This window comes from Pristis pectinata, chromosome 17 (genome assembly GCF_009764475.1).
Source record: "Pristis pectinata isolate sPriPec2 chromosome 17, sPriPec2.1.pri, whole genome shotgun sequence".
NCBI lineage: Eukaryota > Metazoa > Chordata > Chondrichthyes > Rhinopristiformes > Pristidae > Pristis > Pristis pectinata.
The window spans coordinates 42,286,826-42,569,863 of NC_067421.1; the positions used below are offsets into that span (position 1 = coordinate 42,286,826).

Below are 283,038 nucleotides of genomic sequence, written 5' to 3' on the forward strand. Positions count from 1 at the left end.
GCAGAATACACTCCATCTACAACCACCCTCTGTCTTCTATGGGTGAGCCAATTCTGAATCCAAACAGCTAAGTTTCCCTGGATCCCATGCCTCGTGACTTTCTAAATGAGCCTTCCATGAGGGACCTTATCAAACACCTTACTAAAATCCATGTACACCACATCCACTGCTCTACCTTCATTGATGTGCTTTGTCACATCCTTAAGGAATTCAATCAGGCTCGTGAGGCACGTCCTGCCCCTCACAAAGCCATGCTGACTGTCCCTAGTCAGCCTATGCTTCTCCAAATGTCCATAAATCCTGTCTCTAAGAATCTTCTCCAGTAATTTGCCCACCACTGAAGTAAGACTCACTGGTCTGTAATTCCCAGGGTTATCCCTACTCCCTTTCTTAAACAAAGGAACAACATTTGCCACCCTCCAATCATCTGGCATTACTGCTGTGGCCAGTGACGATGCAAAGATCGTTGCCAAAGGCGCAGCAATCTCTTCCCTTGCTTCCCATGATAACCTTGGATATATCCCGTCTGGCCCCGGTGACTTATCTATCCTAATGTTTTTCAGTCTGCCTGTCGTACGTCATCCTCACAAGTGCCAAAGTCTCTCTCACTGGTGAATACTGAACCAAAGTATTCATTAAGGACCTCCCCTACCTCCTCCAACTCCAGGCACGTTTCTTCTTTCATCCCTGATCGGTCCTACCCTCACTCTAGTCATCCTCCTATTCTTCACATATGTGTAGAACACCTTGGGGTTTTCCTTGATCCTACTCGCCAAGGCCTTCAGGAAAGGACTTTGCCTGGAAATTGAAGAGTGCCCCAGGTGCACACTGTAAGGTGCAACTGAGCTGAAGTTCCAAGTATTCCTTTGCCTGCTTCACAGCTCCCTGCTCTGGGCTCGAGCCACAGAGCTCCTCTGGCATTGGGGGGAGTGGGGGGGGGTGTCATTGTCTTCTGCCCAGACACTGAGGACCCAACCGTGTCCTGGGGAAGGAGGGGGTGTCACTGAACATCAGCAGCTTGTGGGGTGGGAAGTGGGAATGGATCGGAGTCTCAGTCACAGAGCTGGGAGCTTCCAGACAATTTGGGAGGGGCAAGCAGAACAGGGAGGTTATGGTCCAAATGTTTAAAACCTTGGCCAGACCTCAGCTGGACACTGTGTGCGGTTCTGCTCACCACACTACAGGAAGGGTGTGACAGCGCTGGAGAGGGTGCAGAGGGGGCTCACCAGGAGGTTGCCTGGGATGGAGCAGTTCAGTTATGAGGAGAGACTGGAGAGGTTGGGTCTGTTCTCCCTGGAGCGGAGGGGGTTAAGAGGGGACATGATTGAGGTGTATAAAATGATGGATATAGATAGGGTACACTGCAGGAAACTTTCCCCATGAGAGGGAGGGTACAGATTTCGGGTGAGGGGGGAGAGATTTAGAGGGGATCTGAGGGGGACCTTCTTCACCCAGAGAGTGGGGAGTACCTGGAACACACTGCCTGAGGGAGCGGTGGAAGCAGGGTCACTGACAGGGTTTCAGAGGTGTCCAGATGAGCACTTGAATCGCCTGGGTATAGAGGGCTGTGGGCCAAGTGCTGGAAGGTAGGATTAATACAGGTGGATGGTAAATGGTTTATTATTGTCACATGTACTGAGGTACAGTGAAAATCTCATTTTGCATACTGTCACAGAACCACAGAACAATACAGCACAATACAGGCCCTCCGGCCCACCATGTTGTGCCGACCTCCACCGTACAGATCATTTCATTCCGCAGTGCATTGAGGTAGTACAGGGTTAAACAATAACAGAATGCAGAATAAAGTGTTGCTGCTACAGAGAAAGTGCAGTGCAGGCAGACAATAAAGGTGCAAGGTCACGACAAGGTAGAATACCCACTCGCATGGGCATGGTGGGCTGAAGGGCCTTTTCCCATGCTCTATAACTAGACTAGTCTGAGAGTTAAGATACTAGACTAGTGATCCAGAGATTTGCACTAACAATCTTTCTTTCCAATGGGACTCATTTCTCATTGACATTAATATTGGAAAGTATTCTGCTCCACATTGAACGGGTCACTCAGTGGTGAGGGAGGGGCCACATCTGGGTGCTTGCGTTTCCTCCCACATCCCAGAGATGTGTTGGTTGGTGAATTGGTGACTGTAAATTACCCTTCGAGTAGGTTAATGGCAAAAGGAATCAAAGAAGTGTTGACAGGCTTGGTGTTGGCTTATTATTGTCACTTGTACCGAGGTACAGTGAAAAACTTGTCTTGCAAACCGATCGTACAGGTCAATTCTTATGTGAGAGGAAAGGATGAAGGGTTACGGGGAAGTACAGGGAGGGGGAATGGAAGTGATGGGGTTAATCCCTGGGGAGCTGGCATGGACTTGACGAGCTGAATGGCCTCTTTCTGTGTTGTGATATATATATAAGGTAAGAACACTAAAACTAGTAATCTGGTAACTATTGCATTGCTGTTTGTGGGAGCTTGCTGCGCAGAAATTGACGGCTACATTTCCTAGATTATAACCGTGACTGCATTTCAACATGTTCCTTTGGCTGTAAGATGTTTGGTATGTCCTTAGGCTCTGAAAGATGCTACATAAATGCAGGTTTTCATTTCTCAGTAAATCTGACAATAAATCCCTGGGTGAGATTAGTAACGGTTTCACTTGTTGCTTCAGTTCAATAGATTTGGAGCAATTCAATCTGTGAGACTTGTTCACAGATTCCTGGACAATTCTATTCATAAACATTAGGGAAATGCCATGACATTGTCTTCTCTCTCCAGCAGAACCTTCCTCAGCACATGGTCTGGTGTCGCTCACAATCCCATGAGTGGACCCAGTGCTGACGTTAGGAGGGCACTGAGAGCAACTGAGTGAAGAGCTAAAGGATTCCACATTGGTAACATAAAGCTGTGACCCCCCCCCCCCCTCCCTGGGAGAGTGACGCCCTGTCTGAGAGTGACCCCCTCCCTGAGAGAGTGACACCCTGCCGGGGAGAGTGACCCCCTGTCTGAGGGAGCTGAAGTTCCACAATGCCACATATTTCTGTGCAGAGGAACCGAGCTGCAAGCCTTGAGCTAATGACTCTCACCCCTGGGTCTCTATCGACCAGCAGTAACCACAAACAACGTCTGAGTGGATAACTTGCAGCAGTGACTCAGACGAATGGAATCCTCAATGGAGATCAACTTGAGTTAACAAAGCTATTTTAAAACAAACAAAAACACAAAATGGGGGCCTGCAGATAAAGGCTGAAGACAAGGTGCAGGTAATTCTGCAAGGTCAGTGGAGCCGGGCTCAAACAACAAGATAATTCTGGTGATCATGTGAAAGCTGTGCATGGTCGAGTCACTGGTGAACTTTGATCCTCTTTAGACAACAACAAGGGGAAAGAAAGATTATTTCTGTTTTGTAGTTAAACGTGTGTGCCAGCTATACCCAGCATTCCAAGGCCCGAGACAAGTCTGACACAACTTTGGTCACCTTTGAATCCTTTGCTCTTCAAGTAAATCCCTGAAACTTGTTGTTTTAACCAACTTTACTGAGCAAATGTTGTTTTTAATGTTTTTCGTAACCTGTATACAGTTGTCTTTATCTAAGCTGCTCCTAAAGTTTCTGATTCCCTCCCTAAGTACATCGCCGCACATTCAAAAATGTTAAAGAACTTAAACATAACAAGGTGCCACTCAACGTGATGTCACCAATTGCGGCAATGGCACCTTGACTTGGAAATATCTCGCCGTTCCTTCATTGTCCATGGGTTGAAACCCTGGGACACCCTCCCCAACAGCACCATGGGGGCACCTTCACCAGAAGGACTGCAGTGGTTCAAGGAGGCGGCTCACCCCCAGGGGCAGTTAGGGATGGGCAGTAAATGCTGGGCTTCAAATGATGCCCTCATGCTGAAAATGAGAAATTAGAGTAAAGAAATCTTCTGAGTGCATATCCTGAGAGAACATTTATCACCAACAGCCTGTCCTGGTCCAGCCACGTAGACCCCACAGCCAAGAAAGCTCACTAACACCTCTACTTCCTCAGGAGGCTAAAGAAATTTGGCATGTCCGCTTTGACCCTCACCAACTTTTATCGATGCACCATAGAAAGCATCCTGTTCGGATGCATCACAGCTTGGTACGGCAACTGCTCTGCCCGGGACCACAAGAAACTGCAGAGAGTTGTGGACACAGCTTAGCACATCACAACAACCATCCTCCCCTCCATGGACTATGTCTACACTCCTCACTGCCTCAGTAAAGCAGCCAACATAATCAAAGACCCCACCCACCCCGGACATTCTCTCTTCTCCCCCCTCCTATCGGGCAGAAGATACAAAAGCCTGAAAGCACGTCCCACCAGGCTCAAGGACAGCTTCTGTCCCGCTGTTATAAGACTATTGAACAGTTCCCTAGTGGACTCTTGACCTCACAATCTATCTCCTTATGACCTTGCACCTTATTGTCTGCCTGCAAAGCACTTTCTCTGTAGCTGTGACACTTTACTCTGCATTCTGTTTTGTTTTACCTTGTACTACCTCAATGCACTGTGTAACGAATTGATCTGTATGAATGGTATGCAAGACAAGTTTTTCACTGTACCTCAGTACATATGACAATAATTCAATTCAATTCAATATGCCCCATGAATGGAAGGCTACTGAATGAAATAAAACAGCTGCTCTAAGAGGAGCAGGTTTGAGAGGACAGGCAGATCTTCCTCCCGACAGCATTGTTTAGGCTGGGGTTTCCCTGGGTGTCCCTGCCCTTCCCCTCCAGCTGTGGCCACCTCTGGGTGGGGGCAGGATAGATCCTCCCTGTCCAATGGGGCACCTTGAGCTTCCACAGTCTCCCCCCCTGTTCTTGGGCTGGAACCTGCCCCGACCCTTCATCAGGTCCAACCCAACAGTACACAGCGAGCCAGGAGGAAGCAGGTCCCGCGGGAACGGGGACGGAGAATATCCTTTAATCATTTAGTATGGTTACTTTCAATGTTATGTGTTAATTTTTTCCCAGCGTGTGCCTGTGCTTTTTAGCCTTTTAAAGTTAAAGAAATAAGATCAATGTTTTTAATTTTTTAAAGAATATTTTGATGTGCTTACATGTTCCTTGTTTGAGTGAGGGTTTGTGGATGCCAAAGGCGTTCACCCAATGGTCCAGATCACACGGACAGCTGAGACAGCCTGTGAGCCTGGGGTGGGGCTCACCAGCACTGTGTGACAGCACTGGGACACTCTCCACACTGTGCTGGGACAAGTAGATGTCATGGGACCGAGCTCATGTTGGAACCAACAGCAGTGGGGCAGGCGGGCAGTGATCTCACAACGACAGAAGATACTGAACGTCAAATGGACTGGGGTGTGTGTAAAAGAGGCTGCATGACATCATTGGACAGTCACCTCACCCAGCTGAAGCCCCCACATCCCTCTGAGTCTACAGAAGGTTGGTTTCAGAACAATAACACCCAATCCTACAGGCTCAGCACAGAGAAGGTTTTATTATTGAGACACAAGAGGCTCTGGATGATGGAATCTGGAACTAAAACCAACCTGCTGGAGGAACTCAGTGGGTCAGGCAGCATCTGAGGTTTGAACTATTCACTGACAGAGAGCCAGTGTTGCGGAGGACAGAGCATTCACTGGCCATTTTCTCCAGCCATACACAGAGTGGCTGACTGATCCATTTCACAGTGCCGTTCAGCGGATGGTGTACAGGACAGGAACCACGCACAGGTCAGACCAGGTATGCACGGCAGATTTGCATAACAAAGAGGGTTTGATTGCAAGAGGCAGCATGTCTCGTTGCTTCAGCGAGATCTCACCTGGAGCATTGCGGACAGGTTTGGTCTCCTTTCCTGAGGAAGGCCGTACTTACCGCCGAGGAGGTGCAGTGAAGGCTCCTGGGATGGCACATCTGTCCTCCGATGAGAAATTGAGTAAGCTCAGCCTCTGTTCCTGAGAGTCACGGAGTCACACAGCACGGAGACAGGCCCTTCGGCCCAACTGCTCCATGCTGACCAAGATCCCCATCTAAGCTGGTCCCATTTGCCTGCGTTTGGCCCATTTCCCTCTAAACTTTTCCTATCCATGTACCTGTCCAAGTGCCTTTTAAATGGTATTAATGTACCTGCCTCACCCACTGCCTCTGGCATCTCCTTCCATATAAGGACCACCCTCTGGGTGAAGAAGTTGCCCCTCAGGTCCCTTTTAAATCTTTCCCTTCTCCGCTTAAATCTATGCCCTTTGGTTCTTGATTTCCCGACCCTGGGAAGAAGACTGAGTGCATTCACCCTATCCATGCCCCTCATGATTTTGTACACCTCTATAAGATCATCTCTCAGTCTCCCACGCTCAGTGAATAAAGTCCCAACCTGCTCAACCTCTCTGCATAACTCAGTCCCGGCAACATCCTTGTAAATCTCCTCTGCACTCCTTCCAGCTTAACGGTATCTTTCGTCTTGCAGGGCGACCAAAACAGAACACAATATTCAAAATGTGGCCTCACCAACATCCTGTACAACTGCAACATAACATCTCAACTTCTATACTCAGAGCCCTGACTGATGAAGGCCAGTGTGCCAAAAGCCTTCTTCACCACCCTGTCCAGCTGCAACACCACTTTCAGGGAACCATGTACTTGTACTCCTAGGTCCCTCTGTTCTGCAACACTCCCCAGGGCCCTGCCGTTCACTGTGAGAGTCCAACCCTGATTTATCTTCCCAAAATGTAACACCTCACACTTATCCGAATTGAACTCCATTTGCCATTCCTCGGCCTAGTTACCCAGCTGATCAAGACCCCCCCCCCTTGTAATTTTTGATAACCTTCATCATTGTCCACTTTTCCACCTATTTCAGTGTCATCTGCAAACTTACGTGCCTCGTACATTCTCATCCAAGTCATTGATATAGATGACAAACAACAATGGGCCTAGAACTGACCCCTGGGGAACACCACTGGTCACGGGCCTCCAGTCCAAGAAACAACCTTCCACCATCACCCTTTATTTCCTACCATCAGGCCAATTCTCTATCCAATTAGCCAGCTCTCCCTGGATCCCATGCGGTCTAAGTTTAGAAGAATTTGAGAGGTGACCTCATTGAAACGTACAATATCTCAGAGGGTTCGACAGGCTGGATACGGAAGGATGTTCCACTGGAGGAGTCTGGAACAAGTGGTCAAAGGACTTGAAATGAGGAGCAATGTCTTCACTCAAACAGCACGGAACCACTGGAATTCCCTAGCCGGGAAGGAGGAGGCTCAGTTACTGACTACATCCAAAACATATCTCCATTTTTCTGAATATTCAGGGAATTGAGGGATATGGGGAGAGTGCAGGAAAATGGAGTCTGAGGTAGATCAGCCGTGATATTGTAGAATGGAGGAGCAGGATAAAGGGGCTGAATGGCCTCGTTCTGCTCCTATCTCTTAACGACCTTGTGTTGTCACCTTATGAACCGGTCAGGGTTTCACAACATGCTGAGGCGGCCAAGATCAGAGACTAGTTTTTAATTTCAAATGGAATGAATTGTCTTTCTAAAATTCCCTGTCAGACGTGACATTAAGCTGAGGACTTGTCTGTCTCTTCAGGTGCTCCCTCACTCTCAGAGCAGAGAGTTTTCCCCTGTGTCTGGCAATCATCGCTCCAATAACAAGGCAGTAAAATGCTGCCTGACCCACTGGGCTCCTCCAGCACTTGGTGTTGTTGTTGCAGTGAAATGGGTCATCTGACGATTATCACAACAATCAAATTGTCAGCTGTGTTTCCTACATCACAACAGTGATTCCAGTTCCAGATGATGCTGCCACCTCATGTCTCTGGTTCGATCCTGACCTCCGGCGCTGTCTGTGTGGAGTTTGCATGTTCTTCCTATGATCACATGGGTTTCCCCAGGGTGCTCCGGTTTCCTCCCACATCCCAAAGACACCTGGTGGGTTGATTGCCCACTGTAAGTTGCCCCGAGTGTATGAGTGAGTGGTAGAGTCTTTGGGGGAGAGGAGGTGACGTAATGTGGAGACAGTAAGGCAGCATTAGAATAGGATGAGTGTAAATGCGTTCTTGAGGGTCAGCATGGACTCAAAGGGCCTAATGGCCTGTTTCCGTGCTGTATCTCTCCACGACTCAATGGCTCCATGGGTAACTCTGTCTGTAAGGACGCTGTGTTGTTATGAAAGCCAAGAGGGGCCGTGATGCCATGACGCTTCCAGTGCCCATCGATCCAGAGACCTGAACTGGAATCGGTAGCTGGGGAAACTAAATTCATGTCGTTCAGTAAAACTGGAATTAAATCCAGCCTCTGTAACGGTAAGTCTAAGATGATCAGATTGTTGTAAAAACCCATCGGTTCACTAATGTCCTTCAGAGGAGGAGAGCTGTGGCCTCACCCCCTCTGGTCTCCCTGCGACTCCAGACCCATCAACCTGGTTGACTCCTCACTGCTCTGTCAGTTTGGGGCAAGCAGGGATAGACGACAAGTGACACTCACTCAATAAAGGGCTTCCTTCCTTAACATAGATTGGGGCTATTTCACTATTCAATCTGAGTGCATTTGATCCTCAGGCTGTGTAGGGCTGACGGGCTATTGTGGTGGAGTGGGGTGTGTTGTGGGGGGAGGTTCCGTCAGCCCTGAATCCAAGGGTGTGGATCAAAATATGCTTTCTATCAGTGCTCCACTGAGAACAAGGTGATTAGCAGGTTTGCTTAAATCAAAGCAGGAACCAGCTGCCTTAACAGCTGGTTCACAAATTCCGTTCCCGTAAATTCTCACCACTAAAATTGGCAAAGATACAAGAGAAAGGACTTGCATTTCTGTAGCACCTTTCTCATTCCTTTCAGGACATATAGGAAGGATGTGGAGGCTTTGGGGCGGGCGCAGATTCACCAGGACGTTGGCTGGTTTAGAGGATATTAGCTGGGAGTAGATGTGGATTGGTTTCTCTGGAGCGTCGGAGGCTGAGGGGCAACCTTATAGAAGTTCATAAAATTATGAGAGGCACAGACAGGGTAGACAGTCAGAGGCTTTTTCCCAGGGTGGAAATGTCAAATACTCGAGGGCATAGGTTTAAAGTGAGGGGGGGAAAGTTTAAGAGATTTACGAGGCAGGTTTTTTACACTGAGAGTGGTAGGTGCCTGGAATGTGCTGCCGGGGAGGTGGTGAAGGCAGATACAATAGCAGTGTTTAAGAGGCATTTAGACAGGCGCATGAACAGGCAGGGAATGGAGGGATACAGACCATGTGCAGGGATTAATTAGATTGCTATCACGGTCAGCATAGACATTCTGGGCCGAAGGGCCTGTTCCTGTGCTGTTCTATGTTTGATTGTCCCAAAGTTCTTCTCAGCCAATGAAGCACACTTTATGGCCGCGTTAGACTGGGAAATGGGCAGCAAGGTAGTTCTCAGCATTGACAGCAATGTTATAACGGGCAGGAACCTGATTTGGTGATGTTGTTTGGGACAGGAGTCTCAATAAGGACACGGATGAAGTCATGGCGGGAGGAGATTAGTTGGAACACCATGGCCAGCATGGATCTGGGCTGAATGGCCTGATTTGGACCTGCATTAACAGCTGGATGGTTGAGGAAGAATCAAAAGCACAGTCAGAGCCTCAGAGTGGACAGAGCCTTTCACTGTCCCAAACCGGAATAATTCTGGCAAAGTCCTGGAACAGAGAGCCCAAAATCTGAAGGAATTGCACTCCAGCCCTCAACGAGGTAAAGCAGATGAGACTTGGCACTAAACAGCTGTCCCTGTGGCTATTGACTGTGCTTTCCAAACCTGGTGAGTGGGGAAGAGAGGCACTTGTGACGGGAAAGAGAGAAGGTTGGGGGGGGGGAGAGAGAGAGCGAGAGAGAGAGAGAGAGAGATCAGGCAGCATCTGTGGAGAGAGAAACACAGTTGATGTTTCAGGCCAAAGACAGAGTCACAGAGCAATACAGCACAGATAAAGGCCCTTCGGCCCAACCAGTCCACACCGACCACAGTGCCCACCCAGCTAGTCCCAATTTCCTGCGTTCGGCCCATATCCCTCCAAGCCCCGCCCCTCCATGTACCTATCCAAGTGCTTCTTAAGTGATCCTGTTCTACCTGCCTCACCCACTTCCTCTGGCAAGACCCTTCATCAGAACTGGAAAGTGAGAAAAACTGTTAGTTTTAAGTTGGTGGGAGAGGGATGGATGGGGCAAAGACAATATCTGTGATAGGATGGGGGCAGGGAGCTGTGGGGGGTGGCTGTCAATGGGGCAGTTAGAGTGCGATAAGGAAATGTGTGGTTTTACAAATAGCAAATGTAATGGAGAGGGGAAAACACTGAGCCAAAATCACTGGCGGGTAACTTACAGCAGAAATGACCCGTTCTGATATAGACACAGAAAGCAGAAGTTGTGGAATTTGTAACAGGTGACAGGAATGAGAGCCCTTGCACCTACGTGATGTAGTCAGGAGAGGGCACTTCGGCTCCTTCCAACTCCACAATCCATTTAAATTCTTTGGGAACATCTGTCGGATTCAATCTTCCCTTCAGGCTCTTGTAGATCGGGATTATGAGCTTCATCCAGAGTGTTAATGTCTGGGGCCTCAGATAAATGCAGAAGTTAAAGCAAGGTCTAAACAACTCAACGTAAACCTGAGCAGTGCAAAGACTCCCAGCCAGATGAGTTATTTGTGTTGCATCTCTTTATGGTTTAAAGAGCAGATCCAACAATATTAAGATCCCAAAGAATCTGAGGGAGATTGCAGCAAATTTCAGCCATACTAACCTCCCCTCCTCTGTGTCCAGCTGCAGACTCCACAACCCTCCAAGGTCTCTGATATCTTCCTTTATCCCTGATTGCTACCACTGTGCCACAGGTGTCCGTGCCTTCAGTTGCCTGGGTCCCAAGCACTGAAGTTCCCTCTCTAAACTTCTCCTCCTCTCCCAGCTCCCTTAACTTATCTGCTCTAAAAAACATTCACCTCATCTTCCTTCCTAAAACCTTGTCATGTGTTGGGCTGTTAATCTTTGTTAGACTACACTCCCACAAAGCACCTTGGGATGTGTTGGTACCTTGATGTTACTAAGTAAGCATGAGTTGTTGTAACACAGATTGTACTGGCATTGGTGATGTGAGCACATTGTTTATGAGTTCGGTTGAGAGATCTCTGTAACAAGAGCTCAGAGAAGGAAACTTCCAATCACACACACTATGCTATTTTAAGCAAACCAATCCTCTGTTTCCAAAGCCCTGTTTACAGCAAGTCTGTGTCAGGACATTAACTCGTTGTTCTGGCAGATTTAAACTCTTTAGACATGCTTTGTTTAAACTACCACTAGCTACATTTCCTACAGTTACCACGCCTCTGAACAAGCTGTGCCATCACTGTTGTGAAACTGCTTCCTTCCAACTGCCAGGTTCAATCCCTACGGAGGGGAAATCAGAAAATGCTGGGAACACTCAGAAGGTCAGGCAGCATGGGTGGAGAGAGACACAGAGTCAATGTTTCAGGTCTGAGACTGGGAAAAGTTGGAGGTGGAGCGAGGTTTAAGATACAAAGGAAGAGGGGAGAGGAGCCCACACAAGTAGATGGGGTGGAGGCGAGGAGACAGGCGATAACTAAAATATGCACAACACTTGGTAAGTGGGGACAGAGACAAGTGGCTCTGGAGGAGCAGATCATCGTGTGAAACTGGTGAACCTGGAGTGTCAGTCGGAAGATGTCCCTTCATAATCAACAGGCCCTCCGCTTGGTGCCACTACCTTTAGCCTGTGAAAAGAACAACCTTCACCGTCCCTTATTGATTCTCCATAACACTTTACAGTCACTTAAATTGGATTGATTCACTCCCCTTGTTTGGCCACTAATCCCACCGCATCGATTTCACCCCCAGATAAGATTTCTTTTTTAGTCACATGTACATCGAAACACACAGTAAAATACATCTTTTGCATAGAGTGTTCTGGGGGCAGCCCGCAAGCGTCGCTACACTTCTGGCGACAACACAGCATGCCCACAACTTCCTAACCCGTTCGTCTTTGGAATGTGGGAGGAAACCGGAGCACCCGGAGGAAACCCACGCAGACACAGGGAGAATGTACAAACTCCTTACAGACAGCGGCCAGAATTGAACCCAGGTCACTGGCGCTGTTAAAGCGTTACGCTAACCGTTGCACTGCCGTGCCTGCCCTCACTACCATGATTGCATTAGGGATCATTTCTTTGTGAAATTAGAGTGGGCACTGCCGAGGTTTTCTTGGCGTCTGGGAGTGACTCACAGCCCTGCAACACCATTCCAACCTTCCTGGTATAAACTGCAGCTCACAATTCCAACTGTGACCAACTGTACATAAACAATGAGAAGCGGGTGATGGTTGGGGGGGTGTGGGGTGGGGGGGGGTGTGGGAGGGACTGGGAGATCAGGAGGAGAGAGAAAAGGGACAGAGGAGGAGCAGGTTACCCGAAATTGGAGAACTCAATGTTCCTGCCGTCAGGTGTAAACTACCCAGGGTGTTGAGGTGTGTTTCCTGTAGACCTCACCTCCCCCACCCACTCCATCACCCACACACCCCTCCCACTGGGTCCCCTCCCCCCACTGTTCCCACCTGCCCCTCCCCACCTCCCTTATTTGGTTCCAGGCTCCACCTTCCCCTCCCATCAGATCCCACCATCTGCAGCCCTCTGTCCCCTCCACCTCTCACCTCCCGGCCTCTGTCTCCCCTCCCCCAACCGCCCGTCACCCCTCCTCACCCGGATCCACCCATCACCTGCCAGCCCCTGCCCCACCCCTTCCCCTCACCTCTTTATACCGACTATCTTTCAGTCCAGATGAAGGGTCTCAACCTGAGACGTCGACTGTCCATCTTCCTCCACAGACGCTGCCCGACCCGCTGAGCTTCTCCAGCAGTTTCTGTGTTGCTCCACAATCCAGCATCTGCCATCTCCTGTGCCTCTTCCTCCCACCTCCTGCACACAGGACCTCCCTCCCTCCCTCGGTGTCATCCCAAAATCAATTTTCCCTCTCCGTCCGCTGTAAATAACACAGTGCCACAAGGTCGATTTGAACAAATACCTTCATTAGCAGTGCCCCACTAGGAGAATTCTCTTCAGCACTCACTAAGAGTCACTTCCCGAGTTCTCCCCGAACAAAGGGCAGACAGACATTTATACAGGAATTGTCATGCATGTCACATGCAGATGGCGCCGTGAGTTTCGGTCAAGCTATAGAGATCCCGAGGCAGCTATCACACCTTTTGTCTTAGTATAATTGAGTTATAATCAAGGCTTTCAAAGGCAGGTATCACCCTTCATTGTTCAGACCAAGTCTTCACCTCGATGTTAATTACACTCAGTATCACCACCGTCTGACATATCGGAATGGTTCGTTACCCGAAACAAAGGCAGTTAACATACTTAACATTCCAACCTAACTAGTGGGTCAGCAGCTTGCTAGTCCTTGCTAAAGAAATATAAATGCATATATATATATTTTGCTTGCCAGTTATAGGTATGGTTGCAATTCTTAACCCTTCACTTCCTCATCGGGACCCCAGACCACGTCAGGATGTGCTTCACATTGAACACCCGATGCTGCTTCAAATGTCCTTTTGGATATTTTCCCGGTTCCTGAAAGGATGACCACGTGCACCAAAAACAGTGAAACCCAATTCCTAGACTGCCACTGAACATAAGGAACAGAAGGAGGCCACTCGGCCCCTCACCATTCAGTATGACGACAGCTGATCACGTGCTCAAGCACGTCTCTCTCCTCCAATCCTGTGCTCCACTTAAATGCAAATTTATGATTTTAAGCCCAAGTTAAATTCAAACCCCTCACTGTTCCCCATTGACTCACAGGGAAAATTGCTCTGTCAAAGAGCTACCACAGGATCCATGGGCCAAATGGCCTCTTTCTCCACCGTACACTTCAATTGAGCTTCTTCCTTCCTTTAAGGATAAGCAACCTCTTGTGATGCAAAACCAATCTCAGGGAGCTGTTTATTTGTCTATCTATTTATAGTCACACGTACATCAAAACACACAGTGAAATGTGTCTTTCTGCGTTATCTGCCCCGGGCTGTGTGCTTCCTCAGAACAGACTCCTGTCAACTTTGTAAGTCAATATTAACAGCAACACAGAATCAACTGCTCTCTCTGCAACCTGCACACCCTCGAGGCCACAAGGATATTAAATATTTAACTGGAAAATGGAGAGCATTTGATTTCTCCCATCGCCAACACAAATCCCTGAAAGACATGATTTCTCCAGCACAGCCCTGTGTGTGTCTGCCTTTTACAGACCTCCACACAGGGGGTTCTTACAAAATCCACACAGCCCACAAAAACAGAACTGGATTTATTCATTCAACACAAACCTGTGAACACGGAGACACAAGACGGCGGATGCCGGAATCTGGAGCAACACACGATCTGCTGGAGGAACTCAGCAGGTCGAGCGGCATCTGTGGGGGGGAAGGAATTGTTGACGTTTTGGGTCGAGACTCTGCCTCAGGACTTGATGTAGGATGCAGAGTCCTGGTGCAGGGTTTTGACCCGAAATGTTGACAATTCCTCCCCCCCCCCCCCCCCAACAGATGATGCTCGACCTGCTGAGTTCCCCCAGCAGATTGTGTGTTGCCTCAGTGATCCTGAATACTCGCTACTCCCAGTGCCACAGCAGGTAGTGCTGCTGCCTCACAGCTCCAGTAACCCTGGTTCAACCCTGACCTCCAGCACTGTCTGTGTGGAGCTTGTACGTTCTCCCCATGACTGTGTGGGTTTCCCCCTGGTGCTCCGGTTTCCTCCCACATCCCAAAGATGTGCAGGTTGGAAGATTAATTCGCTGTAAACTGCCTCTTAGTGTAGGTGAGTGGCAGAATCTGGGGGGAGTTGCCGGGAACATGGGAGAATAAAATGGGATCGGTGTAACTGAAGGGTCCAGGGAGAAGCTGTGCGCCGAAAGGCCTGTTTCTGTGCAGTGTGACTCTGCGAATATATTCAGACTCGGTAAAGCAGCCAACATAATCAAAGGCCCCACCCACCTTGGACATTCTCTCTTCTCCCCCCACCCCCCCCCCCCATTGCGCAGAAGATACAACAGCCTGAAAGCACGTACCATCAGGCTCAAGGACTGCTTCTTTCCCACTGTTATAACACTATTGAATGGTTCCCTAGTATGATAAGATTGACCCTTGACCTCACAATCCACCTCGTTATGGCCTTGCACCTTATTGTCTGCCTGCACCGCACTTTCTCTGTAGCTGTGACACTTTACTCTGCATTCTGTTATTGTTTTACCCTGTACCACCTCAATGCACTGTTGTAATGAATTGATCTGTATGGACGATATGTATTGTGTTGATCTGTAGGCACAGTAGTGTAGCAGTTAGCGTAACGCTATTACAGCACCAGCGACCCAGGTTCAATTCCGGCTGCTGTCTATAAGGAGTTTGTACGTTCTCCCCGTGTCTGTGTGGGTTTCCTCCGGGTGCTCCGGTTTCCTCCCACATTCCAAAGACGTATGGGTTAGAAAGTTGTGGGCGTGCTATGTTGGCACCGGAAACGTGGTGACACTTGCGGGCTGCCCCCAGAACACTCTATGCAAAAGATGCATTGCACTGTGTGTTTCGATGTGCATGTGACTAATAAAGAAATCTTATCTTATATGCAAAACAAGTTTTTCACTGTACCTTGGTACGTGTGACAATAATAAACCAATTCACCAATTTAGTACTAGAGAATTTGAACAGCGGAGTAAGATATCTTCCCACAACTATACAGGGCTGTGTGGTGCTCACACCTGAGCAAAAGGGCAGTTCTGGTCTTCTTGCCCAGGTAAGGAAGTACATGCCACAGTGGGTGTGTGGGGACAATTCACTGGGAATGTACTGCTGTACAAGGAGAGAGTAGGATATAAAAACAACAGGATGAGGCCATTTGGCCCCTCATGCCTGTTCTACCATTGATTTAAGTCATGGCTGATCTTTTACCTCAGAGCCAGGTTCCTGCCTACCTCCAACTAAGCCTACGTGCTCTGGAGTTTAGAGACGTAACCTCATTGATAGTCTTACTGGGTTCAACAGGGCTCTGAAATCTAGAACCAGGGGTTGCAGTCTCAGAATAAAGTGTCAGCCATTCAGGTCAAAATGAGAAAAGATTCCTTCTGCCAGAGGGTGGTGAATCATAGAGTCAGACAGCATGGAAACAGGCCCTTCGGCCCAACTCATCCATGCCGACCAAGGTGCCTACCTGAGCTGGTCCCATTTGCCAGCGTTTGGCCAACATCCCTCTAAACATTTCCTATGCGTGTACCTGTCCAAGTGTTTCTTTTAAACATTACAATTATACCTGCTTGTAAAGGTTGTGTGCGCTGGCCACCCCTCCCCATCACACTCCATATCACTGAGCCATGAGCACTCCCAGTGCATCGGGGGTGGGGGAAGAGCTGCAAGAGGGAAGCACTGCCATTTGGACAAGGCATCACCCCAAGGTCTCAGCACCTCTCCCTTAGTGAGTGTAAAACCCAAGGCATCGTTTCCAAAGAGACCAGGGATTCATTCCTCAAAGAGCATCACCCAAATTATCAGCCCACACTGCTCTTGTGGGATCTTCCTGTGCACAGGTTGGCTGCAGTTGCAAAAATAGGTACATTGCATTGGCTGTGCAGAATTTTGGAAGGTCACTGAGTAAAGGCCCAAAGACTTCAAACGCTCCTCACATGTTCAGTATGGGCTCTCGCGATTTTGCTTTGATCAACAGTTGTTTTAATTCTCCTTGGGATGAAGGAACAGAAGGAGCCCCTCAGCTGGACTTTGGCTGACCAATGACTCAAGCTCAAACGCCTGCCTCAGCTCTCTGCAATCGTTACAAGAATCTTGGGACCTTAGTCTTACAACTTCCAATTGGAGAGGTCCTAGAATTCTACTCCCATTTACAGGACTAAATTTTGACACTGGACCATCTGGATTTTCCCAAGTTAGGAAATAGTTCGACAGCAGTGTAAACACCTTGAGTAAATTACCGCTCAACATTTCAGAGTCAAGGGAAGACATGAAATTCAAACAAACTCCAGTGATGATTCTTTGGTGAGATGTTGTAGGTTCCTAGACCTCATTTGGAATACTGTGTGCAGCTTTGGACCCCTTATCTTCAAAAGGATGTGCTGATGTTGGAGAGGGTTCAGAGAAGATTTATGAAGATAATTCCCCGAATGAAAGGGCTTACATACAAGGAGCGTTTGTCGGCTCTTGGACTGTATTCATTGGAGTACAGAAGAATGAGAGGGGACCTCATAGAAACATTTTGAATGTTGAAAGGACTGGACAGAGTAGATGTGGCTAAGTTGTTTCCCTTGGTGGGTGAGTCCAGGACAAGAGGGCACAGTCTTAGAATTAGAGGGTACCCATTTAAAACAGAGATGAGGAGAAATTTCTTTAGCCAGAGGGTTGTGGATTTATGGAATTCGTTGCCACCTACAGCTGTGGAGGCCCGATCATTGGGGGTGTTTAAGGAGGAGATTGATAGGTATCTAATTAGTCAGGGTATCAAGGGATATGGGGGATAGGCTGGAAATTGGGGCTCGATGGGAGAATAGGTTAGCTCATGGTGAAGTGGCAGAGCAGACTTGATGGGCCGAATGGCCTACTTCTGCTCCTTTGTCTTGTGATCTTGTGACATGTGGGCATCCTGGGGTGTAGACAGAGTGTGGGATCAGCAGGCAGCTCCTCCTCTTGGATGGCACTGACACCAATGGTGTTACCTTGACAACTTTGGTCAGGCCCCTATCACAGACATTTCCTCTGTTCTCTCCACCCTTCCTCATCCCCTCAACTTGTTTCCCCATTTTTAACCTGAAATGCTGATCCTGTTTCTCTCTCGACAGAAGCTGCCTGACCTGCTGAGTATCCTCACCATTCTCTATTTATGGGACAGACAATAGGATCGAGTCTGAAGCTATTGTCTTACATTCACCTCAAAGGCTGCCCAGGCCTGGCAGTGGCCACCAGGTGTTACCAAACCCCAGCAGCCAATCCGAACACAGGGAAGCCAACACATGATCTCCAACTCTCTCCCATCAGGTGTGGACAGGTGAACAGCAAAGAGTTTATGTCAGATTTATTCAATTGTTTCTTTTCAGTTTCGTACAATTCAAAATAAAAATGAAGTTACATCACACACAGAAATAAAAACAGAACAAAAAAAAATACATTTCCAGCATTTTAACAAAACACACATTGAACAGTTCAACCTGAATATATAAGAACGAGCTGAACCCCAGCTCCTGGGAAACGAGTCAAAAAAAACAACAAAAGCTACGTATCTACCTTGCGACAGTGGAGGAATGACCATGATCAGGTTGCCTCAGGAGCAGGTGACACTTTGAGTAGTCACTCCGTTCTGCTTCCATCTCTGACTTCAAGGCAATAAATACTTACTGACAACATTTATCTTACACACCAAGGGGTTACTTTAAACCTCTTGCAACAAGCTTGGTGGCACTGATATCATTGTTATATATATATATTCTTGTATACACACAGTGGGTAATTTTCAAGTATTTAAGGGAAAGAGTGTAAGGAAATCATTGGCTGACAATTCGTAAATCACGAGTAGTCTTAAAGTCCGACCATGCCACTACATTCAAGTGACCATTCGCTACTGCAAATGCAGTCCCGGTCACACTCTGCACTCTTGCATTCACACTCGCGTTCATTCGTAATCTTGCTGCATTCACCTACGAGAGAAGGTACATACACACACACACACGCACACATCACAAAACCCAGGAGCAAGGGAAGAAGTCCAAGAGAAGAGTCTAGAGACGTGATTGTCTGTTGCGGTGTGGAACTCATTGGGAAGCTGTAACTGAGGAACAAGTGGGACGCACACACACTTACCCCAAACTGCCATGTACTTTCTCCAGACCCAAATTAGCCAATAGTGCAACGTAAGAACAGACGAGGTTGGAGGGGGTAAGGGTTCGAACCCGGGGCGGGGTGGGAATCTGTAGCTTTGGGTCCGTCCTGTGATAATGTGGGATGAGCGGTGGTGTGGTTCAAGTTTATAACCAAGCTTAATGTAAAGTGCACCTTCATTTCCCAGGTCAGTGTGTGCAGGTGTGGTGTGTGTGTGCGCGCGATACTGTGAGTGACTGTGTGAGTGTGCATATGTGATTAACACCATTGAAAAAAGTGAGAAAAGTGCTTCAAGGCAGCATTCGATGAAAAACAAAACCAAAACCCAGGAAGCTTTGTCGCTATGCAAATGCCTCACTGACTTCCTTCAGTGGCAAGTCTGCAACTCTCTTCATCAATGGATCAACTGATTGTTGGTTATTTAAAACAGGCAGTGGCATCCTTTCAGCCCAGTGTAACATCGGAGAGGATTCCTTGTTGGCACCCTCTGCTCTTCTGTTACCACGAGACGAAAAGTTCTCAGCAATGGACATGTGCTGCAGAATGGTGAAGTCTACAACTGGGTTGGACCTGCAGGAAAAGCAGCTCCCACTTACTGTTCACAAGGAGCCCCTTGGTTTGCAAGGCAATAGTTAAGAAACAAAACACCCTGTCCATTTCAGAGGGGGAGATCGCCAACTGGGATTGTTCCGAAGCAGTGTCCAGGAATTCCAGGCAACGCAAGATGTAAGAAGTGGGAAGGACTTCCATCTTGAAAGCTTCACGCGCACAGTCCTGGATGTAATGCAGACAACCTGCGCTCGATGCATTGCTTACCTAGAAACCAGGCCCAATACATCTTATGTTAAATGCACAGAACAGTGATAACAGAGCACTTTGAACAACATGTTTGGGTAGCAGGGTCAATATGGTTTTATGAAGGGAAACTGGAGCGAACAAAGTTAATACTTGTTGAGGGTGGATATGGGGGAGACAGTAGAGGTAGAAGGGAACAAGAGTAATATATCCAAGTTTGCAGTGACACAAAGAAAGGCAGTAAGTTTGAGGAGGGCAGAAGGTGTCTGCACAGGGAGATAGAGCGGTCACAGGGTTTTGGATGGGGTAAGTGAGCAGGCAAATGAAGCATACATTTGGGGTTGGAAAGAGAAACTATTAGAAACTGAGACTATTAAAGGCGGTGCTTGGGACATCTGGTCATCCTCTTATTAAAATCATCAGAAGTCACCATGTAAGTGCTGAGATAATTTCAAAAAATCAAATTGCAAAGTTGGTCATAGAGCTAATAGGCCCTTTGGCCCAACTCGTCCATGCTGACCAAGATGCCAGAGCTAGTCCCATTGCCCACATTTGGCCCATATCCCTCTGAACCTTTCCTATCCAGGTACCTGCCCAAATGTCTTTTAAATGTGGCAATTATACCTACCTCAACCACTTCCGTTGGCATATACCCACCACCCTCTGCCCCCCAGGTCCCCTATAATCTTTCCCCTTTCACCCTATATCTAAGCCCTCTAGTTTTGGACTTCCCTACCCTGGGGAAAAGACTTTGGCTATTCACTTTATCCATTCCCCTCAAGATTTTATAAACCTCTACAATGTCACCCCTCACTCCAGGGAAAAAGCCACCAGCTTATCCAGGCCCTTTTTATAACTCAAGCCCTCTAGTCCTAGTAACATCCTCGTAAACCTTTTTTTACTCAGTCTCCAGTTTAATGACAGGGCCTCCAGAACTGTACTCAGTACTCCAAATGTGGCCCGACCAATATCCTGTACATTGCAAATGGATGGCGGGCAAGGGGGAAGAAGCCATGCTCCCACTGCTTGCGGTTTGGTGGGACCATACTTGGTATCCTTATTTAAAGGGGAATATAACTGAGAGAAGGTTGGATAAGTTGATTCCTGGGATGAAGGAATTGTTTCATGAGGAAAGATTGAACGGATGAGGAAAGATTGAAATTCTAATTCTATAATCAGACGTTAGAATGTCCAATAATGAAGCTGGTCATCTAATGACTACAATCAAAGCACCTCTATCAGAGCAGGTTTCCATGGCAAACTAATGAATCCTACCAGCTCAGTCAAGTCAATGTAAAGCCATGGGTTGAGTTCAGCTTTCATGATTTTTTTCAGGAGGCCTGAAGAGGATGTGCCCCTGGTGGGAGTGAGGTTGCACTTGGGAGTATTCTGTTCAGTTTTGGTCACGCTGCCATAGGAAAGATGCCATTACGCTGGAAAGAGTGCAGAGGAGATTTACGAGGATGTTGCCAGGACTCGAAGGACTGAGTTATGGAGAGAGGTTGAGCAGTTTGGGACATTTTTTCATTGGAGTGTAGGTGAATGATGGGTGATCTTATAGAGGTGTATAAAACCATGAGGGGCATAGATAGGGTGAATGCACACAGTCTTTTCCCCAGGGTTGGGGAATAAGGTGAGAGGGGAGAGATTTAATAGGAACTTCAGGGGCAACTTTTTCACCCAGAGGTGGTGTGTATATAGGACGAGCTGCCAGAGGAAGTGGTTGAGGCAGGTACATCAACATTCAAAAGGTACTTGGACAGGTCCATGGATAGGAAAGGTTTCGAGGGAAATGGGTCAAATGCGGGCAAATGGGACCAGCTTGGATAGGAATCTCGGTTGGGATAGACCAGTTGGGCCGAAGGGCCCATTTCCATGCTGCCCGACTCTCTGAGTAAAGCACTTACACTTGTTGATGTTGCCCACGTCCTCGTGGTCAGTGATGATCTGCGAGAGACCCTCCATCAACAGTAGCGCCTTCTGGTATCGCTGAATGCAGTCCTGCCCCTGTTGGAACATCTCATCCAGCGCCGTCGACTGCACCTGAAATGAGACAATAGCACGGCGGCCGTTCATCTGATGCACACTGAGGCCTTAAACCTTCAACAGGGCTCCATGGGGACTACATTTGTACTGTCTGGTTTAGAAGATTTCCAACATATTACAGCACAGGAACAGGCCCTTCACCACCATGTCTGTGCCCAACACAATACCATATTACACCAGTCCCTTCTGCCTGCACATGGTCCATATCCCTCCAATCCCTGCACATCCACATGCCTATCTAAAAGCCTTTTGAACACCTCTATCGTATCTGCCTCCACCCCCACCCCTGGCAGCCTGTTCCAGGCACCCACTGCTCTCTTGCCCCGCACATCTCCTTTAAACCTTCCCCCTCTCACTTCAAATGCACGTCCTCTAGTGTTTGACATTTCAACCCTAAGAAAATGATTCTGACTACTTCATTGATACCTCTCATAATTTTATAAGCTTCCATCAGTTCTCCCCTCAGCCTCCGCCGCTCCAGAGGAAAAGGGGAGGTTTGAATGCAGTCTTCAAGGTGTTAGTGGACGTGATCGGGGATTATTTCCACTGGTCGGGCAGTCTACAACTTGGGCGCAGAGTCTGAGTCTAGATCTAGGGTTTCAAGACTGAAATCAGGAAATCCACAGTGAGTGACGAAAAATTTGGAACTTTCTGCTGGATTAAGGTAAATTGTGAGCCTATAGTTTTTTTGTTACCCAGAGCTACTAAAGAACATGGGCTGGTGTGTGGAGTTGGATCACAGGTCACCATGATCACATTGAAAGATGGAACAGATTTGAGAGGCTGAATGGCCTCCCACTGTCCCTAGGTTCCAATATGCGTGCACAGGCTCCCAGGTCCTTCACCACCCCTCTTCACCAAACAAGTTTCTGCTCCCACTCTCCCAAAAGGCTGTGGTGACTTTGGAATATCCCGAAGTATTTTGCAGCCAATCTCCTTTGGAAGTGGTTACTGTTGTAATGAATGAAATGTGGAAGCCACTTAACTTATCAAAGCCCTGCACACATGTAGAACATACAACAGTCCAGCACAGGAATGGGTCCCTCAGCCTACCACGTCTGTGCCGACCATGATGCCAATCTAAACTATCCCCAACTGCCTGCACGTGGTCCACCACCACCCCTGAAAGTGCATTCCAGGCACCCACCACTCTGTGTGAGAGAGATGGCTCACAGATTTCCTTTAAACTTTACCCCTCACCTTAAACTCATGCACTTCTAGTTTCTGACATTTCCACCCCAGAAGAAAGACCTTGTCTGTCTACCCTATCTATGCCTCTCATAAACTTCTACCAGGTCTCCCCTCAGCCTCTGCCGCTCCAGAGAAAACAATCCAAGTTTGTCCAACTGCTCCTTATAGCTCAGACACTCTAATCCAGGCAGCATCCTGGTGAACCTCCTCTGCACCCTTTCTAAAGCCTCCATATCCTGCCGATAAGTGTGCACTATTTATTGTGACTCCTAACAGGTGAGCCACAATGGTACAGTAGCTACTGTTGCTGCCTCACTGCTCCAGGGATCTGGGTTCAATCCCGACCTCGGGTGTTGTCTGTGTGGAGTTTGCATGTTCTCCCTATGACTGCGTGAAAGTATCAAAGGGATGTGGGAGAATAAGTCAAAGAGGTGCAAGGAAATAAGGAGGCAGGAAGTTGCAGTTGTGGTAGGAGTAGCCCTGAACACAAACAGGCAGCACCTATACCGGATGTACAGCCCCTGTTCTATTCAACCCAACTCAAGTTTAAGCTGAGGTCCCAGTATGGCTCCCCAGGGAACACCTTTCATACCACTTCTTGCCAATGAGATGGTTTCTTTTTCCTTCTGTCGTGTCTCCAATCTCCCACCAATTACTGACCCACATCACAAGGATTCCTCCAACTCTCTGTACATTCACTTCTGCAAAAATTAAAATCTCTTGAAAAATCTTATTGGCTGCCTTCTGGCAGTCCCTAGACAACAATTAAGACACTTCGATAACCATCATACTAATATCTTCAAATTAGTAAACCAGATCAGTCACACGCAAACTGCCCTTCACAAATCCAGCTCGACACCTCTTGATCAGGTGCTTAGTTCCTCTGTTCTGTTAATAGATTCCAGTAAATTACCTACTGCTGTTTAGTTTCTCCATCTCTCTCCCTTCTCAAATAATGAACTGAAATTAGCAATGTTACAGTCCGAGGTCACTCTCCCCGACATGAAAGAGCTGTGAAAAATCAGGGCACATTTGTAATCGCCCCTTTATTCTAGGTGTCCTGCGGTGAGATCTCAAGCCCCATTATTTTATCCATCCTATTTTACATGGGTTACCATTAACTTATGATACTTTAACTGCTTCTGCCACTGTGGAGATGGATGGATGTAGAACAATAGAGCACAGGAACAGGCCCTTCAGCCCACAATGTCTGTGCCGAACATGATGCCAAATTAAAGTAAATCTCTTCTGCCTGCACATGATCCGAATCTCTCCAGTCCCTGCACATTCATGTGTTTATCAAGTTGCCTCTTGAACGCCACTATCGTATCTGCTTCCACCCCCACCCCTGGCAGCACATTCCAGGCACCCACCACTCTCTGTGTAAAAAACTGCCCCGCACATCTCCTTTAAACTTTCCCCCTCTCACCTTAGAGCTACGCTCTCTCGCATTCAACATTTCGACCTAGGGAAAACAAAAAGAGGGCAGTGGATCTTTGGAACACCCCCCTCCCCCCCAGAGAGTGTCAGATGCTCAGCCCGCGAGTATGTTCAAGCTCGAGATCAGCAGACTTTTGGGCACCTGGGGAACTGAGAGATCGGGGTCAGTAGGAAAATGGATCCGACACCATTTTATTGAATGACAGAACAAGTTCAAATGGCCTTCCCCAGCTCCAACTTCTGTTAGAGTTTAACACAAATGTCACATCCTTACTGGTGACTACAACATCGCTCATCACTAATGGGCTTCACATTGACACCAGGTTCTTTAACTCATCTATAAAATGTTTGGGTACATTCAATATCCCCGGGAAGTTCCTCCTGGCAATTCCCTTTTACCACCTTATTACTTCCTCATTGCTTTTTCTTGAAGTTCCTACAGTCAGTTGTAGTTCCTGTTTGCCACACGTCCTTCCAAAATCTTGTCAGACATCTGCTAATAAGCCACTGGGGAATACGGGTGATCCATTATCTGTAGGAGTGAACTGCAAGAGTTGGGATGGAACCTGGCCTCTGGTGTCACTTCTCGCTGCCTCGGTAAAGCAGCCAGCATCATCAAAGACACCCCAGACATTCTCTCTTCTCCCTCCTCCCATCGGGCAGAAGATACAAAAGCCTGAAAGCACGTACCACCAGGCTCAAGGACAGCTTCTATCCTGCTGTTATAAGACTATTGAACAGTTCCCTAGTACAATAAGATGGACTCTTGACCTCACAATCTACCTCATTATGACCCTTGCACCTTATTGTCTGCCTGCACTGCACTTTCTCTGTAGCTGTAACATTTTATTCTGCATTCTGTTATTGTTTTACCCTGAACGACCTCAATGCACTGTGTAATGAATTGATCTGTATGATCGGTATGCAAGACAAGTTTTTCACTGTACCTCAGTACATTTGACAATAATAAACCAAGAATTAACAATCATCAGCCACCTGCCGTCAGTAACATAGGGAAGCATCCCAAGCCATATCACAGGAATTGGAATTGGTTTATTACTGTCACTTGTACCGAGGTACGGTGAAAAACTTGTCTTGCATACCGATCGCACAGGTCAATTCATTACACAGTGCATGGAAGTAGTACAAGGGAAAACAATAACAGAATGCAGAATAAAGTGTTACAGTTACAGAGAAAGTGCAGTGCAGGCAGACAATAAGGTGCAAGGTCATAATGAGGTAGATTGTGAGGTCAAGAGTCCATCCTATTGCAGTTTCTTGTGGTCACGGGCAGTTGCCATACCAAGCCGTGATGCATCCAGATAGGACGTTTTCTATGAAGCATCGTTATCAAGTGAATTTGTCACAGGTTTAGCAGACCACCAAAGCTTTGGGCAGAGAGGCAGGTATGAAGGGGCTTCGCAAAGGAGGAGGGAGAGGCAGAGAAGTTTAGGGAGGGAATTTCAGAACTCAGGAGCCAGGCAGCTGAAGGCAGGGCCACTAGTGGCGGAGGATGCAGAGAGGTCCCCGAGGTGGAGCTGGCATGCTCGGTGGGGTACGGTTGTTGAGCAGAGCCCACACTGGGTTGGGGCCAAGGCGAACAGATCAGCAGGCTGTGGGGAAGGGAGAAAGCTGGGACTGAGTACGTGAACTCTACCTGACACCCAGCAGACTCCCCACTAACCCCCCCCCCCCCCCACCCCCGAGCCCCCTCCCAGTTTCTTCAGCTTTCTTGCCGTGCCCCGCACCCCCCACTCGGTCAGTGACCTCTGGGTGTCTGTGAGGAACCTCATGAGGCAGAAATGACCCGTTACCATTTGCACAGTGTGGCTGTAGATGAGCTTCTCCGCGGCAATGCTGTTAATTCTGTCCATGAGCCGCTGCTTGTCAACGAAGAACCTCTGGAGTCTGACCGTCAGGGAGCGGCACAGCGACACACACGACTTGTAGTGTTCATTCAGCTTCTTTACCACTGGGGGAACACAGCCTATTATTAGACCTTCTGCTCAGACTGAAATGAGAGATCTTTTACCCACTAATCCCCTATCCCACTACATTGCCACAATGAAAACACTCACATTTATTTTACCAGCACACAATGTTGTAAGACACCTTACTGCCAATCACATACAATTCATTTTTCAGTCTCAACGAACATCCAACGTCCCCTCATGGTCAGTGAAGGACATTGGCCAAAATAAAAATTACCCCAGTGCCTGTTCAACGTAAGTTCATGTATTTTCAACATTTAACTGAAGAAAATATGGTTTAATGTTTCAGCTGCACATCAGCACCTCTGAAGGGTCACCCTGGAATTGTGCTCACATCCCTAGAACAGAACTTGAGGTTTCTGACTTAGAGGCAAGAGTGCTAGCAACTGAGTGAGAGGCGACTCTTCGTAAGTAATGGGAGCAACACACGAGATGCTGGAGGAACTCAGCGGGTCAGGCAGCATCTGTGGAGGGGAATGGACAGTCGATATTTCCTGAAGGGTCTCAACCTGAAACGTCAACTGTCCATTTCCCTCCACAGATGCTGCCCGACCCGCTGAGTTCCTCCAGCACTTTCTAAGTTGCTCTAGGTTCCAGTATCTGCCGTCTCTTGTGTCTTCATAAGTAGTGGGACTGTCCGCGTCCTGAAACATGATGGATTAATGCAATCTCTTTCCATCTTTAACTAGATTGACTCCTGGGGTGGTGGAACTATTGTATGAGGAGATTGGGTCAACTGGGCCTGTGGTCAACTGGAGTTTAGAAGAATGAGAGAAGACCTCACAGAAGTGCACCAAATTCTGGCAGGGCTCGACAGACTGGATGCAGGGAAGATGTTTCCCCGGCTCAGGAGTCTGGAACCAGGGTAAGACATTGAGGACTGAGATGAGAAGTTTCTTCACTTCGAGAGTGCTGAAGCTGTGGAATTCTCTGCCCCAGCAGGTGGAGGCCAAAACACTGAATATATTTAAGATGGATCTCTAGACACAAGAGAGAACAAGGGACGTAGGGAGATCGTGGGTATATGGGATTGAAACAGAAAATCAGCCATGATCAGAATTGGAAGGGTTAACGTAGGAGGAGTGTTTGATCGCTCTGAGTCTGTCCTCAATGGAGTTCAGAATGATGAATTGGGATCTCATTGAAACCCACTGATACTGAAAGGCCTGGATAGAGTAGACGTGGAGAGGATGTTTCCATCAGTGGGAGAGTCCAGGATCTGAGGGCACAGCCTCAGAATAAAGGGAGGTCCCTTTAGAACTTTGATACAGAGGAATTCCTTCAGCCAGAGGGTGGTGAATCTGTGGAATTTGGTGCCACAGACGGCTGTGGAGGCCAAGTATTTAAGGTTCTTGATTGGTAAAGGGGTTAAGGGTTACAGGGAGATGTTGGGAGGATGGGTTTGAAAAAAATCAGCCATGATTGAATGGCGCAGCAGACTCAATGGGCCGAATGGACTAATTCTGCTCCTATATCTGATGGAATGGTGGAGCAGGGGTTGAGGGGTCGAACCAACTCCTTTTTTTTCTACATTTTTAGCTTATAGGCGTCACAGGGAACTGTTCCGAGGCTGATGGCAAAGGTTGGGAGGTGGTGATTTGGAATGCCAATTGATGCAGAGAATCAACTCTGAGGCTTTGATAAAGTGGACATGAAGGAACCGTCTGTGGTGGGGGAGGGTCAATCACCAGGGCACACATATTAATGATCAAAATTAATAAGGTAATCAGCTGCAAGGGAGATGGGGAGTTATTGAATTAACGCAGCCTGTCGCTGTGATCTGTGATGTGGTTTCAGCAGGGAGCTGGGAACAAAATGGCAGCAACCCTGGGGAACAAGTCAGACTCAGGGACACCTCTCGCTCAGCTTGAAATTCAAAATCCTGCAGATTCTGGAAACCTGAAATTAAAAAAACCCAGAAAATGCTGGATACACTCAGCAAGTCAGGCAGTGTCTGCGGAGAGAGAAACAGTGAATGTTTCAGGCCTCCGCACTCTCTGCAGTTTAGAACTAACTTTTCCAGTTCTGCTGAAGGGTCTTCATCCTGAAGTGTTAGTTCCATTTCTGCCTGAGTATTCCAAGCTGTTTTATTCCACAGCTTCCTAACCTGTCTGGAGTTTTGCTTTGTAATACATACACTATCAACTCAAAGTACTCCTGCAATGGAAAAATACAAGGTGTTGGAATCTGGGCTAAGTTAAATCAAGTTGCCCTGAAATCCCATTTCACCCAGAGACTACCTGTGGGTGGACCCCCTTGTCTGTGTAGGTGGGATTACTTGGATTGGTAGCAGCTGATTCTCTAAAGATAAAAACAGTGGGGAAAAAGCCTCCACATGAGCCCAGGGACCCGAAATGCAAGACTCAAGTTTTTGAACCTGCCCCACATACAACACCAGTATCCCAGAACAGGCAGATTCTAGCCAGCACTTGCTTGTTGAAGTTTAGACAGTGTAACTACAGTGTGATGTTTACATGGGAAATCCCCATTAGGAAGAGGCAGGAGTGGGATCATATTATTCCTCAATAAACATAGCACATCACTCCCCTGCTTTGGAAAGTTGTCGTGATGGGGAAGGGGACTTTCTTCAGTCTGGTGGATTGAACACCTGACGCTCAGAACACTCTGTCGATCCAGTTCCATTCCATTCCATTCCGCGACTCTCTGGGGAAAGGCTATGGAAGGTCCCACAGCTCCGTGACACACACAGGCTTTTTGATGAAACCAGAGGCTCCTTAACTGGCCAGGAAACAGCAGCCAGTTTTGTGGGCGGTTTTCTAAGGGTGTTGTGATTGGCTGAGTCTGTTCCCAAATGAACATGTCTGCTAACCGACAGCAGTTACTGAGCGACAGACTTTGGTGCGTTTTTCAAAAGCCTACCACAAAGGGACAGAGATCAAACTCTCCTGCATGTTGGATTGTCTTCACAAGAGCGAATGAGAGATAAACGGGCAACTGAGGTAGAGCTGAGGGATGGGTCAACATGGAGACTCTTTCAAAGAGTTAGTACAGGTGTGATGGGCCAAATCAGCTCCTTCTGAGCCCAATCATTCTGTGACTCAATGACTCCTGACCAGACAGATCACATAATGCCTTTGTCCCTGTCTTGCACCTGTCTCAAAGGTGGACTGAGAAGACCTTGACTTTGTTTTATCATTTGAAGCTCCATACAAACCATTCACGATCACGTGTGTGTCACGGGACACCGAAATTAGTTCACATCCACACTAGAGCTAACCCTGTTTAACACTCGACGATGGGCACAGTCTGCCCGCCTTGATCTGGCTCTTGCTCAGATGTAAAGCCGTTGACAGGAGCTCTGCCACCTTCATATTGAGGACCAGCTGCTCTGCGTAACTGCAAAATAAAAACGCAGGAAACGAGAGTCAGGGAAGGAAGGTGCGAGCGTGTCAGTGTCCCTCTGACCCTGCAAGTGTGGAGTGTGTGACAACGTGGGTCACTCCCATAAGATATAGGAGCAGAATTAGGCCATTCAGCCCATCAAATCTGCTCTGCCATTCAATGGTAGCTGATTTATTTTTCAACCCCATTCTCCTGCCTTCTCCCCATAACCCCCTCACCAATCAAGAGCCCATCAATCTCTGCCTTAAATACACCCAATGACTTGGCCTCCACAGCCGTCTGTGGCAATTCCATGGATTCACCACCCTCTGGCTGAAGAAACAGGGAGGGGTGTAGGGGCTGGGAGGGGATGACAGAGACAGGAGGGGTGTAGGTGCTGGAGGGGATTACAGAGACAGGGACGTATTGGTATTGGTTTATTATTGTCACTTGTACCGAGGTACAGTGAAAAACTTGTCTTACAAACCGATTGTACAGGTCAATTCATTACACAGTGCAGTTACATTGAGTTAGTACAAAGTGCATTGAAGTAGTACAGGTAAAAACAGTAACAGTACAGAGTAAAGTGTCACAGCTGCAGAGAAAGTGCAGTGCAATAAGGTGCAAGGTCACAACAAGGTAGATCGTGAGGTCAGAGTCCATCTCATTGTATAAGGGAACCGTTCAGTAGTCTTATCACAGTGGGGTAGAAGCTGTCCTTAAGTCTGGTGGTACGTGCCCTCAGGCACCTGTATCTTCTACTCGATGGAAGAGGAGAGAAGAGAGAATGTCCTGGGTGGGTGGGGTCTTTGATTATGCTGGCTGCTTCACCAAGGCAGCGAGAAGTAAAGACAGAGTCCAAGGAGGGGAGGCTGGTGTCTGTGATGCGCTGGGCTGTGTCCACAACTCTCTGCAGCTTCTTGCGGTCCTGGGCAGAGCAGTTGCCGCACCAAGCCATGATACATCCAGATAGGATGCTTTCTATGGTGCATCTGTAAAAGTTGGTGAGAGTCAAAGGGGACAAACCAAATTTCTTTAGCCTCCTGAGGAAGTAGAGGCACTGGTGAGCTTTCCTGGCCGTGGCATCTACGTGATTTGATCAGGACAGGCTGTTGGTGATGTTCACACCCAGGAACTTGAAGCTCTCAACCCTCTCGACCTCAGCACCATTGATGTAGACAGGTGCATGTACACCACCCCCTTTCCTGAAGTCAATGACCAGCTCTTTTGTTTTGTTGACATTGAGGGAAAGGTTGTTGTCATGACACCATTCCACTAAGCTCTCTATCTCCTTCCTGTACTCCGACTCATTGCTGTTTGAGATACGGCCTACAACAGTGGTATCATCTGCAAACTTGTAGATGGAGTTAGAGCAGAATCTGGCCACACGGTCATGAGTGTATAGGGAGTAGAGTAGAGGACACAGCCTTGTGGGGCACCAGTGTTGAGAATAATTGTGCCGGAGGTATTGCTGCCTATCCTCACTGATTGCGGTCTGTTTGTTAGAAAGTCAAGGATCCAGTTACAGAGGGAGGTGTTGAGTCCTAGGTCTCAGGGTTTGGTGACAAGCTTGCTTGGAATTATTGTATTGAAGGCAGAGCTGTTGTCAATAAACAATAGTCTAACATAAGTGTCCTTACTGTCCAGATGCTCCAGAGCTGAGTGTAGGGCCAGGGAGATATCTGTTTCGCCGATAGGCGAATTGCAATGGGTCCAGGTTGTCTGGTAGGCTAGATTGATGTGTTCCATGACCAACCTCTCAAAGCACTTCATGATGGTGGATGTCAGAGCCACTGGTCGGTAGTCATTGAGGTATGTTACCTTACTTTTCTTTGGTACCGGGATGACAGTGGTCTTCTTAAAACAGGAGGGAACCTGAGATTGAAGCAGGGAGAGGTTGAATATGTCTGCAAATACTTCTGCCAGCTGATCAGCACAAGACCTGATCACGCGGCCAGGGACACCATCTGGGCCAGGTGCTTTCCCCGTGTTCACTCTCCGGAAGACTGATCTTACGTCCTCCACTGTGATCACAAGTTCAGCTGCATTGGAGGCTGTCAGGGTGGATGGTGACAATTCACTTCCCTTCTGTTCAAAATGTGCATAGAATGCGTTAAGTTCATCAGGAAGGGATGCGCTGTTGTTAGCTATGCAGCCCGACTTCGTCTTGTAGCCTGTTATGGCATGTAAGCCCTGCCATAACTGGCGGCTGGTCAGGGACTCTATTTTGAGTTGGTATTGCCTCTTAGCATCCCTGATAGCTTTCTGAAGGTCATACCTCGATTTCTTGTGCAGATCAGGATCACCAGATTTGTGTGCAGCAGTCCTCTCCTTCAGTAGGGAGTGGATCTCCCGGTTCATCCATGGAACACCAGTATTGTCCTCTTTGGTACACAGTCCTCCACACACTTGCTGATAAAGTCTGTGATGGTGGTGGCATACTCATCTAGGCTGGCAGCTGAGTCTGTGAACATGGACCAGTCCACTGTCTCAAAGCAGTCACGCAGGAGCTCATCTGTTTCCTCAGACCAGCACTGCACGACTCTCCGTACCGGATCCTCCCGTTTCAGCTTCTGTTTGTATGCAGGGAGGAGGAGCACAGCCTGGTGGTCTGATTTCCCAAAGTGAGGACGAGGGGTGGCTCGAAAGGCATCTTTGATGGTTGTATAGCAGTGGTCAAGGGTGTTGGCGCCCCTGGTGGAGCAGGAGATGTGCTGATAGTATTTTTGTAACACACTCTTGGGGTTGGCCTGATTGAAGTCCCCTGCGATGATGAAGAGGGCCTCAGGGTATCCTGTCTCAAGGTTGTTGACCACGGAGTATAGCTCATTGAGTGCAGGCTTCATGTCCGCCCGTGGTGGTATGTAGACTGCCATTAGGATAGCTGAAGCGAACTCCCTTGGCAGGTAGAATGGTTGACACTTCACCATTGGATATTCCAGGCTGGGTGAGCAGGAGCTCGCCAGGATCGTCACGTCTGAGCACCACAAGTTATTAAGAATTAGACCCCTCCGCCTTTAACTTTGCCTGAGGACTCTGTACGGTCCATTCGATGAATTGAGAAGCCGTCAGGTTGAATAGCAGAGTCAGGTGAGGCAGGTGTGAGCCACGTTTCAGTGAGGCACAGCACACAGCAGTCCCTCAGTTCTCTTTGGTAGGTCAGTCTTGCCCTTAGTTCATCAGCTTTGTTCTCAATGGACTGGACATTAGCGAGGAGTATGCTGGGGAGGGGAGTCTTGTATCCACGTTGCTTCAGCCTCACCTGCAGCCCAGCCCTCTTGCCACGTTTCCGAGATACGCATCGGTGACTCTTCGGTCCTGAAGTGGAGCCACCAGGTAAGTTATTGTTTAGGGTCAGACCTGTAAGACCTGGAGTGGATTCCCCTGGACTGGATGGTAAGTATCTTCTCCTTGCTAGACTTTGAAGACCTGGAGCAGATTCACCTGGACTAATAGGTAAGTGATTGCCAGTGAACAGACTTGGAAGACCTGAAGTGGATCCCCCTGGACTGGGAGGTAAGCTTGAAAGACCTGGAGTGGATTCTGCTGTCTTGTGAGTTAAGTTGTTGCTTCCACACAGGTTAAGTGTCTTTGAGCTGCCTCAGCAGGTAAGTGGGGTCGTCGAGGTGGGCTTTGGCGTCGGGACTCGGCCTCGGGTGCTCCGTCAGGTCGGGCTTCTGATCCAGAGGGGCCCTGGTGTCGCGCCCAGCTGGTTGGGCCTCGAGCTAGGCCTCGGGCCTGGGCCTTGCGTCGGATCGGGTCTCAGTCCTCGGCCTCACTTCGGGTCGGGCCTGGGCCTTCCGTTGGGTCGGGCCCCTGACCTCGTCCTCGCGTCGGTGTAGGGGTGTAGGGGCTGGAGGAGGGGGGTAGTTACAGAGACCAGGAGGGGTGTAGGGGCTTACAGGGTAGAGAAGGTGCGGCCACAAGGGGGTCTAAAACATGGGTGGGAATCATAACTGCGAGGCGTGGGTGGAAAGAAGTGTAGTCATGGAACCAGAACTGGTGAATAATGATTGGAAGTGCCCCCTTCTTCTTCCCCTCCCCCTCCCTCCCCACAAACCTCACCTCCACTCCTTGCTCAGCAGGCTGATCTGATCGACCACCACACTCTCCTGAAGCTGGCTGGTGGAGGTGCCCAAGCCAGACATGGTCTCCAGCGAGCTCCCCCTGGCCGAGGCGATCTCCATCACACAGTGAACGAAGGCCAGCGTGAAGCGAAGGTTCTTCAGGATCTCCGTGTGCTCCTGCTGTGAACGAGAAGGGACATTGACTGCTCCAGCAGCAAGAGCAGTCTCCACGCAGGGAAAACATCGCCATTGCATCTCACATGGCTCGTCACAACCGTGGGACGGCCCAAAGCATTTCACCGCCAAGGGAGTATTTTTGCAAGTGTAGCCACTGTTGCAATGTAGGAAACATGGCAGCCAATTTATGCACAGCAAGATCCTACAAAGAACGATGGCCAGATAACCTCTGTGCAATTCCCAAGGGAAAACCACCTGCCTGAAATCTCTGGGGCAAATTTTCCTAATTTTCTTCCAAATAGTATCCGTGGGGTTTTACAGAGTGGGGTCTTACAGAGTCTCGCCTTACAGAGAGGCATCTTACAGAGAGAGCATCTTACAGAGTGTGGTCTTAACACCCCGAGCAAGAGCATGTAGCGGACACCGACAAGGCAGCACCCCTCAGGGTCGCGTCGGTGTTCCAGTGCCTGGGGTGGGACTTGAATCTGAAACTGCCTCAGAAGCAAGCGCGTGCCCCAGTGAGCACACAGTCAACAATCACACCCTGTGCAACCCTCAAGGCCTGGGCGCCTGCCTGCTTCATCCCTACAACATTTCACACTGGGTAGGACCACCCTCTCCACTGATGACCCTCCTACTCTTCTACTGCTGGGGCATCACACCGGCTCCCGAAACAGCAAGTGGGCTGGGAGATCTTGTAGAAAGCCTAGATCTGTAGTGGGTAGCTCCCATCTCCCCTCTCACCCTCCTTAGCTCACCCCAGATAGGAAGTTTACAACCAGGAGGGCAAGAGAATTCAGCAATTAGACAGTAACAGGCAAACGAGAGATTCTTATTTGTTCACAGGAGTCCCTGACAACACTGGTGCCTATTGTCCATACCTAACTGCCCCAGCACTGAGCAGGGAGTAGGAGTCCATGTCCAGCAGTGCTGCCCCACTCCTGCTCTGTCTGCTTAAAGCTCTGCCTTTGGAAGAGTTGAGCAGGAACAATCTGCCATCCTCGCTATAAAAAATATCATTTCTCCTTGGGATGCAGTAGGGTTTGAACACCCAAGAACACAATGAAGAGGAGGCCACCCGGCCTCTCAAACCTGCCCCGCCATTCAATATGATCACGGCTGATTTGTGCTGGCCTCAGCTCCTCTTCCGTGCCAGCTCCCCATAACGCTCAAACTTTCAAATGGTTGCCTGCATCTAAAATACTTCCAGCCTCCACAATCCCCGACTCTGCTGGGGTAGAGAACTCCAAAGATTCATCACACTCTACGGAACGTACTCTCTCTCAACTTGCACTAGTGTGGATATGTTTCTTCTGCTGTGCAGGTTATGTATAATTTAGGTTTTGCACTGTGCTGCTGCTGCTAAAAGCCAATTTCCATGGCATTTATACCCTGGGTATGGATGCCTGTGACAATAAACCTGAAATTATTTCTACACAGCTCTGTTTACACGACTGCACCCTTATCTTGTGACCTGCTTTAAAGCCCATCCCTAAACGTTAACCACATCAGCACAGGTACAGGGTCATCTACAAACCAGATTAAAACAAAATAGCATTGGTGCTAACATTTGAGGAAAGAAATGAAAATCACCCATGTTTGCTCAAATTTATGCAAAAATATTATCGGCTGTTGCTCTAAGCACACTTGAGAAATATTTTTAAAAACGCACGCACCTCCATGAGAGTTTCTTCAGGTAGTTCTGGGGCTTCAAAGGTCACGGCAGCCTCCATATTGGTTGCGACAGTCTCGGGGAAGGTGTATCGGAGAGCTGAGGGCCCCTCGTACAGCCCGTGTAAGGTTTCAGTGCCAGGACCCAGCGGGGAACCACTGGGGGAGCCCAGCCACTGCAGGAGCCCACCGAGCTCACCGAACTGGAGGAGCCGACTGCAGGAGGAGACAAGAGACACAGGGCTTTACAGCAGCTGAGCGCAGACCAGTATCAGAGCCAGTCACCACGTACCAGTAAACAAAGGCTTTAGTCTCTCTGCTGGAAGAACAAGGAAGAATTTTTCCTGCCTTCTACATCAACATCACAGTGGACATACCCTGGGTGACATAACTCCGATTCCAACTGTCCCGTGATTAAATCAGGCCAACTTTCCTTCTACTTGCCCAACTTTAAATGCTTAACTTATTTATAACCACATTGCATGGACCAAAATATTTTCCTTGTGTAAAAGGGCTTTTTTTAAGCTTAAAGGACACGAGATTTTCTGTCCTTGAACTTGCTCGCCCATTTCAGAGTGCAGTTAAGGGGAGGTCTCACTCCCATGGGTTTGAAGTCACAAACATGGACCAGACAGGCCAACGGATCTCCTTCCCTGAAGGACAGTCATGAACCCAACAGGTTTTTACAACCACTGATTCTGGCTTCTACTCTAGATTTATTTAAGTCACTGAATTTGAACTTCACAGCAGCTGTGGTGGGATTTGAACATGCACCTCTGGATCTTGAACCAAGCCTTTAGATTACTGGTCCAGTAATTTAGCAGCTACAATACTGTCTCCTATATGTGCACCCCGGTGACTGCTGGCCCTGCCTTTCTGCATGTGGGCTTGCTTTCAGAATGGGCGTGGGTGCCCACAGTGCACCTTGCCCACACTTGGTACACCCTGCAGCCTCTGTGTGCTGGCGGAGGAAGGAAGTGCCATTAAATTTGGGTTTATGTTTGGCTGATGTACAGCTCCAAGTGAAGTCACCAGCTAGTTCTGTTAGAGCAGTAACTCAGAGAGAAGGCAAAGCACCCAGACTACCACACTGCCTTCTGTTGACATCGTGCGTTAAACATTAACCTGCCAATTGATTGGGTGGTCAGCTGTACCAAGAGATAAAACAGAAGTTGCTGACACCTCTTCTTCTCAAAGGGATTCCTGGTGGAAGCTCAAAATAGCTTCTCAGTGGGGACACGATAACATATTTGACTCTCTCAAGCAAAGCACAAATACAGACAATACAGTTAGTGTAAACACATCCTTAGGGAAGCCTGCCAGATCAACACCAGTTTTTAAAGGTTTAAGAGGAAAGTTTGCATAAATATGGTGAGTATTCCTTTGATTTCCTGAGGGTGATCGCAAGTACAGGGGCTCCCCCAGTTACAAATGACCTGACTTATAGAAATCCAACTTTATACAAATTCTCTCGTACATTTTTACAGCATTTTTCAACCTACTACAACTAATAATAAAATGTTTCATGGTATACATTAACGACTGGATATGGTATATGTTCCATTGGTTTAATTATGGGGAGTGTTAGGGTGATTTTCAATGAAATGAAAGAGTTCTAGCAAGTGTATGTAGAGCGATACGATGGGGGTTATGATAGAAAAATGGATGGTCCTGACTTGGAGAAAGTGGCTTACAGATAATTTGCAGCATCTGAACACTTGCGTAACCTGGGGAGTTGCCTGGATTGGGAAATACTTGGCAGGGGAAGCATTTGCAGGGAATGATACGGAAGTGGGACTAAGTGTAGACCTCCTCCAAGGATGAGGCCGTGGCTGCCTTCTCGGTGAGGTCCTGTGGTCTGACCCCCACAGAAGCCTGCCATATGTTGTGAAACCTTCATCAACGCCCTCGGGAAAAGCAATATTATCTGCCCACAATTCAGGTCCCTTCAAGCCCAGCAGGGATTGGTGTAGATGGTCTCCACGTTGCTGCCCACACCCCCCAGGTATGTGAAAAATATAACTGATATCTTTGGTCAATGACATGGTTTTTATTTACACACAGGATTCAACATGGTGAGCACAGCAGTTGTTGCCCACCCGTTATTGCCTGATGGGACATTTCAGAGGGCAACTATAGGTCAAACACGTTGGAGGACAGGAGTCACAAAGGCCAGACTGGGAACGGATGGCAGCTTTCCTTCCCTGAGGAGTGAACTGGAGGAGTTTTTACTCCATGGGGTAGTTTCATCAGCACCAGTAATGCTACAACGTTATTATTGGATTTTAAGGACACGTTTGAAGCAGAAACAACCATACCTGAAAACATCCGTGTCCGGCCAGAGTGGGGGGAGGTGCCGCTGGGAGGGGACCCCACCATGAACACTGCTGGGGCCGGACTGCAGGAGAGTGCGGTCGGAGGTTGTCCCCCGCTGGCTGCGCTGGGAGCTGGAGAGGGAAAGAACAGGGTTCGCGTACGTCAGAGGCAAGTCTGATACCTTGCCCAACACCACCCCTCTAAGCAACCAGCGCAACTCCCAGAGACAAACACAGAGACCGAGGGAGGCGTAAACACTCAAAGCAGCAGGAGGAGGCCATTCAGCCCCTCGAGATCAATCCACCAACCACTTAGATCCAACGACAGCCACTTGCATTCTTGTAGCACCTTTAGCACTTCACAGAAGCATTATCAAAGCAAATTTACCATCAGACCACCTATGAGGATGGGTGGCAAATGAAAACACTCAGTCAGATGCAAATTTTAAGGAACATTTTAGAGAAGGAAGAGGGAGAACGTGAGGTGGGGAGGTTTAGACAGGGAACTCCTGAGCTCAGGGCTTGGGTGGCTGAAGGCAATGGGAACTGGAGACAAGGAGAGGTCACGGTTTGCCTGGTTTCATCCCTCCTCACCACCCCGCAATGTCCGAATCCAGCAAAACCTGCTGAGAGCCCACAAAGTTTCACCTGCCCTCCGCTTCCTGTGGAGTTCTGAGAAGGGAGCTCCAGATGTCTGGATTCAGCTTGCTGGAAGAGGCAGTGGATTTGGCGAAACCTATTTTACACCCCACCCCTACCCCCAAGCCCTCAGCACTGATGACCCACTTGCTGGGAACAGCTGGTGACTCTTGCTTCCCTCTAGTGCACCACAACCCTGCAGAGAAGCCAGGCAGCTGAGAATCCCAGCACTTCGAGGGTCAACCATGAACATACAGATTAGAAGCAGGGGTTGGCCACTTTGCCCTGACACTGCTGTGATCATCTGATTGTAAGCTCAGTTCTAGATTTCCTTCTCTCCCCCCCCCCACCCCCCTGCTAACCTTTCTCCCACTTGCTATTCAGTATCTCTCTACGTCGTCTTCAGAAATACTGAAAGTCCCTGTTCCCACCGCTCTTTGAGGAAGAGAGCTCCAAAGACTCACAACCTTCAGAGAAAAAATTTCACCTCATCTCTATCTTACGTGGATGGTCCTTTATTGTTAAACAGTGAAACCTTGTTCTAGATTCTTCCACAAGAGAATTGTGTGTGTTTGTGTGGAACAGAAACCAAATTACTAAGGGAGCTGGCGAGGGGCATAGACAGGGTGAATGCACAGTCTTTTTTCCAGGGATGGGTAGTCAAGAACTAGAGGGCATTGGTTTAAGGTGAGAGGGGAGAGATTTAATAGGAACCCATGGGACAACTTTTATTTTACATACATACATACAGAGGGTGGTGGGTATATGGAACGAGCTGCCAGAGGAAGTGGTTGAGGCAGCCACAATAACAACTTTTAAAAGATACTTGGACAGGTCCATGGACGGGAAAGGTTTAGAGGGATATGGGCCAAATGCTGGCAAATGGGACTCACTCGGATGGGCATCTTGGTCAGCATGGACGAGTTGGGCTGAAGGGCCTGTTTCCGTGCTGTATGACTCTATGACTCTCGGTGCTGACAGTGGGAGGGGCCCAGTCACTGCTGCTCAGAACACCTACTCACTGCAATGAGCATTTCTGAACTCAGTCAGCAATCAAGCCACAGCTCCCTTTACGCAGTAGGACCAAGATAAATAAATCTCCCCCGACACTTCACAAAAGCGCAGCGATTCACACCGAGCCACACAAGGGTGACCAAAGCTTGCAAAAGAGGTAGGCTTTAGAAGAAGGAGGGAGGGTTAGAGAGGGGATTGCAGAGCTCAGGACCCTGAAGGTTCGGGGGAGCACTCTGCCCCAATCAGAGGCTGCACCAAGTTAAAGAGGACACCAGCAGTCAGCCTGCAGTGAGCTGCTGCCTTGGGCCACGTTACCTGTCACGTCCATCGCCCTCTCTGTGTTCAGGCTGTCATTGCTCACGGTCTCCGTGATCTGCCCTCCAAATGCTGCCTTCAGGAGCAGATCCGACAGCTTACCAGCGCTGAGCGACCTGCAGGTTGTACAGAAGGTTCGTCAGCGCGTAGATTACAAGAAACTATTCACAGACCAACAAATAAACCCTTCCTGATCTTGTTAAGAGGTGCAAGTTCTGGACACAACGGGAAGGCTGAGAATCATCCTCGATTATCCTTCATTTAGCTCTCAGCACAAGCTCAGCCCCGGGCGGAACCATCTGTGCAGGCAGTGTCTCCGGATAAACTGTGACTGCTGACCACCCCCCCCCCCCCCCCCCCCCCCCCCCCCCCCCCCCCCCCCCCCCCCCCCCCCCCCCCCCCCCCCCCCCCCGCCACCTATCTGCTGCGAAACCCAATCGAACACCACGCCTCAGTACAGTAGACCATTCAGCCCACTGAGCCTGTGCTGGCTGTTACAAAGAGTAATCCGTTAGTCCCACTCTGCTGTTCTTTCCTCATTAGTCCTGTAATAAGTCGAGCCCAATCACTGTCAGTGCCTATGATTGTGTCTGTATTCGAAGTCCGAGCAAGCAGCACATCCTAACCATTGTTGCGTAAAAGCGTACTTCTGGGAAAAGACTGAGGTCACCTTAAAGCCAGTTACTCTGCTATCAGCCTTTTACCCACTGGAAACTTCATTAATCCAATCTAAAACATTAACTTGAAACATCACAAGTGACTTCTGCTTAACTTTCTCAACTCAGGTAGGCACACAACCTCTCCCCGTCACTGGAATCCTTCAGGGCTGGAGCCCTGTCTCCACACCATTCCCCCTTCCTCTGCTGGAATCCAGTTACTCCCTTCCCATCAGGAGTTCCGTTCTCCACTGCTTTCCTGGGGCCATCCCTTTAGTAGTGTGTCGAGTCTACATCGAGCTTGCCCTGCCTCTGTGACAGTGCTCTCCAATCAGTCGCGCCCCCTGCTCTCTCCCCACAATCCTGAACCATTTGCCCCTCCCAGGTTTTAACACAGTTTGTGTTTGAAAGTTTCTGTTGCCTGCTTCAATCGCCTCTCAGGCAGCACCTTCCAGATCATCGCAGCTCACTGTGGAAACACATTCTCCGCCCTCTGCACACTGCTACACCTGCCGTGGAAGGAGTTTCTGCCTGTCTCCTCCAGCCAAAGACCTATCATAGAGTCATACAGCCTGGAAACAGGCTGTTCAGCCCATCATGTCCAGGCCAACCAGTGGGCACCCTTCTGTATTAATCCCATCTTCCAACACTTGGCCTCTATACCCGGGCGATTCAAGTGCTTGTCTGGACACTTCTGAAACGCTGTCAGTGACCCTGCTTCCACCGCTCCCTCAGGCAGTGTGTTCCAGGTTCTCCCCACTCTCTGGGTGAAGAAGGTCCCCCTCAGATACCCTCTAAATCTCTTCCCCCTCACCCTAATCTGTGTCCTCTAGTTTTATTCACTCCGATATGGGGAAAAGTTTCCTGCAGTCTACCTTATCTATACCCCTCATAGTTTTATATACCTCAGTCATGTCCCCTCTTAACCCCCTCCACTCTAGGGAGAACACCCTGGTGAATCCTCTCTGCACCCTCTCCAGTACCGTCACACATAGAAAAGTAGTGTAGTGACCAGACCTGCATTCACTCCAGCTGAGGTTTGACTAATGTTTTATTAAGTAACCTCCTTACTCTTGCACTCAGTGCCCTGACTAATGAAGGCCTTCTTAACCACGTTATCTACCTGTGGTGCTACCTTTAAGGAACTTTGGACTTGTACACCAAGGTCCCTCTGTTCTTCATTACTCCCTTGGACCTTACCATTCATGATGTCCTAGCCTCATTAGTGCTCCCAAAATGCATCACTTCCCATTTATCTGGATTAAACTGCATCTGCCATCTCTTGGCCCATTTCACCAGCACATCGATATCACCCTGTAGCCCAAGACCACCCTCCACACTGTCCACAACCCCACCGATCTTCATGTCATCTGTGAACTTACTGACCATGCTCCCCACATCCACATCCAAATCATTTGTGTATATCACAAACAGGGGTCCCAGGATGGACCCCCGTGGAACACCACCGGTCACAAACATCCAATCACAAAAATAACCCTCCACCATCCCCCTCTGACTCCTACTGACAAGCCAATTTTGGATCCAATTTATCAACTTGCCCTGGTAAATTGGATTCAATTAACCAGGGCCTTACTGAAGTCCATGTAAACCACATCTACTACACTGCACTCATCAATACACTTTGTTACCTCTTCAAAAAATTCAATCAAATTGTCCAGACAGGATCTGCCCTTGACAAGGTGATGCTGGCTATCTCCGATTAGTCCTTGCCTGTCCAAGAAATCGAAAATTTTTTCCCTTAAATTTTTTTCCAATAACCTCCCTACCACTGATGTAGGCTCACAGGTCTGCAATTGGCAGGCTTTTCCCTGCTTCCCTTCTTCAAAATGGGGACCATATTTGCTGTCCTCCAGTCATCTGGTACCTCACTTGTGCCCAGTGAAGATTTAAAAACCTCAACCAGAGCCCCAGCAATCTCCTCCCTTGCTTCCCACAGCAATCTGGGATAAATCCCATACACTCCTGGGGATTTATCCAACTTTAAGCCCGCTAAGGCATCGAGTACCTCCTCTTCATCTATGGAGACCTGCACTCGACTTTCGCCTTTCCCTTCACTGAATTCTCCGACTACAAAGTCCGTTTCCTTTGTGAGTACCGATGGAAAGTATTCATTTCAGAAAACTACACCTTCTGGCTCCATCTACAGATTGCTCCTATTGTCCCTAATGGGCCTCACTCTATCCCTGGTTATTCCTTTGTACTTAATCTATTTATAGAACAGTTTCAGATTGACCTTAATCCTGACAACCGACTCTCTTTGCCTTCCTCATTTCCTTTTCACTGGACAAGACTTGTTAATGAATCCCTCTAATTTTGTGTCCACCTCAACATTGTGCAACAGTGCTGATGAATGGATCAAAGTTTGTAAAAGAAAAGCCTCTGAAAGGTTTGCAAAAACATATCAGCACCACTAACATAACTACAGACCTACTTCACTGAAGGAGCGAGAGGCTATTCAGCTGATCAGCAACAGCTATCCATAAAGGTACAGCTACCCTCCAATCACAACATCCAGAGGTTTACCCCAACTCCCTGCCTAGCCCTAGGTCTCACCATCCACAAGGTTGACTGACGAGGCCAGTGCTCCTTTCTCTGGATGATGGGCTCTGAGCCTCACCTGATGGGCAGCTTTACGATCATGAAAGGTCCCAAGAGAAGATGTTTATGTTTGCAGGAAGAAGTCAGGACTAGAAACCTGAATTATATGGATTAATAAATCCAATGGGGTAACCCAGCAACTGGTGCTGCCTCACAGCTCCGGTGACACAGGTTTGATCCTGATCTCCAGTGCTGCCTGTGTGGAGTTTGCACATTCTCCCCGCCCACCCCAACCACAGGAGGGGTTGGGAGTAGGGCAGCAGGGAGGGGTTTAAGGGGAAACTGGATAAATACAGGAAGCAGGGAGGAAACGGTGACAGGGGTGGCAGATGCAGGGGGAGTAAAGGAGGCTGATGTGCGATAGAACTACAGTGTGGCCCTTTCAACACATGCTGTGTAAGTATGTGGGGCGGCACAGTGACACAGCTGACAGAGCCACTGCCTCACAGCTCCAGTGACTCAGGTTCAATCCCAACCTCCGGTGCTCCCTGTGTGGAGTCTGCACGTTTTCCCTGTGACTGCATGGGTTTCCCCTCGCTGCTTCAGCTTCCTCTCACATCCCAACGACATGCGGGTTGGGAGGTTAACTGGCTGTTGTAAGTTGTCCCTAATTTGTGTGGGTGAGTGGCAGAATCTGGGGAAGTTGATGGGAACGTGAGGAGAATAAAATGGGATTGGCATTGGATCGGTGTAAGTGGTTGGTTGATGGTGGGTGAAGACCGGGTGAGCCTGTTACTGTGCTATATGACTCTATTAATCACTCTCCCTGTGTAAAGGAAGGTGTGTGTTCACAGCTCGCATCCACACCCCCTGGACCTGCTGTCTGAGGGGGTCAATGGCCTGCTGGCGTTAATTGCCAAACCTGCCGAAGGGTCCCTTCACTTCATCGGCGGACATCTGCGTGTGTCCAAGCTGCTGGTGGTGGAAGTGGCCTAGATCAGGCGCCGTCCTGTTGCGATTGGAGGCCAGGGTCATGCCCTGGTGAGTGAGCAGTGTGACGAGATTCTGGGAGCTAGGAAGCTCTGGGAACTCAAAAGGCGCCGACACCTGGGGAATCAACATTAGAAGCCGGTTAATTTTTCTTTAAACTCAGTTCCTCAGAAGGAGCCTGCAGCTTTCCCCTTCTACTGACACTACAAACATCCACAACTTCACAAAGAAGTTATTTACATTAAAGGTTGAATTAATCTGTGCCAACAAAATTCTGAGCAAATTCTGGGTGACTTCAAGATCAAGGCGAGCTATGGACTTCACTGATTGGTTCTCAATATCATGTGATCAGCATTGCCCCATCCAATCCCAACATGGGATGAGGCTGCCCGTGTGGTGCTCACGGGTGACTGCATGGGGAGATTCTTGCCCAGTCTCGACGGCCCTGTTTCTGTCCTCTCCACTGTAGGGTTCAGTTCCCCCTCAGGATAACCCCCGTTTCTCTATTCAGCTTCAGCTCAGCACAGGTAGCCAGGGCTCACCCAAGCGATCGTCTGACCAGCCCCACTCCCATGGAAGATGTCTTAAAGTCCCCCACATCCCTCCCCGCCTGTAACCCCCTCCAACCCCCACACCTCTGTAACCCTCAGCATCCCTATCTCTGTAACCCACTCCCAACTCTCACACCCTTCTGAGATCCCTGCACTCTCCCAATTCTGATCTTTTGCGTAGTCCCCAATCCCCACTGTTGTGACAGTAGCAGCCATACTTTCAGTTGCCTGGGCTCCAGAATTCCCTCCATAACCCACTTGCCCTTTGTTAGACTTTAAGATGCTCCTTAAAACCTACTTCCTTGAATAAGCTTTTGCTCATCTGCCTTAATGTCTCTGGAGCTAACTCCACGTCACATTCCGTCTGCTAACATTGCAGTGAAGCAACTTTATAAAAACATTGTATACATCGAGGAAGGCTGTGACTGGTTGTAAAGAATAATCCAATCAGATAATGAACAGCCTGTTTGCTTTCTGATTGGCTGTGTGAAGCCACTACAGACACATTGGCCAACCAATGGTGTGAGCCTAGGGGCAGGGCAGGTGGAGGAAGGGTGATGTGATTTACGTGCCCCACCAGAATAGTGACTGATCTTTCACTGAGGTGGTACTTTAGAGTCTGTACTTCTGCACCACATCTCTTGTGAACTCTCCAGATCCACTTATTTCTGCTGATCTCCCTTGTGCCCTCGTCCACCAGCCTTGTGTCTCTTCAACCACTCCCCATCCACACCAGCCCTTGCTCCTGAGCCAGAAGGTTGGGGTTCGGGACGCACAGTAGAGACTTGAGCACAAAAATGTAGGCTGACAGTATGACTGGAGCGGTTAGCTTTGGTTTTAAACAACACCACTTCTCATGGGTGGATGTCAAATATACAGGAAACAAGCAGGAGGCTCCCCCCTTACCCGTCCAACAGTTACCTCTCCACCAACATTGCTAAAATGGTGCTCTTGTCATTACCACATCACTATCTGTGGGAGCTCGCTATGCACAAATTGACCTCTGCATGACCTACATTGCAACAGTGCTTACTCTTCAAAGCTACCATTGGCTGCAGAGTGCTTTGGGACATCCGAAGGTTCCAAAAGCCACTACACAGATACAAGTCTTCCCTATCCCAACTTTCTGGGATTGTCCTGGAGTCTCTGGGAGTTAAATATTAATCTCCCAGGTTCAACAAAAGCAGCCTGCTGGAAAAATTCATTGAGGCATTAAAACAAACTGCATGGTAATCTTGTTTTCACTGAGCCCTGTTATTTATTCTGACTAAGAGTGCCAGAGATGGGGAGTAAGGCCCTTTGACTGACAGTCAGTGCCCACCAGTGCTCAGGTGCCAGCCCTCTGGAGGTTAATGCCCACTCCAGCGACCTGAGCACAAAGGTCCAACCTGAAGAGATGCCCTGGGGACAATCCCTTCACTGACATCACTGAAGGAGATCATCAGGGGCACAGGTTTAAGGTGAGAGGGGGAAAAGATTAAAAGGGATGTGCGGGGCAAGTTTTCTTTTTACACAGAGAGTGGTGGGTGCCTGGAACGGGCTGCGAGGGATGGTGGTGGAGGCAGATACGATAGTGGCGTTCAAGATGCTGTTAGATAAATACATGGGAATGGAGAGACATGGACCACGTGCAGGCAGAAGGGATTGGTTTAATTTGGCATCATGGTCGGCACAGACGTTGTGGGCCGAAGGGCCTGTTCTATGGTCACTTGCTGGAGCTAGTGGTGCGTGTATCAGCTGCTATGCTTCCTCTGTTGTAAAGGTGAGTGTTGGGATGCCCTCATTCAGTCAGGTGAAGAGAACAAGCAACACACAGAACGCTGGAGGAACTCAGCGGGTCAGGCAGCATCTGTGGAGGGAAACGGACAGTCGACGTTTTGGGTTGAGACCCTTCACCTGGGCTGGATGACAGCGGCGAGGTAGCCAGTGTAAAGAGGTGGAGGGAAGGGGTGGAGCAAGAGCTGGCAGGCGATAGGTAAAGAAAACAAGACCATTTAGTGGCCACTCACACTCCTTACTGGGACTTGTCAGCCCAGGCCAATGTGCACAGGCCTGTCCCATCAGACCACCTTCCTTGCCATTCCCCACCCTTGGTGACTGAGCTGGGCTCTTACCGAGAGTCGGGTTGGGTTGGGTCAGGGAGCAGAGCACTCCAGAGACACTGGCACTGTAACAATTACATCCCAAACCAGAGCTCTTAGTTAAGTATATTAGGGCATCACCTAATCCACATTCAGCTGATTTGACCTAATTGCACTCACTGATTTATAAGCTCCTTGGTTCTAACCAAATCACAGCTTGGTAGTGTCCTATTGGCTGAGGGGATCATGTGGGGTGGAGTTCTCTCCTGACTGACTGCTGTCACATCCGCGTGTCACCACAAGACGCTGGCCTGTCCTGTAGGTTGGGTGAGGGGAACCTGTACAAACACCTGACAGAGAACCAAACCGATGATGGTAGGGATAAGTGAATGCTTTTGGTGTGACAGTGCATACTCAGGGAGAAACTCTCAGCCATGGGACTCTCCTCAGGGGAAAGAGCCTGCACTTACAGCCACGGTCAAGTAGGATTTACTTCAGCATCTTGGGGCAGTTTGCTTGAGATCTTTAAAGCGAACCCCAAAGCGATGATGCAGGATCAAAGTACTTCATGTAGATAGTTTGTGGGGTACCAGGAGGGTAGAACCAATGCCACTAAGGCAGACCATCTGGTGGATCTTGCTGTGGCAAAAATTGGCTGCCACGTTCTCTTTGATTTCACTGGCTTTGAAGCACTGCCTATCTACACAAACTTATGAGTCATCGAGCAATACAGCAATGGATACAGGCCCTTCGGCCCAACCAGTCCACGCCGACCACGGTGCCCACCCAGCTAGTCCCAATTTCCTGTGTTCGGCCCATATCCCTCTAAGCCCCGCCCCTCCATGTACCTATCCAAGTGCTTCTTAAATGATACTGTTGTACCTGCCTCACCCACTTCCTCTGGCAGCTCGTTCCATACACTCACCACCCTCTGCGTGAAAAAGTTGCCCCTCAGCTCCCTTTTAAAATCCTTCCCCTCTCACCCTAAACCTATGCCCCTAGTTTTGGACTCCCCTACCCTGGGGAAAAGACTGTTACTGTCCACCTTATCTGTGCCTCTCATAATTATAAATATTTCTACAAGGTCATCCCTCATTCTCCTACGTTCCAAGGAATAAAGACCCAGTCTGGCCAACCTCTCCCTATAACTCAGGCCCTCGAGTCCTGGCAACATCCTCGTAATCTTCTCTGCACTCTGTCCAGTTTAACCATGTCTTTCCTGTAGCAGGGTGACCAAACTGTACACGGTTTTGGTCCCCTGTTAATCAGCAAAATAACCTTTCCCCAAATACAACGCCAGCAACGTTACCTTTGTTGGGGATCCAACAATGGTGGGGAGTGGGCTCCTCTGAATCAACTCGGAGAGTTTAGGTGATAGTCTCATCTGTCTGCAGGACTGTTGTACATGGACCTGCTGAGGCTGACTCTGCTGAGGCTGGGCCATATAAGCCACCAGAGGGTCTGAGTATCGCTTCTTTATCTTCTGCTGACATTCCGAGAGATTGGGAGCAGCTGTGCAGTCTGGTGCCCAGTCCGTGCTGGTGAGGTTCTGGTAACAGGATACCTGGTGTCAAAAATGGAAATCTATTACAGTATCACCACAGCAGGATCTTACTCCCAGCTCTGGGGCTAACTCGGAATAGCAGAGAACCCCACCCACCCCGGACGTTCTCTCTTCTCCCCCCCTCCCATTGGGCAGAAGATGCAAAATCCTGAAAGCACGTACCACCAGGCTCAAGAACAGCTTCTACCCCCGCTGTTATAAGACTATTGAACAGTCCCCTAGTACGATAAGATGGACTCTTGAGCTCACAATCTACCTCGTTGTGACCTTGCACCTTATTGTCTGCCTGCACTGCACTTTCTCTGTAACTGTAACACTTTATTCAGCATTCTGTTATTGTTTTCCCTTGTACAACCTCAATGCACTGATGTGATGAAATGATCTGTATGGATGGCATGCAGAACAAAGTTTGGTACATGTGACAACAATAAACCAATTACCAATTTTCTTTTGATCTTTTGACACCTAGAGTTTAACCTGTGTCCTTATGTTTCAACCTTTCCCCACGTCACTGAAAATTTGAAGCCCACAAAATCCTTATGCTTCTCCTTTCCAAGAGTGGGCAACCTTAGCCTGCACGTTCCACAGCTCTGCGTGACTACTGGCCATTCCCACATCACACCTCCACCGGTTCTATCTCTGTGACATTCTTGCCCACCGATTCCTACTATCACTTGACCCTCTCCCTGCTGTAACCTCTGTACCAGGAGCCCATGCCCAAGTATCTTTTACTGTCTATGTTCCTGTCCAAATGTCCAATTGTACCTGTTAAACATTGTAATTGTACCTGCCTCACCCACTTCCTCTGGCAGCTCGTTCCATATACTCACTGCCCTCTGCCCTCTGAAAGTTGCCCCTCAGCTCCCTTTTAAATCCTTCCCCTCTCACCTTACCCCTATGCCCTCTAGTTTTGGACTCCCTTTGCCTGGGAAAAAGACCGTGACCATCCTCCTTATCTAAGCCCCTCATTTTATAAACCTCTGTGAGGTCGCCCCTCAGCCTCCTTCTCTCCTCCAGTGAAGTCAGTCCCAGCCTGTCCAGTCTCTCCTTACAACTCAATCCCTCCAGTCCCAGTAACATCCTTGTGAGTCTTTCCTGTACCTTTCCTGCTCAATGACACCCTCCCTGCACGTGACCAGAACTGCAGACAGTGATGTAATAATACATTTTATTAACAGTTGGTGTGTGGGGAATGCAAGACCTGGAATGAAACAATATGCTTGAATACACAGCCCTTCTCCACTCAGGGCAACGACACACGCACCTTCTGAGCTGTCTGTCTGCACATCAAGTGTCCACGGGAACAACCCCTTGCATCAGCCTACCTTGTGGTGGTGGTGAGTACGGCTTCAAACTTCCAGAAGATGACTGTCGATGGTGCGTGCAGCCCTGGTCTCCATGCTGAGGAGGGGACGCTGATGTTTTATTGATCCCCAGCGGATTTGTGCTGCAGGACCTTCCAAACGCCTCCGACCTGAACAGGAAGCAGACGTGGCTCGTCAAAGAAGGCAAGGTCAGTGGACACACTCCCAACCTGACGACCACCCCAAACCGCCCCACGGCCGATGGACCTTTCAGCCACCGGTGTAACACGGCAGCTAATGCAGACACAGCCAGTGCCCACATTCAACACAGTGATGAACCAGCAACAGTTTGTTTAGCTGGCGTTAATGGAAAAAAGCTTGTTCTTTTTGGTGATAAGGACCGATGGTGGCTCAGAGGTTCAAGGTGTAGAATCAGATTGGATGAAGATACCCAACAGTGTGGGGTAAGAAGTGACTGGTGAGAGTGGTATATGGGCCCCTACTAGCAGCTATAGTGTAGTCCAGGGTAAAATCATAATAGGGGCTTGTAAGAAAGGCTCTACAATAATTCATCATGAAGACTGAACAAATCAAATTGGCAATTGTAGTCTCGAGGATGAGTTCATAAAGCATATTCAGGTTGGTTTCTTAGTTGGGGAACCAATCAGGGAGCAGGCTCTTTTGTTATCAGGTAATGAGGACAGATTAATTAATTAGGTCTTGATAAAGGATCCCCTAGGAAAGAGTGATCACATCTTGCAGGATTTCAAATTCAGTTTGAGGGTGAGAAGCCAGTGAGGAAGCAAGTCTCTGTGGGAGGGCTGGACCATCTGTCACTGCAACGGAGGAGTTAAGGATGGTGTCAAATTAAAACAAAAGTCATGGAATGTTGCACAGATAAGTGGTGGGGCAGAGGACTGGGAAACCTTTAGAAACCAACAACAAATAACTAAAAAGGCAATCAATAGGGAGACGATAATAATATAACAGCAGGCAGTGAGGGTTTCTACAGGTGCAGATAAAAGGAAGAGAGAGGCTAAAGTAAACTAAGGTCCCTTTGGCGGTAAGACTCAGGGAAAAATGTTGGGAAATAGAGAAATGACTGAGATTTTAAATCATTATTTTGGATAAGTCTCCACAGCAGAGTTGGAGAGTCACACAGCACGGAAACAGGCCCTTCGGCCCAACTGGTCCATGCCCACCAAGGTGCCCATCCAAGCTAGTCCCATTTGCCAGCGTTTGGCCCATAACCTTCTAAACCTTTCCTATTCATGTACCTGTCCAAGTGTCTTTTAAAAGTTGTTATTGTAGCTGCCTCAACCACTTCCTCTGGCAGCTCGTTCCACATGGATACCACCCTTTGTGTAAAAAAAGTTGCCCCTCAAGTTCCTATTAAATCTTTCCCCTCTCCCCTCTAGTTCTTGATTCCCCAACCCTGGGAAAAAGACTGAGTGCATTCAGAGGACACAAAACATGCAATAATCCCAGATAATCACCGTGTGATGAGGAAGAGGAAACATAAAACAGTCTCTATCGCTAGAATAGAAACTACAGGTCCAACCCCATGGAGCTAAAGACCAACAAGTCCCCAGTAGCTGACCATCTGCATCCTCTGGACAAAGAGGGTGGCTGCAGAGGAAGTGGAGGCTGTGGTTGTAATCCTCCCAAACTCCCAGAATCCTGGAGAGATCCCAGAGGATCGGAAAAATGTAACAGCACTGCTCATGAAAGGAGACAGACTGCAGGAACCTATAGCCCCACTTAACCTGACATCTGTCATTGGGAAAATGCTGGAATCCATCCTTAATCAAGTAATAGCAGGACATTGAGAAAATTAAGCAGAGCCAGTATGACGTGTTTGACGAATTTGCTGGTGTTCTTCGAGGACGTACTGTAACACACAGCGTGGATAAAGAGGAATGATCAGGGGTAGTGGATGTGCATTTCTGGAAGCCACACAAAGTGTGCTGCACAAGGTAAGAGTGCATGGGGTTGGAGCATGATAGAGGTGTGATTAACTAACAGATAACAGAGAATCGGGATCAACAGACTATTTTTGGATTGGTAATCAGTAACTAGTGCAGTGTTACAGAGACCAGTGTTACAATCTAAACGATTTACAATCTACATTTAGTGACTTGGATGAAGGTGCTGAGAGTACTGCAGCAAATTTGTTGATGATATGATAGGTGGGTTAGCAAGTTGTGAAGAGGACATGAAGAGGGATATGGACGGATGAAGTTAGTGTGCAAGGTGTCGACAGTTGGGAGTATAATGTGGGAAAAATGCAAGGAAGAACCAAAAAGAAATCCATTAACTAAGTGGAGTCAGATTACAAACACATAAAGGGATCAGGTGTCCCAGTGCAAGAAACACAAGGGATTAGCATGTAGGAAACACAAGTATGAGGGATGCTGGTCTTTACTGCGAGGGATGTGGAGCATAAAAGTGGGGAAGTTTTGATGTAACATTACTGGGTGATGTGAACAGTTTTATTCTCTGTATTTAAGTAAGGATCTGCTTGCATTGGAGCCAATGTAGAGAAGGTTCACTGGGTGGATCCAAGGTTGGGAGGAAGCATTAACACATGAAGGGAGATTGAGTGGGTCGGGCTGACACTCACTGGAGTTCGTTGATACATAAGGTTCTGAGAGATGGACAGGATGGATGCTGAGAGGAGTGGGGGTAACTGAGGGACAAAGTTTAAGAAAAATGGGTCACCCATTTCAGATGGAGTAAAGGACAGATACCAGCCTTTGGAAATCTCCCCGAGGTGAAATCATTGAATATATTGAAGGTGGAGAGTAACAGATACTTAAATGAGCAGGTCAAGGGGTAAAGGGAGAGAGCAATGTGAGAGAGAGAGAGAGAGAGAGAGAGAGAGACACACACAGATAGAGAGACAGAAAGAGAGAGAGAGAGAGAGAGAGAGAGAGAGAGATAGAGAGCGAGAGAGTGAGAAAGAGAGAGTGAGAAAGAGAGAGAGAGATAGAGATAGAGAGAGAGAAAGAGAGAGAGAGGGAGAGAGTGAGAAAGAGAGAGAGAAAGAGATAGTGAGAAAGAGAGAGAGAGACAGAGATAGAGAGAGAGAAAGAGAGAGAGAGAGAGAGAGAGAGAGAGAGAGAGACTACCATCTCACCTCTCATCGCCTTCACTTTAATGCTACCAGGCCTAAGTCCTGGAACTCACTCCCCAAGAGCACTGTAGGGTCACCTTCACCACAGGGACTGCAGTGGTTCAGTATGGCAGTTAACGACCACCTTCTCAAAGGCAATAAGGAGTGGGCAATGAACATTGGCCTTGCCAGCAACATCCACGGTTGGAAAAATGAACAAAATCCAACCATAGGTAAGCCTGCAAGCCACCACCTCAGTAGGTCGAGTAGTCCTGGCAGAGACAATGCTCAAGTAGACTGGTTACACTACTGTAATGCCCTCTGTGCAGTCTTTGGAGATCTTTAAACACCAAGGGCTGACTCTGCCAACCTGCTCCTTGTCTCTCTGACCTTGGGTAAAGTGGATGTTGCCCCAATGAGGAGTGTAGTGGCTAAACTTCAGTCATGTTGCTGTCTTGTGTGGAATAAGGAGCTTGTAAGGAAACCCGGAATGATTTAAGGAATGCTGTTGATTGGGTGCAGGGTATGGCTGTACCTAACAGCAGCTCAGCCAGTTCACTGGGAATACCAACCTTGGCAGGAGGCTGTGCCTTGGAGACTGGAGGTTCTGCTCTATTCGCTGGTAGTTGAGAACCTGGGTGGGTACAGGGATGGGAACCGTGGCTCCGTAGGTGCCAATCGACTCCTGGTTTGACCGACTGAAAGACACAGATACAGCCATATCACTCCGACAGTAGGTAATATGAGAGACATATAGTTGTAGAACACACACATTTACAGGAGTTCTGGTAACTCAAGGGCATGGAACTCTCGCTCAGCAGTAACCAAGTCAAGAGTCAGGAGCTCTTGAGTTCAAGTCTTGCAGCAGACCCAAAAGAGTTTCTGATGAAGGAACAGTTTCTCCTCCACAGATGCTGTCTGACCTGTTGAGTATCTCTTGCATTTTCTGTTTTTATTTCAGATTTCCAGCATCTGCAGATGTTTCAATTTTTGAAAAAAGCCCTGGCTTGGAATTCCACTAGAATCCAGGGAGTAATGGACCTGCTGATCTATGTGCTCCATTGCTTGCTCATTGCAGAGGTTTTGCTAGTCCACCCTCTAGAGTCAGTCACCACCCACGAAAGGAGTGTTCTCGTTATGGGCTGCCAGTTACCAGTGCTCTGGTGAAGAGAGGAAAGATACAACGACGACAACACCCTGCCTGGGGCAAGTGTAGAGACCAGCAGCTGAACCTCTGCAAAAAGGAAGTAAAAGTGGAGATTCACAAACAGACTCAGCCCGGGCCAATCGCGACTAACCGCAGCGTGGACCAATCACAAACAGATAGGAATCCAGGGAGAACCACCCTGCTCTTTTTTGAAACGGTGCCATAGATCTTTTATACCCACCTGAGAGAGGAGATGGGCCATTGGTTTAACATTTCATGGACAAGATGGTTCCTCTGGCAGTGCAGCGTCCCTTCCCTACTGCACTGTGGCACTAGTCCAGATTTTTGTACTCAAGGCTCTGGAGTGGGATTTGAACCCATAACCTTCTGACTCAGAAAGGTGCCCATTCAGTATGGACATCAGTGGCAGGACTAGCTCCATTAAAGTGTTAATATTAATTGTAAAGAGTACCAGAAGTTAAGCCAGCCTCTGTGACATTTAAGATGTTTCTCAGGGATTTTGATGCCAAATTCCAACTCATTAAATGTCAGATCTTGAGGCGACTGTTGGAGAAAATGTCAATAGGAGTCACAATAACAAACACTCCGTCAATGGTCCGTTTGGTCCAAGATTGCGCTGGGCTTACCCTGAGGGGCTCGGGGAGCTGCTGCAGGACGCGGAGGGAGAAAGCGGGCTCCCGTGACTTCCCAGGCCGACAGAGGTCAGAAGAGAGCTGCTGGAAGGAGAAAGGGAGCAGAATACAGATTAACCCAAGCAGACACCAAACACTGCACGACAGAGAGACAATGGCAACCCAGCATCACTAATGAGCAGAACAACTCCTGTGTTAATGTAATCAGTGCTAAAACTGAACACAAAATGAGGGCCACTGTCTCGGGAAGAGGCCTTGGCCACCTGGGCCTGGGGCGAGGTAGAATTTCTCCCCTCAGAGGGCTGAAAATCTTTGCAAGTCTCCCGATTGGAGAACTGTGAATGCTCAGTCACTGAGGCTGATTTTGCAGAGATTTAGAAATGGAACGAATTTGGGGATTGGGACAGGGAAGGCATCAGATCAGCCAGAGAGCAAGGCAAATTGGCTTTCACTGCAAGCAGGTTGGAACTTAGAAATGGGGAAGCATTGTTAGAGTTGTACAGGGCACCTGGAGTTCTGCGTGCAGTTTTGGTCCCCTTATTTAGGAAGGGATTTACTGGCATTGGAGGCAGTCCAAAGGAAATTCATGGCCAATTCCCGGGATGAGAGCGTTGTCCAGTCATGAGAGGCTCAATCATGAGAAATATTAGATCTATATTCTTTGGAGTTTAGAAGAATGGGAGGTGGACCCTTGACCTCACAATCTACCTTGTTGTGGCCCTTGCGCCTTATTGTCTGCCTGCACTGCACTTTCTCTGTAACTGTAACACGATAATCTGCATTCTGTTTTGCCTTTCCCTTGTACTGCCTCCCTTAAAGCAGCCATAGGTTGTTACTGGGCAGGAATCCAGAGGCTAATGATCCCACTGTGATTGAGGGTGTGAAAAAGGATAAAAGTCACCATGAAGCTCAGGGGTAGGACGTCCACTGCCTTCACCTCTCTTGGGCCTCTCTGTGACTACAGCCCTGGCACCAAGATGGTAGACTCTTAACTGAGTTTTGAAGTAGTCTACCAAGACCTTCAGTGGTAATTCTTTCATTTAGTTTTACATTCACGTAATGTGGATATTGCTGGGGAAAGTTACTGTCCATCCCAATTCAAGGCCGGACTGTGTCTTGTTGGGCTACTTCAGGAGACCATTGAGAGTCAACTGCATTGGTGGGTCTGGAGTCACACAGGGGTCAGAGTGAGTAAGGATGTCAGATTTCCTCCCCGAAGGACATTGATGAAGCCGATGATCCTACAGTTTCCTGCTCCCTGATACCAGCCTTCACCTTTTCAGGGCACCCAGGGATGGGTAATACATGGCAGCAAGACTAAAGTGATGGAAGGAAAGTCTGGTCCAGTTAAGGTGGCCCTCACCTTGGACGAGTTCTACTGGGGCAAAGCATGAAACACTGAGAGCTACAGAATTAAACCCAGGCATTAGCATTGCTGGGCTCCGTCCAGTGTGTTGTAACAGCGTGTGGCAGACTTACCTGCTGTAATTAAGGCTGTCAATCACCGTCCTTCCTGTCAGACTGTCACTCAGCAGCTCACCTGAGGAGAACAGAGCAAGTTTATTCTCTCCTTACTACACTCAGCTCCTGCGCATAAATGATGAATAAAATCAACACCATAGACATTTGGACCACAGGAGAATCAAGGGTTATGGGGATCAGACAGTAAAATGGAGATGCCAATGATCCCAACATTACTGAATGGGCTGTGTGACTACCTTCGCTCCCGTTACCTTAACATGATTGTTCGAATGAACTCAGAGCTAGTTAGAGCCCAGTAGCAAAATTGGTATCTTCCACAATTAATCTTCATTGACACATGTTGCTCAGTGGGACCGTACAGGACATGCCACATTGATACACCCTGTGTGAGTCAGACAGGGGACATACCACTGTTAATATTTCTTCAACAAAGTAGGTTCCTTCTCCACACACAAACTGACCACGTTGTACATGGCCTCATCTCTCCATTACTTACTGAGCACCCATTTGCAATTAAACCAACATGAAAATGGAGAAAGATCTCAGGGGCTCTATGAGCACACTGCTTATTGAACTACAAAGAGAGGCTGTGGCTTTGCTGCACTTTGACACAAGGTACACCTGTACATGCAAATCAGTACATAACAGTGCCCATTGTACTCTGTGAGTTTTGCAAGGATCAAAATTTCCTGCTTAAGGTAAATAAGGAAGAAAGTCTGTAACTCTCTGCAACAACGGAGACACGAAGGACTCTGCACCATTGAACGAGATGAGGCAGATCTCCTATTTAACGCAGATTTCCAAGTCCCTATCAAATCTTGCTCCCAGATGCCCATCATTGCTCTGACACATTTTGTTCCTAACTTAAAATGTAAAATGACCTGGGTTCAATTCCGGCTGCTGTCTGTAAGGAGTTTGTAATTTTTCCCCGTGTCTGAGTGGGTTTCCTCCGGGTGCTCCGGTTTCCTCCCACATTCCAAAGACGTACGGGTTAGGAAGTTGTGGGCGTGCTACGTTGGCGCCGGAAGCGTGGTGACACTTGCGGGCTGCCCCCAGAATATTCCATGCAAAAAAGATGCATTTCACTGTGTGTTTCGATGCACATGTGACTAACAAAGATACCTTATCTTAAATGTTCTGACAGTTTCACCAGTCCTAAACTCACCCCGACAGTGGTCATGGATTGGGGCAGCAGTGACCCAGGTTCAATCCTGACCTCGGGCGCTGTCTGTGTGGAGTTCGCACGTTCTCCCTGTGACTGCGTGGGTTTCGCCCAGGTGCTCCGGCTTCCCCCCATGCCAAAGATGTGTGGGTTGGTGGGTTAATTGGCCACTGTAAATTGTCTCTAGTGTGTGGGTGAGGGGTAGAATCTGGGGGGAGTTGGTGGGAATGTGGGGAGAATAAAATGGGATGAGTGTAGGATGGGTGCTTGAGGATCTGCACTGACTCAGTGAACCTGTGTCTGTGCTGTATGACTATAAACTCTACATCGGACACCATACAATCCAGCACCCTGTGGAATCCAGGAACATGTCCCCCACTTTAAGAAAGAGAGCACAATCACAGCCTGGCCTGGATCAGCCTCATCTGCTCTCCCAACATTTGGGGAAACGGTGCTGAGCTGTACATGAATTACAACAACAATGCTGAGTCTACTCGGCATCCTTGGGAGGGTTATCGGATAACATTTGACGCTCAGACACCCGTGAGACCATGGGACTGAGCACCAAAAGCTGGGTCACAGAGGAAGGTTGTAAGGAGCTTCTTAAAGGAGAGAAGGAGGAGGGAAATCCGGAGCCCAGGGCCCAGGGAGCTGACGGCACGGCCGTCAGTGTTGAAGCCATTAATTCCGGGGATGACCAAGAGCTGGGATCGGAGGAGCACCGTGTTTACATCTGTCGGCATGGTAACACCGAGCAGCCCGCCCCTGGGGAAGAGGACTTACTGGAGCAGTGCGTCGGACTGTTGTAGGGCACCAGGACAAAGTCGTCGATGTCGCAAGAGGAGTTCTTGCTGCTGCTCCCTGCTGAGTCCTTGGAGGCTTGGAGGAAGCCTGGCGCCTCCTGGGGGGGTGAGGCCAGGCTCTTCTCCCGCAGCTGGTGCACGTCCGCCAGAGACTGTTCACAGAGAAAGGGAACTCAGATTACGGAGCCGTACTGGTGTCGCAGCACAGAGGGAAGGTATGAACTGCCTCAGGAACCTTGGGAAATCCCCTCGTTAACAAAGAGAACAGAGAAAAGTGTGAAAGAAAGCAAGGAGACAAAAGGGATACAAAGATCACATCTGGTGTGGAGTGAGGACACAGGGGTTATGGCACTGGAGATGGTCAATGCAGCATGGAAACAGGCCCTTTGGCCCGACTGGTCCATGCCGACCAAGATTCCCATCCATTTGCCCGCATTTGGCCCATATCCCCCTAAACCTTTCCTATCCATGTACCTGTCCAAGTACCTGTTAAATATTGTTAAATACTGCCTTAACCACTTCCTCTGGCAGCTCATTCCATATAGTGACCACCCTCTGGGTGAAAAAGTTGCCCCCCAAGTTCCTATTAAATCTCTCCCCTCTCACAAAACTGTGCCCTCTAGTTCTTGATTCCCCAACCCTAGGAAAAAGACTGTGTGCATTCACCTATAGTCCTATGAAAAAAGTCCCAACCTGCTCAACCTCTCTCCATAACTCAGTCCCTCAAGTCCCGGCAACATCCTCGTAAATCTCCCCTGCACTCTTTCCAGCTTAGTGGCATCTTTCCTATAGCAGGGTGACCACAACTGAATACAATACTCCAAATGCAGCCTCACCAACATCTTATACAACTCTTAACATAGTGTCCTAACTTCTATACTCAATGCCCTGTCTTGTGAAGGCCAGTGTGCCAAAAGCCTTCTTCACCACCCTGTCTACCTGCAGTTACAATAATTTGAGGTAGTACAAGGGAAAACAATAACAGAATGCTGAATAAAGTGTTACAGTTACAGAGAAAGTGCAGTGCAGACAATAAGGTGCAAAGCCATGACGAGGTAGATTGTGAGGTTGAGAGTCCATCTTATCATACAAGGGGACCATTCAGTAGTCTTATAACAGCGGGATAGAAGCCATCCTTGAGCCTGGTGGTACGTGCTTTCAGGCTTTTGTACCTTCTGTCCGATGGGAGGGGGGAAGAAGACAGAATGTCTAAAGAGTTTTAAAGGGGATCTGAGAGGTAAGTTTCTTACACAGAGGGTGGTGGGTGTAAGGAACGAGCTGCCAGAGGAAGTGGTGGAGTCAGATACAATCACTAAGTTTAAGAGACAGTTGGACAGACACTTAAATAGGCAAGGTGTAGGAGGGCACAAGAGGTTCTACAGAAGCTGGAATCTGGAGCAACCAAAGATGCTGGAGGAACGGCAGCACAGTAGCGTAGTGGTTAGCGCGACGCTATTACAGCGCCAGCGATCGGGGTTCGATTCCTGCCGCTGTCTGTAAGGAGTTTGTACGTTCTCCCGTGTCTGCGTGGGTTTCCTCCCGGTGCTCCGGTTTCCTCCCACATTTCAGACATACGGGTAGGTTAATTTGGGTTTAAAATGGGCAGCGTGGACTCGTTGGGCCAGAAGGGCCTGTTACCATGCTGTAGATAAAATTTTTTAAAAATTTAAATTTAAAAAACTCAGCAGGTCAGGCAGCATCTATGGAGGGAACCATTGGTTCCCCCCACACTCCCCCAGAGAACGAAAGAACCGACTTGGACAGGAAGATCCCACAAAAAACCCACCGGCCTCCCGGTTGCAAGCCGTCATTAATGTAACACCCCCCACCCCCCCAAACAATTCAGGCAGACACTCTGTTCGCTTCGGACCCCACTCACCGCCCAGTGTTTTGCCCATTCAGGGGCAGGTGAGGTGCCCACCCCTGCCCGCACCACCTCTCCCCCTCCCCCGCCCCCCACCTCCCCCGGGAGGTTTCCGGCTGAGCTTGGAGCCCATGTGTACTCACCGGAGGGGAAGCGAGGTGGGAAGTGGAAGAGCTGCTGCAGGAGCTGTTGGAACCCGAGCTGGGGTAGGCCGGCATTGGAACCGGGGCAGCTGTCAACGCAGGAGCAAGCACAGGGTTAGCAGGGTCACACAGCCAGTCACTCACCCCCTCCCTGCACCCTGACGCACTCTCCCGTCCGTGGTAGTCGGTCCTTCCTGATACCACTACTCCGTGGCACCTTGCTCTCTACTAATTCCTACAACAATTACAGTAAAATTCCCACAATCTGGAACGCTTAGCATACCTGTGGACTCGGGCTGGTAGATTTTACGGACTATCAGATGTTATAATCACACCAACACTGTTGTTAGGCAGCAGAGTAAATCTGCCAGTGAAGCAGGTGTGTTGGAAGGGAGTGCAGGAACCGGGGCCCCAGTAGTGGAATTGAGCCTGGGGTCTGGGTGAATGCAGAGGGAGTGCTGTAAACATTACTGACCCCAACACAGAACCACTGGGATTTCCAGATGGTTGGAGAGCAGGTTATTGAACCTTCACCGAGCCACGACAAGACTACCTCATCCTAAGGTTGTGAAAAGTGCTGAGGAAATGTTTTATTTTCATGTTCTCTTTCTCTCTCGTTCTTTATCCTTATCTTTCTCTCCTTCCTCCCACCACTGCCCAGTCTCTCTTTCACCCCAGAGGTACTCCCTCCCTCTCCCTGAGCCCTACGGTGGACTGGGAAACATCCCATGTGAACAGTCACTGCCCAAGGACAGTCCTCAGCTAGGACAGGCTGAGCTGGCCGCTGGGAGAGTGGAGTACACCGGTGCTGTACAGTACAGCCAGGGACCCGCGCTGACACAGCAGCCCACCCGCCTTTGACCCACTTACATTTCTTCATGGATGAGCTGACGTCCAGGAAAGGGTGGTGAAAAAAATCATCTACAAATGAAATGAAACAAGACAGGGTTATTGGTTAAGAGGTGAGGTGTCCTCACGTTGCACACCAACCCTTCCCTCTACAAGTTACTGGGCCGTGGAGCTGCTGACTCCCTGCGTGTGGAGTGAGGTGGGAGGGGAAGGAGCCCTGCAAGAGCAGAGGGATGCAGCACAGGGACTGGGGCATCACTGGAGTCATACAGAGATACAGCACTGAAGCAGGCCCTTAAGCCCATCGTATCCATGCTGACAATCACCCACCTTCTGCACGAATGCTACATAAATCCCAGTTTTTTATTCTCCCCACATTCCCATCAACTCCCCCCAGATTCTACCCCTCACCCACACACTGGGGGTAATTTACAGTGGCCAATTAACGCACACCTTTGGAAGCACCCCGGGGGAACCCACACGGTCACAGGGAGAGCGTGCAAACTCCACACAGACAGCACCCGAAGTCGGGATTGAACCTGGATCACTGGAGCCGCGAGACACCAGCTCTATTCACTGTGCCACTGCCGCCACGCCTGCTTTAAGTAATGCAAAATTCTCATTGTGGTAGGACAGCTGGGCGCTGGGCTCTGATGATGGTAGTGTCAACCTTAGGGTTTGACCCTTCGGAGAGGAAACTGTTGTGAAAAATTGTGAGCAGGTTTGAGCTCCATATCTAAGCAAGGATGTGCTGGCGTTGGAGAGGGTCCAGAGGAGGTTTATGAGAATGGCCTAGGGGATGAAAGGGTTAACGTATGAGGAGCGTTTGACGACTCTGGGCCTGTACTCGCTGGAGTTTAGAAGGATGGGGGGGGGGGGGGGGGGGGGGGGGATCTCATTGAAACCTCCCGAATATTGAAAGACCTGGATAGAGTGGATGTGGAGAGGATGTTTCCAGTAGTGGGAGAGTCTAGGACCAGAGGGCACAACCTCAGAATAGAAGGATCTCCCTTTAGAACAGAGATGAGGAGGAATTTCTTTAGCCAGAGGGTGGTGAATCTGTGGAATTCATTGCCACAGACGGCTGTGGAGGCCAAGTCATTGTGTGTATTTAAAATGGAGGTTCTGGATTACTAAGGGCGTCAAAGGTTACGGGGAGAAGGCAGGAGAATGGGGTTGTGGAAAAATAAATCAGCCTTGATCGAATGGCAGAGCAGACTCGATGGGCCGAATGGCCTAATTCTTCTCCTATTTCTTATGGAATCGGGACTGGGGACACCAGCGTAGTGACAGGACCAGGCCATTCAGGCCATCACCGTCAACTAGATCAGGGATGACCCATATTTCAACGGCTTCACTCTGCCTGCCCTCCCTTCCTCTCCACACCTCTCCAAAGGTCCACTGATCCCAATCTGGGAAGCTCCAGTTGAACCTAGCACTAAATTGTAGGGGGAGAAGGACTTTCCCCTCTGGAAGTTTTGTACTTCTCAACCGATGGAAGGGACCACTCACCTTGGAGGCAGTCAGTGACTGGATGGATTCTAGTTATGAGGGCACTGTCCCATGAGGAGACACTGCAAGGAATGGGGCTCTGCTCCCAAAACTTAGATGAATCAGAGGTGACCTCATTGAGCCAAACAGGATTTAGAGCAGGATCGACAGGGGATATGTCGAGGGGCTTTTCCCTCAGGCTGGAGAGTCCAAAACCAGGGCCTCAGTCTCAGGATAAAGTCATGGCCATTTTGGGAAGAGATGAGGGAATTTTTTTCTCCCTGAGGGCGGTGAGTCTTTGGAATTCTCTTCCTCAAAGGGCGGTGGAAGCAGAGTCTTGGAATTTTTTTTAATGCAGAAGGCGACAGATTCTCAATAGGTCTGGGAGTGAAAGGTTACTCTGGTTAGCAAGGATAAGAAATTGAGGTTGCAATCAGATCCAATTAAACGCAGAGCAGGCTTGGGGATCTGAGCTTCTCCTGCTCTGGATGCGTATGCTGGTGCACACTAGAGGGAACGTTTCTCTCCGCAGAGGGCTGGGAGTCTTTAGAATTCCTTCCCCCGAGGCCGTGGATGTTCGGTTGATGAGAATGCTTGGGGCTGAATCTTCCATTATCACACGCTGAGGGAACTAAGGGATCTGGGGAGGGAACAGCAGAGTGGGTCCTGAGGCACAGGATCAGCCAGGGTCTTACTGAATGGAGGAAGGGTTGGAGGGGCTCCCCCGCTACTGATTCTTGTCCCGGCACCTTCTGTCCCATTGAATCGAAGGGCAGTACTTACTGAAGTCCATCCTCTCCTTGTAGTTGCGCAGTAGGAGTCCCAGGAGCAGGTGACGCAGGTGGCTGGAGGTCTCCCTCGGAATGCTGTTGGCAGGAGGAACACGGACAGCGTGAGCTTCCGAACCACTGGCACTCCACACCGTGGCCGATGCCCTCCCCAGAACCACGAGACCCCCATGGTCTCACACCCCAGAATCTCCTTTAGGATATAACCAGTGGCATCCTGCATTTCCATTCGATGGAATTTACAGAGAGAAGTTGGACAATTCACATTTCCTTATGTCAAAGGAGGCCATCCAGCCCATTGAATCCATGCTGGCTCACAGAGCAATCCCATTTCCCTGTAACCTCTCTCAGTTGACCATCAACTAACCCCCACTTCTCCCACCACCCACCTACACTAGGGGGTCACTTACAGTAACCCATTAGCCAACCCGCACGGCGTTGGGATGTGGGAGGAAACCAGAGCAGCCGGGGGAACCCACGCGGTCACAGGCAGAACGTGCAAACTCCACACAGACAGCGACTGAGGTCAGGGGTGAACCTGGGTCACTGGTGTAAGGCAGCAGCACTACCCGCTGTACCACAGTATTGCCCTAATCGGCATGTAACTAGAATGACCAAACATGAATGAATATTAATTAACTCTGATTTTTGTCTTGCTTCCATCTTCATTTACAATGGGAAATGTTAATTAACCTGTAAAGTTCAATTTCTTCTATGTTATGAATATTAATTCACATTAATTGATATTCACTGCTAATTTAAATTTACAAAACAAGGTAATGTATTTACAGTGCCAATGAACACCATTCGGCCCCTCTGCTCTCTGCTGGTGTTCCACACCAAGCCCTGGCCACCTCACCACTCCACTCCATTCCCCAGCACCATCTCCCTCAGGTGTTTATCCAACTTCCACTTCCAAGGCCTTTGCCTCCTGGATCTTGCCTCTGCTCAGGTGACCACACATTGGGCAGAGACAAACGTACACAACCAGCCTCCTGGAAACACCTAGGCAGTGCCGATTGGCTTACTTTGGAACTAAGGTCTTGTTTTTCTCGTAGAAAAGGCGGAGATTCTGTGGACTGTTGGCCTGAAACAGAAAGAATTGGATACTTTCAATCAATCCATCGTCACCCAACCTGATCACAGCCCCTCAACCACAATGGATTGTGGTAAAATCCCATCTGGTTCACTCATATCCTTCAACGAGTCATAGACAGTGAAGCCATGGCTCCAATGTTCTTCAGGACAGGAAATCTGCCTTCTTCATCCAGTCTGGCTTATATGTGAGGCAACACACAATCTGCTGGAGGAACTCAGTGAGTCGAGCAGCATCTTTGGGAGGAAAGGAATTGTTGACATTTCGGGTCGAAACACTGCATCAGGTATTTCTCACAGTCAATGATCAAACAAGTAGATTGACACCAAACCACACAATGAAATCCATGGGGAAGATGACTGAGCCTTTAGCCACAGAGGAGAGGAGTTGTAAAGAGAGAGGCACCGAGTTTTAGGATTTCAGAACTCAGTGCCCAGGCCAGTGCTGGGATGATTAAATTCAGGGGTGATTGAGAGGTTGGAAACGGAGGAGCGCAGCGATCCTGGAGGGTTGAAGATTTTGTCAAGTCATTGACATAGAGGGGATAAAACAAACAAGGCAGCTTTGAGAAGCACTGGTCCACGGGACAGCTCGGGTTCAGGCACACAAAGAAATGTTTAGTTGTGGCCAAGAAAGCTCACCAGTGCCTCTACTTCCTCAGGAAGTTAAAGAAATTTGGCATGTCCCCTTTGACACTCACCAATTTTTATCAATGCACCACAGAAAGCATCCTACCCGGATGCAGCATGGCTTGGTATGGCAACTGCTCTGCCCGGGACCGCAAGAAACTGCAGAGAGTTGTGGACACAGCCCAGCACATCACGGAAACCAGCCTCCCCTCCATGGACTCTGTCTACACTTCTTGCTGCCTCGGTAAAGCAGCCGACATAATCAAAGTCCCCACCCACCCCGGACATTGTCCCTTCTCCCCTCTCCCATCGGGCAGAAGATACTAAAGCCTGAAAGCACGTACCCCCAGGCTCAAGGACAGCTTCTATCCCGCTGTTATAAGACTATTGAACAGTTCTCTAGTACAATAAGATGGACCCTTGACTTCATAATTTGCTTTGTTATGACCTTGCACCTTATTGTCTGCCTGCACAGCACTTTCTCTGTAACTGTATTCTGCACTCTGTTATTGTTTTACCCTGTACTACCTCAGTGCACTATGTAATGAATTGGTCTGTATGGACGGGATGCAAGACAAGTTTTTCACTGTACCTCGGTACAAGTGACAATAATAAACCAATTCCAATGCCAATTAAGAAAAGCTGGATCATGCTGGGGTAACCGTTAGAAGCTCCCTCCATCCATTCTTGGCCAGTCAAGAATGGTCCCAGGGCAGCTGGATACTGTACACACATCCCACCCCATTTTTAAATTGAGGTCCAGATTCACGAGATTTGGGCAAATACTTCACAGGAAGGAATGTGCAGGGCTGCGGGGGAAGAGATTGTTTATTGTGAGGAGAATGGAATACAAAGGTAGGTGGGTACGCTTCGGCTGTGTGGGGCAGTGCTGAGTCACTTCTGAAGTACTGTCAATATTGGTCTCCTTAAAGAAGGAAGATTTTGAATACATTGAAAGAAGTTCAGGGATGTTTACTACACTGATACCTGGACTGGGAAAGTTAGAGCCATAGGGTTATGCAGCACAGAAACAGGCCCTTCGGCCCAACTCCTCCATGCTGACTATCTTATGAGGAAAGACTGGACCAGCCTAGTGTTTTCTGGCATTTCGAACATTTAGAGGGCTGACTTGCCTTAAACACAAGATCTTTAGGGGTCTTCAGGGTGAATGTTTCCTCTTGTGGGGGAACCTAGAACTAGGAGTCAATGATTAAAAGTAAGTGGTTGCACGTTTAAGGTGGAGCCGAAGTAAAAAATGTCTGTCAGATGGTCGTGAGTGTCTGGAACTCTCCGTGGAAGCAGTCTTGGAATATTTAAAGGCAGAATGAGATAGATACTCGGTAAGCTAAGGGGTGAAGGTTACTGGGGGTAGATGGGAACGTGGAGTTCAGGTAACAATCATAGAACGTACAGCATGGAAACAGGCCATTCGACCCAACTTGTCCACACCAACCAGGAGGCACCCTTCCATATTAATCCCATCGCCCAACACTTGGTCCATAGCCTTCTATACATGGATGATTCCAGTGTTCAACGAGACACTTCTTAAATGCTGTCAGTGACTCTGCTTCCATCGTTCTCTCAGGTAGTGTATGCCAGGTACTCACCACTCTCTGGGTGAACAAGGTCCCCCTCAGATCCCCTCTAGATCTCTTCCCCTCTGGAGGTGCAAGGCAAGATAGGTTTTGTGAAGGGAAGATCCTGCCTGACCAACCTATTGGAGTTTTTTGAAGAAATCTCAGGTAGGGTGGATAAGGGAGAGGCGGTAGATGTTGTGTATTTAGACTTTCAAAAGGCCTTCGACAAGGTGCCGCACGAGAAGCTGATTTTAATAAGATGAGAGTTCATGGGATTACAGGTAGGATAACAGGATAGGTGGAGCATTGGCTGGTTGGCAGGAAGCAAAGGGTGGGAATAAAAGGATCCTATTCTGGTTGGCTGCCGGTTACTAGTGGTGTTCCGCAGGGGTCGGTGTTGGGGCCGCTTCTTTTTACCCTGTACATTAACGATTTAGATGATGGAGTAAACGGTTTTGTGGCTAAGTTTGCGGATGACACCAAGATCGGTGGAGGAGTAGGGAGTATTGAAGAAACAGGAAGGTTGCAGAGAGACTTAGATAGCTTAGGAGAATGAGCAAAGAAATGGCAGATGAGATTCAATGTTGAGAAATGTGCAGTTGTACACTTTGGAAACAAAAATAAACGGGCAGATTATTATCTAGAAGGAGAGAAAATTCAAAGTACAGAAGTGCAAAGGGACTTGGGGGTCCTCATGCAGGATACCCTAAAGGTTAACCACCAGGTCGGATCGGCAGTAAAGAAAGCGAATGCTATGTTGGCATTCATTTCGAGAGGTATAAAGTATAAAAGTAAGGAGGCTCTATGGGGCACTGGTAAGGCCTCATTTGGAATACTGTGCGTAGTTTTGAGCCCCTTATCTTAGGAAGAATGTACTGATGTTGGAGAGGGTTCAGAAGACATTTACGAGGATGATTCCCGGAATGAAAGGGCTTACATATGATGAGCGTTTGTTGGCTCTTGGACTGGACTCACTGGCGTACAGAAGAATGAGAGGGGACCTCATAGAAACATTTAGAATGTTGAAAGGACTGGACAGAGTAGATGTGGTCAAGCTGTGTGGGTGAGTCCAGGACTAGAGGGCACAATCTTAGAACTAGAGGGTACCGGTTTAAAACAGAAATGAGGAGAAATTTCTTTAGCCAGAGGGTAGTGAAATTATGGAATTTGTTGCCACGTACAGCTGTGGAGGCCTGATCATTGGGGGAGTTTAAGGAGGAGATTGATAGGTATCTAATTCGTCAAGGTATCAAGGCCGGAAATTGGGGCTAGATAGGAATAGTATTAGTTTAGCTCATGGAGCAGACTCAATGGGCCGAATGGCCTACTTCTGCTCCTTGGTCTTGTGATCTTGTGTGATCTTGTGATCTTCCCCCCTCACCCTAAATCTATGACCTCCAGTGTTACCTACCTCTGCTATGGGGAAAGGTTTCCTCCAGCTACCCTATCTATACCCCTCATAATTTTATATACCCAAATCATATCCCTTCTTCACCTCCTCTACACCAGGGAGAACAGACACAGCCTCTCCTCACAACCGAACTGCTCCATCAGGTCTGCCATGATCTATTAAATGGTGATGTAGGCTCAAGGGGTCGTGAGCTGCTCCAGCTCCTGATGCCCATGTTGATATGGAAGAGCAGTGAAGTGGGACCAATGGGATACCTCTTCATAACGGGTCAATTGTCTCCACTGTGCTGTAAGACTCAATGATTAACACAGATACCTAGTACATCGACAATAACAGTGACCATGGACACACTGGAGGGACCTGGAATTCACTGCAGCGGTGTCTGGTGACGGGACAGAAGGCAGAACCAACTGGCTTCACGTCCCATGGTCAACACTGCCCATGGACCCCAGGCAGGCTGCAGATCAGTGCTGCAATAACTCTGAAATATTGCAATAAATGCATCATCATTCCTGCTACAAGGTTTAATGCAGCAAAGGTAGATGATGCATCTTTTGCAATATGAACAACTTTTTAAAAAAAGATTAATTTCATACCAAGTTGACTGCAGAATAATCTGCTTTAGGCAGGGAATCACTCAGATGTGGAACACCTTGTTAAAGAGGGAACTTGTTCAGGGACATACAGCTACACATACTCCCCATCTCATCTCAATCCAATCTATATGTCTCTCAATCTGCCATCTCTTTATCAGCTGCATATTCACTGCATTGAGCACAATCAGTAAAGCTCAAGGAAAGAAAGGTTCACTGAAACCCCACCGTGATTATATCGGTTTCCTAAAGCAACCAAGATAATCTTAAACTAAAATAATGAAGACCAACTTGTCCCTGGAGAACTGGCAGAATGCCAGGGGAGATTTTAAAGCCAGAATATCCAACAGTTCCTGTTGCAGAATCCCAGCCTGGATTTTTGCACTGGAGTCTTGGGCAAGGGATGTGAACCCTGGGGCCTTTTGGACATTTCCTAAGCATGAGGTCTCCTCCAATTGGGCCACTGCCTTGGGTTGTCAGCCCAGAGGTCTTGAAGGGCTCTTGTTTCAACAGGTCCCCTCTGTGAAATAATTTTCACCCTGCAGTGTATGAGTTTGTTGAGTGGATAAAATGCATGTTATTTGCAGGAAGATTTACTGATGGGACAACATTCTGGTTTGTAATCCTCAAGTTTCCAGGAGACCAGGCAGCTTGCTCATTCAATCCAAAGTTATAGAGAAGTACTTCAGTTCCGTCAGAGCAAGAGGAACTTTCTCACACAAGTCCTTGCTATTCATGAGGAATAGGGCAGGAACTTCCCGCAAATAACCAACAACACAGATGCCACTAACGCCACTGGCAATATCCCCAAGGCTGCAATGGCATGGATAGAACAACCTCTATGCAAGTTTCATAGTCATAGAGCAATACGGCACGGATACAGGCCCTTTGGCCCAACCAGTCCACACTGACCACGGTGTCCACCCAGCTAGTCCCAATTTCCTGCATTCGGCCCATATCCCTCCAAGCCCCGCCCCTCCATGTACCTATCCAAGTGCTTCTTAAATGATACTGTTGTACCTGCCTCGCCCACTTCCTCTGGCAGCTCGTTCCATACACTCACCACCCTCTGCGTGAAAAAGTTGCCCCTCATCCCTTTTAAATTTTTCCCCTCTCACCCTAAACCTGTGCCTCCTAGTTTTGGACTCCCCTACCCTGGGGAAAAGACTGTTACCGTCCACCTTATCTATGCCTTTCATAATTTTAAACACTTCTGTAAGGTCGCCCCTCATTCTCCTTCGTTCCAAGGAATAAAGACCCAGCCTGTCCAACCTCTCCCTGTAACTCAGGCCTTCGAGTACTGGCAATGTCCTCGTAAATCCTTTCTGCACTCTTTCCAATAACAGGGTGACCAAAACTGTACCCAGTGCTCCAAGTGCGGCCTCACCAACAACTTATACAACTGCAACATAATGTCCCAACTCCTGCACTCAGTGCCCTGACTGATGAAGATCAGCGTGCCAACTGCCTTTTTCACCACCCTGTCTACCTGTGATGCCGCTTTCAATGAACTATGCACCTGTACTCCTGGGTCCCTCTGTTGCATTACACTCCCTGGTCCCTACCATTCATAGTACAAGTCCTACACTGGTTTGACTTTCCAAAATGCTTCAGCCTGTAAGTCTTAAACAGACTGTAACTTACAGGCTCTCCAGATCCTAACTCTGCTGCAAACACACTCACATTCCTCACACTCCGTGTTCCCGACCCTAACCCTGACCCTGTTCCAGACTGCACACAGATTATTGATATTTCACTACTTCCCAATAGGTCAATCCGTTGCATGGTGAACAGGATACACTAGATCCTACAGCAGTGCTCTGAGGTAGCACGCTGTATTCACCAACACCCCCAGTGATACATGGCTGACCTTCTGAAACCACAGACAGTAAGTCAGCGGATAACAAGGACTGAATGTAGTTGCAAATTGGAGAAGTTGCTTAACCTTCCTCCCTCTGGTTATACAATTATTGTTAATCGGGTGGTTAGGGTTTTTATAATCTCACCACCTCTCTCTCTTCTTCCCACAAGACTGACTTACCCACTGCAATCTCTGTAGCCAGTCAGAACACAGAACAGTATAGCACAGGAACAGGCCCTTCAGCCCATAATGTTGTGCTGAAATAATTGAACTAGCAATTAAAATCCTACTAAACTAGTACCTTCTGCCTGCACACTGTCCAATCCCTCCATTTTCTGCACATTCTCGTGCCTATCTAAGAGCCTCTGAAACACCACTATCATATCTGGCTCCACCCCCACCCCAGGCGCTGCATTCCAGGCACCCACCACTCTCTGTGTAACAATGTTGGCACGCACATCTCTTTTGAACTTACCCCCTCTCACCTTAAATGCACGCCCTCTGGTATTAGACAGGTTGACCCTGGGAAAAAGATATCGGCTGTCTACTCTATCTGTGCTTCTCATATAACTTCATAAACCTCTATCAGGTCTCCCCTCAGCCTCCACCGTTCCAGAGCAAACAAGCCAAGTTTGTCCAACCTCTTCTGATAAGAAAACAAAGTTTATCCAACCTCTCCTCATTGCTCTTCATTCAGCACCAGGCAATCAGAGGCTTGTCTCTGTGATGAATGGGTTATGTACAGCACAACTCGCCCATCCAGTGGTGACCCTGTCTTCAGCTGCCAAAGACCCCAGTTTTCTCTCCAAACCTCCCCACTGCTGTACTTCCCTCCTTGTCATCTCATCACACCTCCCATCGGGCAGGAGGTACAGAAGCCTGAAGTCCCACACCACCAGGTTCAGGAACAGCGACTTCCCTTCAACCATTCAGTTCTTGAACCAACCGGCACAACCCTAATCACTGCCTCAGTACAGCAACACTATGACCACTTTGATCACTTTGCACTACAACAGACTTTTTTTTTGTTCTAATTGTGTTCTTTCTTGTAAAAATTGTGTATAATTTATGTTTAATTTGTTTTCTTGTGAACACTGCTTATCTGATGCTTTGTGCCTGTGATGCTGCTGCAAGTAAGTTTTTCATTGCACCTGTGCACACATGGACTTGTGCATGTGACAATAAACTCAACTTTGACTTTGAATGCTTTTTAAACCTGCCTCTGTGACTAGACTGTGGAGATCTATCTCACTGCCTCGCTAAACCTCGGTGCCAAATTTTGTTTAATAATGGAAACACTCAGCAAGTCAGGCAGCATCTCTGGGAAGGGAAATGGTTCCGACAAAAGGTCTTCCACCTGAAACGTTCACCCTGCTCCTCTCTTCACAGACGCTGCCTGACCTGCTGAGTGTTTCCAGCATTTGCTGTCTTTTTTTCAGATTTCCAGCATCTGCGGGTTTTTGATTTCACTTTTGTTCGATAATGGTTCCATGGGGAATTTCAATAGAGTGAGACGGCCTGGAAACAGGCCCTTTGGCCCAACTCATCCATGCCTAAGTTTTGTCCATATTCCTCTAAATCTTTCCTATCCATGTACATCTCAGCCACTTCCTCTGGCAGCTCGTACTTTAGAGGCAATTTATAAAACCAGGTTGTTACTCCTTCCTTGTCTCACAATGGAAGGGTGAGGTCTTTGTCATCTGAAGGACTCATCTGGGCAGGAATCCAGTGCAGCTGATTCACCGAGCAGCTATCCAGTCGTTTATTGGTGAACGGCTGCACTGGTGATGGCTGCCTTTCGATTTTAGCACAAAGTGGTGGCATTCGAAAAAAAAGCATGTCTCAACTTCCTTGGTTTCAACATGCTGCTAGTGCTGGGTTGGCAACAGGCTCTTAATCAGCAGATAACCTACCACTACAGGAAGGTCAGCTTGTTCCTGCCAAGTATCGCCATCCCAACACACTGCTGGCCACAGTTTTGTGGGACTTTCCACAATATCCTTTGCTCTGGCACTGGGAGCCATGCCTTGTGTGTTGGGACCCAAGCTCTGGAATTCCTCCCTGCCTCTCTCTCTCTCTCTCTCCCTGCCTCTCTCTCTCTCTCTCTCTCCCTGCCTCTCTCTCTCTCTCTCTCTGCCTCTCTCTCTCTGCCTCTCTCTCTCTCTCTCCCTGCCCCTCTCTCTCTCTCTCTGCCTCTCTCTCTGCCTCTCTCTCTGCCTCTCTCTCCCTGCCTCTCTCTCTCTCTCCCTGCCTCTCTCTCTGCCTCTCTCTCCCTGCCTCTCTCTCTCTCTGCCTCTCTCTCTCTGCCTCTCTCTCTCTCCCTGCCTCTCTCTCTGCCTCTCTCTCCCTGCCTCTCTCTCTCTCTCTCTGCCTCTCTCTCTCTGCCTCTCTCTCTCTCCCTGCCTCTCTCTCTCTCTCTCTGCCTCTCTCTCTCTCTCTCTGCCTCTCTCTCTCTCTCTCTCTCTCTCTCTCCCTCCCTCTCCCTTCCTCTTCCCCATATCTGCCCCATGCAGCTTCATATCAGATTTTGATTCTTGCCACCCCCTTAAAGTTACTTTGGATGCCTTATTATGGTAAAGGCACCACATAAATGCAATTGATTATTGTTAACTGCTTCATCAGATTAACTACCTGACAAATCCATTGATCTTTCTAGGCACAGTGGTTCGGGTTAAAATTCCAGGTGAAGTCCAGGGAGGGAATTTTGGAGCACGGGGACCTGGCAGCTGAAGGAACGGTTGCCAGTGTTGGAGCGATGGACTTGGAAACATAGGCTGAGCTGTGGCCATGTCTGGAACCAGCGTGGATGGGATGAGGGACAATGAGGCCTGGTGCAAGTTAGGAAATGGGAGGAGAAGACTTGGATGAAGACAGACTTGCACTTCTATAGTTGCCGTTCATGACTTCAGGACTGCCTGAAGACAATTACTGTCAATGAAGGACTTTGGATGTGTAGTCATGGAGGTAACACAGGAAGAACAAAAGCCAAATTGTGCACAGCAAGCTCCCACAACAGTAGTGTGAAGGTGGCTAGGTTATGATTATTTTTATTGATGTTGACCAAGGAAAAAGTATTGTCCCTAAGAGTTCCCATGCTCTCAAAGTATTGATAAAGGACCTTCTCCATTCACTTCAGAGGGGAGAAGGGGTCTGAGTTTAATATCTCAACCTAGAGACAGTGCCTGAGACAATGTGGCACACTCAATACTGCACTGCTGTCTCGGTCTATACTTTCATCAAGTCCCTGTGCTGTGACCTCAGACACTGAGGCAAGAGGCAGTGCCTTGTTGAGCCACGGCTGGGCCACTTTATTTGACAGTGTTTCAACATTCATTGCTGATACTTTAGCTTCCCTGTTTGACCAACAGCTCCTTATCACATCAAATGCCTCCCTCTTTAGCCTTTCACATTTCCTCATGCACGAGGAGGCCATTCAGTCCACTGATTCTATGCTGGCACACAGAGCAATTCCATTTCTCACTCATTTTCCCTGAAACAACTTCTTCCCACATTCCCCTCAACTTCCCTCAGATTCTACCCCTCACCCACACACTAGGGGCAACTTACAGCGGCCAATTAACCCACCGACCCGCACATCTTTGGGATGTGGGAGGAAACCCACACGGTCATAGGGAGAACGTGCAAACTCCACTCAGACGGCGCCCGACGTCAGGATTGAACCTGGGTCACTGGAGCTGTGAGACTGCGCCACTGGGCCGTCCTGTCTGTTTAGAGAAAGAGGACCAAGTTTTCATGACTCTCCTCACTGCCGAACCCCCTCTGCAGCCTCAATCCAACTCCACGTACACATGGAGCACATGGCAATCCAGTTACAGAGGTCAAGAGGGGCAAGGCCACGATGGGTTTAAAGACAAAGACTAGGGCTTTAAGCTGGAAAGTGCTCGGGAAACCACAACAACTTACCTTTAATCAGCTCTTTTTTAACACAATCTCCAAACCAGGGCTGTTAAGGTGTACATTATGTAACAAAATTCAATTGCATATGACAACAAACTCGACTTTGACTGTTTCTGGTCTCAGCTGACTCTCCACGCTAAGTTTAGTTACAGCCGTGATGATGAGGAGGTTGGCCTGGAAGAGGGGCCCAACATTGGTTCACTCACCCTGCCAGAGGCACAGTACCATGCACACTGACCCATGCACACTGACCCCTCCCCACTGACAACCACACAGGAAACATGTTGTGTCGGTCTGTGATCTCTGCACAGGGCAACACCATTCACACTACCCATTACATCATTCTCTGATAGACATCATCAAAGTTCATCTACATTGTCCCTGTTTCAAACTAACACTTCAAATCAATTGCGATAAAACAAACACACACAGGATGTCCCAAAGTGCCTCACAACCAATGAGGCACTCTTTCAAACATAGATAACACGGCAGTCAACTAGTGCCTCCAGGGAGAGCAGTGCAATAAAAAGCAGATGATTTGTCCAAGTGATAGTGGACACACCTTGGCCACTGGGCCAACACCCTGGTGCTCAGCACTGGAAGCTTCCCTAATGCCCGGGACTGCACCGTTGGCTCACAGGGCTGGGGAAGATGGGGAGGGAACTCTGCTGGGTCTCTGGGATCAGACCCCACCAGCTGACCGGTCCTGGTCCACCTGTTGTTAGTGTCGTTTCTGCAATGCACCAAAATCACAGCAAGGGCCTGAGCTCAGACCCAAGCCAGTGGAGTGAGTTTCACTCAGGTGGGACCCCCAGATTTCTGGGTTCAAGCCCCACGGCACACAAGAAAATAGGAGCAGGAATAGGCCACTCGGCCTCTCAAACCTACCCTGCCATTCAATATGATCATGGCCGATCTGTGCTAGCCTCAGTTCCTCTTCTGTGTCAGTTCCCCATAATCCTCAATTCCTCGATCTTTCAAATATTTACAGTATCTATTTCCACCTTAAGTATCTAATGACCCAGCTTCCAGTACTCCAGGGGAAGAGAATTCCAGAGATTCACCATCCTCTGAGAGAAGAAGATTCTACAGACCTCAGTGTTACATGACCAGCATCTGTAACTCTCCCACTCATGAAAACATCCTCCTTAGCATCTTGTATGTTTGAATAGGGTCACCCCTCATTCTTCTAAACTCCAAACAGACCCAAACTGTTCAGCCTCTCTTGATAGGACATCCCTGTCATCCCAGGAATTAGCCTGGGGAATCTTCCTTGGACTGTCTTTAGGTAAGTGGACCAACACTAGACAGTGTTCCAGGTGAGGCCTCACCAACACCCTGTACATCGGTATGAAGACCTCCATGTTCTTAAACTCCAACACCTTCGCAATAAAGGCTAAAATGCCATTTGCCTTCTTATCTCCTTGTTGGACCTACCTGCTAACTTTTGTGATGCATGCACTTCAAAGCAATTCAGATCCCTCTGAACTTCACCCATTTGCAGTCTCTCTCCGATTAGATAATAATCCACCTTTCGATCTCCCCACTAAAGTCCTCGCACCTCCACACATTTAACCTCCATTTGCCAGGTTTCTCGCCCAGTCACTCAAACCATCGCTATCCCATTGCAGAATCACAATGTCTCATCACAAAGTGCCCTTCCACCTATTTTCATATCACTGGCAAACTTTACATTTTGTTCCCTAATGTAAATAGTAAATAACCTGAAGGACAAGAACCATTCGCTGGGTTATTCCACCAGCCTGAAAAATGGCAGGAATTCAGTGCAGAGACTGGACTGATATTCTGGTCCAAGGTGCAGGTCTGAGGGAGTGCAGCACTACCTCAGCAGGTCTCCACCTTATCACAGACATTCTCTCTTTGCCCCTCCCCATCTTTGCAACTAAATGCACCGTTAACTCACTTTTCCAGGTCTGATGAAAAGTAATCAACCTGACACTGTTTCTCCCTCCACAGACACTGTCTGACCTGCTAACTATTCAAAGCATTCCCGAATTTTAATTCAGGGAAAAGCTGCCTTTGTGGAGTCTTTGGCATTGATTTTGATGAACAGTGTTTCTGTTGTGGCTGCCATTTTCTGGAGCCATGTTAACGGAGTTTGCAGAGTGGATAAGGTGCAGTCAGTCCAACGATCAGCAGGACCTGTCACTGTGCAGGCGTGTGTAGACCTGCGCAGTCTGTCACTGAGGAGATGACATAACCTAACATAACCTATTAGGTTCCAGTGCTTTAGCGAGGGTATTACTATGAGGTCTTTTGATTGTCCCTCTGACAAAACAGAGTGTTTGTTATCCCAGGTCTGTGCAACTCCCTCCTTGCCCATTATGCCTTGCATTCCTTCCCATCCAGGCACCTAAGAGGATCTGCTTGCCTCCCTTGGAGATGTGTGCCAGAGCTTATCCAAGTGACAGAAACCCTCATTTGTAGTCACCACGGTGCATTGGTTCAGTGAGCTGTAGGGCTCTGAGGTGTTCACTGATCAGCTCATTCTTCACGGTGAAGCCCCAGCCCATGAAGATGCATTCCTCTTTTTGAGGCTGGAAGGCTTGGTCCTCAATTACATACTATTTATTTCAGGGATCTGGAAGAGGGGGCAGAGAGTAATAGAACACAGTGCAGGAACAGGCCCTGCATCCCATGATGTTCTGAAGAGCTAATTAAGCCAATTACACCTAATTACACTCCCTTCTGCCTGCACACAATCCATATCCCTCCACTCCCCGCATGCTCATGTATTTAAGAGCCTCTTGAACACATCTACCACATCTGCCTCCACCCCCCACCCCTGGCAGCACATTCCAGGCACCCACCACTCTCTGTGTTTAAAAAAATCTTGTCTTACATGTCTCCTTTGAACTTTCCCCCCTCTCACCTTAAATGCACGCCTTCTGGTATTAGACATTTCTATCCTGGGAAAAAGATACCAGCTGTCTACTCTATCTATGCCTCTTGTAATTTTATAAACTTCTATCAGGTCTCCCTTCAGCCTCTGCTGCTCCAGAGAAAACAACCCAGGTTTGTCCAACCTCTCCTTATAGCTCATGCCCTCTAATCCAGGCAGCATCCTGGTGAACCTCTTCTGCACCCTCTCCAAAGGCTCTACATCCTTCCTGTAATGGGGCAACCAGAATTGAATGCAACACTTCACATGCTGCCTAACTAGACTAATGAAGGCATTGAGTTCAAGAATCAGGAAGTTATCCAAGTTATAAAGTAAGGTATCAAAGTTTACCAATGATACTAAAACAGGTGGGAGGACATGTTGCTATAAGGATATTTGGACTCTGCAACAGGATATAGATAGGTTGGGTGAAAACTTGGCAAATAGAGATTAATGTGGGAATGTGAGAGGTCATGCACTTTGCAACGGCCAATTATTATCTAAATGGAGAGAGAATGGGGTGCCAAGAGAACTATTTCTTCTTGTTCATGAATCACAAAAAGCTAGCAGGCAAGTGGCTAGGAAGGCAAATAGTATATTGGCCTTTATTGCAATGGGGTTGGAGTTCAGAAATAGGGAAGTGTTGTAACAATTATACAAGGTACTGGTGAGGCCAGACCTGGAGAACTGGGCACAGTTTTGGTCCCCTGACTTAAGGAAGGATGTACTAATGTTGGAGTCCAGAAGAGATTCACTGGGACAATTCTGGGTAAGAAAAGGTTGTTCTCTCAGTGTGGCTAAAAATTTAGACCTGTTTTCTTTGGCCTTTAGAAGAATGAGGGGCGATCTTATTGAAACATATAAATGTTAGAGTAGATGTTGAGATGTTTCCACTAATGGGAGAATCTCAATCAAGGGGAAATAATTACAAAACAAAAAGATGTTCATTTAAAACTCAAGGGCGTAGGAATTCCCTCAGAGGATGGCAAATTTCTAGAATTCTCTACCCCAGAGGGTTGAGGATGGTAACTGGTTGGGGGGGAGGGGATTTAAAGAGGAGGTACACACATCTTTTGAAAGATCAGGGAACTGACAGCTCTTGGGAACTGGAATAGGAGAGGAGTTGAGGCCTGGGGTGGATCAGCCATGGTGATGTTGAATGGCAGGGCAGGCTTGAGGGGCCGAGTGGCCCTCTCCTGCTCCTATGATGTTTGCTCTTTCAGAAGGCACACTCACTGCTTATTCTCTGAACTGGCCATCTCCTGCCTATCATGTCCTGCTCAGTGTGAAACGTTATCTCAAGGAACTGGTTGCTGTGATCCCTGCATTACAACAGAGTCCGTACAAAGTTTGTTTGTCCTTGGATGTACAGCACTTTGGGACATACTGATGCTGCAAACAGCAATAGAGAAATGCAAATTCTCGAACAACACAACTACTATTGATGATATCATCTTTATGAAGAAGGAGCTTCCAATTCTGTCGGCGTTTCAGGTCGAAACACTGCATCAGTCCTGATGGAGGGTTTTGACCCAAAACGTCGACAATTCCTTTCCTCCCACAGATGCTGCTCGACCCGCTGAGTTCCTCCAGTAGATTGTTTGATGCTCTAGATTCCGGCGTCTGCGGTCTCTTGTGTCTCGGGCTTCCAATTTTACTTCCATAAACTCAGGGCTCCCTCTTGTAAAAACAGCAATGATTTGGGCTTTGCCAAGTGTTACTCGGGACAGTTTATCTACAAGGTTTCCTGGAGGTGTCATCACATGACCACTTGCTTCCAAATACCCCACGCCAGGACCCCAGTTGATGAGACCATCAAGCAATCTGCTACATTGCTGGCTAACTGGCAAGTAAACATTGCCTAACTGGATGATCAGTGACTAGCAGTCAAACAGCTTATGTTCACATGTCCAATATCAATAGAAATAACTAAACAAACACAGAACCTGACTTTTTAATGCTTTATGTGATTTTGGCTGGGATTCTGCTTGCGATAGTGTCTGGAATTGTAACCATCTTTGATTCACTGAGGCTCTTGAGCGATCCCACACCAGGCAGTCGAAGGTGAGTGCCTGAGGTCAATGCTGCTTACCTGGAAGGGTGCTTTGCCTGTCAGGCACTGGTACACTATAGTCCCGATGCTCCACAGGTCTGCCTTGGCATCGTAGTTCTGGGACATGATAACTTCTGGTGCCTGGTGACAGAGAGAGAGAGAGATTGGAATCGAGGCTTCACTGTCCAACCAGGAACCGGATTCCCAGTGTCGCACCTTCTCACATACTCCAGGACACTGACACTCAATCCAACTGCTTACACTCATAGAGTCATCCAGCATGGGAACAGACCCTTTGGCCCACCAAGTCCGTGCTGACCACCAAGCTCCCAGTTACACTCCCCACATTCCCAGAATGTACCCTCAGCTGCACACTAGGAAACCGGAGCACCCTGGGGAAACCCACGCAGTCACAGGGAGAGCGTGCAAACTCCACACAGACAGAGGTCAGGACCAAACCTGGGTCCCTGGAGCTGTGAGGCAGGAGCTGACTAGCCGCATCACTGTGCTACCTATGGATGGTTCTTAGTGTGGAAGAGCAAAGGTAAGATATTATTTGTCCAGTGGTAAAAGGTGCACAGGAGTAAGAGGCCATCCAGCTCCTTGAACCTAACCCGTATGCACCTGTGCTTAAATTTTGTCTACCCACCTCAGCTCCATGTTCCTTCAGAGTTTTCCCCAACAAACACCTGTCACTCTTTAGCCTGGTGAGTTCCAAATTGTCCCTTTGTATCCACAATCTAATGGTCTTAGAGAGGGTGAAGCAGAGACTCATCAGAATGGTTCAGGTCTTAAAGGGTTAAATGACAAGCCTATGTTGTGCACTCTCCTGAGATTAGATGTTGAGGGGCGATCAGTTTAACGTGTTTAAAGTGGCTACAGAGAGAGGGAGACACTATTTCCTCTGGTGAGAGACTCCACAATGAGAGGACACCAAGGTTAAAATCAGAGTTCACTTCGGTAACCTGCTCCCTTTCTCGCTCCTCCTGATCTACCCAACCCTCCCACACCCACCCCAGCGCCCATCACCCCGCTTCTTTCCCCTCCCCCAACCACTGCATCTGCCCGTCACCCACAAGCTCCTCCCACTGGGTCCCCTACCCCCCCCCCACTGTCCAATCTGCCCATCCCCACCTTTTGTTGTTCCAGGTTCCACCTTCCCTTCCTACCCAGTCCCATCACTGGCAGCCTCCACCTCACCTCTCAACCTCCCAATCTCTCGCTGCTATCTCCAGTCTTCCCTCCTCCACCCGCCAGCTCTTGCCCCAACACCACCCCCCCCATCTCTTCAGACTGCCTATCTCCCCTCCATCTTTCAGTCGAGATGAAGGGGCTCACTGTCCATTTCCCTCCACAGATGCTGCCTGACCCGCTGAGCATTTCTTCACACCTCCAGGTAACGGGAGGCTGGAAATGCTCTCTCACCTAGCACCTCCCCTTCTGATCGCCTTACTGTTTGTGGGAGCTTGCTGTGCACAAATGTTCTGCCTTATTTCCTGTTCTAAAGCTATGCAACAGCTTCAAAATTAAAAGTAAAAATATATAATTGATAATTACAGTTTCCTGGAACATCCTGAGGCTATTAAAATGAAGACTTTCAACTGAAAGCCTGTGGGAAGGGCTGCAGTAACTGACTCAGTGGCTTCTTCTTCCCTGAGCCTAGGGGTCCAATCGCTTTTTGAAAAATAAACAAACCCAGTTTCTGCTTCACTAATGATTCATGATAACCTATCACTGTGTCTGACAGAAGTTACATCAGCCAGCAGACTAACGCATAAATCACAGGCTTGGACAGATTAGGATTCACTTTGCATTGTGCTGCTATTGCTGGTTTAATAACAAGAGTTGCATCAGAAATCCTGACCTTTAATTTAGTTCAATGCCTCACCAACACAGCAGTTCACTCTTCCTGCTTGGCCGGGACACCAGGAGGGACTCACACCCACTCCTTGTTGAAAACTTAGTCATAGAGTCACACAGCACGGAAGCAGGCCCTTTGGCCCAAGCGGTCCATGCTGACCAAGATTAGATATCTTTATTTATTAGTCACATGTGCATCGAAACACACAGTGAAATGCATCTTTTGCGTGGAGTGTTCTGGGGGCAGCCCACAAGTGTCGCCACGCTTCCGGCACCAACATAGCATGCCCACAACTTCCTAACCCATATGTCTTTGGAATGTGGGAGGAAACCGGAGCACCCGGAGGAAACCCACGCAGACACGGGGAGAACGTACAAACTCCTTACAGACAGCAGCCAGAATTGAAGTCGGGTCGCTGGCGCTGTAATAGCGTTACGCTAACCGCCTAAGATAGTCCCACTTGCCTGCGTTTGACCCATATCCCTCTAAACTTTTCCTATCCACTTACCTGTCCAAGTGCCTTTTAAACGTTGTTAATGTACATAGAATATAGAACGTTACAGCACAGTACAGGCCCTTCAGCCCACAATGTTGTGCCCACATTTTATCCCGCTCTAAGATCTATCTAACCCTTCCCTCCCACATAGCCCTCCATTTCTCTATCATTCATGTGGCTATCTAAGAGTGTCTTAAATGTCCCTAATGTATCTGCCCCCACAACCTCTGCAGGCAGTGCGTTCCACGCACCCACCACTCTCTGTGTAAAAAACTTACCCCTGACATCCCCCTTATATCTTCCTCCAATCACCTTAAAATTATGTCCCCTCGTGTTAGCCATTTTCGCCCTGGGAAAAAGTCTCTGATTGTCCACTCGATCTATGCCTCATCATCTTGTACACCTCTATCAAGTCACCCGTCATCCTCCTCTCCAAAGAGAAAAGCCCTAGCTCACTCAACCTATCCTCATAAGAGATGCTCTCCAATCCAGGCAGCATCCTGGTAAATCTCCTCTACACCCTCTCCAAAGCTTCCATATTCTTCCTATAATGAGGTGACTATAACTGAACACAATACTCCAAGTGTGGTCTAACCAGAGTTCTATAAAGCTGCAACATTACCTCACGGCTCTTGAACTCAATACCCCGACTAATGAAGGCCAACACACCATACGTATTCTTAACAACCGTATCAACCTGCGCGGCAACCTTGAGGGATCTATGGATATGGACCCCAAGATCCCTCCGTTCCTCCACGCTGCTAAGAATCCTGCCATTAACCTTGTATTCTGCCTTCAAGTTCAATCTTCCGAAGTGCATCACACTGTGTGCATTCAGCCATTCATGTGTGTCCTGGCCTATCTATGCCCCTCATGATTTTATACACCTCTATAAGACCACCCCTCATTCTCCTACGCTCCATTGAATAAAGTCCTAGCCCTCCCAACCTCTCTCTATACTTCAGTCCCTCGAGTCCTGGCAACATCCTTTTAAAAATACCATTGAAGTATCACTTTATCATCTGCCCATGAATGGTGTCTCAGATTAAAGTCTCGCCCAAATAAATCGGGACAACAGGATAGCTTTCACAAATGGCCAGCATAGATGGCAATGGGCCAAAAGGCAGTGTTTCCTCTAAGATGCATCTGTTCTGCTGCAGTGACTTCCCCTGGAGCGTGAGGTGAACCTTGTGGATGTTCCCTGTGAAGTGGGGGTCACTGAGGACACTCCTAGCTCACTGCCCCAAAGACGATGTGTTTGTGTTTAAGGATCAAACTCCTCGAAAAGCCATGGCAACCTTCTGAAGAACAACTGGTCAGATCAGTGTGATAATTAGAGGTTGCTCCAACACCCACACCCATGTTCCCTGAGCAACAGTTACTTCCTGAACTGCAACCAGGCCAGACACTGCTATTTATACCCAGGGTGTGGGTTAAATCACCGACTATATGCAACATTCCATGCCAAAGAAGGTATTGGAAAGCCTTCCTGAAGATTGGGTGGGCAGGAGGAAGGGATTGGGCGGCCACCTCGGAGGGCAATTAACAACAAAAACATAGGAAGAGGAATAACTTGCTCCATCATTCAGTAAGATCATGGCTAATCTGACCTTTGGCTTCCCAAAGCCCCTGACAAGAATCTGTCCATCCCAGCCCTGAGCTGAGTCAGTGGGGGAGAGAATTCCAGAGAAGAAACTAAGCATTGATGATTTTCACACGGGCTAGGGTTGTGGGGGAGCAGGAGGCAACTGGAACCCCCCCCCTCAAGAAAAAGCTGCTGAGGTTGGAGGAGTCGAGAAAATTTGACTACCTGCACTGCACTTTCTTTGGAACTGTAACACTATAGTTTGCACTTTTTTTCTATTTGTACTACATCGCTGTATTTATGATGTGTCTGGACGGCGCAAACAAAAGCTTTTCATTGTATCTCGGTTCATGTGACAATAATAAACCAAGTATCAATTTGAAAACCATTAGGGGAAAAGGATAAAGAGTTACATAGCCGAAGGGATTAGCAGAGAAAATTAAAAATTGGTAATTGGTTTGTTATTGTCATATGTACTGAGGTACAGTGAAAAACTTTGTTTTACATGCCACCCATACAGATCACTTCATTACAACAGTGCATCAAGGTAGTACAAGGGAAAACAATAACAGAATGCAGAATAAAGTGTTACAGCTACAGAGAAAGTGCAGTGCAGGCAGACAATAAGGTGCAAGGCCACAACGAGGTAGATTGCAAGGTCAAGAGTCCATCCTGTCGTACCAGGAGAATTGGAATTAGTTTATTACTGTCACATGTACCAAGTTACAGTGAAAAACTCACTTTGCATACGTTCATACAGATCAATTCATTACTCATGGGCGTAGAGGTAGTACAAGGTAAAACAAGGATGGTCTTATATCAGCGGGACAGAAGCTGTCCTTGAGCCTGGTGGTATGTACTTTCAGGCTTTTCAGAGTAAGACAGACATTAGCTTTAATTGAAGTGAGTGTCCTCTTCCTGTGTCTGGCCCCTGTCTACAGGCAAACCCCTCCATCCCTCCCTGTTGGTTTAGTGGCATCTCGAGGTTACCTGGACCTCCTACACGTGCACTGACCCTAAGACATGCTGAGGTGGACCAGCAGACCAACTGACCAACGAGAACTGCCATGGAGACCCTGCAAAGCCGTGGGGGCTGCATCTGTTTGTGAAACTCCACAGTTCCAGCTTTGTCCCAACTGCTCAGCAAAGGGTTAACAAGTATATTCTGTGCTTGTTGATGTATTGCTGGAGGACAGGCAGAAGAGTGAGCAACGTGACTGTGATTCTATGCAAATCCTACGACAGATTAAAAACATTTGTAAGGAAAGGCTTGTGGGAAAAAGGCTCCCTTTTAACCAAGGCTAATGAACACTGACAATGTTTTCTCCAACAACAGCACTTCCCAAAAGCAATATTCATTTTGTCCAACAAAAGCTCCTTCAACATCTCAGGGCATTTGAAAGGAATGCAATCAAACAGAATTCAACTCCAAGCCACTGAGATATCAGGGGATGAAAAGCTTGGGCCAAATTGGAGTTTTTAAGCAGGATCTTAGAGGAGGCGAGGTGTAGGGGCTTAGGTAGGGAATTCTGGGATTGGGGCCCTGGCAGCTGGACACAGGACCACCAATGGCAGGGTGATAGATGTCGCGAACGATTGAGAGGCTGGAACTGGAGGGGTGCCGAGATCTCGGAGGGCTGGAGGTGGTCACAGAGATAGGGAGGGCTGAGGGGTTTGTGAGCACGGATGGAAGGCAGAGTGGCAGTCTCAGCAGCAGGGAAAGCTGTGGTCCCGGGAACCAAATGACATTTTTGTGATGAGATTGGTTCAGCGTTCTTACAGAATAAGAGATAAGGATCGAGAAGAGTAAATGCAATGAACAAGTTTGATGGGTGACTTATCCTGCTGCAATATTCATGGCCCACTTCAGCCTAACCACACAGCAACTCATTGTTCTCACTTCATTTACATCATACATTTGCAACCAATTATTAAAGATAAAATTACACTTCACTGGGAACCAAAAAGATGCTTTCCTCCTGGTGAATTATTTAAGGATGAGGCTTCTCAGCATTAGCCCATTTGCAACCAGATGCTCAGAGCTCTTGCCGACAGATTTATAACTAGGACTCTGCTTTATGTGCTGCTCACCTCTTATACAGGGCCCTAATTGACACTGCATCCTCAGGTTCAACACAGCGAACCTTGGTTGGATTACACAGGGACACTGCGCATGGCTTGGGGTACTATTTATAAAAAGAATGTAGCAAAGTGAAAAAAGATTTACAAGAATGATTCCAGAATGAAGAGTTTATTCTCAGTAAGAAAGGCTGAACAGGTTGCGATTTTCCTGCCTTGATTTTAGATTTTAGCAAGGTTTAGTTTGGGCAGCTGTTGAGGAGACATTTTCACTTGCAGGTGAGACCAGAACTGGTGACGTTAATCTCAAAAAGTCACCAATGAATATACAGATGACCCGAGTTACAGAAGGGGGTTGTGTTCCGAGGAAACTGTCCATATTGTGATTTTCAATAACGTGAAGTCATGTTACCTGCACATACTTCAGGAAATGTGAGTTGAAAAAAATTGTATTTATTTGTTTATTTTCACATTAATTCTGTAAGAGTGAATTTTGTTCCACATCTCACATTTCTGGGTCAGTGATTTGTTAATTCTGTAAGGGTGAATTTCCGTTACCCAAACAGCCATAACATGGGGGTCGTCTGTAATAAGGAATTCAGGAGAAGCATCTCCAGTTGGGTAGCTGTGAGAATGTGGGACTCACTCCCACTCAGAGTGGCCAAGGAGTTGATTGTGGACTTCAGGAAGGGGAAGTCGGGAGAACACACACCAGTTCTCATTGAGAGGTCAGCAGTGGAAAGGGTGAGCAGCTTCAAGTTCCTGGGCATCAACATCTCAGAGGATCTATCCTGGGCCCAACACATTGATGCAATCACGAAGAAGTTTGAGGAGATTTGGTATGTCACCAAAGACTCTTGAAAATTTCCATGGATGTGCGGTGGAGAGCATTCTGACTGGTTGCATCACCGCCTGGTATGGAGGCTCCAATGCACAGGTTTGCAAAAGGCTGCAGAGAGTTGTAGACTTAGCCAGCTCCATCATGGGCACAAACCTCCCCGCCATCGAGGACATCTTCAAGAAGGTAGCATCCATCACTTAAGGACCCTCACCATCCAGGACATGTCCTCTTCTCGTTACTACCATCAGGGAGGAGGTACGGGAGCCTGAAGGCCCACACTCAACAATTCAGGAACAGCTTCTTCCCCTCCGCCATCAGATTTCTGAACCGTCCACGAACACTACTTAATTAATCCTTTTTTTTGCACTGTTTATTTATTTTAAATAACTCCTTTAATGTATTAAAGTCTCTCAAGTTGCTCCACCTGAGTGTAATTAGGCAAAAATTGACACTGTGACCCATAAGGAAATCTGAGGAGAGGCTTGGTGGGAGTGTTATGATGTTGGTGTGTCCTGAAGGAGAGAGAGGGGCAGTGAGGGTGTTTATTCCAGAGCTCAGAGCTAAAGCACACAGGTCAATGGGTGCTCGTTCATGGAAGGGAAGGAAGAACATAAGATTGGAGGCTTTAGGGCTGGAGGAGGTAATAGAAACAGGGACCATGGATGAGGATTTCAAATCTTAAACATTGTGGGATTGGAGAGCAGTGAAGGTCAATGACTGAGGAAGGATATTTGGTGAGGTGGCAGTGATGGAGTGACTGGAAGTCCAATAGATGGGATCAACGCCATGGTTCTCTTTCCTTCAAAGCACTGATCTAACTCAACAGTAGGACAGGCCTGAGGGGCTGAATCACCCCCTCTTATGAAGCAGATTTCTGACCTCTCACTGGAATGGAGCCCAAACCAATGTGATGTAGTTCTGGTGGACACACCCACCACTGATGGGTAGTTAGCCCGCGGGGGTCCACACTGTCCGTGTTTCTTTTAACTCATTCCCTGGATAGGATGTTTGCTGGCAACACTGGCATTTATTACCCATTACTAGTTGCCCTCGAGAAGGTGATGAAAAGCTACCATCTTCCTACAATGAAGTGATTTGCAAGAGTCACCACACTGCCACTAGTAAGTCATACAGAGGCCAAACCCGTCAGGAAGGACAGGTTCCCAGAAGGAGTGCTGCACTGTTGGAGGTGTTCTGTTTTGAGTTAAGTGTTAATTTTGCCCCGAAGAAAACCCCTGTTCAATTTCAAAGAGCAGGGAGTTCTCACCAGTTCTCTTGGGGAAATATTTATCCTTCCAATCACATCAGTAAACAGATAATTATCACTTGATAGAGAAACAAAGGACTGCAGATGCTGGAATCTCGATGAAAACCACGATGATGCTGGAGGAACTCAGCAGGCCAGGCAGCATCCGTGGAGAAAAGCAGGCGGTCAACGTTTCGGGTCAGGACCCTTCCTCAGGAATGAAGATAGGGAAAGGGGAAATTGCGATCCAGTCTCTGAGGAGCTTCCCCTGTTCACCATCCCCAGAATTCTAACTAAAACACTGATGGCAAACAATTGTACTGTGGAACAGTGTGACCACATTAATGCAATTGTTAATTCCCAAACTGTTCTGAGCCATGGTTCAGGCAGTGGTTTATGTTGTGAACCTTGCCCCAGATATCTCGAGCTCATTACTCTCTTCATCAGTATTCCACCATATATAATCTGCTGGTCCACAGAGTATTAACTGCAGAGTTGTAGGTCATTTGGCTCAACTGCTCCGTGGTAGTGTTTCTGTTCAACTTCTTGCATCCATGTCCATCTCAAATTATCAATGCCCTCTTTGTTCTTTCCTCATCTGTTTACCCAGCTTTCCTTCACATTCAGAATCAGAATCAGGTTTATCATCACTGACATATGACGTGAAATTTGTTTTGCGGCAGACTACAGTGCAAAGACATAAAATTAGTCTAAATTACAAAATAAATAATTAGTGCAAAAAAAGATAGGAAATTATCACTTGATGTTCTGTGCAGATTGGCTGCTACATTTCCCTGCATCACACTGCAAACTTCATTTCATTGTCGGTAAAGTACTTTGTGACATCCCCAAATACTGAATTGTGGTTTAGAAACGCAAAGGTTCCTTTCCAAAGGACCACTAGTAAACCAGACGGATTTCACAACAATTAACGACTTCACAGTCACATTTTAAGTAGTTTAACTTGTCCTTATGAAAGATAATTGGCTCCTTTAATCCCATGTTTTAAGCACTCAGGTTGTTGAGGTCGGGTTTCAGCTCAACCTGGTAAGCCTGGTACCAGACCCTTCAGAAGACCACACCCAGTCTAAACAATTCAGTGTCACGGAGAAGTGCACTCACCATGTACATGGGCGATCCGCACAAGGTCGCTGCCAGCATGTTGCTCTGTAGGTATCGGGCAAAGCCAAAGTCAGCTGTGTTCAAACAAAAGGAGGAAGGCAGTCAGAGTTATTGCCAAAATCAGACTGGGCCAGCCCCAAGTCAGCCATTCAAACTCAAACAGAATCCGTAACTGAGCACGGCAGCATTGTATCCAAAGTTCATGTCACCAACAAAAACCTTCCCTTCAACTGAAATAAAGGAACAGGAACAGGAGGAGGCCATTTGGTCCATCGTACCTGCTCAAGCAAACTCAGTGGGTGATGTATCTTTGAAGTTCTCTACCCTGGAAGTCTGCTCAGTCACTGAGTTCGTTCAAAGCAGAGATCGATAGATTTCTGCATATTATAGAGTCATTCAGCACAGAAACAGGCCCTTCCGCCCAAATGGTCCATGCTGACCAAGATTCCCATCTAAGCTAGTCCCATTTGCCCACATTTGGCCCATATCCCTCTAAACATTTCCTATTCATGGACCGGTCCAAGTACCTGTTAAATGTTGTTATTGTACCTGCCTCACCCACTTCCTCTGGTAGCTCATTCCATATACTCACCACCCTCTGGGTGAAAAAGCTGCCTCTCAGGTTCCTAATAAAGCTCACCTTAAACCTATGCCCTCTAGTTTTTGACTCCCCAACCCTGGGAAAAGGACTGTGTGTCTTTGCCCCTATCGATGCCCCTCATGATTTTATACACCTCTATAAGATCACTTCTCAGTCTCCTACTCTCCATGGAACAAATTCCCAGCCTGTCCAACCTCTCCCTGTAGCCCAGTCCCTCGAGTCCTGGCAACATCCTTGTAAATCTCCTCTGCACTTTTTCCAGCTCAATGGCATCCTTCCTAAAACAGGGTGACCAAAACTGAAGGGAGGTTTATGGGGATTCGGGCAGAAAAATGGTGTTGAGGAAGAAGGTTATCAATGATCTTCTTGAATGGTGGAGCAAACTCAAAGGGATGAATGGGTCCTGCTCCTATCTCTTATGTCATGGCAAAGAAGGAGGCCACTCGTCCCATCGAGCCATGCTGGACACCGGTGGAGCAGCCCTGTCAATCACTGACCAGAGCCCAATGGGATACGACTATCTGGATCAGGGTTGGGTTGTGTTCAGATCGCATGGCTTGATTTGCGAGTTGATCGGGGTCAGGATGAGGTCTCAGTGTTACTGCTTGTGTCCTCTGTTCCTGATCAACAGCGGCCAACGTTCCTGCGACAGAGCTGGTCTTCCTACTTTCCCACAAATGCCTCTGGGTTGGGTTTGGGGAAAATGGTTTTAGGAATGGTTCAGGTTGTCCAAGGTTGGGTTGGGTTTGGGTCAGGTTTAAATCCCATTCCCAAGCTGACCTCTGACCTCTGACCTCATGGGTCCATCCAACTCCCATTTGTAAACTCTGATTGGCTGCGTTTCCACCATTCCTATTGGCAGAGAACTGCAGGTCCTGACTTTCCTCTGAATGAGAACATTTTTCCCTTGAGATTCGTTGGAACAGTACAGGGAGCCAAGGGCAGAGAGAGATCAGAGAGGGAATGGAGCAGAAAATTAATGCTATTACAGACTAAATGGTACAGTTCTGCAGGAAACAGAGGGACTGGTGTATCTGTGCATAGATCATCGAGATTGACGGGACGTGTTGAGAGTGCAGTTAGTAAAGCAAATGGAATCCTGAGATTCCTTAACAGAGGCACAGAACAGAGAAAGAGGGAGGTTGTGTTGAACTGGCAAAAAACTGCTTACACCACAGATGGAGTAGTGAATCCAGTTCTGGTCACCGCATCTACCAAGGATGTGAGGGTCCCGGAGAGGGTGCGGAAGCGATTCCCTGGAACGGTTTTGGGGATGAGGGGTTTCAGCTCCTGGGTTAGACTGGAGATGCTGGGGATGTTGTCCTTGGAGCAGAGAAGGCTGAGAGGTGATTAGATGGAGGTGTATGATGGGTTGAGAAAGAGTAATTAAAGGGAAGCTGTTCCCATTGGTGGAAGGTTCAAGAACCGAGGGACGCAGATTTACAGCAAGGGAACAGTCTACAATGGAAATACTCTTTCACACAGAGAGTGAGGTGCTTCAGCTAAATCAGCACCTTGCCTGTTCTGATGGCTGTGAAAGATCCCAGTCGTGTCCAGTTGTGACTTGGCTGACACTCCCCACAGAATAGTCGGGCACCCGGCTATGTGAATGCTAAATCTAGTCCAGATTCCTGCAGCTGCAGTTCTTTTGTCTTCTGCTGAAATGTATTGTCTGTAGTTGTGACACTCTACTCTGCATTCTGTATTGTTTTACCCTGCACTACTCAATGCACTGTGTGATGCAATGATCCGTATGAACAGTATGCAAGACAAATTTTTCACTGCACCTCAGTACATGTGACAATAATAAACCAATTCCAATTCAAAAGGGCTGCTGTGTTTGTATTGGTGGAGGGGTGTACACGAGGGAAGGCAGACAGAGGCTAGCCTTGCTCCCCCAATAATCACCTGTCTGGTTATTGACGTTTCGATACATGGGTCCTTGGACACATGTTGTGCTCCTCCAGCTGATTCTAATTCCTCTGTATGCCTCTGTCCACTTGACGGCAGTGAATGGAAGTGATAATAATTGGATTTGGGATTTGCAGTATTTATTGTCCACAGTCTGCTCAATGTGGAGTGACGAACAATCTGCTCCACATCTGCAGTCTCTTGTGTCTCCTGCTCAATGTCTTGGAGCATTACGCTGCAGGGAGCTCAGCAGCCAAAATGTTCACAGCAAACCAGGAGAATGGGACCACACTTCTTTCAAACAGCAGCTGTGACCATGAACATTCACCCCAGGGAGCAGATACCCGCCTGAGTTAACCTCATAGATAGCATCACTCTTTGGGCTGAACTGAGGTGTCAGCCGGGGTTTCTGTTCTCAGAGATTGGAATCTTCTCCCCTTCCGTCAAGCAGAGGATACAAAAGCTTCAAAACACACACCAGCAGGCTCAAGGACAGCTTCTATCCCACTGTTACAAGACTACCGAGCGTTAACGATGGACTCTTAACCTCACAATCTACCTCGTCACGGCCCTTGCACCTTATTGCCTGCCTGCACTGCACTTTCTCTGTAACTGTAACACTTTATTCTGCATTCTGTTATTGTTTTCCCTTGTACTACCTCAATGCACTGATGTGATGAAATGATCTGTATGAATGGCATGCAAAACAAAGTTTTTCACTGTACCTCGGTACATGTGATATTAATAAACTAATTCCAGTACCTTCTGACCCACTAATATGCCTCGTTCTAGATGCCAGAATTAATCAAAGCAAAGAAGAAGTCCACTCAGGCTATCTCTTTGACCAACCCCACCGTTTCCTCACAGATAAATCCGAGCCCAGAGAGAGGGTGGAACTGGATCCTACCTATCTTGATGCGGATGTTGCTGGGGTTGGACTTGCGTCCTCCGCTGTGGGACAGCAGGATGTTCTGAGGCTTCAGGTCACGGTGGATGACCCCCTTACTGTGCAGCATCTTCATGGCCCCCACGATCTGCTGCAGGAAGAGGCGGATTGTGTCTTCGCTGAGAGTCCCTTTCGCTGCAACACAGAGCAGACATCAGGCCACCTGTCTGGCACCAGGCCCAGATCGGAAAAATCCCAAAGGAAAACGGCTCCTTCATTAGGCTGCTATAAATATAAACTGAGTGAGGTTCGGCAAACCAGGAAAGTGACATTCGGGGCACTGGGGAGATGCGTCTTGGCATCCTGTCAAACAATGGAGGTGGGATTAGGTGCGCTGTTATTTTGGGATTCAGGGCACTGAGAAAACGGGGTTTAGTGTGCTGAGAGACTGAGTTTCAGTACGTTACTTAGAACATAGAACAGCACAGCACAGGAACAGGCCCTTCAGCCCACGAGGTTGTGCCGAACTAACTAAATTGGTAATCAAATGCCCAACTAAACTAATCCCTTCTGTCTACACAACGTCCACATCCCTCCATTCCCTGCACATCCATGTACCAATGTAACCTGGTCCCTCCACAGATGCTGCCTGACCGCTGAGATCTCCCAGCGTCTTGTGCGTTGCTCCAGATTCCAGCATCTGCAGCATGTGGTGCCTTCAGATCAGGGAAGTTCACTGTGAATTTGGGGTCAGAGCACTGGGGGAAATGGGGTCAAATACTCTGCAAAGCAGGGTTCAGCACTGGGGAAATGCAGTTCAGTCACACACTCAGGGACTGTGCTGTGCTTGCTTTCTAGATTTTGACAGAGTGGTTGGAATACCCATGTTTTTATAACCATGAAGCTAGACACAGTGCTGGAGAAGTCTCCCTCCTGCACTGTGACCACTGGGCTGTGGAGTGCTCTCATTCCCCTACACAATGGAACACACAAAGCAGTTGTCCAATTCTTTACATGAGTGTTGTCACAAGACACTCATCCATTTGCTCAATGGTAAGCAAACAATTACAGCGATTTTAGATTCTGCAGACTCTGTCCACAGTAAAATCTTTACCAAGTGGTCAGTTCTATCTGCACTCAAAGCAAGTACGTTGGTTATCAGCAATGAGTCACAGCCTGTTCAAATTACAATGTTTTCTAAGCACCTGAACACAATTAGAACAGTAGGTGACGAGGTTAAATGGGTACCAGCTGAAAGATATTAAAGATTAATAAATATAATAATGACCTATACACCCACCACAAATCACGAGAAGGGAAATTTCAACCTGACACTACTCATTACAGACAATGCACGGGTTTCAGGACACCCGATAGGCCAACATAAGCACAATGGTTTCTCCTGATGATATTACAAGGAGAAGCAACAGTAAACACTTAGGGCTAGTAACCTCCAGTCAATGCCAACAATGGGTAAACCAAATACCCAGGCAAATTCCAGGCTCTGGTGTAGCTCTGGTGAACACTGAAAAAACAGAATTTGCTTCTACTGCACCACATGGCTGGTCAAGGGCAAGGGATGCAGACGGTACCTGGCTTATGAGAGAAGGGCTTGTATTTTTCCAGTGCCCTTGGTTTACCCAGTGTGTCGCAACCACTGGAGTGCTTCTGAAGTGCAGTCAGTGCTGCAATTATTGAGCTGCAACAAGCAAGCTGTGCACAGCAAGATCAGAGCCAAAGTCAAAAATAAAGTCAAAGTCAAAAGGGGAGTTTATTGCCACATGCACAAGTCCATGTGTGCACAGGTGCAATGAAAAACTTACTTGCAGCAGCATCACAGGCACGTAGCATCAGATAAGCAGTAATGTGACCACAATTAGGCAATCTGTTTTCTGAAGTTGGTTGAGGGATAAATATTGGCCAGGAATCCGGGTAAATCCCCCAGCGTTAGAGATGGGGTTGTGGAATTTTTACCATCAGAGTGGTGGAATTCAGGTCTAACACTTCATCCAACATCACTGCTCTTTCATTGTCACTGGGTCTAAGACTCGGGTGTAAGCCTCCCCAGTAACACCCTGGGGGCACCTTCACCAGAAGGACTGCAGTGGTTAGAAGGCAGCTCCCACCTTCTCAAGGGCAATGAAGGGGATCCCCATCCTGAGAATAAATAACTTGTCCCTTAGAATGAGCATGACAAGAATGGGGAAGAATTGAATGTCACCCCTTGGAGACCCATCGAGGAGATCAATGCCAGAGTGCCCAGATTCGGCTGTGCCCCGCAAGTCGTGGGCACTGGTGTGAGTAATGGAGAGACTGGTTCTGCCTCTGGTACCGTTGTCAACATCTGGTCTTAAGGTCCACCCGACAAATGGCTTCTTATTCCCCTAGGATCAACCCCGGGAGGGATCAGGCTGGAGATGGGATGAGTGGGAACCTTGGAAAGAAACCTTATAGCTGAAATCCATGTGGTCTAGGCCTTGACAGCCTGGCCCCCTAACCTCAGGCAACCCAATCGTGCTTTCACTTTCATTGGGCTAGTCTTGCTGGAGGTGTGTGGGCTGTAGAGTGATACCGTCCCTCCTGCTGTGACCACCAACACCAGGCTCGGTGTACATGGGCTGCAAGGGAATGGAAACACATTGAGGTCCCAATCATCCTCACCTAAGAAGCAAATACTCATTCTGTTGGGCCGTATTATCTAAATGGCACACTTGCCTCAGAGTTGGAGGGCCATGGGTGCAAGTGCCACTCTAGTCCCACCTGGTACCGTAGTGAGGCAGTGGTGCACTGAGAGAGACTTTTGGTTAAGCCATTTATTGGAGCTTGCCTCCCCTCCATGGACTCTGTCTACACTTCTCACTGCCTTGGTAAAGCAGCCAGCATAATCAAAGACCCCACCCACCCCGGACATTCTCTCTTCTCCCCCCTCCCATCGGGCAGAAGATACAAAAGCCCGAAAGCACGTACCACCAGGCTCAAGGACAGCTTCTATCCCGCTGTAATAAGACTATTGAACGGTTCTCTAGTACGATGAGATAGACTCTTGACTTCACAATCTACCTCGTCATGGCTTGCACCTTATTGTCTGCCTGCACTGCACTTTCTCTGTAACTGTAACACTACACTTTGCATTCTGATATTGTTTTCCCTTGTATTACCTCGATGTACTGTTGTAATGAAATGATCTGTATGGATGGCATGCAAAACAAAGTTTTTCACTGTACCTCAGTACTTGTGACAATAATAAAACAATTTACCAATTTAATTTAATTTATGGTGCAAAAATTGCTGTTTGAATTACTTCAGGAGCATTTCATTGGCTGTAAAGCATTTTGGGTGTGGTAAAGTGGTGAAAGGTCTTCTCTCACTCTCCATTAGATACATCAGGCAGAAACAATTGTAAACCCCACCGTCTCTACACTGGGTGAATACCATCAGCACGGATGGGATATTGTCTAAACGGGACCAATCAAAAGCTTCTTGAATTTATCACTGTACAAATCCATTTATTGAAGACTTACACTGAAGATAATCGGCAAGATCACCCCCATTGCAGTACTGAAAAAAAACACACCATGGGTCAGTGAGTAAAGGCACACATCCAAGATGTCAGATACAATCCAAAACTGATCATTAGCTGGGGTGTAATGAGAACACATCCCAGAGAGCAAACCTTAAACCTGAGAGAATCCTGGAAAACTGCTCGCTGTAACTGTAAAATACACCAAAATTCCAAGCTTAGCGGCTTCGCTCTGATATCGGTGTTGGATCTGATGTTTGTGTTGGATCTGATGTCGGTGTTGGATCTGATGTTGGTGTTGGATCTGATGTTGGTGTTGGATCTGACCTCTGGTGTGGACCTAGGGTTAGTGTTCGGGTGACATTTTTGTCCGGTCACAGGTTGTGACTTGTGAGTTGGCATTGTCACTGACAATGCCAGCATTAATTGTCCATCCCTAATTGCCCAAGTTGAGGAGGCAGTTAAAGTCGTAGGGGGCGGGGTCTGGAGTCACATTTGGCCAGACTGGGGTAGACGGCAGATGTTTCCCATCAAAGGACGCTAGCAAACAGGTGGGATTTTACAACAAGCCAGCAGTTACATGGTGGCTGTTACTAAGACGAGCTTTTATTTTGTTGTAAAGTCCAGACATTTAAAAAATTTCAGGTAAAATTCCTTACACAGTGAATGACAGGGCCCTGGGGAATGTTGTAGAACAGAGTGAGCAAGTACATAGTTCCCTGAAAGTGGTGTCACAGGGAGACAACCTGGTAAGGAAGATGTTTGGTACTCTTGCCTTCATCAGGTGGGGCATTGAATAACAGAGTTTGGATGTCATGTTACAGCTGTACAAGACATTGGTGAGATTGTTCTTGGAGCATTGTGTACAGTTCTCGTTGCCACACTACAGGAACAACGTGATTAAGCTAGAGAGAGTGCAGAAAAGTTTCACAAGGATTTTGCCCAGATTTGAGGGCTTGAGTTATAAGGAGACACAGGATAGGCTGGGACTGTTTTCCCTGAAGCGAGGGAGGCTGAGGGGTGACCTCACAGAGGTTTATAAAATCACGAGAGGCATTTCCCAGGGTAGGGGAGTGTAAAAGTAGAGGTCATAGGTTTAAGGTGAGGGGGAAGATTTAAAGGGGACCTAAGGGGCAAGTTTTTCCACACACAGGGTGGTGGGTGTATGGAATGAGCTGTCAGAGCAAGTGGTAAAGGCAGGTACAATGACATCATTTAAAGGACACTTGGACAGGTGCATGGAAAGGAAAAGTTTGGAGGGATGTGGCCCAAATGCAGCAAATGGGGGTAGCTCAGGTAGGCACCTTGGTTGTCATGGAGGAGTTGGGCCAAAGGGCCTGTTTCCATGCTGTATAACTCTATTTAACTCTATGACATGTGGTTCAACTCACCTCCATCACCAGATAGACAGAATTTGCCATCTCCTGTGAAATACAAAGAGAAGAAATGAGGACATTGCGATGGATTAAATTCTTGTGTAAGACACCCATTTCTGGGCCACAGACATGGGTTAACATTTCTGGTCACACTTTGAGCAGTTTGCATTGTAAACCGTGATGTCAATATTTCCCATTCAGTCTTGTTTCAGTGCAGTCCAAGGTTCTGGTCACCAGCTGGGCTCTGATGTCCCTCTAGTCCTTCCCTCTCAACATGGGCGGAAAATACAACACTCATTTGTTTGTGAACAACGTAATTCAAGTAAAACTTACAACAAATTTTCAAACTAGCAAATCTAATGCTTCTGTGCTTGTAAACGTTACCCTTTGTGAGTGGTTGCTGTAAGGTGGTAAGAGCAGCTGTGTGCATGTGCTCTAATTCATCTTTTATTCAATCTCAGGACATGAGGATCAGCAGCACGGTGAGTGCTCTCCGCACATGCACAAACCCTCCTCAACTAGCTCCCGTATCATTTCATTGTCATTTCATAAGTGGAGCCGGAGGAACTCAGCAGGTCGAGCAGCATCTGTGGGGGGAGAGGAGTTATTGACGTTTCAGATTGGAACCCCGCATCGCGATAGTTGCTCCAGATTCCAGCATCTGCAGTCTCTTGTGTCTCCGTTTCAAAAGTGGACCCGAGTCAAACTCATTGTTGTAGGACTGGAGTCACATATAGGCCAGACCAGGTAAGGACAGCAGGCATCCTTTCTTCACTGGTGAACCAGAGGATCTTTATAATGTCTATAATGGTCATCATCACCATGAATCGCTTCTTAACTCCAGATTTTAACTCCCATTGTTAAGGGCAATACATCAGGGGCACATCCCTCCCCACCATCAGTAGTATCCACAGGAGGCGCTGCCTCAAGAAGGCAACATCCACCATCAAAGATCCCCACCATCCGGGCCGTGCCATCTTCTCACAGCTCCCATCGGGTAGGAGGTACAGAAGCCTGAAGTCCCACACCACCAGGTTCAGGAACAGCTACTTCCCTTCAACCATTCGGTTCTTGAACCAACCGGCACAACTCTAATCACTGCAGTTTAGCAACACTATGACCACTTTGATCACTTCACACTCAAATGGACTTTTTTTTGCTCTAATTGTGTTCTTTCTTGTTAAAATTGTGTTTAATTTATGCTAATTGATGTTTTTCTTCTGAATGTTGTGTATCTGATGCTCTGTGCCTGTGATGCTGCTGCAAGTAAGTTTTTCATTGCATCTGTGCACACATGGACTTGTGCATCTGACAATAAACTCGACTTTGACTTTAATCAAACTCATGTTTTTGATAAACAATAAAGGCCTCTCGATTTTCTTGGTCATTAATGAAACAGCTACATCTGGATGCTTCCCTGATGGTTGATGAGTGTGAAATATCTTCACTGCATTGGGTGTGAGGTCAAGTGAACCCTTGTGGCTTTTACAGTACCACTATCGTTACATCTGCGGCTGATCAGTAGGCAGTGGCATGCTGGAAACACCAGGGACTGATCTGGTGACAGATCTGGAGATACCATGCTGGACTCTGGAGCAACACACAAAATGCTGGTGGAGCTCAGCGGGTCGGGCAGCATCTGTGGAGGGAAATGGACAGTCGACGTTTCGGGTTGAGACCCTTCATCTGGATGGCCTGCAGTAGTATGCATATTTTTTGTTCTAATTGTGTTCTTTCTTGTAAAAATTGGGTATAATTTATGTTTAATTTATGATTTTCTTGTGAATGCTGCTTATCTGATGCTCTGTGCCTGTGATGCTACTGCAAGTAAGATTTTCATTGCACCTGTGCACACATGGACTTGTGCATCGGACAATGAACTCAACTTTAACTTTGACATTTTCACTGATAAAGAAACAGAATATGCTGCAGAAATCCAGCAGGTCAGGCAGCGTCTGTAGAGAGAGAAACAGTTTCAGGTCTGAAATGTTAACTCTGTTCTCTCTCTCCACAGAGGCTGCCTGACTCGGGTATCTGCAGCATATTCTGGTTTTATTTCAGATATGCAGCATCTGTTTCTTGGTTTTGGTTAACGTTCAACCCGCTGGGAACACATCCCTCTGTCTCGATGTTTCCCAAAACATATCATCCACAAAGGAGTTTAAGATCCAACACTGAGCTGACAGACAGAGGACAAATTAATCTCCTGACTTTAAGTAGCTTATAATAGATTTTGATATGCAGACACATCTGAATATGTACACAGCTGAGGAACCAAAATGTACAATGGAATCTCATGTCGCACTCTCTGGGTAAGCCCCACTATTCATATTTTTCATATATTCAGATCGGCTTTTGACACAAGAGGCCATTTGGCCCATTGAGTCAATGCCAGCTCTCAGAACAATCCCATCAATCTCATCCCCCCACTTATTTCCCTGTAATCTGTTCTCTCTCACGTGCTCATTAACACAAACAAACAGAGAAATGCTGGAAGAACTCAGCCAGTCAAGCAGTGTCTATAGAAAGAGGAACCAGTTAGTGTTTCAGATCAAAGACACTTCACCAGAACAGAAAGAGAGACTCTATAAAGAGTCATAAAGTTGTGCAGCATAGAAACAGGCCCTTCGGCCCACTATGTCCCTGCCGACCATCATGCCGATCTACACCAATCCCACTGGCCTGCATTAATTCCATACCCCTCTAGGTCCTGCTCATTCAAGTACCTGTCCAGATGCCTCTTAACGCCTTCTCTGGCAGCTCATTCCAGATACCAACTACCCTGTGTATGTAATATTTACCCCTCAGATCCCCTTACTAGGGTTTTCTCTGCCCCTGACATGAAATGTTAACTGATTTCTCTTTCCACATATGCTGCTTGACTGGCTGAGTTCTTCTATTTTCCAACATCTTCAGTTTTATTTGTTTCCCATTAAAAATCCTGATTTTCCCAGCAGCCTCCTACCACTTGGGATATTTTACAAGAACCAATTAGTCTAACAATCAGCACATCGATAAAGGTGAACTCTTGATCTCTCAATCTACCTTGCTGTGGCCCTTGCATTTTATTTGTCTGTCTGCACTGCACTTCCTCTGTAACTATATTCTGATTTTTTTTCTTCTTTTTAATGTATGAGGAGCGTTTGATGTCTCTGGGCCTGTCCTCAGTGGAGTTCAGAAGGATGAGGGGAAGATCTCATTGAAACCTACCGGACAATGAAAGGCCTGGATAGAGCGGACGTGGAGAGGATGTTTCCATCAGTGGAAGAGTCCAGGATCTGAGGGCACAACCTCAGAATAAAAGTACATCCTTTTAGGACTGAGGTGAGGAAGAATTTCTTCAACCAGAGGGTGGTGAATCTGCGAAATTCGTTGCCACAGAGGACTGTGGAGGCCAATTCATTGGGTGTATTTAAGGCAGAGATTGATGGGTTCTTGATCGGTAAGTGTGGTTAAGGGTTGCAGGGAGAAGGAGGGAGAATGGGGTTGAAAAAAATCAGCCATGACTTGATGGGTCAAATGGCCTAATTCTGCTCCTGTATCTGATGGTCTAACGTATGGAATGATCTGTCCAGATGGCACGCAAACAAAACCTTTTCACTGTATCTCAGTACATGCACCAATAATAACACAATTACCAAATCCCAAAGATTTGGGAGGAAACTGAAGCACCAGGTTATTGGCCAGTGAACATTCAGGGGAAGGGGAGGATTGGAGGGATGGTTTTTCCATTATAAACAACCTGCGTTGCTATAGCAGCTTTAACATTGTAAAAATTTCCCAAGGTGCTTCACAGGAGTGTTATCAAATAAACAGGCAATGAGCTACGTTAGACTATCAGGCAGGTGACCTGATAGAGGTCATAAAGTCATAGAGCACTACAGCACAGAAACAGGACCTTCGGCCCATCTACTCCATGCCGGCCTGGTTATCTGCCTAGTCCCATCTACCTGCACCCGGACAATATCCTTCCAAGCCCCTCCCATCCAAACTTCTCTTAAATGTTACAATTGAACCCACATCCACCACTTCCACTGGCAGCTCGTTCCACACTCGCACCACCCTCTGAGTGAAGTTGTTCCCCCTCGGATTCCCCTTAAATATTTCACCTTTCACCCTAACCTATGACCTCTAGTTCTAGTCTCACCCAACTGAAAAAGCCTGCATACATTCACCCTATCTATACCCCTCATAATTTTGTATACCTCTATAAGATCTCCCCTCATTCTCCTGCGCTCCAGGGAATAAAGTCCTCACCAATTCATCCTTTCCCTATAACTCAAGTCCTGGGAACACCCGTGTAAATTTTCTCTGGACTCTTTCAAGCTAATTGATATCTTTCCTGTAGGTAGGTGACCAGAACTGCACACAATACTCTAAGTATGGCGTCACCAAAATCTTGTACAACTTCAATATAACATCCCAAGTCCTGTACTCTGTGCCCTGATTATAATATTGTAATATATAGGTATATAAAATAGGTATATAAAAATAGGTATATAAAATTATGAGGGGGATAGATGGGGTAAGAACCTTATTCCTTTGATGGAACGTAGGTACAAGGTGAGAAGTAGGGTGGTTGCAGGGGATCTGAGGGGGAGTTCTTTCATACAGAGAATGTTTGGACTCTGGAAGGTGCTGCCTGAGGAGGTGGTGGAGGCAGAGACACTTAAGTTGCCACGGCATAGAAGGCTAGAGGGACAGGTTTAAGGTGAGAGGGAAAGAGTTAAAGTGGATCTGCGGGGCAACTTCTTCACACAGAGGGCGTGGGGATATGGAACGAGCTGCCAGAGGAAGTGGTAGAGGTGGGTACAATTGCAACGTTTAAAAGACACTTGGACAGGTACACGGATAGAACACAGAACACCATAGCTCAGTACAGGCCCTTCGGCCCACACTGTTGTGCTGACATTTTATCCTGCTCTGAGATCTACCTAACCCTTCCCTCCCACATAGCCCTCCATTTCTCTATCATTCATGTGTCTATCTAAGAGTCTCTTAAATGTCCCTAATGTATCTGCCCCCACAACCTCTGCCGGCAGTGCATTCCACACACCCACCACGCTCTGTGTAAAGAAAACCTTACCCCTGACTTGATATTGCGAGTCAGGGACAGATTCGTTCTTTGGGAGATCATGCCAATTGGGTCGTATATTGAAACAGCTGACAGACTTTCAAACAGTTGAAATAGGGCGGAGGTCAGACGTTGGGGTGAAACAGGGGAGTAGCAGGTTTCAAAAGGTTTCAAGGGGTATAGGCCAAACCCCGGCAAATGGGACTAGCTTAGCCTGGTCGGCATGGACAGGTTGGGCCGAAGGGCCTGGTTCTGTGCTGTATGACTCTACAACTATTCAATTCTGTTTGCTGTAAGGGTTTCACACACAGCCTGAGCTCCAAACTGTCCCGGGAGCTGAGCTCTGATCCCAGTGCAGACTCCTGGAATCTCACACTGCCAAGCGAACACGGGAGAGGAAGGGGTTAAAAGCTGGGGGAGGAGAGGTTCTCTCTGCCGCCAGCCAGCAACGGTTGACAAGCTGCACACAGCAGCCAATCGCAGCTTGGCTCCTTGCCTGCCCGCTGCATTGTTTGCAGCGGCTGAGCCACTTCCTCTGCTCAGGGAATCACGGCTTGTGAGGGACTCAGACACCACAGATTGGGGAGAGCAGCCCAAATGTCCACACACAGTCCTGAGTCGGTGCCCGGCCCCTCCCGGTAGCAGACAGCTGGGGCCCAGCTGGCAGCACCCGGACTCACAGGGCCGCAGGTTCACGTCCCGCCTGGGGATGTGAAGGTGGGACCTGATCTCTGGCACAGGGGTGCAGGGCTGAGGGAGTGCCACACTGCCTTCCCAGGAGACTTTACAGTGGAGCTCTGACTGGATGCACAAAGTGCCACAGCATTACTGCCAAAAATAACAGGGGCTGCTCGCCCTAGTTGTCCAGACCTATCATTTAATCCTCAATCTAACAAAGGATGTGGAAGCTTTGGAGAGGGTGCAAAAGAGGTTCACCAGGACACTGCCTGGATTAGAGGGCATGTGCTATGAGGAGAGGTTGGACAAACTTGGGTTGTTTTCTCTGGAGCATCGGAGGCTGAGAGGAGATCCGATAGAAGTTTATAGTATTATGAGGGGAACAGACAGAGTAGACAGCCGGTATCTTTTCCCCAGGGTGGAAATAACTAATACTAAAGGACATGCATTTAAGGTGAGAGGAAGAAAGTTCAAAGGAGATGTGCGGGGGCAAGTTTTTTACACAGAGAGCGGTGGGTGCCTGGAATGTGCTGCCAGGGGTGGTGGTGGAGGTAGACATGATAGAGGCATTTAAGAGGCCCTTAGATAGGCGCATGGATATGCAGGGAATGGGGGGGGGATACGGACCATGTGCAGGCAGAAGGGATTAGGTGTCATTGACTTAATCAGTTTGGCACAACATTGTGGGCTGAAGGCCTGTTCCTGTGCTGTACTGTTCTATGTTCTTTCGCATGGATCAGCCTGTGGGATCTTGCTGTGCACTGAAGATCCGGATGAGTTTATTACCATATACAGCAGGACGGAATGAAATTCCTCGCTTCCCCTCAGCAGAAGAAAGGGCCCCATTGGTTGGAGATCTCTTTGAGACATGGTCAGACCGTGAACCTGACTCATTCTGCGAGGTCAGGAGACCTCATGACAACTGGCACATTCACAGAAGAACTATTTCAGGACTGGAGCTGTGTAACGCAAACAGTGGTTGTTTGAGTGTGTCTGTCTGTCAGTAGCTGTGTCATAGGACACTGAAGCAAACAAGGCAAGCAGAAATATCCTTAGCCACCCCTTCTTTCTACTGCACTACTTCAGATTACATGACAATCTTTGCACCATTCTGCTGTTTTGCACTCGTTGCTGTCTCTATTTTTGTATCTATTATCACCATGTGCACTGTTTACTCTGTGAGCTTCACACAAGCAAGAAATTGCACGCTGGTGCATATGACAATAAACCTAATGTAATCCCCTCTCTGCCAACACCCAGACGTTAACAGCTAATAACAACCATTTCTTCGATGCTTTAAGCTCCTTCAGCATCCCTTGGCATCTGAGCTTTGTCAGACAAAGTCTAACATGGAGCCACTTAAGAAAGATATTCGTGACCCAAATGCTTAATTATAAGAAGCAGGTTTGTCAAGGATGAGGAGAAAGTGATTTGTGTTACTATAGCACCTTTTACAACTGCATGATGTCCCAAAACACTTTCCGGCCAATGAGCTTATTTTCAAGTGTAGTCACCGTTGTAAAGTAGGAAACGCAATGGCTGGGTTTCCACAAAGCAAGATCCCACATATAGCAATCTGGTAACAAACAGATAATCTACTTTTTTTTACAATATTCATTTTCCAGATTTGTAATGTATTGCCCATCCCTCACTGCCCCTGAGAAGGTGAGAGTGAGTCACCTTCTTGAACCGCTGCAGTCCTTCTGGTGAAGGTGCTCCCACAGTACTGTTGGGGAGGGAGTTGCAGGATTCAGACCCACTGACCATGAAGGAACGGCGAGATACTTCCGAGTGAGGATGGTTCACGGCTCTGTTTGACTGAAGGATAAATATTGGTCCCAGGACACACAGAAGAACTCCCTTGTCCTTCACCAAAGTAGAGCTGTGAGATGCTTTACTTCCACTCAAGAGGCAGTCAGGACCTGCGTTTAACAGCCAATCCAACTGTGCAGCACTACCCCTGTACTACACTCGAATGTCAGCATGGACGCTTGTGTCCAGTGGGAAATGGAGGCACAACCTTCAGCAAGAGGCAAAAGTGCATGCCTGAAGTGGAGAGACAAGCAAGATGCAGAGGGTTTTACTGAGGGCATTCCACAGCTCGGGGCTGACGCAGATAAAGACAAGGCTGCCAGTGGTGGAGTGATGGGAACTGGGGAATGATCAGTTGGGGGATACAAGATTTCAGAGGACTGGAGAGAGGTGTGAGAAGCTGCCCCAAAGAGATCGGAAAACCAACAGAATTTTAACAAACAAGGCTTTGCTTAATTTGAAGGCAGTGGTCAGTCAGTGGGCACAGTGGGCAGTCAATGGGCACAGGCCCAAGGCAATGGTCAGTCAATGGACATAGGGCCAAGGCAGTGGTCAGTCAGTGGGCACAGGGCCACAGCAGTGGTCAGTCGGTGGGCACAGAGCCATGGCAGTGGGCAGTGAGTGGGCACAGTGGTCAGTCAGTGGGCACAGGGCCACGGCAGTGGTCAGTCAGTGGGCACAGAGCCATGGCAGTGGTCAGTCAGTGGGCACAGTGGTCAGTCACTGGGCACAGGACCATGGCAGTGGTCAGTGAGTGGGCACAGTGGTCAGTCAGTGGGCACAAAGCCACAGCAGTGGTCAGTGAGTGGGCACAGAGCCAAGGCAGTGACAGGTTTACTGCATGTTTAGTGTTGCTGAGTAGTAGGAGGACAACACGAACCAGGCTCACATTGCTTACCCTGCCCCAGGGAAGTTCACAGATGGGTCAGAGAACACCTAACAATGGAGAAGTCTGACAGACTGACTGAAACCTGGGAACGTACCTTATCCGTGAGTGGCAGCCACCACCCCACCCTCCTCCCCACCAACCTACCGTGATCCGAGCACACCAACGCCCCAACCTCCATTCTCTCACACCATTTTCAAACAGCTCAACTCAGAGAGGAGCAACTGTGAGAGGGTAGGGAGTGGGAACGAGAGCCGGTGGCAAAGCGGTTCAGTGAGTACAGCTGCTGCTTCACAGTTCCAACAATCCCAACCTCCGGCGCTGTCTGTGTGGAGTTTGCACGTTCTCCCTGTGACTGTGTGGGTTTCTTCCGGGTGCTGCGGTTTCCTCCCACATCCCAAAGACATGTACATTGGAGGTTCACTGGCTGCTGTAAGTTGTCTCTCGTGTGTAGGTGAGGGGTGTAACTTGGAGGGAGTTTATAGGAATGTGGGGCGTGTCGGAAAATCAGTGGGGAACTAGATTACTCTGTGAGCTGGCACAAAGAACGGGCCAGAATGGTCTCCTTCAATATCATAAGGAAATATGGAAAGAACACAAGTCAAGACTAAGCAAATAAAACATCAAACATCTCTAATCTTTCAATGGTACTTAACGGAGGAGTGGTCAGGAAAAACAACTGATTACAGCTTAAAATCTAATCGAAAACAGTTCCTGTGGATATGGAGGCAATAATTTGCAATGTCTTTGATAAATCATTCAGATCTGAAGAACTGTAAGCCTTCCCTAGGGGATATACACCACAGACAGTTGCCAACATCATCACGTCTTAGACCTGCTGAAATGAGAACAAACTAAAACAGAAATTCACTGCACACACATGCCAACTACATTCCATTTACAATATGGTTCTATTAAGTTAAAGGTCCCAGTTCTAAACTCAGAGTGTTCCTTGAAGCTTATTCTTCTCTTTCAGTAGGTGAATCACAAGTTTTAGGAAATGGCCAATAGCTCAACGCCTCTTCGAGCACCAATTTTGAACAAGGGCCATTTTCTGCACTGTGTTATAAAGGTTCATAAACCACAACAACAGTCTATTTTTGTCAACTGTATTTAAGCTGGGAAAAACATCCCGAGACATTTCACAGGAGTGATTACCAAACAAAATCTGCTATCAAGCCACACAAGGACAGGTGACCAAGAGCTTGTTCACAGATGAAGAGAGGGAGGCAGCGAGGCCTACAGAAGGAATTCCAGCACAGGCAGGAGCTGAGGCAGCTTAAAGCAGGGCTGTCAATAGTGGAGGGATTAAACCTGGGAACGTATGAGAGGCCAGAACTGGAGAAGCACAGAGATCTGAGAGAGCTGGACTACTGGAAGAGATTGCAGGGAGAAAGAGGGATGAGGCCAGGGAGAAACAGGAAAACAAGGATAGGAATTTTAAGCGTTAGTGTTGCTGGACTGGGAACCAGAGTAGATCAATGAGAATTTGTGCAAGGACTGCATAATTGGTATATATTGATTCACCTTTCTTTCAAATAGGTTTTAAGGTGAACTGTGGCACTGCTCCTGATAACTCAGTACACACAGGAACGTAAGAAGCTGCAGAGAGTAGTGGACTCAGCTGAATACATCACGGGCACATCCCTCCTCACCATCGGTGGTATCTACAGGAGGCACTGTCTCAGGAAGGCAGCATATATCATCAAAGATCCCCACCATCTGGGCCATGCCATCTTCTCGCAGCTACCATCGGGCAGGAGGTACAGAAGCCTGAAGTCCCACACCACCAGGTTCAGGAACAGCTACTTCCCTTCAACCATTCGATCCTTGAACCAACCGGCACAACCCTAATCACTACAGTTTAGCAACACTTTGACAACTTTGCACTACAATGGATTTTTTTTGTGTTCTAATTGTGTCCTTTCTTGTACAAACTGTGTATAATGTATGTTAAACTTGTGTTTTTCTTCTGAATGCTGCTAATCTGATGCTCTGTGCCTGTGATGCTGCTGCAAGTAAGTTTTTCATTGCACCTGTGCACACATGGACTTGTGCATCGGACAATAAACTCGACTTTGATTTTGACTTTTGTCATTGGGAAAGAAACTCTGAAATCACATCAGATAGTGATTCAAAGGCTTTGATTCCTCATTGCAGTTTGCCTGTGCAGGCACTGAGTGACACAGCCTGCCGGGGAGATTTTCCTCACCGAGTTGTCAGCGAAATACTCGGTTCCCACTCCAGTGACAGGTGGAGAACCAGCATTTGGAAGGTCTCTGAAAATGCATGGCCAACCAAGGGAGCTAACCATGCCACCCGTATGGTCAGCCCTGGGAGGGGCTCTGACGAGACCCGTCCGAATGCAATTTGTCAACCCCACCCAATAGGTGTGAAGACTGTATTGAAATGAGTTTGTCCACTCTGTTGTCCCATGAGGAAAGGTTAAGCAAGTCGGGTCGATACACTTGGAGTGTAGAAGAATGAGGGGTCATCTCACTGAGATATACAACATCCTCAGGGGACTTGACAAGGTGGACAGGGTTTTGTTAAAGAACAATATGGGACATTTTACTTTGGTTACAAATATTCTAATATTGAATGTGAGGCATATGAGGAGAACAATGGGTGAGAACCGCACTAATTTCTGGACATCTCCAAACTTGTTACTACCCAATACAGATTCAGATCAGTTTATTGTCATATACAGCAGGGTGCAATAAAACTCCTTGCCCACATAAAGATATCATCAAATAATGAAATGATAATCAGTCCTTAATGACCTCTGCCCTCCTCGTATAACAACACAAGAAATGGGGGGAGCAGTTGGCCATAACATGGCTGACACTCATTTGTATCAACCACAGTTCCCCACCCAATCCCCCATAACCCTTGACTTCCAAACGGTCCAAAACTCAATGTCTCAACCTTGAAAATGATCAGTGACTGCACCTCCACAACACTCCTTGATAGAAGGTTCCAAAGACTCAAAGCCCAGGTGAGGAAACTTCTTCCCATCATGTGGCTGAACGTTATTCTGGAATCATGCCCCTTAGCTTTAGACTTCCTACAGGACTGTACTGCTACTGCAAAACAACAAACTTCATGCCATATAAGTCAGTGATAATAAACATGATTCTGATTCTGACTCATTCTCTCAGTTTTCACCCTTCCAAGCTTCCTGAAGACCTTATGTGTCTTAATGAGATTACCTCTTATCCTCTTAAACTCCAGACAGCCAAGGGCCAGTTGCTTAATCTTTGTAATTTTGTTGCTTCAGAGACCCGGGTTCAATCCTGACCTCGGGTGCTGTCTGTGTGGAGTCTGCACGTTCTCCCCATATCTGCATGGGTTTCCACCGGGTGCTCCGGTTTCCTCCCACATCCTAAAGACGTATGGGTTGGTAGGTTAATTGGCAGTTGTCACTTGCCCCGAGTGTGTGGGTGAGGGGTAGAACCTGGGGCAACTTGATGAAAATGTGGAGAGAATATTGGTATTGGTTTATTATTGTCACTTGTACTGTGGTACAGTGAAAAACTTGCATACTGATCGTACAGGTCAATTCATTACACAGTGCAGTTACATTGAGTTAGTACTGAGTGCATTGATGTAGTACAGGTAAAAACAATAACAGTACAGAGTAAAGTGTCACAGCTACAGAGAAAGTGCAGTGCAATAAAGTGCAAGGTCACAACAAGGTAGATCGTGAGGTCAGAGTCCATCTCATCGTATAAGGGAACCATTCAATAGCCTTATCACAGTGGGGTAGAACAATGGGATTAATGCAAGGCTAATGTAAATGGGTGGTCAATGGACTCGATGGGCTGATGAGCCTGTTTCTTGCTGTACCTCTCTATGACTCCATGATTCTTTATGTATAAGACAATTGCCACACCCCATGAATCAATTTGGTAAATTTTACTGTTCCAGCTCTAAGTGAAAAGGGATCCTTCCTTTGATGAGGAGGCTCAAACTGGACCTATTGCTTTGCCACCACACCGCACTTGGCCCGGGTTTATCTGATATTGGTCTTGTGAAGTGCCTGGGGTGCCTTCCAGTTAAGGGCACTGTGCAGATGCAAGTGTTACCGTACTGCTATCCTAGAGCTCCCAACACTCGGCTTCTATCTAATCTCCCTAAACCCCTGTAACTTCCAATGCCCAGATCAAATCACCCCTTTAAACTGCTCCAATACACCCCGCCAAGTGTGAGCATTCTCACATTCTCCATATAAGCCTGGTTTAAATCTATTAATGGAGCAGGCACCAAATACTAGGTGGGGTTTTCAATTAAGTAACAATCCTTTCATCCCCTCAATTAATCTGCAGTGTGTACTAAACACGGCACAGAGGCAGCGATAGTCAAACACAGGAACTCAGGCAGACTAACAACTTGTGGCTGCCGTTAGCTACAGCATTAAAGTTGCTCCATTAAAACTATCATGAAATCGACCGTTCTTGCAGGTATTGATTTGTATAAGAAACAGATAGAGCAATAAACTCCCCAGGCTCGTATGTGTTTACATTGATCACCGTTTGCTGAATTCCACCTGACTTCATGATGCTGGAATCTGGAGCAAAAAACAAACTGCCAGAGGAACTCAGTGGGTCGAGCAGCATCTGTGGAGGCAAAGGGATGGTCGACAATTTGGGTCAAGACCCTGTGCAGGGTCTTTACCCGAAATGCTGACTAACTTCATCATGGGTGGGCCGGTGTAGTGCTTGTGTTTCTGGACCAGTTACCCAGACTGATCCCAGACACATTACATGAGTTCAAATTCCAGCACTGTTGCTTAGGAATTTAATATCAATAAATAAATAGATCTGGAAATAAAAATCAGTACCAGCAATGGTGACCTTGAAACTATAAAATAATGGATTGTTTCTCTCTCTAACTTCCCTCATTCATTTGTTAACTGGATGCCACAGGTAACACTGTGAAGATCAAAAAACTGCAGATGTTGGGGTGGGAAGGTTGTCCTGTCAAGAGAGGCAAGACGGTTTAGTTCATAGAGTTTAGAAGAATGAGGGGTGACCCTATTCGAACATATACGACCCTAAGGGAGATTGAATGGGTAGTTGTTGAGGTGATTTCACCACTGGGAGTGTCACGAACAAGGGGACACAGCTACAAAGTAAGGGTCAGTCATGTAAAACTGAGATGCATCGAAATGTCTTCTCTCAGCGGGTAGTGAGTCTCTGGAATTCTCTGTCCCCCCCCCAAGGTGGTCAAAGATCCTGATGAAGAGTCTTTGACTAGAAACATTAACTTTCCACAGAGAGCATGTGTCACCTTATGTGATGAGATGGACTCTTGACCTCACAATCTACCTTGTATGACCTTGCACCTTATTGTCTACCTGCAATGCATTTCCCTGTAGCTGTGACACTTTACTCTGCATGCTGTTATTGTTTTTACCTTGTACTACCTCAATGCGGTACTACCTGGATGAGGAAGTGGAGGGGTGGGTTAGTAAATTTGCGGATGACATGAAGGTTGGGGGTGTTGTGGATAGTTTGGAGGGCTGCCAGAGGTTACAGAGGGATATAGATAGGATGCAGAGTTGGGCTGAGAAGTGGCAGATGCAGTTCAACCCAGATAAGAGTGAAGTGGTTCATTTTGGTAGGTCAAATATGTTGGTGGAATATAGTCTTAATGGTAGGACTCTTGGCAGGGTGGAGGATCAGAGGGATCTTGGGGTCCGAGTCCATAGGACACTCAAAGTGGTGGCGCAGGTTGACTCTGTGGTTAAGAAGGCATATGGTGTATTGTCCTTCATCAATCGGGGAACTGAATTTAGGAGCCGGGAGGTATTGTTGCAGCTATATAGGTCCCTGGTCAGACCCCACTTGGAGTACTGTGCTCAGTTCTGGTCGCCTCACTACAGGAAAGATGTGGAAGCCATAGAAAGGGTGCAGAGGAGATTTACAAGTATGCTGCCTGGAATGCGGAGCATGCCTTATGAAAGCAGGTTGAGGGAACTTGGACTTTTCTCCTTGGAGAGACGGAGGATGAGGGGGGACCTGATAGAGGTGTATAAGATGATGAGAGGTATTGATAGGGTAGGTAGTCAGAGGCTTCTCCCCAGGGCTGAATTGGTGACCACAAGAGGACATAGGTTTAAGGTGCTGGCGAGTAGATATAGAGGAGATGTCAGGGGTAAGTTTCTTACTCAGAGTGGTGAGTGTGTGGAATGGGCTGCTGGAAATGGTGGTGGAGGCTGATACGATAGGGTCTTTCAAGAGACTGTTAGATAGGTATGTGGAGCTGAGTGAAATAGAGGGCTACGGGTAAGCCTAGTAATTTCTAGGGTAGGGACATGTTCGGCACAGCTTTGTGGGCCAAAAGGCCTGAATTGTGCTGTAATTGTTCTATGTTCTAATGCACTGTGTAATGAATTGACCTGTATGATTGGTGTGCAAGACAAGTTTTTCACCGTACTTTGGTACAAGTGACAATAATAAACCAATTCCAATACCTCAACAACTTGATCTCCACACCATTACAGTCATATCTTTGATTCTACGGTTTATTAAATTTTATAGTATCTACAGGTGGAGCAGCTTCAAGAAGGCAACATCCATCATCAAAGATCCCCACTATCTGGGCCGTGCCATCTTCTCACAGCTCCCATTGGGCAGGAGGTACAGAAACCTGAAGTCCCACACCACCAGGTTCAGGAACAGCAACCATTTGGTTCTTGAACCAACCAGTACAGCCCTAATCACTACAGCTTAGCAACACTATCACCACTTTGCACTAAAATGGACTTTGTACTTTTTTTGTTCTAATTGTGCTCTTTCTTGTAAAAATTTTGTTTAATTTGTGGTTTTCTTGTGAATGCTGCTTATCTGATGCTTTGTGCCTGTGGGGCTGCTACAAGTGAGTTTTTCGTTGCACCTGTGCACACATGGAGTTGTGCAGATGACAATAAACTCGACTTTGAACTTTAATCTTCAGTCTACCCATCTCCCTCCCTGCAACTTAAAACACCCGTTTTCTGACTTCCTCAGTTGTTATGAAGGGTCTTTGACCAGAAATGTAATTTTAACTGTGTTTCTCCCTCCATAGATGCTGCCTGGCCCACTGAATGTTTCCAGCATTTTCTGATTTTGAACATAGAACAGTACAGCACAGGAACAGGACCTTCGGCCCACAATGTTGTGCCGAACTAAGTAATTTCTGAAAATTTCTAGAAATTATTTTGTTTTAGATTTCCAGCATCTGCCACATTTTGCTTTGCAGACAAGGTTGTCCCTAATGTCTTCTAGAGTCATAGAGTCAAACAGCAGGGAATTGGCCCTTCGGATATCTCTCCCACACTGACCATCGACACCCATCCACACTAGTCCCATTTACCAGCACTTGGTTTGTAAACCTCCATCCCTTGGCAATTCAAGTGCTCACTCAGATACATTTTAAATGTTGTAAGGATTTGTTGTAAAAGTTTATTTACACAGAGAGTGGTGGGTGCCTGGAACGGGCTGCCAGGGGTGGGGGTGGAAGAGGAGGCAATAGTGGCATTTAGGAGGCATTTAGACAGGCACATGAACATGCAGGGAATGGAGAGACAGGGATTGTGTGCAGGCAGATAGGATTAGTTTAATTTGGCATCAAGGTTGGCACAGACATGGTGGGCCGAAGGGCCTGTTCCCCTGCTGTGATGTTCTATGTACTGCTTTCCTTACCCTCACCAGTTGAATTGCTACAATTCAAAAGCACTTGCTGCAGTGACTGAGGATGTTTGGAATTAGGGAAATGAGGAACAAACATGCAACTTTTTCTTTTCTTCCTGTTAGCATATTCTCCTGCTGTATCCCTTGTGTGTTTATGCAGCTTTCCCTTAAGAATACCAATGCTATTTGCCTCAAGCTATGGGAGTGGGTTCCGCACTCTCACTGGAGAAACTCACATGAACAGATGCTTTGAAGAATACTGGAGACACAGGAGACTGCAGATGCTGAAATTATGGGGCAACACACAATCTGCTGTAAGAACTCGGCAGGTCAAGCAGCATCTGTGGAAGTTGACAGTCGACGTTTTGGGTCGAAACCCTTAACCAAAACGTCAACAATTCCTCCGCGCCCCCCACCCCCCCACCACAGATGCTGCTCGACCCGCTGAGTTCCTCCAGCAGATTGTTTGTTGCTTTGGAGAACACTTTTGTCTCAGAGCGCCACGGCAATGCTGACATTCTGTCGTTTTAATTCTCTGTCCCACCCCCACTCTGACCTCTCTGTCTTCAACACCCAACATTGGCCTCACAATGCTGAACATCAGCTGACGGAACAGTTCACCTTCCATCTGGACACAGCACAGCCCTCAACACTTAATACTGAAGTGAACAATTTTAGGTAACCACTTCTCGCGCTACTGATGTGACTGGTATATAAAATCATGAGGGACAGAGATAGGATGAATGTATTAGGATAGACTTAGGTATACTGTACAAAATCATGATAAAGTGGATGAGGTGAGAGGGGAGAGATTTAATAGGAACCTGAGGGGTAACTTTTTCACCTGGATGGTGGTCCATATATGGAATGAGCTGCCAGAGGAAGTGGTTGAAGCAGGTACATTAAAAACATTTAAAAGGTACTTGGACGGGGACATGGATGGGAAATGTTAGAGGGATATGGGCCAAACGTGGGCAAATGGGATTAGTTTAGATGGACATCTTGGTCGGCATGGACCAGTTGGGCCGAAGGGCCTGTTTCCCTGCTGTGTGAGTTATGACTGTACCCCTGATTCAATGCATTCATTTTTTTTCCCGTCTCCAACTGCCAGTTTTTAAAGTAACTTGTTACCTTGCCAACTTTGGACTGGATCCTGCCATAGGTTTTCTCCAACCCTGCCCTAGAGGGCGTGTACTTAAGGTGAGAAGGGGTATGTTCAAAGGAGATGTGCAGGGCAAGTTATTTTACACAGAGAGTGGTGAGTGCCTGGAAAGGGGTGCCAGGGGTGGTGGTGGAGGCAGATACGACAGAGGGGTTTGAGTCTCTTGGATAGGAACATGAATGTGCAGAGAATGGACATTGTGCAGGCAGTTTAGTTAGGCTTTTAATTACTGGTCTAATTAGTTTGGCACAACATCGTGGGCTGAAGGGCCTGTTCCCGTGCTGTACTGTTCTATGTTTCCCCCTCTGCCATTTAAAGCAAGTGGTGAGGTGTTGGTGAGATTGCTTTTGGAGTATTGTGTACAGTTTGGTCACCCTGTTATAGGAAAGATGTTACTAAATTAGAAAGAGTGCAGAAAAGATTTACCAGGATGTTGCCTGGACTTGCGGGCCTGAGTTACAAGGAGAGGTTGCATAGACCAGGACTATAGAAGGTCATGAGGGGCATAGACAGGGTGAAAGCACACAGTCTTTTTCCCAGGGAGGGGGAGCTAAAAACAAGGGGGCATAGGTTTCAGATCAGACGCAAGAGATTTAAAAGGGACATCAGGGGCAGCTTCTTTACACAAAGGGTGGTGTGTATTTGCAATGAGCTGCCAGAAATAGTGGTTGAGGCGGGCACATTAGCGACATTTAAAAGCCATCTAGATAAGTCCATGGATGGGAGAGATTTAGAGGGCCATGGGCCAAACGTGGGCAGAGGGACCAAATTGGTAAATTGGTTTATTACTGTCACGTGTACCGAGGCACAGAGAGAAACTTTGTTCTGCCTGCCATCCACACAGATCATTTCATCACATCAGTGCATTGAGGAAGTACGAGGGAAAACAATAACAGAATGTAGACTCAAGTGTTAGAGTAACAGAGAAAGTGCAGTGCAGGCAGACAATAAGGTGCAAGGGCCACGACGAGGTAGATTGTGAGGTCAAGAGGTCCATCGTATCGTACTAGGGGACCGTTCCAGAATTCTAAGTCGCCGGGCAACACACAGCTGGCATGGAGGAGTTGGGCTGAGCCCTGTTTGCATGCTGTATGACTCCATGATGTGTGTCCCCTCGCCTTCCCAGTCTGATGAAGGGTCTCTGGCTCAAAGCGCCGACTGTGTTACCCCCCCACCATTGCTGCTGAGTGTTCCAGCCTTCCCTGAGTCTGTTCATAATACTCCCCCCTGACTTGGGACAGTTTCAAAAAGAAATATGATGAAAGTAGCCTTATCCTTGTTCAGCTGGTCACCAGCAACCTATGCAGGCTGGGTTATTTTTGGTGCTGCACTGTGCATTGCCCAGAGCTCCTGCAATGGGTAACATTAGTCATGTTTGCTGTAATGTCACATAAGGAGAGCCCGCTCTGCCCAATCAGCCCCAGCGCTGCGTGCAACAGCCTATCTTACGTACGGGCAGCGGCTGCCGCGCACTGGTGCCTGGGAGCTGTAGTCCGTGGGGGAGCCGCTTCTGCCGGAGCCGGAAGGAGTCGGACTACAGTTCCCAGCGGCCACAGCGGGCGAAGCTGCAGGCGCGGCGCAGGCGCACTACAGCTCCTCCGGAGCAAGGGCGAGTGTCAACAAAACCCATCAGCTGTCCGGCCGGCGCGCATGCGCGGTACTCAGCTGCGGCCAAACTGCAGGAGGCAGTGGGACAGATGCCCAGACCCAGGGGCAGAAGCCCAGACCCAGGGGCAGAAGCCCAGCTCCCCAGACCCAGGGGCAGAAGCCCAGCTCCCTAGACCCAGGGGCAGAAGCCCAGACCCAGGGGCAGAAGCCCAGCTCCCCAGACCCAGGGGCAGAAGCCCAGCTCCCTAGACCCAGGGGCAGAAGCCCAGAGCCAGGGGCAGAAGCCCAGACCCAGGGGCAGATGCCCAGACCCGGGGCAGATGCCCAGCTCCCCAGACCCAGGGACAGAAGCCCAGCTCCCCAGACCCAGGGACAGATGCCCAGACCCAGGGGCAGATGCCCAGCTCCCCAGACCCAGGGACAGATGCCCAGACCCAGGGGCAGATGCCCAGCTCCCCAGACCCAGGGACAGAAGCCCAGACCCAGGGGCAGAAGCCCAGCTCCCCAGACCCAGGGGCAGATGCCCAGCTCCCCAGACCCAGGGGCAGAAGCCCAGACCCAGGGGCAGAAGCCCAGCTCCCCAGACCCAGGGGCAGAAGCCCAGAGCCAGGGGCAGAAGCCCAGACCCAGGGGCAGATGCCCAGCTCCCTAGACCCAGGGGCAGAAGCCCAGACCCAGGGGCAGATGCCCAGACCCGGGGCAGATGCCCAGACCCAGGGGCAGATGCCCAGACCCGGGGCAGATGCCCAGACCCAGGGGCAGAAGCCCAGCTCCCTAGACCCAGGGGCAGAAGCCCAGAGCCAGGGGCAGAAGCCCAGACCCGGGGCAGATGCCCAGACCCAGGGGCAGAAGCCCAGACCCAGGGACAGATGCCCAGACCCAGGGGCAGAAGCCCAGCTCCCCAGACCCAGGGGCAGATGCCCAGACCCAGGGACAGATGCCCAGACCCAGGGGCAGAAGCCCAGCTCCCCAGACCCAGGGGCAGAAGCCCAGCTCCCTAGACCCAGGGGCAGAAGCCCAGACCCGGGGCAGATGCCCAGAGCCAGGGGCAGAAGCCCAGACCCAGGGGCAGATGCCCAGACCCGGGGCAGATGCCCAGACCCAGGGGCAGAAGCCCAGACCCAGGGACAGATGCCCAGACCCAGGGGCAGAAGCCCAGACCCAGGGACAGATGTCCAGACCCAGGGGCAGAAGCCCAGCTCCCCAGACCCAGGGGCAGATGCCCAGACCCAGGGACAGATGCCCAGACCCAGGGGCAGAAGCCCAGACCCGGGGCAGATGCCCAGCTCCCCAAACCCAGGGGCAGATGCCCAGACCCAGGGGCAGAAGCCCAGCTCCCCAGACCCAGGGGCAGAAGCCCAGACCCAGGTGCAGATGCCCAGCTCCCCAGACCAAGGGGCAGAAGCCCAGACCCAGGGGCAGAAGCCCAGCTCCCCAGACCCAGGGGCAGAAGCCCAGACCCGGGGCAGATGCCCAGCTCCCCAGACCCAGGGGCAGAAGCCCAGACCCAGGGGCAGAAGCCCAGCTCCCCAGACCCAGGGGCAGAAACCCAGACCCAGGGGCAGATGCCCAGCTCCCCAGACCCAGGGGCAGAAGCCCAGACCCAGGGGCAGATGCCCAGCTCCCCAGACCCAGGGGCAGAAGCCCAGACCCAGGGGCAGATGCCCAGACCCAGGGGCAGAAGCCCAGCTCCCCAGACCCAGGGGCAGAAGCCCAGACCCAGGAGCAGATGCCCAGCTCCCCAGACCCAGGGGCAGAAGCCCAGACCCAGGGGCAGATGCCCAGCTCCCCAGACCCAGGGGCAGATGCCCAGACCCAGGGGCAGAAGCCCAGCTCCCCAGACCCAGGGGCAGAAGCCCAGACCCAGGAGCAGATGCCCAGCTCCCCAGACCCAGGGGCAGAAGCCCAGACCCAGGGACAGAAGCCCAGCTCCCCAGACCCAGGGACAGAAGCCCAGACCCAGGGACAGAAGCCCAGCTCCCCAGACCCAGGGGCAGAAGCCCAGCTCCCCAGACCCAGGGGCAGCTCATTTCCAATAAGACTAGGGACAATCCTCATAAAACTAAGCCCATGAGGTAGAGTAGGACAACTCCAGGGCCAGAGGTAAATGTTCCCACTGATCAGATTGGAAGGGCCAATCCTTCCCACTGTAAAACATACACTCTCAGTCATTCCACTTGTAAACCATCACACCTCTGCACTTATTTCTCAATATAGGTTTAACATGGATTAATATACGGGTATATTAACCGTTTATCCTGTAGAATAAATTCAAAATTAATCTGTAGATGTAGGACACTTCTTTAATGAGCAAAATAGCTTAAAATAACTAAAAGAACATGCATAATATTGATGGAAAACCCCATTATAAATATAAAACCAGAAAATGCTGGTTCTTATGAAATATTTCACCAATTTGAAACCTTAGCTCTGTTTCTCTCTCTGCAGATGCTGTCTGAGTTGCTTAATACTTCTGAGCATTTTCTGTTTTTATATCAGATTTCCAGGGTCCAACTTTTGAACCAGTATAACATTGTTACCTGAAAGTCATAGAGTGCCACGATATTGTCATGCTTCAGTTCCTGAAAAATAGGAAACATTAACTCGTCGTGGTAAAACCGCAGGGTTTAAAAAACCTCAACATCTACCAATTCCAGATCTTTGCACCTCCGAGCCAGTCAAAGCTGGTTAAATGAGAAATGTCAAGTGAAGTAATGCTCTTACCTTTAATATTTTAATTTCCTTTCCCAGAAGTGTTTGAGATTTTATTAAGTTTTTCTTGTTAATGCATTTAATGGCAACTTCACAATCATGTTTCTGAAACAAAAACAGCAATTATTGCACTAACTGTATTTTTATATATTTCTTTAAACCTGATCTTATCCATTCAGGAATAATTACTTTTGGGATTTACTGGAGATTATTGGATGATTAAACTTCCATCACTGCATGAAAACTTATACTTCTGGTTTATTAAGAACTCCGACCAGAATCGGTCTGAAGATGGAACATTCTAAGAACCTGTATGAACCTGTTTAAGAACCATTTTAGACTCTGCGAGTCTGAAGGAAAATTAATGATCCGTCCGTTGGGAGCTTTTAAATAAATGAGGGGGACGAAGGAGGCTTGTCCTAACTTGTCTCCCTGCGGCAGGGAGGTTGTACAAAACTCACTGGCTAACTCTTGCCCCCCTCCATCAACAGCCCAGCACTCACACTGAACATAAACAAGGCTGGCAGACACGCCAGCGGCCCTGCCGCAGAGGCAGCGTCTGTGTGCAATCCCCCCCAGTGAAACGGGCCAGGGCAACATTTACCTCGATGCACCGACCCTTGAATACCACGGCGAACGCCCCGTGCCCGATCAGATCTTTCTTGCTGAACTCAAATCTCCCCACGCTCTCCATCCTCTCCTCCGGCGGAATTATGTTATGATTTTTCCTGTCACTCGATCACGGTTGGCCGGGAGTTGGCCAGGGGGTGGTCAGGCAGCTGGCGGGGCAAGAATACTTCTCTCTTGCCATCTCCACGGGCTTCTTCGCTGTCTCCGCCGATGCCCCGACGCTCATTTTCCCCCCATGCACACACTCACACATGCACACACTCTGGGGGGGAGCGGAGCGGCCTCGGCTGGCGCTGATCAGGCGCTTCCTCCCATGGTCGAGCAGCCGTCTATCTGCCCAGAGAGGCCTGGGTCGCTATTGTATCCGCACACCCTCTCCGCACTGGATACAGTTTGGATACAACGGCAAGGAAGCGCCACTTGTCAGCGCAACTGTTGCAGGCTGTTGCTACACAAAGGCTGCAGTTCCACAGAGTCGGAGCCGGTGGCGGTGAGACAAAGGACGCTGCCTGTTTCTGTAGAGCCCGGCTCTCCCTCTCCCTCCCTCCCTCCCTCCCGCTCTCTCTCCACCTCCCTCCCTCCCTCCCTCCCTCCCTCTCTGTTGCAATCGCGCAAGCGCGTGTTTTTTTCCTGCTCCTTTTTGTGCCGAGAAGCGGAAACTCCAGACGGCGAGGGAGGGGGAGAGGGGTAGGGGAGGAGAGGGGGGGGAGAGGGGTAGGGGAGGAGAGGGGGAGAGAGGGGAGGAGAGGGGGAGAGAGGGGTAGGGGAGGAGAGGGGGGAGAGGGGTAGGGGAGGAGCGGGGGGGAGAGGGGTAGGGGAGGAGAGGGGGGAGAGGGGGTAAGGGAGGAGAGGGGGGAGAGGGGTAGGGGAGGAGAGGGGGGAGAGGGGTAGGGGAGGAGAGGGGGGAGAGAGGGGTAGGGGAGGAGCGGGGGGGAGAGGGGTAGGGGAGGAGAGGGGGGGAGAGGGGTAGGGGAGGAGAGGGGGGAGAGGGGAGGAGAGGGGGAGAGAGGGGTAGGGGAGGAGAGGGGGGAGAGGGGTAGGGGAGGAGAGGGGGGGAGAGGGGTAGGGGAGGAGAGGGGGGAGAGGGGAGGAGAGGGGGAGAGAGGGGTAGGGGAGGAGAGGGGGGAGAGGGGTAGGGGAGGAAGGGGAGAGAGGGGTAAGGGAGGAGAGGGGGGGAGAGGGGTAGGGGAGGAGCGGGGGGAGAGGGGTAGGGGAGGAGAGGGGGGGAGAGGGGTAGGGAGGAGGGGGGGAGAGAGGGGTAGGGGAGGAGAGGGGGGAGAGGGGTAGGGGAGGAAGGGGAGAGAGGGGTAAGGGAGGAGAGGGGGGGAGAGGGGTAGGGGAGGAGCGGGGGGGAGAGGGGTAGGGGAGGAGAGGGGGGGAGAGGGGTAGGGGAGGAGAGGGGGGAGAGGGGTAAGGGAGGAGAGGGGGAGAGGGGTAAGGGAGGAGAGGGGGGAGAGAGGGGTAGGGGAGGAGCGGGGGGGGAGAGGGGTAGGGGAGGAGAGGGGGGAGAGGGGTAGGGGAGGAGAGGGGGGAGAGGGGTAGGGGAGGAGAGGGGGGAGAGGGGAGGAGAGGGGGAGAGAGGGGTAGGGGAGGAGAGGAGGGAGAGGGGTAAGGGAGGAGAGGGGGGGAGAGGGGTAAGGGAGGAGAGGGGGGGAGAGGGGAGGAGAGGGGGGGAGAGGGGTAAGGGAGGAGAGGGGGGGAGAGGGGAGGAGAGGGGGGAGAGGGGTAAGGGAGGAGAGAGGGGGAGAGGGGTAGGGGAGGAGAGGGGGGGAGAGGGGTAGGGGAGGAGAGGGGGGGAGAGGGGTAGGGGAGGAGAGGGGTAGGGGAGGAGAGGGGAGGAGAGAGGGGGAGAGGGGTAGGGGAGGAGAGGGGGAGAGGGGTAGGGGAGGAGAGGGGGGGAGAGGGGTAGGGGAGGAGAGGGGGGAGAGGGGTAAGGGAGGAGAGGGGGGAGAGGGGTAGGGGAGGAGAGGGGGGGAGAGGGGTAGGGGAGGAGAGGGGGGGGAGAGGGGAGGAGAGGGGGGAGAGGGGTAAGGGAGGAGAGAGGGGGAGAGGGGTAGGGGAGGAGAGGGGGGAGAGGGGTAGGGGAGGAGAGGGGGGGAGAGGGGTAGGGGAGGAGAGGGGGGAGAGGGGTAAGGGAGGAGAGGGGGGGAGAGGGGTAGGGGAGGAGAGGGGGGGAGAGGGGTAGGGGAGGAGAGGGGGGGAGAGGGGTAGGGGAGGAGGGGGAGAGAGGGGTAGGGGAGGAGAGGGGGGGAGAGGGGTAGGGGAGGAGAGGGGGGGAGAGGGGTAGGGGAGGAGAGGGGGGAGAGGGGTAGGGGAGGAGAGAGGGGGAGAGGGGTAGGGGAGGAGAGGGGGGAGAGGGGTAGGGGAGGAGAGGGGGGGAGAGGGGTAGGGGAGGAGGGGGAGAGAGGGGTAGGGGAGGAGGGGGGGGAGAGGGGTAGGGGAGGAGAGAGGGGTAGGGGAGGAGAGGGGGGAGAGGGGAGGAGAGGGGTAGGGGAGGAGAGGAGGGAGAGGGGTAAGGGAGGAGAGGGGGGAGAGGGGTAGGGGAGGAGAGGGGGGGAGAGGGGTAGGGGAGGAGAGGGGGGAGAGGGGTAGGGGGGGAGAGGGGTAGGGGAGGAGAGGGGGGAGAGGGGTAAGGGAGGAGAGAGGGGGAGAGGGGTAGGGGAGGAGAGGGGGGAGAGGGGTAGGGGAGGAGAGGGGGGAGAGGGGTAAGGGAGGAGAGGGGGGGAGAGGGGTAGGGGAGGAGAGGGGTAGGGGAGGAGAGGGGGGAGAGGGGTAAGGGAGGAGAGAGGGGGAGAGGGGTAGGGGAGGAGAGGGGGGAGAGGGGTAGGGGAGGAGAGGGGGGAGAGGGGTAGGGGAGGAGGGGGAGAGAGGGGTAGGGGAGGAGAGGGGGGGAGAGGGGTAGGGGAGGAGAGGGGGGGAGAGGGTAGGGGAGGAGAGAGGGGGAGAGGGGCAGGGGAGGAGAGGGGGGAGAGGGGTAGGGGAGGAGAGGGGGGAGAGGGGTAGGGGAGGAGCGGGGGGGAGAGGGGTAGGGGAGGAGAGGGGGGAGAGGGGTAAGGGAGGAGAGGGGGGGAGAGGGGTAGGGGAGGAGAGGGGGGGAGAGGGGTAGGGGAGGAGAGGGGGGAGAGGGGTAAGGGAGGAGAGGGGGGGAGAGGGGTAGGGGAGGAGAGGGGGGAGAGGGGTAAGGGAGGAGAGAGGGGGAGAGGGGTAGGGGAGGAGAGGGGGGAGAGGGGTAGGGGAGGAGAGGGGGGAGAGGGGTAAGGGAGGAGAGGGGTAGGGGAGGAGAGGGGTAGGGGAGGAGAGGGGGGAGAGGGGTAAGGGAGGAGAGAGGGGGAGAGGGGTAGGGGAGGAGAGGGGGGGAGAGGGGTAGGGGAGGAGAGGGGGGAGAGGGGTAGGGGAGGAGGGGGAGAGAGGGGTAGGGGAGGAGTGGGGGGGAGAGGGTAGGGAGGAGAGGGGGGGAGAGGGGTAGGGGAGGAGAGAGGGGGAGATGGGTAGGGGAGGAGAGGGGGGGAGAGGGGTAGGGGAGGAGAGGGGGGGAGAGGGGTAGGGGAGGAGAGGGGGGGAGAGGGGTAGGGGAGGAGGGGGAGAGAGGGGTAGGGGAGGAGAGGGGGGGAGAGGGGTAGGGGAGGAGAGGGGGGGAGAGGGGTAGGGGAGGAGAGGGGGGAGAGGGGTAGGGGATGAGAGAGGGAGGAGTGGGGTAGGGGAGGAGAGGGGGGGAGAGGGGTAGGGGAGGAGAGGGGGGAGAGGGGTAGGGGAGGAGGGGGAGAGAGGGGTAGGGAGGAGGGGGGAGGGGGAGGAGCGGGGGGGAGAGGGGTAGGGGAGGAGCGGGGGGAGAGGGGTAGGGGAGGAGAGAGGGGAGAGGGGTAGGGGAGGAGAGAGGGGGAGAGGGGTAGGGGAGGAGAGAGGGGGAGAGGGGTAGGGGAGGAGAGAGGGGGAGAGGGGGGAGAGAGGGGTAGGGGAGGAGAGGGAGGGGGAGAGGGGTAGGGGAGGAGAGGGGTAGGGGAGGAGAGGGGGGGAGAGGGGGAGAGAGGGGTAGGGGAGGAGAGGGAGGGGGAGAGGGGTAGGGGAGGAGAGGGGGGGAGAGGGGAGGAGAGGGGTAGGGGAGGAGAGAGGGGTAGGGGAGGAAGGGGAGAGAGGGGTAGGGGAGGAGGGGGGAGAGAGGGGTAGGGGAGGAGAGGGAGGGGGAGAGGGGTAGGGGAGGAGGGGGGGGAGAGGGGTAGGGGAGGAGGGGGGAGAGAGGGGTAGGGGAGGAGAGGGGGGAGAGGGGTAGGGGAGGAGGGGGGGAGAGAGGGGTAGGGGAGGAGAGGGGGGAGAGAGGGGTAGGGGAGGAGAGGGGGAGAGAGGGGTAGGGGAGGAGGGGGGAGAGAGGGGTAGGGGAGGGGGAGAGGGGTAGGGGAGGAGAGGGGGGAGAGAGGGGTAGGGGAGGAGGGGGGGAGAGGGGTAGGGGAGGAGAGGGGGGAGAGAGGGGTAGGGGAGGAGAGGGGGGAGAGGGGTAGGGGAGGAGAGGGGGGAGAGAGGGGTAGGGGAGGAGAGGGGTAGGGGAGGAGAGGGGGAGAGAGGGGTAGGGAAGGAGAGGGGGAGAGGGGTAGGGGAGGAGGGGGAGAGAGGGGTAGGGAGGAGAGGGGGAGAGAGGGGTAGGGGAGGAGGGGGAGAGAGAGGGGTAGGGGAGGAGAGGGGGAGAGAGGGGTAGGGAAGGAGAGGGGGAGAGGGGTAGGGGAGGAGAGGGGGAGAGAGGGGTAGGGGAGGAGGGGGAGAGAGAGGGGTAGGGGAGGAGGGGGGGAGAGGGGGAGAGAGGGGTAGGGGAGGAGAGGGGGGAGAGGGGGAGAGAGGGGTAGGGGAGGAGAGAGGGGTAGGGGAGGAGAGGGGGGGAGAGGGGTAGGGGAGGAGAGAGGGGGAGGGGAGGAGAGGGGGGAGAGGGGAGGAGGGGTAGGGGAGGAGAGAGGGGTAGGGGAGGAGAGGGGGGGAGAGGGGGGAGAGGGGAGAGAGGGGTAGGGGAGGAGAGGGGGGAGAGGGGGAGAGAGGGGTAGGGGAGGAGAGAGGGGTAGGGGAGGAGAGGGGGGAGAGGGGTAGGGGAGGAGAGGGGGGAGAGGGGAGAGAGGGGTAGGGGAGGAGAGAGGGGTAGGGGAGGAGAGGGGAGGAGAGGGGGGAGAGGGGAGAGAGGGGTAGGGGAGGAGAGGGGGGAGAGGGGGAGAGAGGGGTAGGGGAGGAGAGAGGGGTAGGGGAGGAGAGGGGGGGAGAGGGGTAGGGGAGGAGAGAGGGGTAGGGGAGGAGAGGGGGGAGAGGGGAGGAGGGGTAGGGGAGGAGAGGGGGGGAGAGGGGGAGAGAGGGGTAGGGGAGGAGGGGGGGAGAGAGGGGTAGGGGAGGAGAGGGAGGGGGAGAGGGGTAGGGGAGGAGAGGGGGGAGAGAGGGGTAGGGGAGGAGAGGGGGGAGAGAGGGGTAGGGGAGGAGAGGGAGGGGGAGAGGGGTAGGGGAGGAGGGGGGGAGAGAGGGGTAGGGGAGGAGAGGGAGGGGGAGAGGGGTAGGGGAGGAGAGGGGGGAGAGAGGGGTAGGGGAGGAGAGGGGGGAGAGGGGTAGGGGAGGAGAGGGGGGAGAGAGGGAGAGGGGAGGAGAGGGGAGGAGAGGGGTAGGGGAGGAGAGGGGGAGAGAGGGGTAGGGAAGGAGAGGGGGAGAGGGGTAGGGGAGGAGAGGGGGAGAGAGGGGTAGGGGAGGAGGGGGAGAGAGAGGGGTAGGGGAGGAGAGGGAGGGGGAGAGGGGTAGGGGAGGAGGGGGGAGAGAGGGGTAGGGGAGGAGAGGGAGGGGGAGAGGGGTAGGGGAGGAGAGAGGGGTAGGGGAGGAGAGGGGGGAGAGGGGAGGAGGGGTAGGGGAGGAGAGGGGGGGGAGAGGGGAGGAGAGGGGGAGAGAGGGGTAGGGGAGGAGGGGGGGAGAGAGGGGTAGGGGAGGAGAGGGAGGGGGAGAGGGGTAGGGGAGGAGGGGGGAGAGAGGGGTAGGGGAGGAGAGGGAGGGGGAGAGGGGTAGGGGAGGAGAGGGGGAGAGAGGGGTAGGGGAGGAGGGGGGAGAGAGGGGTAGGGGAGGAGAGGGGGGAGAGAAAGGGGTAGGGGAGGAGAGACGGGTAGGGGAGGAGGGGGGAGGAGAGAGGGGTAGGGGAGGAGGGGGAGAGAGGGGTAGGGGAGGAGGGGGGGAGAGAGGGGTAGGGGAGGAGAGGGGGAGAGAGGGGTAGGGGAGGGGGGGAGAGGGGTAGGGGAGGAGAGGGGGGGGAGAGGGGTAGGGGAGGAGAGGGGGGAGAGAGGGGTAGGGGAGGAGAGGGGGGAGAGAGGGGTAGGGGAGGAGAGGGGGAGAGAGGGGTAGGGGAGGGGGGGAGAGGGGTAGGGGAGGAGAGGGGGGGGAGAGGGGTAGGGGAGGAGAGGGGGGAGAGAGGGGTAGGGGAGGAGAGGGGGGAGAGAGGGGTAGGGGAGGAGAGGGGAGGAGAGGGGGAGAGAGGGGTAGGGGAGGAGGGGGGGAGAGAGGGGTAGGGGAGGAGAGGGGGAGAGAGGGGTAGGGGAGGAGGGGGAGAGAGAGGGGTAGGGGAGGAGAGGGGGAGAGAGGGGTAGGGGAGGAGAGGGGGGAGAGAGGGGTAGGGGAGGAGAGGGGGAGAGAGGGGTAGGGGAGGAGAGGGGGGAGAGAGGGGTAGGGGAGGAGAGAGGGGTAGGGGAGGAGGGGGGGAGAGAGGGGTAGGGGAGGAGAGGGAGGGGAGAGGGGTAGGGGAGGAGAGGGGGGAGAGGGGTAGGGGAGGAGAGGGGGAAGAGAGGGTTGGGGGAGAGGGGGGAGAGAGAAAAGGGGTGAGAGATGGAGGGGAGATGGGGAGAGAGAGAGGGGGGGAGAAAGAGATGGGAGAGAGGGGGAAGGGGAGGAGGGGGGAGAGAGACGGAGGGGGTGAGGGGAGGTGGAGGGGGAGAGAGGAGGAGGGGGGAGGTGGAGAAGGGGGAGAGAGGAGGAGGGGGGAGGTGGAGGAGGGGAGAGGAGGGGAGGGGAGAGAGGAGGAGGGGGGAGGTGGAGGAGAGGGGAGGGGAGAGAGGAGGAGGGGGAGGGGAGGGGGAGAGAGGAGGAGAGTCTTTGCACAGCAAGCTCCCACAAACAGCTTGTTTTGAGGCAGCCCCAGGGGTTGTGGATGGCCTGCAGGTCTGTGGGTTCTGAGGCCGATGTGGGGACCCACACTGCCCGCAGGAGGTGGCTGGTTTGAGGGGTGGTTGCTCCTTCCACCTCTCAGTCCTGTGCTCCTCAATACTCTGAGCACCCAGATGTTACACCTTTCGTGGAGAGTTTGAGAACATTGAACATTGAGGCTGCCTCCACCACCATCTCCAGCAGCCCGTTCCAGGCACCCACTGCTCTCTGTGTAAAAAAACTTGCCCCGCACATCTCCTTTAAACTTTCCCCCTCTCACCTTAAATGCATGTCCTCTCATATTTGACATTTCTACCCTAGGAAAATGATTCTGACTGTACCCTGTCTGTGCCTCTCATAATTTTATAAAGGTCTCCCCTCAGCCTCCGCTGCTCCAGAGAAAACAACCCAAGTTTGTCCAACCTCTCCTTATAGCTCAGACCCTCTAATCCAGGCAGCATCCTGGTGAACCTCTTCTGCACCCTCTCCAAAGCCTCCATATCCTTCTTGTAATGGGGTGACCAGAACTGCATGCAACAAGGAATTTCATTAATCTTTTCCTCTTTCCACCTGGAGATCTCCTGCCTTGGCAGAGCTGGGAATAGAGTGTCGATTCAGTGTAAGGATGTTGTGGCCCGTCCACTGCAGACTCAACACCAGGGGCTGGCCAGGGAGAGGGCCCTGATGTTGGTCCACATGTCCTGCTGGACGGTTTGGAGGGTAACGTTAATGGTCTCTCTCCAGGGTTCCCCAACATGATTACAGACTGGTAATTTTTCAATGTGAAGCTTATCTGAGGGACAAGTCTTTGTCCAGAATGCCAAGGATAATTTCCCTGACCTCCTCTGCCTGGGAGAACAGACAAGGCCCCAATCCACACCAGCTTAGGTTTTTGTGGTCAGATCTCTGGAGTGGCACTTGAACCCACAACTGTCAGATTCAAGCTGAGAGAGAGATCCATCGCCAAAACGTTCCTACAGTCCTGCATGGCTGGTGCATGGGAACACCACCACCCTCCAAGTAGGGCACCATCCTGATCTGGAGGTGTCACTGGGTCTCCCCTACAGCACCATGGGAGCACCTTCTCCAGAAGGACTGCAGCAGTTCGAGAAGGCAGGTCACCACCATCTTCTCCAGGGCCTTTAGGGATGGGCAATAAATTATTCCCTTACCAGTGACAGCCAGATCCCAAAAGTGAATTTAAAAAAAACATCTTTTTGAAGTATTTATCCAGTTCTCTTCTGGAATACACTGGAGAGGAGATTTGGGATAGGATACCCAGTACAGAAACAGACACAGACCTTGCTTTAATATCCCATGTGAAGGATGAGACATCTGATGGTATTGAAGTCCCTCAGGACTGCAGTGAGGTGTCAGCCAAGCTTTCTATGCCCAGGCCCCACAATGGATCTTGAATCTGCTGGCAAACTAAGGGAGTGATCAGCTGAAATACCATGCTCCAGCTGAGATACAACCCCACAAAAATAAACTTTATTCATAATAAATATATATACAAAAATAATAAACCCAGTGCAAAATTCTTTATATTCTTAGTGTCAGTTGGACAGGCATGGTAGTGCAGCGGTTAGCGTAACGCTTTACAGCACCAGCGACCCGGGTTCAATTCCGGCCGCTGTCTGTAAGGAGTTTGTACATTCTCCCCGTGTCTGCGTGGGTTTCCTCCGGGTGCTCCGGTTTCCTCCCACATTCCAAAGGCGTACAGGTTGGGAAGTTATGGGCATGCTATGTTGGCGCCGGAAGCGTGGCGACACTTGCGGGCTGCCCCCAGAACATTACACAAAAGGATGTATTTCACTGTGTGTTTCAATGTACATGTGACTGATAAAGAAATCTTATCTCATCAATACATTCAGTAGTATTAACACATTTTTATTTACATAGCACCATTGCCCCTCATGTGGCCCCCTGGGGTGATACACCCTTTTGTTGTTTGAGGGGCTTCCCCACCGGAGTCAGCCCCTTCATGTTCAGTAGAAGAAGGAGCTTGGTCTGTGGGCCTTCCCCAAGAAGCCTTTGTGTTGACTGCACCAAGCTTCCGTGTACTCCCGCAGCCTGGAATGTGCCAGTCAGCAGCATTCCCTCGTGGACACCTTGTTGTATGGGAATACCCAACAAGTTTTGGGGTTTACCTGCCCCTCTTCTGGGGTTATGTCCATGCCTGTGTGTCCATGGAGAAGGAGCACACGGTATCCACGGGTACAGTGGGGGATTTCTGGGACCGGTGGGCGCCACAGCAGCTCAAGTGCATTCTGGGTAGAGATGACTGTGTTGTAATTTGAGGCCCGTGAGGAATATGGGGTAGTGAGGAAGGAACTTAAGAAAGGGCTGAGGAGAGCTAGAAGGGGACATGAAAAGGCGTTGGCTAGTAGGGTTAAGAAAAATCCCAAGGCCTTTTTCAAGTACGTGAAGGGTAGGAGGATGGCTAGGGTAAAGGTAGGTCCGATTAAAGACAAAGGTGGGAGAATTTGCCTGAAGGCGGCAGAAGTGGGAGAAGTTCTCAATGAGTACTTCTCTTCGGTATTCACCAGGGAGAGGGGTCTTGATGACGTGGAAGGGAGTGCTGGTAGGGGTAATGTTCTCGAGGTTGTAGATATCAAGAGAGAGGATGTGTTGAAGTTGTTAAATAATATCAAGACAGATAAATCTCCGGGGCCTGACGGGATTTTCCCCAGGCTGCTTCAAGAGGCGAGGGAGGAGATTGTTGAACCGCTGGTAAGGATCTTTGAGTCCTCGTTGTCCACGGGGATGGTGCCAGAGGATTGGAGGGTTGCGAATGTTGTCCCCTTGTTCAAAAAAGGTAATAGGGATAGTCCAGGGAATTATAGACCGGTGAGTCTCATGTCTGTGGTGGGTAAGCTGTTAGAAAGGATTCTAAGGGATAGGATCTATGAACATCTAGAGAATCATGGACTGATTAGGGACAGCCAGCATGGCTTTGTGAAGGGAAGATCTTGCCGCACAAGCCTGATAGAGTTCTTTGAGGAGGTGACGAGGAAGATTGATGAGGGTAGTGCGGTGGATGTGATCTATATGGATCTTAGTAAGGCGTTTGATAAGGTTCCTCATGGTAGGCTTCTTCAGAAGGTCAGAGGCCAAGGGATCCAGGGAAACTTGGCTGTGTGGATTAGGAATTGGCTTGCATGTAGAAAGCAGAGGGTTGTGGTGGAAGGAGTGCCCTCGGATTGGAGGGCAGTGACTAGTGGTGTCCTGCAGGGATCGGTTCTGGGACCCCTATTTTTTGTGATATTTATAGATGACTTAGATGAGGGGGTGGAAGGCTGGCTTAGTAAGGTTGAGGACGACACTAAGATCGGCGGTGTTGTGGATAGTGTGGAGGGCTGTCAGAGCTTACGGAGGGATATTGATAGGATGCAGAGCTGGGCTGACAAGTGGCAGATGGAGTTCAATCCGGAGAAGTGTGAGGTGGTACACTTTGGAAGGACAAACTCCAGGGCAGAGTACTGGGTAAATGGCAAGGTACTTGGCAGTGTGGAGGAGCAGAAGGATCTGGGGGTTCATATTCACAGTTCATTGAAAGTTGCCTCACAGGTGGAAAGAGCAGTTAAGAAGGCCAATGGGATGTTGGCTTTCATAAATCGCGGGATTGAGTTTAAGAGCCGTGAGGTGATGATGCAGCTTTACAAAACTCTAGTTAGGCCACATTTAGAGTACTGTGTTCAGTTCTGGTCGCCTCATTATAGGAAGGATGTGGAGGCGTTGGAGAGGGTGCAGAGGAGATTTACCAGGATGCTGCCTGGATTAGAGCGTATTGAATATGAGGAGAGGTTTAAGGTGCTAGGGCTTTATTCACTGGAAAGGAGGAGGATGAGAGGAGACATGATAGAGGTATATAAAATATTGAGAGGAATAGATAGAGTAGACAGTCAGCACCTCCTTCCCAGGGCACCAATGCTCAAGACGAGAAGGCATGGCTTTAAGGTTACGGGTGGGAGGTTCAGGGGAGATGTCAGGGGGAGGTTTTTCACCCAGAGAGTGGTGGTGCATGGAATGCACTGCCTGGGGTGGTGGTGGAGGTAGATACATTGGACAGGTTCAAGAACTTGTTGGATAGGCATATGGAGGAATGTGAGATAGAGGGATATGCAGGAGGAAAGGGTTAGATAGTGTGAAGGTGGTTTGATGGACGGCACAACATGGTGGGCCGAAGGGCCTGTCTTGTGCTGTATGGTTCTATGGTTCTATGGTTCTATTGACAGTAAATAGTGTGAATCGTGGAATACTGCGATATTGTAATGATGTGATGCTGTAATCACTGAATAAACCTCCTCTGGAAAAGAAAATAAAACAAGTTCTGGGCAGACCAAAGAGCATCCTTCACTGAGTTGATGATCTCCAGCAGCACTTGATGTCTGTCTTGGTGTGTGTCCCCAGGAACAGCCCGTAGGTCAGAGAGTCCTGCAGCCTGGAGGGTATCAGTGAGCTGCTGCCTCAGCTGGTGAGGTGAAGATGCTCCCACGTGTGGTGAAGGTGCTCCCACAGTGCTGTAGGGGAGTTCATGGTGCCTGACTCACAGTAAGGAAGGACTGACAAATTTACGTCTACATCAGGACTGTGTGAGAGAGAAATTTGCCCCAGGTTGCTTCACGTCTTCCTTCCTGTCAGTAGAGATCAGAGAACCTGCTCCTCCAGCTACGTTCAGGTTTCGGAAGCACTCTGTCTGGTATTCAGATCACTTTGCAAAAGTGTTTTCAGTTTTCAGAATGTGGGTGTAAGGTGGGGGCGGGGGAGCTGTCTTCTCGAACGGCTGCAGTCCTTCTGGCGAAGGTGCTCCCACAGTGCTGTTGTGGAGGGAGTCCCAGGGTTTAGATCCAACAACAATGAAGGAATGGCAAATCGGGAGGGTGTGAAACTTGGAGGGGAACCTGCAGGTGGTGGTGTGTGAGGTGCTGTAGGGGTATCCTGGGTGAGTAACTGCAGTGTATTCAATAAATGGTACACACTGCAGCCGCTGTGCACCGGTAGTGGAGGGAGTGTTTGGGATGGTGGATGGGGTGCCAACCAAATGTGCTGCTTTGTCCTGGATGGAGCTGAGCTTCTTGAGAGTTGTTGGAGCTGCCTTGTGCCTTGTCAATGGTGGAAAGACCTTGTGGTTCAGGAGGTGAGTCACTCACTGCAGGATCCCCAGCCCCTGACCTGCCCTTGTTGCCACGGTATTTATATGGCCGGTCCTGTTGAGTTTGTGGTCAATGCTGACCCCCAGGATGTTTAAGGAGTGGGGACCATATGGTAATGCCTTTGAACGTCAAAGGTTGTTGGATACCTCAGTAATATCCAGAAGCCATACGCACATCTGACATCCCTAAACTCTTCAATTCCTTGATTATCCCCGATTTCCCATGCTGGCTGGGTGTGGCCGTGACTTCGCCTGCCTGGGTTGTAAGCTTTGGAACCCGTCCACCTCTCGTTCTGCTCTTCCCAAAAGGCTTTTGCTCACCTGTTCTAATACAAGAGTGCAGTCCAGCACAGGAAACACTGCAGCCAGATGGTATGCAGCAAGCTCTCAGAACAGCAGTGTGATAGTGCCCAGACTACCTGTTGGAGGAATATGAATTGGCCTGAGGTCACAGAGTCATACAAATAGAAATAGGCCATTCAACCCACCATGTCCATGCTGACCAGTGGACACCCATTCGTATTAATCCCATCCTCCAGCTCTTGTTCCACAGACCTCTATACCTGGCTGATTCAAGGGCTCGCCTGGACACTCCTTAAGTACTGTGAGTGACCCGGCATCCAGCTCGCAGGCAGTATGTTCCAGGTACTCCCCACTCTCCAGGTGAAGGAGGACCCCCTCAGATCCCCTCTTTCCCTTTACCCTAAATCTGTATCCTCTAGTTTTATCTACTTCTGGTATAGGGAAAAGTTTCCTGCAGCATTCCCTATCTATACCCCTCATCATTTTATGTAGCTCAGTCATGTCCCCTCTTAACCCCCTCCACTCCTGGTGACTAGTCATTGCTTGTCTACCAAGACGATGTACTGGGGCTTTCCTTTAAAAGACAGACCCACGTGCCCTCAGCTGATGACCCACTTCGTGCTTCCTGGAATGGGACTTGAACCCTCAATCTCAGGGCTGGAGATTGAACCATATGATCTAGTGAAGCACATGAGCACACTACCAAGGAATACCAACCCCCAAATCATTCAGTCTCAGACATGCCATGGACATTTTTTTAAATGCTCTCTTGTGGAGTGAAGCTCTGAATCAGGACCACATATATGGACATTCCTATCTAGAGCGGTGTAGAAACCTAACACCACCCAACATGTGTCCTGTCAGGCTGGGATGAGGTGTAAAACATCCCATGATACCGCTGCAAAGAGATAGGAGATCTCCTTGGGGCATTGAGACATAAATTCCTCACTCACCGTCACTGAAACCAGATGATCCTGTTTGTGAGAACTTGCTATGCACAAAATGGGGTTTCCTAAACTATACCTTCCAAAATTCCGAGCTGTCTCTCGGGAGACAGATTATCCACTGACAACTTCTACAAACCCACTGACTCCCACAGTTTTGACTACACCTCTTCCCACCCTGTTGCTTGCAAGGACACCATTCCCTTTTCTCACTTCCTTTGCTGTCTCCAGCTTCCAAAATCCTACTTTGGTTCGGCCCCTTCTGAATGGAACTTCAGCCTTCTTTTTCTTTTGTGCATCAATGACCACTTGAATTTGTGTAGGATACAGGTAAACATCTCAAGGCACTTCACAAGAACGTTTTCAGACATTGATCCACTTCAGGGGATGTTAGGGTAGGTGGGCTTGAAAGGGATTGAAGTCCCTCTGACCCCCCCCTTACCATTGCTTCTTTCTCTGCTCCCCACCATCTCATTCTGCCTCCTGTTCCATCCAGATCCACCATCCACCCTCCAGTGAATTTCCTTCCAGTCAATCAGTCCAACTGACCAAGAACCTCTTGGAAACTTCAACAGATTTCCCCCTGTTCTTTACAGAGCAGCCTTGTCGACAGTGAATCAAAAATTTGACCAAAATCGAAAACTCCATTTACTGCTCCATTGTACTTACTATCTGTGACCCTTGGTCATTCCTTGTTCACTGTTCTCCCTTTCATTTCCTTTGACTATAGATCAACCTGTTTAATCTTGTGGTCTCCACCATCAGCACTATTGGGGATTTCTTCAAACATTATCTCCTGCTTCGTACATTCAGCATTTGCTGTTTGTGTTTCAAATCTCTGACATTTGCAGTTTTTTATTCTTCTTTCCCATGTATTGCAGTTCTATACTGGGGCAGAGGACTCAGCAATCCACCCCCACCCCTGTCGGCTCATCCCTACTGCAGGCAAGGCCCCCGTGGTGGAAAGAAATGTGGGTTATAGAGTCAGAGAGTCATACAGCACAGCAACAGGCCCTTCGGCCCAACCAGTCCATGCTGACCGAGATTCCCATTTAAGCTAGTCCCACATGCCTGTGTTTGACCCATATCCCTATAACCTTTCCCATCCATGTGAGGAGGTGTAGGATTAATAAACTATAACTGTATTGATATCTTAAGACGGATGAGAATTATGGCTGCTCGAAATACTGATTTAAAAAGTGTCCTTCAGGCCAGAACAGCCACACCACTGCTTACCTGGGCTGGGTGCTGTGTGGTAATTGCTGTGTCTGGAACTTAATTGGATTGCCATTATGCTTGACTATGGAGATGATGGTCAATCTTAACGGGAAATGGGAAGGCTGTCTCAAACAATGAAGGTGATACCTGCCTTTGTCTCACCCGATTGCAAAATGATTAGCTGAACCTGTGGTGTGAGGCTGCTCTTTGTCCATCTGCAGTAGCCCTTTGTCCGTTTCCTGCTCAACCAAGAACTCCGGCACCTGACTCATTAAAGTGTGTGTGACAATACCTGTATAAATCTCTGTCTACCCCTTTGTACTGAGAGAACTCGGGAAGCGACTCTTAGTGAGTGCTGAAGAGAATTCTCCTAGCGGTGCACTGCTAAGGTATTTGTTCGAATAGACCTCGTGGCACTGTGTTATTTACAGCGGACGGGTAGGGAAATTGATTTTGGGACGACACATGTACTTGTCCAAGTGTTAATGTACCTGCCTCAACCACTTCCTCTGGCAGCTCGTTCCATATTCCGACCATCCTCTGGGTGAAAAAGTTGCCCCTCAGGTTCCTGTTAAATCTCTCCCCTCTCAAACCTATGCTCACTAGTTCTTGATTCCCTTTCCCTGGGAAAAAGTTGTGTGATTCACCCTATCTATTCCCCTCATGATTTTATACACCTCTATAAGGTTGTGGGAATAGAGAGAGCTGTGGGCTGGACACCTGTCCCCGCCTCTAACCCAACAACCTCTCTCACTCCCTCCTGTGTGGCAGCTGGCATGCTTTCCTTATGATTGCATAGGGAGAACGTATTGATATTGGTTTATTATTGTCACTTGTACTGAGGTACATTGAAAAACTTGTCTTACATATCGATCGTGCAGGTCAATTCATTACACAGTGCATTGAGGTAGTACAGGGTGCATTGAGGTAGTACAGGGTGCATTGAGATAGTACACAGTGCATTGAGGTAGTACACAATGCATTGAGATAGTACACAGTGCATTGAGGTAGTACACAATGCATTGAGGTAGTACAGGGTGCATTGAGATAGTACAGGGTGCATTGAGATAGTACACAGTGCATTGAGGTAGTGCAGGGTAAAAACAATAACAGAACGCAGAATAAAGTGTCACAGCTACAGAGGAAGTGCAGTGCAGGTAGACAATAAGGTGCAAGGTCACAACAAGGTAGATTGTGAGGTCAAGAGTCCACCTCATTGTATAAGGGAACTGTTCAATAGTCTTATTACTGTGGGACAGAAGCTGTCCTTGAGCCTGGTGGTACGTGCCCTCATGTATCTTCTACCTGATGGGAGAGGGGAGAAGAGAGAATGACCCGGGTGGGTGGGGTCTTTGATTATGTTGGCTGCTTCACCAAGGCAGCGAGTGTTATAGACAGAGTCTATGGAGGGGAGGCTGGTTTCTGTGATGTGCTGAGCTGTGTCCACAACACTCTGCAGTTTCTTGCGGTCCCGGGCAGAGCAGTTGCAAACAAGGCAAAGTCATTTCTCAGTGTTGCTTTGAGTGGTGTATTGCCAAATTAACATTGTGCCAGTCAGGTCAGGAAGCCACATGTTGGCTGTTGTTGTTTAGATTGGGAGAAGGTGTGGGTAGAGGAACATATAAAGTGCCAACACCGATTTGTTCCTAGAAAACAGCTTGCTCTTTCAACTCACTGCATTACTGCAACACATAAGCCCGATAAACACCTGATGTTTAAGAGTTATAGAGTCATAGGGTCGCACAGCACGGAAACAGGTCCTTTGGCCCAACTCGTCCAACTCTCCCAACTAGTCCCACCTGCCCGCGTTTGGCCCATAGCCCTCTAAACCTCTCCTATCCATGGACTTATCTAGATGGCTTTTAAATGTCGCTAATGTGCCCGCCTCAACCGCTATTTCTGGCAGCTCATTCCAAATATGACCACCCTTTGTGTGAAGAAGCTGCCCCTGATGTCCCTTTTAAATCTCTTGCCTCTGATCTGAAACCTATGCCCTCTTGTTTTTAGCTCCCCCTCCCTGGGAAAAAGATTGTGTGCTTTCACCCTGTCTATGCCCCTCATGATCTTATACACCTCTATCAGGTCACCCCTCAATCTCCTACGTTCCAAGGAATAAAGTCCTAGTCTACACAACCTCTCCTTCCAACTCAGGCCCCCAAGTCCGGGCAACATCCTGGTAAATCTTTTCTGTGCTCTTTCTAGTTTAAGAACATCTTTCCTGTAACAGGGTGACCAGGACCATACACAAGTTTAGGTCCCTATACCAATGAATTATGACTGCCAAATATAAACATTTGTTTTCGAACCAGAAAATGCTGGAGACAGTCACCAGGTCAGGCAGCATCTGTGGAAGGGGAAACAGAGTGAATGTTTCATTTGAACTGTCCTGATAAAGGGGCTTCAACTTGAAATGTTAACTCTATTTCTCCCCTGACCTGCTGAGGTTTTAAGTCACTTTCAGATTCCCACAGTATTTTCTGCTTGTTCAAAGTCAAAGTCAAGTTTATTGTCAGATGCACAAGTCCATGTGTGCACAGGTGCAATGAAAAACTTACTTGCAGCAGCATCACAGGCACAGAGCATCAGATAAGCAGCATTCACAAGAAAATCATAAATTAGGATAAATTATACACAATTGTTACAAGAAAGAACACAATTAGAACAAAAAACAAGTCCATTTTAGTGCAAAGTGATCAAAGTGGTCCCAGTGTTGCCATACTGTAGTAATTAGAGTTGTGCTGGTTGGTTCAAGAACCGAATGGTTGAAGGGAAGTAGCTGTTCCTGAACCTGGTGGTGTGGGGACTTCAGGCTTCTGTACCTCCTGCCTGATGGGAGCTGTGAGAAGATGGCACGGCCTGGATGGTGGGGATATTTGATGATGGACATTGCCTTCTTGAGGCAGCGCCTCCTGTAGATACTCCCGATGGTGGGGAGGGATGTGCCCATGATGTATTGGGCAGAGTCCACTACTCTCTACAGCTTCTTACATTCCTGTATATTTGAATTGCTGAAGCAGACAGTGATGCAACCAGTCAGGATACTTTCAGTTGTGTGGGAGATGCCAGTTAATGAAGGGTGTATTTTGATGCAATGTTTTAAGGCACGGGAAAGAGAGGAACAGTGGGAACTTTCATTTAACTAACAAACCACTTCCAAAACTGGTCTTCAAATCATCTTGAAACGATGGTGCATCTGACTTTTGTCGGAGGTGTACCACTGACCTATTGCTGAGCCCTGCAAATTATTCCCCTTCTGGTGTTTATCCATTTCCCTTTTACCAGCTTTGCTGATTCTGGTTCCACTGACCCTTAGGCAGCATGTCCCAGGTCACAGTAACCTACTGCAGATAAACATGCGCATCGTGGGCAAACAGCACAGAACCAGGCCCTTCGGCCCACCAGGTTTATTCTGACTATTAACCACCCACTGACCCTAATCCTACACCTGTCCCATTTCATTCTCCCCATGTTCCCATCAATTCCCCCCAGATTCTCCTTTGTTCTTCTCCTAGATCTCCCTCCTCTGCTTCCCCAGTCACCCATTAACCCTCTCAGCCTAGAGGGGCACAGCCTAGCCTTCTGTGGCTCACTACATGAACTGTTGTTGGATCCCTGATACCACTTCACAAGTTGCGAATGTTGGGAGAGTTTGCTCGGGTTCCATGTAAAGATGTGACCCAGAAGCCCATCTGGCATCTTGAGAGCTGATGGTAGTTGGTGACCATGCACAAGAACAAAGAAAACACTGGGAAAACACAGGAGGAGGCCACTCGGCCCTTCAAGCCTGCCCTGTCATTCCATACTGTTGTGGCTGATCTGCCCCAGGCCTCAACACCTCTTCTGTGCCTGCTCCCTGAAGCCCTCAATACCACAATATTTCAAAAAATTGTCCCCTCCTGTTTAAACACTGCCAGTGATTCATCTACTTCTACTCAAAATACTTTTAATGATCCAGTCTCCACAACCCTTTGAGGTAGAGAGTTCCAAAGGCTCTTCCATTTTAAATGATCACCCCCTTATCTTGTAACTATATCCCCTTGTTTGAGACTGTCCCATCAGTGAAAACGTCTCAACGTCTAGCTTGTCGTGTCCCCTTAGAATCGTGGAGACACAGAGACTACAGATACTGGAATCTGGAGCCACATACAAGATGCTGGAGGAACTCAGCGGGTCAGGCAGCATCTGTGGAGCGAAACAGAGAGTCGATGTTTTGGGCCGAGACCCTTCAACTGGACTGAAAGGTGGAGGGGAGAGAGCAGGTATAGAGGGTGAGGGGAAGGGGTGGGGCAGGGGCTGGCAGCTGATGGGTGGATCCAGGTGAGGAGGGGTGACGGGCAGATGGGGGAGGGCAGAGTGGGAACAGCGACAGAGACCGGGAGGAGAGAGGTGGAGGGGACAGAGGGCTGCAGATGGTGGGATCTGATAGAAGGTGGAGCCTGGAACCAAATTAGGGAGGTGGGGAGGGGCAGGTGGGAACAGTGGGGGAGGGGACCCAGTGGGAGGGGTGTGTGGGTGATGGGCAGATGTAGGTGGGGGATGGGGGGTGAGTGGGTGTAGGGGGAACTGGGTAGATCAGGAGGAGAGAGAAAAGGGACAGAGGGGGAGCAGTTTCCCAGAAGTTGGAGAATTCAGTCATCATGCCATTGGGTTGTAGACTACCCAGGTGGAAGCGAGGTGTCGTTCCTTGGGTTTAACCACACCGTGTCTGTCCTCGGCCTCCTCCACTGCCAGGGTGTGGCTAAACACAGACTAGAGGGCGGTGGGTCTGTGGAACAAGCTGTCAGAGGAAGTGGTAGAGGTGGGTACAACTGCAATGTTCAGAAGACATTTGGACAGGTACATGGATATGAAGGTTTAGAGGGATATGGACCAAACACAGGCAAATGGGACTAGCTCAGGTAGACATCTTTGTCAGCATGGACGAGTTGAGCCGAAGGGCCTTTTTCCGAGCTGTTTATGATGCACAAACTACCTACTCACCTGCCCTGCTGAGCACCTCAGAACCCACAGAGTGAGGGAAGCAAGCAATGGGAGATTGGACGGCAGCAGCTGGTCAGTGGTATGGCTGCAGGTGTGGGAGGAACAGCTCAACATGTAGCCAGGCCTCGAGTCCAGTCACAGGATGGAGGTGGGATCGCACTCAGCGACATGGTCTGCCTGAGGCCATCAGCCTGTCCTCACTGATTCACCAGCCTTGACCTTTCTTTTCCAGACAAAGTAGGTGTTGGGGACCTGCTCCCATTTGTCAGCGGGACTGCTGAACTCCAGGAGACTCTTCCCCACCCTACAGCAGTGCCAGAGTCTCGGTCTTCCCCACAAAACCGATTATTCCTCAGGCTTGTAGCCACGGTCCCTGGCGGAGAACTGTGGGATGGATCTCACTGCTGGTCATCATTGGGGCTTGTGACCTTAAGGATTCACAGACAAAACGCTGGAGGAACTCAGAGGGTCAGGCAGCATCTGTGGAGGGAAATGGACAGTTGACGTTCAGGTCGAGACCCTTCATTAGGACTGAAATGGCCCTGATAAAGGGTCTTGACCCGAAACGTCAACTGTCCAGTTCCCTCCACAGATGCTGCCGGACCCGCTGAGTTCCTCCAGCATTTTGTGTGTTGCTCCAGATTCCAGTATCTGCAGAATCTCTTGTGTCTCCAACCTTAAGGATTCACTGTATTTCCTAAAGAGCAACAAAGGAGATGGGAATATTGCACTGGAAGTGAATGGATTCAGTCAGTGAAATTTAACCGTCATTTAATATCAAAAGATGATGGAACAAAATGCTGGAAACACTCAGCAGATCAGGCAGCATCTGTGGAGAGAGAAACTGAGTCTTCAACGTGAAAAGTTAACTCTGTTTCTCCCTCCACAAAGAGAAACAGGAGACTGCAGATGCTGAAATCTGGAGCAAAAAACAAACTGCTGGTGGAGCTCAGCGGGTCAAGCAGCGTCTGTGGAGGGAACTGGACAGTCGATGTCTTGGTTGGGACCCTTCATCCGGAGCTTGACTCATTCTCTCTCCACAGATGCTGCCTGGCCTGCTGAGAGTTTCCAGCACTTACTATTTTCACTTAGCAGTTAATCTGTGGGATCTGGGCACTGGTCATTACCCATCCCCCAGCTGCCCCGGAGAAGGTGGGGGTGAGCTGCCTTCTTGGATTGCGACAGTCTCTCTGGTGAAGGCGCTCCCACGGTGCTGTTGGGGAGGGAGTTCCAGGATTTAGACCCAGTGACGATGAAAGACTGGCGATAGATTTCCACATCAGGATGGTGTACAACTCGGAGGGAATGGTGCAGGTGGGGTGCTCCCCTTCGCCTGCTGCCCTCGTCCTACTAGATGGGAGAGGTGGCGGATTTGGGAGGTGCTGTCGGAGTATCCTGGGTGATAACAGAGCATTGTTGGGGGAGAAGGTGGGTGCAGAAGTTGCGGTAACTGAGAGCAAACTGAAAGTGATGACAGGTGCACATTTGGTCATCAAAGGTGAAAGTACTCCGATGATTAACCACAGCCGGCACTGAGCAGCAGCTGGGCACCGCACGCCCACTGATACTCCCGAAGGGTTGGAGCTCAGTGCCACAGGGTGCAGTCTCCGCAGAAGCAGCACAATAGCAGGGGGAGGAGCGTGGACGTTGCAGAGGTGGAGACCCTGGCAACAGCACAACAAGTTAAAACTGAAGGAGAGACAGAGAGAAGTAGGGGGGAAGGATTCAGTAACTGACAACAGGATCTGGACCTTTCCTTGGGACTTGCACAGCTGATTGTCAACAAAGGAAAGTTAATTGTTTTGAGAAGAATACAAGCCAACATGTGGTGTGGTCAAGGCTGAACCACTCCCCCAACCACCCCACCCCACCCAAACTGTGCCACCTCAAGACAGGCTGTCTCTCTCTGACCTCCAACCCAATGAATCACTTCCTACATTCCCATGTTAAACTGCCGGCCCATTTTACCATGGAAGATTTGACAGTGAAGGGTGAAAGAGCACAGAAAATGAAGTGTGACAGGAGGGGTCCCAGCGTAATCGGGGTGGTTGGTTCAGGACTTCCGCTGTAGAGCTAGGACAACAGTGACGGCAGAAAGAGAAGTTCAAATTGCTCTATTAGAAAATAAAATAAAATTCCACACACAAGCATCATTTGTGAGAGGTGGTCAGTTAATTATCATTTTATTTCTGGCAACTGTGAAGCCTGTAGTTAATCATCTCTATTAACTCTCACAGGGCTGAAGAGAGCTTGAGTGGGAAGATTTAGCGAACTGTTAATCAGAAACTATAGATGTTAGTTCAACTTTATAAAATGTTGGTTTGGTCACAGCTGGAGTAAATTGGTAAATTGGTTTATTATTGTCAAATGTACTGAGGTACAGTAAAAAACTTTGTTTTGCATGCGGTCCATACAGATCATTTCATCAAATCAGTGCATTGAGGTAGTACGAGGGAAAACAATAACAGAATGCAGAATAAAGTGTTACAGTTACAGAGAAAGTGCAGTGCAGGCAGACAATAAGGTGCAAGGCCAAAATGAGGTAGATTGTGAGGTCAAGGGTCCATCTTATCGTACTAGGGAACTGTTCAGTAGTTTTATAACAGCGGGGTAGAAGCTGTCCTTGAGCCTGGTGGTTCGTGCTTTCAGGCTTTTGTATCTTCTGCCTGTTGGGAGGGGGGAGAAGAGAGAATGTCTGGAGTATTGTGTGTAGTTCGGATTGCCTCACTACAGGGAGGGTGTGACAGTGCTGGAGAGGGTGCAGAAGAGATCCACCAGGATGTTGCCTGGGATGGAAGGCTTCAGTTATGAGGCTGGGTCTGTTTCCTTGTACTGGAGGAGGCTGAGGGGTGACCCGATAGAGGTGTACAGAATTACAAGGGGCATAGATAGGGTAGATAGTGAAAAACTTCTCATGGCAGCAGTGTCTGGGATCAGAGCAATAGGTTTAAGGTGAAGTATAAGAGGGGATCTGAGGAAGGATCTTCTCCCCGGGGGGGGGGGGGGGGGGGCAGTGGTTGGAACCTCAACAGCACTGATTGAGGGGATGGTGGAGGTAGAGACTCTCACAGTATTTACAAAGCTTCTGGACAAGCACTTGAATTGCCAAGGCACGGCACGCTACCGACCAAGTGCTGGGAAATGGGATTAGTGGAGGTAAGTTCTTGACGGTGAGCATGTACATGATGGGCTGAAGGGCCTGTTTCTGTGCTGTATGACTCTGTCTAAGTTGGTTTTCGGTCCTGGGGCTAAATGGAGCCGAATCCTCACCATCACCCCTGACCCTACATTCCTCTGCCTGGCCCTACATTCCTCTGCCCCCAGTGTTGGACTTCATACTTCACCTGGGACCTCATCAATGGTTTTTCCACAAGTCTGGTCTGCCTTCATTACTTTGCCCCATACGGCCCTCTCTGTAAAGCCCAAGGTCCTGTGTCCCCAACCTTGTCTACCATCCCACATCCCGAATCCCTCGTGTATCTTCATCCCTGGTCCTTTGAACTGCTCTCCCACTCACCCCACTCTAAAATCGTGCCGGTGGGTACTCTCTCATTCTTCGCACCTGGTGAATCACTTCCCACATTTCTGTGTTAAACTTTATCCAGCCCCTCACTTGCCTGTATCACCATGTTCCTCTGACCACTGTGACTGACTTTCCACTGCCCCCGCCATAGGTGCAACCCCTGCCCCTACACCACCTCCATCACCTCCATCCAGGAGCCCAAACAGTCCCTTCAGGTGAGACAGAGATTCACCTGCACCTCCCTTAATATCATCTGCTGCATTCGGTGCTCCAAATGTGGCCTCCTCTACATTGGGGAGACCAAACGCAGACTAGGTGACCGTTTCGCAGAACACCTGCGCTCCGTCCGTAACCGTGATCTGCATCTCCCCGTTGCCAGTCACTTCAACTCCCCCTCCCACACTATCACTGATATGTCAGTCCTCGGCCTCCTCCACTGCCAGGAGAATTCCAAGCGCAAACTGGAGGAACAGCACCTCATTTTCCGTCTGGGAACCTCGCAGCCCAACGGCATGAACGTTGAATTCTCCCACTTCAGGTAATCCCCACCCCACCCCTACCCCACAACACCCTCCTCCCCCCCCCACCATGCTTCTCCTCTTCTCCCTTTACCTAGCCCCTTTCTCTCCTTACCTTTGACCCATCCCCCGGTGGATCTGCTCTCCCCTCCTCCCCCGCACCTGCCCATCACTGTCTCTTACCTGCATCTACCTATCACCACCCTGTGTCCACCCCACCTCCCCTCTTTTGTCCACCTATCACTGCTCTGCTTTTCCCTCCTATATATCGGGCTTCCCCTTTTCCTATCTTCAGTCCTGAAGAAGGATCCTGACCAGAAACGTTGACCGCCTGCTTTTCTCCACGGATGCTGCCTGGCCTGCTGAGTTCCTCCAGCATCACCATGGTTTTCATCTAGATTCCAGCATCTGCAGTCCTTTGTTTCTCACTGTGACTACCTGCCTCACCTCTTTACCTGTATAGGGAACCTTTCTAAACATCTCTACACTGGAAATGTTTGTTCCAATATTGAGAGTTATTGAGAGATGCGGCATGGAATCAGGCCCTTCCGCCCATGGAGTCTGCACCGACCCCGTTACCCTATCCGACTTTAATCCCAGTTTTTTATTCTCCCCACATTCCCATCAACTCCCCCAGATTCTACCCCTCACCCACACACTAGGGTCAATTTACAGCAGCCAATTAACCAACACATTAATCTGCACATTGTTGGGACATAGGAGGAAACCGGAGCACCCAGGGCAAACCCGCGCAGTCACAGGGAGAATGTGCAAACTCCACACAGCCGGCACTGGAGGTCAGGACTGAGCCCAGGTCTCTGGCACTGCGAGGTTACAGATCTACCAAACTGCACTACTGCATAACTTGGTGGCCACCACTCTGATGTTCCCCATGAACTTCATTTAGCACCTATCCAGTGAGCTCATTGGCACACCGTGGATCCATGCCCAGAGTTTTATGCACCAAGTCTTGGCCAGAACACCATAATGCTGATCCTCCTTGGAACACAATCTCACACCTGTTTAGCATTCTGCCAGCTTTACTTCTCAATGGTCTGCCTACTGAGGAAGGGTACTTGAGACAGTGGGTGTGCAGAATGTAAACTGGCCTGAAAGTTAATAAGCAGCTTCACCATTGGGAAGGCAAACATTATGTCTGAATAGAGTAAAGATGTTATATAGAGTACTGATGAGAATGCATGAGGAATATTGTAGCCAGGTGTAGTCTGCCTACTGAGGAAGGGTACTTGTGATAGAGGGAGGGCAGCAAAGGTTCAGCAGATTGCATTTTTCCATATTTCATTACAATATAGAATGAGACCATTCAGCCCATCAAGTCTATGCCAGCTCACAGACCAATTCCACTCCCCCACTGACTTTCACTGTAACCTATTCTTCCCACATTCCCATCAATTCCTCCCAGATTCTAACACCACCTGCCCCAGGGGTAATTCACAGTCCCAATTAACCTACCAACCCGCAACATTTGGGATGTGGGAAGAAACCGGAGCACCTGGGGGAATCCCATGAGTTCACAAGGACTCCACCCAGTCAGTAGTGGAGGTCAGGATTGAACCTGGGAGCCTGAAACTGTGCTGTGCCACTGTGCCGGTAAAATTGATTCCTGGGAAAGTGAGTTGTTCCATGAGGAGAGATGAAGCAATTCGGCCCTGTACTGTCTCGAGTTGAGAAGAAACATACACTGTTCTTACCAGACTCAACATGATAGATGCAGAAGGACTGTAGATTGTAGAAAGACTGTAGAAGAAGCTAAGATTACAGTGGGATCTTGATCAATTGGGCCAATGGGCCAAGGAATGGCAGATGGAGTTTAATTCAGATAAATGCAAGGTGTTGCATTTTGGTAAGACAAACCAGGGCAGGACGAACACAGTGAACGATAGGGCTCTGGAGAGTGTTGTAGAACAGAGAGACCGTGGGGTCCAGGTATGCGGTTCCTTGAAAGTGGCAACATGGGTAGGCAGGATGGTGAAGAAGGCGTTTGGCACGCTGGCCTTCATCGGTCAGGGCACTGAGTACAGCAGTTGGGATGCCATGTTACAGCTGTACAAGATATTGGTGAGGCCACATCAGGAGTATTACATACAGTTCTGCTCACCCTGCTGTGGGAAGGATGTCAGTAAACTGGAGAGGGTGCAGAAAAGATGGCGGGAATGTTCCTGGGACTGGAGGGTTTGAGTTACAAGGAGAGGCTGGGACTTTATTCCCTGGAGAGTAGGAGGTAAGGGGTGACCTTATGGAGGTTTATAAAACCATCAGGGGCATAGAAAACGTGAATGGTCACAGTCTGTTTCCTTGGGTCCAAAATCAGAGGGCATAGGTTTAAGGTGAGAGGGGAAAGATTTAAAAGGGATCTGAGGGGCAACTTTTCCACACAGAGGGTGGTTGGTGTGTGGAACGAGCTGCCAGAGGAAGTGGCTGAACACGGTACAGTTATGACATTTAATACTCATTTGGCCAGGTACAGGGAAGGTACGTGGACAAGGTGTCTGAATGACTTCAGATATTTGCTGCTCACTTGTACATCAAGTATGTGTGTGTGTGTGTGTGTGTGTGTGTGTGTGTACGTGTGTGTGTGTGCGTGTGTGTGTGCACGCGCGCGTGTGTGTGCGTGTGTGTACACGTGTGTGTGCGTGCATGCGTGCGTTGTGTGCATGCATGCGTGTGTGTGTGTGCGTGTGTGCGCACGCGTGTGTGTGTGTGTATGAGTGTGGGTGTGAGGGAGCATGTGTGAGAATGTGTGAGAGAGTGTGTCAGTGAGAGTGTGTGTATGTATGTGTGAGTGAGAATGTATGTGTGAGAGTGTGTGTGAGAGAGACAGTGTGGGTGTATGTGTGCACTGAAAGCTAACTTCAGCTCACGTCCATGTCAGGCAGTGTACAGATCTCATAATGAGGGACACTGAGTGCATAACACCTACATTCCCCACCTTTATGAGTTTACACACTGTTCACACCTTTCACCACAGATGCCCCAAGTGCCTTACCTCCACTGACTAATGTGGTCTCTGCTGTAAATGTGGAGAAACAGACACAGTCTATTTAAAGACAGCAAAACCCCCTGAACAGCAGCAGAATGAACGTTCTGTAAACCATTTCTTGTGACCGTGGCCAGTTTGCTCAAGATTCTGCAGAGATCTCCCTTTGAGGGCAGGCTGTATATGTGAACAGGTCAGTGCTCCCTCAGTCCAGCACTGGGACAGTCAGCTTGGATTCCTTGCTCAAGCCTTCCCCTCCCTAACCTCCCTAACCTCCCTACCCTCCCACCCATCCCCACATCTGACTCAGAGGCAGAAGCCAACTTGAGCAGAGACAATGCCAGCATTTAAGAATTCAGACACAAGAGGCTGCAGATGCTGGAAATCTGGAGCACAAAGTGCTGGGGGAACTCAACGGGTCAGGCAGCATCTATGGAGATAAATGAACAGTCGTCGTTTTGGGTCGAGACCCTTCATCAGAGATAAGTACGAGAGGACACGGCTTTAGGGTGAAAGGGGAAAGGTTTAGGGGGAACATTAGGGGGAACCTCTTCACTCAGAGTGGTGGGAGTGTGGAACGGGCTGCCATCTGATGTGGTAAATGTGGGCTCACTCTTAAGATTTAAGAATAAATTGGATAGATACATGGATGGGAGAGGTCTGGAGGGTTAGGGACTGGGTGCAGGTAAATGGGACTAGTGGAATAACATTTTGGCATAGACTAGAAGGGCTGAATGGTCTGTTTTCTGTGCTGTAGTGTTCTATGGTTCTATCAGGACTCAGGCTTTCTTTAAATCCAAAGGAGGTGTGTATCACTGGGAAATCCATCTTTACTCGTCCTTCCTGAATGCACCTTGCTAGTGGGATTCAGAGAGGACTTCAGAGTCAACCACATCAGAGGGTCTGTAGTCACATCAGAGGCCAGACCAAGCAGATTTCTACCCATTGGAGGGCATTAATGAACCAGGTGGGGTTCTTACAACAATCAGTGGCTGCTGTCACAGAGAGATCTTGATTCCACATTTATTTAATTGAGTATGTAAATTTAAATTCCCCAGCTAACATGATAGAATTCCAACAGTTGTCTCCAGATCGTGGTCCAAGTGTTTCATTCCAAGGGACATACTGACGATAGCTGGGAGCACACTGGAAGTGCCGCAAGCTCTGAGTGGACAGCAAGATCCCACAAGCAGCAAGTGAAGATGACCAGATAATCCGATTTGTTGATACTAAGAGTGGATTGTGGCCAGGACAATGGTGAGACCTCTCTGATCAGCAACTTCAGGACCTTTCTCCTCCTGCCCTGGAGGTGATGGAGGGGGCCTCAGTTTATTTTGTCTGGAAGAAGGTGTTTGGACAGTGTGGTTCACTGTCACACAGCAGGGTAAAAATCCCGCATTAGAGAGTGAACGATGGGGAAATCATTGAACCAGAAGAAGCAGAAGCAGTTGTAGGCCATTCGGCCCTAAGTGACTGCCTTGTGATTCAATAAGATCAGGCCTGATCTTCCACCCTCAGTTCCACTTTCCTGCACTAACCACATAACCCTTGATTCCACTAACATTTAAAAATCAATCGATGTCTCAGCGCCTGAGGCACCACAACCTTGGGCAGAATTCCCAAATATTCACCACTCTCTGGGTGCAGAAATTTCTCCTCATCTCTGTCCTGATTTGCCGATCTTTTATTTTGAGACTGTGACCATTGGTTCTGAACACTCCGGCCAATGGAAAAGTCAGCTCTACATTGAGTCATAGGGACACAGAGTTACACAGCATGGAAACCAGGCCCTTCGGCCTAACTCGTCTATGCCGACCATGTTGCCTATCTTAGATAATTCCATTTGTCCGCGTCTGGCCCATGTCCCTCTAAACTTTTCCTAGTGTTGACTGTCCCAGTGCTGGACTGAGGGAGCACTGACCTGTTCACATATACAGCCTGCCCTCAAAGGGAGATCTCTGCAGAATCTTGAGCAAACTGGCCACGGTCACAAGAAATGGTTTACAGAACGTTCATTCTGCTGCTGTTCAGGGGGTTTTGCTGTCTTTAAATAGACTGTGTCTGTTTCTCCACATTTACAGCAGAGACCACATTAGTCAGTGGAGGTAAGGCACTTGGGGCATCTGTGGTGAAAGGTGTGAACAGTGTGTAAACTCATAAAGGTGGGGAATGTAGGTGTTATGCACTCAGTGTCCCTCATTATGAGATCTGTACACTGCCTGACATGGACGTGAGCTGAAGTTAGCTTTCAGTGCACACGTACACCCACACTGTCTCTCTCACACATTCACACTCTCTCACGTGCACACACCTCTCTCTCAGACACACACACACACACTCTCATGCACACAGTCTCTTATGCACACACACTCTCTCGCGCACACACTCTCTCACGCACACGCATACACAGACTTTCTCACGCGTACTTTCTCACACACACACACTCTCTCAGGTGCACACTTTCTCTCACACACACTCTCTCACGCGCATTCTCACTCACACGCACTCTCTAACACACACATTCTCACACACACGCAGACACACTTAATGTAAAAGTGAGATAATGTACAATATCTGTAGTCATTTAAACACCTCGTCCTCACTTCACACAAAGAACTGTGCCAGGTCCGACAGTAACGACATCAGTGGTTACTTTTACAGACTGTGTTTGCTTTCTACCAGTCCTGCCCTGTTTTATTTGTTCTGCTGAAGTTACACAGCGGGGCATCTGTTCCCTGCAAGGTCTGTTTATGTTGCTCAGACGCAACGCAGCAGGGGTCAGTCTGGTAAGCCTCCTAAAACTGTAGGGCATCCCCAAAGCATTGTCTGCCGGTACCACACTCCCACCATGTAAGGGCCCAGTGTTACCTTGGGGTAACATGCTTGCCTCTGTCCTGAGGGCTAGTTCCACTGTAAACATGCAACTCAGGCTGAGTCTCCAGTAGTACTGAGGGAGTGCTGCACTTTCAGAGTGCTGCCTCTTGAATGGGCCACAAACCAAGGCCGTGTCCGGTGAATGTACAAAATACATTCCATCGGGGTGTTTGAAGGGCGATTTCTCTGGAAATGTGTCCCACAGCCAATACAGAAAGAGTCCTTCATTTGTTTCACTGCAGGGGGTGTAACCACAGAAGAAATGTCAGATGGTCCATTGGCTTCTGAACCTCCTCCAAAGCGAAAGATTTATCTATCACGAGCAAGGACAGAAATTAGATCCACATTCTTTGGAGTTCAGAAGAACGGTGGGTGGCCTTACTGAAACATATAAGATGCTTTGGAGAATGACAGGGCAAATGTTGAGACGTTTCCACTTGTGGGACAGTCTCGAATGAGGGGACATCATTTAGAACTGAGCTGTCTGGCAACTTCTTCTCACAGAAGGGGGTGAACCTCTGGAATTCTCAGCCCCCGAGGGTGGTGGGGGCCGGATCACTGGAGGTGTTTTGAAGAGGAGTGGACAAATTTTTGAGAGGTCGGGGAACTGAGAGCTATGGGGAACTGGCACAGAAGAGGAGGTGAGGCCCAGGGTAGATCAGCTGTGACTGTATTGAACGGTGGGGCAGGTTTGAGGGGCCGAGTGGCCTACTCCTGCTTCTGTTTTCTTGTGCTTTTTTGTTTTAAAGCCTGAAAAAATATTACAGCGCCAGTGTCCAGGGTTCAATTCCGGCCGCTGTCTGTAAGGAGTTTGTACATTCTCCCCGTGTCTGTGTGGGTTTCCTCCGGGTGCTCCGGTTTCCTCCCACATTCCAAAGACGTACGGGTTAGGAAGTTGTGGGCATGCTGTCTTGGTGCCGGAAGCGTGGCGACACTTGTGGGCTGCCCCCAGAACACTCCACACAAAAGATGCATTTCACTGTGTGTTTCGATGTGCATGTGACTAATAAAGAAATCTTATCTTATCTTATCGCATCACCTTTCCTGACTTCAGGACATCACGAAAGATGTGCAGCCAATGAAATATTCCCTGAAGCACGGTTATTACTGTCTTATGCAAACACAGCAAGCAATGTTCACACAGTAAGATCCCACAAGGAACAATGGGATAATGACAAATTAAAATGGAAAGTGCTGCAAATAGTCAGTTGGTCAGGCAGCATCTGTGGTGGTGGAGGATCTTCAACCCGAAACATTCCCTATTTCTCGCTCCACAGATGCTGCTGTTTGTCCACAATTTCCTGGTTTTATTTCAGATGTCCTACATCTGCAGGGTGATAAGAGCAACTGTTTCAATGATGTTCAGAGGCAGAGACAGGGTAGACAGAGTCTTTCTCCCGGGGTAGAAGTGTCAAGAACTAGAGGGCATAAGTTTAAGGTGAGAGGGGGAAAGTTTAAAGGAGATTTACGAGGAGCTTTTTTTTATACATCGAGCGTGGTGGGTGCCTGGAATGGGCTGCCAGGGGAGGTGGTGGAGGCAGATACAATAGTGGCGTTTTAGATAGACACAAGCAGGGAGTGGAGGGATACAGATCGTGTGCAGGCAGTTGAGATTAGTTAGATTGGCATCATGGTTGGCATAGACATGGGGGGCCGAAGGGCCTGTTCCTGTGCTGGACTGTTGCATGTTTTATGTTCTATGTTTATTGAAGGATAACCATTGGCCAGGATACAGCAGTGGATCCCTTGGTTTTCCTTGTGGTGCCTTGGAATATTTGACATCATCTGAAAGATCACACAGGGCCTTGTTTAATATTTTGTCAGAAATGTGGCCTGAAGTTGTATCCAGTCAAGGTCAGAATTTATTGCCTATTCCTAAATGCCCTTGAACTGCTTCTGTCCCTCTGGTGGAAATGCTCCCACGGTGCTATTGGGGAGGGAGATCCAGGATTCCGACCCAGAGACAATGAAGGAACGGTGGGATATTTCCAAGTCAGGACGGTGTGTGACTTGGAGGGGAATCTGCAGGTGGTGGTGTTCCTATGCTGCCCTTGTTCCTCTGGGTGGGAGAGGAGGTGGGTTTGGGAGGGGCTGTCGGAGTAGCCTGGGTGAGCAACTGCAGTGTGTTTTGTAGACGGTGCACGCTGCAGCCACCGTGCGCCACTGGTGGAGGGAGGGAGTGCTTAGGGCGCTGATCAAGCAGGTTGCTTTGTCCTGGATGGAATTAAGCTTCTTGAGAGTTGTTGATGCTGCAGTTAATCAGACAAGTGGAACTTAAGCACTGGCCAAGACACCAGTGATCAATCCCTTGGTTTTCCTTGCAGTGCCAGCATCTTTTACATTATCTGACAGGACACACTCCTGACATGTGCCTTGGAGATGAAGGGAAGGCTTTGGGGTGTCAGGAGATGAGTCACTCACTGCAGAATGACCAACCTCTGACCCATTTATCACTGCAGCTTCTATTGATATTCACATGACGAATGCCAGCCAAACCTGGATTGGCAGCAAAAGACTTAGCTGGGAGTGTACCGGATTGAGGTCTGATTGCAGTAACGTACACTCTGCACCTGAGGTCAGATGAAAATTACAGCTGAGCTCCTGAGAGGAAAACAGGCAGACACGCTAGCATTCCCATTTGTGGAACAAAGCTAACCTGATGAATACTTATTAAACCTGTAGGGGAGAGGTTGGTCCAAAACACCAGGTATAAAAATAGAATGAATTTACCTCTCAGTATAGGTCAATGTTGTTTTTGATTCCAGAACCCTAAGCAATTTGTTCTGCTCAGCTACAAGACCAACATCCTTGTACAAGACCAACATCTCTGTAAGCCAGAGCTCAGGCCAAGCTCTGCTGCCCGCACCTCCTGTTCACCCCCACCCTCACAGACCCTCACTGCTAGCTGAAATGTCCTACATTTACCACTGCACCAACCTTCACCACGTGCACTGTTGAGAACACATTGCATCTCTTGAGTGAATAATTCTAACACTCCAAACCCTTGTAATAGAGGTTAAACAATGGTTCAATCCGTTTTAATTCTCATCTTGTTTCCAAGTCCCTCTCTCTGTAATGTCCTCCAAGCCTTGGATGGCCATGTGATCTCTCTGCACTCCTGGTGCCTCTCCTCCTCGATTCCCATCACTCCACTACCAGTAGCCGTGCCTTCGGCAGCCTGGGTCCTGAGCTCCAGTAATTCCTTCAGCCCCCTCTGCCTCTTCTTCTTCCGGGAGGTTCTCTTTAACGAAGTTTTTGCTCACCTGTCCTGACATGTCTCTGTGCCACATTGTGACTGATATGGTTCCTGTGAAGCTCTTTGGAGAGTTTTACTGAACTGAAATGCAAGTGGTTCTGGTCTCACGCCACTGGAGCCTTTCATTCAATAAATGACAATCATATCAAGCTGTTGTGGAGACCTGATATATTGGCTTTAAAACAGTCCCCCACCACCCCTCCCCCCCACGCCCCCCCAGGTATATGGACAAAGCAATGATGCTCAGGAATAGACTGACTGTTTGGCCATGGGGGTGGATTTGAGAGTTAAAAGACTTGGCTGAAACATAGAGTTGGTGTAGCTTTTGCGAGGACTGATATCAGTTGCTCAGCCCCACACAGAGTGCCCCAGTGCTGGTGACAAGGAACACGTCTTGCATTTATGGTGGAACTCTCTGAGTTGGTTCACAGCAGCGGAGATTAAAGTTTAATATTGAGCGACTTATTCAGCGAGTGTGTGAACTGGGCTTGTCAGTGGCAGGGCAACCCATCCTTTGCTATGGGATACCAGTGATCAGTGGGTGTACCCTGCCCACTGTAGTCGTCAGTCACTCACTGGACAGGGTGCTTGAGCCACATTATGTTGGCCCAGCTAATTCAAGTTCCACATCAGCCTCCTGTGACCCCTCTCCATCTCTCCCCATCACACCTCCTCCTGTTCCCCTTCCCCTCGAGGGTTTATCCAGCTTTCCCACCCCCTACCAGTGGGAGAGAGTCCAACATTTGCCCCACTCCCAGCGGCAAGAGTTGCTCCCAGAGTCCCAGCTGGATGGACTTACATCTCCTGTTCTGGTCTCCCACCACAGCTGTAGGCATCTGCTCTGCTACATTGAACCAGGTAAACCTTGGGCCTCATCTCCGAGATCCTGCAGGGACTGGCACCTCCGCCCACAAACACCTGGAGAAGAATCATGAGGACTGTTCCCTTCCCATTAACTTATTGGGCGTCATACCATTGAAGAAGGGGAGGACAGGAGGTCGGAAATGGTGGAAGATCCATGGAATACAACCTCTATCCCGCTGTTATAAGACTCATGAACGGACCTCTCACACGGTAAAGATCTCCCAATCTACCTCATCGTGGCCCTTGCACTTCCTTTGTCGGCCTGCACTGCACTTTCTCTCTGACTGTTACACTATGTTCTGCATTCTGCATGTATGGAATGATCTGTCTGGATGGCAGACAAAAGTTTTTCACTGTACCTTGGTACATGTGACAATAATGAACCAATTACCAGTAACCTGATGCAATCAGTCCAACCACAACCCTTTGTGGTTCCCAGCAGGCAGAGTGGGGCTCAGGGGTGTCAGTGCATCAATTCCCGTTATCCCCCAGTGTGTAGTATTTAATGTTGGATACCTGACAGTCCTTACACAGGGCTCTAGAGACTTGGGCACAGAATCCGGGATGGCACTCCATGCAGTCACAAGGGAGTGCCGCACGGTCAGAGCTGCTATCCTTTAAAAGAGCCCTTGAACCGAGCCCCCCTCTGCCACCTTAAGGGTAGGTAAAGTGCCCCACAGTATGCGGTGTTGCCCCTACTGTCCTGGCCAACAGTTATCCCACCTAAACTGGTTATTGTCTGTGGGCTGCCCTGTTTCCTACATTACAGCTGTGGCTACACTCAAGCAGAATGACTCTTCACTGGCTGAGCATCCACTTTTTACAGTGCAGCCATTCTACCAGTGCCAAGGCAGCTGACCTACACGCTGATATCCTTGGGCAGGCATGGCTGTGTAGCGGTTAGTGTAACGCTATCACAGCGCCAGCGACCCGGGTTCAATTCCGGCCACTGTCTGTAAGGAGTTTGTACGTTCTCCCCGTGTCTGCGTGGGTTTCCTCCGGGCTCTCCGGTTTCCTCCCACATTCCAAAGACGTACGGGTTAGGAAGTTGTGGGCGTGCTATGTTGGCGCCGGAAGCGTGGCGACACTTGCGGGCTGCCCCCAGAACACTCTACGCAAAAGATGCATTTCACTGTGTGTTTCGATGTACATGTGACTAATAAAGAAATCTGATCTTAATTTCAAATCACCCCCAAAGACGTTTATCACACACAGAGCAACCTTCCTTTCTACCAGACAACTCTTGTCAGGACATTATCGGCAAGGGCTCTCTCTCTGATTGCCCCTGAGAAGATGGTGGTGAGCTACCTTTAGTTCTGGTGCCCGCAGCCCTTACCTCACAGACATGCAGAAGGTAACAGGAGCAGGAACAGGCCATTCTGCCCCTCATGTCTGTTCGACATTCAGTAAGAACACGGCCGATCGTCTCCCTCAGCGCTACTTTTCTTCAGTGTCCCCATAATCTTTCGATTCCTGTCGTATCTGGAGAGGGATCCAACTGGATTGATTTTATAAACTCTCCTGTGACATCGGGGAGAAGGAAATCTCAGATGGTAATCAGGGAGTTTGCACGATTTCCCTGTGACCGCGTGGATTTCCCCCGGGTGCTCCGGTTTCCTCCCACATCCCAACGGATTGGTAGGTTAATTGGCCATTGTACATTGCCCCTAGTGTGTAGGTGAGGGGTAGAATCTAGGGGGAGAATTAAATGGGTTTAAAGTAGGTGGTTGGTGGTCAGCAGATACTTGATGGGCCAAAGGGCCTGTTTCTGTGCTGTGTGACTCCGCGGATCTAATAGCCCTGGCTGAGTATGGCCACTGTCCAAGGCCACAGAATCCAGCCCCACTATTCCCTGGTCCCTCACCCCTACCTCCCCTCCCAACTCTTTCTGGCCACTCTTTGCTCTTGAGATAATATTAAAAAACTATTTTGGAACAATATCGTCCCTAACTGCCCTGAGAAGGTGGGGGTGAGCCACCTCCTTGAACCCCTGCTGTCCTTGTGGAGAAGGTGCTCCCACCATGGTGTAGGGGAGGGAGCTCCAGGATTTAGACCCAGTCAGATTGTGGGCTCGAGAGGTGCTGTCCAAGTAGCCTGGGCAAGTAGATTTTGTGGATGGCTTACATTGCAGCCACTGTGCACACAACTATTCACTCACCTCGCCCCGAGAATCTCCAACCACGGACGGTGTGGGACGGAAGCCTTGGTCGCAGCGGTGAGGGGATTGAGCTGGGGTGCTTCTCCCTGAAGCAGAGGAAGTTACGGGGAGATTTACTGCAGGCATTCACGCTCAGGAAATCCTGGACGGGATGGGTAAGGAGGAATGGTTCTGTCATTGGAAGGGTAGAGATTCAGAGGCCACAGATTGTCCAAACACAAGGAGTTTGAGGAAATCCGTGTTCACACAGCAAGAGGCTGTGACTGGAATTCACTGTCTAAAATCGTGACTTTCCAAAAAAACATGCTCCAGTCTACATTGGGGGATCGTGGTGGAGAGAGTCAGCAGCTTTAAATTCCTGGGCGTTAATATCTCGAATGACCTGTCCTGGGCCCAGCATGTAGATGCAATCACAAAGAAGGTGTGCCAGTGTCTTAACTTTCTTAGAAGGATAAGGAGGTTCAGCTTGTCACTAAACATTCTGACAAACTTCTGCAGATGTACTGTTATAAGTATCCTGACCGGTTGCATCACGGTCTGGGACGGCAATTTGAATGCGCAGGAACGTAAGAAGCTGCAGAGAGTAGTGGACTCTGTCCGATACATCACGTGCACATCCCTGCCCACCGTTGGTAGTATCAATAGGAAGTGCTGCCTCAAGAAGGCAACATCCATAACATCCATCATCCGGGCCGTGCCGTCTTCTCGCAGCTACCATCGGGCAGGAGGTACAGAAGCCTGAAGTCCCACACCACCGGGTTCAGGAACAGCTACTTCCCTTCAGCCATTCAGTTCTTGAAACAACCAGCACAACCCTAATCACCACAGTTTAGCAACACTGTGATCACTTCAATCACTTTGCACTAAAATGGACTTTGTTTGTTCTAATTGTGTTCTTTCTTGTAAAAATTGTGTATAATTTATGTTTTTCTTGTGAATGCTGCTTATCTGATGCTCTGTGCCTGTGATGCTGCTGCAAGTAAGTTTGTCATTGCACCTGTGCACACATGGACTTGTGCATCTGACAATAAACTCGACTTTGACTTTGGGTTCTCAGGAAAAATGACTGCAGGGGAAGGGTTAGGGGATACACTGAGTGGATTGATGATACAAACTAGCCCAGGGTCAACAGTGAAGCAGGCCCTTCTGTGATAAAACAATTCCATCAAGTCAGGGTGGTTACCTCCAGCAACAGACCATTCATCATTGGCTTTGAGGAGATTTGAACTTGTGACCTTTGGGGTGGGCTCCTGCTATGTAAAACCACTTGACCCCTGCATCCTGCCCAAGATCCTTTAGTTGAGAGCAGAGCTGGACCAACCCAGGACAGCCTTGTCCAGTACAGCACACCACTCAACAGTATTGGCAACTGTTCCATAGACAGAGCTCCACTGGACCCAACCCCTGCCAAGATGTTCTTGTTGGCCTGCATTCAATCTGGGAATCACATGATTCAGAGTTCTGACCCAAGACATTGACCGCCTGCTTTTCTCCACGGATGCTGCCTGGCCTGCTGATTCCTCCAGCATCATCGTGGTTTTCATCTAGATTCCAGCATCTGCAGTCCTTGGTTTCTCTGGGCATCGCATGAGCAGGGCAAGGCTGGGGATTGGCCAGGAGCCCTGCATTACAGTAGACAGGCACTCAGTGTTGATTGACTGCAGTATAAACTAGGATCTTCAAATTCAACAGTTTAAAGGCAGCCGCCTCTTCTTAGAGGGGACCTGACCTCTCAGATGGACACTTTAACTCTTCGCAGCCCAGCTCAGGACTCACTGTTTTGATGAAAGGTTGTGTTCCCCAGAATTTAGGTTAAGCATTGAATGGCCACCATCTTTTCCTTTGACCCTGACAACACAAGCTCAAGGAATGGGAGCTCCTCTGTGCCTGCTGTGTTGTAGCTTCAAGTGTCTCCAGTAGCTGGGGGTCCCTCTCAAGGACAAAGGCACCAGCCAAGGTTCCTGAGGAGAAGGAACTGAACCCCAGACACCAACGCTAGCTCACAGCCACTCAGGTGCTTATGTCCAATCAGCCACTCACAGCCAGTCAGTTCACTGCAAATCAGGAGCGAACAGCCAATCGGGAGCTTGAGCCAATTCAGTAGCTGGAGGTCAATCAGGACCTCACAGCCAGTCAGGAGCTAACAGTGTTCTAGTCAGATTGGGAGGGGAGGGAATGAGACACAAGGTCGTCTGGAAACACAGATGGCGGGGGTTGGGGGGGAGGTGGGGGAGGGGAGGAGGGGGGAATCACCGTGCCCACTCCTGGTCCTGTTACTTCCAAGAACATGAGACACAGTAGGTCATTCAGCCCCTCATTCTCGTTCCGCCATTCAGAAAGATCATGGCTGATCCTTTACCTCAGCACCATTTTCCAAACTCCACGTCCCTTTCCACTCCCCATGGACAGTGGTCTCAGAGACCTGATGGGACGACTCTTTACTCTTAGCCAAACTGCACACCCACCCTCCTTGTCGCCTCCCACTCAGACTGCCCACTCCTTCCCATCTAAAAAACTTTAATAAGAACGTCTCTAAAGAAAATGGATGAACCCATCAACGTTCCTCAGTGCTGTGATTCTTCTCCTGGGATGGTACTTCATTAGCTGCAGGTTCCAGTCTTGAGTTTAATTGGATCACCTGATAATTGGTGAGGAGTTGGAGGATGGGAAGTGTGACTCCCCACAAACTGGAGCTCTTTTCGACAGCATCTGTAGGAAGCACTGCCTCGAGAAGGCAGTATCGGCAGGCACGGTAGTGTAGCGGTTGGCGTAATGCTATTACAGCGCCAGCGACCTGGGCTCAATTCTGGCCGCTGTCTGTAAGGAGTTTGTACATTCTCCCAGTGTCCACGTGGGTTTCCTCCGGGTGCTCCAGTTTCCTCCCACGTTCCAAAGACCTACGGGTTAGGAAGTTGTGGGCATGCTATGTTGGCACCAGAAGCGTGGCGACACTTGCGGGCTGCCCCCCAGAACACTCTACGCAAAAGATGCATTTCACTGTGTGCTTCGATGTACATGCGACTAATAAAGAAATCTTATCTTGTCTATCATCAAGGATCCCCACCATCCGTGTGAAGCCCTCGCTGCTACCATGGGGCAGGAGGTACAGAAGCCTGAAGTCCCACACCACCAGGTTCAGGAACAGCTACTTTCCTACAACCATCAGCTTCTTGAACTGACCTGCACAACCCTAACCCCACCTCAGCAACGGGACACTACAGACCACCTCCTGCACTGCCATGGACTTGTCTCCGATTGTTTTTTTTTTGCATTGATGTCTTATTCAGCACAGTGTCTTTCTTCACTGTCTTGTATAATTTATGTTCAGTGAGCTGTCTGTACCTACCTGCCTGTGATGCTGCTGCAAGCAAGTTTTTCATTCTGCCTGTACTTCGCTGTACTTGTGCACACGGTGATAAACTTGACGACTTAAATTGCTGGCTTAATATTAACGAGAGCCAGCCCTCCGTGTGAGGATGATCCTAGGGGTGAGGGGCCAGAATGTGAGCTGTGCCTGTGGAGCGATTTGTCTCCAGGCAAAGGAAAATTGGCCAGAGGTGCAGCACTGCTAAATCTGCACAGTTTCTGAAGCTGTGTCCCTTGAGAAACTAACACAGCCAACCACACTTGAGACAGCTCCTCAATTAAAGTCTTCCTTTTAAAACCAATTAAACTTTCCTCTAGTTTCACAGGGCAAGTGCAATGGTTATTGTGAACAGACAAATTAATAATTCACAGCAACATTGCACCAGAAATCATTCAGCCCATTGTCCCTGTTCTGGTCCTTTGAATGAACTATCTAATTAATCCTAGTCTCCCACTCACTCACAACTAGGTGAAAGCCACGTGCTCCGATAGATGGAAACATTCTGTGTGTCTGATTCTTCGGACCAGTATTGATTTATTTTAAGGAGCAAATCTCCGCTGTGCCTCAGGGAATTACTCCTACTCCCACAGGGAATTGAGGTACGAGCAGGAAACTGGTGCTGTGGTTAAAAGTCAGCAGTTATCTCACAGCTCGGCACAGCAGGCATGAAGGCCCAAATGGCCTACTCCTACTTCTGTTCGTGTCCTTAAAGTTGTGCTGAGCCACACAAATGCCGCTGAATGTTGTGGAAGCAGTGCACAAACGTACGCACCGCACAGCTCTGTGTGAGAGTCTACGCATAGAGGACCCAGAGACACTTTAGCATGTTTGGGAATTGCTCTGTAAAGTAACCACTCAGTGTTCTGATAAAATTCCACGGCATAACACACATGTATTTTGTCTTTAAAACAGAATTTCTGGACTTGGGTGGTGCAGGTAATGAAGACACACAAAAACAGAACACTGGGATCCTCTAAGACTTTAATTTTGCCTCTCAGACACCATTTCAAGCACTTCCCTTACAATGAATCACTCAAGTGTGGTCGTGACCTTTTAATGCATTTTACACACAGCAAGATCCCTCAGGCAGCAGCAATCAGTCTGCTGTCTGGTGGGCTGATGAATGACCAATTCCCAGCTCCACATGTGACCAAAGCTCGCAGCTGAAGTGGGCACGTTCTGCAGTGCTGACACTCCCCACCGCTGCACCGACAGAACTGCTGGGTCTTTCAGGTCACAGTCTCTGCAGATCAAGAACCTCTGTCATGGTTTAAGGGTGTGGTGAAAGATGCCTTAAAAAAAACAAATAGCCCGCCAAATATGGAGAGGCAGGGGCACGAAAATTAAACTCCATATCCTCCCCCTTAATGTCCATCTAATCCCAATCCCAACTTTTCTTCAGGATTCATTCACAGGTTCGCCAGCATTTATTGCCCATCCCTAAGATGGCAGTTAAGCATCAACCAGGTTGGTGGGTCTGGAGTCACATATAGGCCAGAGTGGGAGAGGACGGTGAGTCTCCTCCTATGAAGGACACTGGTGAACAGATGGGTTTTTACAACAATCTGCCAGCTTCAAGGTCTTCATGCTGAGCTTTAAAACCAATTAAATTCCTCAGCTACAAACAAATGCTGCAGGAACTCAGCAGGTCAGGCAGCATCTGTGGAGGGGTGGACTCATCTGGACTCATCAGTCCAGTCGCTGCCTGGCCTGCTGAGTTCCTCCAGCAGATTGTTTGTTGCTCCAGATTCCAGCATCTGCAGTCTCTTGTGTGTCCCTGAATTCCCCAGATGCATTGGTGGGATTTGAACTCACGTGTTCAGGTCAATGGTGCAGCACTTGGCTCACTAGTCCAGTAAGTTAACCAGTAAACTACCATTCCTCTGCCCTCACTCCCACACCTCAGAACCACCAGGCAACAGCTAGTCACTTACACTGGGTTGGAAGAATTGATTGAAGAATTTCAGTGCGAGGTCTTCAGGTAGTTACTGTGGGAAAGCAGGGGAGACTGATCTGATAGTGCTCATCCATCAGCAAGAATTGAGGTGTCTTTCCGTCATGGATATCAGGACTATCAGAAATACTGCATGGATTTTGGGGAAACAGAGCTGCTAATTCGATCTGCACACTGCAATCCATCAGTGTGAGTCACTGAAGATAAACTCCAAGGATGGCACAGGACAACAAAAGCAGAGTCAACTGACATCACCCCAGGACAGTGGCTGGATCCATGCTCGCCGGGTAAGGAGTGACGCCCTCAAAGTCAGATAGTCCACCCACGCCTACAGTTAAAAATTCACAAGTGAATTTTATGGAGTAGTTTAGAATGTACACACACTTCTACAGAAATAATCCCTCAGGAGATTCAGGAGGACTTGGAGAAGGGCCAACTTACTGAAGCCTTACTTAGGCAAAATCCTTTTGGTGCAGAAGGGGTCAAAGCAAAGGTAGGCATCCATCTTATAATCATTGCACTGCAAAAGATCTCTAAATTTTATACCAACAACTCCGTCACAAATCAACTTCAAGGCTCAAGAATGGGAGCGGGGATCCTGGGGAGATCGAAACTGACTACTGGTACTTTTCGAAAATGAAAGTGGTTTGAACCAAGATTCTGAAGCTAATAGGCTGCTGGGGTAAACGTGACTTCTCCAATGAGGTCCTAACCCAAGTCTGGTCTAGATAGTCCAAGGTAATGCGGTCAACATGCTTGTTAAGTTCAGGAACAAGAGACTGCAGATGCTGGAATTTGGAGCAACAAACTAGAGACGCTTTAGGAACTCAGCGGGCCGAGCAGCATCTGTGGAGGGAAACGGACAGTCGACATTTCGGGTCGAGACCCTTCATCTGGACTGATAGAGGGGAGAGTGGGAACAGCGACAGAGGCCGGGAGGAGAGAGGTGGAGGGGACAGAGGGCTGCAGATGGTGGGATCTGATAGAAGGTGGAGCCTGGAACCAAATAAGGGGGGTGGGGAGGGGCAGGTGGGAACAGCGGGGGGGAGGGGACCCAGAGGGAGGGGTGTGTGGGTGATGGGCAGATAGAGTGGGTGGAGGGGGGAAAGAAACAGGGTGATGGGGGCTGGGGATGGTGTGGGAGGAACTGGATGGATCAGGAGGAGAGGGGAAAGGCACAGAGGGGGAGCAGTTACCTGAAATTGGAGCATTCAGCGTACTGCAGTCATATCCACAATCTGGACACGTGACGTGGATAAATGAGTTTGAAGTCCAACATGTCAGTTGGAGGAGTAAAGTAATTTAAAACAAAATCTGGGATTAAGAAGCGACGTGAGACTTTGAGGTTGGAGGAAATCTGCTGTGCTGACCTACTCTGGCCTGGAGGTCACTGCAGACCTAACACTCTGGTTGACTGGCCCTTGAAAGGGCTCAGTTCAAGGCCCATGAGGGTTGGAACCAAATACGCTGACCTTGTCAGGGATGTTCAAATTCAGTGCAGGCTGAAGAAAGAGCTGCTGCCCACATAAAACTGGAGGGTGCTTCACCCAGACTGCCGTGGTCCAAGGGAATCAAACAACAGCAGCTAAATCTGAAATCAAATCCTGAAAAAACTCCCTCTTCCTCCTCTAAATTCCCCCTCTAATCCATTAACCAGATACTCTGTAACATCGGGTTCACCTGGGTAACTCTGACCGCGCCCTATCACAGATATTCCCTTTGTCCTGTCCATCTCTCCCCCTCCTCTCTGTAACTTGTTCTCACATAGTAACAGTTCTAATGAAAGGTCTCGGACCTGAAACATCAACTCTGTTTCTCTCTCCGTGGACACTGCCCGACCTGACATTTCCAACAGTCTCTGTTTACAGTAAGTTCAGGGTAGCTCAACATTCAGGGTATCCAGGATGAGCAAAAAATGCTGGACTCAGGCTGAAAATTAATTTAAAGCGGCCTGTTGGGGAATTATATTCAGTGTCTCACATTCCTTGTTATATATTTTTGACCCAGATCAGCAATAAACAGCAGGGGCCAGGAATAAATAAATAAGTCAATTATATTATTCTGATCGATTATAAAATTTTCGGATGGAAGTCTGTCTGGGTCAGTGAGCACGATGGGAGATGAGCACACAGCACTCATGGACAGTTGCCACATTCCCCATGATGTGGTCTCCCAGTGCCAACTTATCTCCAAGCTCACTCTGGACACCTACAGTCTGCTGTCAGCATCGTCACTGCCTGAACACAGCCCTCTACCTCATGGAGCCAATGGGCAAGTAAAGCTTTGGCTAGCAAGTGAAAAAAAGTGATTTTATATATATAAATAATCTCGGGATGTGTTTAATTCTGGGGACAAGTGGCTGGGAACAGAGGCTCTCAATTCCCACCAAGGAGTGGTCCTTGGATTCTGCTCCTGTTTTGCCTTAAAAAAAATAAAGTGTCTGAATTTTCACTGATGATAAAGCGCACTTCCACAGAATAGTTTTGTTAGGAACGTGGCTTCCCTCCTGATCCGTGCCACGGTTAGCCAGTGCTGGTGGCATTCTTCATTCTGATGCTCCGTAGAACTTTGAGACTCTCCCATGCCAGGCAGTAAAGGTTAATTCTCTCCATAACTGCTGCGCGTGAAGCTATTGGCAGAACACTGAGGGTGGCCCGTTAATCCAACCCAAGGCAGACTGAGGCTGCAAGGACCACGGCAAACATTACCTTCTGTCTCAGTGCGGCTGCGAGTCCAGACGTCTCAGCCGCAGATGCACAAGAGCAGTTTCTTTTCTCACTGGCTAACCCGGTCTCGTCCTGGTGATCAGGGGCAGTTCGAGGTCGGGACTGAGCCCGATCTGAAATCGAAGAGTCTGCCTGCATCTCGCTGCATGCCAGCCAGTCCTTGGCAACTGACTGCGGATAACCAGGGTCCGTTTCCATGTTACTGTGGGTCACTTTCCAGTAATCCTTCCCCTTGAAGAAATAGGTCGCTCCTGTGGGACATGTCAAAGGTGAAAAGCATAAACGACCTTCAATACATTTCATTCCTTCACGTTGAACACCTTGTGCCCAAACTACAAATTTCTACAGATGTACGGTGGAGAGCATTCTGACTGGTTGCATCACCGCCTGGTATGGAGGCTCCAATGCACAGGGTTGCAAGAGGCTGCAGAGGGTTGTAGACTCAGCCAGCTCCATCACGGGCACAACCCTCCCCACCATCAAGGACATCTTCAAGAGGTGATGCCTCAAGAAGGCGGCATCCATCACTATTATCCATCAGAACTTGGGAGTATAAATTGGGATGACATTTTTGAAGGGAGATGTACTATGGAGATGTGGTCGATGTTCAGGGATCTCTTGCAGGATGTTAGGGATAGATTTGTCACGGTGAGGCAGAGAAAGAATGGCACAGTGACGGAACCGTGGGTGACAAGAGAGGTGGAACATCTAGTTAGGAGGAAGAAGGCAGCATACATAAGGTGTAGGCAGCAAGGATCAGATAGGGCTCTTGAGGAATATAGAGTAACAGGGAAGGAACTTAAGAAGGGGCTGAGGAGAGCAAGAAGGGGACATGAAAAGGCCTTGGTGAGTAGGGTTAAGGAAAACCCCAAGGCATTTTTCACTTATGTGAAGAGCAGAAGGATGACGAGAGTAAAGGTAGGACCGATTAGGGATAAAGGTGGGAAGATGTGCCTAGAAGCTGTGGAAGTGGGTGAGGTCCTCAATGAATACTTCTCTTCGGTATTCACCAAGGAAAGGGGCCTTGATGACGCTGAGGACAGTGTTGGTAAGGTTAATGTTCTAGAGCATGTGGATATCAAGACAGAAGATGTGTTGGAGCTGTTAGAAAATATTAGGACAGAGAAGTCCCCAGGGCCTGATGGAACATTCCCCAGGCTGCTCCACAAGGTTGCTGAACCGTTGCCAAGGATCTTTGAGTCCTCGTTGTCCACGGGAATGGTGCTGGAGGAATGGAGGGTGGCAAATATTGTCCCTTTATTCAAAAAAGTTAGTAGGGATAGTCCAGGGAATTATAGACCAGTGAGCCTTACACCTGTGGTGAGCAAGCTGTTGGAAAAGATTCTTAGAGATAGGATCTATGGGCATTTAGAGAATCATGGTCTGATCAGGGACAGCCAGCATGGCTTTGTGAAGGGCAGATCATGTTTCACAAGCCTGATAGTGTTCCTTGAGGAGGTGACCAGGCAGATTGATGAGGGTAGTGCAGTGGATGTGGTCTACATGGATTTTAGTAAGGCATTTGACAAGGTTCCACATGGTAGGCTTCTTCAGAAGGTCAGAGGGCATGGGATCTAGGGGAGCTTGGCCGTGTGGATTCAGAATCGGCTTGCCTGTAGAAAGCAGAGGGTTGTGGTGGAGGGAGTGCATTCAGATTGGAGGGCTGTGACTAGTGGTGTCCCACAGGGATTGGTTCTGGGACCTCTGCTTTTCGTGATTTTTATTAATAACTTGGATGAGGGGGTAGAAGGGTGGGTTGGCAAGTTTGCAGATGACACAAAGGTTGGTGGTGTTGTGATAGTGTAGAGGATTGTCGAAGATTGCAGAGGGACATTGATAGGATGCAGAGCTGGGCTGAGAAGTGGCAGATGGAGTTCAATCCGGAGAAGTGTGAGGTGGTACACTTTGGAAGGACAAACTCCAAGGCAGAGTACAAAGTTAATGGCAGGATTCTGGGTAGTGTGGAGAAGCAGAGGGATCTGGGGGTTCATATCCACAGATCACTGAAAGTTGCCTCACAGGTGGATAGGGTAGTTAAGAAAGCTTATGGGATGTTAGTTTTCATAAATCATGGGATTGAGTTTAAGAGCCGCAAGGTAATGATGCAGCTCTACAAAACTCTGGTTAGACCACACTTAGAGTACTGTGTCCAGTTCTGGTCACCTCATTATAGGAAGGATGTGGCGGTGTTGGAAAGTGTGCAGAGGAGATTTACCAGGATGCTGCCTTGTTTAGAAAGTGTGCATTATGAGGAGAGACTAAGGGAGCTCGGGCTTTACTCTTTGGCGAGAAGGAGGATGAGAGGAGACATGATAGAGGTGTACAAAATATTAAGGGGAATAGATAGAGTAGACAGCCAGCGTTTCTTTTCCAGGGCACCAATGCTCAATACAAGAAGGCATGGCTTTAAAGTAATGGGTGGGAAGCTCAAGGGAGATATCAGAGGAAGGTTTTTCACCCACAGAGTGGTTGGTGCATGGAATGCGCTGCCTGGGGTGGTGGTGGAGGCAGGTACATTGGTCAAATCAAGAGATTGTTAGATAAGCATATGGAGGAATTTAAAATAGAGGGATATGTGGGAGGAAGGGGTTAGATAGTCTTAGGTGCAGTTTAAAGGTTGGCACAACATAGTGGGCCGAAGGGCCTGTATTGTGCTGTACTGTTCGATGATTCTATGATTGTGGCCTCTCACAATCCGGGACATGCCCTCTTCTCATTACTACCATCGGGGAGGAGGTACAGGAGCCTGAAGACCCACACTCAACATTTCAGGAACAGCTTCTACCCCTCCACCATCAGATTTCTGAACGGTCCATGAACCCTACCCTGTTAATCCTTTTTTACACTATTAATTTATCTTGTAATATATAGTAATTTTATGTCTTTGCACTGTACTGCTGCCACAAAACAACAAATGTTACGGCATCTGATGTGATAATAAATCTGATTCTTATGTGAAAATGTCCTGACCCCTCACCCCTCTAACGTCAAGACGAAGACATGATAATGAGTGAGGGCTTGGCTCCCTCGGGCTCCAACACCCCACCTGGTCTAACAATGACACAAACATACCATCAGACCATTTCATTGCATCGTCAACTCTGTTGGGCAAACCCTTCCACAGGCCAGTGTCCTTTGGGTAGGCAGGGTCCATTTTCCTCTGGCGGTCATCGTATCTCCAATACTGATTGTCCTTAAAGAAATAGGTCTTATCATTGTGAGGAGAGACAAAGGCAGCATCAACGCTCTTCACAGAAAGGCCGAAGTCAGTGATAAAACGAGGGTAACTCTCTTCCACATTGTTGTCTTTGAACACCCAGTATCGATCTCCTGTAAATGGATCGGAGAGAAAAGTTTACAAATTAGAACGCCAACGTGCAAATTGTGCTGTGCCCTTTTGCTAATTTAACGGTTTTTTTATAAATAGTGCACTTTCACACAAGCCTAGTATGAAGCAGCACCATAGGCGGCCATTAGGCCCATTGTGCCTTTGATAGCACATGGTTTAAGACTGATCATCAACCAATTTCAGAAAAGGGATTTAAAGCTATCTTCCCACATCCCAGAGACATGAGGGTTGGTAAGTTATCCCCAGGGTGTGGGTGGGGGGTGGAATCTGGGGGGAGTTGATGGGAACGTGGGGAGAGTAAAATGGGATTGGGGTAAGTGGATGGTTGATGGTCCGCACGGATTCAGTGGGCTGAAGGACCTGTTTCTGTGCTGTATCACTCTGTGTGACTTCATTGAAACTTATAAAGTACTAACAAGGCTTGATAGTTAGAAAAAGGAGTCTAAACCCAGAGGTCACGGTCTCGGTTACAGTAGGTCAGCTTTGAAGGACTGGGGTGAGGAGAAACTTCATCACTCGGAGGTGGTGAACCTGTGGAGTTCTGTAGCCTGGAGAGTCGTATAACGCTGGGACAGGGTGCGGAGGCTCAGTCACCCCCAGCGTTCCAAACAGTAACTGATGGATTTCTGAACATTTAGGGAACTGAGGGATATGGGGTTCATGCAGGAACGTTATGTTTGAGGTCGGGATCTTTTTGAATGGTGGAGCAGGTTTGATGGGCTGAATGGCCTATTCTTGCTTGTGTTCCTCTGACCATCTACGTTGGCAGCTCAAAGCACCGAGACAGCATCAACACCGTCTCTGCAAAATCATCCAGCTGATCACCAACCAATTTCAGGAAGGGGATTTAAAGCATCAAGGTACAGGTCTTAATCCTCAACCTAATTCCAAAGGGGTCTAATACCTGCTTTAGGTTTTGCCCAGAATTCCTGCAGAGACCACCTTTAGCTACAAGGCAAGGCCAGTAAGGTAGGCACACATCATGCACATGTCACTCACAGGCAGAAGCTGCTGGACCCTGCCCCCTGGTGTTAGTGTGACAGGGTTCCCCAATTGGTATGGGTTTATTATTGTCACTTGTACCGAGGTACAGTGAAAAACTTGTCTTGCAAACCGATCGTACAGGTCAATTCATTACACAGTGCAGATACATTGAGGTAGTACAGGGTAAAAACAATAACAGAATACAGAGTAAAGTGTCACAGCCACAGGGAAGTGCAGTGCAGGTAGACAATAAGGTGTAAAGGTCAAACAAGGTAGGTTGTGAGGTCAAGAGTCCATCTCATCATATAAGGGAACTGTTCAATAATCTTATCACAGTGGGGTAGAAGCTGTCCTTGAGCCTCGTGGTACGTGCCCTCAGGCTCCTGTATCTTCTGCCCGATGGGAGAGGAGAGAAGAGAGAATGACCCAGGTGGGTGGGGTCTTTGATTATGCATGGTATCATCTGCAAACTTGTAGATGGAGTTAGAGCAGAATCTGGCCACACAGTCGTGAGTGTATAGAGAGTACATATCTGAGTATGCTTGCTCCCCAACATCTGTCAATCAGAAGGGACTGCTGACGAGTGTTGCAAAGAGGCCAAGGATGATGCAGGGCTTTGAGAGGGTAGCCAAAGGACTGTTCCCATGTCTCGAGATGTCCATGCTCGAGACGTTCATGTCTCCCCAGCTCCTCCTCCTCCTCTGAGCGGTCACAGCCAGGGATTCCAGTGACTTGGTGAGGATGTAGGTTCTCCAGGAGGGTTTGTACATCGTTTCCTCGGCCCACATTGCCATGGGGGAGTCGAGTACCTGTTGCAGTCTGGCGTCAGGCTTGTAGACGAGGAGCCCCACCCCGCGGAGCTGCATGAGGGTGATCAGAACCTCGGAGGTGGGGAGGTTGTCCTGCGAGGGACCGCTTCAGCCTGGATGATTTTGCAGAGACGGTGTTGATGCTGTCTCGGTGCTTTGAGCTGCCAACGTAGATGGTCAGAGGAACTTAAGGACTAGGAGCAGGAATAGGCCATTCAGCCCATCAAACCTGCTCCACCATTCAAAAAGATCCTGACCTCAAACATAATGTTCCTGCATGAACCCCATATCCCTCAGTTCCCTAAATGTTCAGAAATCCATCAGTTGCTGTTTGGAACGCTGGGGGTGACTGAGCCTCCGCGCCCTGTCCCAGTGTTATACGACTCTCCAGGCTACAGAACTCCACAGGTTCACCACCTCCGAGTGATGAAGTTTCTCCTCACCCCAGTCCTTCAAAGCTGACCTACTGTAACCGAGACCGTGACCTCTGGGTTTAGACTCCTTTTTCCAACTATCAAGCCTTTTAGTATTTTAAAAGTTTCAATGAAGTCACACAGAGTGATACAGCACAGAAACAGGTCCTTCAGCCCACTGAATCCGTGCGGACCATCAACCATCCACTTACTCAAATCTCATTTTATTCTCCCCACGTTCCCATCAACTCCCCCCAGATTCCACCCCCCACCCACACCCTGGGGATAATTTACCAACCCTCACATCTCTGGGATGTGGGAAGAAACCAGAGCATCCGGGGGAAACCACACAGTCACAGGGGGAACGTGCAAACTCCACACAGACAGCACCCAAGGTCAGCTGAACCCTGGTCACTGGAGCTGTGAGGCAGCGGCTTCACTAGTTGTCACTGCTCATTCTTCTAGAGAATAAACGTGCCTAACCAACCTCTCCTGCTAGGACAGACCTGCCATCCCTGCAACTGGTCTGGTGAATTCTTACTGTACTCCCTCTACAGTAAGTACATCCTTTTTTAGGTAAGGAGACCAAATTTGTCCACAATATTTCAGGTATGGCCTCGTGAAGTAAGACACCTTTACCTTGTACTCAGATCCTCAAGGCCAGCATACCATTTGTGTACTGAATTGCCTACTGCATCTGTCTGTTGGTTTTCATGTAGTCGTACAGTTCTCCATTCACTCAGCTTCTCTCTTAATGCCCCTTTGCATCCTCAAGACCACTCATATTCCCATTTAATTTTTTGTCTTCAGACTTGGGATGTTACCCTTGGTCCCCTCAGCCAACCACTGTTGTAGACAGTGAATAGGTGGGGCCCAACCACTGATCCCTGTTGTACCATAATTGTCACAGCCTGCCAACTCGAGAAAAATGTATTTATTCCTACTCTACAAGGCATGGTGAGTAAGTTTGCAGATGACACTAAAGTGACGGTACAGTGGACAATGAAGAAGGTTATCAAAAATTACAGGGGGATCTTGATCAGCTGAGTAAGTGGGCCGAGGAATGGCAAATAGAGTTTAATTCGGATTAAGTGTGAGGTGTTGCATTTTGGAAAGTCAAATCCAGGTAGGACTTTCACAGTGAACGGCAGGGCTCTGGGGATTGTTGCAGAACAGAGGGACCTAGGAGTACAAGTACATGGTTCACTGAAAGTGGAGTCACAGGTAGACAGGGTGGTGAAGGAGGCTTTTGGCACATTGGCTTTCATAAGCCAGGGAATTGAGTATAAAAGTTGGGAGGTCATGGTGCGGTTGTACAGGACGCTGGTGAGGCCGCACTTGGAGTATTGTGTTCAGTTTTGGTCACAGTGCTATAGGAAAGTATTATTAAACTGGAAAGAGTACAGAAAAGATTTACGAGGATGCTGCCAGGACTTGAAGGGCTGAGTTAGAGGGAGAGGTTGGACAGGCTGGGACTTTATTCCTTGGAGTGTAGGAGACTGAGGGGTGACCTTATAGAGGTGTATAAAATCATGAGGAGCATTGATAGGGTGAATGCACACAGTCTTTTTCCCCAGGGTTGGGGAATCAAGAACTAGAGGGCATAGGTTTAAGGTGAGAGGGGAGAGATTTAATAGGAACTGAGGGGCAACTTTTTTTTTTACACAAAGGACAGTATCTATGTGGAACGAGCTGCCAGAGGAAGTGGTTGAGGCAGCTACAATAACAACTTTTAAAAGACAGTTGGACGGGTACTTGGATTGGAAAGGTTTGGAAGTTATGGGTAAAACACTGGCAAATGGGACTAGCTTGGATGGGGCACCTTGGTCAGCATGGACCAGTTGGGCTGAAGGGCCTGTTTCCCTGTTGTATCACTCTATGAAGACACATTTATTCCTACTTTGGTTCCGATCCGTTACCCAGCTCTCAACCTACACCAAAACATTACTCCAATTCTATTTTCTTGAACCTTGTTCACCAGCCTCCTGTGTAACAACTTCTCGAAGGTGTTCTGAAAATCCAATTCACCACATCCACTGGTTCATCTATTCCACACAATACATCCTCAAGGAACTCACACGATCTCCCTTTCATCAGTCCACACCGACTCTGCTCAGTTATACCGCTCGCTTCTTCGTGTCCTGGTATCACGTTCTTCATTGTAGGTTCCAGCATCATCCACGTGTCTGAAAGCTACAAGAGGACAGGGATCACTGCTGCCCCAGAGACTGTGAACTTGGTGCTGAGTATTATGTATTGGTCTTCAAACGCTTCTTCCTTCAGGCAGCTCACGACGCTGCTGGTGCATGAAGATGATGCCCTCAATGTCTGTCTTAGTGTGAGATGATTCCCAAGGTAAGGAAAATGGTCTGAGTTTTCCTGTACCTGACTGAATCTTCATTGCTGGAAGGTGTGTTGTCCACCAGGGGTGTTTGGTGGAGGATCTTTGTTTGCAGGTCTTCAGTGTAAAGTGCTTCAGTGGACGGGGAGCTGATGACTTGGAAGCTGACCTTCGGAGGTGCACGTCCACCAGTGTTGTCTGCGGACTGCAGCTCAAGCACAGAGGTGGGGCTGACCTTGGTGTTGGAGTGGAGAGACCACAGATGGAACAGTTTCCTGCTCGTCCTACACTCTACTCCGGGGACTGCCTGGCACGGGGTTGGGAGAAAACCGCTGACACACAGCTGAAGCCAAACACTACAGCCTGTACTGTGACTGCACACGCTTGACTCAAGTCACTTAGAGGCACTGCCTTGGCTGCGGTGCATCAGAGATAATGGTGAATGAGTACCCCTGCTTCAGGGAGGAGCTGAAACAGGCGTCAAAACTGTGACACTCACTGTGAAGTGGGCATTAATACAAGGGGTTAATGGCTTCCTATCTGGATGCATCACGGCTTGGTACGGCAACTGCTCTGCCCGGGACTGCAAGAAACTGCAGAGAGTTGTGGACACAGCCCAGCACATCACAGAAACCAGCCTCCCTTCCATGGACTCTGTCTACACTTCTCACTGCCTTGGTAAAGCAGCCATGATCAAAGACCCCTCCCAACTCAGACATTCTCTCTTCTCCCCTCTCCCATCAGGCAGAAGATACAAAAGCCTGAAAACACGTACCACCAGGCTCAAGGACAGCTTCTATCCCGCTGTTATAAGACTATTGAATGGTCCCCTAGTGCGATAAGATGGACTCTTGAACTCACAATCTACCTCGTTATGACCTTGCATCTTATTGTCTGCCTGCACTGCACTTTCTCTGTAACTGTAACACTTTACTCTGCATTCTGTTATTGTTTTACCCTGTACTACCTCAATGCACTGTGTAATGAATTGATCTTAATGAACAGTATGCAAGACAAGCTTTTCACTGCACCTCGGTACATGTGACAACAATAAACCAATTCCAGTTCCCACCTCTGGCCAACATCCAACGTGTTTAAGGGCGGACACTATGAGGTGTATCGAGTCAGCTCTTCACCGATGGAGCCCAGCTCTTACCTTTGAAAAATACGATTTTGTGGTCAGAGGTCCTCTCGTACACCGAGTCCACACTGTCCATGTTGGCTGGCAACCCTCGCCAGAAGCGTTGGATCTCCGCTGGTTGAAAGGACACCAGGTGCCTGTTACGGGTCAGCCGCCAGAAGTACTTCCCTACGGAGGCAAACGCAGCACGTTACCGAGGGAACGGAGGGCAGGCACAGAAACTCTCCTCAACGTTCACTGAGTGCTCAGATCACTCCATGGGTTCACCACCCACCCGCTTCCCAGAGGAACTGCTCCTACTAGTGGAAGGGTCAGAACCAGGCGACATGGGGTCGGGTGAGCCAACAGTGCGGTAAGGACAAACCTTATTCTGCAGTGAGTGGTTGGGGTTTAGAGGTCACAGCTGGGGCAGGAAGAAAGAGGGTTCAGAAAGCAGCTGCTTAAGTGTCCAAGAGGAAAAGACTGGTGGGGCTGATGACTCAAAGGTTGGTGGTGTTGTGGACAGCGAGGGAGGTGGGATATAGATCAGACGGAAAGTTGGGCAGAGCGTTGACAGGTGGAATTTAATTCTGAGAAGTGTGAGGTGATGTATTTTGGAAAGTCAAATCGAGGTAGGACATGTACAGTAAATGGTGGGGCACTAAGGAACGTTGACGAATAGAGATGACCCCGGGATTCAAGTCCATAGCTCCATGAAAGAGGCAACACAGGTAGATAGGGTGGTAAAGGCGGCGTATGGCATGCTTGTCTTCATAGGTCAGGGCACCGAGTATAAAAGTTAGGACCTTATATTGCAACGTTTCAAAACACTGGTCAGGCCACACTTGGAGCACTGCGTGCAGTTCTGGTGGTCACACTACAAGAAGGATGTGACTGCACTGGAGAAGGTGCAGAGGAGGTTCACCAGGGTGTTGCCTGGATTGGAGGACTTTAGTTATGGGGAGCGAATGGATAGGCTGGGCTTGTTTTCTCTGGAGTGAAGGAGGCAGAGGGGTCACAATACAGGTGTATAAAATTATAAGAACACAGATAGGGTAGATAGAATATGGTGGGGGTATCAAGAACAAGAGGGCAGAGGTTTAAGGTGAGAAGAAGGAGATTTAAAGGGGATCTGAGGTTTAAGTTTCTTTCACAGAGAGAGGTTGATATCTGGAACTCGCTGCCAGGGGAGGTGGCGGAGTCAGATACAGTCATTGTGTTTAAGTGGCAGTTAAACAGGCACTTAAATAGGCGAAGGGTCCTAATGCAGGCAGATGGGATTGGCCAGCATGGACGTGGTGGGCTGAAGGGCCTGTTTCTGTGCTGTATGATTTGGTGACTATGAGGAGAGGGCGGGAGAGTGGGACTGGCTGGACTGTCTCATGTAGAGGCAGGATGCACTCAATGGGCCAAATGGCCTCCTGTGTGGTGACCTCTCCCTAATTCTCAATGCTCGGAGTCAGAAAAATCACAAAACTGGCCCAAAGCTTACTGAACAGAAGCTAGACGACCTCGCTTATCCACAGTGGTGATACAGGAATGCATCCCTCTGACTTCAGCTCCATGAACCTTTGCATCTCCACTCCAACATTTCAGTTTTTTGGCTTTGTAAAGTTTAGTTTTCAACAGGTTTGGTAAAATTTCACCACTACTTTTCATGCTGATCAAAGAGATTGTCAGAGTAAGGTGTGAATCATTACTAAGTGTGACAAACGTTGATTTTATAGAAAGTCATAATGTTTCCTTTATGATATAGCTTCACACTGAAGCACTGCTCACAGCCCCGGAAGTGGTGACCCGGGGCTGTTACACACTGACGGACTATGTTGTTTGTCTGGGCTCCTGAGTGTTAGCACATCAGACACCTGAGCACCCAGCAGGAAACCTGCAGACTTTGTGGAACTCACTTTAAGTTGATGATCCCAGGTAACGGTCCAATCCCTAAACTTTCAGAAGTATTTCTAATGCATTGTTTCACCTTCAGGCTTCTACCAAGGCAGGGTCTCAACCCAAAACGTCGACCATCCCTCTGCCTCCACAGGTGCTGCCTGACCCACTGAGTTCCTCCAGCAATTTGTTTCATGTTCCAGATTTTCGGCACAAATCTGTGGGCTGAAGGGCCTGTTCCTGTGCTGTACTGTTCTGTGTTCTGCGGTCTCCAAGTTTGTGATCTTCACTTACAATTGCACATTGTTTTAGTGAAATGGAATTGTATAACGCACATAAACTTGGCAGTATACAATCCAAATCTTGGCCTGTTTCCTGCAGTTACAATCTGTTCCTCCAGGGGGTGGTGCTGCACCACATGAGCACAAGAGCGGCTTCAGCACTGCATTCCCTGGAGCTGCAAACATCATGCAATTCCCCAGAACAAACCCCCCACCCCGCAACAGAGCTTCCAATCCCAGCCATTCATGACAACTTTCAGAAGGAGTTCTAACGCAACATTTCTCCTCCAGGCTTCTATCTCGTCAATTGTGTTGACGGGACATGAATTGTAATCTGCTTGTGAGCAGTGAATAAGGGGTTGTCTGTGGCTGTTGTATTAAAGCTTGGAAACAACGGTCACAGACACCAAGATGAACGCACGCACACGCAGACAAACACACACACACACATGCAGACACACGCACGCAGACAAACACACACACACGCAGACATGCACACACGCACGCAGACACACACACGCACGCAGACACACGCACACACATGCAGACACACGCACGCAGACAAACATACACACAGACAAACACACACACACGCAGACATGCACACGCATGCAGACACACGCACGCAGACAAACACATGCACGCAGACACACGCACACGCACAAACACACACACACACTCAGTTCCTTCTTGTGCCGTTTACAAGGTTGTCTGAGGACCACCTGCCTTGTACAGCACTGCATTGGTTGCAGCCTCACACTGGCCACATCCCACTGCTCTCCACCTCTCTCATCCTCATCCCCTCCTGTTCCTCTCCTCTCCCTCACCCAGCTTCTCCTTAAACCCACCCCTGCTGCCCACTTCAACCCCATCCTGTGGGAGTGAGTCCCAAGTTCTCCCTGCTCTCTGGGTGAACATATTTTTCCTGAACTCCCACTGGGTTCAATGCACCCGAACCCGTGGTCACCGTTGAGGAGTAAGATCAGTCTTCCGGAGAGTGAACCCAAGGAAAGCATCTGGCCCAGATGGTGTCCCTGGCTGTGTCCCCAGATCCTGCGCAGATCAGCTGGCGGGGGTATTTGCAGACTTATTTAACCTCTCCTTGCTTCAACGCTGCATCCTCAGCCCGCTACCCTACTCCCTATACACTCATGACTGTGTGGCCCGATTCTACTCTAACTCCATCTACAAGTTTGCAGATGATACCGCCGTTGTAGGCCGTATCTCAAATGGCGATGAGTCGGAGTACAGGAAGGAGATAGAGAGCTTAGTGGAATGGTGTCATGACAACAACCTTTCCCTCAATGTCAGCAAAACAAAAGAGCTGGTCATTGACTTCAGGAAAGGGGGCGGTGTATATGCACCTGTCTACATCAATGGTGCTGAGGTCGAGAGGGTTGAGAGCTTCAAGTTCCTAGGAGTGAACATCATCAACAGCCTGTCCTGGTCAAATCACATAGATGCCTCAGCCAAGAAAACTCACCCGTGCCTCTACTTCCTCAGGAGGCTACAGAAATTTGGTTTGTTCCCTCTGACACTCACCAACTTTTATCAATGCACCACAGAAAGCATCCTATCTGGATGCATCACGGCTTGGTACAGCAACTGCTCTGCCCAGGACCGCAACAAACAAGAGAGTTGTGGACACAGCCCAGCACATCACGGAAACCAGCCTCCCCTCCATGGACTCCGTCTACACTCCTCGCTGCCTCGGTAAAGCAGCCAACAGAATCAAAGACCCCACCCACCCCGGACATTCTCTCTTCTCCCCCTTCCCATTGGTCAGAATGCACAGAAGATACAAAAGCCTGAAAGCTCAAGGACAGCTTCTATCCCGCTGTTATAAGACTATTGAACAGTTCCCTAATACGATAAGATGGACTCTTGGCCTCACAATCTACCTTGTTATGGTCTTGCACCTTATTGTCTGCCTGCACTGCACTTTATTCTGCATCCTGTATTGTTTTACCTTGTACTACCTCAATGCACTGTTGTAATGAAATGATCTGTATGGATGACATGTAAAACAAAGCTTTTCACTGTACCCCAGTACAAGTGACTATAATAAACCAATTCTAATTCCAGGGTCCTTCGATGACCCTTAGCTTCGGACATCCCTGCTGAGCAGTCACATCGATGTGAGCTGTGACTCCAGGAATGTTCTCTCAGTGAACTGCAGACAGCTTTCAGCCCGAGACCCGGGCTCCTGTCCAGTGAGACACCTCAGTGGGGTGCTACCCCCTTACTCTCTGGTTACCAATCCATCCTGTCCCTTTCGTTCTGAATGGGACTGAGTTCCGTTCATTCATGTCCCACTTATTTGGCCCTTCGTTTTCCTGCTCCCCTCCTCAAGGTTTGTTATTGGGAGTGTGAGAAATGTGTGAAATAGTGAGACACGGAGAGTGTGTTGTGGGTCAGCCCCTGGTCAGGACAGTTGGCCAGGACGGTGTTGGGATTGGAGTGTAAAGTCCACCTGTACCCCGACGCAGTGCAGGGGATCCCTCCGTCACACAACCCGACCGACACATCAGCTCTCCTACTGCACATGCTTGGGCTATAGACACCGCACACCAACACACAAACATGCGACAACCACCCATACACAAACATGTGACACACACCCACACAGAAACACGCGACACCCAAACAACATACACACCCACACACGCAAACACACAAGACACACAAATGCATTACACACATCCATGCATGACACACCCACACTAGTATATGCACACTAGATACACAACACACATGCTATACACATGTGACAAACACACACACTGCATACATAAATGCTGCATGCACAAGACATACACAAGACACACTGCACACGAGGCATATCACATTACATAACAAAACATACACAAACTAAACACTCACCACACACACAAATTCTCCACAAACACACAAAGTGACATGAACCAGGCAGCAGCTCATTGCCTTCTCTCAACCTTGAAAAGAATAAATGATGATCAAGGCTGAGCCTCTGCATTGTAAGAACAGCACTGAACCTTGTTCATTGTGCTTCTAACCACTCGACCGTGTCTGGGATCAGGCAGCAGGAAAGCATCGGAGGGAGGATGTGGCTCCCGTCCTGCTCTTCTCCAGCTGCTCCCAGAATGAATCCTCTGCTGCCCCAGAGATGGCAGACTTCCTGTGTGCTGTCAGGACCAGCAACGTGACATGTTCCCAATGCCGAAGGCGGATGTGGCGTGGGGTATAGTTCTCTGTGGGTGTGCTGACCGTGTGTGGACTTACGCACAGTTCTGTGGGGGCGTGGAGCACAGGTTTCCCCACAGCTCCCTCTGCCAATGGAGGGCATTGCACCCTGGCACCTCCAGCCCTGTGGTAGCACCATGCCCTGTGGTCAGGCAGGGACTGAGCAGTGATGGACACAGTGCCCCAGGCAGGGACTGGGCAGGAAGGAACTGGCTCAATTCAGAGACAACAGCGGAGTACCAGTACCCTGTGATTGAGGTAAGGTGGGGACATTGCACAGAACACCACTGTCGGAGGGAGGACTCACGCACTGGATCACTGCCCTTACCTTTGAAGAAGAATGCTTCTCCTCTGATCTCAGCCACGGCGTCAAAGTTGGTGTTGCATCTGTCGGGAAGATCTGCTCTTGGCCTAAAAGAGGAAGGATTCTCCTGTCACACAGGTTCCCAAGCCTGTTACAGGTCACTATCCGACCGAGCCTGAAACAACCCCACCCGAGCCTGTAACAGGTCACAGCCCCACCCGAGCCTGTAACAGGTCACAATCTGTAATAGGATCCCCCTCATTAACTGCTCCCATGACCCAGCCAGTTACCAGGCACCCTCTGCTGCCACCAATACCCTGGAGATTCATCCCCAAGGATAATCCAGGAGGAAGATCAGAAGAACCCACACCCTACTGCAGGAAGGATGTGGAGGCTTTGGAGATGGTGCAGAAGAGCTGGTACCACGGATGCTGCCTGGCCTGCTGAGTTCCTCCAGCATCATCGTGTTTTTTAGCTGGTTCAGTAAGCTTGCAGATGACACTAAAATAGGTGGTATACTGGACAATGAAGAAGGTTATCAAAAATTACAGAGGGATCTTTCTCAGCTGGGTAAGTGGGCCGAGGAATGGCAAATGGAGTTTAATTCAGATAAGTGTGAGGTGTTGCATTTTGGAAAGTCAAATCCAGGTAGGACTTTCACAGTGAACGACAAGGCCCCGGGAAGAGTTGCAAACAGAGGGACCTTGGAGTACAAGTACATGGTTCACTGAAGGTGGAGTCACAGGTAGACAGGGTGGTGAAGAAGGCTTTTGGCACACTGGCCTTCATCAGTCATTGAGTATAAAAGCTGGGAGTTGATAGTGCATTTGTACAGGATGCTGGTGAGGCCGCACTTGGAGTATTGTGTTCAGTTTTGGTCGCCCTGCTATTGGAGAGATGTTACTAAACTGGAAAGAGTGCAGAAAAGATTTTTACAAGTATGTTCCCAGGACTTGAGGGGCTGAGTTACAGGGAGAGGTTGGACAGTCTGGGACTTTATTCCTTGGAGTGTAGGAGACTGAGGAGTGATCTTATAGAGGTGTATAAGATCATGAGGGGCATCGATAGGGTGAATGCACTCTCTTTTCCCCCAGGGTTGGGGAATCAAGAACTAGAAGTCATAGGTTTAAGTTGAGAGGGGAAAAACTTAATAGGAACTTGAGGGGCAACTTTGTTTTTACGCAAAGGGTGATATCTATGTGGGACGAGCTGCCAGAGGAAGTGGGTGAGGCAGGTACAATAACAACTTTTAAAAGACACTTGGACAGGTACATGGATAGGAAAGGCTTAGAAGTAATGGGTCAAACACTGGCAAATGGGACCATCTTGGATGGAGCACCTTCGTTGGCATGGACCAGTTGGGCTGAAGGGCCTGTTTCTGTGCAGTCTGACTCTACGAACTACGGAGGTTTACCAGGGCGCTGCTTGGATTAGAGGGCATGAGCAATAAGGAGAGGTTGGATAAACTTGGGTTGTTCTCTCTGGAGCAGCAGAGGCTGAGGGGAGAGCTGATAGAAGTTTATAATATTTTGAGAGGCAGAGATAGGGTAGATGGTCAGAATCTTTCTCCCAGGGTGGAAATGTCAAGTACTAGAGGACATGCATTTAAGGTGGGAGGGGGAAAGTTTAAAGGAGATGTGTGGGGCAAGTTTTTTTTACACAGAGAGTGGTGGGTGCCTGGAACGGGCTGCCAGGGGTGGTGGTGGAAGCAGGTACAATAGTGGTGTTAAAGAGACTGTTAGACATGTGAATGTGCAGGGACTGGAGGGATGTGGATCATGTGCAGGCAGAGAGATTTAGTTCAATTCAGCATCGTGTTCGGCACAGACATTGTGGGCTGAAGGGCCTGTTCCTGTGCTGCTTTATGTTCTATGAACCTTGGAGACTTCTGTTAGCTGTAAGATTGTAGGAGCTGGAAGGAAAGTCTCAGATCATCCCACGTGGAACTGGTCCTGGGCCTAAAATCAAGGTTGCTGCCCCCTTATTCTTGCCAAAACAGGCAACCTACACAGGGTCCCTGGAGTAAAAATTCGCAGCCCACCCCCACTCGCCCAGCGTGGGGGGCTCTGCTACTGAATCAGGTTAATAAAGGAGTCTATTTGATTCAAAATAGCCCAAAGCAAGGAGAGGACAGGCAAGTGTGGGGGAGGGGGTCATGTGACAGAACGTCCAGCTGGATTTACACCCCCACTGAAGAGAAAGGGACAAAGGGACAAGGGTGGACAGGAGACATCCATTAAACCTTCTGTTAACTCAGCAAGTGTGAAGTGAGGGTGTTTCACTCACCAGGGCCGAGCCGAACTACACACAAACTCACCATCCTTGCTTTCAAAAGCTTTCCCTTCAACAGCAAATCCCCCACAGCCACGGCCCTCACCATGAGACCGCGGAAGTTCTTCAGCTGCAGAAAGGCCTACATTTCTATAGTGCCTTTTACATTCCTTTCAAGAAGTCCTAAAGCACTCACAGCCAATGAAGTGTGGCCAGTGCTGTGATTTAGGAATTGTGGCAAGCAAATGTCTGCACAGCAAGCTCCCACAACAGTGATGTCAAAGTCAAAGTTGAGTCTATTGTCAGATGCACAAGTCCATGTGTGCACGGATGCAATGAAAAACTTACTTGCAGCAGCATCACAGACACATAGCATCAGATAAGCAGCATTCACAAGAAAATCATAAATTAAATATAAATTACACACAGCTTTTACAAGAAAAAAAACAAGTAGAACAAAAAAAGGTCCATTTTAGTTGTGGTCACAGTGTTGCTAAGCTGTAGTGGTGATTCTGAAGACGTGTGGGTTAGGAAGTTGTGGGCGTGCTATGTTGGCGCCGGAAGTGTGGCGACACTTGCAGGCTGCCCCCAGAACACTCTGCGCAAAAGATGCATTTCACTGTGTTTCAATGTACATGCAACTTATAATGACCAGGTAATCTGTTAGTTTGTGAAGCTGAGAGAGAGATGTATCCCAGGACGTGAAGGATAACTCGCTGCTGGTCTTCACGTTAGTGAGAGAGGGACGGGGCTTTGGTTTAGGATCTGTTCTTAGACACCGCCACCTGCAGGTTCCCTTCAAGGTGCACACCATCCTGGCTTGCAAATACACAGGTCCTCCCCAGGCAAAGGCAGGGTCTGTTCCTGTGAACTGTCCGTAACCTGAACAATTTGTAAGCGGGAAATATGGCCACAAACTGAGTTTGCACACAGCAGAAGATCCCTGCACACCTGCAGCAGCTGACAAATTCCTTGTTTGCATGTCCGGGCTGTACATAGGCCGGGGAGGAACTGTATCACGGTTTGCTTCATCGTCACTGGGGGTAAACCATGGAACTCCCTCCCCTACAGCACCATGGGAGCACCTTCACCAGGGACTGCAGAAGTTCAAGGAGGTAGCTCACCACCACCTGCTCAAGGGCAGTTAAGAATGGACCATAATGGGACCAATGGAGATGGGTCGTTGATGGTCTTATGACTTTATGACTCTAGAATAAGTGCTGGTCTTGCCAATGACATTCAGACTGTTTAGAATTAATTTTGGAGGGGGTGCAGAGAGGTTCACCAGGATGCTGCCTGGATTAGAGGGCATGTGCTATCAGGAGAGGTTGGACAAACTTGGGTTGTTTTCTCTGGAGTGTCGGAGGCTGAGGGGAGACCTGATAGAGGTTTATAAAATTATGACAGGCATGGATAGAGTAGACGGCCGGTATCTTTCACCCAGGGTTGAAATGCCTAATACCAGAGGGCATGCATTTAAGGTGAGGGGGGTAAGTTTAAAGGAGATGTGCGGGGCAAGTTTTTTTACACAGAGAGTGGTGGGTGCCTGAAATGCGCTGCCAGGGGTGGGGGTGGAGGCAGATACGAAAGAGGTGTTTAAGACGCTCTTAGATAGGCGCATGGATATGGAGGGAGTGGACCGTATGCAGGCAGAAGGGATTAGTTTAATTAGTTCAGCTCAACATTGTGGGTCAAGGTGTCTGTTCTAGTGCTGTACTGTTCCATGTTCTAAAGATCACACAGGGCTCATCTTTTGGCACAAGTGCAGCAGAGTGGCTGAGACACAGCTCCCTCTGCAATCAGTTCTACCTGAGTGCTCGTGGCAGCAGCTTGGTCCGTCTCACTGAGTGGATGACCAGGGAGACCCTGAGCAAGAACCACTCTGCGGTCAGGCACACCAACCATTGTTGGAGAAAGATTATACCGAACTGCCCATCAAGGAGGGAGTGAGGGACTGAGTACAGGATGCTGTTCCATTCCAGAGAGCACAAGCACTCATTAAAAATAATGAGCGCCGAGCCCTCAGAATGTAAAGTGGATAGATATTAGTTTAACTCTTCTCTCGCTGTTAGTGGGGACAGCCACACAATGATGGGAGATAAGCATTGCCTCAGCTACACTAACCACAGTACTCACTGAGCGGTGGGGCGCCTCCCTGGAGAGGGTGCTGGCAGCGCCGGGTGGTCTGATGAATTCTCCCTCTGGGGCTGGCTGGTGGGGAACAGCAGCTCTCTGACACCTGGGTGTGGAGAGAGGAAGAGGCCTGGTCAAAACGTGCATGTGCATGTACACACACACACACACATGCACGCACGCACACACACACGCGGATGAACACTCATACATGCACGCTACCACACAGATACATATGTACCCATGTGCACACACTCTCTCACTCACACACACTCTCACACACTCTCACACACACGCAAGTGTGCACGTACTCTCTCTCTCTCTCTCTCTCACACACACACACCACAGTGTGTTCTGGCTGTAATCAAGCATACATTCAAACACAGGCAAGGACTTTGAATCCTAATCTACACTGAGTAAGTTGTAAAACACTTCATTTGAAAGCGTGGTCAGGTAAACTCTCTGCAAAAAGATTTTAATTTCATCCCCTTGGTATCACTGGCTAATGTGAGTCATTTCAACCAGCTGAATCTCCCAGGAGGCCAAAAGTGTAATCACTCAGTCCCATACAAACGTGGGTGGTTTTTATTTATATCCAAGCAATCTTCTTCATTGTGCTTAAGTATTAAATCAGTGAGTGGCACATCTAATTAGCAATGGCCTTTGCAGTTCAGTCACCATCGCATTTATAGTGCTGCACTCAGGGAATTTACTGGAGCTGTATTGTCCTGTGTCTGTTGAACACACACCAGAGAATCTTGGAGAGGGGTGACAGGTAACTGAGGGGGGCTCAAAATAATCTAACCCACTCTTTTTCCTGTTTTTGTTTGGAAAATCGATTCACCTGTGGAGGCCCCTGTGAAGCCGGTCTCTGATGTGAATGAATTTGTCAGAAGATTGTGCATTCGATTCTCACTCCAGGGACCTGAGCCTTTAATCTTCACCGATCCCCCAACGCTAGCTCTGAGGAGGCCCTGCAGTGTCAGAGGGAGCATTAAACTGAGGTCCCATCTGATCCCTTGGGTGGATGCAGAAGGTCCCAAGGGCACCAGTCAAAGATGAAGGAGGGAGGGAGGGAGCCCTCCGCAGTGTCCTGGACTAATACCCGTGGCTCAGTCTACACCAATAAAGCACGAATTCTCACATCCCATGTGTTGTTAGTGGGATCCTGCTGTGTAAAACCTAGTGCCCAGCAGAAAAGCAGTGAATACATTTTTTGGTACATATTGAAAGCACTTTCAACAGCCTGAAGCATTGGGGTACCCAACGGGTCTGTACCACTGCTTTTGAAGGCTTCTAACCTCGATGATCCTGATGGGCTTAACAGCCACCCAAGTGTACGGTCGCTCAGCAAGATCCCACAGGCACCTGGAGGAGGTGACCAGTTATTCTATTTCTGAGTAAGGAATGCTGGCCAAAGGCCCCACCCTTCACACTGGGACTGCACACTGCTCTCCCAGACAGTAGCCGTGTGATCACCTGCACCCATCTGGTCCTCTAGTCCAACACTGCGTCCAAGGGGTGCTGTGGCACCCACTCTGCTCTGGACTGGTTTCTACCTGGCACAAGTTGCTGTCCAAGTGTCCAAAGGCAGGGGAGCCATGTTGAACCTTTGTAAAACACTGGTGGAACCACAGCTGAGCAACTGCATCCAATTCTGGTCATAGCACGGGAACAGGCCCTTTGGCCCAACTCATCCATGTTAACCAAGATGCCCATCCAAGGTAACGAGTGGGGGGAGCAGGACGGACGGGGCTGCTCGTCTAGGAGCTGGTACAGACTGGATGAGATGAGTGGCCTCCTTTGTGTCAGAACAACTTGTTGATTCGAGGAGTTTGAGGTGTAGGAATGGTGTTGGGGAGGAGCACGAAAGGAGTTGGGTTTAGCAGGGATGATGGGAGTGGGAATCGCAGACTATCCTGGGACACCACAGGTACTCCGGTGGCAATCTAAGTCTCTAGCCTAGCATAGGAAGGACCACAGAAGGCCGGTTAAGCCCTCTGTTATCTTTATTTTAATGGAAGTCGAGAAAGTTGAGAGCTTCAAGTTCCCAGGAATGAACATCACCAATAACCTGTCCTGGTCCAACCACATAGTCACCATGGCCAAGGAAACTCATCAGCACTTCTACTTTCTCAGGAGGCTAATGAAATTTGGCATGTCCCCTGTGACACTCACCAATTTTTACAGATGCACCACAGAAGGCATCCTATCCGGATGCATCACGGCTTGGTACGGCAACTGCTCTGCCTGACACAGCCCAGTACATCATGGAAACCAGCGTCCCCTCCATGGACTCTGTCTACGCTTCTCACGGCCTCGGTAAAGCAGCCAACATAATCAAAGACCCCACCAACCCTAGACATTCTCTCTTCTCCCCCCTCCCATCGGGCAGAAGATACAAAAGCCTGAAATCACGTACCACCAGGCTCAAGGACAGCTTCCATCCTGCTGTTATAAGACTATTGAATGGTCCCCTAGTACGATAAGATGGACTCTTGACCTCACAATCTACCTCATTATGGCCTTGCACCTTATTGCACTGCACTTTTTCTATAACTGTTACACTTTATTCTGCATTCTGTTGTTGTTTACCCCCGTACTACCTCAATGCACTGTGTAATGAATTGATCTGTATGATGGGTACACAAGACAAGTTTTTCGCTGCACCTTGGTACATGTGACAATAATAAACCAATTCCAATTCCTTCTGGTCCAAAAAGGGGGATGCCTCTTCTACCCCCTGGTTGTCCTCCACCCCACATAGTGACCCTTCGCTAACACCTGACAGGTCTGTGGATAGGAAATGTCTGGAAGGATCTGGGTCATAGAGCCATCGAGTTGTACAGCACGAAAGAAGGCCCTTCAGCCCATGCTTGTCCATGCCGACCAGGAAGTATATTCAAGCTAATCCCATTCCCCAGCACTTGGCCCATGTCCCTCTAAACTCCTGTCATCCACATACCTGTCCACATACTTCCTAAATGTATCTACTGTACCCGCCTCACCCACTCCCTCTGGCAGCTGGTTCCATACATCTGCCACCCCCTGTGTAAAGAAGTTGCCCCTCAGGTTCTCCCTTCACCTTTCACCTCTAACCTTAAAACTGTGCCCTCTAGATTTCGATTCCCCAACCCTGGAAAAAAAGACCACTCACACTATCTATGCCCCACATGATATTATGTACCTCTGTGAGACCACCCCTCAGTCTCCTACGGTCCAAGGAGTAAAGGCCAAGCCTGTCCAACCTCTCCCTATAATTCAGGGCCTCAAGTCCTGGCAATATCTTTGTAAATCTTTTATGACTCCTTTTTGCACTCTTTTTTCCAAACATGGGTAAATGAGACTAGCTCAGATGGGCATTTTAGTTGGCATGGATGAGTTGGGCCGAAGGGCCTCTTCCCATGCTATATGACTCTATGACCTGCTCCCCAACCCTCAACCCCTTCGTCACTCTGCCGGAGTCTGTGCATCTCACCGTCCACTTCCTTAACGTGGTCCCACTCGTTAAACCCTCCCCAGCCACTCGTGTCGGCAGGGCTGGATTTGACCTTTGCCCCTCCAAATAAGGAGCGGGAGTCCGTCATCACCCCTCCCCAACCTCCTCCGCCATCCACGGCTGAATTTCCACCTCTGCACCACCTCCTCACATGATCCCCACACTCCTCCAGTCCCTTACAGAAATCCTTTCGTAAACCCACACCAACTCTCCCCAGTCCTACCATCCTGCTCTTCAGTAATATATCATCCTTCCTTACTAATTCCAGCATTTTCCCTGTTACTGACCCAGGACCCCCAGTCCCTGACCTCAACCCCCGGCTACAACACCCCCCTCCCCAGTCTCTAACGAGGCATCCCTCACTTTGAACATTTATCACCAGGAAAGATCGTCAGGGCCAACTCTCAGACAGAACAACCACATCACGCTTCCTCTTCCTCCAAAACTAAACAATAAAAGAAGGCTCTTAAATCTAAGTTTTTAATATCCAGGGCGGTCACAATAACATATTTCCTGTTCAACTGATGTGACGGTTGCTGCTGCTGCTGACCCAGAGAGCAGCTGGAAGTCAAACATATTCCTCCAGACGGATTGATTTTTATTAAATTCTCACAGTGATTGATTGGCCCAGAAAACTCATAAATCCTTTAGCTAAAGTACTTGGCCAGTCCCCAAGCTGAGTACAAGAAGATTGGAGATGTCATGAAGTGGTGATGGACCGTAAGGTAGAGGAGCAGAATTAGGCCATTCAGCCCATCGAGTCTGCTCCGCCACTCAATCGTGGCTGATTTTGTTTTCTCAACCCCATTCTCCTGCCTTCTCCCCATAACTCCCTTACCAATCAAGAGTCTATCAATCTATGCCTTAATTATACCCAATGAGTGCAATTGGGTGTAATTGGCCTCCACAGCCCTCCGTGACAACAAATTCCACAGACTCATCACGCTCTGGCTGAAGAAATTCCTCCTTATCTCAGTTCTAAAGGGACATCCTTCTATTCTGAGGCTGTGCCCTCTGGTCCTGGACTCTCCCACTACTGGAAACACCCTCTCCACGTCCACTCTATCCAGGCCTTTCAACGTTCAGTAGGTTTCAGTGAGATCCCCCTCCTCCTTCTGAACTCCGTCGAGTACAGGCCCAGAGCCATCAAAAGCTCCCCATGTTAACCCTTTCATACCTGGGACAGTGGCAGATACAGAAGGCTGCTGTCTAGAATCACCGTTCTGTCCTGTGGGAGTCTGCCAGGAGTCTGTGTGGCAGCAGTGTGACTGAAGCTATGAAGTCGGGACGATTAAAGCGAGGGCCCAGCCCCTTGCCTCGTCCCATCTTGGTGGCCACTAATTCTCTGGAAGCATCCCTGCAGTAAAACTGAGATCCCAAGACAAACATGGAGGGCTCTGGATTAGAACTTCAACCTCGGTGGGCAGTCAGTATCAGCAGCTGCCACTCAACCCATTTCAGTGGAGCTAAACTTCCAAAAATGAACTACGATGTCCTGATACAAGAGGCAGGTACAGCAAGGTAACTGGAACGTTGATTGCTATTGCAAAAGGTAAGAAGTATCAAAGTAGGAAGGTTACTCCAAAACTGTGCAGGGTTTTAGTGTGACCACACTGTGTAGAGTTTTGTCCTCCTTACATAAGGGGCGATGTGCTTGCCTTGGGAACTGTGCAGAGAAGGACAACCAGGTTAATTCCTTAAATGAGAGGTTGCTTTTTTCAAGCAGATATGGCTGGCACTCTTGTGTTCAGATCTTGTTGAGATCTAAAATCTTCTGAGAGGTTTAACAGGGTGTTTGTGGTGAGGATGCTCGCCCTGGTGTGAGGTGTGGAAGGCTGTAGGATATAGGATTGCCCATATAAAGTGGAGACGGGAGGAATTTCTTCTCTCAAAGAGTTGTGAATCTTTGAAATTCTCATCCTCAGTGTATATTCACGACAGGGACAGAGTTTGTGGGGGGTTGAGGGTTATCAGCGGGGGAGAGAAGTGGCAGTGCAGAATCAGCCACCTTCTCGTTGATTGGCGGAACAGGGTTAAGGGTCCCTGGTCCTATTGCCCAGCACCAATCTCATTACATGTTTAGCCCTTTGGTGAATTTTGAGCTCCATTGTCACCTGCTCCTCCCAAGCACACTCAGTCACTGAATTCAGAATAACCCTGTCCTGAAAAAGAATCTGACCTCTCGGGAGAACAAGTGAACGAAAGGCGCAGAAGGATAAATTGCAAACCGTATATCTGCCAGATCTTCAGCTGGTCATTGTAAGGCAGGCGATACTGGAGAGGGTCACCCACAGGGCCCTGGTAATATGGCCGCATTATGGACTGGTTGGACGAGGAGTGAGGAAGACCAATGGCATGCCCGATCTCATGGACGGCCACCGCAAACAGGTCCATCTCCCGGGGATCTGCAAGAAAGAAGGACACCTTCTGAAATGGGCTGACAAATCAGCGGCCATCTCATCCTCCTTCCCAAGCCGCTCCGTGGTAGATCCTCTCCTCCCCAGGTCCAACATCTCGCACAACGCTGCTTCCCTTCACTCCACCACCGGTGGCCAAGCCTTTGGCTACCTTGGTACTGAGCTCTGCAACCCCTCTCTCTCTGCACACCCACAACATCCTATCTCCCTCCCTAAAAACTATTGCTGACCAACTGCAGGTCACCCGTCCTAACCTCATGTAGCTCAGTGTCAAATTTTGTTCGATGACATTCCCGTGAAGCATCCATTATAACAGTTGTTGTTGCTGCAGATAGGGAGATAGTGTCACACCACACAGGAGCAGGCCTTCGGCCCACTGAGTTCAGGCTGGCACAATGGCGCAGATAGCAATGCCGCCGCCTCACAGCTCCAGGGACCCGGGTTCAACCCTGACCTTGGGTACTCTATGTGTGGAGTCTGCACCTTCTCCCTGTGACCGCTTGGGTTTCCCCTGGGTGCTCCGGTCTCCTCCCATATCCCAATGATGTGGATTGGTAGGTTGATTAGCTACTGTAAATTACCCCCAGTGTGCGGGCGAGTGGTAGAATCTTGGGGGAGTTGATGGGAATGTGGATTAATGTAGGATCAATGTAAATGGGTGTTCGATGGTCAGCATGGCCTCAGTGGGACAAAGGTCCTATTTCCCTGCTGTATCTCTCTATGTTGACCATCAAGCACCAGCTTCTGCTTCTCCCAATGGGTGTCATATGGCTTGCAGAAAGACTCATTGGATGGGTGGGCTCTCTGGATCCAACAGCAACATGGATATAGTCATGTCACTATTTTCCTCCAGACTGCTGGACCACAAGGGAAACCTTTACGCTCAGAACATTCTCACCTTCTCCACCGTGTCTGGACCAGGCCTCCTATCCTGACCTACACACAGCTGGAGTTAGTGGTATCCACCCTCAATGAGGTCATCAAACATGATCTCTGAATTCTACAACCCCTCAGTTCCCCTTTAAATTTTTCCCCCTCTCACCTTAAACCAGTGGCCTCTAATCCTAGACTCCCCTGCCCCAGGAAAAAGATTGGGACTATTTATCCTATCCATTCCCCTCATCATTTTATAAACCTCCATAAGGTCACCTCTCAGCCTCCTCCGTTCCAGTGAGAATAAACCCAGCCTGTCCGATCTCTCCGTATTACTACAGACTCCCATTCCAGGCAACGTCCCGGTGAACCTCTTCTGCACTCTCACCACATCCTTCCTGCAGTGTGGAGACCAGAACTGTACACAATGCTCCAGGTGTGGCCTGAGCAATGCTTTGTCCACCTGCAACATGATGTCCCAACTCTTATACTCGATGCTTCAGCCCATGAAGGCAAGCGTGCCAAGTGTTTACTTCACTACCCACATCTTCAGTGAGCTTATGAACTTGCTTCCCAACATCTCTCTTTAGCTCAATGCTCCTGAGGTCCTTGCCATTTAATCTATATGTCCTACCAGAAAGTGACCTCCAAAGAGCATCACCTCACACTTGTCTGGGTTAATTTCCATCTGTCGCCGCTCTACCTAACTTTCTATCTGATCTACATCGTGCTGTGTCCTTTGACAACCTTTCTCACTGTCCACAAACTCCACCAATTGTCGGGTCATTTGCAAACTTACTAATCAGACCACCTACATTCTCATCCAAGTAATTTCCATATATTACGAACAACAAAGGTCCCAGCACCGATCCCTGTGGTACACCACTGGTCACAGACCTCCAGTCAGAGAACACCCCTCCACCACTATCCTCTGCCTCCTATTAGTTATTGACGTTACTTTGGAGCTGAAGTACAGGCAGAAACCAGATGAAGTTAGAATTTCTCAATGAAACACTCACTCAACAACACGGCAACAGGACCCTGTGAGCACCTATTTTAGTTTCATGAGTTTAACTATCCGCCACTGTCACAGAAAGGTTTTATGTGCTTTTAATGTCTTTATCGTCTTGCCAGCAGTGCCTTCTAACAAGGGAGGTATGGTGTCTGTGCAGAATTCCTCTGAAGTTCAGGTGCACTGCACTCTCAGAGCGAACGCATCAATCTATTTCTGATGTCAATATATTCCAGGAAATTAGAACCACTTCATCTTCAAAAGGTTAAATATGAAGAACTACTGGAATAATGGATCCTAAATCAGTTTGTCTTTCTCACACTGCAAAGTGGTGAAGAGAATTTCTATGCAGAGTGAGTGGCTGTAACCTGGGACATGTTGGCAGGAAGGGCGGTGGGTACAGATTCAACAGGAGCCTTCAAAGGTGAGCAAATAAACTCTTGAAAACACAATGGGAGCCCTGGGGGGAGACTGGAGGAGTGGGACAGTGAGGACAGCTCCTTCAAATAACCCAATTCCATCCCGAAAGGTGCTGTATGTCAATGGGGAGAGAGGATCTGCAACAAACTCCCATGATCCAGTCACAGCAGAATAGACTTAGTCCTTGGGAGTAAGTATCGGGGCTCGGTAACACACAGATACCATTAAGGCCCTCTCCTTTATTCCTGGAATAGACATAAATGTTCAACAATGTTCCAAAAGCATTAACAGGCATTAATAAACACTTTAAAACCAAAATAACATCAACCAACAAACTACTTCCATTAAAACTTAGGAGCTTTTGAAATCACCAGGTGCAGCTCTGAGTAAACAAAGTCTGTGCTCTATTGAAACATCACACAGTGGGGAGCCACTTGACATAAGTGGCCTGGAAGCTGATTACTGTGTTTATGCAGACACTGATTGGTTCCTCAACCTGCACATGTATAAGAGCTATAGTAGTTTGAAAAAAATTGAACTGGGGCCTGGGGCCGATGTCGCAAGGATCTGTGGAAAGCCAATCAGTGGATAACGAGGACTGAGTGTGCAGAGTGAGAGAAGACCCTTCAATGTTTCATGTGCCAGAATCCAAAATATGAGGTGGAATATTTGTGTTGTGCCAATAGAATCAGATTCATAGAATTCCATTGTGCAGGAGGAAGACATTCAGTCCATCAGGCTGGTGCTAGCCCTTTGAAGGAGCTCCCCAGTTAATCTCACTACCTTGCAGACATGAACATTTCTGAGCTTTAGTCAGTTGCCTTCTAAAGATCACTATTGAACCTGCTTTCACCGCTCTCCTCTCAGTGTGTTCCAGACTGGGCAAAATACTCAAACAGAAGGCATTGGGAGTTAACATGTCAGGTCAGTGACCCTGGAAGAGTGGGAAGGAAGGAATGTTTCAAGTTGTGGAGAGGGGAAGGGGGAGAGGAACAGAGGTGGTGAAGAAGAGGTACGGCACGCTTGTCTTTGTCAGCTGAGGCATCGAGTTCAGGAAGTTACATTGCAACTTTATAAAACTCTGGTTAGGCTGCAACTGGAGGACTGCACTCAGTTCTGGTCGCCCCATTACAGGAAGGATGTGGAGGCTTTGGAGAGGGTGCAGAAGAGGTTCACCAGGACGCTGCCTGGATTAGAGGGCATGTGCTATCAGGAGAGGATGCACAAACTTGGGTTGTTTTCTATGGAGCGGCAGAGGCTGAGGGGAGACCTGATAGAGGTTTATAAAATTATGAGAGGCGTAGACAGAGTAGACAGCCGGTATCTTTCACCCAGAGTCGAAATGTCTAACACAAGGCGTGTATTTAAAGTGAGGGGGGTAAGTTCAAAGGAGGTGTGTGGGGCAAGTTTTTGTTTTACACAGAGTGTGGTGGGTGCCTGGAATGCGCTGCCAGGGGTGGTGGTGGAGGCAGATATGATAGAGGCGTTTAAGAGACTCTTAGATAGGCACATGGATATGCAGGGAGTTGAGGGATATGGACCATGCGCAGGCAGAATGGATTAGATTAGATGTCATTCATTTAGTTAGTTCAGCACAACATTGTGGGCCGAAGGGCCTGTTCCAGTGCTGTTCTATGTTCTAAGTGTCTGTGACAGGGTGGAGACCATCAACCTGAAACACTGACCTGTTTTCTCTCTGCACAGAAGCTGTCCGACCAGCTGAACATCTCCAGCAGTTCCTGCTTGTATTCAGTTACTGTGTGAAATATCCTCTCAGCTTCCCTCCACTTCTTAAACTCCATCCCCTCTTGTTACCTGACATTTCACCAAACTTGTTATGGTCTAAATCCCCTTTATCCCACCTGTTCCACTTGGAGAACAAACTCAGCCTCTGGCCCTTGGGCCTTAATGGTATCTGTGCGTTGTTATCCGTGGGTGCCACAGCGCGGCACTCCCTCAGTACCATCCCTTTTTTTTATGTATAACCGTTTATTAGCTAAAAGCACTACAAAAGGACAACCAGTGCCAACACACTACAAATAATACAGAAAGAGAAGAAAATAAACTAAGCATCTACAGAACAACAGCAAAATGGTGCGAACTAAACACACACGAGACGCACCACACAACACAGCAGAGAAGAATCACATTTGTACCGTCCACGACACATGCGATCCCGAGGGGCCCACTGAGCGCGGAACTCATCCAGGGTGCCCGCGGAGACCGTGTGCTCCCTCAGTACTGCCCCTCCCACAGTGTGCCCCTCCCACAGTACTACCCCTCCCACAGTACTACCCCTCCCACAGTGTGACCCTCCCTCAGTACCGCCCTTTTTTTTGTAATAATAAACGTTTATTCACTAAAAGCACTACAAAAGACAACCAGTGTCAATACACTACATCTAATACAGAAAAAAAGAAACTACGCAACGACATACTACGGTAGAGAATGCAAACTAATACTAACGAAACACACACGCGACGCCACACCCGTTAACGCGACACTTCAAATAAGAATCGCGTTCGTACCGTCCACCACACACGCAATCCCCTGAGGGGCCCACCGAGCGCAGAACTCCGCCAGGGTGCCCGCGGAAACCGCGTGCTCCCTCTCTAAATGCACCCGCGCGCGCACGTAAGTGCGGAAGACGGGCAGGCAGGCCGACCTGCGGAACCCTCGGCCGCCCGCCACCACGTCCCGTGGATGGCCAGCTTGGCCAGGCCCAGCAGGAGACCCACCAGGAGATCCGCCACGCGCCCCTCCCCGTGCCGCACCGGGTGCCCGTAAACCAACAGCGCCGGGCTGAAGTGCAACCAGAACTTCAGCAGCAGCCCCCGCAGATACTCAAAGAGGGGCTGCAACCTCTCGCACTCTGTGTACGCGTGGTACACCGTCTCCTCCCGGCCGCAGAAGTGACAGGCGGCCGGGGTGTTGGTGAACTGGCTCAAAAATCGGTTGCACGGCACGGCCCGGTGCAATACAGTACTACCCCTCCCACAGTGTGACCCTCCCTCAGTACCGGCCCTCCCTCAGTACCGCCCCCCACCCCCCCCAGTGTCACCCTCCCTCAGTACTGCCCCTCCCACACAGCTACCTTCTCCCTCAGTGTGACCCTCCCTCAGTACCATCCCCCCCACAGTGTGACCCTCCTTCAGTACCATCCCCCCACAGTGTGACCCTCCCTCAGTACCACCCATCCCTCAGTGCGATGGTCCATCAAACTCACTCAGCACAGGCACTATCAGCATTGGACTGGACCATTTCCAGTGACTCGCTGCACCTTCTGTGCTTTCCCTGGAGACAGTGAACCACAGACCGTCAGGGTCCCAGGTCCGGCTCCCCACCCACCCCGGCGCTGCTGGCTCACCCTACCTGAAGACCTAAATGACCAAGTCTCGTCATCATCGAAGTGCACGTCCCCCGCCACAGGGTTATCGCCTGGAAAGAAAGCGTGAGCGACTGCCCCTCCTGGCCCGTCGAAAGGGTAATGGTCATTGTGCTGGGCTTTTGAGAAATCGATCAGAATATCTGCGTTGTCCCCGGCCACCTCGTGGAAATTGAGCGGCGCCATGTCACTCCACACCTTCAGAGCGTAATACATGAGAGCGCGTATGGTATCGTGACCCAAGTGGGAACTCCTGGGGAATGTTCGCACCCTGCAGTTGGTGAACACATTCTGTGAGCCACAAGGTAATTAGGCAACAAATCTGTTGCTCACGTTAACAGAAGCCACATTCCACTTGGGTCTCTCAGAGCGTAGATGAAAAATGAAAGTCGTTTTAGAAACTGATGTTTGCATTACGATTTAAATCTCAATAACTGGCTGTTGCTGTGCACTGACTGAGAGTGGTCCTGCACTCACAGACCATTACTCAAGGCACTCGGTGACTAGTGGCTGTGAGCCGTGAGGTGAATGAACAAAACAAACATTCAATCGTCACAGGGGCTGTTAGTGGATTGATACTGGGATTTCCCTTGTCCTGCTATATGTAGCTACACAGTGAGCTTCACAAAGGGCTTTGGAGAGAGTTCAGAGTAGAGTTCCCAGTATGGACCCCAAGGGGGTTCAATTACTGTGGCAATACTGGAGAACCTGGGGCAGTAATCCTTAGAACAGAGGTTAAAGGATGATTTAATATGAGCGTTTGAAATGATGAAGAGTTCTGATCAAGCAAATCGGGAGAAGCCATGCCCAGGGGCAGTGGGATCAGTGATCAGACCACATGGAGTGAAGGACATCCTCAAAAGGCCAGAGGGAGAGAGGAAAAGCTTGCTTAATGCAGTGAGTTGTGATCTGGGATGTGTTATGGGAGTGCAGAAGCAAGAAAATCACAGAAAGGCAAATGGAAGGAGACCATTCAGCCCATCAAGTCCATTCCACTTCTACATGAGAGCAACTAGTTCATCCCACTCCTAAAACTGTGAGATCCTGGATTAAAGTTTCTGGAAGTTTTAACAGCCGCCTCCTCAAAGGCTCCACTGGTTGGGTCGGGTTATAACAGGCACCCACCATAGACTCTGCTAGTTGGATCGAGTTGTAACTGAGACCCATTGTAGACTCCTGCAATCTCCCACCTTGTTGGGTTCCCTGCACATCCCCAACTTTCAATATCTCTTCCTTTAAGAAGCTTCCTAAAATCCAGCTTCTTGTCCGAGGTTTGGCCACCTCTCCCGATGTCTCTACAATGCCCAGTCAAATTTTGCTTGATAATACTCCCGCAGAGTGACTTGGCATATTTTAGGCACTGCATAAGTGAACGCTGTTGGTCCTATAGCAAAGCTAGATAAGAACAGTAAGATAGTCTGAGATGAAGTGAGATGGGAGGTGGCTCAGTTACCCAATGCATTGAATAAGACCATAAGATATAGGGACAGAATCAGGCCAGAGGAGGAGGAAAGTTTTGCCTCTGAACGGCCTGTGTCCATGTTGTAAAATTCTACGTAATTCTAATATGAAATAACTTGCATTCCAACAGTGATTCTGACTATCTCAGCATCTCAAGGAGAACACTGCAGCAAGGGAGGTACCTTTGTAATGTGCACAACAATGCCATAATGACCAATGAATCCACTCTTTTGTATATTGGCAGATAAATTTCAGGCCAGTATACTGGGGAAACTCCCTTGCTCCTGCTAGAGAAAAGGTCTATAGGATCTTTAACACCTACCTTAGTTTGATGGGATGTAATGGGCCAATATTTCCAGGAAACACCAGCAGTCCTACATTTCTTTGTGCACTACCAAGCTGGGGATTCCCAATACCTTACACCAGTTAATCCAACCTCTGGGCCAAGTCAGGTTAGACCTAATCAGAAAATGCAGCTCCATTCATTTGAACAGAGAAGATTTGCTGCATTGGGAGAAAGTATTAGTCAAATTACAATTTTATTTTAACTAATTGAGTCAGGAACATTCAAAGTTTTAGCCTGGTTTGACAGCAGGCTAAACTGGAGGTTGATATTAGCCAACTGTTGCAGTCTTTTGTTTGTGTGCAGGTTTGTTCCATTCCTCCTCTCATGGAATTACATTGTGTGAAATCCTGCAGGCTTTCTCCACTGAGGATTCAACCAGTTGGTTCACAATAGGAATCCACAAAAAGCATGTTGGTACTACCACATAGAATAGCACAGTACGGGCCCTTCAGCCCACAATGTTGTACCAACCTATATAAACCTGCTCCATCATCAATCTAACCCTTCCCTCCTGCACAGCCCATAACCCTCCATTTTTCTTGCCTCCATGTGCCTATCTAAGAGTCTCTTAAATACCCCTATTGTATCAGCCTCTACCACCACCCCCAGCAGTGCATTCCAGGCACCCACCACCCTCTGTGTAAAAAACCTACCTCTGACATCTCCCCAAAACTTTCCTCCACTCACCTTAAATTGAATCCTCTGGTATTGGCCATTGCCGCCCTGGGGAAAAGATGATGGCTGCCCACTCTGTCTATGCCCCTCATAATCTTATACACCTCTGTCAAGTCGCCTCTCATCCTGTGTCACTCCAAAGAGAAAAGCCCTAGCTCGCTCAACCTTTCCTCATAAGACATGTTCCCTAATCCAGGCAGCATCCTGGTAAATCTCCTCTGCACCCTCTCTAAAGCTTCCACATCCTTCCTGTAATGAGGCGACCAGAACTGGACAAAGTACTCCACGTGTGGTCTAACCACACACAGACCAACAGCAGTGTGGCTGCCTGCCACTCGATGCAAGTCCTGATCCAACATCACATCTGAAATGCGGCAGCCTGCACCAGTACCCCATTAGATTTCATGCTCAGGTCTCCAGAGCAGAGTGCAAACTCATGAACCTCTGAGGGAAGAGAGAGCTGTAGGTCACGGTACATGGTTGATAGAAATATTTGGCAGATGGGGCACAATATGGGATGGTTCTTCACTTTGACAGGAAAACATTGAAAAGCAGAATTTTATTTAACTGGAGTCAGATGACAGAATGCTGCTTTACAGAGGGAGATGGATGTCTTTGTTCATGAAACACAGGAAGTCAGCATGCAGGTACAGCAGGTAATTAGAAAGACAGAAGTAATATTTGCCTTCACTGCAAGGGCAATGGAGAAGACAGGTGGCAAAGTTGTGTTGCAAGTGTACAGCACTTTGGCAAGATTGCACCTGGTGGACCAACCACAGTTCTGGTCTCCTTGTTTAGGGAGAGATGTATTTGCATTGGAGGCAGTTCAGAGTATCACTGTTAATTCCTGGGACAAAGGGGTTGTCTTGTGGTGAACGGTTCAGACGGCTGGAAATGTACCATCGGAGTTCAGCAGAACCAGAGGTGATCTTATTGAAACATGCAAGATTGACTGGTGTTAACTGGGTGGGTGTTGGGAGGATGTTCCCCCTCTTGGTTTCTCGGAGGTTGTGAATCTTTGGGATTTTCCACACCCCAGCCAGCCATGGGGGGAGGGGGCTGGGGTGTGGGTGAGGAGATGGAGGGGGCAATGAACACATGCAAGGTGGAGCTAGACAGATATTTACATACATCAGAGAGTCAAGAGTTGTGGGAAACAGGTGGGAAAGTGGAGCTGAGGCCAACGTCAAATTGGCCATGAACTTACTGAATGCTGGAGCAGGGTTGGGGTGGGGGGAGGCTGGTGGCAGGGTGTGGTGGAGGACTGATGTCAGGGGGGCTTCTTGTTTGGCCAACTCCTGCTCCCTTTATTCTGTTGTTACGACTGACACCAAGTAACTCCAGTGGGCACAGACCCGTTTATATTCTGCCTCTCGACTACCTCTTGATTTGTTGGGAAGGAAGACCTAGTTAGTTGATACCAGCAATGGAGGGAAATCCAAGCAGGTAACAAGACAACCAGCATTAGTATTAATAAAGAGTGAAGTCATTCACAGTACTACACATATTACTTTTCTTTGACCAAACCTTGTTCCTAAAGTAGTAAAACTGATAAATTTTGCAGCTGATCAGCGGTTTTCACCTTGTCAGGGTTATACCCATCAATATCATCACCACAAGGGTCGACGGAAAGGTTAACAATTACCTCCAGGAGAGATTTCTTTTGTTCCACTTGGTCCCGAGGTGAACAGCTCTCTTTCTGCTGCCCAGTTCCATGTCAGTGACGTCGGGTAGGGAGCAGCGAGGGGTTTTCATTAGTGACAGCGTGGCCTCATCTACAATTCAAATAAGTCAGGTTGCTTCCTTACAAAGGATGGAACAAATAGACAGGGTGAAGTCACACTGTGTGGGGCAAGGTCCTGCACAAGAGGTTACATTCACTTCCCAACCCCCACTACCCCTTGCCGTAATGATCTCAGTCACAAGGGGGAAGGGGTGTTTGAACCAAACAAGCTCTGTCCAAGCTTCTCAGAAGAGTGGGTATGTCAGGAGAAACAAGGAAAGGGGAGATGGAAAGGCCAGGTAAAACGAGGAAAGATACACTGGTGTCCAAAATACTGTAAAACACAATTTGTTTATATTCCTTTTGTTTCAAATGATTAAATATAGATATGAAAAGCACAGTAAGAAAATCCTGCAATAAAATCTTTGGTGAGATTTGCAATAGAGTACTGTAAACTTGAGAAATATTGAGGATCAGTTTGCAAAAAAAGGACTGGAATTCATTTGAAATTCTGTAAATACAAACCCACATTGCAGTCTTACTTTTAAAATGTCACACTGTCTGTTTCTGTTCAGTAGTAAAGCAAAGGTTCCTAAATCCCTCAGAGATATCCACTGCATCACACCGTCTAGGCAGGAGAGCCCAATGACTCAGCCAGCTGCCCAGCTAGCCCGTGCTTCTACCCAGCCCGAGTCTCCTGCAATTCCATGCGCCTTATCTCAAGCTTTCAAATTTCTTTCCATTTCCTTTTCGCTCGTATACTCATCTGATTTCCTTTAAACGCATTAAAGTATTTGCCTCAACGACCTCCTGTGATGGTGAGTTCCACATTCCTACTGACACCTGAGTTGGGACCTTTGACCCACCACACCCACGCCAACTGTTTTGCCCACCTACACTCCATCCCATTTGCCCACACAAGAGCGACTGCAGATGCAGGAAATCTAGTGCAACACACAAAATGCTGGAGGAGCTCAACAGGTCAGGCAGCATCTATGGAGGGAAATGAACAGACTGTCCTACTTCCTCCACATATGCTGCCTGACCTGCTGAGTTCCTCTAGCACTTTGTGTGCTGCTCCCATTTGCCCACATTAGGATCATATCCGCCTATGCCTCAGCCACTGATGTGTCTGCCTAAATGCCTCTGAAGTGGAGTGATTGTATCTGACTCCACCACCTCCTCTGGCATCACGTCCCAGGTCTCACCCCCTTCTGTGTAAAAAAAAACTCCCCTCACATCCCCCTTGAGATTCCTTCCTCTCACCTTAAACCTCTGCCCTCTTGTTTTTGACACCCCTACCATGGGAAACAGACTCCGACTATTTACCCTATCTGTGCCTCTCCTGTCTTCTGTCAGGTCACCCCTCAGCCTCCATATCTCTCCCCATAACTAAAGTCCTCCAATCCAGGCAACCTCCAGGTGAACCTCCTCTGCAGTCTCTCCAGTGTGACCACATCCTTCCTACAGTGTGGTGACCAGAACTATGCACAGTGCTGCAAGTGCCGGTGTTTTGTAGAATTGCAACACAACGTCCCGACCCTTATATTTTGTGGCCCGACCTATGAAGGCGAGCATGCCATACACCTTCTTCACCACCCCATCCACCTGTGTTGCCACTTTCAAAGAACAATGGATTCTTTCATCCCTCTATTCGTCAACAGTCCTTCGTGCCCCACCATTTACTGTACATGTCCTACCCCTATCTGACTTCCCAAAATGCCAGCACTCAGACCAACTTTCCACCTGATCTACATTCTGCTGTATCCTTAGACACCTTCCTCGCTATCCACAACACCACCAGTTTTTGTGTCATCTGCAGACTTACTGATCCTACTTCCTACGTTCTCAACCAAATCGTTGATATACATCACAAACAGCGAGGGCCCAGCACCGATCCCTGTGGTACACCACTGCTCACAGACTTCCAACGTATCCTTCCACCACTGCACTCTGCCTCCTAACACCAAACTAGTTCTGGATCCAATTACCCAGTTTGGCTTGCAGCCCATGTATCTTAAAGTCCACCCTGCAGCCCGTGTGTCTCAAAGTTCACCCTGAAACCCATGCGTCTTAAAGTTCACCCTGGAGCCCGTGCGTCTTAAAGTTCACCCTGGAACCCGTGCGTCTTAAAGTTCACCCTGGAGCCCGTGCGTCTTAAAGTTCACCCTGGAACCCGTGCGTCTTAAAGTTCACCCTGGAGCCCGTGCGTCTTAAAGTTCACCCTGGAGCCCGTGCGTCTTAAAGTTCACCCTGGAGCCCGTGCGTCTTAAAGTTCTGAGGAAAGGAATTTCACTTTATTTCCCTATTGGATTCACTATTGATTCTCTTGTATCTAGGGGCCCTTTTTGTTGATTTCCCTACAATTTACATGTTTTCATTTATTTGTTCACTCAGTGTGGATGTTGCTGGCATTTATCGTCTATTCCTACTTGTCCCTGAACTGAGGGAGGAGTTAAGAATCAACCACATTGTCACCTGTAGACTAGACCAAGGAAGAAGGGCAGATTTCCCTCCCCCTGTAGGTTATTAGTGAATCAGATGAATTTTTAACCACAATCCAGTATTTTTATGGTCACCTTTAATAGAACCAGCTTAGTAAATGGAGATATTCTCTGTGGTTTGGACAACACAGGTACATCCAGAATTGAGAGAACTCTACCTTGTTTCCTCTCTTTTAAATCCTCCCCATTAGCCCGAATCAGTTGGTGATGAATAAGGCAGTTTGTCCATTGTAGGCACATCCAAAGGATGCTTCACATCCCCCAGTTCCGCTGGATGTGTCCCTGGATTTGCCTCCAATACCTTCCCATGTCCTGAGCCATCCTTGTCGCTCCCAATTCCTCTCTTGCCGATGTAATCTCTGGTCCTTAATGCTGCCATCGGGATATGGTTTGGACATTGTGGGCCGCAGGGTGATAATTACTGTGCTGGAATGTTCTATGTTCTATTTCTATTTTCCAGCATGATGAGAAGTTTTACACAACAGTGGGAGCACAAGAGAAGCCACATAGTCTGGCCAATCCACATTGATGTCTGTGGCCCGTTCGGAATCTCAGGAGCAGGGTGGAGGCCACTCATCTCCTGACTCTGCTTCACCATTCAATAGATCAGGGCTGATCTGTTCTTCGCCTTGGCTCCATTTTCCTGCTAGTTCCCCATAACCCGCGAGTCCTCTGCAGACCAAATACCTGTCTCCACTTCGATATGTTCACTGACTCCACCTCCACAAGGCAGAGAATTCCGAAGATTCGCCACCTTTGAAGAAGAAAATTTCTCCTCATCTCTGTCTTATATGGAAGACCCCTTGAAGCAGAGAACGACAGATTCATGGATATTAAGAGAATGGAGGGACGGTGGGGGGGGGGGGGGGGGGGGTCAGGGCTGGATTGTCACACTGAGGTAGAAGATCAGCCATGATCTAATTGAATAGAGAGTAGGCAAGAGGGGCCGAATGGCCTACCTCTGCTTCTACTTCTCATACTCTCAGGCGCACATATGGGCACTGTACCACATGGTCTAAGCGGCTTACTCCACTCCCAGCACTGTCCAATCCAACCTGGAATACTGACGCCGTTTCTGTCCCAACCGAGAAGCATGGAATCCCCACAGCCCCTCGGGATTCCCTGCCCTTCGTTAGAACCCCTCGGGATATCTGGTATTAATTGTCTCCCACGTTTCCGAAGCATTCTCAAATGATTAATGCTCCTGGACAGGATATCTCTGCAGCAAAGATCACATTCCAAGGAAGGAGAACAAATGTTAACCTGGTGTGTGTTGTGCAGGGCTGAAATCGGTGTTTTACCTTATTACCAGTACTTCCTTGCCTGTTGAACAATGATTGGTAAATTGGTTTATTATTGTCACATGTACTGAGGTACAGTGAAAAACTTTGTTTTGCATGCCATCCATACAGATCATTTCATTACACAGTGCATTGAGGTAGTACAAGGGAAAACAATAACAGAATGAAGAATTGATGTTTGACTAGTGAATGTTCACAAGTGAAAAGCTCTGTCTGTCTCTCATGTAAGGTTGTTTCATAGAGTCATAGAGCAATACAGCACGGATACAGGCCCTTTGGCCCAACCAGTCCATGCTGACCACGGTGCCCACCCAGCTAGTCCCAATTTCCTGCGTTCGGCCCATATCCCTCCAAGCCCCGCCCCTCCATGTACCTATCCAGGTGCTTCTTAAATGATACTATTGTACCTGCCTCACCCACTTCCTCTGGCAGCTCGTTCCATACACTCACCACCCTCTGTGTGAAAAAGTTGCCCCTCAGGTCCCTTTTAAATCTTTCCCCTCTCACCCTAAACCTATGCCCCCATTTTCCTCATAAAATTAGTCCCTGCAAATGAAAAATTATCTGTACAGTCACATCCATGGGTGGACTGCAGTTTCTAGTGGGCCTAAATATTAACTCTGTCTCCTCAGATGCTGCCAGACTTGCTGAGTCTTTGCAACACTTTGTCACTTTGCTTCCAATTTCCAGCATCAATGTGCTTTTGATTCTTCTTCTGAATATTGTGGAATTGTTACTGGTTGAAAAAGTGCCTTTGAAATGTAATCAAATGAGACTGTGGAGAGAGTGCAGAAGAGGTTCACCAGGATGCTGCTTGGATTAGAGCGTATGGACTACAAGGACAGGTTGGACAAACTTGGGTTGGTTTCTCTGAAGCAGCGGAGGCTGAGGGGAGACCTGATGGAGGATTTTAAAATTAAGAGAGGCATAGATAGGGTAGGCAGTCAGAACCTTTTCCTCAGGGTAGAAATGTCAAACACCAGAGGACGTGCTTTTAAGGTTAGAGGGGGGGAAGTTGTAAGGCGACGTGAGGGGCATGTTTTTTATGCAGAGAGTGGTGGGTGCCCGGAATGGGTTACCGGGGGTAGTAGTGGAAGCAGGCAGTTTGGTGGTGTTTAAGAGGCTTTTAGATAGACACATGAATATGAAGGGAATGGAGGGATGTGGATGATACACAGGAGGAGGACATTTAGTATAAATTGGCATCAAGATCGGCACAACATTGTGGGCCAAATGGCCTGTTCAGTGCTGGACTGTTGTGTGTTAATTCTGCTTCAGATTCATGGCACCTACCTATCACTCCGTTGATCTCAAGCCCAGCAAACTTCTGCATGGCTTTAATGGCTTTGGTCAACGCTTCTTGGATTTGAAGTTGTCCGGTGACAGGATCTGCTGGTGGCAGGTATCCAAACTTGGTCAACCATTCCTGCAGAGGAAGAGAGGTCAGCAGTGTAACACAGCAGGATCCCAACTACAGGTACTCTCGAGTCTGAAGTAGCAATCCAACCGTATCTTTATCAGCCTAAATCCTAGTCTCCTGCCTTGCCACTGACAACCACATCACAAAAATGAATAAATAACAAAAATCATTCAAGCTGTCAGAATCACCTGACATTCATTGGCAGTATGGAAAAAAACTGCTCATGAAATCCAAACATTTTTTTAACCAACCATGGACAGCCTCATGCTACGGCTGAAAGCTCAGGAAATAAGCATATTCCACAATCCAGATTGATATGCTGGTTTCCAACCACATTGGGGATTGCAAGGTGGTCAAACACGTCTTCGATTGGTAAATCTCTTGAGTCATGGAGTCATACAGCACAAAAACAGGCCCTTCAGCCCAACTCATCCATGCCAACTAAGATTAGTTGAGAATCTAAGATTAATAGTGAAAGATGTGGAGTCATCTGATCCCAATACACCCGTGAATGTGTATGAACTTTAGTCTTCATTATAGGAAGGATGTGGAAGCTTTAGAGAGGGTGCAGAGGAGATTTACCAGGATGCTGCCTGGATTGGAGACCATGTCTTATGAGGATAGGTTGAGTGAGTTAGGGCTTTTCTCTTTGGAGAGGAGGATGAGAGGTGACTTGATAGAGGTGTACAAGATGATAAGAGGCATAGATCGAGTGGACAGTCAGAGACTTTTTCCCAGAGCGACAATGGCTAACACGAAGGGACATAATTTTAAGGTGATTGGAGGAAGGTATAACAGAGATGTCAGGGGTAAGTTTTTTTTACACAGAGAGTGGTGGGTGTGTGGAACGCACTGCCGGCAGAGGTTGTGGGGGCAGATACATTAGGGACATTTAAAAGACTCTTAGACAGACACATGAATGATAGAGAAATGGGGAGCTATGTGGGAGGGAAGGGTTAGATAGATCTTAGAGCAGGATAAAATGTCGGCACAACATTGTGGGCCGAAGGGCCTGTACTGTGCTGTAATGTTCTATGTTCTATGTTGCCAAACGGGAAACAGAAAAAGCAGAGTGCACCAGAACAACACACAAGGTGCTGGAGGAACTCAGCGGGTCAGGCAGCATCTGTGGAGGGAAACGGACAGTCAATGTTTTGGGTCGAGACCCTTCATCTGGACTGAAAGATAGAGGGGAGAGAGCCGGTATAAAGAGGTGTGGGGAAGGGGCGGACCAAGAGCTGGCAGGTGATAGATTTTACCTTTAAAAGACAAATTTTACATTAACCATGTTACGTCAGGGAGCTGTGAGGAGCCCACCAACATTAATACCAGGGCTCGGGATAGTGACTGCCTCTCCCTGCCTCACGGCCTTCACCTATTCCTTTGAATCTGTCTCTCCAGAAGCTCCACATCTTTCTGTGACGCAGAGGCAGGGCTCCTGGCATGGGTTCACCCTCCCTAATGGTGAGAGCTTACTCCATGAGGTTCAAACTCCATCTGGGCGAGATAACTATCCCTCATGGAGGGGAACTGGCATTCAACCTGAGCCACGGCTACACATCCCTGCTGTTAAACAGATGCCCCCACACACGGAACAGGTCAGCGCTGAGGGACAGATCCCGCAATCAATGGAGATGAAGGAACCAGGAGAAAGGTTTGCTCTTTGAAATATTATTATTCTGCCCAAAGTAATTTAATCATTACCTCTTCTAAATCATCTGCAACTGGCATCTTCCAGCCTGATATGAAAGCACTTTATTTCTAAGTTCAATTATTAAATTATTGATCTCCATAAGATTAGAACCACAGTCAAAGAGGGGGCCAGTGAAAGACAGACAGGCGGGCAACAGGCGAGGGTAGAGACAGACGAATGAGGGAATCAGAATCAGGTTTATTATCACTGACATATGTCGTGAAATGTGTTGTTTTGCGGCAGCAGTACAGTGCAAGACATAAAAATTGCTATAAGTTACCAAAAACTAAATAAATAAAATGGTGCAAAAGAGGAATAATGAAGCAGTGTTCATGGACCGTTCAGAAATCTGATGGCGGAGGGGAAGAAGCTGTTCCTGAAGCATTGAGTGTGGGTCTTCAGGCTCCTGTACCTCCTCCCTGATGGTAGTAACGTGAAGAGGGCATGTAGTGCCCATCACAGCCTCAGGTCATCCTAAAACACCCTACAGCCAACGAGGGCCTTTTGTAGTCACTGCCCTAATATAGCAGACATGCCAATGTTTGCACAGCAAGATCCCACTAATGGAGCAGATGGTTCGAGCCGTTGGCTGAGTCAGTGGGGAGAGCTCCTCTGGTCCATTAGTATCATAACAGTCCCATAGTATCACTCACATCCAGAATGACTAGTTCTGGTTTACAGCCTCTCACTAATACACAACAACATCAATGTTATTTTTGTCCAACTGTATAAACTGCTGATGGAAAGGCAATTCTAGTTTTATTCTGGCCCTTTCCCTGCCTGCCTCACTCCCAATCCTGGGAATCTCTGGGTCTGATCAAACCTCCAGGACCCATTGAATGGACTCGGCCCACAATCCACATAACCGCACCTCACTGTTCTCTCCGTGACCAATCCTACAAACTCCAAGGAAGGGAAACTGCAGCAAACGCCAGAGATCTTTACCGAGCCAATTGTCGGAAGTTTGGAAATGAGGCATCATTCTGTGTATCCTTTGAAAACTACCACAGCTTTCCTATTAAGCGATTACCAGACCAAAGAAAATTCCACAAACACCACAGCCTTCAGTAAAAGGATTTTGTGCATCTCAGCGATCGTTTTCATCACTGTGTTAATAAACTTTGAGTTTGTACAGTCTGGATCACTACCTGCATAAGAGGAGAATTTACATTCTCTGAACTCTGATGGACAAGACTCTGATAGATGGTTCACATTCCAGGCATCAAAACCCCATTCCAAATGACAGGGGGAATTCATTAAGAATAGAGAAAGGACTCAGGGTTACTGGAGTTCTTATTCAAAGAAAGAACGTTTACAATTGAAAATAAATTGGCTCTGGATAGTCTTGCCTTTGTCCTGGTCAGAAGGTGCTGGGTTTCAACCCCATCCAGATGTAGGCTGGTGAGTGGAGGTCTAAATATTGGGACATTAAGCCCCTGGACACTACATCTGAGAGGAGGGACCTCGAGTTCAAGGGCAGGGTTTCCAGCCCATGAGTCCTGTTCTGCATCCCAGTCCAGAGTCACATCCAGTGGCTCGTGAACCTCCTGGAACAGTGAGAAGGCACTGGGAACTCCTCCTCCAGCTCCCCCCAAAACAAAACAGTTTTCCATAGTTGCAATCGTAAAGCAAAGACTGCAGATGCTGAGAATCCAAAATAAAAACAGAAAATGCAAGGAACACTCAGCAGACCAGGCAGCCTCTGTGAGGAGAGAAACAGAGTTAATGTTTTGACGTTGATGATCTTTCATCAGAACCTTAATGAACGGTCACCAACTCTCCCTGACCTGCTATTTCCAGCATTTTCTGGCATTTCTATAGCGCCTTTTACAACCTTGGAATGTTGCACAATGTTTTGCAGATGACGAGCTATTTCTCAAGGAGTGGCCACTATTGTAAGAAACACTGAAGCCAATTTGCGCACAGCAAGCTCCCACTAACGGTGCGGTAAAGGTAAGATAATCCAATTTCAGGTGTTGGCTGAGGGATATTGCCCAGAACTCGCAAGAACATAAGAAGATAGGAGCAGGAGGAGGCCACTTGGCCCCTCAAGCCTGCCTTACCATTCAATGTGATCGTGGCTGATCTGCTCCAGGCCTCACTTCCTCTTCTGTACCAATTCCCCACAGCCCTTAGTCCCCTAATCTTTCAAACATTTATCTTTCTTCACTCTAAATATATCGAATAATCAGGCCTCCACAGCCCTGTGGGGCAGAGAATTGCAGAGATTCACCATCATCTGTAAGAAGACATTACTACATATTTCGGTTTTAAACAACTGGCCCCTTATCTTGAAAGTCTGTCCCCTCGTTTGAGACTCTCCCACTGGTGGAAACATCTCCATGTCTATCCTGTCATACCCCCTCAGGATCTTACATGTTCCAATAAGATCACCCATTCTAGCCTGTCCTGGTCCAACCACGTAGATGCCATAGCCAAGAAAGCTCATCAGCGCCTCTACTTCCTCAAGAGGCTAATGAAATTCGGCATGTCCCCTTTGACCCTCAGAAATTTTTATAGACTCACCAAAGGGAGTATCCTATCCAGATGAATCACGGCTCGGTATGCCAACTGCTGTCTGAGACCACAAGAAACTGCAGAGGGTTGTGGACACAGCTCAGCACATCATAGAAACCAGCCTCCCCTCCATGGACTCTGTCTACACTTCTCACTGCCTCAATAAAGCAGCCAACATAATCAAAGACCCCACCCACCCCGGACATTCTCTCTTCTCCCCCCTCCCATCGGGCAGAAGATACAAAAGCCTGAAAGCACGTACCACCAGGCTCAAGGACAGCTTCTATCCCACTGTTATAAGACTATTAATCGATTCCCTAGTACAATAAGATGGACCTCATAATCTACCTTGTTATGGCCTTGCACTGTATTGTCTGCTTGCACTTTCTCTGTAACTGTAACACTTTATTCAGCATTCTGTTATTGTTTTCCCTTGTACTACCTCAATGCACTGATGTAATGAAATGATCTGTATGGATGGCATGCAAAACAAAGTTTTTCACTGTGCCTCAGTACATGTGACAATAATAAACCAATTACCAGATAATGCTGTGGGATCATTTGTCACCATCCATGGCCTTGATTAAACATCTTATCCAAAAGACAGCCTCAGTATACCACAGGGAAGGCCATTTTAGATTAACACTCGGCCCGTGAAGGGACTTGACCTGCCCTGAGGCAGAACAGGGCAGAGATAATGTTCATTAGTTGTACCATTGTAACCCAATTCTATTCACCTCCTCCCTTCTCCCAAGTAATTGTAAATATGATTTAGTTCAGGCCGATAAAGCTCTGGTCAGGAATTGATGTTCCCTGATTCAGAGTCACATCATTCAGGATACAGATAACACCTCAGCGGAGATTTTCATGCCGTCCCTAACAGCAGATGTAGAAGGAGACATGGTTTTTGGATCAGAAGTAACACTGTTGATCTAAGGGAACTGCTGTAACAGATGAGAGATGAATAGTTTGATTAAAAACCCAGAGCTGTTCAACATCACAGTGAGACACTTCCTAAGATCAATGTACACTTGTTGAAAGGAGCTGGGAAAGTGAAACAAGATATGAATTAAGGAAATAAAACTCCCAGATGAATGAGGTTATATAAACACAGACATAAGTGAATTCACCTCTGGTTGTTGTAGCCTGTAATTTTTTATTAAGAAAATCAACAACATGTGTTTACACTGTGGGTGATGTTAGTGCTGACAACAAATTGGTTCTGGTGGCTGAGCTCACAGCATTGGATCCACACACAGACCAGGCCATTCTGGCCACAGGTCTGCTGCTGTTTATGTCCAGTTGCCTCACCCCAGTACTCTATATCTCTTATTTAGTGGCAGCGAATAGTTAGTGGCTCAGCGGCACAGCAGGTAGAGCTGCTGCTTCAGAGCTCCAGGGACCCGGCTTCAATCCCAAACCCTGGAGCCGACTCGTGGAGTTTGCACGTCCTCCCTGTAACCATGTGGGTTTCCCCCGGGGGGGGGGGGGTCCTGTTTCCTCCCACATCCCAAAGAGGTGCAGGTCAGTGGGTTAATTGGCAGCTGTAAATTGTCTCTTGTGTGTGGGTGAGAGGTAGAATCTGAGGGGAGTTGACATAATGTGGGGAGAATAAAATAAAATGGGATTAATGTAGAATTAGCGTTGATGGTCGGCACAGACTCGATGGGCTGAAGGGCCTCTTTCTGTGCTTTATCTCTCTCTGACTCTTTTTATCCCATTTCCTCCATATTCTTATCTGGTTTTCCTTTTGAAATCCTTTAAACCATCACACCTGGAGGCTAGTGGATTCCACCCCCTGGGTAAAGGAAATTCACCCGATTTCCTACAATATCATCAATTGCTGTATTTACAACCCCTCTCTTTGGTCTCTCCTTGAAGTGGAAACATTCTCTCCCCATCTACTCTGTCCAAACTCGATCAGATCTTTGTCTAGTCTCTCACAAGCAAAATACTGCAGTGCTGGAAACACTCAGCTGGTCAGGCAGCGTCTGTGGGAGAAGAAATAGAGTTAATATTTCAGGTTGGTGATCTTTTACTTTCCTGTGGTCCATTTTATTTTGGCAAGATTCCTAAAAGCTCTCCAGAAATTCAGTGACAAGTGCATAAATGACAGCTTTGATCATCAAATTAAGCGGATATGAAAAGCCAATTACAAGGCTTTCTTGTTCCGCTCCGTCACAGTCAGTCGGCTGTCTGTGCCAAGTCTGAGGTGTGTTCGAGAAGCGGCTCACAGCTTCCGGCAGATGATGGGAAAATGAGGGCAAGGTGGTTACTGAAGGAGGAATCTGTTCACCCCACTGAGGACCTTCCACCATCCAATCAGATCACAGCTCCACTTACCCAACCTGATTCCACAGAGGATACCCTTCCCAACAGAATCCCATTCGTCTCACTCGCGCACGATCTAACTGAACCAAGGTGTCTGTGTGAGCGTGTTCCACTCACTTTGTGTGGTGAAGGGGCTTCTGACATCACGCCAGAAATCAGACCTGCTCCAGTTTGGAGGCGCTACCCAATTAGTGGCCAACAGACTGAACAGTCTCTCTCCCTCTCTCTCTCCCCCTTCCCCCCCATCTCCTGCCAACCTTTTACTAAGCGTGACCCAGTTTAAACAGTGGAAACTTCTTGTGACCCCAAAATGATAAAGTTAACACAAAACGAAAATGCATTACAGCGCCTGCCTGTGACCTTTATTCTGCGAATAAATGGATTAATTTAAAACTTTCATTGAATAGACAAATCCCATTATAACTGGTAATAAATCTGTTACCCTGCCAAGCAGAAAAAACCTTACCGCTATTACATGGCCAACTGCTTTGGTCACCCCATTTTTTTTAAATCTTTCTGACCCTAAATTGTGTTGGGAGCAGAGGGTTAGGAACAGTTGCTGGGCCCCAGCTACGCCTCACCTGGACCATTTGTTAAATCTTCCAAACTTGAGGGAATATATACAGCCTTTGGTCAGGGGACCTGTCCCCAGAAGTTAGGGTCACAGAGTCAAACAACACGGAAGAAGGTGCTTCCACCCAACTCATCTGTGCTGACCAAGATGCCCGTCTAAGCTAGTCCCATTTGCCCGAGTTTGGCCCATATCCCTCGAAACCTTTAAGATAAGATCTTTATTAGTCACATGCACATTGAAGCACACAGTGAAATGCACCTTTTATGTAGAGTGTTCTGGGGACAGCCCGCAAGTGTCGCCACACTTCTGGCGCCAACATAGCACGCCCACAACTTCCTAACCTGTACGTCTTTGGAATGTGGGAGGAAACCGGAGCACCCGGAGGAAACCCTCGCAGACAGGGGGAGAACGTACAAACTCCTTATGGACAGTGGCCGGAATTGAACCCGGGTCTCTGGCGCTATAAAGCATTGCACTAACTGCTATACTACCGTGCCTGCCTAAACATGTACCTGTCCAAGTGTCTTTTAAGTGTTGTTAATGTACCTGCCTCAACGAGTTCTTCTGGCAGATCGTTTCATCTATGTACCACCCATGTAAAGAAGTTGCCCCTCAGGTCCCTTTTAAATCACTCCCCTCTCACCTTAAACCTAAGCCCTCTAGTTTTCAATTCTCTTTCCCTGGGAAAAAGAATAAGTGAGTGCATTGGGTGAGTGCATTCACCCAAGTTAACTTGTATCTAGTTAACCCCATGTAGCCCAGCACTCCCAAGCTGAATGGAGACTAGTACAACATTCCCCATAAGTTTTTTTCCCAGGATGGCCTTGGGTAAAGGCAGCCCAAAGTTGTCAGCCAGTACTATTCATAGCCCGTGATACAGGAATGGCTGAGAGATCAACACACAAAGGTGTCGGACCTGACAATGGCCTGCTGCGGTGTTGACACTGTCCCCGGCTACAACTATAATATCCATGGCACTATCTTAAGTTACAACAAGGATGTTCTCTCCAATGCCTCGAGGCCAATATTATCCCACAATCAACAATCTGGACATTATCTTAGTCCTTCTTGCTGCATTCTGTTCTGTGCAAATTGTGACCACACTTTGAGAAATACTTTAATGGCTACAAAAACTTTCTCTGGACATCCCACTTTGGTGAAAGGAGCAGGCCTCATCTTTAACTAAATTTGAATGTTTCAGAGACATTTTCCTTCATAATTACAGACCACAGGGCTAGGAGTAAGGTTTGAGGAAGATGGGACCCGATTCACAGCGCTGTACAAAGATTGAAATGATTATTGCCTTTCAGCATTGCCAAGACTTAAAAAGCATCACATCTAATTCCTGAGTAGGACTGATAGTTTGTCAAACTGTTCATTTATTTTCATGAATATTTATGATTACACACAAGATTGCCCAATAAACAACAATCAGATGTCTCTATGCAAAGGATAAAATGAATTAAGCTTCCTGCATACCATTCATACATTTAATACTCCCTTATAATAGACTCACTGAACAGAAACTGCAGGGAAAACTGAGAGATAAGCACATGTTTGATGTCTGTGGTGGAAGAACCCATTGAAATATCCTGCATGTTTACAAGGAAAGCATGTGCTGAGGGAGGGCAGTGTTTTATTACAGCTTCAGGACTGTCCAATGTGGCTTCAGAGCGATAATCCTTCCTCCAGTGAAGCCACAAGTTAAACACAATAACTGACTGCACAAAGCAGCTTTCGACAAGCGGCAGATGAACAAACAATTCCATTCTTGTCTTATTGTTGGCTGGTTGAAGAGTGTCTGGATGACCAGGGTGCCATGGCAACCCATTCTCATTTGTCCAGTCACCGAGGAGATTGCCCCACAGTCTCACCCGTGCCCTCTGAAGCTGAAGGATCTTCCCCTCCAGCCCCTCCAGTTTCTCATTCGCCTCCTACCCCAGGCCAATGTCACCAGCAATAGGAGTTATACAGCACAGAAACAGGCCCTTCAGCCCACCACATCCATGCTGACCTTTTTGCCCATCGACACTAATCCCATTTGACTGCATTAGGACCCTATCCTTCTATGCTCTGCCTATTTAATGCCTGTCTAACTGCTTCTTAAATGTAGTGATTGTATCTGCTTCTGCCACCTCCTCTGGCAGCGAGTTCCAGATATCACCTGCTCTCTGTGTAAAAAATTTACCCCTCAAATCCCCTTTAAAGTCCCTTCCTCTCACCTTAAACCTATGTCCTCTTGTTTCTGATACCCCCACTGTGGGAAAACCAACTAACTACTCTATCCATGCCTCTTATAATTTTATACACCTCTATCAGGTCACATCTCGGCCTCTTTTGCTCCAAGGAAAACAAGGACAATCTCTCCCCATAACTAAAGTCCTCCAATCCAGGCAACACCCTGGTGAATCTCCTCTGCACTCCCTCCAGTGCGACCACTCCCTTCCTACAGTGTGGCGATGTTCTGTCAGTTTCACTCGTGTACCGCTGACACCCTGCTCTCCCTGACCACCACCTCTCATCACCTTCTCTCTCTCTCAACCGACAGACCGTCCGACGTCCAGGAGTGAAGTTTGCCCTGCTAAGCCAAACTCTTCAGAAGATCCATTCTTCAGTCAGCAGCCCCATCCTTCTGCCTGCTGTGTGACTGAGGTGGAACCCAACTGTTGCTGGTCTTTGTGTGGTACATGGTCCTGGATGAACCAGGGCCACACCTCCAGGAAGACCATGCTCCTGCCCACCTTACTTGCTGTTGTGACCCCCACCCGCCCCAGTCCAGATGAAGGGTCTCGACCTGAAACATCGACTGTCCATCATCCCCCACAGATGCTGCCTGACCCACTGAGTTCCTCCAGCACTTTCTAAGTTGCTCTAGGTTCCAGTATCTGCCGTCTCTCGTCTTCCCCTCTCACCAGCCCCCCCTTCCCCCCTCTAAACCAACCGCTCCAACACACCCCTGGTGACCTCCCTTGCTCTACAGTGAATCCTGTCAGAAGCCGTTGCCTCCCCCTCTCTCTAACTGGCTGCACAGCTCTCCCCATTTCTCCGCAGGAACAAGCTCACATAACAGGGAGACAACAGCTTCCGTCACGTCCAACGGGAAGCGATAAGAGAGACCGTAGGACCCTGGCGGTCTACCAACACATGGAGCAGCAGCTTCAGTCCCCAGCAATGACTGCACTCACCCCAGCCACCAGGGTGCAGCTCTGAGCCCCAGCTCTCGGCACCGCGCACGGCTCCCTGCTCGCCCCAACACCCCCCTCACAGGCAGCCTCTCCACACCCGGCCACAGGGCAGTTCATTGCTGGATTTGTGCCAGGCTCCCAGTACACAGTGCTGTCTATAACGTATATCTCTATGTTATGCTATAGTGACCACAGTTAGTATAGGAGAAACAACGGACTGCAGATGCTGGAATCTAGATGAAAACCACGATGATGCTGGAGGAGCTCATCAGGCCAGGCAGCATCCGTGGAGAAAAGCAGGCGGTCAACGTTTCGGGTCAGGATCCTTCTTCAGGACTGAAGATAGGAAAAGGGGAAGCCCGATATATAGGAGGGGAAAGCAGAGCAGTGATAGATGGACAAAGAGGGGAGGTGGGGTGGGCACAGGGAGGTGATAGGTAGATGCAGGTAAGAGATAGTGATGGGCAGGTGCGGGGGAGGAGGGGAGAGCAGATCCACCGAGGGATGGGTCAAAGGTAAGGAGAGAGGAAAAAAAAGAGGCTAGGAAAGGGAAGAAGAAAAGAAGTATGGTGGGGGGGGGGGGTGGTGGAGACTGTGGGAAAATGGGATGGGGATTACTCTAAGTGGGAGAATTCAATGTTCGTGCCGTTAGGCTGCAAGGTTCCAAGACAGAAGATGAGGTACTGTTCCTGCAGTTTGCACTTGGAATTCTCCTGGCAGTGGAAGAGGCCGAGGACTGTATAGCTTCCATTAGCACCTGGATTCTATTATGTACATGGATAGGAAAGTTTTAGAGGGATACAGGCAAATGGGACTAGCTTAGGTGGGTACCATGGAGGAGATGGGCTGAAGGGCCTGTTCTCTCCTGTGCTGTCTCACTCTGACGCTGGGGAACAGAACCTGACACTAAGTGAGGTACCAGTGTATAGCTCAGCCAGAATGCAGTGCAAAATCCACAAACTAATGCAGGTCAAAGGGATCCAAAATACAAACATACCTGAAGAAAATGCTCTTGGCTGTCAGTCGGAAGACATTGATGGAGATTAGGAGTCTCATTTTCTTATACTTTAATCTCTTTTATTGAAGCTTAGTGTATAAAATCACCCAACAACATCAGCCAATGAGTTTTCTGTTGATAAACTCACTGAGGCTTCACATTGTCAGAGGCTTATTTTTCAAAACCAAATCACCACTCCCATTAGAAGTTCTAAGAGTAGATTTTTCCCGATCAATTTCTTTAAGTTCAACAATTTAGGCATTGTTAGAAGATGGAGATAACATGAGAACTTGATTAAACTTGGTACATATAGGAGAGGCCAAAGACTGTCCAGCCCAGCAACTGGAGGGGCAAGTGTAATCAGGCAAGTCCCAGACCATCCCACACAGGAGAGGGATTGTGCCCAAGATGAACTGCCGTCTATTAGATCCTTGGTTTCCAACCTAGGACTCTGGATTTAATTCAATGTTTCAGATTATAGTGCAGTGTAAGAAAAAGGGGGTCTTGATAAAACAAATCTCTCTGAAGTTGTGTCCGTCAAATAAAACGTTTGGGAGCTGTACTATAGTCCACGTTCCTTGGTAATCTCACACAGCACTCAAGCACTGATCTGCAAAAGCTCCACCAGACCCCTAACTGCCGAGTATTTGGGGGACGGGGAGGAGATCTGGATTTCCAGCACACTTTGATTGAGGAAGTGTTTCCTGACCCCAAGACATGCGGATGTAAATATTATGCCCCATTTATTCTGGACACCTTACCCCAGCAGGGTAAGACTGTCTCCATCTATATTTAATCCTTTCAGCATTTTAACTATCTCGGTCAGGTCACACCTGCACATCAGGGAAACAAGCCACATTTATCCCATCTGTGCTCAGAATTCAGCCCTCCAGGTCTCCGTAGTACCCCAGCACCTGCTCCAGGGTCAAAGCATCTGTTCCCTGGGGAGCAGTCCATAACTGAGCTCTGGATGGGCTCCGAGCAAGGCTCCAGTGAGAGAGAAAGAGCAAACTGGCCAACATTTGTATTAAAGCTACAATAAGCAGTTTAAAATATCATCAAAGTTATGTACGGAAACTTGCTGAAGGAGGCCAGTTGGCCCATCGTTCCTGGCTGGCCAAAGATGGAGCAACCTTCAGTAAAGGTTCATCGTTTACCACCATCTCCCAGAAAAACAGGCAGTGGAGTTTAAGAGAACAGGTCTGCATACCTCCACTTGGCCCATCCCAAGCCACGCTCCAGCCAATGAAGCGGAACATGGGAAGTGGTACAGTTTCTACACAGCAAGATCCAATTCCACAGCTCCCTGAAAGCGGCAATACATGTACACAGGGTGGTAAAGGTGGCGTACAGCATACTTGCCTTCATCAGTCGGGGCATTGAGTAGACGAGTCAGGCAGTCACGCTGCAGCTGTATAAAACTTTGGTGAGGCCACATTTGGAGTACTGTGTGCAGTTCTGGTTGCCCCATTACAGGAAGGATGTGGAGGCTTTGGAGAGGGTGCAGAAGAGGTTCACCAGGATGCTGCCTGGATTAGAGGGCATTAACTATAAGGAGAGGTTCGACAAACTTGGGTTGTTCTTTCTGGAGCATCGGAGGCTGAGGGGAGACCTGATGGAGTTTTATAATATTATCAGAGGCAGAGACAGGGTGGACAGTCGAGTCTTTTTCCCAGGGTAGAAATGTCAAATACTAGAGGGCACAGCTTTAAGGTGAGAAGGGAAAAGTTTAAGGGAGATGCGTGGGACAATTTTTTTAAACACAGGGAGTGGTGGATGTCTGGAATGCACTGCCAGGGTGGACATGAGGGAGGAGTTTAAGAGGCATTTAGACAGACATATGAACATGCAGGGAATGGGGGGATGTGGATTGTGTGCAGGCAGAGGGGATTAGTTTCATTTGGCATCATGGTTGGCCCAGATATGGTGGGCTGAAGGGCCTGTTCCTGTGCTGGACTGTTCTATGTTCTAAGATCCCACGATTAGTGATGAGTGAATCAGATTCAACGATAGCTATTGGCCCCAGGACATATTGTTCCACAAAACTATGCCATTTGGTGCAACTGAGTTGGTTTAATGTCTCATGCTCTGCACTGTTCTGGGGACTGCCCTTTGTACTCAAGTCTCCGGAATCAGAAGCTACAACCTCCTGAGGGAAGACTGCTGACAAAGCCCAGCACAAGCTCCCCTGACGGTGTAGCCAGGCCTGGGAGTGGTGTTGGGTTAGGCACAGTGATGGTTAATGGCTCATGAAGTGGGGCAGGAGAGAATCCAGGAATCAACTCTTGCAATCCAACCAATTACCAGAGTTGTTAATTAAGTTAAGTGGGTAATTAGGTTTAAGAATATTAGAGCTGTCAGCAGGATGAGGTCAGATGAGAGTGACTAGCTGAAGGTAAATGTTCAGAGTAATCACCAGGGAACTATCAGGTAGACAGCAGTTCAAATCACAAAAAGCTGAGTCAATATTCAGTGCCAAACGGTCCTTCCGATCCCTTGTGTACTACAAACTTCAGATGATAATTCTCCTCAATATTCTGACGGTGAAAACTGGACATCACTGAAAGAGCCACTGAAACGGTTTTAAAAATATCCCACATTTCAGTGATGGTTTTTTTTTACTGAACTCTGCCTAAAGCAGCGGGCCCGGTGAGGGTCCCTGCCCTCGGCCTACAGCAGTGGGCCCGGTGAGGGTCCCTGCCCTCGGCCTACGGCAGCGGGCCCGGTGAGGGTCCCTGCCCTCGGCCTACGGCAGCGGGCCCGGTGAGGGTCCCTGCCCTCGGCCTACGGCGGTGGTGTATCTTCCACAGTTAGCTCACCTCAGCTTAAGGAGTGCTTGTTAATGGACCAGGCCGATGCCAGCCTGTTGGATACTCGGGTACCTTGTGACTCATACTGCTGGGGTTGATGGATGAGCTTAAGTCATGATGTGGTCACCTGTGATGTACGTAGCACCAACGGTCTGCATTATACAGCCTGGCTAACCTTCCAGAAACTGGTAGGGATGACATTGCAGGAAGAACAAAGGTGTTTTCTAAAGGGAGCTATAAGAGGAGGTTAGAACCCAAAGCAGCTTGGTGCATTTTGCGGGAACTGTGAGCAGGAGGAAGCCTGGAGTTTGCTTCAGCTGAATGTCCACTCATGGACATCAGCTCCATCTACACACTGCGGGTCAGGCAGTATCTGTGGAGAGAGAAACTGCTAACGTTTCAGGTCCAACGTCCTTCATCAGACTGGACCCCTCATGTTAACTCCCCAGATATGCTGCCTGACCAGCTGAGTATTTCCAGCATTTTGTATTTTTATTTCAGATTTCCATCTTCTGCAGGGTTCCGATTTTCAGCAGCTCCATTTCCCCTTCCGTGGTTCCTGGACCAGGTGTTGCCTACACCTGGTGCAGAAGATGAAGAACCTTAAGGTGGTGTTTCACTCCTAGCCGCTGTTACACAGGTTGTCCACTAAACCCAGCCTCGGCCCTCATCGCTCTCCAGAGCAGGGTTCAGTTCACTCCCACAATTCCTGGGACAGCCAACCTCCAGAGGGTGGGGTTCAAGTTCAGGTGGTCCAAGTGCCAAGGATATTCTTCCCAACATCAAAGAAAATGATGCAGCTAATGCAACAGTGGAACAATGGGGATCACCGTTCCCCATCATCGCATTGTGAAACCAGCTGTGGTTCCTGGAGGTCCCTGCACCAGTCCTGATGAAGGGTCTCGACCTGAAATGTCGACTGTCCAGTTCCCTCCACAGATGCTGCCTGACCCGCTGAGTTCCTCCAGCACTTTATGTGTTGCTCCAGATTTCAGCAGCTGCAGTCTCCTGTATCTCCAGCTACTGGAATGCCCATCCACTCTGGGAAACTGGGAAATCTGCACATTGTTGTCACTGATTATACCTTGCAGTCCCTTCCTGCATCATCCGCAGACATCACTGAATCCTGGGAATGTCCTGGGACAGTAAAACTCCAATAATCCGGCACATTCAGGACTTGGTGGTGCCCGAGAGAGGGATTCTCCAGACTACCGGATGTCCAGATGAAGGGTCTCGACCTGAAACATTGTGACTGTTCATTTCCCTCCATAGATGCTGCCTGACCTGCTGAGTTCCTCCAGCATCACGTGTTGCTACTGGACGTTATTCCTGTTTTAATACAAACCTCCACACACGAGCAGGTATACACATACTGACATCAGCACACTGGTGTACACATAAACAAACTAACACACACACACACACACACACACACACACACCACTACCAGAATCAGAGGATCTGTTCAAAGTGATCTGAAAAATACTGTCCCTAATCAGTTCGATGTGATTACAGATTAAAACGGACACTGGAAGATTAATAAGCAAAGCCCTTTAATCCCTCATGCTGGGAGATTATGGTCTTGTGATGGGGTAGCATCATTTTAAAGAAAAATTATCTGTGGTATTGACACTTGACATTGAGTGGGAGTACAGAGTAAAGTGTAGTGGTCAGTGTAACGTTATTCCAGCACCAGCGACCCGGGTTCAATTCCGGCCGCTGTCTGTAAGGAGTTTGTACGTTCTCCCCGTGTCTGCGTGGGTTTCCTCCGGGTGCTCCGGTTTCCTCCCACATTCCAAACACGTACAGGTTAGGAAGTTGTGGGCATGCTATGTTGGCGCCGGAAGCGTGGCGACACTTGCGGGCTGCCCCCAGAACACTTGATGCAAAAGATGCATTTCACTGTGTGTTTCGATGTACATGTGACTAATAAAGGTATCTTATCTTACACAGCAATTCATTTTCAGCAAGTCCCAACAAACAGCAAGGTGATAATTGAGCCTAAAAGGTTGGCCCCAGAGCGATGCTGCCTGTTGCAAATGGCAATAGATATTATGTCAAATATTGATTTTACATTTGAGATTGATAATATCTGTTAACCAGAGACGTACGGGGATGTGGGAGAAAGTGGGTGTACGGAGTTGTCACAGGCCAGTCTTGAACTCTGGAATAGGCTCAAGCGGACACACTCACTCTCCTCTTCCAGTGATGTTTGAAAAGTGCCATCAAATATTTACCTCCTCCCCACGAATCCAGGGAGCTTAACATCCCACCTAAAAGACAGGACCTCAGACAGTGCAGCACTCCCCCAGTACATCAGGATAAAATAGGAGGAGTAGGCCATTCAGCCCCTCATTCCTGCTCCACCATTCAGTAAGATCATGGCTGATCTTCTATCTCAGCCCCACTTTCCTGCACTCACCCCCATAACTCACATTCCTTATTACCCAAAGATCTATCGATCTCTGTCCTGAACATCCTCAGTGACTGAGCCTGCACAGACCTCAGGGGAGAGAATTCCAAAGATTCACCACCCTCTGGGTGAAGAAGTTTCTCATCTCAGTCCTGAGAGCCAACCCCTTATTCCGAGACTGGTCCTTGCCTCCTCAGCCAGGGGAAACGTGCTCCCTGTCAAGGCTACACTGGGAAGGAGTGAGTGCTGTGCTTGGGGACAGGTAGCTTCTGAATCAGAGGCTAGAGCTGAACCATGGCTAACAGCAGGGCTGTCAAACCCCTCTGTGATCCAGATGGTGTAACACCACACTGTCTCCTGCTAGTGTCGGGGAGAGGGGGGGACCTCAGAAATGCCTCTGGGAAATTCCCGCAAGACTCTTCCCACCCTTTTGTTGTTGGACGAGTCAGGCTTCCCCCTCAGGGGTTGGCCGGAACATAAAACAGTCCAGCACAGGAACGGGCACTTCAGCCCACTATATCTGTACCAACCATGATGCCAAATTAAATTAATCCCTTCTGCCTGCACATGGTCCATATCTCTCCATTCCCTGTATATTCATGTGTCTATCTAAAAGCCTCCTAAACGTATCTGCCTCCACCACCTCCCCTGGTAGCGCATTCCTGGCACCCACCACACACTGTGTAAAAAAAACACATCTCCTTTAAATTTCCCTCCTCTCACCTTAGAGCTATGTCCTCCAGTATTGAACATTCCTACCCCTGGGAGAAAGATTCTGACTCAACACACAAGACGCTGGAGGAACTCAGTGGGTCAGGCTGCATCTGTGAGGGAAATGGACAGTCGAAGTTTCGGGTTGAGACCCTTCATTTGGACATTAAAGCTATGTCCTCCAGTACTTGACATTTCCATCTACCCTATCTATGCCACTGATAATTTTATAAACTTCTATCGAGCAAAGACAGCAGTGTCATGTTTGAAAGGCTGACAGAAGGAAGGAAGCAAAATGTTAATTAAAATGACACAAAATGTCAACCCTATAGCCAGCTAGAGCAGAGATGAGTGGGGCTTCCCCTGTCCATCAACCTTGGTGTCCACACTGCTAACAGTGGCTGAAATCAGAATCATAGAAACATAGAAAACCTGCAGCACAATTCAGGCCCTTCGGCCCACAAAGCTGTGCCAAACATGTCCCTACTTTAGAAATTACTAGGCTTACCCATAGCCCTCTATTTTTCTCAGCTCCATATACCAATCCAAAAGTCTCTTAAAAGACCCTACCGTATCCGCCTCCACCACCGTTGCCAGCAGCCCATTCCACACACTCACCAATCTCTGAGTAAAAAACTTACCCCTGACATCTCCTCTATACCTACTCCCCAGCACCTTAAACCTATGTCCTCTTGTGGCCACCATTTCAGCCCTGGGGAAAAGCTTCTGACTCTCTACATGATCAATACCTCTCATCATCTTATAAACCTCCTCCAGGTCCCCCCTCATCCTCCGTTGCTCCAAGGAGGAAAGGCTGAGTTCCCTCAACCTGCTTTCATAAGGCATGCCCTGCAATCCAGGCAGCATCCTTGTAAATCTCCTCTGCATCCTTTCTATGGCTTCAGTTTTATTATCTCTGACATATGTCGTGAAATTTGTTGTTTTGCAGCAGCAGTACAGTGCAAGGCATAAAGACATAAAAATTACTCTAAGTTACAGAAATAAATAAATAGTACAAAAGAGGAACAACGGGGTAGTGTTCATGGGTTCATGGACCGTTCAGAAATCTCATAGCTGAGGGGAAGAAACTGTTCCTGAATTGTTGAGTGTGGGTCTCCTCCCTGATTTTCTGCACAGGATTCATATGAAGCTATCATCCACGGTCTGAATTTTTTATGGAGAAACTACTCTGTTTTTATTGGAAAAAGTTGTTGTGGGTTTCTGTTTCCTTCCCACTAAACAGACTCTGTCACCAGAGTTGTCAGCTTTGTTTGCTCGCAGTTACATTCACCCCCACCCCACCACACTGTCAATAAATACTCTGCTATTTAAAAGGCACCTTTGGACAAACAGGAGTCAGACTAACAGATTCTAAGTACAGGCTGGCCTGCTGACTCTGGGTAATTGTTTCTTGCCCTACTTCTGAAGCTGTGCTCCCTCTTTCCCCTCCTCAGCCGGGGAAACATCCTCCCTCTATCCAGCCTCATGAGCCCTGTAAGAATGAGATCTCCTGCCATTCTCACAGTACTGTGCAAGTCCAGCCCCGGTTTGCCGTACCAAAATGCAACACCTCGCATTTATCTGAATTAAACTTCATCTGTCAATCCTCAGCCCACTTGCCCAGTTCTTCAGATCCTGTTGTAGTCTTAGATAACCTTCTTCATTGTCCATTACACCACCAATCTTAGTGTCATCTGCAAACTTACTAATCGTGCCAACTATGTTCTCATCCAAACTGTTAATATAACTGACAAACATCAGTGGACCCTGCACCAATCCCTGCAGCATACACTGCTGGTGACAGACCTCCAGTCTGAAAATCAACCCTCCACCATTACCCTTTGTCCCCTACAAAGCCAATTTTGTATCCAATTGGCTACCTTACCCTGGATCCCATGTAATCCAACTCTCCTGGGTAAGGAGAGCAAAACACTCCAGGTGCAATCTCACCAATGCCCTAAATAATTGCAGTAAGAACATAAAAATAAAACAAAATGCCCACTGGAGTTAATTCCCAGATCAAGGCTCATCAATTCCAAGCTTATGCCACACCACAGTTGGACCGCACCTGGGAGTACTCAGTGCGTGTTTCAAAAGGGCTCTGGAGGTGGAAAAAGAATCTTCAAGGAAGATGGCAGAGCAGAGAGGTTACCGATCCAGGAAGGGAGGGATGAGTTAGGGGTTTTTCTGTAGGAGGAGAGAGCTGAGAGGTGACGGAGGTCTTCAAACCATGAGGAGGTTTGGTGGAGACGCTGGCGTAATCCAATGGGTAACAGGCTGGGGAAGGGAGGGAGGAGACTTGCCTGAAGCAGGAACACTGGCCTGGAGCCCATGGGCCAAATGGCCACCTTTTGTGCTGCCAGAATCAATATAATTTCCCACCCGGTAATGAACGATACTGCCCTGGACTTAACGACTTCCAAATCTACGTGCAGGTAACAGATCACAGGTACAATCTGAGAGTCGTACAGCACAGGAACAGGCCCTTCAACCCATCAAGTCCGTGCTAACTATCAACCACCCACTTACCCTCATCCTACACTTTATTCTCCCACATTCCCATCAACAGCCCCCAGATTCTACCATTCACCCACACACTGGGAGCAATTTACAGTGGTCCACAAACCAGCCTGTCTTTGGGATGTGGGAGGAAACTGCCACAGGCAGGAGAATGATGCGGGCACTGGGACAGCATGCAAACTCTGCACAGGCAGCGCCGGGGATCAGGATTGAACCTGGGTCACTGCAGCAGTGAGTCAGCGGCTCTCCCAGCTAGACAACTGTATCTCCCTGCGGGCCCTGTCCATAGGCTGCACCAAGTCACAGTGCCAGGACTCCTCTCACTGAGACTTGCTGCATATTATTTCAGGTTTGTACCTGGCCTCCATCAGCCTTCACGAGAGCCTCTAACTCTCTTGCAACAGAAGTCAGGGATACAACTCATGAAAACAGTGGCCACCAGGTGAGGATCCACAGTCTTTCTGTTCAGATTCCCAATCAACAACTGAGGCAACCTTCCTTGGGTTTCACCAGAACACGGTACCAGGCACGGTAGCGTAGCAGTTAGCGTAACACTATTATAGCGCCAGCGATCCGGGTTCAATTTCGGCCGCTGTCTGTAAGGAGTTTGTACGTTCTTCCCGTGTCTGCGTGGGTTTCCTCCGGGTGCTCCGGTTTCCTCCCACATTCCAAAGACGTACGGGTTAGGAAGTTGTGGACATGCTATGTTGGCGCCAGAAGCGTGACGACACTTGCGGGCTGCCCCCAGAACACTCTACGCAAAAGATGCATTTCACTGTGTGTTTCGATGTACATGTGACTAATAAAGGTATCTTATCTTATCTTAACAGCTTGAACACAAAAAATAGGAGCAGGAGTAGGCCACTCGACCCTTCAACCCTGTCCTGCAAAACAGTTACAGAAAAGAAAAGCTTTGGAATACTCCTCACGTCGGCTTTCAAAGGAAGCGTGTGCAGTCGAAGGAATGGAACAGAGAGGATTTTGAGCTCTGTTGATTAAGCCAGACGTTCTACATATTACAGGCTGTCTCTGCCTGACCTGATGTACAAGGCCACAAGATTAAAGTAACACCAAGAAGCACTTGTTGGTAAGAAAACATTTTATCTCCAGCTGGGAGTAAAGCATTGCATACCACTGCGAAATTAGACTTCCTACTCTCTATCATACACCAGTCACCAGCTCTTGAACACAAGATAATTATTCAAAATTGTCCCAGCTTTTCTCATTTTTTGTAACTGGAATATTTAGTACTTAAAGCAGGAAGATTAATTTGGAGACAAATTTGGAGACAAATCTAATTTTTTCTTTCATCCATCCAGAGTTGACTCAGCTTCTTCTATATAGAAAAGGAAGGGAATAGTATGTTTTCGTGATTTATTCATTGATAACTGTTTTTCATCTTTTGAACAATTGTCTAACAAATACAATTTGCCTAGATCACACTTTTTTTGATATTTGCAGATTAGAAATTTTTTAAAAGCTACTATACCCTCTTTTCTGACACCTTACAAAACTGAAATTACAGAATAGTTTTTAGGTCTTAATCCTTATCAGAAGGGCTTGATAGCAATAATCTATGATTTAATTATGAAAATACGTCCAGAATCACTGGACAAATTAAGAATGAATGGGAGAGTGAACTTCAGACATCTCTACCTACAGAGACTTGGAAGAACATTCTTCATTTAGTTAATACATCTTCAATGTGTGCCAGACACTCGTTGATACAGTTTAAGGTAGTTCACAGGACCCAGATGTCAAAAGATAAGCTAGCCCGTTTTTATCACCATATAAATCCTATATGTGACAGATGTAAATCGAATGTGGCTTCTCTGACACATATGTTTTGGTCCTGTCCTCTCTAGGAAAAATATTGGAAAGACATTTTTAACATTATTTCAAATGTATTGAAGATTGATTTACAACCTCACCCCATCACTGCAATTTTTGGATTACCAAGGATAGAGTCTGGCCATTTGTCTGCCTCCGCTAATCGTATGATTGCCTTTGTTACATTAATGGCCAAATGATCCATTTTGCTTAAATGGAAGGATCCAATACCCCCGACTACTTTTCAATGGTTCTCTCAAACTATATCATGTTTAAACTTGGAAAAAATTAGGAGTGGTACTGTTGATCCTTCACTTAAATTTGAAGATATTTGGAGGCCATTTATTCAATATTTCCACATGATGTAGATCCCCTTTCAATAACTTTCCAATTTAGAGGAACAGAGTTGATGACATAATATTGCTCTGTTTCTACTCAGAAATTTTAGTCCAGTCTTTTTTTTTTGTTTTTTTTTGAAATTTTTCTGTTTAGTTTGGTTTGATATATTGTTTATAATTTTTCTTAATGATTTGGGGATTTTTTTTTCTTCCTTTTCTTTTATATATATAAATAAATCTTTTTCTTTCCTTTCTTTTATATTATATTCATTTACTAAGAGATTGTGGGATCTACAGATTTTTAAAATATTTTATTGTTCTTTATGATTATCTATGCCATGATTGTTCTCCTGATCTCTTTGTATTACATGTACAAATATTGATGTTATACATTAATCTGTATTAATTTGAAAACTAATAAAAAGATTGAAAAAGAAAGGAATCTGGAGCAACAACCACTCTGCTGGAGGAACTCAGTGGGTCAGCCTGATGCAGGATTTCGACCCGAAACATTAACAATTCCTTTCCTCCCACAGATGCTGCTTGACCCGCTGAATTCCTCCAGCAGATTGTTTGTTGCTCTGACCTTAACTTGGAGACTGAATTCATTTTAAGATTCTCATCTTTGTTTTATGCATCCTTCCTTTCTCTGTAATCTTCCCGAGATCCCTACATTCCATACGTCCCTCTCCTGTTCTATTCACCCCATCGCTGGCGGCCGTGCCTTCATCTGCCTGGGTCCCGAGTTCTGGAACCGCCTCCCTGACCTGAACCTCCCTCTGTGACATCGGTCACCCGCACTGAGACCTTGTTTGGCTCAATGTTTGATAGCTGCGCACACTGTTTCCCTTGGTAAGGCACTGGATAAATGCCACTGCTGTAGACAGCTCTTCAAAGAAAGGGAGATTGATTATGAGTTTCTTTTAGCTCAGACATGGAAAATAAATCACTACGTCAGCCCAACTTCATCTTACTCTCCTTTCCAAGTCAGAAGGTTACGAGAATGAAATTTCTTCAGGATAGGAGATCTGCTACTCCACCCAGTCTGGTCTGTATGTGACTCCAGACCCACCCATGTGGTCGACTCTCAAGCAGCCTCCTTATTCAGGGGCAATTAGGAATGGCAATTAATGTCAGTGATGCCCCCATCCTGTGAATGTGCAAGTATTATAGAATCCACGTCAAAGCATCAAGCACAGCAACCGATATTGATGATCCCCGAGAGCGACAGAGCACAGGGAATGGCCAGAGCGGTCACTTGGATAAGGTATTAAACCATCCCATTTGCCCGATCAGTTGGACATACAAAGTCCCTCAGCCAATGCATCTGGGGAGTTGCTACAAGACAAAAGGACCAAATGGGAAGACAATGTGTGGTGTGGACAAACAGAAGGGCTTAGGAGTGTAGGACCATAAGATATAGGAGCAGAATTGGGCCATTCAGCCCATTGAATCTGCTCCATCATTCAATCATGGCTGATTTTTTTCTCTCAACCCCATTCTCCTGCCTTCTCCCCCTAACCCTTAACCCCCCCTTACCAATAAAGAGCCCATCAATCTCTGCCTTAAGTACACCCAAAGACTTGGCCTCCACAGCCGTCTGCGGCAATGGATTCCACAGAATCACCACCTTCTGGCTGAAGAAATTCCTCCTCATCTCAGTCCCTTTATTCTGAGGCTGTGCCCTCAGATCTTTGACTCTCCTGCTAATGGGAACATCCTCTCCATGCCCACTCTATCCAGGCCTCTGAAGTGGATTTTATAATACTTGCACATTGACAGGCCATCCACAGGTGTACGAAGGCAGTAGGACAAGTCAGTAAGGTAGCTGCTCCCCTTTATTAGCTGAGGCACAGAATTTAAGGGCATGGCAGTTATGCTGGAATTGTACACAACACTGGTGAGGCCACAACTGAGAACTGTGTACAGGTCTGCTCACATTACAAGAAGGATGTCACTGTGTGGGAGAGGCTGTAGATGGGGTTTTATTAGGATGTTACTAAAATTGGAAAATTGTAACTACAGGGAAAGATTGGAGAGGGTGAGGTTGTTTCCTTTGGAACAGAGGAGGTTGAGGGAGACCAAACTGAGGTGTAGCAAGTTCATAGATGACACAAAAATTGGTGGTGTTGTTGATAGTGAGGAATATTGTCTTAGGTTACAGAATGATATTGACCAGGTGATAAAATGGGCAGATCAGTGGCAGATGGAACTTAATCCTGGTAATGCGAAGTGATGCAGTTTGGCAGGATTAATAAGGCTAGGACACAGACAATGAATGTCAGGGCCCTAGGGAGTATTGGGGAGCACAGGGTGTACTCTGAAGGTGGCACAATGTAGATAAGGTGGTGAAGAAGGAATACAGGATACTTGACTTCATTAGGAGGGGCGGTCATGGTACAACTTTATAAAACGTTGGTTAGTCCACCACTGGAGCACTGTGCACAGTTCTGGTCACCACACTATAGGAAGGATGTGGTTGCACTGGAGAGGGTGCAGAGGACGTTCACCAGGATGTTGCTGGGATGGAGCGTTCCAGTTATGAGGGGAAGTTGGATAGGCTGGGGTTCATTTTCTGTGGAGCGATGGAGACTGAGGGAGGGACCTTGTAAAGGTATACAAAGCTATGTGGGATTGATTGGAATCTGGAACACATGCATGAGGGGGTAGTGGAGGCAGAGACTCTCACAGCACTGAAGAAGTATCTGGACGAGCACTTGAATTGTCAATGCATGGAAAGCTGTTGACCAAGTGCAGGTAAAATGAGATTATTATGGATGGGTACTCGGTCAGTATGGAAATGATGGGCCGAAGGGCCTGCTTCCGCTCTTTTCTTTAGTAACGAGGGTCAAAAAAGCAGGGGCCAGAAACTTAAAGTGATTAGCAGAAGGATTAGGGTAGAGATGAGAAAAAGTGAATTCTCTGGTGAGAGTCTGGAACTTGCTGCCTGAGGGGAACACAGGAATGGGCCCTTCAGCCCAACACGTCCATGCTGACCAAGATACTTACCTAAGCTAATCCCATCTGCCAGCGTATGGCCCGTATCCCTCTAAAGCTTTCCCATCCATTAACCTTTCCAAACATGCTTTAAGTATTGTAACTGTACCCCCTCTCCCACTTTCTTTGGCAGCTCGTTCCACATACACACCACCCTCTGGGTGAAAAAGTTGCCCCTCAGGTCTATTGTAAATCTTTCGCCTCTCAGTTTAAACCAACACCCTCTAGTTTTAGACCCCCCTGCCTGAGGAAAAAGACACTATTTACCCTGCCTCTGCCCCTTTATAAACCTCTATAAGGTCATCCCTCAACTTCTAGGTTCCAGTGACAACAAACCCAGCCTATCCAATCTCTCCTCATAACCACAGCCTCCATTCCAGGCAACATCCCGGTGAATCCCTTCTGCACTCTCTCTACGGCTACCACATCCTTCCTGCAGTGTGGAGTCCACAACCGTACACCACACTCCAAGTGCTGTCTAACCAATGTTTGTACAGCTGCAACATGACATCCCAGCTCTTATGGTCAATGCCTTGGCCTCTGAAGGCAAGCATGCTAAATGCCTTATTCACTACCCTATCCACCTGTGTTGCTATTTTCAGGAAGTAACCAAGCCCCTCTGTGTACTAATGCCCCTGCCACTTACTGTACAGCCAGTCCACAGGTTACACAGGGGTCCCCTCCCTGAGAACTGCCCGTGAGCTAATTTCACTATAGTTACCCATATCATATTGCTCTGCATACACTTGGTATAATTCTTTCATTTTATTGAATAAATACCCATACACCACCCACAATTAAACTAATAGAACATATGCTGAATACTGTCATTAAAGAATACAATGAAACATTTTATTATTATCACGAGCTTGAAAAATGCTTTAAGAATGTGTGGGAGAAATTGTGTAAAATCGGATTTCCGTGAGTGAGGTCATGGCTAACCCGGGGAGCTCCTGTATATTTGATGTCCCAAAATGTATTAGCTTGCACTTGTCTGGAATAAATTCCACCTGCCACCACTCTGCCCAACTTTCCAGCTGATCTGTATCCTTCCACAACCTTCTCTGCTATCTACTACTCCACTCACTTCTGTGTCATCAGCAAACTTATTAATCAGTCCACCTAAAGGTCCCAGCACCGATCCCTGTGGTACATGATTGTTCACAGACTTCCAGTCAGACAAACACCCCTCGACCACTGCCCTCTGCCTCCTATCACCGAGCCGATTTTGGATCGAGTTTGTCAGCACATCTTAGATCCCATGTACCTTAACCTTCTGGACCAGGTTACCATGAGAGAACTTGTCAAAATCCTTGCTAAAGTCCTTCAAATCACCTCTACCACGCTGCCTTCATCAATTATCTTAGTTACCTCCTCAAAAACTCCATCAGATTTGAGAGACAGGATCTTCCCTGCACAATGTCATGTTGACTCCTAAACAGTCCCTGCCTTTTCCAAGTGAACATAAATCCTGTCCCTTTGAATTTTTTCCAATAATTTTCTCACTATTGATGTAAAGCTCACCGACCTGCAGTCTTGTGGCTTATCCCTACTGCCTTTTTGAATAAGGGAACAAGCTATCCTCCAGTGCTCTGGTACCTCGCCCGAGGTTAACGTGGACACATAAAATCTCAGTAGAGCCCCAATCTCCTCTCTTGCTTCCTCTAGCATCCTGAGGTAGATCCCATCAGGCCCTGGGGATTTATCCACCTTAATGTGCACCGATATCACTAATACTTCCTCTTTCCTACCACAGATGTTCCAGAATATCAGCAAACCTCTCCCCTAACTCTCCATCCTCCACATCCTTCTCCCTGGTAAATACCAATGAGAAGTGTTCATTTAGGATCCCACACATATCCCCTGGCTCCACACACAGACTTCCCTTTTGTTCCCTGAGGGGACCTACTCTTTCCCTCGATACCCTCTTACTTCTAATATACTTTTAAGAGGTTTTGGGATTCTCCTTAATCCTGCTTGCCAAGGCCATTTCATGTCCCCTTTTGTCAAGTTCTTTCTGAAGTTTTCTCCTGAATCCCCTGTAAACCTCGGAGAACTCTAATTTCCTTCTTATTTCCAAAGCAAACCTTCAATTTCCTTTGCTAACCAATGTTCCCTAATCTTCCCATCTTCAGTTCTTACCCTTCCAGGTACATGCTGACACTGAGCTCTTATTATTTTACCTTTAAATGTGGATCAGATATTGTTTTTCCTCTTGCAGCTGTTCCCACTCTACTTTCCCCAGGTCATACCACATACTGTCGAAATCAGCCCTCCCCAATTTAACTGGAAAGAGCGCAGAGAGGATTTACGAGGATGTTGCCAGGATTAGAGGGCCTGAGTTATAGGGAGAGGTTGGCCAGGCTGGGTCTTTATTCCTTGGAACGTAGAAGAATGAGAGGTGGTCTTATAGAGGTTTGTAAAATCATCAGGGTGACGATAACAGTCTTTTCCTCAGGGTAAGGGAGTCCAAAACTAGGGGGCATAGGTTTAGGGTGAGAGGGGAAGGATTTAAAAGGGAGCTGAGGGGCAACTTTTTCACGCAGAGGGTGGTGAGTGTGTGGAACGAGCTGCCAGAGGAAGTGGGTGAGGCAGGTACAACAGTATCATTTAAGAAGCACTTGGATAGGTACATGGAGGGGCGGGGCTTGGAGGGATATGGGCCGAATGCAGGAAATTGGGACTAGCTGGGTGGACACCATGGTTAGCATGGACTGGTTGGGCCAAAGGGCCTGTATCCGTGCTGTATTGCTCTATGACTAAGTCCCTAACTCCAGGTCCAACCTTATCTTTTCTCATAACTGCCTTGAAACTTACCGAACCATGGTCACTTTTCCCAAAGGGTTTCTCCCAAAGACAGTTCCACCAATTGCCAATCCTCATTCCCCACGACAGGGTCGAGTACAGCCCCTTCCCCGGTAGCACTCTTCACATACTGCTTTAAAAAAAAATCCTCTTGGCTACATTTTACAAATTCCACCCTCTCTAAGCCCCTTACACCAAGAAATCCCGGTTAATACCGGGAAAGTTAAATCCCCCACTACTACAACCCTATTGGAGACACAAGAGACTGCAGATGCTGGAACCTGGAGCAACAATCTGCTGGAGGAACTCAGTGGGTCAACCTATGGGAGGAAAGGAATTGTTGACGTTTTGGGTCGAAACCCTGCATCACAACTGTCATCAGGAAATGTCGACTAAATAAAAGGAGTTTGTACGTTCTCCCCGTGTCTGCGTGGGTTTCCTCCAGGTGCTCCGGTTTCCTCCCACATTCCAAAGACGTACGGGTTAGGAAGTTGTGGGCGTGCTATGCTGGCGCCAGAAGCGTGGCGACACTTGCGGGCTGCCCCCAGAACACTCTACGCAAAAGATGCATTTCACTGTGTGTTTCGATGTACGTGACTAATAAAGATATCTTATCCTATCCTATCCTATCCCTCCACAGACGCTGCTTGACCCACTGAGTTCCTCTAGCAGATTGTTTGTTACTTTAGTCAGACCGCACCTGGAGTATTGTGTGCAGTTCTGGTCGCCCCATCACAGGAAGGATGTGGAGATTGTGCAGAGGGTACAGAAGAGGTTCACCAGGATGCTGCCTGGATTAGAGGGTCTGAGCTATAGGAGAGGTTGAACAAACTTGGGTTGTTCTCACTCAAGCATCAGAGGCTGAGGGGAGACCTGATAGAGGTTTTCAAAATTATGAGAGGCAGAGATAGAGTAGACAGCCAGAGTCTTTTCCCCAGGGTAGAAATGTTAAACACCAGAGGACGTGCTTTCAAGGTGGGGGCGGGGGGAAGGTTAAAGGCGATGTGAGGGGCAGGTTTTTATGCAGAGAGTGGTGGGTACCCAGAATGGGTTACCAGGGGTAGTAGTAGAAGCAGGCAGTTTGGTGGAGTTTAAGAGGCTTTTAGACAGACCCATGAATACGAAGGGAATGGAGGGATGTGGATGATACACAGGAGAAGGAAAATTGGTATCGAGATCAGCACAACATCGTGGGCCAAATGGCCTGTCCTGTGCCGGACTGTGCTATGACGTCAAGTGGTGCAGGGGTTCAGACCCAGAGCTGGAAGCTGAGACTGGGTGGCTTTTTCTTTGATTGACATGAATTTAATGAAGCCGATCACCTCCTCCTGTGTTGATTATTTGCTGCAATCCTGTTCTCGGAAAACCACGGTTCACACGCTGCCGCATGCTTCCAGTGGCCACTAGAAGGTGCAATTGAATCGTGAAGCTGAAGCAGCTGGCAAGTTGTTCCACTTTACACAGAGGCAGGAGAACCCGCGCGCGCGCCCCCCCCCCCCCCCCCACAGGCTTCAGTCCACCCTGTGACTGCCAAGTAAACCAGCCTCTGGGAAGGAACAATCAGAGGCACAAGAAACATTTCTGCAGGAGAGACAAACTCCTTGAATTCCCATTTTATACACAAGTTCTACACAGCATACACACTGTATACCAGTGGAAAAGCCGGTGAGGGTTTCAAACACAGCTTTAGAAGTGAAGGTGAATTTTGATATTGCCCATTTAATACATCTTATGGTGCATCTCACCCTCTCCCAGATTGTTATCCAGCCAATAAAAAAACATTCATCGCAACCACTGCTGTAATAACAATAACCAGGTTTCACAAACGAGATTAATAACCAGATAATCTACCTTTTTCTTTGCTGTCTGAGTGATTGCAGAGAGAACTCCCCTGCCCTTTGGTCAAATGCCAGCATGGATCTTTCACATGACGGGCCTGGGCTTAACAGCTCATCCAAAATGCGGTACTTCTGACACTGCAGCACTCCGGTATCGGGCTGGACGATTATGCTTAAACATTAGGCTGTCAGGTCACACAAAGTTACCTGCTACCTCATTTACCGAGCAGACTGGGTGAAAGTGACTCGACGACAATTTAAAGTGGAAATTGAAGATGTTATCCTGAGCATGACAAACTTTTAGATTAATATGGATACGTTCTGGAGGAGCTCACACAACTTCACCTATCCTGAAGCTTCTCACATTGTTCATCAGCCATTAATATCTAAATAAAAATTAATTCAATATTACCAGATACCGACTCTAAGATCCAGTTACCAAGAAACACTACAGGTTCATTATCTCCAACAGGTTTTAGTGATGAACACGGCAAGTCACTGTCACCTTTCATTGAATTTTTCTCACCTCTCCCCTCTGTAAAGGCACCGATTCACTGGCCTGTGGTTTCAGAGAGACGGAGGTCCTTGTGTAGGATTCATCTTCACAGGGATTCACTGCAGCACAAGTCAGTGGGGTGCTCAGACAGGGAGCACAGCAGCCAGGGTCGGGGTGGACTCCTCGTCCCAATGAATGCTCCGTCATTCTTGACTAACATTGTTTCCCCAACCCCCATACCCATCCACACCCACACAATAGGGATCTATTTATGTCACTTTTCACAATATCACGAAGTGCCAGACAGCCAATGAAATGCTTTTTGAAGTACAAGAGCCCATAACACAACTTCAAGGTGCTGCCACTGCCCCTGCCCTGCCCTGCCCCTCCCTTGGCACCACCCTGTACTTCACTGCAAGAGTCGGCCTAGATTTTCCACGTCAAGTCTTTGGAACTCAATCCCAGAAGCTTCAGACTACCAGCTGGGGTTTGGTACCTCCTCCACTTGCCAGGGTGGGGAGGAGTGGTGACAGTCTCACGGCGGTGGCCTCAGAGGTCCCAGTGAAGACCACTGCACATGGGGTCTTCAGAGAGCAGCCTCTCTTCACACACCCCTCGGTCCTGGGTCAGCACCAGATGAGGCCGGTTGGTCACGGAGAAACCCATCTCTCTGTCCACGTTCAGCAAGGACACTGACAGATGGCAGTCACTTTAATCGAATCCTGTGGCTGCTGTCCAATGCCTGTGAGCAGTGGCGAGGCCACCTCCGGGAGACCTCAGTTCAAAGGATATGTTCCCCGAGGCCAGTAGCAGCCCAGTGAGATTCTAAGCAGGAGAAGTCTCCCTTGTGTGTCCCAAACTGCTGGGAGACCCAGCGGGGGAAAGAGAAGGCCACACACTCACCATGGGTCAACTCCATCCTGACCCCAGGGGCCACTGGCAGCGAGAGAAACGATCAGGCCATTCGGCCCCTCGTGCCTGCTCTCCCTCTCGATAAGACCTGCTAACTCAGCACCACTCTCCTGCACAACCACCACCCTCTCCCGAGGAAGGGAGACGCGGCGCACGGGTGGGGTGGGGGGCGGTGGGGGTCTCCGTGTTGGAGGGGGCGGCACACCATGTGCAAACCCTTGCGATTTCAGGACCAGTTTCAGTTGCAGTTTAAGGCATTTTTGGGGGGGGGGGAGAGGAGCTGTTTTTGAAACAAAGTCCTCAGGGTCTCCATTCTAAACGAGACGTTGTGGGGGGGGGGGGGGTGGTTCGGGAGATGTACCAAACCCCACCACTTCCCACGGATCCTGCACATCCAACCCGCACTGACTGCCCCCGGGGTCGGTGGTCGGGGGCTGCGCGCTGCCCCGGGAGAACAGCCCGTGCTCCCCAACACATCCCGGGCAGGGGGTGTTCCGGGGCTCGGGACCGAGCAGCGACCACCGCCAGGCGACCCCGCAGCACCTAGACACACGCACAAGTTGGCAGCCCGGCCGCTACGTGTTGAATCTGCAAGGCGGCAGCCGCTGCCCCTCTCGCCAGCCAACCCTGCAGCACACGTCTTCCGGCTCGCAACCCGCACCGGGCGCGGGAGCGGGTCCCCCCGGTACCACGGGCGCCCGCTCGCTGCCCCTGTCTGCAAGGGTGGGGGGTTGCAGAGGGGCGAGGGGGTTGGAGAGGGGCTTGAGGTTTGCAGAGGGAACGGGAGGGGAGGGGGTAGAGAAGGGCTTGAGGTTTGGAGGGGGATCGTGGTCTGTGGAGGGTTCGGAGGGGGGTTCAGGAGGTTGCGGAGGGGGTTGGGAGAGGGGTTGAGGTTTGGAGAGATTGGAGGGGTTTGAGGTTTGGGTTTGGAGGGGGTTTTGAGGAAGGATGGGGGTGTTGACGGGAGGATTGAAGTTTGGAGGAGGGACGGCTCGGAGGGGGTTTGAGGAAGGATCGGAGGGGGTTTGAGGGGAGGGCTGAGGTTTGGAGGGGTGTTGAGGTGGGACGGCTCGGAGGGGGTTTGAGGAAGGATCGGAGGGGGTTTGAGGGGAGGGCTGAGGTTTGGAGGGGTGTTGAGGAGGGACGGCTCGGAGGGGGTTTGAGGAAGGATCGGAGGGGGTTTGAGGGGAGGGCTGAGGTTTGGAGGGGTGTTGAGGAGGGACGGCTCGGAGGGGGTTTGAGGAAGGATCGGAGGGGGTTTGAGGGGAGGGCTGAGGTTTGGAGGGGTGTTGAGGAGGGACTGGGCTCGGAGGGGGGGGTGGTTTGAGGAAGGATCGGAGGGGGTTTGAGGGGAGGGCTGAGGTTTGGAGGGGATGGAGGTCTGGAGGGCTCTGGGTCCCGCTGCCCGGCTGCGCCGGCTGGTACTCACAATGCCCGCCGTGGTGTCGGTGTCCCAGGCCGGTAGCGCCTCCGGTCCGGGCAGCAGCGTGAGAGCGGCGACCACCAGCACCCGCAGCATGTCCACAACAGGTCGGTGGCCGCCCGCCAGCCCCGGCTCCCGCTCCGCTCACTCCCCGCTCATCCTCGGCCGCCCGCCGCCGCTCCGCCACAAACTTCCCTCCGCTCCGCTCCGCAACGCCGCTCGCTCCGTCCTCCCGCTGCCCCTCCCCCGGGGACGGCGGCTCCGGCTCCGGCTCCGGCTCGGCCCCTCCCCGAGGCTCCCGCCCCGCCCCGGGACCTCCCCCCGCGGACCGGGGGGCGGCGGATGCATGGGGGGTTGGGGTGGTTGAGGGAGGGGGTGAGAGGGGGGAGAGAGAGGGGGTGAGGGGGGGAGAGGGGGGAGAGAGGGGGAGAGAGGGAGAGAGGGGGAGAGAGGGGGGGGAGAGAGGGGAAGAGAGTGGGGGGAGAGAGAGGGGGGGAAGAGAGAGTGGGGGGAGAGAGGGAGAGAGGGGCAGAGAGAGTGGGGGGAGAGAGGGGGGGAGAGAGGGGGGGAGAGAGGGGGGGAGAGAGGGAGGGAGAGGGGGGAGAGAGGGGGAGGGAGAGGGGGGAGAGGGGGGGAGAGGGGGGAGAGAGGGGGGAGGGGGGAGAGAGGGGGAGGGGGGGAGAGGGGGAGAGGGGGGAGAGGGGGGAGAGAGGGGGGAGGGGGAGAGAGGGGGAGGGGGAGAGAGGGGGAGGGGGGGAGAGAGGGAGGGGGGGGAGAGAGGGGGGAGAGAGAGGGGGGAGGGGGGAGAGAGAGGGGGGAGGGGGGGGAGAGGGGGGAGGGGGGAGAGAGGGGGGAGAGAGGGGGGAGGGGGGGAGAGGGGGGAGAGAGGGGGGAGGGGGGGAGAGGGGGAGAGGGGAGAGGGGGAGAGAGAGGTGGGGAGAGAGAGGGGGAGGGGGGGAGAGAGGGGTGAGAGGGGAGAGGGGGGGGGAGGGGGGAGGGGGAGGGGGGAGGGGGGAGAGAGGGGGGGAGGGGAGAGAGGGGGGAGGGGGGAGGGGGGAGAGGGAGGGGGGAGGGGGGAGAGAGGGGGGGAGGGGGGAGAGGGAGGGGGGAGAGGGGAGAGGGAGGGGGGAGGGGGGAGAGGGAGGGGGGAGGGGGGAGAGGGAGGGGGAGAGGGGGGGAGGGGGGAGAGGGAGGGGGGGGAGGGGGGAGAGGGAGGGGGGGGAGAGGGGAGAGGGAGGGGGGAGGGGGGAGAGGGAGGGGGGAGGGGGGAGAGGGAGGGGGGAGGGGGGAGAGGGAGGGGGGAGGGGGGGAGGGGGGGGAGAGGGGGGGGAGGGGGGAGAGGGGGGGAGGGGGGAGAGGGGGGGAGAGAGAGGGGGAGGGGGGGGAGAGGAGGGGGAGAGGGGGGGGAGAGGGGGGGAGGGGGAGAGGGGGGGGAGGGAGGGGGGAGAGGGGGGGGAGGGAGGGGGAGGGGGGGAGAGAGAGGGGGGAGGGGGGGAGAGGGAGGGGGGAGGGGGAGGGGGGAGGGGGGGGAGAGAGAGGGGGGAGGGGGGGGAGAGAGGGGGAGAGGGGAGAGGGGGGAGGGGGGAGAGAGAGGGGGGAGGGGGGGGAGAGAGGGGGGGGAGGGGGGAGAGAGGGGGGGGAGAGGGGGGGAGGGAGAGGGGGGGAGAGAGAGGGGGGAGAGGGAGGAGAGAGAGGGGGAGGGGGGAGAGGGGGGAGAGAGCTGGGGAGGGGGGAGCGGGGGGAGAGAGAGGGGTAGGGGCGAGAGGGCGGAGAGAGAGGGGGGAGGGGGGAGAGAGAGGGGGGAGGGGGGGGGAGGGGGGGGGAGAGAGAGGGGGGAGGGGGGGGAGAGAGAGGGGGGAGGGGGGAGAGAGAGGGGGGAGGGGGGGAGAGAGGGGGGAGGGGGGGGAGGGGGGAGAGAGAGGGGGGAGGGGGGGGAGAGAGGGGGGAGGGGGGGAGGGGGGAGAGAGAGGGGGGAGGGGGGGGAGAGAGGGGGGAGGGGGGGAGGGGGGAGAGAGGGGGGAGGGGGGGGAGGGGGGAGAGAGAGGGGGGGGAGAGAGAGGGGGGAGGGGGGAGAGGGGGGAGGGGGGAGAGGGGGGAGGGGGGAGAGGGGGGAGAGGGGGAGAGAGAGGGGGGAGAGAGAGGGGAGAGAGAGAGGGGTGAGGGGAGGGGGAGAGGGGGGAGAGAGAGGGGGGAGGGGGGGTGAGGGGGGCAAGAGAGGGGAGGGGGAGAGAGAGGGGGGAGGGGGAGAGGGGGGAGAGAGAGGGGAGGGGGGGAGAGGGGGGAGAGAGGGGGGAGGGGGGAGAGAGGGGAGTGGGGGGGAGAGGGGGGAGAGAGGGGGGAGGGGGGGAGAGAGAGGGGAGGGGAGGGGGGGGAGAGAGGGGGGAGGGGGGGAGAGAGAGGGGAGAGGGGAGGGGGGGAGGGGGGAGAGAGAGGGAGAGGGGGGGAGGGGGGGAGGGGGGAGAGAGGGGGAGGGGGGGAGGGGGGAGAGAGAGGGGGGGGAGAGAGAGGGGGAGGGGGGAGAGGGGAGGAGAGAGGGAGGAGAGAGGGGGAGAGAGGGGGGAGGGGGGAGAGAGAGGGGGGTGGGGTGGGGAGGGGGGGGAGAGAGAGGGGGAGAGGGGGGGGGAGGGGGGAGAGGGGGGGGAGGGGGGAGAGAGAGGGGGGAGGGGGGGAGAGGGGGGAGAGAGAGGGGAGGGGGGGGAGAGGGGGAGAGAGGGGGGAGGGGGGGAGAGAGAGGGGAGAGGGGAGGGGGGGAGAGAGGGGGGAGGGGGGGAGAGAGAGGGGAGAGGGGAGGGGGGGAGGGGGGAGAGAGAGGGGAGAGGGGAGGGGGGGGAGGGGGGAGAGAGAGGGGAGAGGGGAGGAGGGGGAGGGGGGAGAGGGGAGGGGGGAGAGGGGGGGGAGGGGGGAGGGGGGAGAGGGGAGGGGGGAGAGGGGGGGAGGGGGGAGGGGTGAGAGGGGGGAGGGGGAGGGAGGGGGTGAGGGTGAGGGAGGGAGGAGGGGGGAGGAGGGGGGAGGGGGGGAGGGGGGGAAGGAGGGGGGAAGGGGGGAGGAGGGGGGAAGGGGGGAGGGGGGAAAGGAGGGGGGAGGGGGGGAGGGGGGGAAGGAGGGGGGAAGGGGGGAGGAGGGGGGAAGGGGGGGAGGGGGGGAAGGAGGGGGGAAGGGGGGAGGGGGGGAAGGATGGGGGGAGGAGGGGGGAAGGGGGGAGGGGGGGAGGAGGGGGAAGGGGGGAGGGGGGGAGGAGGGAGGGAGGGGGGAGGGGGAAGGGGGGAGGGGGGGAGGAGGGAGGGAGGGGGGATGGGGGAAGGAGGGAGTGAGGGAGGGGGGAGGGAGGGAGGGAGGGAGGGGGTGGGGGTGAGGGAGGGGGTGAGGGAGGGAGGGAGGGAAGGGGGTGAGGGAGGGAAGGGAGGGAGGGAGTGAGAGGGGAGGGGAGTGAGAGGGGAGGGGACTGGGGCCATCTTGAGGGAGACACGTTTATACAGATGTGGGGAGTAGGGGAGGTGGGACGGGGTGGCAGAGGGAGGGGAGGGGGTGGGAGGAGATTGTGGGGAGGGGATGGGATGGAGAGGGGGGTGCGAGAGGGAGGGGGTGGGGAGGGGTGTGGGAGGGTCAGGAGAGGAAATTGAGTTGCCCAGGGTCTTCAAAGGAGAGTTGGGGGTTAAGCTGTGGGGAGATGGGACTCAGGGATTAGAACATGGTTGGTCATGGCACGCATCAATTCCACCCTACCAGGCAACCTGGACACACTGCAATTCGCCTATTGCCGAAACAGGTCTACAGTAGATGCCATCTCCCTGGCCCTACACTCAGCTCTGGAGCATCTGGACAGTAAAGACACAGATGTTAGACTATTGTTTATTGACTACAGCTCTGCCTTCAATACAATAATCCCAAGCAAGCTTGTCACCAAACTCCGAGACCTAGGACTCAACACCTCCCTCTGTAACTGGATCCTTGACTTTTGAACAAACAGACCGCAATCAGTGAGGATAGGCAGCAATACCTCCGGCACGATTATTCTCAACACTGATGCCCCACAAGGCTGCGTCCTCAGCCCTCTACTCTACTCCCTATACACTCATGACTGTGTGGCCAGATTCTGCTCTAACTCCATCTACAAGTTTGCAGATGATACCACCGTTGTACGCCGTATCTCAAACAGCGATGAGTTGGAGTACAGGAAGGAGATAGAGAGCTTAGTGGAATGGTGTCATGACAACAACCTTTCCCTCAATGTCAACAAAACAAAAGAGCTGGTCATTGACTTCAGGAAAGGGGGCGGTGTACATGCACCTGTCTACATCAATGGTGCTGAGGTCAAGAGGGTTGAGAGCTTCAAGTTCCTAGGAGTGAACATCACCAACAGCCTGTCCTGATCAAATCACGTAGAAGCCATGGCCAAGAAAGCTCACCGGCGCCTCTACTTCCTCAGGAGGCTAAAGAAATTTGGTTTGTCCCCTTTGACACTCAACAACTTTTACCGATGCACCATAGAAAGCATCCTATCTGGATGTATCACGACTTGGTACGGCAACTGCTCTGCCCAGGACCGCAAGAAACTGCAGAGAGTTGTGGACACAGCCCAGCGCATTACGGACACCAGCCTCCCCTCCTTGGACTCTGTCTTTACCTCTCGCTGTCTTGGTGAAGCAGCCAGCATAATCAAAGACCCCACCCACTGGGGACATTCTCTCTTCCCTCCTCTTCCATCGGGTAGAAGATACAGGAGCCTGAGGGCACATACCACCAGACTTAAGGACAGGTTCTACCCCACTGTGATAAGACTATTGAACAGTTCCCTTATACAATGAGATGGACTATGACCTCACGATCTACCTTGTTGTGACCTCGCATCTTATTACACTGCACTTTCTCTGTAGCTGTGACACTTTACTCTGTACTGTTACTGTTTTTTACCTGTACTACCTCAAAGCACTCTGTACTGACTCAATGTAACTGCACTGTGTAATGAATTGACCTGTACAATCGGTTTGTAAGACAAGCTTTTCACTGTACCTCGGTACAAGTGACAATAATAAACCAATACCAGTACATAGAACAGTACAGCACAGTACGGGCCCTTCGGTCCACAATGTTGTGCCAACCTATATAAACCTACTCCATGATCAATCTCTCCCTTCCCTCCTACACAGCCCATAACCCTCCATTTTCTTACATCCATGTGCCTATCTAAGAGTCTCTTAAATACCCCTATTGTATCAGCCTCTACCACCACCCCCAGCAGTGTGTTCTAGGCACCCACCACTCTCTGTGTAAAAAACCTACCTCTGACATCTCCCCTAAGCTTTTCTCCTCTGACCTTAAACGGATGTCCTCTGGTATTGGCCATTGCCGCCCTGGGGAAAAGGTGCTGGCTGCCCATTCTGTCTATGCCTCTCATAATCTTATACACCTCTATCAAGTCACCTCTCATCCTCCGTCACTCCAAAGAGAAAAGCCCTAGCTCGCTCAACCTTTCCTCATAAGACATGCTCTCCAATCCAGGCAGCATCCTGGTAAGTCTCCTCTGCACCCTCTCTGAAGCTTCCACATCCTTCCTATAATGAGGCGACCAGAATGGAACACAATACTCCAAGTGTGGTCTGACCAGAGTTCTATAGAGCTGAAACATTACCTCGCAGCTCTTGAACTCAATTCCCCAACTAACGAAGGTCAACACACCATACACCTTCTCAACCACCCTGCACCCAGATTGTTCTGCAAAGAGCCATCATGGACTGCATGGGCTGAATGGCCTCCTCCAGCAATAACTCTATGATCGTATAGCACCTTTCCTGCCTACTGCAGCCAATCAAGTACTTCTGAGGTGTTGTCATATTTTTTTTACAGCATAGAAAGCCATTTGGCCCATCAGGTCTATGCCAGCTCCTAGAGCATTGCCATCAATCCCATTCCCCATTTATTTTGCTGTAACCAATTCTCTCCCACATTCCCATCAAATTCCCCCCCCCCCCCCCGATTCGACCCCTCACCCACACACTAGAAACAAGTTACAGCGGCCAATTAATTTACCAACCCACAAGTCTTTGGGACGTGGGAGGAAACTGGAGCACCCAGGGGAAACCCACGCGGTCACAGAGAGAACGTGCAAACTTCATGCAGACAGCAAGGGAGGTCAGGATTGAACCAGGGTCACTGGAACAGTGAGATAGCAGCACAACCCGCTGCACCACCGTGGTCCAAGGTGAACATTGGGAGGAGTGGCACAGGCCGATATAGCGTACAGGTGAGAAGGTGGTCGAGGCTGTACTTGTGACACAACCACATAGTAATGAAGATATATAGCAGCCAATCTGAGCAGAGCAAGCTCCCAAACAAAAGCAATGTGCTAATGATCAGGTCATCTGTTTTAGGGACACTGGTTGAAGGATAATTATTGGTCCCTGGAAACTAAATAAACTAAATGGAAATAAAAAATACTGCAGCTGCTGGAAATCCGAGAAAAAAGCAGAAAATGCTCAGAACACTCAGCAGGTCGTACAGCACCTGTGGAGAGAGAAACTTCCCTGCTCTCCTTCCATATAGGGCCATGGGATCTTTCACATCTACCTGAGAGACTGCAAGGGCTTCAGTTTAAAGCCTCCTCAGGAATTCAGCACCCCTGACAGTGCAGCTCTCCTTCAGGGCTGCACTGGGCTGTGGACCTGGAGTCACTGCTGAAGTCTCCAGAAAGGGGCATTGAACCCATGACCTCTGGCCCAGAGATGAGCAGCACCGAGTGGTATGCAGGGAGCGGCTGGTTTCAAACATTGCCAGGTTGCTGTTATTATACTGAAACATCGCAAGGAAATTCACCGCATCATATGCAGACAAAACAAATTAACACTGAGCCTGTAAATTTGATGCCAGATCAGGAGACCAGGTTCTGGTCAGAATTGGGTTTAGTTTCACTGACATATGTCGTGAAATCTGTTGTTTTGCAGCAGCAGTACAGACCAAGACATAAAAATTACTAAGTTACCAAAAATAAATAAATAGTGCAAAAGAGGAATAATGAGGTAGTGTTCACGGGTTCAGAAATCTGATGGCGGAGGGGAAGAAGCTGTTCCTGAATCATTGAGTGTGGGTCTTCAGGGCTCGTGTACCTCCTCCCCGATGGCAGTAACGAGAAGAGGCATGTCCGGATGGTGAGGGTCCTTAATGATGGATGCCGCCTTCTTGAGGCAGCGTCCCGTGAAGATGTCCTCGATGGTGGGGAGGGTTGTGCCCATGAATCTACAACCCTCTGCAGCCTCTTGCAATCCTGTGCATTAGGGACTCCATACCAGGCGGTGATGCAACCAGTCAGAATGCTCTCCACCGTACATCTGTAGAAATTTGCAAGAGTCTTTGGTGACGTACCGAATCTCCTCAAGTTCCAAACTAAGTAGAGCCACTGGCATGCCTTCTTCATGATTGTATCAATGTGTTGGGCCCAGGATAGATACTCTGAGATGTTGACACCCAGGAACTTGAAGCTGCTCACCCTTTCCACCGCTGACCCCTCAATGAGGACTGGTGTGTGTTCTCCCAACTTCCCCTTCCTGAAGCCCACAATCAACTCCTTGATCTTGCTGACGTTGAGCGCGAGGTTGTTGTTGTGACACCATTTAACCAGCCGATCTATCTCACTCCTGTACGCCTCCTCAAAGGGGTAGGATCAGAATTCACTGATGATTCCTGGAAACTGAGATCTTGTCCAATGAGTAGAGATTACGTAGTCTGTGCCTAAACAATATAACGTTCTTACAGGGTTGATAAGGTAAATGCAGGGATGGTGTTGGGAACCAGGAGTCACAGTTTCAAAGTAAAGAGTCTGCCATTCAGGACAGAGACGAGGTGACACCTCTTCACCCACAGGGAATTCTCGACTAAAGAGGCTCAATGTTGAGTGGCAGTGATTGATAGCATACACTTAATAAGAGAATCAAGAGATATGGGGTTAGTGTGCCATAGTGGGGCTGAGGTAACAGATCAGCTCTGGTCTCACTGAATGGTAGAGCAGGAAAATGTGAAACATCTCATGGATCTGGATGGCAGAAGAGTCTAGAAGTTCTCCACTGTGACCTGAGGCTCAGGTACCATCAGTAAAACAGATCATCTGTCAACATCACATCACTGTTTGTGGGATCATGCTGTGCAAATTGACTGCCAACTTCCTACAACAGTCTTCACTTCATGAGTTGTAAAATTCTTTGAACCACCCCGATGGTTCTACAGAAATGCAGGACTTTCTGTAATGCTGATCAGCCAGACCTTTTCGTCACAGAAGCAGTTTTCATTTAAATTATTAACAATGAGGGACAACAGATTCCAGTCATATGTTAAAAAAGCTGTGTGAATCTAATGCAGGTGGTGACATTTCGCTGAAGTGTACAAACAGTGCTTAGTGGGGTTAGTTTAGGTTGCTTCTCAGGCTAAAGAACCAAGAACCAGGGACAGGGTCCCATGATTAAGATTTAGGAGTGCGATGGGTGGGGGGAGTTTTCCGTTTCAGAAGCTGGTTAATCTATGGAATTCTGCATCCAGAGGTCAGGGAAGCCCAGTTGTTGAGTATTCAAGGCTGAGGTTGATAAATGTCCACACTGAAAGTCTAGAGATAGTGTTATGAAACTCAGAAACAGGCCCTTCAGCCCAACTCATCCATGCCGACCGAGTTGTCTACTTGAGCTCAGCTCATTTCCCCGTGTTTGGCTCATATCCCTCTGAACTTTTCCCATCCATGGATCTGTCCAAGTGTCTTTTAAGCATTGTAATTGTACCCACCTCTACAGCTTCCTCTGGCAGTTTGTTCCACACATTGTCTATGTGGAAAAATTGCCCCTTAGACCCCTTTTAAATCTTTCCTCTCTCATTTTAAACCTATGGCCTCTAGTTTTAGACTCTCCTACCCCTGGAAAAAGACTGTGGCCAATGACTTTATGCTCCTCATGATATAAGATCACCCTTCAACCTCCTACACTCCAGGGAAAAAATCCTAGCCTATCCAGTCTCTCCTTATAACTCAAACTCTCCAGTCCCGTAACATCCTTGTGAATCTTTTCAGCATCCTTTCCAGCTTAATGACATCCTTCCTGTACCCAGGTGACCAGAACTGCTCACAATATTCCAAGTGCAGTCTCACCAACATCTTGTACAGCTGTAAACATGACCGATGAAAGCAAGTGTGCCAAACACTTTCATCACCATTCTGTCTACCTGTGTCTCCACTTTCAGGGAACGATGTAGCTGTACCCTTAGCTCCCTCTGTTTTACAACACTTTCCAGGGCCCTACCATTTACGGTGCAAGTCCTGCTCCGGTTTAACTGACCAAAGTGCAACACCTCACACTTGTCCATTTGCCATCCTCCAGCTCACTTCACAAGTTGGTCCATGACAAACAACAGGGGACCCAGCACCAATCCCTGCGGCACACCACGGGTCACAGGCCTCCGATCTGAAAAACACCCCTCCACTACCACCTTCTTACTCCTTCCACCAAACCAGTTTTGTATACAATTGGCTAGCTCTCTCTGGATCCCATGTGATCTAACCTTCCGGACCAGCCTCCTGTGCGGGACCTTGTCAAAGGCCTTGCTAAAGTCCATGTAGACCACGTCTACGGCCCTGCCCTCGTCGATCCTCTTGGTCACCTCTTCAAAAAAACTCAAATTTGTGAGACAAAATTTCCCACACACAAAGCCATGCTGATTATCCCTAATCGGTCCTTGCCTTTCCAAATGTAGATAGATCCTGTCTCTCAGAATCCCCTCCAGTAACTTTCCCACCACTGATGTCAGGCTCACCAGCCCATAGTTCCCTGGCTCATCTTTGCAGCCCTTCTTGAATAAAGGAGGAATTTAAGTTAGAGGGATATGTGGGAGGAAGGGGTTAGATAGTCATAGGTGTGGTTTGAAGGGCGGCACAACATGGTGGGCCGAAGGGCTTGTGTTGTGCTGTATTGTTCTATGGTTCTGTGGTTCATTAGCCACCCTCCAGTCTCTGGTACCTCACCTATGGCTGAGGAAGATACAAATGTATCTGCCAGGGTCCCTGCAATTTCTTCCTTAGCTTCCCACAAGGTACAAGGATAGACTTGGTCAGGTCCTTGGGAGGTCCACCTTAATACGCTTTAAGACTGCCAGCACCTCCTCTTTTGTAAAGTGGATATGTTCCAAGGCATCAATATTCATATCTCTTAATTCCTTGGTTTGCATGACCTTAGGACATAGAACAGTACAGCACAGGAACAGGCCCTTGGGCCCACTATGTTGTGCTGAACTAATTAAACTAGTAACTAAATGCCTAACTAAACTAATCCCTTCTGCCTACACAATGTCCACATCCCTCCATTCTCTGCACATCCATGTGCCTATCTCAGAGCCACATAAACACCTCTATTGTATCTGCCTCCACCACCACCCTGGCACGGCATTCCAGGCACCCACCACTCTCTGTGTAACAACGTTGCCCCTCACCTTAAATACATGCCCTCTGGTATTAGACAGTTCGACCCTAGAATAAAGATACCGGCTGTCTACTCTATCTACGCCTCTCATAATCTTACAAACTTCTATCAGGTCTCCCCTCAGCCTCAACCGCTCCAGAGAAAACAACCCAAGTTTGTCCAACCTCTCCTTATAGCTCATGCCCTCTAATCCAGGCAGCATCCTGGTGAACCTCTTCTGCACCCTCTCCACAGTAAACACAGATGAGAAATATTGATTTAAGATCTTGCCCATCTCCTGTGGCTCCACACACAGATGGCCACATTGATCCTTAAGGGGACCTATTCTCTCCGTTGATGGGTGAGAAGGTAGATTTGCTGATCTTAATGGATGGCAGGGTAGCCACAAAGAAAAATGGCTTCTCCTGCTTCCGTTCTTCTGTCCTTACGCGTAGGGGTAGTTCTTTGATTTGCCATCATGGAGTTCTAAATTGCAGTGAATCGGTTCAAAAGAGTTTCATTCCAAGGGAAAAGTTGATGTGTTTGTGTCTCCTGGTCTCTGACTGGTTTCAAAAAATTGAACTTGCATCAGGGAAGGTCAACGTTCTATTAACACCCCATCTAAAGCACTGCATGAATGCACAAAAGCCCCATTTATGAAGCAAAGGACGCAGTATTGACCAGCAGCAAGGCAGGACAATTATATTGAAGTAAGTATTTAGCTGGCTGACAGATACCAGCCGTCCCTTGCCTCAACTTCATACCTACTTCTGCAAACTCATCTGCACGCTGACAAACGCTCTGTACCACTCAACGTTCGGGATTTGCTCAACATCTATTGCACAACTGAGCAGAGATTTAGAACCAGCTTACTGCTAAGTATTTGTAGTTATTTTTAGAAATGACATCATTAGAATCCGAAAACTGATGGAAACCAGGCCACGGCCAGCGATCTCCTCTTTACTGATGCAGAGAGTCAACCCAAAATGTCTTTCATCCCACAGATGGTGCTCGACCCGCTGAGTTCCTCCAGCAGATTGTGTGTTGCTCCAGATTCCAGCGTCTGCAGTCCCTTGTGTCTCCACTACCTCAGGTTCAGAGATAACTTGCTGGAGAGCTGGAGGGGGTGGGATGATTCACTGGGACCAGGGATTCACAGAGTTCACCTCAAAATGTACTCAGTACTCCACAGCTAGTTCCTACTTTCCTCCATTTAGAGAGTCATGGAGTCACACAGCACGGAAACAGGCTCTTCGGCCCAACTGGTCCATACCGACCAAGATGCCCCGTCTAAGCTAGTCCCATTTGCCCACGTTTGGCCCATATCCCTCTAAATATTTCCTATACATGTATCTGTCCAAGAGCCTTTTAAATGTTGTTAATGTACCTGCCTCAACCACTTCCTCTGGCAGCTTGTTCCATATACTCACCACCCTCTGGGTGAAAAAGTTGCCCCTCAGGATCCTATTAAATCTCTCCCCTCTCACCTTAAACCTACTGTATGTTCTCCAGTCACTGATTCTCCAACCCTGGCGGGAAAAAACTGTGTGCATTCACCCTATCTCTGCCCCTCATGGTTTTATACACCTCTATAAGGTTATCCTTCAGTCTCCTACACTCCAACTCAAGGAAAGTTTACCACACAGTCGCCCTCTGGATCACAGCTCTTCATGTGCACAAGTTTTAAATGTGGGGGGGGTGGGGGGTGGGCGGGGTTTCTGTTGCCACCTCCCTCTTGGGCAGTGGCTCCCACCACGCAATCACGTTAAATCCATGCCCTCTAGTTTTTGACCCCTCTATTAAGGAAAATAGTTCCTTGTTATTTACCCTGGCAAGCCCCCAGATAATTTTATACTCCACTGTTAAGTTTCTCTCAACCTCCTCTCTTCCAAAGAAAACTGCCTCAGCTTTGCCTTGAGTTCCTCGGGTCCCTTGTCAGTAGGAACGTGTTCATGTCCACTCCTGATACTCACGGACAAATCCAGGCAGGTACTCAGATCTCCCAACCATGGGGAGTGCCATGTATTGGATCAGATGTTAAACTGTGGCCTGTCTGCTCTCTCAGGTGAGGTAAAATATCCCAAGGCACTATTCAAAGAAGGGCAGGGGGCTTCTTTCCAGTCTTGGCTCATTGGAGTCAGAGAGTTATACAGGATGGAGACAGGCCCTTTGGCCAACTATTCAGCCAGGGTGCACTCCTGGAGCTAGTCCCACTTGCCTGCATTTGGCAAATATCCCTCTGAACCATTCCCATCCATGTACCTGTCCAAATGTCTTTTAAACATTGTGATTGCAGCCACCTCTACCACATCCTCTGGCAGTTTGTTCCACACACCCACCAACATCTGTGTGAAAACTTGCCCCTCGGGTCCCCTTTAAATCTTTCCCCTCTCACCTAAACCTATGACCTCTAATTTTAGACTCCCCTACCCTGGGAAAAGACATGATATCTACTCTATCTATGCCTCAGGATTTTATAAACCTCTATAAGGTCGCCCCTCAGCCTCCTTTGCTCCAGGGAAAACAATCCCAGCCTATCCAGTGTCTCCTTACAACTCAAACCCTCCAGTCCCGACAACATTATTCACACACAACCTTTTAAACCGATTATTTGCACATGGCTCTCTGTAGGGGCTTGCTGCATTGATTACCATTTTCTTTTATTTCTACAATACAGAAAAATGTCCCAGGTCTTGACATTACGAGTCTGCAGAGCATTGCAATGTTCGCTGCCCTTGTCTGCTACAGCAGTGAACTGAGTATGCTTTAACCTGCCCACAGATCTTGACTTTAAGCTCACTTCCATCAGATGTGGAGAACAGGGAAGGAAGAGAGAGTAACAGTTTAAAATTTCACTCTCGGGCGATTAGTTAGCCATTCCATGTTAGGTTAGGTAACTTGGACTTCCAGAGGAGGACTGGATTAATGAAAAAAGTCGCATGTTAACACAACAGTTAGTGTCTCTGCCTTGCAGGCCCAGTGATCCCGGTTCAGTCCCAACCTCTGGTGCTGTCTGTGTGGAGTTTGCGCGTTCTCCCTGTGACCTGATTGCTTCACTGCAGGGGCACTGACCGGCAGTTTAATTGGTCAGTGTTAGTTATCCCTTTGTGCAGGCAAATGGGAAAGAATCAAAAGGGAGTCGTTGGGCATGTGAAACCATTTGCCTGACTTCAGGGAAGTGAGGACAGAGGACAAGGGACTAATGGGGTTGCTCACTTGGGAACTGGCATGGACCTGATGGCTGAATGGCATCCTTCAGTATCATTGTAAGTAAGATTGCATTTCTATAGTGCCTTTCACTACCACAGGATATCCACAATCAATAGTTCTGCACAATCAATTAAATATCTTTGAAGTATTGTGATTGATTGAATCCAGGAAACACAACAGCCAATTTGCAAATAGCCGGCTCCCTCAAATTACAATCACCAGATGAATGTTTTTTTTAAAATGCTGTTTGAAGGATAAACATTGGTCTCAGGACATGGGGGAGAAAGTCACTATCCTTCAAAATCATGCCGTGAGATTTGTTCAATTAGCACCTCAGGTAGAGCCTTGTTAAGAAACTGGTTCAGATCATCTCACTGTGATGTTGAGTCACTTATCAATCTGACTCTCAATTTTTCTTCAATTGAAACGGTCTGTCAATGTTGAATTGGCAATAAAACTGCCCAAGCGATCCAAAGCCATTTCTGTAACTTCCCTTCTAAAGTAAGCCACTTATGCTTCACCTTTGATGAAGCATTCATGCAATACCTCATTCTAAACAACCACCTGTTAACTTTTATTGATGGATGTCTTTAGAATCTTTCTGTGATACTTTCAGTCTGATTCACGGACCCATTTTCTGCCCTCTCCAAGTCAGTCAAGTAGAACAAAACTTCCTTGCAAAATATTGCCAATGCTGGAAATTGGAAATCAAACAGAAACTGCTGCAGGCCATAGTCAACATTTCAGATCAATAACCTACCATCAGAACTGTGGACATGAGTGATGAACACCCATTAGGCAAGCACAGAATAGATAGCAGTGGCAAGCAGAGAGCCCATCCCACTCTGGCTCCTTTGAAACCGCCCCCCCCCCCCCCACCACACCATCCCCAATGATGGTGGAGCCAGCTCTCAGCAAAGTGTCGCGGCTGGTAGAGCCGTCGCCTCACAGCTCCAGAGACCCAGGTTCAGTCCTGACCTTGGGTGCTGTCTGTGTGGAGGTTGCACATTAGAACGTAGAACAGTACAGGAACCGGCCCTTCAGCCCACAAAAGTCTGTGCCAAACATAATGCCAAAATAAACTAAATCCCTTCTGCCTACACATGGTCCATATCCTTCCATTCCCTGCATATTCATGTGTCTGTCTAAATGCCTCTTAAATGCCACTACTGTACCTGCCTCTGCCACTCCCACTGCACCCACCGCTCTCTGTGTAAAAATCCCTGCCCCGCACATCTCCTTTAAACTTTCCCCCTCTCACCTTAAATGCATGTCCTTTAGCTCTTGACATTTCTTCCCTGGGAGAAAGATTCTGACTGTCTACCCCATCTATGCCTCTCATAATTTTATAAACTTCTATCAGGTCTCCCCTCAGCCTCCGACACTCCAGAGAAAACAACCCAAGTTTGTCCAACCTCTCCTTATAGCTCATACCTTCATATTTTTATGTCTTGCACTGTACTGCTGCCACAAAACGACAAATTTCATGACATATGTCAGTGATAATAAACCTGATTCTGAATCTCATTCTGATACCCTCTAATCCAGGCAGCAGCCTGGTGAACCTCTCCTGCACCCTCTCCAAAACCCCCACATCCTTCCTGTAGTGGGGCGACCAGAACTGCACGCGACACTCCAAGTGTGGCCTGACCAAAGTTCTCCGTGTGACCAAGTGGCTTTCCCCTGGGTGCTCTGGTCTCCTCCCACATCTCAAAGACATGCGGGTCAGTAGGTTAATTGGCCGTTGTAAATTGACCCAGTGTGTGGGTGAGGGGTAGAATCTGGGGGGAGTTGGTGGGAATGAGAGGAAGATAAAGTGGGTTAGGGTAGGAGCAGTGTGAGTGGGTGGTTTATGGTCAGTGTGGACTCAGTGGGCCAAAGGTCCTGTTTCCGTGCTGTGTCCCTCGATGACTCTGTGTCAGCTTCCTCCTGTGAGCTGAGTCTTCATTTGACCCCGTGTGACATGAGGAGAGAGGTGAGCACACTGGTTACCTCAGTGTACAGCTAAATATTGGTATCTGACCAGCCGTGTGGGAAGTTTCACAGGTTTGTCAGTCACATACAAAGCAGGCTCAATCCAGTCCTACCAGTTGTCTGTCAATCAAATTCTCAATTCATCTACGCTCAGTCGTTACCAAGGAGACAGTAAGTGTTATCAACACTGTGATCAAGCAGTGTGTACTCACCACCAACTCACACACTGTTGCCCAGTTTGGGTTTCAATGGGGGCATTCATTCCAGATTTCATCACAGCCTTGGTCCAAACAGGGATCGAGGGTCTGAATTGCAGAGAAGAGTTCAGAGAGATGGCCCTTCATGTCGAGGCAGTATCTGACCAAGCGTTAAAGAGCCCTGGTAAAACTGAAGTCAATGGGCCAAGTGGTGATTGATCAGTGGTTGGCGTTAGATCTCACACGGAGGTTGTGGGTGTTGGAAGTCAATCACCCCAGTCCCAGGACATCACTGCAGGAGTTCCTCGGGGCAGTGTCCTGGGCCACAACTGCTTCATCAATGACCTTCCTTCCACCATAAGTTGGGATGATCACTGATGATTGCACAATGTTCATTCACATCTCAGAACACGAAGCAGTCCATGCCCACATGCAGCCAGACCGAGGCAACATTCAGGCATGGGCTGATAGCTGGGGTAACCTTTGTACCACAAAGTGCCAGACAATGACCATCTCCAATGAGAACCTAACTTCCCATCCTTGACATTCAATGACATCACCATCACCAAATTCCCCCACCACCAACCTCCTGGAGGTCACCAGAAACTCAACCGGACCAAACCCATAAATACTGTGGCTACACAAGTCTCCTGTAGCGATTGATTCATTCCCGGACACCCCAAGGCCTTTCCACCATCTACAAGGCACACGTCAGGAATGTGCTGACACATCCTCCCATTGCCTGGGTGGGAGCAGGTCCAACACTCAAGAAGCTGAACTCTATCCAGGATAAAGCCACTGATTTGATTGACACGCCATCCACCACCGTAAGCCCTCACCCCCACAACCACCGCTGTGTAGTGGCTACAAAATGCACTGCAGTTATTCACCCTGGTCCCTCCCATCCCAACCTCTACCACCAATGACAAGGTCAGGAGCTGCAAAGGAACACCACCACCCACAGATTCGCCTCCGAGTCCACACCATTCTGACTTGGAAATATATCGCCAGTCCTTTATTGTCCCTGGGTCTAAATCCTGGAACTCCCTCCTCAACAGCACCGTGGGAGCACCTTCCCAGCAGGGCTGCAGTGGTTCAAGGAGGCAGCTCACCTCCCCCCTTCTCAGGCACAATAAATGCTGGCGTTGCCAGTGATGCCCAGATCATGAAATCTGAATAATAAAAATTAAATTAAAAGTGAGGTCAGTGATAGGGAGACCCCAAGAATGCAGATGAGCCCCTGGATGTGTACATGTATGGGATCCACACAAACATACCCCCTACCCCAGCTCCCAAATCTACCTGTCACTGTTCCCACTTCCAGCTGTGTGTGGCTCTTCCTGCAAGCACAGACCCAGGTGACCTGGGAGCCCTGGAGTGGGGTCCATGCTACAAAAGTGTTGGAACAAGTCTGCCCAGCCCTGTAGCTGCAAATGTTGTACAGTGATTCGATCCTGCAGCTGAAGTCAATTCACTCAGTCCCAGCACAGCTGCAACCATTCATCTTGTATAATGAAGTTTTATTTCAAGAATTCCAGCGACCTCACTCTTTTATTTAATCGCTCATCTGTCTTGATATTACTCGTTGTTCCCGCACCCACTAGCCTCCTGGCAGTGAACATCTGAGAGAAATGCATAGATTTGCATAATTCTCATAAAACTTCAAAATGCTTCATAGCCAATGAACTATTGTCACTAAAATCAAGGCCACATACTTTGGGTGCTGAAACAAAGAACAGATGAGTGAAACACTCAGCAGGTCAGGCAGCGTCTGGGAGAGAGCAGCAAGCTTCAGAACCTGCTGAGTGTCCCTGACATCTTCTGTTTTCAAAAGAAGTTCTCAGCTATTATTTAGACAAATATAGCAGCTAATCAGTGCACAGCAAGATTCTACAAACAGCAGTGTGATCATCAGATGACCCCCTGAACATTTCCAGCATTTTCTGTTTTTATTTCAGATTTCCAGCATCTGCAGCTGTTTTTTTTTATTTTCATTTAATGGTGTAGGAATTTGTTCTTGGTCTCCTGTGGTAAACATGTGGCATAGCAGCAGCTGCCTGTGCTCTCTGCACCTGAAGTTAGATTCTGTTGACTTTACAGAACCAAGCCTTGCAAGGGGAATTTAACATATAGTACAACAATGTGACCAGATGATGCTGCAGAGATCTGTCTTTGGTCCCCTGTGCTAAACATTCCCTTCCCTTTAGGGAAGAAATTAGTAATTGGTCTATTATTGTCACATGTACCAAGGTACAGTGCAAAACTTTGTTATGCCTGCCATCCAGATAGATCATTCCAAATATCAGTACACTGAGGTAGTACAAGGGAAAAGAATGCAGAACAAAATGTAACAGCTACAGAGAAAGTGCAGAGCAGGCAGACAATAAGGTGCAAGGCCATAACAAGGTAGATTGTGAGATCAAGAGTCCATTTTATCAACAAGACAATTAGATTAAAATTTTTATCTTCACTTGCTTGCTGCCAATATCTAACAACATTGATTTCAATGAATCTGATTATCAGAAGCTGAGTCGCTGCCTTGGTGTAGCAGCCAGCATAAACAAAGACCCCACCCAACCGGGTCATTCTCCCTTCTCCCCTCTTCCATCAGGTTACAGGAGCCTGAGGGCACGTACCACCAGACTTAAGGACAGCTTCTATCCCACGGTGATAAGACTATTGAACTGTTCCCTTATACGATGAGATGGACTCTTAACTTCACAATCTACCTTGTTATAACATTGCACCTTATTGTCTACCTGCAATTCACTTCCCTGTAGCTGTGACACTTTACTCTGCATTCTGTTATTGCTTTTACCCTGTACTTCCTCAATGCACTGTGTAATGAATTGACCTGTACGATCGGTATGCAAGACAAGTTTTTCACTGGACCTTGGTACAAGTGACAACAATAAACCAATCCCAATACCAATACAATGTGCTGTAGCATTCGTGGTACGTCATTAGTGCAGGTGGCTGAGGATGAACTTCTATCTGCTTTCACTCAATGGCTCATGATTGGCACAGACATTGTGGGCTGAAGGGCCTGTTCCTGTGCTGCACTGTTCTATGTTCATTGCAACATTTGCAACTCCATGTATTCTTGGCTTCCACACACAGCAACAGTGGCTGCAGTCTGTGCCATCTATGAAATGCACTGCCTTTACTCAGCTGGACCACTCCCCCAGCACCTTGGAACATTAGCCAGAAGTCCCTGAACCTGAACTGGCACCTAGTTTAATGTCTCATCCAGAAGGAGGCACCTCTGACAGTGCAGCACCTCCCTCAGGACATCACCTAGACCACCCACTGGCCATCAAGCTGCTACTGACACTGTTAAGAGCATAAAATGCAAAAATGACTAACTTGCCCCAAAAAAGCAAAAAATAGATTCAAGGGTTTTCATCACTTTAATTAGCTGTTTTGCTGTTACAGCTTTATTGCAGCTTCTATCCAACTGATTCCCCTTATCATTGCAAATGCTGTGATCAGGTCATCCCTCAACCTCTATAATAAAGGAGTCAGAATCAGATTTATTGTCACTGACATGATGTGAAATGTGTTGTTTTGGGGCAGCAGTACAGTGCAGAACAGAGAAATTACTATTAGTTACAAAAATAAATAAATAGTGCAAAAGAGGAATAGCGAGGCAGTGTTCGTGGGTTCATGGACCCGTTCAGAAATCTGATGGTGGAGGGGAAGAAGCTGTTCCTGAATCGCTGAGTGTGGGTCTTCAGGCTCCTGTACCTCCTCCCCGATGGTAGTAACAAGAAGAGGGCATGTCCCGGGTGGTGAGGGTCCTTAGTGATGGACGCTGCCTTCTTGTGGCACCGCCTCTTGAAGATATCCTCAATGGCAGGGAGGGTTGTGCCCGTGATGGAGCTGGCTGAGTCTACAACCCTCTGCAGCCTCTTGTGATCCTGCACATTGGAGCCTCCATACCAGGCGGTGATGTAACCAGTCAGAATGCTCTCCACGTACATCTGTAGAAATTTGTAAGAGTCTTTAATGACATACCAAATCTCCTCAAACTCCTAACAAAGCAGTGTCGCTGACGTACCTTCTTCGTGATTGTGTCAATGTGTTGGACTCCAAGATGTTGAAGCCCAGGAACTTGAAGCTGCTCACCCTTTCCACCACTGACCCCTCAATGAGGACTGGTGTGTGTTCTCCCGACTTCCCCTTCCTGAAGTCCACAATCAATTCCTTGGTCTTGCTGACATTGAGTGTGAGGTTCATACAGCCTGTTGCTGTAACGTACCCCTGGTTAGTCAGTGATGTGTCCATGATGTTCAGTGTCCAGGAGCAAACTCAGAACTTCAGCTAAGACGTGACTTCCTTCCCGTTTTATTACATTTCCCATGATAAAGGATAACAATTCACCAGCAGGTCTGATTTCCTTTTATACCTGTGAGCTTTAGTGATTTATGTACCTAGGCAGCCTAATCTCTCTGCTTCCCCACAATACCCAGTGTCTGTCCATTTAGAAGATGCTCTGATCTCTCTCTCTCTCCCAGGTCAGAAACCTTGCACTGTCCCCTGTGAACTGTGTGGCCAGTTTTGTCTGTAGCAGTGACACCTTCTAATTCACTGAACCCATCTCCAAATGTTGCATCACTGACAAACAAGCCAGGACATGCTGGAAGTACTCAGCGGGTACTCAGCAAGGAGAGAAAGAAATCTCATCGGAGAGAAGAACAGAATTTCTTAAGGTGAGTATTCCTGGAAGAGAAGTGGCAGAGAATTCAGCAATCATTCAAGATCAAAATACTACATATGCTGTAAATTTGAAATAAAACAGGATGTGCTGGAAACACTCCGATTATCTGATATCATGTTGCACAACTTCCATCCAAGTCATAAACTGAAAAGCAGGTTGCAACAGAATAGATCCATGGGGAACCGTTTGTTACAACCCACCAATCAGGTCCCTGTTTCCTGATATGCCGACCAATTACATTCCCATGTTACTAGTTAAAGTGAAAATCCAAATATTTGTAGAGTATCCATCACGATCTGAAGATGTTCCAACATATTTCCCAGCCAGTGAGCTATGTTTGAATTGTGTTTTCTCTTTAGACAGATGCAAGATCCGGGAAATGGTCCCACTGAGATTATTTTTTACTTATTCATTTTTAAGGATCTGGGCATTGAGAAGGTGGTGATGAGCTGCCTTCCTGAACTGCCACAGTCCTTCTGGATTTAGGATTTGGACACAGTGGTGCAGCTGGTATAGACCCTGCCTCACACCTCCAGTGACCCAGGTTCAATCCTGACCTCCGGTGCTGTCTGTGTGGAGTTTGCACGTTTCCCCCTTGTGTCTGCGGGGGTTTCCCCGGGTGCTCTGGTTTCCTCCCACATTCCAAAGACGTGTGAGTTGGTTAAGTTAAAAAGTTACTGGAAGTGGGTTGCTTTGTCCTGGATGGTGTTGAGTTTCTTAAAGGAACTGGAGCTGCAACTGCTTAGAGATGGTGGAATTCCATCACACTCCTGACGTGCCTTTGAGACGGTGGAAGGACTTGTGGTGTCAGGAAGGGAGTCACTCACCACAGGATCCCCAACCTGTTTTTGTAGCCATGGTATTTATGTGGCTGGACATGTTGAATTTATGGTCCATGATGACCCCCAGGATGTCAATGGTGGGGGACTTGGTAATGTTAATACCATTGAATGCAGGTCATTAGACTCTTCCTTGTTGGAGATGGTCATTTCCTGGAATTTTTGCAGCACAAATGTTATTTGCCTCTTATCGGCCCATGTCTGAATGTTGTCTGGGTCTGGCTGCAGGCTGGCATGGGCCGCTTCATCTACTGAGGAGTTGCAAATGGAACTGAACATTGTGCAATCATCAGTAACTATCCCCACCTCTGACCTTCTGATGGAAGGAAGGTCAGTGATGAAGCAGCTGAGGATGGTTGGGCCCAGGTCACTGCCCTGAGGAACCCCTGCACTGATGTCCCGGGGTCTGAGATGATAGACCTCCAACAACCAGAACCATCTTCCTTTGTATGAGGTCTGACCCCAACCACTTAAATTGTTGTTACCGAAACGTCAACTGTCCATATCCTGCCTGCGGATGCTGCTCGACCCGCTGAGCTCCCCCAGCAGATTGTGTGTTGCTTCAGACTTCAGCATCTGTCTCCACTGGAGTGTTTCCTTGTGATGCCCACTGACTTCAGTTTCAGCCAATTCCATTTGGTGAAATGTTGTCTTGATATCAAGGGCGGTCACTCTCACCTCACCTCCAGCAGTGAGGGATCTGCTGGACCATGAACAATGGGGTGTCCATCATCACACTGGCCACCTTCCTATTTTAGTCATAGACTCTGCAATACCTGACTGAGAGTCAAGCATCATCCAAGCAGCCTCATTTTCCCCAATAATTTATTATATATGGTAAACAAAGTAGTTTCCTGCACTAACCTCAGATCCTTGGATTTCCTTAATATCCAAAGATCTGCCGATCTCTGCCTTGATTCCCCACAGTGACCGAGCCTCCACAGCCTCTTGGATAGAGAATTCCAGAGAGTGGGTGCAGAGGTGTCTTCCCATCCCCACCCTGAATGGTCCACCCATTATTCTGAATCTGTGACCCCTGCTGGGGGAACACCATCCATACATCGTAGAGCACAGAAACAGGCCCTTCGGCCCATCAAGTCCATGCTGACCATTAAACGCCCATTTACACCCAAATTAATCCCATTTTTTATCCTCCCCACAGTCCCCCCAACCCACCCCCCCCCGCCTCCATTCTACCATTCACCTGTACTCTAAATTGGCAAATTACAGTGGCCAATTAACCCACCAACCCACATGTCTTTGGGATGGGGGAGGAAACCCACATGGTCACAAGTAGAACATGCAAACTCCACACAGACAGCACTAGAGGTCTCTGGTGCTGTAAGGCAGCAGCTCTGAGTTATAGGGAGAGGTTGGACAGGCTAGGACTTTATTCCTTGGAGCGTAGGAGACTGAGGGGTGATCTTATCGAGGTGCATAAACTCATGAGGGGCATCGATAGGGTGAATGCACACAGTCTTTTTCCCAGGGAAGGGGAACTAAACACTAGAAGGTATCAGTTTAAGGTGAAAGGGAAAAGGGACCTGAAGGGGAACTTCTTCACCTAGAGGGTGGTCAGTGTACGGAATGAGCTGCCAAAGGAAGTGGCCGAGGCAGGTACAATAACAACATCCAAAAGACCTTTGGATAAGTATATGGATAGGAGGGGTGCAGAGGGATATGGGGCAAGCACGGGCAAATGAGACTAGCTTGGTGGGCACCTTGGTCGGCATGGACCAGTTGGGCTGAAGGGCCTGTTTCTGTGCTGTGTGACTCTGTGACTTTACCAGCTGCTCGACTGTGAACTCTATAAATAAAATGTACGTGTTCGTTCATCTAAACTCTAGAATAAATAAGAGACACACACTCTGTGCAATATGGCACTGCTGAAATCTTCAATCCAAAGTGTTGATTATAGTGCACCTGTTGATGCATTTGCCTTGACACATGACAAACCAATTGTACAAAACAGCATAGAGACAATAAGCCAATTATATATTTTATTGATGGCTGGGAGTTGAATTTCAAAGATAGATGTATTTGCTGACAGGTTTTCAATTTGTTCACTATCTTCAGTCATTCAGACTTACTTCATTTCTGATTCTTCCCCAGTCAGATTTATTTTATTGCAGTGAAAGATGATCAGTAGAACCAAAAGGGCGATGTGTTAAAGGCATTAGGAAGAGCATCATAAAGAGGAAACAATGAACAGAAGAGAGTCTCACTTATAAAACACTTCTCAGGACATCCCAAAGCACTTTACACACAATGCATGATATCTGAGGTCTGGGTGTAATGGTAATTTACAAATCACAACAGGGAGTGCAGCAAACTCGATGAGATCAATGATCGAAGCACCAGCGTTAGGTACAGGCGGACATAACCCTTCTCTTCAAAGTCGTGCTTTCTGATCTTTCATCTGTACCTGAGAGGGGCGCTGGTGATTCCTGACCCTCTTCTGGTCTTTGATGAGGTATTGACGGAGGATCTTCATGTTTTGATGTTAACTCTGCTTCTTTTCCCACAGATGCTGCCTGACCTGCAGCGTGTTTCCAGCATTTTCTGTTTTCATTTTGTAAAGTTGCAACATAACGTCCCAACTTTTACATTCTATGCTCTGACCTATGAAGACAAGCACGTCATGCACCTTCTTCACCACCCCATCCACCTGTGTTGTCACCTCCACCCCCAGGTCTCCCTGTGCACCAACATTCCTTAGTGCCCTACCATTTACCATACATACCCTATTCCTATTTGATTTCCTAAAATACATCACCTCACACCCTTTGGGATGAAATTCCATCTGCCAACACTCTGCCCAACTTTCCACCTGGTCTATATCCCGCTGTAGCCTTAGACAACTTTCCTCACCACCAACAGCACTATCAATGTTTGTGTCATCCACAGACTTACTAATCATACCTCCCAAATTCACATCCAAGTCATTAATATGTATCACAAACAACAAGGGTCCCAGCCCAGATCCCTGCGGTACACCACTGACTTCCAATCAGAAAAGCATCCTTCCACCACAACCCCCTGTTTCCGATCACCAAGCCAAGTTTGGATCCAAAATCCTTGTTTGTTAAGGACTTCCATCACAGTGAAGGACCAGCCCAGGGGCTGTCCCCAACAGGATCTCCAATTCTTGAACCTCCTGCTTCAGTTTCAGTGGCTGGAAATGTCCCCAGTACTCAGAGAGCCTCACCTGGGACTCACTGCCGCTAAAGTTCCAATAAAACGCAGCAAATGTTGGAAACATTCAGCAGGTCAGGCAGCGCCTGTGGAGAGAGAGAGGCAGAAGTAATGTTTCAGCTTGAAGAATCTTTAGTAACATTTCAGATTGAGACATTTCATCAGAACACAGTTTTGAGGAATGGTCATTGGACTGAACTGTTAACCATTTCTCTCCTCCACAGATGCTGCCTGACCTGCCGAGTATTTCCAGTGCTTCTCATCTCTATTTCAGATTTCCAGTATCTGCAGTATTTTGTTTATGGCTTATGCTCTTCAACTTTAGCTGTGTCAAAGGGAGAAAGCTAATTTTTAATATTGCCTTTTACAATCTCAAACAAAATGTTGCAGGCAATTAAGTATTAGAGTCATACAACACAGAAGCAGGCCCTTCGGCCCAACCGGTCCATGCCAACCAAGATTCCCATCCAAGCTAGTCCCATTTGGCCCATCTCCCTCTAAATCTTTCCCATCCATGACCTGCCCAAGTGCCTTTTAAATGTTGTTAATGCACCTGCCTCACCCACTTCCCCTGGCAGCTCGTTCCATGTACTGACCATCCTTTGGGTGAAAAGTCGCCCCTCGGGTCCCTTTTTAAATCTCTCCTCTCACCTTAAACCTGTGCCCTCTAGTTCTTGATTCCTGGGAAAAAGACTGTGTGCCTTCACCCTATCTATGCCCCTCATGGTCTCTATACACCTCTATAAGTTAACCTATCATTCTCCTACACTCCAGTGAAAAATATCCCAACCTGCTCAACCTCTCTCAATCACTCAGTCCCTCAAGTCCCGGCAACATCCTCGTAAATCTCCTCTGCCACTCTTTCCAGCTTAATGGCATCTTTCCTATAGCAGGGTGACCCGAAACTGAACACCATATTCCAAATACGGCTTCACCATTCCTGAAGTTTAGTCACTTTTTGTGGGGAATTCATGGGGAATGCAGCAGCCAATGTGCAGACAGCAAGATCCCATAAGCAGCAAGGTGATAATCATCCAATGATCTACTTTTCAGATGAACTGACTTCGGGCTGTGCAGGGGGTGTCACTGCCGCACTCTCCTCGGTCAGCGTCCTGAAGGTACCCACTCCCTCTTCTTCTCTGAATAGTGCCTCAGGACCAGACTGACAGATGGGACATTGGGTTAGTGCTCATTGGGAGATTCCTTCACGACTGGCCCCACCACCATATCCCAGCCCACAGCAGTGCCCTCATATTGTAGAGGGAGAGTCAGTGTACTGAGTCTGGGGTGACATTGTACCCAGGGCAGACACTTCAGAGACCGACTGATCTTTCACATTGGTTGGGCACATTAAATGTCAAGTGAAACTCTTATATCTTTTTCCATTCCATCTGTTACTACTTTAACACCGAATACGTTGTTTATTCATCCATTTCTGTGCCCATGGTAAACGTGATTAAATTACTTCATCTTGATCATTTGTTCCCGTCAAGTCACTTGCATTTTAATGCAATCCATTTATCAACAGCCACAATTTAAATTCAACCTGATTACACAGAAGTCCCTCAGTAGACCTAAAGCATAGACTTTATAATGTAGCTGTGAATGGGCAGCTCACCACTCAGAGCTATGCTGTCCTCATTGTAACTCACCCCACACCGGTTGAACTCCACTGGCAACACCACAAGTTTGAAGTTCTCTTCACTGCATTCAAATCCTCCCTTTCCTCACCCCTCCCTCCCTGTATCCCCACCTCCAAACCCCCCCTAGATCTCTGGACCTCTCCAGATCTGTCCTCATTGACCAAGCTTCTGGTCATCTATAGAACATAGAACAGCACAGCTCAGGAACAGGCCCTTCGGCCCACAATGTCTGTGCTGAACATGATGCCAAATTAAACTAAATCCCTTCTGCCTGCACCTGGTCTATATCCCTCCATTCCCTGTACATTCATGTGTCTAACAGACTCTTAAACATCACTATCGTATCTGTTTCCATCCTGGCAGCCTGTTCCAGGTACCTGCCACTCTCTGTGTAACAAAACTTGCCCCGCACGTCTCCTTTATATTTCCCCCTCTCACATTAAATGCATGTCCTCTAGTATTTGACATTTCGACCCTGGGAAAATGCATAGACTGTCTACCCTATCTCATAATCTTGTAAACCTCTATCAGGTCTCCCCTCAGCCTCCGCCGCTCCAGAGAAAACAACCCAAGTTTGTCCAACCACTCCTTACAGCTCATCTCCTCTAATCCAGGCAGCATCCTGGTGAACCTCTTCTGCACCCTCTCCAAAGCCCCCATAACCTTCCTGAATGGGGTGACCAGAATACTCCAAGTGCAGCCTGACCAAAGTTTTATGCAGCTGTAACATGATTCCCTGACTCTTATACTCCATGCCCAAACATGCCGTACACTTTCATTATCACCCTATCTACTATCTACCCTTTTACACGGTTCTGTGTCAAATTTCTGCTGGTCCTGCTGTGGTGCACCTGGAGGGACCCACAAGGCACTGTGGACTGGCAGCACCAGACAGTTCCCCACCCCCCAACAATCTGTAACCTCAGAGCCGGACATACCCCTCACTCACCACTACAGCTAGACCAGGGGGTTGACCCCGCGTTAATGAGGAGTTCAGTAGGATGTGCTGGCAGCCGCACCAGGCACAGCTGAGGTGCCAGCCTGGTGAAGCTGTAACACAGGACTGCGGACAGGCAGTGGGCAGAGTTATGACCTCACAACCAGTGGGTCAGGACTGAGACCACACAGTCCACCACATGTAGCTGTGAACGAGGAGATGGACGATACAACGACCGCAGCAAGACCAACTCAGCGAGGGCAGGGCCTCGTGTGTCGGTGCTGGGGGTGAGGCTGAGGATCAGTGACCACGTTCACCAGCAGTGGTGAGTGGGTGATCCACCTCTGCTCCCTCCTGAGGTCCCCACCCTCACAGAACCAGTCTCCAACCCACTCCATCCACTCCACAGGATGTCCACAAACAGCTGAGGTCACTGGCCACAGCAAAGGCTACAGGACCAGACAACACCCTGGCTTTAGAACTGACAGCCGTGGTCCAGAACTAGCTGTGCCTCCAGCCAGGCTGTCTCAGTCCCGGTACAACACCGGCATCCACCTGACGGTGGGGAAAATATCTAGTCACGATAAGGAGGACGGCTCCAATCTGACTAATCAGCACCCAGCCAGTCCACTCCCAATCACCAGGAAGTGATGGAAGCCGTCATCACCATTGCTAACAAACAACTATTCACCAATAACCTGCTTGCCAATGGCCCCCCCTGAATTTCACGAGGATCACTTGTCTCCAGACCTCATCCTAGCCTTGATCCAGACAGTAACAAAGAGCTGAATTCCAGGTGAGAGTGGCTGCCCTCGATATCTAGGCAGCATTTGACCAGAATACAAACTGCTGGAGGAACTGAATGGGTCAGGCAGCACCTGTGGAGGCAGAGGGATGGTGGACATTTTGGGTCAGGATCCTGCAGTGAGACTCTGCACCAGGACCCTACATCAAGAACACATCCCTCTGCCTCCACAGACGCTGCCCGACCCGCTGAGTTCCTCCAGCACTTTGTTTTGTGCTCCAGGTTCCAACATCTGCAGTTTCTGAAACAACCTCAGCCCAACTTGTCTGTGACGGACACTACTCTTGTGTTAGCATTTGGTCAGGTGTGGCGTCGAAGTCATAGCATAGAAACTGGCTGTTCGGCCATGCCAACCAGTGGGCACCCTTCTGTGTTAATCCCATCTCCCAGCCTTCTATGGGCAGGCGATTCAAGTGCTCATCCAGATACTGAAACGCTGTCAGTGACCCAGGTTCAAGCCCTCTCTCCGGAGCCCTGGGAATACTGAAGCCAATGGGGATTCAGGGCACAAATCTCCTGTGGTTGGAGTCAGACATCACACAAAGGAAGGTGGTTGTGGTTGTCGAAGGTCAATCATCTCAGCCCCAGGACATCACTGCAGGTGCTCCTCAGACACAGCGGCTGCCTTGCCACACTCAGTGCTTCTTCCAAGTGTTGTTTAACATGGAGGAGCACTGATCCCTCAGCTGAGGACGGACTGCGGGTGGTGATCAAGGGGAGGTTTCCTTGACCTGATGCTATGAAACTTAGTGAGGCTTGGAGTAAATTCCGCCTGTAGATCACTGTGCCACCACCTCTGGTGGGTCTGAGATGTGGTGGGACAGGACGTAGCCAGAGATTGTGACTGAAGAGTCTGGCACTTTTTCTGTAAGGTACGATTCTGTCAGCCTGTTGCCTGAATACTCTGTGGGACAGCTCTTTCAGTTTGGACACTAGTTTCCAGACATTTGTCCTTCCGGTTTTATCTTTCAGTTTTAACATAGAAGTTACAATACAACCAAATATCTTGTTAGGCCGCATCAGTAAGAGTCTGGAGTCACCTTTGTGACTGAAATGCATTAGTGAACCAAATGGTTACCGGCCACTAGCTTTGAGGTTTAATCCACAGCTGCTGTGGTGGGATTTGAACTCATCTCTGGATTATTAGTGCAAGGCCCTGGGTTAGTAATCTGGCATTTTAACCACAGTGACTCTGATTTTTCCCCTTACTATTTTACAACATCCACATACAACAGGAATACGGCGATCACAAGACTGGAAGACAGAGCTGAACTCTCCTTGTAATCAGACATATAATTATGCATATCTGTTTCCCCAAGTAGCTTCAAGTGTCTAGTAGCTAATACATGAGAGAACCGGGGTTTATAAAACATAGCCTCCTCATTTCACTAATGCACATTCATTGGTAAAATGCCAGTTTTAAAAAAACGTGATGTGCACACGGCAGAGAGAGCAGACAGCAACTCCTCCTTTCTGCCTGATTAAGGGTGATGTGTCTGGTCTCAGCAGACATGGTCAACCCCTCAACCCTTTGCCCTGTAGAAGATAAGACACAACTTCACGGGAACATGAATATTTTCGTTCAAATTGTTTTTGAAAAAATATTAGTTTATTCTAAGACCTTCTAAAAACTGCAAACCAGAAAGTTAATTAAAAACCCAGTACCATGTACTGACCTAACCTGGTGCATTCAAAGGACTGCAGAATTTTCTACTATACCACACTGTCCACCCACATCCATACAGTTCAATAGATTTCAGCCTCACAGACTTTAATTAAACACTACTTTGAAGTATCATAAATAGATTAGCTGCTGGTGTAATTGTATTTATTTATTTCCCATGTGGGGCAGACAGTGTCTTGCAAGTTGAAATTAAAAGTCACACTGCAGTTGAAAGCAGGTCTTTCTATCCCACAGTAACAGCTATTGTAGAATTAGTCCTTGTATCCTATATTTATATTTCTTTTCAAGGACTGGTGACAGGGAGATCGCAGAAACAACTAAAGAGCAAACACAACAGTAGCAATCATTCTTAGTGGTAGGAATCCATCAAGCTACAAATATATTTTATAGTGCCCAGCAACTCTCAAAGGATTTGGAAGATAATTAAATGAATGGAGGACAGACCAGTTGGAGTGTCCCCAGGGATCGGTTTTCAGGAACTTCACTTGGTTTGATCTATATCGGTGACCTGGACTCGAGTGTAGTTTGCAGATGACACAAAACTTGGAGATGTAGTCAGCAGGAGGGAGAGAGGTTTCGGGAGGGTGGAGGTAGCCTGCTACGGGCACACAGAGCTGAGGTCCAGCACAGGGAGAAGTGATCCATTTTGATATGGAGCCTTTCAGGAGCCAGTCTGAACTAAATGGTAACGTAGTAAAGGGGGAAATGAATGTTCAGAGAGTGTTGAGGAAGGTCGCGGTGACGGGCACAGGGGACGGGAAGAATGTAGACACTATATCATCTGCTATTTACATATCGTCTTGAACAAAGCAAAATGCCCTCAAGTAATAACACAGAAAATATGATGAAGAACCAAATAAGGCAACGTCAGAGGACAGGTGACCAAATGTTCACATTTTCTTGCAGCATAGCAGACCATTCAGCCCACTGAGTGCATGCTAGCTCACAGAACAATCCCATCAGTTCCATTCTACCATTTATTTCTCTGTACCTAGTCTCTCACACATGACCACAAATACCTCTGGAGTCTCCAGCAGCCACCTCTACAAGGGGGATTTAATGTGAGACAATTATGCAAATGATGAGAAAGTCCTAGTGATTGGTTTGAAGGAACATCTTAGAGAGAGGTTGTCAGGAGGCAGAGGTTGAGGAAGGGAATTCCAGAGCTGGGCATGTTGCCATTACTTCCTACAGGGCAAAACCTAACAGCATAAATGGCAGTAATGCTTCACTCCCGGATGAGCTCAATGCCTTTTATGCACAATTTGAAAGGGAGAATAACACTACGCCTTTGCGAATCCCCACAGCATCTGATGACCCTGTGATCTCTGTCTCGGAGGCAGACATCAGAACCTCTTTCAAGAGGATGAACCCTCACAAGGCGTCAGGCCCCGACGGTGTACCTGGCAGGGTACTGAAAATCTGTGCCGACCAACTGGCTGGAGTGTTCAAGGACATCTTCAACCTCTCACTGCTGCAGTCAGAGGTTCCCACCTGCTTCAAAAGGGCAGCAGGTATACCGGAGTCCATGAAGAGCAGGGTGAGCTGCCTCAACGACTATCACCCAGTAGCACACACATCTACTGTGATGAAGTGCTTCAAGAGGTTGGTCAAGGTTAGAATTAACTCCTGCCTGAGCAAAGACCCAGACCAGCTGCAATTTGCCTACCGCCACAACAGGTCTACAGCAGACGCAATCTCACTGGCTCTCCACTCAGCTCTGGAGCACCTAGATAACAGCAAAACATACGTCAGGCTGCTGTTTATTGATTACAGCTCAGTGTTCAACACCATCATCCTCTCAGTACTAATCACCAAGCTTCAAAACCTGGGCCTCTGCACCTCCCTCTGCAACTGGATCCTCAACTTCCTTATCAGGAGACCACAGTCAGTGCGGATCGGTAGTCACATCTCCTCCTCGCTGACAATCAACACAGGCGCACCTCAAGGACACGTGCTTAGCCCACTGCTCTACTCTCTCTACACTCATGACTGTGTGGCTAGGCACAGCTCAAACACCATCTATAAATTCGCCGATGACACCACTGTTGTTGGCAGAATCTCAGATGGCGATGAGGGGGCGTACAGGAGTGAGAGAGATCGGCTGGTTGAGTGGTGTCACAACAACTACCTCACACCCAACGTCAGCAAGACCAAGGAATTGATTGTGGACTTCAGGAAGGGGAAGTCCTGGGTGTCAACATCTCAGAGGATCTATCCTGGGCACAACACATTGGTGCAATCTTGAAGGCGGCACATCAGTGGCTCTACTTCATTAGGAGTTTGAGGAGTTTGGTATGTCACCAAAGACTTCCAAATTTCCACAGATGTACAGTGCAGAGCATTCTTACTGGTTGCATCACAGCCTGGTACAGAGCCTCCAATGCACAGGGTCGCAAGAGGTTGCAGAGGGTTGTAGACTCAGCCAGCTCCATTACGGGCACAACCCTCCCCACCATCGAGGACATCTTCAAGAGGCGGTGCCTCAAGAAGGCAGCATCCATCACTAAGGACCCTCACCACCCGGGACATGGCCTCTTCTCGTTACTACCATCAGGGAGGAGGTACAGGAGCCTGAAGACCCACACTCAACGATTCAGGAACAGCTTCTTCCCCTCCGCCATCAGATTTCTGAATGGTTCATGAACCCATGAACACCACCTCGTTATTCCTTCTTTTTTGTACTATTTATTTACTTGTAATTTATAGTAATTTCAGGTCTTTGCACCGTACTGCTGCCGCAAAACCACAAATATCACAATATACGAGTCAGTGATAATAAACCTGGTTCTGATTCTGACTGAGAAGAGAAACAGGATTGCAGACTTTATGGACAGAAAGAGCAATTACATAAACGTCGATTCAAACTTAAGCCAGTCATTGTGGTGGGATGATGTCAAGGACTTGATGTTCAGGGAGTGCACAGAAGATTTAGCAGAACTGCCCAAAGGATGCAAGACTTCAGTTCTGTGGACAGAATGGAGGAGTTATTCATCTTACAGTAAAGAAGAGAGAGAGAATTCATTGAGGTCTTAGAGTCACACAGCACCAAAACAGGCCCTTCGGCCCAACTCATCTATGCTGACTGTGTTGCCCAGCGAGCTGGTCCCATCTGCTCGCGTTTGGCCCAGAGCCCTCTAAACCTCTCCTATCCATGGACTTATCCAGATGGCTTTTGAATGTTGCTAATGTGCTGACCTCAACCACTATTTCTGGCAGCTCATTCCAAATGTGCATCACCCTTTGTGTGAAGAAGCTGCCCCTGATGTCCCTTTTAAATCTCTCCCCTCTGTTCTGAAACCTGTTTTTAGCTCCCCCTCCCTGGGAAAAAGACTCTGTGTTTTTATCCTGTCTATGTCCCTCATGATCATCTATACCTCTATCAGGTCACCCCTCAATCTCCTGCGTTTCAGGGAGTAAGGTCCTAGTCTACACAACCTCTCCTTGTAACTCAGGACCCCAAGTCCAGGCAACATCCTAGTAAATCTTTTCTGCGCTCTTTCTAGTTTAAGAGCATCTTTCCTATAACAGGGCGACCAAAACTGAACACACTGCTCCAAGTGCAACCTCATCATCGTCTTATATAACTGCAACATAACGTCATAGTCGTGGCTATCCCTTGAGGTCGCGGATGATGGTCTTCATTCCGTTGATCTATTTATGGGCTCTCAAGTGGCTTATGAGTCCAAGCTTGGCTCTGAAAATTAAGCCCACAGAGCGAAGACGCCTGTGCGTGTATTTGTTTAACGTGTACTTGATGTTACACTACAAAAAGCACACGATACTTCACAAGTCAACCAACTGATTCCAATGGCATGGAAACCACGACGATTGGAGCTGATGGATTTGTTGCAGCCTTCATCCGCCTTCATAGCCGTTGAATTCGAAATAACTTCGTCCACCTGTTCCACTGTTGAGGTCTTGGTTGGATTGTTCTTTGTCAGGGACCTCACCATCGACCTTACCACCATGAGTGACCCTACCAGGAGCATAGCTCCAGACGGCATCGCTCTCGGGATCTCAGGACCACACAAACTTCTCCACCACCACAAGGTGACAATCCATGGAGAAGTGCAACATAACATCCCAACTCCTATACTCAATGCCCTAACTGATGAAGACCAGCATGCCAAATGCCTCACGGTAGTGTAGCGGTTAGCGTAACGCTTTACAGCGCCAGTGACCCGGGTTCAATTCTGGCCACTGTCTGTAAGGAGTTTGTACGTTCTCCCTGTGTCTGCGTGGGTTTCCTCCGGGTGGTCCGGTTTCCTCCCACATTCCAAAGACGTACGGGTTAGGAAGGTGTGGGCATGCTATGTTGGCGCTGGAAGCGTGGCGACACTTGCAGGCTGCCCCCAAACACTCTATGCAAAAGATGCATTTCACTGTGTGTTTCGATGTACATGTGACTAATAAAGATACCTTATTACCACACTGTCTACCTGTGACACCACTTTCGGCGAACTATCTACCTGCACTCCTAGGTCCCTCTGTTCCATAACACTCCCCAGGGGCTTACCATCACCGTGTAAGTCCTACTCTGGTTAATCTCCTAAAGTGTAATACATCAAATTTATCTGGATTGAAACCCATTTGCCAATCCTCAGCCCAAATACTTAACTGATCAAGGTAAGAGGTGTTCAAAGTCATTTCCACAGATGCTGCCTGACCTGCTGAGCGTTTCCAGCATTCTGTGTTTTCATTTCAGGTTCCCAGCATCTGCAGTTCTTTGAAAGAGTGAATAAAAACCCTGCTTCCACAGCAGGAAGGTCAGAAACCAGAGGGCACAGATTCAGGATAATCAGTAAAAGTACTAGGGGCGAGACGAGGGAAAAAAATCAGGCAGTAAATGTTATAATCTAGATGTACCGGGAATTGATAAATACTTGAAAACAAAAAAAATATGAGGAAGAGAGAGAGGATTAATGGACTAGCCTTTTCAAAGAGCTGGCACCCACACAATAGGGCAAGTGTCTCCTTCAGCAGGGGATCATTCTGAATCCCTTTCCCCACCTCAATGGTTTCTGCAGCTTTCTATTTCTGTGAGTGAATTTTAAAGATACAAAACAAGCTCTCTAGGGAGAGGGTTAAAGCGGTTAGCTTTGACTCATTCAAATGCAAATAAGATTTGTCCGGGAAATAGCATTTCAGAATACGTTGAGACATTGTAAGTGGTAATAAATTTACATCCTTCTTGTAACGGGCCCTCCTGTCTACAGCAAGCAGATTTTTTATTTACCCTTCCAGGCTGATTTCTGGCTGCTGTCTGAGCAGGGACTAGGTCGATGAGGATGAATTCACTAGAGTTTGGAAGTAGAAGAAGGGATGTAACTTAAAAATTTACAAGATTCTGGGGGGGCTCATCAGACTGGATACAGGGAGGATGCTTCTCCTGAGTAAAAGGGCAGGGAATTCAGCGCTGATGTGAGGGGCAATCTCTTCACGCAGTGGGTGGTGAACCTGTGGAATTCAGGACTCAGAACGTGGAGAGGCCACGTCACTGAAAGTGTCGGATGTGCAACCAAGGGACATGCGGAAGAGCAAGGATGTGGGAGAGACTGATGATCAGTCACAGAGTACCTCAGCATGGATACAGGGTCAATTCATCCACGCCGTTCTATTTGCCTGCATTTGGCCCATATCCCTCTAAACCTGTCCTATTCACAGACTCACCCAAATGCCTTTTAAATGTTGATATTGGACCTGCCTCAACCACTTTCTCTGGCAGCTCAGTCCATTATACACACCAACCTTTCCCTCAATGTCAGCAAACTAAAGAGCTAGTCATTGACTTCAGGAAGGGGGCGGCGCACATGCTCCTGTTTGCATCAAATATGCTGAGGTCAAGAGGGTTGAGAGCTTCAAGTTCCCAGGAGTGAACATCACCAATAGCCTGTCCTGGTCCAACCATATAGATACCACGGCCAAGAAAGCTCACCAGGTCCTCTACTCCTTCAAGAAGCTAAAGAAATTTGGCATGTCCCCTTTGACCCTCACCAATTTTTATCAATGCACCACAGAAAGCATCATATCCAGATGCATCACGTCTTGGTACAGCAACTGCTCTGCCTGGGATCGCAAGAAACCGCAGAGAGTTGTGGACAAAGGCCACACGTTACGGAAACCAGCCTCCCCTCCATGGACTCTGTCTACATTTCTCACTGCCTCGGGAAAGCAGCCAACATAATCAAAGACCCCACCCACCCGGGTCATTCTCTCTTTCTTTCTTTTTCAATCTTTTTATTAATTTTCAAATTAATACAGATTAATACTTATAACATCGGTGATTATACACGTGATCATGACATATATAGTCATAAAGAACAAAAAATATATTCTAGGCCCCAAGGTTTCTTGGTAAACAAATATATTACAAAAAAAATCAAAAAGAGAAGGAAAAAGATTTATTATATTAAAAAAACAAATCAAAAAAATTATAAGTAATAAATCGAAACAAACTAAAAAAAAATTCAAAAGAAAACAAAACTGGACTGACATTTCTCGATGAACAAAGAGCATTATTATGTTGTCAACTCCGCTCCTCTAAGTTCAAAGATTATTAAAAAGGGATCTATATCATATGAAAATATTGAATGAGTGGTCTCCAAACTTCCTCAAATTTAAGCGAAGAATCAACAGTGCCACTCCTAATTTTTTTCTAAGTTTAAACATGATATAGTTTGAGAAAACCATTGAAAAGTAGTGGGAAATTTTGGATCCTTCCACTTAAACAAAATGGATCGCTTGGCCATTAATGTAACAAAGGCAATCATACAACAAGCAGCAGCAGATAAGTGGCCAGATTCCATCCTTGGGAGCCCAAAAATTGCAGTGATTGGGTGAGGTTGTAAATCAATATTCAATACAGTTGAAATACTGTTAAAAATGTCTTTCCAATATTTTTCCAAAAGAGAACAAGACCAAAACATATGTGTCAGGGAAGCCACCTTCGACTTATATGGTGATTTAAAAACGGGCTAGCTTATCCTTAGACATATGGGTCCTGTGAACCACCTTAAACTGTATCAAAGAGTGTCTGGCACACATTGAAGATGTATTAACTAATTGGAGAACTTTCTTCCATGTCTCTGTGGGTAAAAGTATCTGGAGTTCTCTTTCCCATTCATTCTTAATTTTATCAAGTGTCTCTGGATGTATTTTCATAATTAGATCATAAATTATTGCTATCAAGCCCTTCTGATAGGGATTAAAGCCTAAAATTTTTTCCGTAATTTCAATTTTATATGGAGTCGGAAAAGAAGGCATAGTAACTTTTTAAAAATTTCTTATCTGTAAGTATCGAAAAAAGTGTGATCTAGGCAAATTGTATTTATTAGACAACTGTTCAAAAGATAAAAAAAATAGTTATCAATGAATAAATCACAGAAACATGTTATTCCCTTTATTTTCCATAAAGAAAAAGCTAAGTCGATTCTGGATGGTTGAAAGAAAAAATTAGATTGAATGGGGCTTGATAAGTTAAATTTATTCAATCCAAAGAATTTACGGAATTGAAACCATATTCGTATTGTATGTTTAACTGTTGGGTTAGTCATATGTTTACTCAATTTAGTAAGTGCAAAAGGGAGTGAGGCTCCTAAAATAGAAACTAATGAAAATCCTTGCACTGATTCATACTCAAGGTGTACCCATTTGGGACATTGAATTACATCTAAACCTTGTGCTCAGAAAATTAAATATCTGATATTAATTGCCCAGTAATATAATCTAAGGTTAGGCAAAGCCATGCCACCATGCTTTTTTAATTTTTGTAAATATTTCTTACTTAACCTTGGGTTTTTATTCTGCCATATATATGAAAGAATTTTAGAATCAATAGTGTCAAAAAAAGATTTCGGGATGAAAGTTGGAATCGCTTGAAATAGATATATAAATTTTGGTAAAATATTCATCTTAACCACATTAATTCGGCCTTTCAATGCTAGAGATAATGGGGACCATTTCGTAAATAATTGTTTAACGTGATCAATTAAAGGTAACAAGTTAACTTTAAACAGGTCCTTATGCTTCTTGGTAATTTTAACACCCAAGTACATAAAATGGTCTGTTACTAATCTAAATGGTAATTGCCTATAAATTGGGGTTTGCATATTTAATGGAACGAGTTCACTCTTATTAAGATTTAATCTATAACCAGAAAAAACACTAAACTGAGCAAGCAGTGATAATACTGCAGGGATGGATTCCTCCGGGTTAGAAATATAAAGTAACAAGTCATCTGCTTACAGAGATACCTTATGAATACCCTGTCCACAAGTGATACCAAATACGTTAAAAGAATCCCGAAGGGCAATTACCAAGGGTTCCAAAGCAATATCCAATAATAGAGGGCAACCCTGTCTAGTACCTTGAAAAAAGCCTGAACAGAGGGGATCTCTGATTATTAGTAAGTATTGAAGCCATAGGTGTATGATAGATCAATTTGATCGCAGATATAAAATTGGGACTAAGGTCATTCTCTCTTCTCCCCCCTCCCATCAGGCAGGAGATACAAAAGCCTGAAAGCATGTACCACAAGCCTCAAGGACAGCTTCTATCTCACTGTTATAAGACTATTGAACGGTCCCCTAGTACGATAAGATGGACTCCTGACCTCACATCTACCTTGTCATGGCCTTGCACCTTATTGTCTGCCTGCGCTGCACTTTCTCTGTAACTGTAACACTTTGTTCTGCATTCTGTTATTGTTTTCCCTTGTACTGCCTCAATGCACTGATGTAATGAAATGATCTGTATGGACGGCATGCAAAACAACGGTTTTCACAGTACATGCGACAGTAATAAACCAATTTACCAATTCACCTCCCTCTGCATGAAGAAGTTGCCCTCTGGTCACTTTTAAATCCTTCCCCTCTCACCTTAAACCTGTGCCCTCTAGTTCTGGTTCCCTTCCCTTTGATTGTGCGGAATAGTGAACTGGTCTCAAAGGGCCCCATCATCTCCTCCCGTTCGATTTTCTATGTTTCTATTGAAAATCCTTCTTGATTTTGAAAGCCAGTATTGATTTGTTCAAGACAAATCACATACAACTAGCTTGATGGAATTTTCTGATGTAAAGAGAAAGTTGAAGAAGGAAATGTGGTTGCTGTGGTATAAATGGACTTCCAAAGGTCATTGATAAGGTGCTGCATCAATGGCTTGTCATCAAGATTGAAGGCTGTGAAATGAACGTGGCCGCAGCACGGATAGAACATTGGGCAAGTAACAGAGAAAGGAGTCAAAGTTTAAGGTTGTTTTTCAGATTGGAGGAAAACATACTGTGGAGTTGCCAAGGTCAGTACCAAGAGAACTGGTTTCCCTAATATATTTTAATGACTTAGATTTGGATGTACTGGGCATGTCAGGAAGAGTATAGAGAGATAGTGAGAGACTGATCCCATTGGCAGAGGGGTTGAGGACTAGGAAACATAGAATGAATTTCATTGGCAGAAGAACAAAATAACATGAAGAAAGACTTATCAGTGAGTGTTTGGGGTCTGGATTGTACTGCCGGGTTGCAGTGTGGGCAGATTCAGCTGTAGTGTTCAAAAGGGATCTGGTAAGTATCCGGAAAAGAGGAATTTCTAGGGCAGTTGGGGGAGGGACGAGTTAGATTGCTCTCGTGTGGAACTTGTGAGAAATGACAGGCCAAATGGGTTCCTTCTGTGCTGTAACTGCTCTGTAGCCCATTGAATATCTTAGTAAATCTCTTCTTCTCCAGGCCCTTAACATCCTTCCTCAAGTGCACTGCCCAGAATAACTGGCAGTCTGTAAAGTTCTGGATCGACTTCCTTTCTTTGCTGCAGTAGAACAGGCAACTTTGGAATCTGATTCCCAAATCTTTCTGCCAGTGGGATTTCCCTCATTTCCAAGGCTGTTGTTGACCTGGACAGGTACATGGATAGGGATATGGGCCAAACACAGGCAAATGGAACTAGCTTAGATGGGAATCTGGGTCGGCATGGACCAGTCGGGCCGAAGGGCCTGTTTCTGCGCTGTATGACTCTGTGACTCACTAACATCAATTGTTGGGATTAGTCAATAATTGAAACTCTCTGTGGCGACTGCAAAAATTTAAATATTTCTAAATTATAAAACTAGTATCAGAACTGGTGCCCATGAAGCTGCCAGATTGTCAAAAAACAGCCTTTAGCAGAAATAAACCTGATGTCCAATCTCGGTTCACGGATGGACAATAAATGCCAGCACTACCAGCAACGTCTACCAGGGAATGACAGGATGGACTTGGGTCCTGGCTAGCACTTCCCGCCTTTTCCACACCAGACTTATAGTTAAAAAGCACATCTCGGGGAGTAGGGATGTGCCAATTAAGTGCTGAGCCATGGCAGAAACAGAAACCATTTCACTCACAGCCATTCCCACAAATTGCAACGTGTTTTGCTGACGTTGGCCAGGGCACCAGGCGGAATCTCCCTGCTTTGGTATAATGCTGAGGGAGCAGCTGGGGCCTCCATTTCAACACATCTTCAGAAAGACCGCACCAACATCTGTGCAACACTCCCTCACACCGCACTGTCTAAAGTTCCCCCTATATTCATTATATCTCATGCACTCCGGTCTGTGGAGCAGTGTTGAAGCTGAGACCTGCTGATTGAAGCAAGAGCACTACCACGGCGCCTCAGCCAACACTGGACAGACTTCAGCAGGAGCACTCTGACCAATTTTGGGCATTGCACATTAGGAAGGTTGTCAAAACATTGGCAGGGGATGCAGAGATCTACCAGAATAGTATCAAGCAAGCACAATTTCAATTTACAACTAAAAATAATTGCCAAATTCACAATAAAATTGAACGCACGGCATTCTGATTCAAATGACAAGGATATTGCTACAGCATCACAGCTGCTACAGTTACAAGGAATGAACATCAAACCTTTTAATTTGCATTCCCAATTGGATTGCAACTGAGCAATGCTGTGATTGGCAAGCAAGTAAACAGCATCTATTGGTGCAGGCTGACAGGGCGACAGCTTGTCAATGCCTCTGCATCTAATAGCAGCAATAAATATTTGGAGCCATTGAAGGTCTATAGTGAGGAGAGGGTCATATATACATACACAAATAAAACTAGATTCAGGGAAGTTATACGAATGTGAATTATGATTAGACGCTTGCCCGATATAATTTATCAAAACTTCTCCTGCCAGAACTTTAAATTGAACTGTTTTTGCTTGACCAGTTTCTGCAGGATTTAATTCCAGCTCGGAGGAATAAAGGTCTGCTTGTAGACTCGAGTAAAATTTACCATCTCTAAATAGGTGTGTGTGCACTGATCGACAATTTTCTTCACTGCAACTGAAGCGTTCATCTCATTCACAGCTTGTAATGTCTATATGTAGGACTGGATTCTTGTTTTAAGTTTTTAAGACAGGAATGGTAAACACACCACTGCAAACCCAGGGTCCATGTGTGGGAAACCATGTCCATCAACCTCAAATGGATGAAGATCACTCTAATGACTTGAACAGCAAAATTGAGAAGTGTCGTAATTCTTCATTGGAAGGCAAAATGTTACTTTGTCTATTTAATAAATTCTGTCTTGGAGATCGAAAGCTAGTTCATCCATTCCAATGCTTCAGATAAAGGTTTGCAGTCTGAGGCAAATATAATGGAGAGGGAAGATATCCAAAGACTTCAAATGGAAATCTACAACTCTGCACCACCTTTGCTCTCCATCACACGCATTCCTGCCTTTAAAAGTGTTGCTTCTTGGCGGGTCCACATGTTCAACCAGGCCTTCCTGTTCCCATTCCTGGTTCTGATCCAGCGGCCTCACTGCTGAGCCAGAGGCAACTAATCACTGGTGAAAGGAGAAAATAGAGAATGAAGCAAAATTAGCAGCACACCCGCACTTCTGATGTTTCATTGATTTTCAGAAGATTACAAAGTTAATTAAAGAATCTCTCCTTCAAGACAGGAACATTGCACTTTCTGATTTCCAACTGTCCAAAATGTTGCCTTTCCATTTGCCACCTTAGACTTGTAACTTCTCTCCAACTACTCCCCCCTCTCCAACTACTCCCCCCTCTCCAACTACTCCCCCCTCTCCAACTACTCCCCCCTCTCCAACTACTCCCCCCTCTCCAACTACTCCCCCCTCTCCAACTACTCCCCCCTCTCCAACTACTCCCCCCTCTCCAACTACTCCCCCCTCTCCAACTACTCCCCCTTCTCCAACTACTCCCCCCTCTCCAACTACTCCCCCCTCTCCAACTACTCCCCCCTCTCCAACTACTCCCCCTTCTCCAACTACTCCCCCCTCTCCAACTACTCCCCCCTCTCCAACTACTCCCCCTTCTCCAACTACTCCCCCCTCTCCAACTACTCCCCCCTCTCCAACTACTCCCCCTTCTCCAACTACTCCCTCCTCTCCAACTACTCCCCCCTCTCCAACTACTCCCCCTTCTCCAACTACTCCCCCTTCTCCAACTACTCCCCCCTCTCCAACTACTCCCCCTTCTCCAACTACTCCCCCCTCTCCAACTACTCCCCCTTCTCCAACTACTCCCCCCTCTCCAACTACTCCCCCCTCTCCAACTACTCCCCCCTCTCCAACTACTCCCCCCTCTCCAACTACTCCCCCTTCTCCAACTACTCCCCCCTCTCCAACTACTCCCCCTTCTCCAACTACTCCCCCCTCTCCAACTACTCCCCCCTCTCCAACTACTCCCCCCTCTCCAACTACTCCCCCTTCTCCAACTACTCCCCCCTCTCCAACTACTCCCCCCTCTCCAACTACTCCCCCCTCTCCAACTACTCCCCCCTCTTCAACCCTGTTGCATTCATTAAGGAACGATACAGCACCGGGGTCATTCGTCCAGTTTTTCCGAGTGCTCCTCATATAGTCAACCTTCTTGCTCCTTCCCACAGCCCTATAAATGACACCACTCATAAAAGTTAATTGATTCCCCTTGAAACTTAAATTGTCAACCACAACCATCCTTTCAAACACTCCCAGATAATTGCAAGTTCTGCAAAATAATCTCTCATCTTCTTCTTGTCCCTGGGGCGTTTTCCCACATTAAAAGTGTGATATAAATGCTAATGTCTGTTGTCTCCAACTTGACTTTCCCTCCTGGTCTGACCACATTCAGTGCAAGCCTGCACGCTTTGAACCCGCAGTTGGTTTGGCAACAGTCACAAATCCAGTTGCACCACATCAAGGACTGTGGAAAATTATTCATCTCTGTCCAAAGAGTCCACTTGTGTCCACTTTTAGATAAGTACATGGATAGGAGAGATTCAGAGGGCTATGGCCAAATGATGGCCATCACCATCATTTGCACAAGGAACTATTTCTGCTTCCCAATCCTACTAAGCTCCAGACTTCACTTCTCTTCCTTACCGTCGTGCTGGCAGACACTTCCCCAGAAGCAGTCTCTCATGGATGATGGTGATTTACTTCCCCTGTAGGTGCTGAGACAGCATAGTAAGCCCAACCTCTGCTACAAGCTATGTACATCATGAGACAGGTACACCACAAGACAGGTACATCATAGGCTATGTACATCACAAGACAGGTACACCACGAACTATGTACACCACAAGCTCGGTACGCCATGGGCTATGTACACTATGGGCTATGTACACCACGAGCTTGGTAAACCATGGGCTATGTACACTATCAGCTTGGTAAACCATGGGCTATGTACACTATGAGCTTGGTACACCATGGGCTATGTACACTATGAGCTTGGTACACCATGGGCTATGTACACTATGAGCTTGGTACACCATGGGCTATGTACACTATGAGCTTGGTACACCATGGGCTATGTACACTATCAGCTTGGTACACCATGGGCTATGTACACTATGAGCTTGGTACACCATGGGCTATGTACACTATCAGCTTGGTACACCATGGGCTATGTACACTATGAGCTTGGTACACCACAAAACAGACACCTGGTTTGAGGTCTCAGCCTTTGAACCATTTTCCCCAGGTGGCTAGAGTCTGCTCTGGGGCACTGCAGGTGATGGTGAATTTCATTGTTAATGTCAGCGTTTGCTGAGGGGCGATTCCTGTGCTATGGAGAGTGATATTTCCTTAGGACACAGAAGCCCATTGAGTCTATGCTGACTCTCAGGGCACTACCATCAGTCCCATTCCCCCATTTATTTCCTGGTGATCTATCGTCTCTCACACCCATCAACTCCCTCTGATTCCCCTGCACAAGATGTAATTCACAGCAACCTATTAGCATGTGTTTGGGATGGGGAGGAAACGAGAGCAGCCAGGGGAAACGGACAGGGAGAACATGCAAACTCCACGCAGACAATGTTGGAGGTCAAGACTGCCGGAGTTGTGTGGCAGCAGCACTACCTCCTGTAGCACTGTGCTGCTAACCTCACTGCAGTGAAGTCCTGCAGTGAGGAAGATTGAGGAGGGTTGGCGTTATGACACACAGTCTACACTGGAATTAGGTAGATTGGTGATTTGGATGTCATTCAGCAGATAGAGTGTGGTGTTGAACTTTCGAGCATATCTGAACTTGAGGAGGATCCTCTGTAATCTCTCTTGGTTGGCAGAGCTGAAGGCTTTTGAGAGGTCAAAAGTAGCCAAGTACACTGGTTAACACTTTTTGTTTGGTTTTCTTCTGGGTGAAGATCATATCCATCATGCATCTTGATGAGCAGGATCTGGATGGTGACTCCGAGGAGTTCTGTTGTCACAGGGAGGAGGATTCTGGCCATGACTTCCCCTGTGAGAGACAGCAGGCAGACTTTACAATTATTGAAAGTGGATTTGTCTCCGTTCTTGAAAATGGTCATAATTACAGCATCAGTGAGATTTGTTGACAGGATCTCTTGGCAGGTGAGGGAGTACTGGAAGTCCTTCTCTGCCAGGTTTTAGGTCTTCAGCAGGCATTTCCCAATGGTTTGTTGATGTTTAGCTGGTGGATGTTTCATCCTGGGGTAGGGCCAGCTTGTGGTAGTGTGCTGTCAAGTGGACTCAGGGACACCTATGTCAAAGACTCTTGGTTGGGCTGATGTTCTCCTGCCTCACTCTCCTTGATGAGCTCTTTCTCATTTGGCTCTTAAGCAGAATGGGCTCATGATTCATCGGGGAGGTGATGGTGATGACAGTGCTGAAGAATCCACAAGTTGTGGCTGTTGGCCAGTTGGTGGACTTATTGTGTTCTTTCCACCCAACTGTTCTTCCTGTGGATCAGCTGTTAGATGCTTGGTGTTTTCCACCTTGGTGTTTTCAGTCCAAGAACTTGTTGTGCTTACGATTTATTAGCTCCTGGAAGTCTTGGTCAAACACTGAGTGTTTCACTCTCTTTGGATAATCTTTCCCACCTTTGAAAATAGGCACCAGATTTAGCACTCAAAACAAGATGTTCGTGACCATATTTCCCTTGCAAACTACTGCCATATTTTCAATATCCCCACATTATCAAAAGTACCTGGACATGTAGTTTGTATGTGTGTTGGTCAAGTTGTTGTAAACTCCAACCAGGGGTTTCCATACTGTAACTGGATCCTTGACTTTCTAGCAAACAGATCGCAATCAGTGAGGATAGGCAGCAATACCTCCAGCACGATTATTCTCAACACTGGTGCCCCACAAGGCTGCATCCTCAGCCCTCTACTCCCTATACACTCACGACTGTGTGGCCAGATTCTGCTCTAACTCCATCTACAAGTTTGCAGATGATACCACCGTTGTACGCCGTATCTCAAACAGCGATGAATCGGAGTACAGGAAGGAGATAGAGAGCTTAGTGGAATGGTGTCATGACAACAACCTTTCCCTCAATGTCAACAAAACTAAAGAGCTGGTCATTGACTTCAGGAAAGGGGGCGGTGTACAGACACTTGTCTACATCAATGGTGCTGAGGTCAAGAGGGTTGACAGCTTCAAGTTCCTGGGAGTGAACATGACCAACAGCCTGTCCTGGACAAACCACGTGGATGCCATGGCCAAGAAAGCTCACCAGCGCCTCTACTTCCTCAGGAGGCTAAAGAAATTTGGTTTGTCCCCTTTGACTCTCAACAACTTTTACCAATGCACCATAGAAAGCATCCTATCAGGATGTATCACGGCTTGGTATGGCAACTGCTCTGCCCAAGACCGCAAGAAGCTGCAGAGAGTTGTGGACACAGCCCAGCGCATCAAGGACACCAGTCTCCCCTCCTTGGACTCTATCTTTACCTCTCGTTGCCTTGGTGAAACAGCTAGTATAATCAAAGACCCCACCCACCCGGGACATTCTCTCTTCTCTACTCTTCCATCAGGTAGAAGATACAGGTGCCTGAGGGCACGTACCACCAGGCTCAAGGACAGCTTCTACCCCACTGTGATAAGACTATTGAACGGTTCCCTTATACAATGAGATGGACTATGACCTATGACCTCATGATCTACCTTGTTGTGACCTTGCACCTTATTGCACTGCACTTTCTCTGTAGCTGTGACACCTTACTCTACTGTTATTTTTTTAGCTGTACTACATCAATGCACTCTGTACTAACTTGACGTAACTGCACTGTGTAATGAATTGACCTGTAAGATCGGTTTGTAAGACAAGTTTTTCACTGTACCTCGGTACAAGTGACTATAATAAACCAATACCAATACCATACATGCTAAAATGATGAACATCCTCAGCAAACAATGATTTCCAATTGATCTGTAACCCCTGCTCATTTTCTGGTTTACTCTGCAACACTTTTGTAGCCTTGACAACTGCAACCAAAGAATCTGCAACAACACTCTTCCCAGCCCTGCATTGTTTTTACTGAAGCCTATAAGGATCTATCATTGGTAGAATGGTGAACTACGTCTTTCGTTTATATTGTAACAAATCTTTAAATTTCACAAATGTTGGTTCCTGCTGTGAAGAATTTTTCTTAAGTTCCTTAGGAATAGAAAATTCAATATTTTCTTCCCATTTATTTTAGAAAAAACCAGTGTTGTACACACAGGAGGGTACTTTGTACAAAACATATAAATTGAGTGTAGCTAAATCTATTTTTGTCCATTGGATCAATTACTGATGTGCACACACTGCTCTGGCAGTAAAGCACTAAAATCCATGCTGTTCCAATAAACACTGTTAAGCACAGAAGGATTCCTTCTTATGTGAGCATTTCCCTCGGACTTCTCATTAAACCTCAGTATTTCCAAACTTAATTCCTTTACAATTAGTGGCCTTTATGTGATTGTTTTGGATTTAACAACATGATCTCAACAGACCAGATATTGATATTAAACATACACAATTAGGCTACACAAAAATAATTATTTACAAGCTTCTTGAAAGCTACCATAGGACGCTGAGAAAAAGAACAAGCTGCTAGAGGAACTCAGCAGGTCGGGCAGCAACTGAGGAGGCAAAGGGGATATTTCAGGTTGAGACCCTGCATCAATCTCATCCTGATGCAGAGTCTCGACTCAAAACTTTGATCATCCCTCTGCCTCCACAGATGTTGCCCGACCTGCTGAGTTCCTCCAGCAGCTTGTTTTTTTGCTCCAGATTCCAGCGTCTGTAGACTCTTATGTCTCCATTAAGACATTGAGGTTGGCTTCATTGGACAGGACAGAAGTCACACCCTAACAGAATTCAGTTGCTTTTGATGTTTAATCCATGGTATACTATACTTGTACAACCAGTCAGTTCTTGAACCAACCAGCAAAACCATAATTGCTACCGCTTAGCAACACTATGACCATTTTGCAGTAAAATGGACTTTTTTTTAATTCTAATTGTGTCTTCTTGAAAAAATTGTGCATAATTTCTGTATAATTTATCTTTTCTTGTGAATGCTGCTTATACGACACTATGTGCCTGTGATGCTGCTGCAAATAAGTTTTTCATTGCACCCGTGCACACATGTACTTGTGGTGACAATAAACCCAACTTTGACATTTTCCAATAGGGCCATCAACTAATCTGGAAGAAAATTGGGCATTAGGAAGAAATTCAGCTAGTTTTAATTTATTCATCCACAATCTTAGTTCCCACATCTATTGAAATGTTCAATTG

General features: G+C 48.8%; 2 protein-coding genes across 2 annotated transcripts; both read right to left on the reverse strand.

The window, feature by feature from the left end:
* Positions 1-18,057: 18,057 nt before the first annotated feature.
* ulk1b (unc-51 like autophagy activating kinase 1) lies at positions 18,058-119,404 on the reverse strand. Its single transcript, XM_052032212.1, is given in 29 exon segments — positions 18,058-19,690; positions 21,577-21,712; positions 26,161-26,318; positions 29,576-29,694; positions 33,745-33,926; positions 35,600-35,716; positions 35,719-35,810; positions 37,913-38,041; positions 39,878-39,993; positions 44,015-44,199; positions 48,024-48,107; positions 48,109-48,278; positions 49,604-49,752; positions 53,270-53,395; positions 54,492-54,581; positions 55,977-56,037; positions 57,925-58,096; positions 59,952-60,040; positions 60,822-60,872; positions 63,075-63,157; positions 64,108-64,166; positions 79,159-79,260; positions 88,350-88,423; positions 91,769-91,942; positions 95,269-95,305; positions 96,659-96,691; positions 118,080-118,121; positions 118,264-118,356; positions 118,856-119,404. Coding segments are annotated over 29 exon segments (3,069 nt in total). The 5' UTR covers positions 118,946-119,404; the 3' UTR covers positions 18,058-19,634.
* Positions 119,405-159,139: 39,735 nt separating this feature from the next.
* On the reverse strand, positions 159,140-235,649 carry mmp17a (matrix metallopeptidase 17a). The gene is made up of 10 exons (XM_052032454.1): positions 235,403-235,649; positions 202,880-203,012; positions 197,704-197,833; positions 193,564-193,847; positions 187,698-187,874; positions 181,974-182,076; positions 177,591-177,673; positions 171,909-172,061; positions 165,929-166,186; positions 159,140-163,107 (listed from the first exon to the last, which is right to left on the reverse strand). Exons 1-10 carry the CDS (start codon positions 235,490-235,492, stop codon positions 162,788-162,790), a joined length of 1,731 nt encoding a protein of 576 aa, XP_051888414.1. The 5' UTR covers positions 235,493-235,649; the 3' UTR covers positions 159,140-162,787.
* Between the last annotated feature and the right edge of the window lie 47,389 nt (positions 235,650-283,038).

Bases quoted from the DNA above. Each gene is read 5' to 3' on its own strand.
- mmp17a (XM_052032454.1), bottom strand. From the start codon at position 235,492: ATGCTGCGGGTGCTGGTGGTCGCCGCTCTCACGCTGCTGCCCGGACCG. The intron at 197,834-202,879 runs GTAGGTGCCATG...TTTGAATTGTAG, and splicing joins TGAGATCAACGGAGTGATAG to ATGAGGCCACGCTGTCACTA. The intron at 166,187-171,908 runs GTAAGAGCTGGG...ATCCATTTACAG, and splicing joins CAAAATCGTATTTTTCAAAG to GAGATCGATACTGGGTGTTC.